Below are 268,036 nucleotides of genomic sequence, written 5' to 3'. Positions count from 1 at the left end.
GACGGTTGAACGACAGGATTGGTGGCTCAAATGGCGGTCTATTAGATCGGTTGAGAATAAGCAAGACCGTCATGGTTAGTGAACTTCCAACTAACAAAATTAATGAATAAACAATCAAACTGGTCACAACGTTTATTTTGTGTTTCTTTTGTCATTGTATTTTCGAGGAACGACGAGTGAGAGAAAACACAATAGCAAGCAGATGTGAGAACGGAACACTAGCAACTGTAATTTTTCCTCCACGGGTGTGTTATGCTTAATCTCTCGGTAGGTGACAAGGAATGTTAGGAATGTGTTTGTGTTCTCTAATTTTTTTTGCGTTCAGCCCTTTTTTTACGATTTGTTTTTGTTGCAAGGTTGGGTTAGGTCGTAGAGCGGTGAGTGGTTTCGTTTGTGGTTTCAAAGGTCAATTGTATGGGAGACGCGACACGAAGCATACCAACTAATGTATATGCACTCAACCATTTTTGTTAGTTTGCGATTTTGTTGAACTGTGAATTGTGATGATTTTTAAAAAGGGTTTTGAGATGTTAGGGTGTTGATATATTGTGGTCTTTTCGAGGGTTTGAAACCCTAATATTTTGCTTTGTACCATTATCATAATAAGGGATGTTAGGGTTTTGGAATATGTAAGGGTCATTCTCTGTATTGCCTATTCTGTTTGAGGTTTTAAATGTTTGATTTCTGCTATTTGTGTTGCATTTATTCAAGGAGTGTTTTTTTTCTACCCAAGTTATATATGAATGGTATCATCGAATAGTATGTTTGATATGATGTCAACTGATTTCCAACACCCATGAGCTAATATGTAAGGGTTGTTGCCTATATTGTCTATTATGTTTGAGGTTCAAAATGTTTGGTTTCTGCTATTTGTGTTGCATTTATTCAAGGAGTTTTTTTTTCCCGAACCAAGTTATATATGAATCGAATCATCCAACGATATGTTTGATATGATGTGAACTGATTCTGGACACCCATGAGCTAAGACATGGTCTTAACCCATGTTGTTTTTTCGGCTAGATAGCTACTGCCCTGTTTGGAACCTTTGAATCCTATTAAACAAACCCTCAAAACCTATGAAACGATATACAAATTATAAATTGGGAAAAAAATGGCAATGCTCTTCTTACTTTCTCGTCCTACAAGGTTTTATCAAACACAAACATGACATATTCTTCACTCAGCCACTATTTCAAAAATGAGGTGTTATTATCTCTTGTCATTTTTCTTTCCCATGTGTCATGTTTTCTTACCTCGTGTTTTCTTACTTAAATGCCTACAAGAAGTGGATGAGAGAGAGATGAGCACTGAGCACTCCAGAGAATGTTGAGTGGGACTACAACCACTATCACATTCGTACATGCATAAATGAATGGATGAGAATAGACGAGAAGGGAATTTTGGACAAAATCGGTCCAAAATTAAAAACATGAAACCAATGGTATCTTCTCATCTATTCATTTATGCACATAGGTATGTGATGTTGGTTATACTCCCACTCAACAGTGTAGGGGGCTTAGTGATTGATAGTTTCTCACCCTCTTGTAATAGGCTTTTAATTTGAGTGTTGGAAAATGTGGTGTAATAAAAACCATGATGTGGCAGGGAAAAAAAACCTAAAGAAAATGTATAACATGTCGTGTTAAACAATGGGAAACTGAAAACATTTTGTGTTGTGTATTCTTGGATTGGGCAGGATAATGTATATGTATATGTATGCACACACACACACACACACACACACATGTGTGTGTGTGTGTGTGTGAAAATGACATCATGATAATGCAAAGATAAGTGGATAAATGGCCCGCATAATGATGTATGGAAAGTAGATGGATTGATAAGAGATAAGAGCTCAATTTACAAAGTTTGAGGCTTGGAAACTGACAGTCAAGATCCAAAGTTGATCAATGGTTGATATTGAAGGGGAGAGCAAGGTGTGCTCGCACATGTGTGAGCACATCTTGGGAAGAACAATTGTCGTAGGAAAAAGAGAAAAAGTGTGCTCACACATGTGTGAGCAAACTTTGGGAAGCCCACTTGTCCTTGGGGAAAGGGGAAGGTGTACTCACACGTGCGAGCAACCTCGGGAAGTTCATGAAGTTGGCAAATGGAAGCACTTGTGGCAAAGGTGTAAGGGCTAGAAAAGGGGGTTTATGACATATGGGCCAAAAGAGGAAAGTGTAGGGTGGCTTTGTGGGGAAGAGCAATTCTCACACATCTGTGAGCACCCCTTGGTCAAAGGTGATGTGGATGGGTGAGGTGACTTGGATAGATGTGTAATATTTTAAATTTGAATAAATACTAACAATGATTAAAATTTGGGTTAATTAGTTAAGTGGGGGTATTAAGATGTGGGTTTGTAGGAATCACAAAATTAGCCTAATTAATTATGAATTAATTTGGCTAAGTTGATTAGGAATAAAAAATAATAACATCCTTAGGCATAATTTGATTTATTGAAATAAATCAATCTTTGGAAGAAACAGAAAGGGAATATTAATTAAATATAATTTAATTAATTTAAAGGTAATGGTAGGTTAATACGATTAATTAAATTAATCATGTGATAAAGGGATGATTAATTAAATTGATTTAATCAATTTTTAAAGATAATGATGGGATGATGTGATTAATTAAATTAATCATTTGATAAAGGGTTGATCAATTAAATATTAGTTTAATCAATTTTATGTGTCTACATTTGCCCCTCTTTGATATAGCATCATGAAGTGATGTTATGTCAAAGAGGAATAAAACCTAGTGGATAGAAAAGGATAGGGACTAGTAGCATGATGCCCCAGTCACTGGTGGGTTGAGGAAGGATGACAAGGAAGCCATGGTATGCCCCCTCGAGAGCACATGCGAGTTAAGAACATGGGTATGCTCTTGAAATGGATAGGACTATAGGATGTAGGAAAGGTGAATAAATTGAAACCCCTAGGTGAAAAGGTGAGAGGGAATGAAAGAGGAGATGATGGGTTGAATGGAAGGCGATGAAAAGGATGGGATTGTTGTTATGAATTATGTAGAGAGAAATCCTAGATTTGATTTTGCAATGGATTATCAACATTACTAATTATAGGAATCAAAATGTAATGAATATGTGATGAATGGAATAGACTTGCAGACAAAAGGTTATCTCAATGTATGCAAGTTCGCAAACACCCGTGATGGTGTAAATACGAGACTTGATGGATGGTACAAGAGAAACTGCAAACACGCCATACCACAAAAACTATGCCCCAATGTACACCAACCCATACGTACCAAGATATAGGAAGATCAAGGGAGCTATGAATAGGTATAGGCCTGGGACACACAAAAAAACAAAAAAAACAAAATGAAAAGATCATTCAAGCAAACAACTCATCTAGCCAACAAACATCTCTTGCCAAGAGTAGAACATGGATTTGGATGGACTGCCAGTCATGGGAAGGATGCATCCTGATGGGCATTGATAGTAGGAATAGATCGATTGGAGGCAATAGATTAAGTTGACTGAGAGAGACACTAATCAAGAGGATCTCTGCTTGGATTTGGTTAACACATTTTGTATGGGTGTTTTGATTATGTGCAGGTCAAGGTAAGCTTGGATGGATGGAAAAGCTCGGTGTATGGGGGAAAGCTCAGTTTGATGGGAATATCTGAAGGAGGAGGTAGGCATAAGACGAAAAATGATGGTGAGTGAAAAAGGAGAATGATAAGCCAATGTGTACCCTTAGCTCATGCATGAGATACTACATGCAAATGCAATGTTGTGATGCCTTTGCTTGATGTTGTTCAATTGATCAATATAGTGTTGGTGCAATCTGAAGCAATCGGTTGAATTGCCCCAGTTTTAGTCAAAGCGTGATAGTTGATGTCAGTTGGTCACTTGGACATGAGAAAGTCTGGGTAATTAAGTCAAATTGATCTATTGAGACTTAGACAATTGATTGAATTGACCGATGAAGTCAAGGTATCTAAGTCAAATTACCCATTGAGACTTAGACAATTGATGTAACTGTCGGTTTGGATTGTGTGTGATTGGTTGACCAATTGACAGTTGGATTTAAAAGGCAAACACAACAACTTTTGGTTGTGTATAAGATGACCTAGATGACAGAGGCTACATAGCGCATCGTGTTAGAGATGAACTATGATGTATGCAGCTGGAGTGGGTTGATGGAACATGATGCAGGTTATGCAATGATGATGACCTGGACAGGGAGGGTGAGGGAGGGTTAGCTATGTATGAATGATATGCAGTTATATGGATTGATGGATAGATGAAATGCAACAGTAGGATATGTTTTGATCTTGATCGAGATATTGGAAACCAAGGTTGAGCATTACACCTATTATAGACAAGGAATTTTCCCCTCCATTCTGGTTCACATATTGATGGTCGAGCTATACGTTGTACTCAATAAGCCATAGTGATCCATGACTCTTGTATTTTTGCATAGGATCTCGTAGCTTTATGAACTTCCCACGTAGACACCATTAGTATTTGCCTTAGAGCTTCATTAGAACAATCTATAGACAGAAAATAAAGAAAAAGATATCATGAACCATCCTAGCCACTCTAATCACTTGTGGATATCATGTAGTAGCATAGGAAATTGATATAAAAAGCAATGTTCTGACCAAGTGCTTATCAGCAAAAAAAAATCTTCTTGTCAAAGAGATATGTCACCATGTCTTGTTTTGAAGGAAGGATGCATCCTTTTTAAGATGGTCTTGCGTATATATTTTGCTCAGATGTTTGATTGTTGGTTGATTTGATAGGTGGTCATCTTTTAGGTAGCTCAAATGTTGTTTTGCGTCTGGCTCGATGTTTGTGTACAAGGAACAAGTTTATTGCAATATTTTTGATTGATTTTGATGTTTTCTCATGTTTTTGGGTTTTCTGTTTTTTAATGCTTTTTGTGTTTTATCGAGATTTTATGAATATTTTTGGATTATTTCAAGACATTTTTTAAATGTTTTTTTGGCCTTTTTGAGATTTTATGAATGTTTTTGGATTATTTCAGGATATTTTTTGAATATTTTACTCGGCCAATCACCAATATTGATAATCCACCCCCATCATATAGGTTTAAAAAGTTGCCCCTAGTTAGGTGGCAGTTGTGTGTGTGAAAAAGTGAACCTGTAGCTGCAAGCACAACACTTCAATTAAGTCATTATATGCATGGTTAGTAATCAATAATCAATAAGAAATAAACCATAGCAAAGCGACTAATTGCCTTCTAAAAGATGCGAGTATAAGATTGCTCTCAGATTTTTATAAGCAATACCAGTGACTAGACTACACCAAGACGAAGGATTTAATCTATATGATATTAAGCTATATGGATGCAAGATGGATGAGTAATTCAAGCAAATTCAAGCAACAATGCACGCAAACAATAATGAATGTAAAATGGATGCCAGTAATCTAAAAAAGCACAATGATTTCAATGACTCTAGAGCGAAATTAGAGTGATAATAATTTCCAAGCGTGTTCTCAAAAATCTCTGGGGTGAATTGGAATGAGAGCTGAAGACTAAATTTATAGAGAATTACAGAGAGATGATGAAAAAGCTCAATTTAGGATAAATTGAAAATAATTGAGAAATCGGGTTGAGTTAACCTTGAGATAGATTCAAATTATAGTTTAATTGAAATGCATTCAAATTAGAAGTCCAAGTTGCATTGGAAAATAATAATAAATTAGTTTTATGTATATCTGATAAAAATAGATAATTCTTCAATTTAATCAAGAAAAGAGTTTTCTTAATGCAACTGAACTTCTTTTTCTGAAAAGCTTTGAGTTCCAATTTTAGAGAATAATTCAACAATTCAATTAAATTGCTTTTCTGATTTCAAGTTCTAAATTTAGAAAAAAGAAATAATATCTCAAGTTTGATTTCTCTCTCAATTCAATTCTTTTTTTTTTTACTTTTGTTTTGTTTCAATTCAACTCTTTGTAATAAATTTATTCATTTTTTGTAATAAATTAATCCTTTCGCATGATTGAATGGCAAATTTATTAATTAATTAAATATGCAAAGATATTTAATAAATTAAAATGGGATAATTGATCAAAATGATTATTCTTGAAATAATTCAATTAATTAAATAAATATTGAGTGATTGATTTGCCCTGTGATTTTTGATAATTAAAGAATTAATAATGTGCTAAGATTGATTTAATTGCCTTTGGTTAGGACCTTGGTGATGTTGTCGAGATTAGGGGCCCATGGTTTAGATGACCAATTTTAGGGTATTACATTTGCCCCTCTTTGAATTAATGTGTGAGCAGCGCTTTGATTCAAAGAATGTGTGATGTCTAGGAGATGTCAGTTCTGAACTTGATTGATCACAAACTAGATAAAAAGCAAGGTGTTAGCTTGACTCGAAGCGACAAAGCTAAATGAGGTATGATTAAAGTGATACCGATCCCGAACTTGATTGAACTGAGGAACGATAGAAAACAAAGATACTGAACTTGAACTTGATTGATCAAGAAGCGGATCTTACTGATCTAGAACTTGATTGATCTTAGATATAGTGAATGATGATAAAAATCGATCTTGAACTTGATTGATCAAGACACGATGAGCGAAGAATAAACCGTCCAGCTTGATCAAGAAACGAATACTGAACACTTGCTTAGATTTAGAATGACCAAAGAAACTCTTTAAACTTTTGATTGAGTTTAAACGAATAATTAGTTTGATTTGAAGCGATGAAACTAATTAATGTTAAGAGATTAATTCAAATGAAAGACAAATATCAGCTTGATTTGAAGCGATGAAACTGACATGCCCCTAGCGATTGATTGATTCAGATGATCGAGAGATTTCAACTTGATGTGAAGCGATGAAGTTGAGATGCCCCTTAGCAATAAGGATTTATTTTTTTAATTGGAAAGATTTTGCTCGACTTTTGATGAAGATTTGAAAAAAATTCTCGACTTGTGAGATGTGAAGTCATAAGGTCATGAGTATGCCCCCTCGGGAGTGAAATCAAAAGATAGCGAGGTTAGTTGATTATAGGCAATTTTTTGGCGAAAATAAGTTATTTGAGCACAAATTGATTTTGAGGATTTTTCTGAAGATTTGGCAATGATTGATGAGAAATTGAGCATAGAGTTGATTGGTAGAATTGAAATGTGGATGTGTAGAATTGAAATTGAATTAAGATTCAGCGTTGAAATTGAGCGCAATTTGAAGAAAGAATGAGCATTAATGAAAAAAGTGCTAAGTGGTTAAAATTGTGAAATTGACTAGCAAGACGATCTCGAATTTCGATTTCAATCCTGAAAATGGAATCAAAGCAGGCACATTAGCCAAGGGTACAATTTTCGTGTCTATCGGAGCAAGTTGAAAAATTAGGTTTTAGGCTATATATAAGACAAAAGTGTCATTTTCAATTCATTTTAACCCTCCAAGTTTGAAAATTCAAAAAGTCTTCTGAGAAGAAAAATGGTGGTCCCTACTCGTCAGCATCGATTTGAGTGCCAGAGAAGACATAATCAAACCCGAAACTACGAGCCAACGGTAAGTGATCGATCTTTAGCCTCTTTATGTTTCCAATTTTGAATTTTTTTTGTGTATTTTGCACGTTTTTGACGGGTTTTAGGTCGGGTTTCTCGGTTTATCGTGCAAGACAGGATCCTATCTTGTACGAGAAACTGGCAAATTTTGTTTTATCGTTTCAACCCATTAGAATTGTCGTACGAGAGCAACCCTTGTGTTGTACGACAGGTCGGTTAAAAGACCATTATGTCATGTGATGTATAAAACTTTGTCGTTTGGGGTTGTTTTCTCGTACGACAGCCATTCCTGACTCGTACGAAATGTTGTTTAACTGTGTTTTGTCGTTTGGAAAACAGTGACAATTTTTAAAAGTGTAAACATGAAATTTTGGTTTTGTATTTAACTTATTTGGATTTGTGTGATGTTTAACTTCTCTTGCATGCTAATTTGGAATGTTTTCTGATGTTCTTTGTTGGGTTTTGCAGGTTTGTTTACCTCCTGTGCTCTTCAAATGTGTATATCCGCCCACGATGGCTTTAGTTCGGAATTTGTCTGAGGTTGAGCAGGCTCATGTTGATTTATGCAGCTTGGCTCATTTGATGAGGTTACCTGATATCCGTGTGAACCACGGGATGCTCACGGCGTTGGTAGAACGATTTCATTCGGAGCATAATACCTTTCATTTTCCAGTTGGGGAGTCGACCATCACTCCTGCGGATATGTACAGGATCCTTCGTATCCCTTTTGTTGGGGATAAGGTGGACTATGATACCGCATTGTTACCTGGACAACATGCACTGAGGAATGTATTTAGGGATCCAGATATCTTGACTCGTTCTATGAGTTGGGATATATTGATGAGCAGGTACAATGAGGAGTATCCGCTGGCATGTGTCTTAACAGGTTTTATTGGGTGCTTTTTGATGCCAGACCGAGGGCAGCAGGGTTGCCAGAGCGGATGGGGCCGGATGCTCGAGCGATTGATAGAGTCCCCTCAGAGACTTGGCTGGGGTTCTTGCTTACTGGCCCACATGTATTGAGAGATGCATGAGATCGTTTATAGAGAGGGGCGGAGCATGGCTGCTGGGGTGTACATTTTGCAGGTGTGGGCTTGGGAGCACCTTCCCGTGTGTCGGCCGATAATGACAGACAACAGGGAGCCAGGACAACCGATCATTTATAGATATGCTAGATATATCACGCAACCCCATCTGGGCTAGACAGACTTCTGGAGACGGCAGCTCGATGACTTGATAGATGTCGTATGGCGACCATATAGAGGGTTAGAGCCATGGGATGACTGGCGGGTAGTGCGCAGAGATCTATTTGTCACACACCCACTGATTGGGAGATCGCAGACTGTTGTAGAGCGATTTGTCGTTTCACGAGTGATGAGGCAATATGGCTGGCCTCAGGGGATCTCACAGGAGTTTACAACATATGCTAGGTATGTTGACGAGGAGAGGCAGGGTTGGGCACCTAGGCTATCTTATGCCTTGGCTATGCAGGAGCTGACAGGTTTACACCCCCTGAGGTGGGATTACCTAGAGGATATAGCAGATGCGGGGGTATTGCCCCAGTACAGGGATTATTTGCAGCAGCATCCATTCCCTTAGTTTACGAATCCTGGAGAGCATGCTCCTCATATCGAGGATGTGAAGGATGATTCCCCCGCACCGGCACAGGGATAGGCACAAAGACAGGGTCATAAGTAGGGACAGGGCCAGAGACCAGATGCTCCACGACGAACTGGTGGTGATCCTGGTGCCAGCAGCAGCGGAGTGCGAGCTAACATTGGATAGCAGAGGGGTGAGGGTGGATCCCTTCGGAGAGTAGGCGTGAGGTTGGGTGGGAGAGAGGAGGAGCGAGCAGCTCCGAGGCAGGTCCGTCAACGGTGAGAGGAGCAGGGCGGAGCCATGAGTGGAGATGGCGATGGAGAGCTTGCGAGAGAACAGGGGGCTGACACGGGTCGATCGATGAGAGCACGTCTTGCAGAGCTATAGTCACAGTTGTTAGTGGTGCAGACTCAGCTGGCGGAGCGAGACCGACAGTTGGCCGAGGTGAGGACTGAGCGTGATCGCCAGATTGCAGCTTTGAGAGCAGAGTCGAGAGCAGAGATAGAGTCTCTACGATAGGAGGTCCTTCTCCAAAGGAGTAGGGCATCTTATTATGTAGCAGTGTATAGTGTTGTAGTTTATGTTGCATAGTAGGTGCAACCTTATTCGCAGTATATGGCCAGATCGGAGGGAGTGCGAGCACCTCGACAAGATCCCGGGCATCACGCTCCTCCTCCTCCACTAGGCGATGAGGGAGAGGGTGCCAGCTAGATGATTCTTTTTGTAGCTCGGATATTTTTTTGTATACACACCCATTTTTTTGTAGCCTATACGATTCTTGCTCCGATGGGAGTTTGTACATGTCATTGGACATCATTTTGTACTCCTAGACTTGAGATGATTTTTATATATACGAGATCCGATTTGACTTCATTGTACTTGTGTCAATTCGATTATGAGATGTTTCTATATACTTTATTCTATATGTATGCATTTCTTTTTCAGCATGAATGTATGTATTACAAATGATAATGGATGTCTATGTTTTTGTTTCTTTTCATACGCAAATAAATGAATGAAAATGAGCAATGCAATTTTTTTTTTCGTTTTCTATGTAATAAGATGAATACAAATGATTAATAATAAAATGAATGAATCTATATGAAATGTTATGTATGCAGCTAAACATCTCAAAACACAAGTACTCGATCGCAGAAATAATGATAAATAGACCACTTAGCGTAAGAAATGATGATGCTTTCAGCTCTCATTCTGAAGATAAAGAGATTATTATTATCACACCAAAATCACCCTAGATTCACTAAAATGCATAATGAAATGTAAAATGATGTGCAAAATGCAACCTAAACCTAGTCACTGGATTTAAAATACTTAAGATTCATCACTGAGCATAACAAACACAACAGGCAAGGTAGAGTTCCTTTCTTTTTCAATGTGCAATATTAATTATCTTGTCCGCAATGACCCTTTTTTTGTTCATATCCTTGGACAGATTTCGCAGGGACCCGAATTGCATCATAAAGAAATTCCCTCAAAACAGACAAAGAAATGACATGGACCTCCCTGTAGCATACAAATAAGTGGAGTCGAGGTATGTGAGGTGATTTCACCTTAATGTGAAGGCTCTTATCACAGACAGCCAGCTAATTTATATGTTTCCAGATCATCGGGATCATTCCTACAAGCAGAAAACAAAGAAAATATTATGCCCCTTATCCTTGCGCCTCTTAGTCAATACAGACTTCCTCAAGTTACTCAGGGGGATAATAATCGAAAACCAATATAAAAGACAACATACAAAGAAAATTTTCCATTCATAGCTCAAACTGTTTAGTAATTGTTCTTCGTTATGTTGTTTTGCTTGTGAACTCAGTGATAAAAATTCTGTAGTAGTCAGGAGACAGGTGACTGACTCGAAGTGGTTGACCAAGTTTCACTAACGGAAATAATGACTTGGTTGACACTGCTTATGATATGTAATGTGCTCTGTTGAGTAACCTAAGACTGGGACATTGATCTGTTTCAAATCATGAGGGTTCCAACGAACCAGGATGTCACAAAAGCGACTGAAAATATGTACAAGTGAAAGCAAAAGATACTTGAAAGCGGGAAATGCCAACGTTGCGTTGATAGATGGAGCGCTTGAGTACAAGAGGCGCCTGTTTGGCAGAGAGTCATCATCATTTTTTTTTTTACCAAGGTGCCTATTTACCAGGTTTTCACCAAGGCATTTTCTCTTTTACATTTTTTTTTTCTTTTTTCTAATTTTTTTTAATTTTTTTGTATTTTATGATTTTTCCATTTTTTTTTATTTTTTTTCAAAACTTTTCCAATTTTTAGGATTTTTTTCAGGACCTTTTCAGCTATACAGTTTGCTGGAGCAGAGAATGCTAAGTAAAGAATCTTTTCAAGTGGATGGTGTTAATCGGTTCTTGGAGCTGTTCTCCTTCCGATGTTGAGAGTTGATAGGCACCAGAGCCGAATACTGCAGTAACGATATAGGAACCCAGCCAATTGGGTTCAAACTTCCTTTTGTTATCTCGAAACTATTGATTTTTTGGATTTTCTCTCAAAACTAGGTCACCAACTTGAAATTCTCTTAGTCGAACTTTCTTGTTATACCCTTTGGACATTATATTCTGATACACTCTTAGATGATCAAACGCCACTTGTCGACACTCATCCAGCAATTCGAGTTCTTGCAATCTAGATATTCTATGATCTTCATCAGTAACAAGACCTTGCAACGAAACTCTTAGAGATGGTATTTCTACTTCAATAGGTAATACTGCTTCGGACCCATACACCAAAGAGAAAGGTGTAGCCCCAGTAGGTGTTCTGATACTTGTTCTGTAAGTCCATAGTGCTAGATTGAGCTGCAGATGCCAATCTTTCCCGAATTTATTCACTGTTTTGTGCAAGATAGTCAGTAGGTTTTTGTTAGACGCCTCGGCTTGTCCATTACCTTGAGGGTAATATACTAATGACCAATGTTGCTTTATTTTGAATTTCTCACAAAGTTCATCTAGGTTTTTATTCTTGAATTGTCCTCCATTATCAGTCACGATGGATGAAGGTATCCCATACCTGCAAATTATATAGTTTAGGATGATTAAGGCGACTTGTTTACTAGTTGCTTTGATGAGCGGAATCGCCTCTACCCACTTGGTGAAATACTCAGTGGCCGTTATGATAAATTTATGTCTGTTGGATGAAGCGGGATATATCTGACCAATGAGATCAAAGGCCCATTGCTGAAAAGGCCAGTGTGTAATGAATGGTATGAGATCCCTCGCCGGGGCATGTATGAGATTTCCATGAAGCTGACATTTCTCACAAGTCTTAGCAAATTTTATGGCATCTTTTTCCATATCTAGCCAGTAGTAGCCAGCCTGTAATAGTTTCCGAGCTAAAGTAAAACCATTCGAATGAGATCCACAAATACCTTCATGGACTTCTGATAATGCACATTTTGATTCTTCAGTTTCTAGACGTCTAAGCAAAGTACCGTCCAAACCTCGTCTAAATAAATCATTAGCTATGATAACATATCGGGAGGCGTTTCGAGTTAGGTTTCTTTTCTCGTTACGGGTAAGGTTTTTAGGGATAATTTGGTTACAAAGATAGGAATAGATGTGGCTGTATCGGGATGAATCGTGTCCAATAATAGAACAGACTGTTTGGGTCTCAAGAGAATCATAAGCAGGATAATATAACTCTTCCACCAGGAAATCAAAGCGAAAATTGGACTCTTGTAGCTCAGGTATAGATGCCAAGGTAGCCATAGCATCTATTGCTCTATTCGCTGATCTAAGAATTTGTTGGAATGATACAAAAGCAAAATACTTCTTGAAATCATCTACCATCCTCTTGTAAGGCATCAATTTATCATCTCGAGTCTGATATGTATCGTTGATTTGATTGATGACCAGCTGAGAATCTCCATAAATATGTAATTCAACAACCTTCCATTCAATGGCTAGTTTTATTCCATTTACCAGTGCTTCATATTCTACAACGTTGTTTGTGCAAGGGAATAGAATCTTATAAGACTTTGGAATTGAGTACTTCTGAGGAGTAATGAATAGTGTGCCAGCACCTGAACCGTTTTGAGTAAAGGACCCATCAAAGAACATCTTCCAGGGTTGTTGAGTAAGATGCATTATTGATTCATCTAGAAACTCAATGTGTAGTGGTTGAGTATCCTCAAGTGGAGCTTCAGCAAGTTGATCAGCAATTACCTGTCCTTTTATGGCTTTGTGTTCCACATATTCAATGTCAAACTCTGTAAGGATCATTACCCACTTTGCAATCGTCCGGTGAGTGTTGCTTTATTAAGAAGATACTTGAGTGGATCAATTTTGGCCACCATCTTGACTGAATGTGCGAGCATATAGTGCCTCAATTTCTGTGATGCAAAGACTAATGCCAAGCATGCTTTTTCTATTATACTGTAGTTCATTTCATAAGACACCAATGTCTTGTTGATGTAATAAATAGCTCTTTCCTTTTTGTTGTCATCCTGTTACGCCAGAAGTGCCCCCAATGATGAATTAGTTGCTAATATATATAAGATTAATGGTTTACCTTGAATAGGTGGCATCAATATCGGTGGATTTGATAGATACTCTTTGATTTGCTGAAGATGTTCACATTCTTGATCCCAATTGTATAATACGTCTTTCCTTAGTACCTTTGTAAAAGGTTGAGCTTTGTCTGCTAGTTGAGAAATAAATCTTCTAATGGATTGGAGACGTCCCTGTAGACTTCTCATTTGACTGATGTTCTTTGGAGGCGGCATTTCCATTATAGCCTGGACCTTCTCAGGATCAACCTCGATGCCCTTCTTTGAAATGATGTAGCCAAGTAGTTTACCAGATGTCACTCCAAATGCACACATCTTTGGATTTAGACGGAGCTTGAACTTTTCCATTATGTCAAGTATAGGACCTAACTCTTGAATATGCGTTGATCTTTTCATAGTCTTCACTAAGGTGTCATCAACATAATCTTCCATATTCTTATGCATCATGTCATGAAAGATAGTTGTAACTGCTCTTTGATAGGTCACTCCTGCATTCTTTAACCCAAATGGCATAACGTTCCAGCAAAAGGTTCCCCATGCACAGGTGAAAGTTGTCTTTTCTTAATCTCCATGAGCGATTTTAATCTGATTGTAGCCGGAGAATCCATCCATTAGTGAGTACATCTCATACCCAGCTGTCATGTTGACTGTCATATCAATATTTGGCAATGGAAAGTCATCTTTTGGACATGCTTTATTAAGATCTCTAAAATCTATACAAACTCTGATAGATTTATCTGCCTTTGACACAGGTACTATGTTGGAAATCCATTCAGCATAATCTATCGCTCTGATAAATCCAGCTTTGAGTAGTTTCTCTAGTTCAGCTTTGACCAATAGTGAGACATGCGGGTGCATCTTACGAAGTTTTTGTTTAACTGGTTTTACTCTTGGTGTGATTGAGAGATGGTGCATAATGAGATCAGGATCCAAGCTTGGCATATCAGAGTATGTCCATGCAAAATTTATTTTCTTCTCTAAGAATAGCTAAGTGAAATCCTTCAATTCTTCTGTTGATAGTGATTGAGCTACGTGATTAATTTGTGGTGTGTCTTGATTCCCGATATTCACTAGCTGAGTTGGCTCGATCAATATGGACGACCGCTCCTAAAAATGACTGGGCAGTATACCAAGTATCTCACCTTCAGGTGCCTTAGAGAGGTTTTCACCTTTAGGTACATCCTTTATTTTCTCTTTTTTAGATTCTGACACTGCCACAATGTGGTTTTCGCCATCAAATCTTTTATTTTTATCTTTCTTGTTTTTGCGACTAAGATACTTGATATCCTCTTCAATCATATTTTCACTACATTCACTGGTGGAAGAGTTAATAGATTCGACTGCGTTGAGATAATAAGATAATGTATAGTCATTGGCAAAAATAGGTATATCCATGGGTTGATTTTGTAAAGTACAGTCAATCAATTCGGGATGTATTAAGGACAAATTTTGGATAGGTTCAAGAGTGTTCACGGTATTGTTATCACAGCTGCGGATCGAAAAGTCGAGTTCCAAAATGATACCTTGCGTAAGTGTCTCGAGACTAGGAAGAGTCAGATCATGATTATTAAAGTTCAAGTTAATATTTAACTGATCTAATCCAATAGGCATACTTATAACATCATTGACTAAGTCGGACTGGACGTCATGTCGTGGTTTAACAACAATAAGACTAGTAGGCAATTTTTCATTGTTTGTATCAGATGATTTAGAATCTGAGGATGAGTGGGTATCATCATGAACAGGACTGTCATTAGAGTCATCAGAATCATCAGAGTTATCTGATGAAGTTTCCAAGTCTCTTTCAGGTGATTTAGTAAGTATATGTATGGTATCTGATGCGTTGCAAAAAAGATTAGAAAATATGTTTGATGGCAACACACACTAGAGCACAAGAAACAAACGTTAGTGTTAGCAACAAGAGATTATCCTAAACAGGCATATCAAGAGAGATATTAAGCATGAAATAGAAAGCATATAAACATAGAATAAAATAGCTAATCAAGATGCTCATAGTTGCTCCTCCCTTGTTCCTCTCCTCTCCAAGTCCCAAATGAGTGTAGCTCTCAGCTTTTAGCACTAGCCATGGATGCCATATGGAGATTCAAGATAGTTGAATATGATAAGCAAATGTTATGCAAGTGTAGATAGTGATGCTATGAGAAAGCTCTATGCTAATGCCAGTATAACAACAATACTCTAATGCTTCCTTTTTTGCTTGAGGAGAAGGGTTCTATTTATAGAAGAAATGGAGAAATGAAGGGTTAAGATTGAATGGTTTAATCAAGGGCCAAGGTTGAAAGTTGGGGATCCATGTGCACAATTGGCACCAATAAAATGGTGACAAGTGTCAATATAGGATTGGGTTGATAAAAGAGGTTGGAGGCATTAAAGACCTGAGAAGACCTCATGGTTATCTAGAGGCTAAGGGTCAAGTCCAAATTAAGATTACTCACTGGATTAAGAGTTAATCCAAGGATAAACCTTTGTGCAAATGTTTAAGAGATAATCATGGTCAAAGCATTAATGGCCTGATGAGACCTTTGGGTTGGGTAGAGGTTGAGTCAAAACAAATGTTTTAACCATGTGGGAGGGTTTGAGGTAACCATTAATGGTTATTGGAGGCTTTGGAGATTAAGTGGTTGAAGGTTGAAAGCCTTCAATGGTTATTAAAGACTTTGAGCCATTTAGTGGTTGAAGGTTGAAAGCCTTTAATGGTTATCAAAGACTTTGAGGGTTTGAGAAGTGACTTCCCTTTTGCTTAGGAACGTGACAAAGTTTAGAGAAGGGGTTAGGTTATTTAGAAGTGATTAGAAAATTCTAGAAGGGGTTTAGGCATGCAAGTGGATTTTGTAGGAAAATGCAAGTGGGAGAAATTTTGGTATTTTCAATTAAAATAAAATCATTTATTTCAATTAAATGGTGTAATTTACATTTGGATAAATATTCAAATAAATATTAATTTATTTAAATGAGAAAAATGAAGATAAAGCATTAAAATGCTTGAAAACTTTGAGAGAAACCATTAAAGGCTTGAAGACTTTAAGGAAAACCATTAAAGTCTTAAGAAGACTATATAAGGAAGCCATCAAGTTTGAAGACTTTAAGGGAAACCATTAAAGGTTTCAAGTGGGTGAGGATAAATAGGATTTTAAATAAATAATTTATTTAAAATAGTTGTGCAACTTGCTTTTGTAGGAAAATACAAGTGGGTGGAGGATAAAGATGATTTAAATAAATTATTTATTTAAAATAATTGTGCAACTTGCTTTTGTAGGAAAATACAAGTGGGTGGAGGATAAAAGTGATTTAAATAAATTATTTATTTAAAATAATTGTGCAACTTGCTTTTGTAGGAAAATACAAGTGGGTAGAGGATAAAGGTGATTTAAATAAATGTTAATTTATTTAAAATAATTGTGCAACTTGCTTTTGTAGGAAAATACAAGTGGGTAGAGGATAAAAGTGATTTAAATAAATGTTAATTTATTTAAAATAATTGTGCAACTTGCTTTTGTAGGAAAATACAAGTGGGTAGAGGATAAAGGTGATTTAAATAAATGTTAATTTATTTAAATGTGAGAGGTGGGATTTTGGGGGATTTAAATAAATATTAATTTATTTAAATGTGAGAGAAGATTTAATTAAACAAATATGATTTATTTATTTAATTAATGGTCTGAATTTGGTTAAGTGAATTAAATCAAATAAATTGAATAATTTATTTAATTAATAGGAGAAGAGGGTTAAGATGAATTAATTAAATATTAATTTAATTAATTCATTAATTGATGGTTAAATAATCAAATAAATACTAAGTATTCATTTAATTAAGTGGACAGATTTATGTGACTACATTTGCCCCTCTTTGAGACAGTGCGGTTTATCGCGTCGTTTCAAAGAAAGAAAAATAGGTGTGAAGAAATGCCCCATAAAATGTGAATTTAATGGGTGGTATGCCCCCTCGAGAGATGGGCCGAATTTTTTTTGAAAAATCGGACGATCTCTCGAAAAAGAATGAAACGTGGAGAGGAGGTAGAATAGAAGAAATTAGAACTAATGATGAAAGAATGGGAGAAAATGGAGTGAATATGAAGAAACAACAAGTCAGTGGGTACCTTGAGGTCATGCAAGAGATACATAGCAGATGTAGTGTGGGGTTTGGATTGATGCTATACAATTGAGCAAAATTGGTTAGACAATCTGGTGCAATCGGTTTAATTGCCCCGGTCAAGTCAAAGCGTGACAGTTGATATCAGTTGGTCGCTTGGACATGATAAAGCCTGAGTAAGTGAATCAAAGTGACCTGATGTGACTTAGACAATTGATATAATTGCTCGATGAAGTCAAGGTATATGAAGCAAAACACTCGTTAAGACGTAGACAATTGATGTAATTGTCTGTTGGATTGTGTTTGATTGGTTGATCAATTGATAGTGTGTGCGTGTGATGGATGATTGTGGTGAATCATAGCAGCCCCGTTGAGACTAGGTCATTGTGATAAATGTCTGATGTAGTCTAGGATTACTATAATCGATTACCTGTTGAGACCCGAAGATACTTGATCAAAATATCTGTTGATAGTCTAGGTGTGTGGGAGTTGATGTATCTGTGTAGACAGAGTAACTGGCTTAATTTTGTGGATGAGTGAGGATGGTAAGCGATGAAGGGATTAGGATGATGTTGATGATCAAGATAGGGAGGGTGAGGGGGGATTTGATGTTAGATAGAAGATATGGAGGACTAGGACCGAGTCCTATGGAAGAAGATGAATAAAATAGAGTATGCATTATTATGACTATGTATGCATGATATGCAGCTATTATGAATGTATGGATGGGTGGAATGCAATGAAATGCAATATATACAGATGAGATGGAATGATGATCCATGGTGCTTTATTTTTCATCATTGAGCTTTAAAATGTTGTAAGAAAATACAAGCAACTTGACATAAAGATTCAAGATGACTAGAGTATTTCTTACATGGATTTTATATAGCAAGTTAATACAAGCAACTTGATATAATGGATCAAGTTGACCTGAGTATTGCTTGCGGAACAGACAAGGATTATCTCCTTTCATGCATGACTTGGATCGTCCTCCTTGATCTTAGGCTGATCATATCCTGAGACAAGTGCATACCGTAATAAGAGGTAAAACCTTTATCCAATTTGGATGAGGTAGGAGGAACCGAAGAAAGAGAATTGTACCTGCAAACAAACAATATATACATAAAGAATAAAGAATATGGATCCTTGGTAATGGTTCATGCTCATATGGTCGAGGTATACGTTGTAGTCAGCAAGTCGTAGTGATCCATGACTGCATTTGGCATAAGATCACGTAGCTCAATGAACTTCCCACGTAAACACCATTAGTACATGCCCCAGAACTTCATCAGAAATAATGCACAAATGATACAAAACAATGCTGCAAGATACTGATATAGATAAATGAACGATTGTACTCACAAATCAACCAAGTATTTGATAGCTTAACATAATTTTCTTGTCAAAGAAAACGTCACTTTTGTCTTTGTTTTGGTAAGGAAGGATGCATCCTTGTTGAAGACAATTTGATTGTTGATGTTGATTGTGTGGTTGATTGGTAAATGGTCATTGTGTGAGTAGTTTGTCAATGTTTATTTTGGTATTTGCATGGATGGGTATGTACAAGGTGTTGCCATGTTTTTGTGAGATTTTTCAATGGTTTTGTCGATGTTTTTGGATTTTGAATTGTTTTGAATGTTTTTGGTATTTTTGCGAGATATTTTTGTATGTTTTTGGATTTTTGATGATTGTTTGAATGAAGAACTTAATGAATCATAAGACAATGTAGAATCCACTTCCATAATAGGTTAAAGGCATTGCCCCCAGTTTTAGACATGACTATGAAAGAGCGGGATGCAAGATGTATGGAGTACTATCATAATTGCAGAGGAATAACAAGCCATGGTTTTGGATGGATGGATGTATGTATGAAGTAGATGCGATCGCAACAAGTTTGAAAGACAATGGAGCCATAGCCTTTACGAGTGGCGCCTGTTTGCCAGGTTTTCACCACCGTACTTACCCAAGGTGCCACCGGAGTGGTTGTTCACCGTTTGGATGCATGATTTTTCTTTACTTTTTTTGAATGTTTTTGTATTTTCTTCAAGACATTTTTCTGAATGTTTTTGGTATTTTCTGGTATGTAGGGGAGCCTGATGCTCTGTACAGCTTAGGTATAAAACCGTTTGAGGTGCATGCTGTTGATTGGATCTGCAAGCGGTTCTCCTTCTGATGTAGCCAACTGATATGCCCCGGACCCGAACACAGCAGTGACAACATATGGGCCCAGCCAGTTTGATTTAAACTTGCCCTGATGTTCTCGGTTTGGTTGGTTGCGAGGATTCTCTCATAGAACAAGATCACCTACCTCAAATGTACGAGGTCTAACTCGGTGATTGTAGCTTCTGCTCATGCGCTGCTGATAGGCTTTGAGATGGTTGTATGCAGTTTGTCACTTCTCATCAAATAATTCTAAGTCCTGAAGATGTGAGACTCTGTAAGCTTCATCATCAATGACATTGTGCAAGGAAACCCGTAGTGACGGTATCTCAACCTCAATAGGCAAGATAGCTTCTGCACCATAGACCAATGAATAAGGAGTTGCACCTGTAGGCGTTCGAATGCTAGTTCGATATGCCCATAGTGCTGGATTTAGTTGAACATGCCAATCACGACCGACATCATTAACTATCTTCTTTAGGATCCTCAATATGTTTTTATTGGATGCTTCGGCCTGACCATTGCCTTGTGGGTAATAGGGGGTGGAAAAGCGGTGTTGGATATGAGATTTCTCACAAAGTTCACGGACATCCTGATTTTTGAAAGGGAGACCGTTATCTGTGATGATGGACATGGGCACACCATACCGGCAGATGATGTAGTTAAGGATGAATGAGGCGATCTGCTTGTCGGTGACTTGGGTAAGTGGAACAGCTTCGATCCACTTTGTGAAATATTCGGTGGCGGTAATAATGAATTTATGGCCATTAGATGAAGATGGATGAATCTTACCCACAAGGTCAAGGCCCCATTGACAGAAAGGCCATGGTGTCGTGATTGGTTGCAGTTCCTGAGCTGGTGCATGTATCAGGTCGCCATGAACTTGACATTTCTTGCATTTTTTGACAAAGTAGTAGGAATCATTTTCCATAGATGGCCAATAATATCCAGCTCGCAGGAGTTTCTTGGCGAGTGATGGACCACTTGAATGAGTCCCGCAAATTCCTTCATGTACCTCTTCCAAAGCCTTTGTTATCTCACCTTGTTCCAGACATCGAAAGAGAGTACCATCAAGACCGCGTCGGTATAGGGTTTCGGCAATAATGGTATATCGAGCAGTTTGGCGAATGAAGGTTTTTCGTTGGTTATTTGATTGGTTGGGAGGAAGGGTATGATCGCGAAGATAGGTGTAGAACTCACCGTACCATGGGGATTTAGGACCGACAAGGCGACATATCATCTCGGATTCAGGGATATCATAAGCGGGGATCCAAAGCTGTTCGACCAAGAACTCATAACATGTTGAATTCTGTGGAAGATCTAGGAGAGATGCGATGGTAGCCATAGCGTCAGCAGCTCGATTTTGATCTCTTGGTATCTGCTCAAAAGTGATAGTAGTAAATGATGTCTTTAGAGTGTCCACCATTTGCTTATATGGCATGAGTTTATCATCTTTGGTCTGATATTCATCTGTTGCTTGTCGAATGACTAGTTGGGAATCACCATATACTTGTAGTTCTTGTAATTTCCATTGTACGGCTAACCTGAGTCCTGTGATCAAGGCCTCATACTTTGCTATGTTGTTTGTGCATGGAAATGTGAGCCTGTAAGACTTCGGGATGCTATCACCCTGAGGTGTGATAAATAGAATGCCTGCCCCCGAGCCGTGCCTAGTGTATGAACCATCAAAATATAGTTTCCATGGTTGTGCTTTTGTGATCATGAATATCTCGTCATCTGGAAAATTGGAAATGAGAGGATGATCACCTATGAGAGGTGCATCAGCCAACTGATCTGCAATAACCTGACCTTTGATAGCTTTACGGTCTACATACTCAATGTCAAATTCACTTAGAATCATTACCCATTTGGCCAAGCGGCCTGTCAATGCTGCTTTGCTGAGTAAATACTTGAGTGGATCAATCTTTGCAATGAGTTGTACCTTATGTGTTAACAGATAGTGCCTCAGTTTAGTGGCTGCTAAGATTACTGCTAGGCAAGCTCGCTCAATAGGGGTGTAATTGAGTTCATAGCCTACCAGTGTGCGAGAGATGTAGTAAACAACACACTATTTTCCTTCTGCATTATGTTGTGCCAGTAGTACACCCAATGTTGTACTTGTTGCTGAGATATAGAGTAACAACGGTCTACTTGGATCTGGTGGCATCAACAATGGTGGATTCATGAGATAGTCTTTAAGCGTCTGAAATGCTTGCTGGCATCGGGCATCCCACTGAAAGCGGATGTTCTTGTGTAGTAGATGTGTAAATGGGTGACACTTATCGGCCAATTGTGCAATGAATCTTCGAATGGATTGAAGTCGTCCTTGTAATGTCCTTAGCTGACTGATATTCTTTGGTGGTGGCATGTCCATGATTGCTTTTACCTTTGCTGGGTCGACCTCAATACCTTTGCTTGAGACAATGTATCCTAGAAGCTTCCCGGAGGTTACTCCAAAGACACATTTCTTTGGGTTGAGTCGAACATGGTATTGTTCTAGTCTATCAAAGATTTTATCTAAGATGTGGAGATGTCCTTTTCTGGTGAGTGATTTGCTAGTAAGTCATCCACATAATCTTCCATCATAGTATGCATCATGTCATGGAAGATGGTGGTCATTGCTCTTTGATAGGTTGCTCCTGCATTCTTGAGGCCGAAAGGCATTACATTCCAGCAATATGTGCCCCATGGACACGTGAAGGCTATCTTATGTTGATCTTCTGGTGCGATCTTTATCTGATTGTATCCTGAAAAGCCATCCATGAGTGAAAGCATGGCATGTCCTGCTGTTAGATCCACTATGATGTCGATATTTGGTAGGGGGAAGTCATCCTTAGGACAGGCCTTATTTAGATCTCTGAAGTCAGTACAAATGCGGATGCCCCCTTTTAGTTTGCCAACTGGCACAATATTGGAGATCCATTCTGCATAATCAATTGGTCTAATGAAACCAACATCTAGGAGTTTCTTGAGTTCTGTTTTGACTAGCACTGCAATCTGGGGATGCATCTTACAAAGCTTCTGCTTGACAAGTTTGGCTCCTTCTGCGATGGTGAGGTGATGCATGACTAAATCAGGATCAAGCCCAGGCATGTCTACATAAGACCATGCAAAGTTGATCTGACGCTTCTGGAAGAATTCTATAAACTTAGGTTGTTCCTCTGGAGTGAGAAAAGATGCTAGATGTATGAGATGAGGATTTTCAAGAGTCCCCACATTGTATTTTTGGTTTCCTCGATGAGAATCGTTGATCGTTCCTATTGTGTACTAGCAGGGAGAATGTCAAACCCTTCATCCTCAGGCACCTCAGAGAGGTTTTCACCATTGGATACGCTCTTTCTTTTTACTTTTGTCGGATCAAACAGTACCACAGTGTGGTTTTCACTGGAAGATCCATGTTTTATTGTTATATTTTTGCAGCTGAAAGGTTTGGCATCCGCCCCAAAGTATGTTGCGCTATTTAGTTCTATGGCGAATCGAGCTTTGTGATCCCCGCTTGGTAGGTTATCCCTTAATTCCAAAAAGTCAATGATGGCCTCATCGTTTTGGAAGAAGTCAAGACATGGGGGATTTGGTTGGTTCCATTCGATGAGTTCAGGGTGGATAATGGGCATTACTTCATCGATTAGGTTAAGTGCGTTAGATGTATCAGTGAGGGTTAAGACGTTATGGTGAAGGTCATTAATGGTACTCTCCTTGTCAGAATCAGGCGTAGGATGAGACATAGGGTTTGTGGAAGATGTTTCCAGTTCAGGAACCCAAGTGATCTTTATCTGTGCTTCTCCATAAACAGGGATGTCTTTGCGTGGTGGAGGCGGTGATGTGTCTTCCTCATCTGAAGTGTTAAGCTGTACCGAATCAAATTTCCATTCATGTGAGTCAGTCTCTGAATCACTTTCCAGCATCCGATTACTATACCATACTGGGATGTCCTTTGAGTTAAATACCGCAGGTGTGATTGGTTGATGTACCTTTGTAATGATCGGTGTTGTAGGGCGATTGAGGGGGATCAAGGAATCTATTATAGGGAGTATTGGTAATATTGATTCCGTTGCTTCTGCTGGGACTGCTGGTGTTATAAATGCTGCTGCGGGTGCTGATACAGTTACTGCTACTAATGGTGCGACTGACGAGATGACGAGTTCGTTTGATGGGATGAGTGGCATTGGTGATAGTTGTGTTGGGGTTTTGAGCCTCAGTGGGGCTGTTGGGATGGTGCTTGAGGGTGCTTTGATTATGAAAGGTGGCCTTTTGGCAGTAGGCTGACAAAAGGGTTTGCTAGGTTTCCCTTTGAATTTTAATTTAAGAAAGATCTCTTTTTCAAAGCCAAGGCCTGTATTTCCTTTGGGCTTGAATTTCGGCAGCAGAGGTTCATGTCGTCCTTGTTTGCAATATCCCAAAGCACTCTGACCATCATACCCCATTCTTTGCATAATGAGGAGGCCTTTGCCATACTGGTCCGTAGGAAGTGTAACTCGTGGTTTATCAGTGGTGATGGGATCTTTATAGATCCATTCCGCCAGGTCCTCATCTTGTGTTTCTTCCTCTTGACTCTTTCCAAGAACGAAAGGTGTCAAAGCACATGCTGGTATGTTTAGTGGTTGCTGGAGTACCTGCTGTGGTTTACCATGAGTTCTAGGAGAAGTGGGCATTTGTCCCACACAAAAGAGTTGACTCAAGTTGTATTCCCCAGGACCTTCCTCTGCGATCTTCATCTTAAGCTTTTCTTGCTTGGGTATAGTGGTGTTTGAACGGGCAAGAGAGGCGGGACTTATATATGATGTGGAGGAAATGGCTTCTCTATTATTAGGAACGGTAATCTCTGGTTGATGGTTGATATTATGGCAATATGCAAAGGGATTTGCGTCACCCAGAATTGTGATCTCTACACCATTATGTGGGAACTTGATACATTGATGGTAGGTAGATGGAACGGCTTGCATGGCATGTATCCAAGGTCTTCCTAACAATAGATTGTATGGCAGAGGAAGGTCCAGAACCTGACAAATGATGTGCTTTACCACGGGGCCCACTCGAATTGGTAGTACCATAGCTCCTTTGGATGAACGCTTTGCATCGTCATAGGCTTTGATTGTGATCTTCTGACGAGGATCCACTGATTTGACCGCATATCCCAATGCTGTGACCAACTGCAGTGTGCAAATATTCAGGCCTGCTCCATTATTGATCAAGACTCGCTTGATCCTATGCTGGTTAATAAATCCTTCGATGTGGAGTGAGGCATTATGTGGTTGTTGGAAGGAAGAGTTGTCACTTTCAAAAAAAGTGAGACAAGGTGATGACTTTAGACTTCCAACCATGGCTTGAAATTGGTCCGTATTTAGATTTGCGGGGACTGACGCTTCTTGGAGTGCTTGATCCAAGATAGTTTTATGAGATGGCAATAGACGCAAAAGCTCTAAAATGGATATAAGTGCAGGGGTTTTGTCTAATTGTTCCACAAGATTGTACTACTTTGGGATGGAGGTGGTGCCTTGTGGAGCTGCCTTGATGGTAACTTTGCCACGACGTGTAACAACATTGCAATTTGAATTGGGATTTTTGAAGGTTATTGTTGCAACTTGTTCATTGGCATCATACAGGTGATTTACAGTGTAATTATACGCAGCCTGTGTATAATCAGTGGTATCAGTGCCTCGCCTAGAAGTGGAAGGACCCCTTTGATCTTGTGATGGAAGTGGATTTTTGAACATCAGATGATCATTATTTGTTGTTTTTGGGTCATGTCCTTCAATTTCAATTTCTCCTCGATCAATAAGATCCTGAATGAGATCTTTCAATCGGTGACAATTACTTGTCTTGTGCCCTCTTCCTTGATGGAATTCACAGTGTTCAGTATCTCTCCACCATGTCGGTTTGACCTGAGGCTCATAGTTTGATAGTTTAGGTAGAGTGACCAAATTTTGAGAAATGAGTTGTTGCAATACTGTTTCAATGGGTTCCCCTAAGGGAGTGTATGTGCGTTTCTGTTTTTGCTGACGAGGTCTAGGTTCATCGTGAGATGTGATGCGACCTTGATTAGAAGGAACATTTGTGTTGTTCTGAGGTGGAGGATTTTGTCCTACAAACCGAACCACAGGTTGTGCGTTTTGTATAGTCCTAGCATCCACAACCCCATCATTGACGATATTCTTGTTTTTATTCCAGAAGCTTTGTTTATCACTATTGAAGTGCGGGCAAGGACCATCTTTTGGTTCATTAAAGATTTTGATGAGTCCTTTCTTGATGAGTGCCCGTTCACATTTTAAACCCTTGGTGATCATATCATTAAAAGAGTCTGTGTCTTTGACATCCAGGTGAAATTCCATTTCTTCGTTTAAGTTGGAAATGAATATTTCCACTAGTTCTCGTTCAGGTAACTGAAGAGAACGTCTGCTAGACATTTGACGCCATCGTTGCAGGAATACTAAGAATTGTTCACCTGGTTTTTGTTTGGTGTTGCATAGATCAGCCATGGTGACATTGCGTTCAATGTTATGAGAGTAATGAGCTAGGAACTTCTGGATGAGTTCCTCAAATGTTCTAATGCCACCTGGTAATCGGGAAAACCATGATATGGTTGTTTCTCCCAAGCTTTGGGGAAAAGGGTGCATTAGATATGTGTCTTCATATGCTACTTCGAGACAAGCGGAATGAAATTCTCGGACATGATCGCGGGGATCCCCCTTTCCTCTATATTTTTCAAATTTGGGTGTTTCGAATCCTCGTGGAAATGGTGGCATGTAAAGATTCCTATCAAAAGGATAGGGACAAATGTCGTTGAGTGAGAATTGGTTAGTCTTGACACCACTATGAAGTTGTTGGGCGAGATTCTCGACTTGTTGCCGCAACATCTCCATTTCATTTGGAGGAGGAGGTGGTGGGTTATCTCGAGGAATGTTATATCTGATGGGATCTCTACCTCTTTCCTCTTCATGGCGACTTTGTCTTTCTGATGCTTGTCTTAATTGGGCAAGATCAAAGTCAGAGGGGAGTTTTGCTCCTTCTTGAGCGAGTCTTAAGAAGTGAGCATCCGCATTGCTCCTGAGTATTTCGTCAAAAAGTTTGTTAAAGAGAGGGTTATGCTGAGCCCTTTCTATTGTTGCAGGAGTGGGAGTACTTGGGTTTTCGTCATCTGCATTTCCTCCAAGTGCTTCTTGAAATTCATTGAGATTTTCCTCTTCTTCTTCTTCCCTTTCTATTTCTCGTTGCCTGGACTGTGATCGGGTTTGGGCCATTTTGTTTGCAAGCTTTTGTTGAAGTTGATTGAAGATGATGATGAGTTGTTTGATGAAATGAAAGATTGATGGTTGGTGAATTGTGTTGCACGTGGATCTCTAGCACCTTTAAGGTGGATGTAACCAAAATTCCTTCTTTGAATTGCTTGTTTGTTTGATAAGTTTTGATGTGATAAGGTGTAGAGAAATCTGAGATGTGTTACAGATTTAACTACCTAGCAATGAGAGGATTCACTCATGAACTAGTTTTAACCTGCGTAGATGTGTCTCTTAGGATGAGCTTATCCTAGATGTAGAAACAATCTAAAAAGTGATGTGATGTGTTTGATTTCAAGCAATATCTAAAAGAGAACTTGGGACAAGAACCTCTTAATGTTTTGAGAGTTGGGACGGATTGATGATGAAGTGATGATGTATGAGTGAGATGATGGATGAAAATGTTTTCAACTTCAATAAAAACTTTGTGTTATAAATGGGACAAACTCTATCTCTTCCCTTTCGGGTGTTGGTGGTATTTATCGAGCTGTGTTGTATGTGATATAGACATTTGGGAAGAAGTTGGGATTAATCTTTTCTCCTTGGTTTTTGTGATAACTCAGAGCTCTATATTGCATAAAAGCTCTGCGGTTCAATGGTTCGGAATCAAATTCGTTTGTTTTGCCTTGAAGATAGAGACACATGTGACGCAAGAAAACTCTATGGGAGACAAAGATTTGTCTATTGATATAGAAGAATTTCCTTCGTTTGATCAAAGCCTTTGAGCTTAATTGTCTTCTTTTCAAGTTGATATTTTGATGACGCTTCTTCTTTCGCAAGATGTGAAGAATGGTCATAAAATTTTTGACTCTTTTATGTTTTGCACTTTGTTTTTGATGTTTTTGGTTGTTTTTGAAAGATGTTTGGTTGGATGAATACTTTGTTTTGGGGATTGATTTTCTGATTTGATGTTTCTTTGACAAGAAAACAAAGCAAGCACATAAACACCAAAATGTTGCCTCAAAGGCACAAATGAGTATGGGTCTAGATCAACCCAATCTTTGGACTTGTATATGACCCTTCCTTTAGATGTATTTTAAGGTGTATTTCCAAAGCCTGAAGTCGGCTCAATTTGCACTTGGTCTTTAAAATGAACACATTTCAAACACTTTTTATCCCTAAGGTCAAATGGCCAGTTGTGATAAATTTAGCCCACATCTTGATATTTCTTCGACTTTGGTACTACATACCTTATGAATCCCGCCGTGGCAGGTAAGGATGTGATATACTAAGTCTTGCACGAGCATAACAAATAGATGATCCCTATGATGGGGGAGTCACCACTTTTATCAAGCCACAAGTGACTTTTCAAAAAGCTATGTTTCTACTCAAGGAAATATGTATGGTGAGTATCTTGGGAGCAAAACCATCTATGCTCTTGCACTAAATTATATCGCAAATATCCTCAATCAATAGAACAGGTGGGATACTACTAAAAGGTGTTTAGTCATGTTTGATGTTTTTGGACATAAGTTCATTCTGCAGTGACTCACTTAAGAGCCTTGTAACTGGTGGTGGGGCCCATTTCTCCTTTCGGCCAGTTACACTGTAGGAACAGCTATACCCAAGGCTACAGCTTTCACTCACACCTGATTTCTATAGCGGCTCGAAGGATTTACCGCTCAAGGTCGTTCCCAAGAGTGATGTGTCTCTTGACAGACCTCTCTTAAAAAGATAAAATTTTGAGTGTTACTAACACTTTTCTCTTGCACCCAAGACCACGAAAGCCAAGGGAGAGGATAGTGTGTGTTAGAAGTAGGACCACTCGACCAACTCTTTGCACAAGTGTGCCAAGCACGAAAAACACTTGTTCTTTTTAATCTATCATTGCAATGTGATCTAACTATTTGGAGATGTTGCTCCAACAATCATGGTGTTCTTTTTAATTTTCAAAGGCAATTGTTTGAGTAAACTAGAATTTGAAAATCCTGGTCAACTTAATGAAAAACACGTTTGCATGAAGTAAAATTGCTTTAAAAATGAGACAAGTTGATTGTGAATTTTATTTGCACCAAAAATGGAAGTGTGGATTGTGAGTTTTATCTTGATGCAAGAAATAAAATTTGCCTTGTTGATTTTAAGCACCAAAACGAAGTTTGTTTCCTAACTTGCAAAAAAATAAAGTTGTTTTTGTATAAGTTTGTGGTTCTTTTTACCTTGGAACAATGAAATTCTTTTTAAGAGCTCCAAACAAATGTGTGATTCTTTTTTTTTAAAAGCCCAAATTTGAAATGTGAAATTAATTTTAAACCAAAATAAAAAGTGAATTCATTTTTATAAAACCAACTTCAAAAACAAGTTAGTAAGAAATATAAATCTACTTTTTAATCTAATTTAAATCTGCACAAAAGAGAAAAATAGTTAGTAAAATCCGCCTATTTGGTGGGCTTCTACAAGCCTAATTTTTTATTTTTTTTTTGGTTACAAGGTGATTTGTACAACGTTCTGTTACAATAGCGCTACTCTGCGTTTGAACAGAGGCGCTATTTAACAGAAACGCACTAAAAGAAAGGGAAAGACAAGAGAAGGCAAAAGCACTGAAATAGGGTGAATAGCACCAAAATAATGTCAAACGCACTAAAACAGTGTCAAAAACGCAACCTGTGTGACATTTTCAACATTCAAACATGTTATTGGTTAAAAAAAAAAAAGTTGATCTTTTTGGTGTTTGGATTCACGTTGGGTTCATCAAATGATGCTCTGCAAAAAGGATTAGAAAATCTGTTTGATGGCAACACACACTAGAGCACAAGAAACAAACGTTAGTGTTAGCAACAAAAGATTATCCTAAACAGGCATATCAAGAGAGATATTAAGCATGAAATAGAAAGCATATAAACATAGAATAAAATAGCTAATCAAGATGCTCATAGTTGCTCCTCCCTTGTTCCTCTCCTCTCCAAGTCCCAAATGAGTGTAGCTCTCAGCTTTTAGCACTAGCCATGGATGCCATATGGAGATTCAAGATAGTTGAATATGATAAGCAAATGCTATGCAAGTGTAGATAGTGATGCTATGAGAAAGCTTTATGCTAATGTCAGTATAACAACAATACTCTAATGCTTCCTTTTTTGCTTGAGGAGAAGGGTTCTATTTATAGAAGAAATGGGGAAATGAAGGGTTAAGATTGAATGGTTTAATCAAGGGCCAAGTTTGAAAGTTGGGGATCCATGTGCACAATTGGCACCAATAAAATGGTGACAAGTGTCAACATAGGATTGAGTTGAGAGAAGAGGTTGGAGACATTAAAGGCCTGAAAAGACCTCATGGTTATCTAGAGGCTAAGGGTCAAGTCCAAATTAAGATTACCCACTGGATTAAGAGTTAATCCAAGGATAAACCTTTGTGCAAATGTTTAAGAGATAATCATGGTCAAAGCATTAATGGCCTGATGAGACCTTTGGGTTGGGTAGAGGTTGAGTCAAAACAAATGTTTTAACCATGTGGGAGGGTTTGAGGTAACCATTAATGGTTATCAAAGACTTTGAGTCATTTAGTGGTTGAAGGTTGAAAGCCTTTAATGGTTATCAAAGACTTTGAGCCATTTAGTGGTTGAAGGTTGAAAGCCTTTAATGGTTATCAAAGACTTTGAGGGTTTGAGAAGTGACTTCCCTTTTGCTTAGGAATGTGACAAAGTTTAGAGAAGGGGTTAAGTTATTTAGAAGTGATTAGAAAATTCTAGAAGGGGTTTAGGCATGCAAGTGGATTTTGTAGGAAAATGCAAGTGGGAGAAATTTTGGTATTTTCAATTAAAATAAAATCATTTATTTCAATTAAATGGTGTAATTTGCATTTGGATAAATATTCAAATAAATATTAATTTATTTAAATGAGAAAAATGAAGATAAAGCATTAAAATGCTTGAAGACTTTGAGGGAAACCATTAAAGGCTTGAAGACTTTAAGGAAAACCATTAAAGTCTTAAGAAGACTATAGAAGGAAGCCATCAAGTTTGAATACTTTAAGGGAAACCATTAAAGGTTTCAAGTGGGTGAGGATAAATAGGATTTTAAATAAATAATTTATTTAAAATAGTTGTGCAACTTGCTTTTGTAGGAAAATACAAGTGGGTGGAGGATAAAGATGATTTAAATAAATTATTTATTTAAAATAATTGTGCAACTTGCTTTTGTAGGAAAATACAAGTGGGTGGAGGATAAAGGTGATTTAAATAAATTATTTATTTAAAATAATTGTGCAACTTGCTTTTGTAGGAAAATACAAGTGGGTAGAGGATAAAGGTGATTTAAATAAATGTTAATTTATTTAAACGTGAGAGGTGGGATTTTGGGGGATTTAAATAAATATTAATTTATTTAAATGTGAGAGAAGATTTAATTAAACAAATATGATTTATTTATTTAATTAATGTTCTGAATTTGGTTAAGTGAATTAAATCAAATAAATTGAATAATTTATTTAATTAATAGGAGAAGAGGGTTAAGATGAATTAATTAAATATTAATTTAATTAATTCATTAATTGATGGTTAAATAATCAAATAAATACTAAGTATTCATTTAATTAAGTGGACAGATTTATGTGACTACAGTATCAATACTAACATCTTTAATGCTACAAATTCCTTCATATTGTAGTTCATTTGTCATTTGTATCTGACACACCTATTGACATGGTCTCATTGTTTTTGCGGCTTTCTGTCATCTACTCCATTCAGCTTCTTCTGGACTGACAACTGGTTCTTGTTCTACAACTTCTAACTCTTCTTGTGTAGTACTATAACTGATTTGTTCTGTTTCAAGATAAGGACACATAGATGAGAATCTTTCTAGTTTTGTTCCTTCTTTCAGTGCTTGTTCATAATTTGCTTGCCTCTTTTGTCTAATTTCTTGTATTTCCTTCTCTAGTTTTAGGCGCATCAACTCTTGAGTATCATCTATGACACCACTAGATTCGTCTAGAGTTTCTGTAGCGGATGTGTCTGAAAGATAGTCAGGACCCCATTCATACTCATTTAAATTAGTCTCTGAATCATCTACTTGTTGCCTGCCAGCATATGTGACTGAAACTTTTAATGGTGCAAACAATTCTCTGATTCTTACAAATTCATCTCTTGTATCTTCAAGAACCTCAACTTCTTGTATTATCGTAGTTGATACCATCGACGCTTGAGCACTAACTATTTCTTCTTTCTTGACTGTTGATTCCTCTCTCTCTTTTCTACACTCTTCTTTCGTTTGTTTAGCATTTGTTTCATGTAATTGTGAAGGCGATATCTTTTTCAAGCCTCTAGACTTAGAAACATGTTTTTGTTCTGATGTCTTTTCAGGATTGTATCCCAGTCCAGCTTTATCATGTGTGGATTTGGTTTGTAGCTAAATTGGTTCAGTAATACCTTCTTTTTGTTTGCCCAAAGGACCAGTACCTAAGTACCCCATGTGCCAAATCATTTTGTAACCACGACCATACTAGTTTGAGGAAATCTCACAATGTCGTACCTCCTCGTTTGGACTATCTTCCTTATAAAGCTAGTCAAACACATCATCCTCTTCTATTTCATCTACCAAGGAGGTAGAAGATTGTATAAAGAGACCATCATATATAATATTCAGAGCTGGAGTTTGGGTTCGCATAGCCTCTGATGGCTTGCCTAACTGTTTTGGTGATGGAGGAAGAGAAACTAATGATAATACTGGTTCTATCTTGTAGCTATCCATGCCGGTATCTGTAATCTTCAATCTCTTTTCTAAGTCTTTTATCAATGTTTCTGGATCTTCATTTGGAGAGGTTGCCCTATCATGAGGCACAAAAGTATCTGCACCTTTTGTCAATGCATTACAGATGACATTTGTATCAGCCGAAATATTGACTTCAGCTCCATTATAAGGAAACTTTAAGCATTGGTGATATGTTGAGGGTACTGCCTTCATTTCATGAATCCATGGCCTCCCCAACAATATATTGTATGACAATGGAATATCGAGAACCTAGAAAAGGACATCTCTCTCTACCGGTCCCACTTTGATTGGTAATGATACCAAACCTTTGGAGGTCCTCTCTTCTTCATCATAGGCTTTAATTGTTATTTTCTTGCCTGGATCAATTACATTTTCAGAGAATCCTAGTTGTGTATGCAGATGATAAGTACAAATATTCAACCCCGCACCTCCATCTATCAAAACACGTTTAACTCTGTGTTTGTGGATCATGGCTTCAATATGCAATGGCTGGTTATGTGGATGATTTAATGAGTTGTCATCTTCCTCAGAGAAGGTCAAATAGTGAGGTGAAGTCAGATGACCCACCATAGACTGAAACCGATCAATGTCTAAATCTTTTGGAACGTTGGTAGTGAGCAATGCTTGGTGTAGAATTTCCTTGTGAGCAGACGAGAGCTGTAGCAATTCAAAAATTGAAATTTGAGCATTTGTCCTTTTCAACTGTTCAACCACGCTGTATCCAGAGGATGATGAGGAGGTTAATCTTTTAAATTTGTCCAAGGTTGATTCCTTTTGTTTATTTGGCACAGCTGTCGGATTTGATGTTTCTTGAGCCGGTTTGGAAGAGCTAACTCCTTGGAGGGTGACTTTCTTTTGAGATCTGGTCAGAGCTTTTGCATATCGTGATTCATTTGGTTTATGTTGAACTATAATCACATTGCAATATTCTGAGTGTGAAGGTTCAATCATGTTGATAATGTTGTCCTGGCTGGCATAAGCATAATTTACCTTGGCACCTCCTTTGGTCTTTGAGGAATCACCTTGTTCATAAGCAGGCAAAGAGTCTTCAAATGCTTTATGATCAACATTGGTTGGGTGATTCCCAACAACAACTTTACCAACATCTATGAGATCCTGAATCTCATGTTTTAGCTTCATGCAATTGTTTATGTTATGACCCTTATTCCGATGGAAGTCACAGTATTCATTTTCTCTCCACCATCTTGGTTTGACATCTGGATCATATGGTCTGGAGTTATCTGGTAGTGTTATCAAGTTGTTTGCCAATAGAGTTTTGAAAGCTGACTCATATGATTCTTCAAGAGGAGTAAAATCACGCTTAGGTCTGGAAAGCCAAGGCTTTTCTTTGAACCATTCCTTTGTTTTCTTTAGCTGATTTTCTGCTGCAATTTCAACGGCTTTAAGCGCTTGTGTACCACTAGCTAGATTGAATATTGTTGATTTTGAGTTGGTTTTGACAGTGTCTACTACTCCATCATTAACAACATTCTTGTTGTTGTCTTTGGCAAATTTCCAATACTTGTTCTTCTCTTTAGAACTGGATCTTGTTTGTGTTTCTTTCCAAAGTGTGATATCTCCCTTTTTTATGAGTACATCTTCCATTCGAATGGCATTATCTACCATTTTGTTAAATGATGAGTGTACTTGCATTTGTACGCTATATTTCAATTTGGGGACCAAGTTATTGACAAATATATCCATTTTCTCAGAGTTTAGGATAGGTCGTGGGTACCTAGAGAACATCCTTCTCCAGCGTTGGAGAAAAGTAAGAAGAGGTTCCCCTGTTTTCTGTTGAGTATTACAAAGATCGATCATAGTCACAGGATGTCGAATGTTGTATGCGTATTGTTGTAAGAACAGTTGGATTAGTTCTTTGAATATTTTTATTCCTTTGGGTAGACTTGAGAACCATTCCATTGCTCGACCCCCTAAACTCCTTGGGAAAAGACGCATAAGCTACGTTTGATCGTGCATGAATTCCATACAAGCAGCACTAAATTCCCTGACGTGATCTTGAGGATCTGAGGTACCATCATATTTATCAAATTTTGGGATTTCCACTCGTGAAGGGAATGGAGGCATGTGTAAATTCTTGTCAAATGGGAAGGGACATATTACTTCCAGAGAATATTGGTTCGGGGAATTGTCCTTATTCTTCAGGTCTGTGAGCTCTGTTCGCAAAGATATTAACTGTTTGTGTACCATGAGTATAGGTGAGTCTTTCCTCTTACTAACAAGTGTCTGAACATCATATCCAACTGGAAGTTTAGCACCTTGATTTGCTAGTTCTAAGAAATAGTCTTCCTTTTCTCGGGTCATGATAGTTTTCATCATTTTTCTAAAGTCTTTGTCTTTCTGACAGTCAAGGATTTATTTTTCTGGAGGTTCAGTAGCTTCGTCAGTCTCACTTGATGATGAGGAGTCATTATGATTTTCAGGAATATTACGGTCGTTTTTGTTTCTATCATTGTATTCTGTCTCATGTATAGTGGGAGATTTCGGTTCATCAAATATCGGTTCGCCTGACGAAGATGGTATGTCAGTGAGGGGATCCTTCACGTAGAATGGATTATCTTGATAAGTGAAGGTTTGTTCTTTGTCTTTGGCTTTTGTCTTACGAGAACTCCTTGTTTAAATAGGCATTTTTATGGATTAGTGTGACCTAGAGTTGTTTTGTGATGCAAAGGTCAAGATCAATTTCAGAGCTAGTTTGTTTTGTTTAGCGTATTGTTTTGGGAGAAACAACTGAGATTTTGTCTGATTTCAGGAACAATCTATCCTGTCTAAGACATTTTCCTGGGCTGATTCTAAAATTGTAACTAAGATTCAGTCTGATTCAGGAACGATATATCCTATGTAAGACGTTATCTAAGTGACTTAAATTTGATAGGTAGTTTTGATTGAACTAGCTCAAGGGTGATCGACCAAATCGTACAACAAAAAATGGCAAAGGTACACTATCTTGATCTGTTTTATGCTCAGGAAAATGATAACTAGTATTATGTTCGCTATAGACTATGTTTTTGGCAATTTTGAATGTTCTGTCTGACAAAACCAGAGATTTGTACGATTGAGTTTTCGGAACCGGACGACAATTTATCAGTTACAGGATGACAGAATTTCTGGTTCATACGAGTTGTTGTCTTATACCGTACGACTGATGGGCATGTGCAGGATGACAGAAGACTGAGGTCGATTATGTCTCGTACGAGATAGAATATAGTGCAGGATGATGAATGATTTAGACTCATGCGACAGAGAATCTGCTTTAGAACGACAATTGAGTAGATTCATACGACACAGGACTTGTGCAGCACGATAAATTAGCAGACTCGTACGACTGTTCATAGGGTAGAGACTAAATTTTTTTAGTTTTCTGACGGCTGAGTATGACCAACTGAGTATGACAAATTCTGAGATGGACTAATTTTTGATTGGGATTGACACAGACAGAGTTTCGACTTATGATGGACTAGTTTCTAACATGGACAGAGTTTCGACTTACGATGGACTAGTTTCTGACATGGACAAAGTTTCGACTTAGGATGGACTGGATACTGACACGGATAGAGTTTTGACTTAGGATGTACTAGTTTCTGATACAGACAGAGTTTTGACTTAGGATGTACTAGTTTCTGACACGGACAAAGTTTTGACTTACTAAGTTGTTTCTGGTCTTCACTGATTTTTGGTATTTCAGTTTTTTTGTTTCAGGGATGAAAAACATAGAAAACAAGTAGTATTTATAGTGACTTCAATCACAACATGCAAACCCTAAGGAATTTGGTGAGGAAAGAAAACCTTTGCTTGTAGACTCAGGTACACACCCAACAGCTAATCAGAATACGGCCGCTGAGTCTCACGCAATGGATTCTCAACGCCGTATTATCCGACTCCAAACGCTAATGGGGGCACGAAATGACAAGTATCTTGGGAGAGTTACTATCTCTCTTGCACAAAGATTATCCCCCATTCGGAGATGAACCGGGTAACTTCTAATTTTAATATTGGATTTAGTTAGGGATCCGTTCGGCGCGTCGAGGTATAAACTCAATTAAGAGGTCTCCCAGCCTTGAAAACCAAGGTTTAATATACCCGAAGGTACAGAGGAGAGCTATTCCCGAGCACTGCCGTTGACTTGATTTTCATCAAATCACGTTTATTTTATAGTGGGTTGGAGTACTTGGCGTCTATTCGTTCCCACTTAGGTCGTTCCCCTCACAGCGGCCATAACGACTTTAAGAGTTTTTCAACCCCTCAGGAGGGAAAGCCTGCTAAAGATGTACAAATCTCAAACAAAGAAAAAGCTTCAAGGGTCTGGATTTTTGATTGTCTAGAAAAAGACAAGAGCATACTCTCCTACCTCTCAGAATCTTTTGAAAGCACAAAAGACAGATTTGTTCTTTAACCAAATAGGAAGTTAGGTTCCTAAAAATGAATTTAAAGAATACACGATGTTTAGTCGATTCTCCTTAGGCAACCTGCAAAGACAATGAATCAGTAGTCATATTGTCTTTGTGCAACAAGCAATATTCTTCGACAAACGTTCTGCAAAAACTAGTTAGGCTGTGAAAAACTCTGAGATAGATAGATAAACAGTCAAGGTCAGTCGTCAGAAATGAAAAAAATATGAAATTTTGCTTCTTTTACCATAAAATACAGAATCGTACGACAGAGTCTCGACTCGTACGAGATAGGATACAATACAGTACAAGACCAGATTGATGATGATGTTGACTCGTACGATGGATGATTATTACTCGTACAACAGAGGATCTGCTCATACGACAGAGTTTCTACTCGTACGATAATATGTTTGTAATTCGTGCGACACCTGCAATTTGTTGTTTCAGCCTATAAGAATTGTCGTACAAGATGTACGGACGAAAAACCAAAAAATCTGAAACCTGGAAAATAAGAAAAAATAAAGCAGTCAGTCTTGGAGGCCGAAAAAAATGTAGTCTTCGGGCCCCACGGAGGGCACTAGAAATGTGTGTGTGAAAAAGTGAACCTGTAGCTACAAGCACAACACTTCAATTAAGTCATTATATGCATGGTTAGTAATCAATAATCAATAAGAAATAAACCATAGCAAAGCGACTAATTGCCTTCTAAAAGATGCGAGTATAAGATTGCTCTCAGATTTTTATAAGCAATACCAGTGACTAGACTACACCAAGACGAAGGATTTAATCTATATGATATTAAGCTATATGGATGCAAGATGGATGAGTAATTCAAGCAAATTCAAGCAATAATGCATGCAAGCAATAATGAATGTAAAATGGATGCAAGTAATCTAAAAAGCACAATGATTTCAATGACTCCAGAGCGAAATTAGTGTGATAATAATTTCCAAGCGTGTTCTCAAAAATCTCTGGGGTGAATTGGAATGAGAGTTGAAGACTGAATTTATAGAGAATTACAAAGAGATGATGAAAAAGCTCAATTTAGGATTAATTGAAAATAATTGAGAAATCAGGTTGAGTTAACCTTGAGATAGATTCCAATTATAGTTTAATTGAAATGCATTCAAATTAGAAGTCCAAGTTGCATTGGAAAATAATAATAAATTAGTTCCATGCATATCTGATAAAAATAGATAATTCTTCAATTTAATCAAGAAAAGAGTTTTCTTAATGCAACTGAACTTCTTTTTCTAAAAAGCTTTGAGTTCCAATTTTAGAGAATAATTCAATAATTCAATTAAATTGCTTTTCTGATTTCAAGTTCTAAATTTAGAAAAAAGAAATAATATCTCAAGTTTGATTTCTCTCTCAATTTGATTCTTTTTTTTTTTTACTTTTGTTTTGTTTCAATTCAACTCTTTGTAATAAATTAATTCATTTTCTATAATAAATTAATCCTTTCGCATGATTGAATGGCAAATTTATTAATTAATTAAATATGCAAAGATATTTAATAAATTAAAATGGGATAATTGATCAAAATGATTATTCTTGAAATAATTCAATTAATTAAATAAATATTGAGTGATTAATTTGCCCTGTGATTTTTGATAATTAAAGAATTAATAATGTGCTCAAGATTGATTTAATTGCCTTTGGTTAGGACCTTGGTGATGTTGTCGAGATTGGGTGCCCATGGTTTAGATGACCAATTTTAGGGTATTATAGCAGTGTGAAAGCATAATACGGGAGGCATGAGGCAATAACCTTGATTGCAGATCAATAACAAACCATGATAGATATGATGTATGAGCGGATGCAATGGATGTGATCGCAACAAGTCTGAAAGACAATGGAGCTACAACCTTTACAAATGGCACCCGTTTGCGAGGTTTTCACAACCGTACTTATCCAAGGCGCCATCGAAGTGGTTTTCACCATTTGGATGAATGATTTTTCTTTACTATTTTCTTGCTTTTTTCATGACTTTTTCTAAATGTTTTTGGTTCTTTTAAAATTGTACAAGCTTGATGCTCTGCACAACTTATGTATGGAACTTTTTGAGATGCATTTTGTTTATTGGATCTGCTAGTGGTTCCCCTTATGAAGTTGCTAACGGATATGCCCTAGATCCGAAGACGACAATGATGACATATGGACCTAGCCAATTGGATTCAAATTTGCCCCGATGTTCTCTGTTTGATTGATTACGAGGATTCTCTCTAAGAACAAGATCTCCTAACTCAAATGTGCAAGGTCTAACCCATATGATTATATCTTCTGCTAATGCGTTGCTGATATGCCTTAAGGTGATTGTAGGCAGCTTGTCGCTTCTCATCAAGTAGCTCCAAGTCTTGAAGATGGGAGACTCAATACTCTTCATCACTAATCATATTATGCAGAGAGACCCATATAGATGGTAATTAAATCTCAATAGGAAAGATAGCTTATGCTCCATAAACATGTGAGCATGAGGTTGCACCTATAGGGTTCGAATGCTAGTTAGATATGGCCATAGTGCGAGATTCAGAGGAATGTGCCAATCACTACCAACATCATTGACTGTTCTTTTTAAGATCCTCAATATGTTCCTGTTCGAGGCTTCTGCTTGACCATTTCCTTGTGGGTAATATGGGGTGGAGAAATGGTGTTGGATATGAAACTTCTCACATAGTTCCCATACATCCTGATTTTTTAAGGGAAGCCTGCTATCTATGATGATGGACATGGGTACACCATACCGGCAAATGATGTAATTTAGGATGAATGAGGTGATTTGCTTGTCAGTGACTTGGGTGAGTGGAACGACTTTGGTCCACTTTGTGAAGTACTCAGTGGCGGTAATGATGAATTTATGACTAGGAATGAAGATGGCTGAATTTACCCACAAGGTCAAGTCCCCACTAACAAAAGGGGCATGGTGTTGTTGTGGGTTGCAGTTCTTGCATAGGTGCATGTATCAAATCTTTGTGTACTTGGCACTTCTTGCACTTTTTGACAAAGTAATAAGAGTCTTTATCTATTGTAGGCCAGTAGTATCATGTCCTCGTGATCTTTTTAACCAATGAAGGGTCGCTTGAGTGGGCCTCACAGATACCTTCATGCACTTCTTCTAAATATGTGGTCACCTCACCTTGCTCTAAACATTGAAAGAGAGTACCGTCAAGACTTGGGCGGTATAGGTTTTCAACAATGATTATGTATTGGGCAGATTGGTGTATGAAGGTTTTTCGTTGATTGTTTGATTGGTTTTGTGGAAGAATTTGACCGTGCAGGTAAGCATAAAACTCACCATACCATGGGGAACTAGAACTGATGAGCTGACATACCATTGTGGATTCTGGGATATCATAAGCGGGGATCTAAATCTATTCAACTAAGAACTCGCAGCATGTTGAGTTATGTGGAAGATCAAGAAGAGAGGCTATTGTGGCCATTACATCTATAGCTTCGTTATTCTCTCGAGGAATCTAATCTAAGGTGATGGTTGTGAATGAATCCTTTAAATTATCAACCATTTTCTTGTAAGGCATGAACTTATCATCCTTAGTTTGGTAACCATCATTAACCTGTTGGATGATTAGCTATGAATCACCATATACTTGCAACTCCTTCAAGTACCATTGTACAACCATTCTTAGTCCTGTGATCAAGTCTCGTATTTTGTTGTGTTGTTTGTGCATGGGAATGTGAGCCTGTATGATTTAGGAATGTTATCACCTCGAGGTATGATAAAAAGAATGCCAGCTCCTGAACCATGCCTAGTGTATGATCCATCAAAATATAGCTTCTATTGTGGTGTTGGCATGACTTTGAATATTTCCTCATCTTGAAAATTTGATATGAGTGGATGCTCTCCTATGAGTGGCGCTTCAGTCAACTGATCTGAAATGACATTCCCTTTGATTTCTTTATGATCCACATACTCTATGTTGAACTCACTGAGGATCATAACCCACTTTGCCAAGTAGCTTGTTAGTGTTGCTTTACTGAGTAAATAATTAAGTGGATTTATCTTGCCTATGAGTTGTATCTTATGTGTTAGCATGCAATGCCTTGGTTTGGTTACTACCAAAATTACTACAAGACAAGCTTGTTCAATAGGTGTATAATTGAGTTCATACCCTACTAATGTCATGGAGATATAGTATATTGCACATTCTTTTCCTTTGGCATTATGTTGTGCGAGTAATACCCCTAAGTTCGTAGTCGTAGCTAAGATGTATAATAAAAAAGGCATGTCTTGAGATGGTGGTGTTAGTAATGGTGGTGTCATCAGGTAGTCCTTAAACTGTTGGAATGCTTTCTAGCAATTCTTCCCATTTGAAGCGGATATTCTTATGTAGCAGATGTGTGAAGGGATGACATTTATCGGCCAATTATGCAATGAATCGACGTATTGACTATAGCCTCCCTTGTAATGTCCTCAACTAGTTGATTTTCTTAAGAGGTGGCATCTCCATGATTGCCTTTAATTTTGTAGGATCAACCTCAATTCCTTTGTTTGAGACAATGTATCCTAGGAGCTTCTCGAAAGTCACTCCAGAGAAGGACTTCTTTGGATTGAGGCGGATATTATATTGTTTGAGTCTAGTGAAATTTTTGTCCAACATTGCTAGGTGATCCTCTCTTGTTAATGATTTGGCTAGTAAATCATCCACATAATCTTCCATTAGTGTATGCATCATGTCAAGGAAGATGGTAGTCATTTCCCTTTGATATGTGGCCCTTGCATTTTTGAGATTCAATGGCTCACATTCCAACAGTATGTTCCCCATGGGCATGCGAAAGCAGTTTTGTGTTGATCTTCTGGGCAATTTTTATCTTGTTATATCCTGAGAACCCATCCATGAGAGATAGCACTGTGTGTCCTGCTATTAGGTCCACAATCATATCAATGTTTGGTAATAGGAAGTCATCCTTAGGACATGCTTTGTTTAGATCTCTGAAATCTGTACAGATATGGATGACCCTAGTCGGTTTTGCTACTGGTACGATGTTGGATATCCATTCAGCATAATCAATTGGTATGATGAAACCAACATCTAACATATTTTTGAGTTTTGCCTTCACTAATTGTACGATCTGAGGATGCCTTTTCTTGAGCTTTTGTTTTACCGGTTTTGTTGCTTTTTCTATTATCAAGTGATGCATTACTAGATCTGGATCCAACCCTGGAATGTCTGCATATGACCAAGCAAAGTTTATTTGTCACTTCTTGAAGAATTCCACAAAGCGAGGATCCTCTATGTGAGTTAAGGATGCTACTAAATGGATTTTATGAGGGTTCCCCTCTAATCTTAGATTGACTTCATTGGTCTCCTCTATGAGAATGGATTATCACTCTTAATTCACATTGAAGGGGACAATGTCAAACCTCCCATCCTTAGGCGTCTTAAACAGGTTTTCACCTTTGGATGTGTCCTTTGTTTTTACTGTATTGGGATCCAAAAGTGCCACAGTGCGGTTTTCACTTAAAGATCTTGTTTTGATTATAATATTTTTGTGATTGAAAGGTTTGGCGTTCTCTCCAAAGTAAATTGTGTTGTTGAGTTCAATAGCATACCTAGCCTTGTGATCCCCGCTTGGTATGTTATCTCATAATTCAAGAAAGTCTATGATTGCATCATCGTTTTGGAAGGTGTCAAGGCGCAAGGGATTTAGTTGGTCCTAGTAAATGAGTTCGGGGTGGATAATTGGCATTGCTTCATCGATTAGGTCGAGTTCATAAGATGCATCAATTATGGTTAGGATGAAGGTATTGAGGTCATTGTTCATACTCTCCTCTTCGTAATCGGGCCGAGGAGGTGACGTATTTCTTCTACAAGTATCTTCAGTATTTGGATCCCAAAAGGTTTTGATCCATGCCTCTCCTTCAACTCCTTTGTCTTCAAAAGTATCACGAGAATCCTCTTCAGATTCATATGAAGCTAAAGAACCCCATTCGTATAATTGTGAATCCATCTTAGAGTCACTCGACATAATTATGTCATTGTATATTAGAGGGATGCCTCTAGGTGTGAAATTTTTGGTGATAGTTTCTACAGGTGTTGTATTCGACGAGGTCGTTGGTGTTGCTTGGGTGTCTGAAACGGACAAGAGCTTTAACCTTGGGGTGATTGCAACATAACTCTTTTGTTTGTTTGTTGTATGTGTGGATTTCTATTGAGAAGTTCTTGCATGATTTGGATTTTTTGATGTTGTAGATTTGACTGTAATGGTCATTAGCCTGATTCTGGGAGTGATGGATTTAGAAGTTGGCTACCTTTGTTTGTTGGTAAGCTTGACTTTAGAAGAGCCCCCTAAACTAGAATTGAATTTGAGTCCTGTTGTATCTCTTGGTTTTAACAAGAGTTGTAATGGCTCTTGTACACCTTGCTTGTGGGATCCTAAAGCACTATGGCCATCATAGCCCATCTTTTGCATTATGGTAAAACCTTTGCCATACCTCTCTATAGGGATCTTGATTTGTTGTTTACCCTTGTCTGGAGGGTCCTTGTAAATCTTGATGGTATGATGAAAGAATAAGTATCCGATAGAATACTGAGAGGGGGGGTGAATCAGTATATTGAAAAACTGATACAAAGTTCCCAAGCTCAACACTCAGTCAAACAAAGTAAACATATCTCAGTCAAGATCAATATTCTTAGGAGTACTTTGACATTAACCGGTTTAACTATTATGATAACTTTTAATAGCAAACACCTTCAATCTTGTAAACATCAACAATGCTTAATCTTAACATGCCTTATCAGAAGTTAACCAAATCAACAAATAAGATCACAACCACAAAAGCATTCACCACTTGACACAAATGTTTATACGTGGAAAGCCCAAATAGGTAAAAACCACGGCGAGATGGGACTCACAAGGATAGCTATTTGAACTCTTTCGAAGTTCACCCTGTTAGGAGCCAAATCCTATTAGAGCTTTACAATAAGTCCCGTTAAGAACTAATTCCGGTTAGGAATCACCTGGTTAAGGGATTTGCAAATATGCCTTGTTAGAAGCACAATACCTTGTTAGGAGTAACCTCGCCGGAGAATTTAAGAATCCAAGATAATGGACCACCTTGTTAGAGGATTTAATGAGTAACCAAGCTTGTTAGAGCTTACCTAGTTAAGGGATTTTACTTTTGATGTAATTGTTAGAAAACAACAGGTTTTCTTGATTTGTCTGAGTAGCACTACATTTGCTTGATCAGATCCTTCTAAGATTCAATCCGCCTTCACTCAAAGTGCAGATCCATTCACTAGTTTGGCAACCACACACTCAACAAGTTTTCTACCAATATTTCCAACAACCTTTACAAACAACTTCATCGACCTTAAATACAAATCAATTAGGTCGGTAACACAATAAAAACCTAATTCTCATCATTGAGATTACAAACAAGTCGGTTCAATCTTGATTGTTAGAAATCATGACAATCTATTCGCATTCTTCAAGGCAATTCCAACCGCTCCATGATCACCACTATATTGGACTTTGTAACTCATCACACGTTGTGCATTAAATGCAATCCACTTTTCTCCTTCCCTAGACAATAAGCAAATGCGCCAAACCAATTTGAATTTATCCTCATGCAATGATCACACATGTCTCCACCATTACTACTCAATAGATAATAAACCAACAAACTTGATCGGTTAGGGTTTAACAGCTGATAGGTTTTACCGGTTACATTACATAGAAGGGTTTGACCCTTTACACCGGTTCAACTCACAAACTTTACATACTGGTTACAATATCTTCTACAACTCTCTTCTTACCAATGACTAGCATATCAAAAACAACAATATCAGCAATAACATGAATACCTTTTACCGGTTCCATTGACATCAATGACAACATATCATTAATGCAATCTCTATGCAAAATGCCAATAAACTCAAAATGCCAACAAATCCATCCAACCAAGTATTCATCAATAGTTTCATGTTCTTGTGATATTCTTGGGGTGAATCCATCAAGTGTACAGGTATTTGCTGCAATACGTGGCTTGAGTGAAATTTGTGGTGTGCCATGAGTTCTAGGTGAGAGAGGTAGTTGACCAACACAAAAATGTGGGCTAAGGTGATATTCTCCTAGGCCTTCATCTTTTACATTCATCTTCAGTTTGTCCTATTTGGGTCTAGGGATCAATGTACTAGTAAGAGAAGCTGGTTGGACGTATGATGATGAGGTGATGCTTCTCTGTTGCTGGGCACAATAGTATCAGGTTAATGTTTGATATTGTTGCAAAAGGCAAATGGGTTAGCATCACCAAGGATGGTAATCTCTACTCTGTTATGTGGAAACTTGATGCATTGATGGTAGGTGGATGGTACCGCTTGCATGGCATGAATCCATGGCCTTCCCAATAGGAGATTGTATGGAAGAGGGAGGTCTAGGACTTGACAAACTAGATTCTTCACCATAGGTCCTACCCTTACGGGTAGAGTAACACACCCTTTAGAGGAGCATTTTGCATTGTCATAGGCTTTAATGGTGATCTTCTTTCTAGCTTAAACTGCTCCTTTTGCATACCCTAATGTTGTGATTAATTACAATGTGCAAATGTTAAGGCCAACTCCATTATCAATCAAGAATCACTTGATTTTGTGTTTATGTATGAATCCCTCATTATGAAGAGGAGAGTTATGCATTTTGTTGAATGGATGCATTGTCATTCTTAGTGAAAGTGACATGGGGATGATTTAAGAATTCCAACCATGACTTGAAATTGATCTGTGTTTAGGTTGGATGGAACTGACGCTTTTTGGAGAGCTTGGTCCAAGATAGTTTTGTGTGACGGTGATAGGCGCAAAATCTCTAGTATAGAGATGAGTGTTGGCGTTTTATCCAATTGGTCCACAAAGTTATACTGTTTGGGCATGTATGTTGCTCTTAATGGTTCTCCTTGTACGATAATCTTGCTACGATGGGTAACAATGTTGCATGCAGGGTCTTTGCCTTTGATTGTAATGGTTTCAACTTGTTCATTATCATCATAAAGGTTATTGACGCTATAGGTATATAGTGCACACGTATAGTTTGTCATGTTATCTTGGTTCTTCCCTTGGTGGGAGGGACCCCCTTTTTCATATGATGGGAGTGGATTCTTGAACATGGTGTGATCCGTATTGGAAGTTTTTGCATTGTGGCCATCCACCTTCATGTCACCTCGATCAACGAAGTCACGAATGATGTCTTTTAACCAATGGAAGTTGTTCATTTTGTGTCCTTTTCCCTTGTGAAATTCACGATACTCATTATTCCTTCACCATGGAGGTTTAACCAGTGGTTCGTAGTTTGATTTTTTAGGCAACGTGATGAGATCGAAAGATATAAGTTATCATAATATATTTTCAAGAGGTTCTCCCAAGGGTGTATGTGTTCGATTTGGTTTGTAGGTAGAGTACCTGTTTTTAAGTGCCTCTTGTTGTGTGTTGGGAGCTTGATTTCCTTGATTGTTCGGGGGATTACCTTTATTGATATTGTGGTTGTTATTATTATCCACTTACCCTACAATTTTCACTATAGGTTGGGCAATCTTGATAGTCCTTGCATCTACAACACCATTGTTAATGATGTTTTTGTTCTTGAACCAAAACTTGGATTTTTCACTGTTGTAGGTTGGTCAAACTGTCTTTGTAGATTTTGACAAGTCCCTTCTTGATAAGGGCTTTCTCGATTTTGAGTACCTGGGCTATAAGATCCTTGAAAGAATATAAACATTTGACTTCTAAGTGGAATTCCATCTCTTCATTTAAGTTTAAATGAATATTTTGACTAATTGTTCCTCTGGAATGGGGAAGGAACGTTTGCTAGAAAGGTGTCTCCATCTTTGCAAGAATTTTGAGAATAACTCTCCATTATTTTGTTTATTGTTGCATAAATCAACCATGGAGATATCATTTTCTATGTTGCGTGCATGATGAGTGATGAATTCTTGCACTAAGTCGTCAAATGTCCTAATTCCTTCAAGAAAGCGTGAAAACCATTGCATAGCTGAGCCTCCTAAACTTTGGGGGAAGAGGTGCATTAAGTGTGTTTCATCATATGCCACCTCTAAGCAAGCGAAGTAGAATCTTTGCACTTAGATTCATAATCATTATAAGCATTACATATAAAAATCAAAAACATTTCATGTAGATCATTTGCATTTACATCATCGTTCGCATTTAAAAAGAAAAGAAATAAAATAAAATCATTCATTTGCATTCCCATATAGATCATTGCATTTGCATCATTTAAGTTAGTAATCATTTTCATTTACATCCATGATCATCAAAAATCAAAAGCATTTTTCATTTCATTCATCATTGCATCATATAGAACATCATCATAAAAAGAAAATAAAAGAACATCATCTATGTAATCGATGTTTATAGATCATCATCATCATATAGAGTAAGATTCATAATAAAATATCATCATATAGAGTCCATGTCTGCATATAGATCATCATAAAACAATAAAATGTCCAAGTATACAATGATATCGAATAAAAAATACAAGTGCCTCATCAATATAAATCGAGTCAAGGTTGTCCTGTGTCACTACCACCTGAATTTGTCCGTCTCTATGGTTGTGGGCGAGAAGATCCTCTAGATGCTTGTCTCACACGATCACCACTCCTCTGAGGAGGCCCAGTGACTCCACCACTGCTAGTATCCATCCTCATAGTGGTATGATAGCTACTTGCTCTCTGGCTCTCTGCAACTAAATCCTTATATAATCGTCGCCAGTGTGATGTCTCCTTCCCGACCCAAACTAGTGCTCTAACGGTATCAGTTGAGAGAGTGCCCGATCCAACCCGCTGAATGTGATCAAGGAGACTCTGAGTATCCTGTTGTCTCCTAACAGCCCTCTCTCTCTCTGTCATGAGTGTTTGTACCTGTGCTCTAAGCTTCTCTATTTATGCTCTAAGACTCTCCAAGGTATCCTACTCTAGCACAACCCACTGAGGAACATGACCTTCAATCCCCTCATCTCCACCTCTCTGTCCACCTGCTGGAATCTCAGCCCGAGTAGCTCTCAGAACTCATTATCTAATAAGTGGAACATGATCCTCTGGATCCTCCTCCTCTCCACCATGAGTTGCAATAACCCTAGGGTCTGGCTAAATCTAACCAAAATCAATGTCTCTCCCACAACCCCCATCCAGTCCACTAATCTTGCCTCCTCCTGTAAAGGGTAACCCTCTCACTGATCTCAAACCTGCCTTGCCAGTAACCATCCTAATCTATCCTGCATCTCTCCCACCCATGGGAAGTGGTCTCCCAATCCTGTCAACTGGTCCAAAAGGTCCTCCACAGACTCTCAATTGATCTCCTCTCTGTCTGGGTCTCCTACTGCCTCCGCCTCCATCTCCTGCCTCATCTCCATCACCCTCGGCCTCTTGAGCAACTCTAAGCTCTCATCTCTGTTTGCGTCTCCTACTGACGGGATCATCTGAATCATCCTCCTCATCTCCTGAGATGGGAGGAGGATCTACTATATTAGTAATCTGAGGAAACGGGTGTGCAAGCATGTACTAAGCATAATCTATAGTAACCACAGGATCTAGAATGTGTAATCTCAAATCATAAGCCACCCTAGGAGTAGCCACACTAATACATTTGGCCTAAAATTCCGATGAAGGTTTCCGACGGAGAAGGCATATTGTGATCAAATTTGATTTTTTTTTGAAAAAATGCCCGCATTCGTCGGAATTTCGACGATAATTCAACATTTTGTTTTGATGAAGAAGGAATTGGCAATGAAATTTGCGTGTTTTTGAAATAGTGCCCGCGTTCATCGAAATTCCGACGACCGCGGGCATTACTTAAAAAAACCCCCAAAAAACCAAGTCATTTGATAAACATTAATCCTGCCTCTTCATTCCTATTGACCTCTGCGATATTCACAAAAAAATTGGGCATTACAAGGAGGGAAACAGTTCTGGATTGTGGTGCCACCAAGATCCGGTTGAAGAAAAAAGGTAGGGTAATCAACCAATTCATTCACCGGATGTTTTCTTGAAGAAAAAATTGTTATGTTTGTGACAATCTGCCGGATTTGCTTTATGTAGTGATGAAATTGTTTGAAATATACATAGGAGGTTGCATTTGTGTTGGTTGATGATCAAGTTTTATCTTTATTATAATGAATTTTCGTGCTCATATTTTTTTTTTCCCTACCTCATATTTAGTCTGGTAGAAAAAGAGAAAAATAAGATTGATTTGGATGGTTGATCAAATGAAATGATCAATTGTCCTCTTTATAGGCATAACCTCTTAGAGCAAACCCTAATTAAGGACCAAGATGACCTAAACCTGCGTGATCAAATAGGGAAGAACATAGATCTATTGTGGTACTCTTGTATCCGACATCCGTTGGAAGTAGCCTGAACGTAGGCTCTAGCTGAGGAGCTTACCTTGGGTATGGATGCTGGTATATATGGCAGTGATAGAAACTCCCTGTTGCAGGACCGTCAGACCACTGTGTAGTGATCGAGTGCCATTTTTTGTCGGTGTTTTGGAAGGGAGGTTAAGCGTACTGTGATAGGAAGGTGGTATAAAATGGAAGCTGAGAGGTATAAGGTTATGAGGTGTGGGTTAGGATAAGATAGGGAGGTAATTGATGAAGGATGTAATGGTGAAAGAGTAAGTTAGGATATGTTAGGGGAGATAATGAACTCTTTTGTGAGCTAATTTAACAGGTGAATCCCTCACAAAATGCATTGCTCACAACCAAATAAATTTTGATCTAGATTAAATTATTTGTAAAAACACTCACAAATATTTCCCACTCTGCACTTCATGCCTGAAATTCCACTTAATTCAACACCAAACATTTAGTTTTCCCACAAATCCTTACTGAAACTACTATTAACAATAAAATCAGGAACAAACAAACAATTTGAATACTTTCAACTTAAAATCAATGAACCTCGACTTAGCCTAGCCATGTCAAAACTAGGGGCAGCAAAAAGATTCAAGTTTCTTTCCCTCAAAATTGAGTCTTGACCTCATTTAACCACATTTATTAACACTTGAAATGATCACTTATCCCAATTACATCAAGTTACTCACCTAGGGTACAAATTTCAAGGCACGTGGAGTAAGGAGACACTTTAAAAAGTGCACAACATATTCAAATAATAAGTTAGACCATGATACCAATGGACAAAGTGCCAAGGTTAAGGTACCAAAAAAAATGGGGCACATCCAAGATTGACCTTTGTTGACAGATCTTAAGAATGTGTTTCACGCAACCCTTAATTCACATCAAATTAAAGGAGGCCCATAAACTTGCCCACGATTTTCTATGAAAACAACAACAAAAGCTTTAAAATCTGCATGAACTCTCCAGAAAACCATTTGTTGCAAACTACTAAGTGGCTATGTAATGCAACCCCAACAATGACAGGGCAAATTCCAGATAAAGGTTCAATTCTCTCACCAAAAAAATATTATATTTTGATCTCATCGTAGAAAAATTCAAAAAGATTTCTTGCCCCAAAATTACTGAGTATCAACCATATTTAACAAGCTACATGAATTATCTAAAATATCACTTGATCTATTTTACTTTATTTTGACATATCATAGCCAACCGTGAGTAGTAGCTCAAAATGTTATCAAAGCTAGGTTAGGTTAGGAGCCCCAAGAACCTATAATGTGTCTTATAATGGGTGTTGAAAATAATCTACACTCAAGCCAACAATGGAATGGTAAGAAAGGGGGCGGTAGCTCAATGGTAGAGAAATTTATTAACAAATAGAATGCCTTAAGTTGGATTCCTAGCTATTTTATGAGTATTAGCTTAACATTTTCATGCGTAAATAACATCTACTCCAACTTCCACCATTTCTCCTTCTACAACCTCTAGTCACCTTCATGTACCAAAGCCACTAGTGCCACACCTTTAGTATGAAAAATCCTTCACTTGTCATCCACCATATGGCTTATTTATCAAATTTATTTCTTCTACATGTAAAAGCCATATGCACAAGATGGAATGACAATTGGTAGATTTAAAAGCCATTTACTATGTAGTGATCGAGTGCCATTTTTTGTTAGTGTTTTGGAAGGGAGGATAAGCATACCATGATAGGAAGGTGGTATAAAATGGAAGCTGAGAGGTATAAGGTTATGAGGTGTGGGTTAGGATAAGATAGGGAGGTCAGTGATGATAGATGTAATGGTGAAAGAGTAAGTTAGGATATGTTAGGGGTCTAGAAGGTAGGAAAGTGAATGGGGGGAGATAAAAGGATGTGAATGATGGAACGGGGTTAGGTAGGTGAAGTAAAAGTAAATGTGTATGAGGTTAAGGTTTAAGATAGGATGTAGGAAAGTGAAGGAGGTTAAGAGAGGGGATATGAAAGGTAGATGGAAGGTAATAATGGTAGGAAGTGAGGTAAAGGTTATGAGGTGTGGGTTAGAAAATAGGGTGTAGGAAATGGAAGGAAGGGTCATCCATGTCGTAGTGCTTCAAGAGGAGCACATTCACATGAGGGATAAGAAGAATCATTTCATGCCATAGTGTACCTCCTTGAACCTTCCACCAACACCAAACTCAATACCAAACTCTTTCCCAATCTCGCTAATGGACTAACTCAACTCACTGTCAAATTGTGACAGTCAATGCAAGGTTTAGGACAGTAGTAATTAGGATCTTCTAATTATGGTGGGGCCTAGCCAACATAGGGTTATATTAGGCAGGGGTAAGTTCAACAGTGATGTGTATTAGATTGTCATCAAAGTTTCCTGTTAGTGTTACTTTGTATCAACATTGACCACTTATTGTCATTTCATTATAATCAGTTTGTTATTCCTTATAAGAATTTGCAGTATTACCATAATTTGCATAATATGAATCTGATTGTATTATATATTCTTGAGATTATGTGCAAATATATATATTTATATGTTATGCATGGCAGTAATGTTATGTTATTTTAATGTTGTTTGAATAAATAGATAAAATTTACCTTCTTAACTTAATATGATATTAACTGTCATTGACTTGATTAAAGAACATCTTAATTTATATTCAATGATGCACAAGTCTGAATTTAAATATGTATATCTTACTGGCTGATATATACTCTAATGCTAACTCAGGAAATTCATGCTTATACGTACCTAACACTGAACTTACCCCTGTCTTTATCCCTACTGGTAGACTATCATTATTCATCTTGTATATGCTCTCTAAACTTGGGCATTAAGGTTGTCCTATGCATTATCACATGACTATTTTTTCTTGTTCTCAGGGTTGCCTATTACTCTAAACATGATTAGGCTTTTTCACTATGTTGACTACCACCTTTAATGGACTTCCATCATGAAGACTTATTACTGTAGACACCCAAAATTGTCATGTCTAATTAAATAAATATTTATTTATTTAATTATCTAAGCTTAATTCTTCTATTAATTAAATAAATCTTTATTTATTTAATTAATTCATTTATCCTCTTCTAGCCTTATTTCTTATTTAAATAAATACATTTATTTATTTAAATTATCCTTTTCCTAAATTAAATTAATATCTTATTTATTTAATTGATCTCATTTCTTCTATTAAATAAATAAATATTTATTTATTTAATTAATTCATTAACCTTTTCTACCCATGACACATGTCATTCATCTCTTAATTCTTACACTACCTACCCCTTTCATTATTTTATTATTTCTTTTACCTACCCTCTAATCATAGCCGACCTCCTTTTACACCTCTCAATCTTATCCCTCCATTTCTTATTGCATCTTCTATATAAGGAGATGCTTCCTTCATTATCAACCCTAATCAATCATCCTAACTACTTGATCAATTGACTACTTGGCATATGTGATACTACTTGCAACCACATTCCGTTCTTCGTTGAGCTCTTGTGCATATAAAATCTGAGAGCAAATATATCAAGCAAGATCAATGGAGATAGGAAGAATGGAGATCCAAACCCTATTGGACATGTGAAGGTATAATCTTTGTGATTTCATTTGATTTGCATTGTCTTAGGTAATCTTCATATGTTATGGTGGATCTTTGTTGTTGTTGGGCTAGGGTTTTTGTGGTTGAATTCATTTAGCCTTTCAATATCGTTATTGTTGTTATCCATTTTCACCATATACAATTACTATTTCTCTCTTTGACTGTCACAGGATGACTAAAATGTTTGCATAGATCTAGGACTAGTAAGATCCTTATATAGTTACTATGAGTCATGTCAGAGACACATAAAAGCATGATACCCAAGTTAGTAAGATCCTCTAATACTTAGTCATAGATCACATTCTAACAACAAATAGAAGGTCATATCTTGGTAACCTAACTAGTCCATGAGTAGTAGCTCAAAATGTTATCAAAGCTAGGTTAGGTTAGGAGCCCCAAGAACCTATAATGTGTCTTATAATGGGTGTTGAAAATAATCTACAGTCAAGCCAACAATGGAATGGTAAGAAAGGGGGCAGTAGCTCAATGGTAGAGAAATTTATTAACAAATAGAATGCCTTAAGTTGGATTCCTAGCTATTTTATGAGTATTAGCTTAACATTTTCATGCGTAACATCTACTCACACTACCATAGATCCAACTTCCACCATTTCTCCTTCCACAACCTCTAGTCACCTTCACGTACCAAAGCCACTAGTGCCACACCTTTAGTATGAAAAATCCTTCACTTATCATCCACCATATGGCCTAATTATCAAATTTATTTCTTCTACATGTAAAAGCCATATGCACAAGATGGAATGACAATTGGTAGATTTAAAAGCCATATTCCACAACCTTTGCTAAAATCCTTTCTACTAGTGCCAAAATGTGAGGTTTGTAACAGGATGCGACATCCATCAAAGCATAATAGATATGATATTTCATAGTGTTTTAAAGAAGATATCATAGTTTTTCCAACTAATGTCAAAACCTTGCCTAGTGTTTATCGAGAGGAGTAAATAATGTATAGTTTGGTCTCCCATGCATATAAATTCACCCAAATGTGTGGGAAGGCCTTTGTTCATGCTATGTATCATATTATGCTGTGTGTAGGGCTCCAAATTAGATTTGGTACGTATTTGGGCATGAGGACAGTTTGATATCTCCATGTATCAGACAGTAAAAGGCAGTAAGAGTGAATAATTTGGTGGGAAGACCAAGCGATTGGTATTTTGAAGTGGTTGATGTCAGAGAGAGGGGTGAGGCGACCCTATGCAACTTTCGAAAGGGTTTGTGGATCAAAACCAAATGAAATAGATTAAATTTCTATGACTGTCCTAAGGGTATTGATTGTCACAGTCATAGTTTTACTAGTGATATTGTTTTTGTTTTGACAGAGTTGTGTTTGTAAACCCAAGTGTCGACATGTAATGGAGTCATGAGATGTCTTAAGACTACATCAATACTTAACAACAACATAGTGTGTAGGCACCTAAATATGAAAGGACTACATATTGGAAGGTGTGTGTGATGATGCCATGAAAGGTCTGATATCCCTATGTATCGGACTAAGAAAACCAGTGAAAGACAAAAAAAAATGCATGGAGAAGGCAAAAGGTTGAATTGCCTAATGTTTGTTGTTGAATTGATGTGTGGGGACCCTGCCAAGTCAAATACCTTGTTGTAGTTTCAAAGGGTGGAAAAAGAATAAGCATTTTATTTACCGTCCTAATAGACCATCCATCATAACAATTATTACCAATGATGTGTGTGTTGCAAACAAAGTTCTAGAGGAAGGCTCTTTCTATTGTAATACCAAGTGAGTGTTCATAGACCTTATGTAGGGGTCCTCCAAGCCTAGAGTAAGAAGTTCGAAGCCTACATACATTGATTTGGCCTTGTGGCCATCAATGAGTGTTGACCCAATAAGAGAAGTCTTGAGACTGACAATTTTGGAAGTGTGGCATTGTTGAGAGCCAACACTTATGTGTGAACCTCGTCTTCACGTATTATGATTAGTTGCCATGATACTTGACCCTATCCTCATGGTGTTGGCTCAATTCATATTAGTGTGTTTTGTTGAACAAACATGATGTGAGAAGTTTGATGCAAAGGCAAGGGTAGAACTCAGTAGTTCATATTAGGACAACAACCACATTGATTAGGCAAGTCAAATAAGGTCTCTCCAATGTTTAGGATACTAAATTCACATTAGACACTCATAGATTACACCAACTAGACATTAGTCAACTTAAGATATGATACAAGGATTGCATACCACAAAGCCATTAGATATGTTTTGAGATGAAAAAGAAGAGTTAAATGGTTTTGGTTCAATGATGATAATTTCTATTTTCAAGTAATTTAATTTGGTATATTATACTGAAACGTGATTTCATAACTAACATTTCAACTTCTATATAACTAGTTCTGTAGCTCGATTTTCTTGCCTGTGAAGAAAGACCATGTCATACAATATCAGCGAACAACAAAATAAGGAGACAATTGCTAAATTGTGGTCTAACTTGAAAAGAAAAGGTGATGGAAAATGTTATGGTAGCTCCCAAGAACAACTAACTTAGATAAGGTAGATAAAGTCATTTCATCTCCCTGATTGGCTTTAAAGGCTCTTGTATTTGGGTTAGCTAATTCCCTATCAACACCATTTTTAATAGGTTTACTAGTACTCGGTGGTTCATACAGTCCTCTTAGGAGTTGGACCATCTCAACAATGGTGTGCCTGATCATATTAGATTGAAACCAGTGCGCCTCATATTAGCTTCAAACCTATGCCCCCTATTGGTAGCTGATGGGGATAGAATATCATTCGTTGTACATATCAATCAGGTTTGCTTTACGTCTAGATAATAATAATCTTTTTTTAAAAAAATAAATGTTCGTCGGAATTACGATGGAGACTAAGCTTTCCACCGATGATGGAATCGTCGGACCAACAACGTTCTCGTCGGTGAAAAGTTTCCGGAGTCGTTGAAATTCTGACTCAAACTACACAAACATCCGACGAGGATGGTGTATGTCCAATGGCACTTCCTTGTCGGATGATCGTCGATGCATATTAATGGATCGATGACAAAACCGTCGGACAAACAACATCCCCGTCGGTGCAAAGTTTCAGACTTCCATCGACATTCCGACACAATCTAAACAAACATCCGATGATTTTTTTGATCGGAAGAGAGATCATGCTCATCATCGACATAGTCCATGGGGTTGTCATATTTCTGATGGTCAAAGGCATCGTTAACAAGTCTGACGATGAGTTTTCGACAGCTACTTTTATCGGTAGTCCGACGAAAAGTAGTCACAATTCCGACAATCGACCGTCGGAAATTAGCCCCGAATGTACTAGTGCCAGAAACTTTGCGTGTGCTATCTCAAAAGACAAAGACAGTCCCCAATCTCGCCTATCCTTATATCGTCGTGCATATATCGTGACACCAGTAGGCATGTGCTAAATGATACCAAACTGTCTTAAAATGCGACTAATCAACTGTCGCTCAATAATGTATGGAGTCCGACCAATGAGATATCTACTCTACATAATATATGGTAATGTTCGTGCATCATCCATCCATGGCTCATAGTCAATATGAGGTCTCCAAATAACACTATATAGTGAATCCAAAACCCATCATCGATACTCCATCTTACCCAGCTTATGCTGAGTAAGGATACTTGCATATAAATAGACATACGACTGCCTCTCACCGCAAACTCTATGATGGATAGACCGAGTAATAGCAATGTGCTCCTAGCACCAGATTTATAAAAGTGTGCATCATGTCAACAGACTAACACTCTCATCGAAAACAACCTGATGAAGATCATGATACAAATGAGCGATCATACAAATACCCCAGGCATACCGAGTCCAATGTTGCATCATGATCTGAAGAATCTCACCCCAACCAACAACAAAACCTCGAGATCTCCTGTCTGGACATATGAATCCCCCAATCAAACCTATAAGAATCATTGGGAGAGTCTCGCAATACATGATCATATCCTCCCATCAGATCTCTCCTCTAGAAATGCTCTCATCACCAAACACAGCTCTGCAAGCCTTTGTCCCTCCACAATCCTGAAAATCATACTGGACTAACTCACCAGTCACGGGGATGTGAAGAATCCTATAGACATCCTCAAGCGTCACACTAATCTCACCAGTGGGCTGGTGGAAATTTTTATACTTGCTATGCCATCTCTTTGCTAAGGCAGTCAACAATCCCCCATTATGGCAATATCAGGCATGTATAACAAGTGGCATAATCCGCAGGCATCTATATGTCTAATCTCAACTTGTGTAAGCTCTGGCACTAGTATCGCATAGCTGAGAATTTCTCCTAACACTAGAGAACATCAAGTTTCTCCTATTTAATAAGAGAATTTGATCTTTATCATTCATCACTCATCTATCTATCAAATCAAAGAGATTGCTAATCTATCACATCAACAATTGGTACATCTTTTCAAATGAATCAAATCAGGCTATCAAATCAATCTAAACCTATCAATCATGGTTTTCTATCAATCAGTGAGTTCAATCAAACTCTGCAATGCTCTTCATCAGAAACTACATCAGTTTATTAGAGCTAATTTATCAATTTACCAATCAAATCAAATCAAATCAATCAATCGTTTATCCTATCAATCAACATTATCAAATTTCTATCAATCAAGACATCAATCGAATACCTATCAATCACAATTGCGCATCAAAATGCATCAATCACATCATCCAAATGAATTTTAACATGAACAACATCAAACAAATTCATCTGAAACAAAAGCGCTATTCTATTAAACACAGGCGTTCAAACACACATATGTGTGAACCTTTTTCGCAAAAGCGCTAACCCTTGGAACAAAAGCGTGAAACAGTCATAAGCGCTACCCTTTTTAACATATGCGCAAATACTCAAAGCATAAGCGTTGACTTAACAAAAGCACTAACATAAATAACAAAGGCATGAACAAAACAAACGAATGCGCTAAAACTATCAAAAGCGTTAACATCCAATGCAAAAGTGCTAACATGCAATGCAAAATCGCTATCATGCAAATTGAAACCGTTAAAACATAAAGCCAAAAATAAAAATAAAAATAAAAAATAGACTCGCATGCACCAAAAAACATGGAAAATCATACGACAAGTTGCAAAACAACTCGGGATAAGGTACATACTGGATAACCATAGTCAGGAGGTCACTGATATCGTCGAACATGCTCAAATCGATGGTTCTTGAACGAAATCACCATTTTGCCACCTCACCAAAGACAATTCACTCCACAAGCTGACAAGGATGGCAAATGAGGATAAAATTAACCTAGGTTAATTTTATAATTACCATTTGGAATGGTAATTAATGCTTTTAAGTGGGACAATTTTATTTATTTTTCACAAACGAATTTAATTGAAGGACCTTTTCGATTATCGTGAGATCAATCGCTTATCCAAAATTTTTAACAATTTCACGATCAATCTCTCGAGGGGGCACACAATTGGGATTTTTTTATCTCCATCAGGCGCAATATTGAGACTTGATTTAATCTTTGAAACAATGTTGTCTCGACATTATTTCAAAGAGGGGCAAAATCTATAAATATAAAAATGGCTATGAGAGATTAAATAAATATTTTATATTTATTTAATAATTATTCTTCTATTAAATAGTTAATTTGAAAGGATTAATGTATTTAATTAATTTCATATCTTTCTATTAATTAATTTAATTGAAATATTTTATTAATTAATCCATTTATCCTTTTCTTCTAATCAATTAATTAAATATCTAATATTTAATTATTCCTTCAATCAATTAAATGTCTAATATTTAATGGTTATTCTTCTATCTTATAGTCTCAATTATTAAATGATTTATTAAAGTATTTAATTTTATTTTTCCTTTGCCAACTCATCCATCATGTGGCTAAATTAATTTAACAAAATTAAAATAAATAAAATATTTATTAGGCACTTATCTCAAACCTCCAAAATAAATGAAATATTGTGTACGTACACATATTTCTTAACCTTCTTCTATATTCTCTCCAACATCCCTACATCTTAGGAAGGACTTGAGTCCACTTGTCCTCTCATGCCTAAATCTTCTCCAACCATCGCTAGATTTCCTTAGTCAGCAACCTAGTCAAGGTGAGATGAGTGACACTTATCTTCTCCTTCCTCCTTTCTCTCAACCTTCATCTTTGCTCACAACCATCCAAATCTGCAGATTTGATCATGACCGTTGATCTAGGCCACATCATCTTATCCTCTCAAAGTCTATAAAGTAGGAGTTTGAGTTGAGAAAGAGTTAGCCTTCAGGTGAGTTTTGAAGTTAACAATATGAGAAAACTTATGCATCCATGAGTTTTAATCTTGAAGAAAATAGAATAAACATTTAGCATTGCATATCATAGTATCAGTTAACTATCAATTATCAGTCCATTCTTCGTATGCCATCTTGGAAGCTATCAGTGCTTGTCTGAGAGCACATCATCTACAACTAGGAACAGTGAAGTTAGGACACAATGAGACTTAAATCATGAAGGTAAAAATAATGTTTTTATTTTAATATTCATTTCATGTAGTTTCATTGGTTGAGTTTGGATTTCTTGTAGCATCTCCTTTGTATTTTGTGAGACTAATATGTTGCAGGTAGTATTTTGATGATGAAATTCAAGTCGACACAATATATATGTACACACACACACACATATATACATACATACATATCTATATGTATGTATATTGCTTTCTATTCATGAGTGTCGTGCTGCAGCATCGACCGGTTTTCATATATATATATATATACATATATAGTATATATAGATATGTATATATCTATATATGCACACACACACACACACACACACACACACACACACATATATATATACACGTATATATATGTATATGTATATATATATACACATATATATATATGTATATGTATATATAGGTATGTGTGTGTATGTATGCATATATATATGTGTGTGTGTGTGTGTGTGTGTGTGTGTGTGTGTACATGTATATATATGTATATGTATATCTATATCTATATACATATATATATTATATATATACATGTACATATACATATATAATATATATATGTATATAGATATAGATATACATATACATATATATACATGTACACACACACACACACACACACACACACACACACACATATATATACATATATATGTATATGTACATGTATATATATAGATACGTATATATATGTGTATATATGTATATACGTGTGTACATGTATATAGATACGTATATGCATGTATATATGTGTACATGTATATATGTATGTATATGTACATGAACATGTACATGTACATATATACATACATGTATATATGTATATGTACATGTACATGTACATATACATATATACATGTATGTATATATGTACATGTACATGTACATGTACATATACATACATATAAATATACATATGCATATACATATACACACACACACATACATATACATATACATATAGTAAAACCCTTGCCCGGTCCAACATTACTGAACTGTATATATGTATATGTATGTATACATATATACATATATACACATATTTATATAAAATATGTATATATATACACATTTATATATAAAATGTGTGTTTGTGTATTAATGGTGTGGGTCTGTTATATTTGGTTTTTAGATTTGCAAATGTCATCAATGTTTGGATTTAGTGATGAGGTGTCTTAAAAATATATGAGAATGTAATGTTTCATATATTCATTGGAGGGAACTATGAAATGTTGGAGGAAACCACGTTGGAGCAATGGAACAATTGTGAACGTGTTAGGAAAAATGGCAATGGTAAGTGGCGGGGAACAATTTTCACTGGAGGATGGGATAATGTGTAATGCCCACCAAAATACCCTAGATAAATATAACCATCTAACATTTAAATACAGATAATAATATTTTTTTTTTTACACTTTAATGCATCTCACATGTAATTCAAATATACACATAGCATTTATTCTAACATCATCTAGTCATACAATTAATCGATTCTAACATGATCATAAGAACATAAGTACGCAAGTGGAAATAAATAACATCTCATAAACTATCATTCCCTAGGGTATTCCGACGGTATTACTTAACATATCAATAAACACATAAACATAGATTTCATCATGGTAACTCTATCACTGCCTAATGCTTCTAGCATTCATTCCCTAATATTTACATCTTCAGAAACATGAGAATCATTCATTTTAATACACTAACATGAACACAAGCTATCATAATCTCAATTACCAATCATTCCTTAGATTCTTTTAATTCACCAAATCCAAATGTTCCTACTCCATATATCCATCTTCTAAAACATAGTTAATCCATTTTCATGTCTAGATAATTATCACACATTCATCCACGATACTCAATACATCATTGCATCAGTAAGACAAGCATAATAAGAGAATATCTTCCTTACATAATCATAAACATTATTCGAAGCATAGTCATCTATTACAAAGATAATCTTATAAGATTACAATTTCCTTTTTACATCAAGATACATAGTCCCCAATTTACATTTACGCATATCTCTTGATACATATTACAACGATGTCCTTTAACTATTACAAGATTACATCATATTCCAATTTGATCGAAGAAAACACGAACAAGTTGAAGAGATAAAGGACCACATCCACACACGACCATCCAACGAAGAGAACATCCCAATGGAAGAAGGCATCAAACCACCCCACCACGTGGAACCATTAAGGAACCACTCCCCGTACTACAAAGAATGACACAAGGCCCCACACACCCTCTAGACCTAGGCTGACACCTAACAACCAAATGACACAACATAGAAATAACCACAACTGAAACAACTACATGAACAATAAGCCAAATCACATCACAAGGCTAGATCAAAAGCATAAACTCCCAGAGGCTATCCAACCAAACTATGCATAAGGAACAAGGACACATGTAGGGAAGAGTGTCATCGCATGCTATCCTGACAAAGAAGGAAGAACTACACGATCTCCACCCCATTACGAGATCTCCACTCATTACCCCTAATAGTCATGCAGAACCGACTCAACCTATGAGAGAATCAAGGGAGTTTGGTTTACAGTCTCCATGGCCTTCCCAAACTCACTCCGAGTCTCCACTCTAGGGCTATGAGATGGGGCACCAAAACCAATTTATTATCTTGTTTAGATGAATCCTAATTACCCAACCCATCTAAATTAATTATCAAGGTTATCACTTATTTAAACAAGAAAACTCTCAATGTGTTCGTGGTGGTCTAGACTCCAAGCATCCTTTCAAGGAACTTCTTAGTAGCCCATCTCTCATGACCTCGACCATCACATGGAAGCCCACTCCCCCTAACCATGTTCCAAGACCTGTTCCAAGACCTTAGGGTAAACAACAACAATACAACAACAAGGAGGCTCATTCAAATCCACCTAATAACATCCATATATAAATATTCAAATTTGAAACAATAACCAAAATGTCATATTTCCAAATCACATAATGTAACCAAGAGCCTCATAATAACCAATAATCATGAGCAAGGCGTGATCCATCTTTCTCATCCATAAAGCAATACAATCATCCATAGCAAGGCAAATCCATCTTGTTGGAACCATAAAAATACTCAAATATCCAACTCAGGTCAAATAAGTCATCTCAAGAAATCACAAGGATGATAAAAACAGACTCTGGTACAAAATATAGACTCAAAAAAATGACTCAAACTATCAATCAAACCATAAAACAAAAATTAGGGCAGTATACCGCATTTACAGACTAAGACAACACATATACCAAAAACTTCAGTGCATTTACTAATCAGAACAACGCATGTGACTAGAAGTTTAGCGCCTATGATCCAAACTACAACGCATACAAGGTAAATGCTAGCGCATATGACTCTAGCACATATGCCTTTTAGATTAGTGTATCTTGGCAACAGTCTAGTGCATATGCCTTTCACATTAGCACATTTACAAAATAGTGCAACACATTTGCTACATTCTATAGTGCATATACAAAAAACTATAACACATTTGAGCACTAGATTAGCGCATTCAAACTAGAGAGAAAAATGACAAAAAACAGAAATAGAAATCTTTCGATCAAGTATAAGATAAATTAAGTTCATAAAATGACATCAAAACCAATCTAAAAGGATGCAATACAAAATTTAATTGAAGGAATTACACAAATAAATAGATAATCAAACCAAGGCATAATAATGCTTCCCACATATTCACAAAACACCTCCCAACAATACCCAGAAAACAAACTTCCGATAATAGTAAAAAGGTACGAAATTATTGATACTCACAGAAATGTTAAGATTCCAAAGTCTCTCAAACTCATGAATTAATAAATAAACCAAAAAAACACAGAACAACACCACAAAAAGGAAGACTCCATAAATCACAAGGGTAGATAATAACCAGAGTATGAATATTCACAGTAATGCATAGGAAGCATAGCCAGACTTATATAAAATCAAAATCATAGATTTACATTCTTCCCCAGAGAGAAATTATTTAAACCTTACTGTAATTCCAATTTTCTTCCCATAGACACAGATAATGCAATCTTTCGAAAACAAAATGCGACGAAGGATAAAACCTCCAACCTGGTAATAGAAGTTATGGCCTATGAAAATTGAAGATGCACAATCCACAATCTAGCAAAAATCCTAAGCCAAGTCCCAACCCAATTCGAGAATCCAATAAATCTTTAGATAAATGCATAATTTTCCAGCAAAAAGAACCCCTGCAAATGCTCAAAAACCCAAATTAATAAATATTAATTCAAAACTATACAATCTCCCAGCCAATCAAAAATAATCTAAAATATTATATATTATACCTACCATTGTAAAAGTCGAAGTGAAATAATATAAAATAATATTATTCCAAATCCCAAACCTCACAACCAATAGCAAAAAAGGGTAGTTAGAGTAAATAATAAATCAAATGGGTAAAAGGGTTAAATACTCAGTAAATAAAATAAATAAGTAAAAGAATAAACCAATAAACCAATAACCAATAAACCAATAATAAATTAAATAATCAAATGACATAAATACATAAATAATATATAGAGGCTCAACTAAATGTTAAAACATAAAATATCATTAATATAAATTCATCAATTAAATATAAATCTATGGAATAAACATTGATAAATAATAATTCCTCAATAACAAGATCACACAGTAATAATTAAATGTCGAAACTATATTTTATATCAATTTAATATTAATAAAATATATGAACCAAATAATTATAAATTAATAAATAATCATAACTCCACAAGGCATCCTAACATAGGGTCTAACAACATGCCACGTGATGCTAACAAGACAACTCGAGCCAAGACACTAAACTGACAAGGTATCAACTTAAGCCTAGAGTGTGTACAAGGAACTCATGTCACCTTCGATCATCTTGCCATTAGGATAAATACACGCTCGGACCTGTGAGACTAGGTGGAGTCGATGTCTAGTACCTGCAATCCTACAACCACCAATCACCACAAGACAACGTATACATTGCATATATAATAATATAATCAAACAAGTGAAAGAGTATCACGATGTCATATCATGCTCAAAATGATTGGTACGACATCATCTCTTCCACGAATATAGTAGTAGAACAATCATGAAAATTATAACGTCGACTCATCCAATATAACCATATGTTGAGGTTAGCACTAACAAGGTATCCTTATATCATCATAAGCAATATATTTCCTCCATAAATAATGAGTGCAAGTGAAAATTAACAATGGGAAATACCTCTTATGTAGTAAACTGCCAAGTAGACCAAGAGTGGGGAATGAGAATGTTCACCAAGATATCAAAGTCATGATTACTCACTCTGAGAACATTCTCCTCTCAAGTCCATGCCAAGTGAAAGATCCTTGGTCTTCTTGCTAAAACCATCAACTATCTTGACACATGTATCTAATCTCAAAAGAACTCAAGCCTCACCTATGTCTCCATGTATCCATGAGCATCTGCAACCGATCAATCCATGCCAAACTCTTAATGCAACATAGCACCATCATGAAGTAACCAAACATATGATTATGCACTCAATATAAAGAGAACCAGACAAGACCAATTTCAAAGCTCCAACCACAAAATCAGAAACATAACCATGACAACATGATCTAACCATCTCCTCCTAGGATATCACATGCTCCAAGTAAACATAACATGGTCTCAAGAATAATGTATCATGTTGAAACTTTAATCTAGAATCAAGAGTGCACCATGACATAATAACAACCATCATGAAAAACAAGAATAACATGTCAAATGAAAGCACAAATAACACCTCAACCAAAGACTCCAAGACGTCATTGTTCCAAACATCATGAATATAACCATCTCTTATTAATGAACCTTCAAATGTGAAACACTTGTGCAACAATAGGATCAAGAGCTCCTCCAAACATCTGCAACACTAAAGAAGATCATCCACCATCCAATGATGAATACACATCACTGCCAATAACTCCCACTAAACCACGATACAAAGTCACACATGGAATCGTGATAGTTATCTCCAACATGAATATCGTTCAAGTCTACATATATACAACTAAAATATCAATAACATCAAGTGCAACAATGACCTCCAAGACAAGAAGATACATACAACTGCCCACAAACCCCAAATCAAGAATCTATCTTACACCACCAATAAATCACTGTCAAAAGCTTCCACTAAACTATGTAACCAAGCTATAATGACATCATAATAAACCATATGCTACGAGTCCCAACACCAACCATCCAAGTACTATAGACCATATTGATCCTCTCATCTCAAAAACAAACATACCAATGCACCAATGACCACATACAAGGCCAACTAACAGTGTCTACATACATAATAAATTAAACTTGGTGGATATAGACAATCCACATCTAAGTCATCCCATTGCATTTAAATGGGTGGCCTACCCATATAACTACAAAACTCATAGATACAAAAACTAAAAACATGCAAATAGGATGTCAAAGGGTTGACAAAGAGTTGAAGGTTATGGGGGAGGAATTGTGTATGCTAAAGGACAAAATCTTTGACATGGAGAAGAAGATGGGAAACATCTCCGAGTTTAGCCTCCAGGTTATGCACAGTTCAACAACATCCCTTTGTTTAATGCTAGATAAAGTTTTGGGAGACACGATAGACAAGGATGACATCCACAAGGATCTCCTTAAGTTCCTAATGGAGGATTGGAATAATGTCTTGTTGCAAGCGGGCCATGGTGTCAAGAAGCTCGATCATGACTAGTGTTGTAGGGGTTCGTTTTTATGTTGTTTATGTCTTTAAGAGATTGTCTCCCCTGTTAAACATTTTAGGTATTTACAAATGTTTACTATTAGTTGATGTTCTATTTTTGGAATTTGGTTTTACTCTCCGGTTGGTGGTTTTTATCTGTTTGCAAACTGCTACGGATATAGATATTTTTTACTTTTTTGTTGTGGTTTTGCTAATGTTTTTGGATGCCTTTGGGTTGTGGATGTTATAGGGACAACACCCTCATTATGTTGCTTTTAGTATAAAAACCTTGTAAACTCATCATCACATTAGTAAACTGCAACTGAGATATCAAAGAAGATAATCATGTAGATCAAATGACTCAAACACCAAATCAACCTTAGATCTAGTTTACCAAAAATGTCCACAACCAAGTACCATAGTTAAGGAACCAAATAAGTACCAAGGAGATAAGAAATAGCCTCCTAAAATTAAATCAAATCACCACCAAACTACCACAAACATGACCATGTCGTGTTAATGCAACAAGTGTACTTGCATAACCATGATACCATAATCATCACCAATGTTGTACTTGCATTCAACTATCACCAACATGAGACTCCAAGTCTCAAACCATGTCCAATCATATCCTCAAATAGAAGACAACTTGTGTACTAGTCACCATCAAATCACAACTCAAAAAATACTTGTAAACTTGTACCAAGAAGTACAAAATCTGATAATCAATTGTAGCATCATGAATATCTCATAAAAACTGCACGTGCTCCTTTAAGGTTTCACCTCTTGACTCGTTTAGATGCTCACACAATTAAGCCCTAAATCTCAAGCACCTACAACTGAAAAACAAGCACACAACTCTCCATACTCATCAAACTTATTAAAAAACAACACCACTATGTTGTAGACCATATAAAGGAGAACATTTGATTTCCATGCCTCAAAAACATGTCAAAATGACAAAATCAGGGAACCAAACTTGTACCATTGCATAGTGCTGAGAATCTTTTCAACAAGGATAAGAAGCAAAAAAATTGACATCTCAAGTGAAATTGATGTTAGTTGGAAGAAAATGTCCAATTTTGCTATATGAGGCACATTTGTGGACTTAATTTTTTTTCCCAATTTGATTTGATTTCATCTTCTAAAGTTAAAAAAAAATAAAATTGGGATCCTGTCGGACTCAACCCCAAATAAAACATCAATTCATTTGTTTATTATTGGCAGCAATTGAAAAATGCAGCGAAAACATTTAAAATGTTTGAATTTTATTAAATATTGAAAAACACATTTAAGAAACTTTTTATTTTTACCAAAGGTGAATAAATTTTTACGGGGCAATTTTAAGTCCCATCACCAAGGGTGGGACTACAACGAGGAACCCATGCTGCCAATGGGAAGAACCCCGATATCGTGTACCATTGTAGTACTTGTGGGCCACAGGGAAGGGGGAGGGAGTTTACGAACCCCCCTCCCCTCTAAACACTTTTACTTTTTTATTTTGTTTTTCAAAGAATCCCGCAAAAGTGCCTTGACTACAATTTGATTTTTTTCTTCCTTTGTAGATAATTTGCCAATGAGTTTTTTAAATATTTTCCTTCTCTGCAGACCTATAAGTTTGATGGTCATAGGACTATTGAATTGTTTTTTTTTGCATTTTTTCAACTTTAGCCAAAATATGTCGAATTATATATTAAAATTCATTGCTCGACCGAATTGGATCAAATGGTGAGGTTCATTTTTCCTCATAAGGTCATTAATGAGAAATCCCTCCCAAAACCATTGTATGAATGCATATCTTAAAAAACCATTTGACCCAATATTTTCCAAACCCAAATCTACAAACAACCCATCATAATAGCAAATCGAAAACCCTTAAATGCGAAATAAACAACTTGTAAAACTCTGATATCTTGCCATGTCTTTCATTCTTTGATGTAACACCTTAGATTCAAACTTAATAAAGATGAACAATCAACCAAGGGTCATCCAATGACAACTATGGCTATAATACCAAATGAAAGGAAATTTGTAGCCTCAAAATGATAATTTCCATATAACCCAAAATAGAAATCTATGCAAACAAGTATTCGGAATCCATATGCAAGAGAATAAACATCATACCCATAAAGCAGTGACACAAGATATACCCTGGGAAAACCCTCTAGAGGGAAGAAACCCAAACTCAAAAAGCATTCATGATTCGTGTATTGTTCAACAATAAACATTATAATACATCTCCAAAGCCTCCACGAATACCTTTGAAATGTCAAGCCTCCTCAATGCATCTTCCATGTATCCAAGCATGTAACCACACATCTCATGCCATGCTTTTCATATGCACTCTTTAGAATAAGACTCAAAACCCCAGTTAACCAACCTTAAACAATTACTAGGTTGTTGTTACTTTTATAGAAACAAGCTCTTAGGAACCACATGACTAATACCGTGGGACCTCAAATTTAATATTGGGTACTAAGTTTTTACTTTATAAAATTAATTTTCTCAATATTAAATAAATATAATTACACATGTGTCTTCGGACATGTAGTGTCTTGGTTTAAACACTTCATTGGTGAAGCGGCCACCAAGGTTCAAATCCCTTCTGAGCCATTGTGCTCGCAAGGCTTTGTGCCTTCGCTGGGCAATTGTGCTCACAAATTTGAACAAGTGAAGTGTGGGGATGAGGTCCCCCATTTGTGCTCTCACCGGTTCGTAGCTCCAAGTCAAAAGCGTTCACGTGGAGCCGAAGGGCATGTCGTGCCAGCGTCACTGGTCACATTAAAAAGTTTACCAAGCATGATTAAAAAAATAAATATATAATTACACATGACATATAAAATATAAAGTAGCCCTAATAATGCTAACTCCTAGTGATGCATGTCCATCTAGGTTCCCTTAGGTCAACCACACACACAAAAATAAACAATACATTATAAACATTATGCAACTAATTTCCAACAATACCGATGAAATAAAGTTGGGTTTCTTTGGGTATTTTCTACTCTAGCATAGTTAATATTTTATTCCTTATAACAAAATCATTTTCTCTAAAACCCCTATCTTTTGTATTTTATTTTAGATTGTAATATATTAGGATTATTTCTAAAATATACAACTTAAATTTTGGTGATATAAGATTAAAATATTAATATTAAATGTTAAATATATTGATGAATAAATCTAAAATAACTCATGCAAACACTACATGTTTTTGAAATAGTTTATTAGTATAATATGATTAAATTTTAAAATAATTGAAGCAATGATACAAAAATCACTGGGTTGTCCTACAAAACCAAGACCTAGCTATATAAATCTTATGGTTGTTAATCTTCCACTTGAAGATCAATCACATTTCAAGAGAATCGAGGTAGCCTTGGTATTTCATTGAAATTGTTGATTGTGTCACAACATCTGTCAAAAGATCCTACTAGGAGTTGATGGACTAAATAGTAGTTTGTTTTGCACTTAGTAGTAGCTTTGCAATATTCAAACTTTTGAAAAGAATGGAGTTGTTTTTCCCAAAATAATAGTATACATATATTTAGCAATGATACTCAAATGCATCTCGAATAATAAAGTAGAAATAATCCTTGAATAGTTATTTACATTCAAATGGTTTGTAACTTTCATGGACTATAGTTGCTAGAATGAAATTTAAAGTTTCTATTGGGATCGATCAATCAATGATGTCTCATTATGCTTGTCAATAATAGTTTTAACATCACAAAAGTCATATCATAATGATTTAAGAACCATGGTAGGGGCTCCAACAAGAGGCAAATAAATCCATTAGTAGAGGAGATGGACCATCGCTAAGGAAGACATAAGGGAAAAAATCGATTGGATGATGGAAGAAATATTATCAAAGGGTGGTCCAAGGAGACAATGTCCCAAGTTAACAATGCCTTAAGTCTAACAATCCATCTATATTATCTCTTAAGTAGATACATAACTTAATATTTCAAGCAATCAAGGTGGATCATCTAAGCGAATCAATCTATATCCAAATGATAACACTCATGTGATATGTAGGAACCTATTACTAAAAGTGAATATGCAAAATTTAGATGAAAATGATCCACTAACTTGGATATTCGAATGAAGAATAATTTTAATGTATATTGAGTTCCAAGTGGGCAAAAAGTAACAAAAAAATTCCTTCTATCTAGAACTATAGAAATTTATTTGGTATATGTGGTGTTGTTCTAAGAAGAAGAAAAGGTGTCTCAATGTGGAAGACATAAGGGAAGAAAACAATCAAATATTGGAGGAAATCTTATCAAGGGTGGTAGAGTAGATGAAAGGATAAGTCATTAGTATGAAATGAGACACGCTGACCTACTTCAAGGACACAATGTCCCAACTCCAATAATCCATCTTGATTGCCTCTTAATTATGTACACAACGTGATGTTTTAAGAAATCAAGGTGGATAATGTAGGCCAATCAACCCATATCCAAATACCATCACTCATATGGAATGTGGGAACCTATTGCTAAAGGTGAATATGCATCATTTTAATGACAAGGATCCTTTAACTTTGATATTCAAATGAAGTTTTTTAATAATGTATTGAGTTCTAAGTGGAAAAAAGTTGGCAATGAATCCTTCTATTTAGAACTAGAGAATTGTTTTGGTATATATGGCTTTGTGCCAAGAAGAATAAGAGTCTCAATGTTAATTAGTTAATTTTTATTGATGAGTTGTAGTCACACTGTTGTGATAGCATGACATAATTAATCCATCTAATTAACAAAATTATACCCAAAAAGATTAGTGAAGGATTACATTCAATGGTTCTAATATCTATAATTGTATGTGCAAACAATCATAGATGAAATTTTCAATGACTTGTTACTAGGTAGACTTAAGGATCATGTTTGGCACAAGTTCACATATTTTATCCAAGTCATATATCTTAGATTTTTTAATCATGACACACATAGTAGACGAAAATATTTCATCTCATAAAGGGAAGAATTCAATAGCAACAAAGATAGGAGGATTCTTACACTCTCACCCCTTTGACCTTAATGATTGAATCCTTAATGAATTGAATGAAATGGGCCAAAGGGTTATGTTACAACAATGATGCAAAATAAAATAGAGGACACAAATATGCTAACAAGCAATTATTATATATCAATGAAAATAATGATAAAGAAAATGACGAAGATAAGGTAGTAGTGGTTGTGGAAGATTAAAAAATTCTCCAACTAAGTATCACTTGCCATATATTGTTAGATATTAGCGCCCCAAAAATACTCTAGGTAATGGGTTTTGTTAAAAATATAATGTAATATTATTCATGGACATTGGGAATACTCGTAACTTCATCAACAATAGGATAGAAAAACAATTGAATTGTTTTATTTACCCAGCCTCAAAATTTTAGGTTATGATTATAGATGAAGGTATGATTAGTTTGTTAGGGAAATGCCACTCTTTAGACTCACCATGGGAAACTACATGTTTGATTGTTTTATCTTCTATGTACTAATGATCAAAGCAAACATTAATTTGGGCATCTAATAGATTATTAATTTAGGAATAATATAGATGTGTTGGCAAGAGACACTGCATTGATGATTATATGTTGTCATTGATGTCAACTTGAGTCCTATCTGACAGTTCATGATTCATTCATTTTGGAAGATTGATTGAGGTCTAGTGTGGTCTGACAAGAAGAATAGTGTATCCGACAGAGTGTACAGTTTGGTGGTCAGCGGATTATTTTGGTACTTTACCTTGCAGATCTGGGAGATGTATTGTGGATATGCAATTTACCTAATTCCTGGTTTGTGGCCTCTGGTGTTAAGTTTGGTGTTTGTTGGAAGATTTGGTAGACGTTTTTTTTTGGTAGAATAGTGTTTTGGTGCAGTAGCGTGTGAAGATTCATTGTGTGGATCATGCAGAGTAATTTTGATGGTTGCTTGTGTGTTCAAGGTCAATGAGTTGACATATGGGAAGCATGTGGACATCTTGTTTTGGTTTGCTTAGTTGTTTTTGGATCGGATTGAGCCAACTTGGGTAACACGTTTCATGTCGCATGTTATATAGTTTTTGAGTCGACATGGAATTGATTTAATTTGATGATGTAGATATATTAGTCTGATTGATATGATCATTTGGAATGTTAATGGTGATGAAAGAAGCGTGTATGAGCGATTGTGCGCAGTTGAGAGATTTGTGCTCTGGTACAGTGCATAATATCAGAACATAGCATAATAGAAGAGCAGAGTGTGATCACGTGTTTTGTGCTTAACCAGAACCATATCTAGGCATTTGTTGATGCTATTACATAGTTCAAACTTCATTGTAATATCTTGCAAACATTTGTAAGGCAGTGAGCCTTTCGGGTTGTAGCCCTTATTTGTAATTGAGCAGTGAGCTCTAGGCAGTGTGCCTGAATGCATGTGCATTCCCCTTATATAATATTTTTATACTTCTAACAGAGTATACTAATATTGCAGGTTTGAATCCCAACATGGTTTTTCCCTTAGTTTCCACATAAAAATCCCAGTGTTATGGTGTTGCTGATCTTGGTTTTGTATTTCTGCACTTACTTTTCTTCATTTGCATAACGTGGTTGTAAGATCAGGTTATTAAAGTTAAATTTGCTAAACACCGATTCACCCCCCCCTCTCAGTGTTCCTTTGATTCCAACAAGATGAAATTCTAAGAGTTGTTCTTGTATTTTCACTTAGAAGTTAAGATATTTGAATTAAAAGGATTACATGCAAAGCATCTATAGATGGTAATCTTGCACCAAATAAAAAAGATGCTTTAAAAGGGGGTAGATTACTATGGCTCAATTATTGTAATTGAAAGTGTAATAGTAAAAGATTCCTATATCACCGAATTTACAATTTGTTTTAAGGGATAGGCCAAACATTTTACCTCCCATTTAAGACATCTTGATCAAGGCATTCAACTAGTGTTGGGGTACCATCTACTAAGGTTTACTTCTTCTTACAAGGTACACTAAAAGAGTACATAATTAGAAAAACACAATTAACGCCATTAAGAGGCACTTGTTATAAATCCAAGGTGAACAATGCAAAGGCACAATTGATCAACATCAAGGATAATACTTTTCCAAAGAGGGAGGCATGTTACACCCTTAACCCATTGATTATATTGAAATATACGTAGTTGACTAATGGCTAGCATAACTCTTAATTAAGTTATATGATCATTGATATAGTCTTATTTAGGTATTCAGGTTGGTCGTGGAGACATCCATGACATATGATATATATAGGAGCTAGTGGTTAGTATATTATCATCATACTTTGAATTATGTTCTTATTGAAGACTTTTGCATGCTTTCTTCCTCAAAGTGGCTTATTATTAGTACAAAATATTAAGTTTCCAATAAATTTTCTATTATATTGTTGTACCATATAATTTATTTTTCTTACAAAGTGTTTGTGTTCTTATGTCTATTCAATTCAGTCCTTATGTGTACTTACACCTTTTATTTTCTACTTTTATCTGGTCCAAATTAATTGCAAACAAAAAAAATTCTTCTCTAATGTGAAAGTGCCGACTCACCTTGTATCCTAGACCTAAGAACAAAAAGAAGCATTGCTTTTAGTTTGTGTTTTTTGTATGCTGAAATCCTCACCAATACTAGGTCTTATTCCTTAATACTTTTTAAAAATATTGTTTTCTTCATTTTTTTATAAAAGGAATCTTCCTATTCAAGTTAAAGGGAGGTTAATCCTCACATATTATTTTATTTTATGTTGCACAAAAAGCTGCATTTTAAAACACTTACAACTTTGACATGCATATTCGTAGTAGTTCACATGCAAAAGAAATTTGAGGTAAAATGTAAGGGTTAAAAGTGCATACCTTAATTTTTTCACATTTGATTTTCACTCATTTTGTTTGGGTTGTCCCTAATGTAATGCTTATTATACAAGCAACATGTTTTAGAGTACAAGTTGGCAATTAATATGAACCTAACTAGTGCACAAGTGACATGTTTTGATTATCAATTTAAATTTTAGTAATTAACTTGAACCTAATCTGCTCAAATTAATTACCAACTAAAAAGTGGGTAACTAACCTAAACCTAACTGGTTCATACCATTACACATCCTCATGGGTTGTTCCTATTTTCATTTTACCCATTCTTTTATCTTGGTCAAATTTGTGGGCACATAAATGAATTTGGTTAGGATCCATACCATGGATTTGACCAAAAGGATTTCAAACTCAAAATTTAAAATTGACCCAAGTTGACACCTTCACAACTAGTTGTCACTTTAATGAATTGAGCATGAAACATTCAAACTTGTATGCTAGGATGTTGTTTAAAAGTAAGCTCTAATTCATTTATAGGTATCCATTATCAATTAGCTCTTATTCAACTACTAACGTCATCAACAAGAGAGTGTAATTAACATACATCATCATTTGCATTTGGTGATAGACTAGGACATATTGCATAGTTGATTATGTCTTCAATAATTATTTCAAACTATTAATTTGGGTCCAAGGGCTTGACATAAGGAGAAGATCATTGCTTAGCAAACTCTTGAAAGTGTTCCTCAATATTGTTAAATTTAGACATTGAGATGAGAATATTCTAGACATAAAAAGATGCACATGTCATTTGATCAAATATATATTAAAATAAAGGATAGAATCATTTTTTATCATTTTTTAAGGCATGCCGATTAATTTTTTAGTTGTGAATTTTACTCGAAATATAAAACAAAACAACAAAACATTTATGATATTGCTATCAGGGTTCAACTGTGTAGTTTTTGAGTCAAACTCAATGAACCACTACTCGTGAAACATGGGTCAATGAGTTTGAATAAAAAACTACATAGTTGAACCCTGATAGCAATATCATAGTTTGACTTGCTGTGGAAAATACCTCCTACTTAACAAAATATTTGTTAAAACTTATCGATCATATACTTGATTATAGAACATCATTTTAGATTACTACATGCAATCTTCATCAAAATACTTTGTCATCACATTCAAAACAAATTCCTTAATCCATGTTTATCACTTTAAAAAAACATATTTAATTACTATCTCAATTCATAATTTTCTTCTTTCTTCTTTCTTCTAATTATCACTTATAACCTTTATTTACCCTAAACTCCTTGAAAGGTGTTCATTTCATTTTAACATTATAAAATAAAAAAAATACAAGCTTCCCAATCCGCGACGGGACTGATTGGATTCTCTATATAAGAGCCAAAGAAAGGCTCACCTCAGTATTGACAAAAATATCTTGTGATGGAGAGTGCGGAAGCAGACCTCTGGACAACTGTTCGCCTGGACATTGGTGAGTCACCTGGATTTTTAAAATCACTATCTTATTTATGGCACAATGATTAGGCATTATTTCTGGGTGATGTTTATTGGATCGAAAGTAAAACATTTACTAGATTTGATATGGATTAGAATCCTGTTTCATTTCCAGTGGACTCAGCTGCTCTACAAACGCTTTGCACATAATGGACAATTTTTAGGACGTATCAGTGTTTATGTGGCCGCGGAAGAAACAAAATTAACTTCACACAATATAAAAGTTAAATACCCTTGTTCTCAAATTCCAATTAGGAATGGCGTCTTTAACGTAACTTCTATACAATTTGAATTCCAAGCCACTCTATGCTTTTCTGGCAAGACCTGTTACGATGATCCTATGTTCTGCTCAGTTTGCTTTTGATGGATTAAGAAATACTGGAATGATCCATGGAATGAAGTACCTACGAAATCCTCGGAATGATAATTGAATTGGATAATAACTTGAAGGTAATTGGGGATGAATATGGGTAAGCGGACTAGGGGAAGAGTATGTCGTTTTAGCTAACTTTGCGCATTCACATATCCTAAATGATACATCAGATTTTGACAATTTTTTTTGGTTTTTGTATGCGACTTAACTGCTTATAGCCATTGTTTTGGCTTCTGGGTAGTAAAGATGAATGCTGTGGGATCCGTTGGCCACACAAGGATAAAAAAAAAGGTCATTTAGAAGTGTCGCTTGATACCTACTTAAAGATGCCCAATAACTATGTACTACAACCACCTCAAAAATTGCCAATACTTATGCATAGATGCCTTAGTAGTCGTGCGCTATGGGTACCAATAAAGTTGCACAACGCCAATTAAATTCTACGAATTTTAGCTTCTGGGGTTAGAAGTGGACGGCTATTGGTACTTGTGAAATTTAATAATTGGTTTTTAGTTATATTTCTTGTTTTTTGAAAGTTAGTAATTGGGGCGTTGGGTGAGCAAGGAGTGAACGGTCATTGGAACATGGTTGGTAATTGGGCCCCTTCTCCTAAAGAGTAGGGATTTGTTTTTATGAAATTTGGTTACCTCACTTGGATTCTATTATGCTTTACACAACTGTGCCATTTTGTCTGAGCAAAATTCAGATACCCTCTTTTGGTTGCATTCCTTTGTCTAGAGTTTCCATTGTTTTGTAATGGCATTCCTTTTTCTAGAGTTTCCATTGTTTTGTAATGGCTTGAAGAGGTGGCTCTAAAGTTTTATCTTCGGGGAAGTTATGAATTTCAGGTTAGGGGGAAAAGTTTCCATCCGAATGCACCTTGAAGTGAACCATTCATTGAAAATCCTATGTCCTAGGGGTCAAGCTTGAGTCTTTTTTGAACTGTTGGATGTATAGAGCCCTATAAGATGTCATCCCAATAGACATGTGGTGTGAGGTATTGTAGCAATATTCACCGAGGTGCAACGATTTGATCCATGTGGTGTGCTAATTTGAAATATTATTCCTCAAGCACCCCTCAATCCACTTATTCACCATCTTTGTTTGTCCATCAGTTTGGGGATGGTAGTTGGTACTAGGTGTGAGTTCTGTACTTGTCAAGCAAAATAATTCTTGCCAAAAGGAATTGAGAAATCTTCTGACCTTGTCATTTACAATGTTTTCGGGCAAGTAATGTGGTCTGAAAATTGAAAATCTCCTTGAACAATATGTTTGGTATTTGATTTGCCTTAAAATCTGGAGCAACAAAAATAAGATGTGCATACTTTGTCAATCTATCAACCACAACATAAATAGAATCTTTACCGTGTACTTTGGGCAGACTTATGATGAAGGCTATAGATAAGCTCTCCCATTTCTGTTTAAGAATTGATAGTGGTTGAAGCAGGTCTGCTGCAAAAAAAAAATTCTCCTTTGTTTTGTGGGCAGGTCATGCATTCTATAATGTGCTTATGGACATCTTCATTCAATCCCGTCCATGAAAACCTTTCACAGATCTGCCTATATGTTTTTTAATACCCTTGATGTCTTGCTGTTGGGGTATCATGAAAGGCTTCCAAAATTTTCTTCTTGATCTTAGAATCAAGCACCAAAAGTAATCTGTATTTATACAGGATTAGCCCTTCCTGCACAACATATTGTCATCTTTCACAACCTCATTAATGATGTTAGTAGAAAATTCATTCTTAGCATACTTAGCAATAATGGAAACCATCCAATCGGCAAAAAGAGTAGATAATGAGCATAGAGTAGGTCTCCTAGAAAGTGCATCAGCAGCGACATTCCTCTTGCGCATCATGTACTCTATTTGGAAATAATAAGCTTGCAACTTGCTTACCCATTTTTGTTGGCAATAACTCAAATTTTTTTAATCCAAGAAGAACTACAAAGTAGTGTGATTAGTCTTCTAAATGAATTTTCTACAAACTAAATACTTTCTAAACTTCTATAGTGCTTGCATGATGGCCAACAATTCCTTATCATAAATGGAATGCCCCTTCTTTAAATGGCTTAATTTCTTGCTCTCAAAAGCTATGGGATGCCCCCTTTAACTTAGGATAGCTCCAATGCCTTCTCTAGAAGCATCATATTCAACCACAAAGGGCAAAAAAAATTAGGAATGGCAAGCAAAAGGCATGAACTCATTACCTCGTTCAATTTGTCAAAAGTTTTTTGGGAATCTTCATTCCATCCAAAGGCTCCCTTCTTTGTCAAATCAGTCAAGGGTACAGCTAATTGAGAGAATCCTTTCACAAATCTCCTATAATAACAACATAATCCAAGAAATCCTTTTAGTTGGATTAGATTGATAGGTGGAGGTCAATCAACGATTGCCTAAATCTTCTAATGATCCACCTGAACACTCTTGTAACTTATGACATGACCTAGGTATAGAATTATAGATAATTCAAACTCAAATTTGGACAACTTAGTATAGGAGGACTGCTGCTCCAAAATGCTTAGAACCATGTCTAGGTGTTCTACGTGTTCCTTCCAAGTCTTGCTGTAGATCAATATGTCATCAAAGAAAACGAAAACAATTTTTCTAATATGCGTATTGAATACCTGATTCATGCATGATTAGAATGTAGTTGGGGCATTAGTGAGTACGAAAGGCATGACCAAAAACTCAAAATGTCCATAATCGCACGAGAAGGCTGTCTTCTCAATGTCTTTGTCCCTCATTCAGATTTGATGGTATCTTGATCTCAAATCAATCTTGGAGAAGTATACAACTCTGTGTAATTCATCTATGAGCTTATTTGTCCTTGGAATAGGATATCTATTTTTGATGGTATTTTTGCTCGATGCTCTATAGTCTATACACATCCTCATAGTGTCATTCTTCTTCACAAGAAATATTACGAAGGGGCTAAGGCTAGGTCTTATGAATCCCATGTCAAGAAGTTATTTGATGGCCTTCTCTTCCTCTTTATACCCTCTTGGATGGCAGTATGGTGTCATGATAATAGGTTTAGCCCCTTCTAATTTTGTAGCATGCTGAAACCCTTTATCCGATGGTAGTCTTGGAGATATGTCATTGAAAGCTACACAATCCCTGTCCAAATTTTTTTGAATATTAATATGATGCATACCTTTCTTTCTTAATGGAGACTTCGTGGGAAGAATCAATCAGTTTGTTGCCCATTTTAGTTGGCCTCTATGGAAGGTTCTCTCCATCCTCTTCGCTATCACAACTTGAGGAGCCCCATTGGAGATCCCTATAAGGACAATATTCTTCCCTTCTGTTGTAAACTTAAGTTTCATAGTCTGATAATTCTGTGAATACTTCCCTAGAGATTGCAACTATTGTAATCCCATGACCATGTTAGCACCTCCCAAACCAATCACATAAAAGTCATCGCATACCTTATGATCTCCTAGTGTGATATTGAGTTGATAGATTATTCAGTTGCATAGAATGGTGGATCCATCATCAAGTACTGCAACATTGAAACCTTTAAATCTGTCCGCCTTCAGTCCTCTCTTCATCACCAAACCTTCGTCGATAAGGTTGTGAGTGGCCTCGTTGTTGATGAGAACAATAATCGTATGTCCTGTTAGCACTCCATAGACTTTGAAATGAAGATATTTCGAGGCTTCAAAGAGAGCAGCGAGTGTACTTTCCCTTGTGGCTACATGTTCTTCAGTAATGTGTTCGACAAAGCCTTCAAATTCCTCTGGTTCATCTTTTGTCTCAGAATCTTTATTTGACATTACTTCTATGTAGTGTATTTGTCTTGTACTCGAGCATATGTGTTTGGGAATCCACGGCTTTTTGCAAGAGAAACACAACTTCTTCCTTCTAAGTTCATTCTTCTTCTCATCCATCTTGCTCATTTTTGGGGGTAATGCCGTGGGTTGAGGGATGCTCTCAAGGGTAGGCTTTTGTTGTGGCATCGATGGTGCACTATTGGAGTAGGATTTTCTTTTGGTCACCAAGTCTTCCAATCTTAGAGCTCTTTTGATGGCTTCTTGTAAGGAATTTGGATCAAACACCTTTACCAAACCCTTGAGTAATTTGGAGTGGCCTTCTAGAAAAAGAACTTTGAGTCTCTTTTTTGTCACATCTATGATAGCTTGTGAAACTCTGCCATATAGTGCTCAATTGCACCCTCTTGTCTCAATTTTGCTAGCTCCTTGAAGTAAATCTTTGGATCTTTCTTGTCAAACCTCTCTATCAATCTTTGGTTGAACTCTTCTATAGTAGTGATAGAGCTATGTACTTGGGTCGTCATGCCTTGGTACCACCATTCGTGAGCCACACCCTCCAGGTGTAAAGTGGCAAACTTAATGGCTTCTTATTCAAGCATGCGGTTCAAGGAGAGATATGTATCCAACTTCTACAACCAAGCTCTAGCTTAATAACCGTTTGATCTATTATATGTGGGTATATTGATCTTTCCCAAGTGATGTTGAATGTCCTTATGGGTCTGCTCCTCATATGTTCTCCCTTGCCCATTTCTTTGATACTCATAGTACTGCATAAAAGTCATGTCCTGGTGGACGAATGGGTATAGGGCACTGTATTTGGTGCGATACTTTGCCAATTCATCCTCTTGTTGTGTGGGTTGTTCTTCCAAGAGTTATGTGTCCCGTCTTTCTAGAAATTTGGCTTTGAATATCTTTTGGGGCGGGTTAATGGAAATCTTGTCATGTGCCAAATTACTTCCTTCTGCATCATTATTTTGTGCAGGTTTGGTGTGGCTGACTAAGTTGGTCAAGTTTTGCATTAATTGCACAAGCATTTGATTGGTTTACTGCTGATTGATCAGGAAAGCCTTGAAATCTTCTTCTTGATCAGCCATTTTCTTCTTACCTCTGTCCCCAATTTCATAGATATCTTCCTGTGTGGTTGCATTTTGACCTTTTCCTCTCTCTTTCTAGAGCTCTTAGGTCTCTTTGACTTAGCTGCATACAACAAAATAACCCAGCAGGTTGGTGGGACTATTGTTTTGATACCATTGAGATGTCCCTTTCCAGAATTTTTAACAAAATAGCAGATTTGAAACATAAACAACATTCAGTGAATAACATCAATCACTCTTCTCTAATTATATCCAACGGCAGAATCAATTACATTTAACAACACAAATAAACTTGAACAAATGAGTCAAAACGCTAGCAGTAAATTTATTGATTATAACCTGATCTCAACAAGGAACTGTCATTACACAACAACACGCAACAATAACAAACAATGTTCACACTGAGTCACTGAACTCTCTTGCAAATCCTTTAAGCTCCAATGCACTTTGTGAGTGAGAATTCTTTCAAGAACGAAAGGGCTTTTGTCCTCTGGTTTTGGCAATCAATGGGTTTTCATCTAAGATACTGGTTCTTGTCTAAAAGGGCTGGGTCCGGGTCTTAGTTCTTGCCTGGTCCTGGTCCGAGCCTGGGTTCTCCCATGCAGGACCCACAGAGAACCCAGCCACCTGGGCAGGACCCGGGTGGAACCCAGGGAGAACCCGGGCGGACCTGGGAGAACCAAGGCCCGTGGGTTCCCAAAAACGGGGCCCATGGGTCATAAAAGACCAAAAAACAATAAAAAAGCTTGAAGCTATGAATGGTTTGTCATTAGTTATTACTGATTACATTTGAAAACTTGAATCTTGAATCAGTTGAAACTTGAAACTTGAATATTATCTTTTTTGCAAATTATGAATATGATATTAGACTTTAGTTATTACTGATTACATTTGTGATATATGAACTCAGAATATTTATTGGCATTGGCAATTATGGATTTATGATTTATGATTTATGATTTATGTATGGAAAGTCACATTGTATATTTCATATTTGTATGGATTGTATCATTGTAATAATCAATAATGGTAGTGATAGTTTATAAATTATATAATTATATTTTATAATTTTGATTTTTGAACATATATATAATATATGTACATATATATATAAAATTAATATATATAATATATGTACATATATATATGTGTGTGTGTGTGTGTGTACAGATGTACCTGTACCCGTACATTTTTTTTTTGCCGAATCCGTACCCGTATCCATATCCGTACCTGTACCTGAATCGGTAACTTAGGTTTTCGTCCATTGAGCACAGTCTCCTATGGGTTTTTGTTTACAGAAGATTACTGAACACAAGTGCCCAAAAGATACAATAAAATAACATGGATAGCCACAATTGGAATGCTTTCCTAGTTTTATTTGCTCTTCACACAAAAGACCAAACAAGTCAGCTTAGACCCAAAATGGCACAAGACCCAAATTTGAATACTACATGTTACATTATGAGTTGGCCTTACAGGCCTTATAGGCTTTTCCCATCGGAGTTTCAGATTTTTCTCTCCCCTTCAACTTGACATTCATTGGGCCATAACCTCAATCATTGTCATTTAATTGCTCTATGGCATGTGTTGGGAGGTGCCCTTGATTTCTGACATCCGACAATTTCCTAGTGTGAGGCAAGCGAAATGCCTGATCTTGGACCTTTGACAACTCTTGACACATGTCAGAAGTAGGTCTGATGCTTGACCCTTGACGACCTTTGGATGTTCATCAAGCGGCACCCCCAATCCTTGCTCTTCGACTGCCCTTAGGCATGCGCTAAGGAGTACCTTCAACCCCAAACTTTGACAACGTCCTGAGCGAACAATTTTTTTTTTTTTTTTGAAAAAGGGACACGACATTTGGTGAACTTTTCCTTGGAGCTAATGAAATTTGTCCATAAATCATAACTTGATGAACAATTCTCCTATGCCAATCTTGACGCTGTTAATGCTGAAAACTCAACCTTGGTGATTCTTTCAAGTGGGACACTAAACCTATTGATTTGGTTGATGCAATAAAACCCTCAACCACCTTGATTTTGGATCTTATGCCATCTGGTGTTGGAGGTGGCTGAAAACTCAGATCAACTGGTACCTGCAATAATCGAGGGAAAGGAACTTTGTTTCAGCTGCACTTGACAAAGTCTGAAAAGCACTCTTTGATGGGCACTGAATGGCATGTTTTAGGACTGTTTTTCATTTAACACTTGATTGAGTTATAAAGCAAAAATTCGGGCTGTCTATGCCAAGGGGAAACACACCCGTTTATCATGTTTTTAGGTGCCAAAATCTGTCATTAATCCTGGGTGTCGTTTTTCAATGGCTTAGCCATAATCAAAATGCACCAAAGGGGTTTAACAGTGGCGATGAGTGCTTAAAATTGCCCCTGGATTGTGTTATCAAACTGACCTCTCCCATTGGCATGGTTCATATGCGGTTTGCCACTTTTTAAGAAATGGAGCAAATGTTTATGGTGCTCTGTCTTCACTTTAGGTGCCATTTTAGATTGGTTGCGCCACTTCAGAAATGCATCGAGCATAAATAACTGGCAAAGAATTTTTGAAAACGCTTTTCCTTAATGTTATAACACCAGCTTTATGGCTGAGCACAATTTTGTATTAAGTATGCTATGTTCTTAAGAGATTTTGTGGAGATTTTTGGGTGAACGTACCACTAAAATTGCTTTCCAAACCTCCCATGGTACGTTTTCATAATATTGTTGTTATACTTTTAAATGAGTTTGATTGATAGGTGGAACTTCTAGGTAGCATTGCATCATGAAATAGCATCACCTGTCACTTATAAATACTCCACAATTTAATTCGTCTTATGTTTAAATTTTTAAATGCTCAGGTTTGGCGTGAATTACTCAAGCAACTGCTATCTTGCTGTTTTCATGGCAGAGTTTGGAAATGGTTTGCCAACACAAATTAGTGTCCAAGTTCCATCTCTTTCCCTTCTTTTGCTAAATGCTTGATCACTTATCTTTGGCACCTTGAGTGTGGTTCTCCTATAGCACTGCCACTTGATTTGTGTGCCTTATAAACTTGAAATTCTTCCCTCAATGCTGGCACACTTCCTTTACATCTTTGTCACCCTTCTTCATGCTACGGTGGAACATTTAAATGACCAGGCCACTTGAAAAGTGTGCTTCTTTCTGACTTGTCTTCATTTGCCTTGTGTTGATGGTGTGTTGACAGTGCCCCTGAGGTGGCAGGTTGGAAGAGTTCTACTTGACATTTGCACAATCTTGCATTTAAATTCAAGTCTGAGACATTTCTTCCTCCTGCTTATGCTGGAGCTATCAAAGTATCAGGAGATTTATCATGTTTATGTAGCATACCTCATCCTTGAGCAATCTTTAAACACTGCTAATTGACAAACTAGACCAGGATCTTATGACTTTGCAATTTGATAGGAAGGAAAACCTGACAGACATTGATAACATGATAAGAACAACATAATGCATCATGGAGTGTGGTCTGACACATTGATGCTAACAAATCCTACACAGTTGAATGCAGAAACAAAGCACTAATCATAATGGACTTTGGAAGTCTAATCTCTTTGAAGAATGACATAGTTACTGACTGCAAACTTGACTGAGGGCAAAATTTCAGGGTACCAATACAAGGATAGAAAACGAGGGAGAGTAGATGTTATGACACAGTCACTTTCTCCATTTCTTTGAAAAATGAAAATTGTCTATTACTTGTGGCAATGACCATTCTAGATTTTTTCCTTTTTAGGGAAAAAATGGCTTCATGGTAATATCATTCCCTCTAAAATATACTTCTCCACCACAAAAGTACTTTTCTTTTCTGAAATGTTTTTCTCTAAACATAGTTGCAGTCTAAGTCTGATAATTTTGCATGTGGTGTTACAAAATGAAATAAATTTGTATGTGTCAAAAGTAGAGGCATCTACCTCTTTAGGGTTTAACACTAAAAAGCTAGTGTTCCACTCTTCTGAGAATAGTGACCCGCCTTTAGCACTCCTCAATACCTTTTAGACATCCTTCCCTACAATATGTAATCTTTTTTTCTTTTCTTTTGAAAAATCCTGTTTGAAAGCCATCCAGTTGCAGGGCTTTGTGCACGTGAGAGCAAACAATGCTTTTCTTACTTCTTCCTCCTCGATGGAATTCATAAGTGCTTGATTCTCTTTCTCATTGATAAGCTAGGGGAGATTTTGAAGTAGTTCTTGAATTTCCACATTCTCATTTGATTCTTTGAATCTTCAGTCAATAAATTTTTGAAGTATTCTTAAGGTGCTTTTCTGATATCTTTATCTCCTGTAGTATTTCTCCTAAAGGAAGGGTGATTTTATTAATTCTATTGATTTTATCTCTTGTAGTACTTGTTTAAAGGAAGAGTGATAGGAGGAAGATTATAGTGTTCTTATTCCCTAATTTTGATCAATTTCCTTGAGATTTTTTCGTCCAAGATTAGTAAACATGTGAAAGATTAGTAAACATTTATTTTCGTCCAGATCTTGATTCATGCTTGTGTTTGTTAATCTGTAAACTGATTAGATATTCCAGTAACAATTCTTCAACTATTGATGGTAAACTATCATCATTCTAAGGATCCTTCCATTGACTGTATTTTCTGAAAAAATGGGTAATTTCTAAACAGCATTTCATTAGAACATCAATTGGAACATTTGAAAACATAGGAAAGCTCAAGACATGAAAGGGAACAAGCATGACAATGACCGAAACAGAGTTTATTGCCCTGGAGAAACCTTCAAACAGGTCAAAACTCTAGCAAGAGTGAGCTTGAATCTCCTCAATCACTACTTCCAGTCAAATAGAAGTTGATAAATCATAAATGTCATAAATGAGTACAACTGCGCTTGTGGCACACTGAATCTGAGCTTCACATCCACGCACTGCCTGCAACTCCAAGGAAAACCTGTTCTCCAATAACAGCTGTAAGTTCTGAATAAAAGATGAATCAATTCCCAAAGGTGCCAGCATTGGAACATTGTTTTTCCTTTGTTTTATATGTCTGAAGGGCGAATCTCCAATGAATAGTTGCATGGAAAAGGAAGAGATACTGTCGGCAGCCATTACCCTGCCCCCACGAGTCAAAATTAAGAAACTGCCACTTCCTGCAGACTGGCAGTTTGTTACCAACTGAAACATGCTCTGATTCTTCATCTTTTCCCTTGCTTTCTGACTTCCTCAAGATTCTCTAGATCACCCCAAGGTCATCTTCATCACTGGTGACTCATAGTTGGTTGCATAACTGTCATGGCAAGGAATTCTGAGTCTTAGACAATGTTTTGATTGAAAGTGACAAATTTTGTTGTTCTAAGCAATGATCTCAATCAGATCTATGGCTCATTTGTGATGTTTTTTTGGGTATTGATTAACTCATTCAAAGAACTTCATTTTCTCAAAAAGGCTTCCAAAGTACGCTTGGTTTTAATTTCTAATTTCATGCTTTACATTTTTCACATTTTTTAAAGGATGAATCTTTTGGTGCCTTATTCTTTGTTCTCCGCCATTTTTTTATATTTTCTTCAAAGATGGGGTCCTGAAATCCATGCAAATTGTATTTTAAATGAAATCTTTTTGGGCCTTTGATCCTTTGCAATTTCAATTAAGTTGACCTGCTGTTGGATCCAACAGAGCGGAGAATTTATAATATATAATTTATTAATTTGCATTCTCCTTCCCCAGTCAGCACTGATCAGCTACCTGGCTAACTTTTAAAAAAGTCATTTCCCTTTATTTATGATTTGTCCAGCTGAAGAAATCTAACTTTGGCTCATCTGAATGAAAAAATAAGTCATAGAAAATGCATTTAAACCTAGGGAGCTTGTATGTCTGGAACAATGATATTAGTTCCTCCTTTTCTTTCATTAGCATGCAGAACTGGATAAAAATCTACCCAATGTTGCAATTTATTTCACCTTACACTCTTCTAAAGCTTTCCTGAAAATTCCAACACTTGCTCTCTCACACTTTTAGGTCTATAAACTTTAGATATGGCACAATTCATGTCTTTGATTAGAAAATTAATACAAAAGGAGGTTTGAGACACAATCATAACATTGGAAGCTCTGGGCTTCCAAAGCACAACCACTCTTTCTGTATTAACGTTTGAACTTACACAGTTCATTTGCATTTCCTCCACAAACTCTGAGCTACAACTTTAGACTAGTTGGATTCAATTTGTTGTTTCCAGGAGCAACAGCGGTTTAGGATTCTCTTTCTCTATTAGTTGCTTAATTAAGTGGTTTTCCAGTATAATGATTTCATTTTGTCTTGGTGGAAGGCTTTTCCCTTTGGCCAAATAGTAAATGCTTCGAGGGTCTTGTGGTGACCCTATTCAAAATTTACCAGGGCTTCTAGTTGATCTTTTGCACGATTTTCTTTCTCTCTAGTTCATTTTGCATCCCTGTATTTGGCTAAGACTTGATAGCTGGGTGATCACAATCTTGCCACCTTTTTTTGTGACTTTCTTCCCACTATTCTTGATTCTTATTGCTTACTGTTTTCTGTCTGATCAGACCTTGCTGTGTTCAAATATGTATGCTCCATATTTTGGCGTGTTTAAAATAATCTCCTTTGTGGAAGCTGTGTCGTATTTTCTTGAATTTGTTCTGGTTTAATGTCATTCTTACTTTTATGTTATAAGCTTCTATAAACGGCTGCTAAAATCAATTCTTCAATGCTTCAGAAGATCAATGGGTTTGCTATGCTAACACCTTGTGGGTTCTTATGTTGGGCCTAGCCCTGCAATGAGGCCAAGAGCAGCACACCATTTCACACTTCTGCATTGGACAAAAGGCATTTATGCCTTCATCTGATAAGATGAGATGTTTTAGGCACTCTCTTAATGAGTGAGAGTAAGATTATTGGGGCTATATCTAGGACCCTTATGGTTACTAGCATTTGAAATGAATTCTCAGGGTAGCTTCTTTTTAGGAGCAAATGAAACTATTAAAGTATGAAAATTTGTATGCTATGTATATCTTATTGTTTGTAACCAATATTTAATGAAGTTATTTCTCAGATGCCAAAAATAGAGGATCGTAGCCTTAGATTATTATGAATGGTGACACAATTTTTGCAGGGTGCTTACTTTCTTAGCAATGGACTTCATGGGTGAATTTCCTTCTTCTTTTATTGTCTGTTATGCGTCTACCAGTATTAATAAACATATTTGGGTTTTTGTGAGTATGCATCATATCATTTCTATTTATCTTAAAAATGTTGGGACATACAGAGGAAGATTCTACACATTTCTCAGTGTTTCGTTCTTTCAAAATTTGCCTTAGACTGTTATTTCTTTTATAGTTCTCTTCTTTCTTGCATCATGTTTTGAATTTTGTTATTGTTTTTGAAGTAGTAAGTTATGCTGAAGCCGCATAACTCAATATATAGATGATTTGCATAACTGTCTGCTTTCTACTTTTCAGTGGAGAATTTTTTGAAATTTTGTTTTTCATTTTGAGTAGAGGAAGAATTATCAACTTAACATCAAAATGTAAGACATGCTGCTTGACCATATAGGTGGGATGAAATTTACGACTACAATATGCACATTGACTCAACGTGATCCAGATTCAATGCTAGCTGCAATGTTCAGTGGTCGACATTCTATTTGTAAGGATCCCCAAAAGGTGACTACTAACTTTTCTTGAGAAAGCTTCTATGGATTTGTGCTCTTTAATTTTATGTCGGTAACAATATATCAAGGATATGTCTTTTTTCTTTATTGAAGTGATTAGTTTAGTGTAATGTCCCCTACTAGGTTTAGGTCTGTTTTAACCAAAATTAACCTATTTCAATGTACTTACGACTTAAACTAAATTGATTAGGAGACAATTCTATCCTATCATGAATCAAATCAGTGATATTCCTTAGTTTTATCAATTAATTATTAATAAGTAACTTGCTCATCTATCATACATCCATAATTCTTAATGCAAGTATCAAACTTTGTTACTACTTCAGTTTTAAGGAAGAAGAAGATATGAATGTTACCAAAGCGCTTAGATACCAAATACAATAGGTTACCTCAAAGTTTACAGATCCAAGCCCTTATCCTATCTTGGGACCCTGTCCCTCAAGGTTCTCGGGATGCTGCTCCCCACCCTCTCTTGGGAGTCACCCTATTGTCTGGATTTAGACTGCCCCTCTTTGGAAACATCTCAATCCCCAACTTCTTAAATACTGACAGTAGTAACAAGAATTATATATAAACAAATTCTTCTTACTGTTTATAAGCTCTTTCTGGTTGCTATCTAGTATTGTTATTTATCCGATCAAGTCATAAATATATATTCTTTTAATTATATTTCTGTTATTATAAGTTACAGCAGATTATTCTTTAATTATATTTCTGTTATTATAAGTTACAACAGACTATTCTTTAATTACATTTCTGATATTATAAGTTACAGCAGATTATTCTGGACATTTATAGTATAATGGTAATAACATACAGTTGGCAACAGTTTACATGTTGCTGACATCCACTGACAGCCTTTTACTTTTATTTTCCTTCCTATTTTTCCTTATCATTCGATGCCTTTTTGCAAGGAAAGACCCCACTATTTAACATGGGGTAAGGGCCACGATTATTGGGAAAGACGTGTTTATATTTGGAGTCACGTCCTTCCAAAACAAATCGTTGTATACTGATGTTCTTTTTATTATTAATGGCTGTTGTCTTTGTATATTAATGAAATCGTTGACTTCATATTTAATTTCTACTTTTAATAAACATAATCGTTGCTGTTGTTAAAACTTAATGTCATTTCTGTTCTTAGTAATTTAATTAATGCTTCCTATGTTCGGCTAGCAAGGTTATAGGAGTTGGCCTTCAATATTTAGTTCTTTTATTATTTATTTGTTTTCTTTCATGCTAGAAGGCAAGTAAGAAGTGGTTGATAGGCAGGGACATGACAGTAAATTATGTTTATAACATATTTTATAATATAATATAAATTTATTTTTATTTTAATATTTCAAGAATATTTATTAATAATAAATTTTAATAAATATTAATTAAATAATTATATTTAATAAATAAATAAATTTCAAATAATCATTCCTTAGTAATTATTATATTAATTAATAATAATAATTGCTTCATTTAGATTATATACAACAATCAAGGAAGGGACATGATATTTACAATGGGTTCTTGTATTTACTAATTTTTTGATTCATTAGTGAGGAATACATCAGGGGCCTTGGCTAAAAATTAAGAGCAGTTTTACAATTAAATGGCCATAGAACCAACTAACGTACAACATGAGCAACATCAAACCAACCAAGAAACAACAAGCTTTATGAAACCACCAACCGAGTTGAAAACCTTCAAACTTGTTACCACTAGCCTACTTTAAGACTCCCCAACCATCAACACTATTTGTAAGATTTACTCCACAAACCTTCAAGTAGACTATTGGAAACTTTTTTCTGCCATCTTGTCCATCCACAAAAGTAATACCTATGCATGCAAATGAGGTATAAATGGGACACAACCTTTCACAATCAGATCTGCACCACTTATTTAAATAAGATCTGCACTTCTGATTCCCAAATTATCTCCCCTTCAAATGAGTTCTCTTCTCCCATTTATACCTCTTTTTTGGGGGAGCCACAACTTATCAAAAGTATTTGTCCAAGGGGTATGTCTTTTAACAAATCGTTATTTATGCCACTTATGAATCGATGCCAAACACTAAACAAATCTACCTGATATTACCCAAATGTTAATAATTATGTTATCAAACAAATCAGATCGAAAGGGTAGTAAAACAAATTAAATCGGTAATATGGAACATGTAGGTCTGTTCATAACATATCGGTCAACACACACACACGTATATTTATCATTCCGAGCATTGTATTAATACAATTGTACATGGATGCGAAATTAGGTATGGTCTATGACAGTCCACCCTTCCCAAATTTGCATGTCCTAAAGCAATTTAAGGTTTGGGTGCGCAAAAATTTCTACTCCTTCCCATGTTGCATCTTCTTCAAGTAGACCTTTCCACTTGATCAAATATTCCGGAATGACCCTGTTCCTTAATCGCTTTTCCCTCATGTTGAGAACCTTTTTTGGTTCTAGGATGAGTTTACCCTCATCATCAAGTGGGGTGCAGTTCTTCACACGAAGTAATTTGTTGCCCAAGGACTTTCTTTAGTCGTGAAACATGGAAGACATTGTGGATTCTATTGCTCTTAGGCAATTTCAACTCAGATGCAACTTCACCAATTTTCCTTAAGATTTTGTAGGGCCCATAGAATCAGGCCTTAAGTTTTTTCGCTCAGCTAGCTTTGATGGAAGATTGCTTATATGGTTGTAATCTCAAGAAGACCAAATCTCCAACCTCAAATGTCCATTCGGTTCGGTTTTGATCGGCATAGATCTTCTGTTCGTTTTGAGCATGGTGGAGATTATCTTTGAGAGCAATCATGATGTCAACATTTTGCTGTGCAAAATCCTTAGCTCTTGGTACTTTGCTTTCTTGAAGAATCAAACTCCCAAAAGAGGTAGCCTCATAATTGTATAGTGGCTTAAATTGGCTCATTCAAATTGATAGATGGTGTGTAGTATTATAGCAATACTCGCTGAGGTGTAGCCATCTTATTTATGCATTCTATTGGCCTGTGAAATAATTCCTCAAATATCCTTCTATCCACTTATTAACAATTTCTGTCTTACCATTGGTTTGAGGATGATAGCTTGTACTAGGTGTTAATTTGGTGCCTGTTAAACGAAAGAGCTCTTGTTAAAACATGCTAAGAAATCGTCTATCCCTGTCACTGACAATGTTCTTTGGCAACCCATGTAGTGTAAACATTTCTTTGAAGAAAACTTCGGCAATTTCAGGTGCTCTATATTATGTAGATATGGCCATAAAATGTGCATATTTGGTCAGGCGATCTACTACTATGTATATGTAATCTTTTCCTTGGATTTTAGGGAGGCCCACTATAAAGTCCATGGAGATACTTTCCTACTTCTGATTGGGTACTGGTAGAGGTTGAAGTAGGCCTGCTGGATGGGTTTGCTCCGCCTTGTTCCTTTGGCATTTCATACATTCTTGGACATGTTTGAATATATCCTTCTTAAGCCCATTCCAAGAATATTTTTCCCTCACCTGTTTATTGGTTTTGTAATATCCTTGATGTCCTGCTAGGGGGTTGTCATGGAGTTCTTTAATGATTTTGGCCCTCATCTTTGAATCCGGTGTAAGGTATAATTTGTTTTTATAGAGGATAAGTTCCTCTACTTTAGAATCTTCGTGTTGTATGTTTCCTTCAATGATGTCATTTTCATGGGAATCTTTGGCATATTCTACGATTATGGAGTGCTTCCAATCTGCTGTGATATCTATTATGGTACATAAGAAGGGCCTTCTAGACAATGCATCGACTACCATATTGTTCTTCCTTTTTACATATTCTATATCAAAATTATAAGCTTGTAATTTGCTCACCCATTTTTGTTGATAATCGCTAAGATCCCTTTTTTTTAAGAAGAATTGTAAGCTGTTATGATCTGTCTTGACCATAATTCTCCCACAAACCAAGTATTGCCTGAATTTTGCCAAGGCATGCATAATAGACAACATCTATTTGTCATAGATAGAGAAGAGCCTTTTAGTAGCAATGAGTTTACGGCTTTCAAAAGCAATTGGGTGCTTATTCTGCATGAGGACAGCTCCAATGCCCTCTCCGGATGTATCATACTATAATTCAAATGGTAAGGAAAAGTCGGAATGGCCAAGACAGGTAATGAACTCATTTACTTTTTTGAGATTTTTAAAGGCTTGTTGGGCTTGTTCATTCCACACGAAAACTCCTTTTTTGGTTAGATTTGTGAGGGGGGCTGCAATTTTTGAGAATCTTTTCACAAACCTTCTGTAATAACCGCATAGGCCCACAAATCCTCTTAGTTGAGTTAAGGTTCTGGGGTTAGATAGCCTTGATTTTCTCTTCATCAACGCTCACACCCTGCTCACTGATCTTGTGGCCTAAATATAGGATTTCCTTTAGTCCAAATTCACATTTTGAAGCTTTGGCATACAATGACTCTTGCTCAAGGATTTCTAATACTTCATCAATGTGCCTAAGATGATCCTCCCATGTTTTACTGTAAATTAAGATGCCATCAAAGAAGATTAACAAGAATTTTCTAAGTTGCTTCCTGAAAGTATGGTTCATACAAGACTGAAATGTAGTAGGGGCATTTGTTAATCTGAAGGGTAGGACTAGAAATTCTAAATGTCCACAGTGGCATTTGAATGCTGTTTTTTGGAATATCTTCCTCCCTCATCCTTATTTGGTGATACCCTGACCTCAAGTTGATCTTTGAAAAATGCTTGGCCCCATGGAGTTGATCAATGAGCTCATCCACTCTAGGAATAGGATATTGGTTCTTGATAGTCTTCTTATTCAAAGCTCAATAATCTATACACATCCTCATTGTCCCATCCTTTTCAACAAGCACAATTGATGATGCAAATGGGCTTGAACTTGGTTGAATGTGGCCCATCTCTAGTAATTCATTTATAGTTTTTTCTATCTCCTCCTTAAATCTTTGCAGATGCCTATATGGAGTGGTGATTACAGGCTGTGCTCCCTTTTCCAATTCTATGATGTGGTTAAATCCCCTTTGGGGGGTAACCTTGGAGGGATATCATTAAAGACCCTTTTATGCTTTGTAAGGATAGGGCGTATATCAATTTGAGTGGCTTTGCCTTGCGGGGTGGACTTATCAAGAATCATACACTGGGCTGCCCATTCTCCTTGTCCCTTCTTAAAAATTCTTTTCATTTTTTTACAAGAGACTACCTTCGGAGATCCGTTGGGCAATCCTTTTAATGTCACTTCTTACCCATCATGTTGGAAACAAATTGTTAAGTTCGGTAGATCGAACATAAAGCATCCTAGGGAGTATATCCAGGGGGTGCCTAATATTATATCAGCATCCAATGGTACTACATAAAAGTCCTTAATGGGGTTCTTTCCTAGAAGCATTTCTAATCGAGGTACAATCTTTGTGCATTCGACCATGGCTCCTGTAAATCCCTTGAAATCTTTAGTTTCCAATTTCCTTTTTGCCACCAATTGTTCATCTATGAAGTTGCGAGAGGCTTCGCTATCTACTAAGGTGATGACTTTTTGTCCTTTAAGGGTGCTCTTTATGCGGAAAGGGTGGTGTTTGGAAATTTGAGTGATAGTGGCTAGAGTTGCTTGTTCTTCATCACCATACCTAGCCTTCTTGTTGGGATTCTCTTCACTCTCTTACTCAGAAGTTGCTTCTAATTGGTGGGCTTGGCTCTTACATTTATGTCAATCTACTAAGGTGATGACCTTTTGTCCTTTAAGGGTGCTCTTTATGCGGAAAGGGTGGTGTTTGGAAGTTTGAGTGATAGTGGCTATAGTTGCTTGTTCTTCATCACCATACCTAGCCTTCTTGTTGGGATTCTCTTCACTCTCTTCCTCAGAAGTTGCTTCTAATTGGTGGGCTTGGCTCTTACATTTGTGTCTCGATTCCCATCTTTCCTTGCATGTATAGCATGATTTTTTTTTTATCTAAATCTCCTTTATGACAGTTGTGCCATTTTCCCAAGGTTCTTGACATTTGAAGCATAAATTCTTTCTTTTAATCTCATCTTTGTCTATGAAACCCTTGCGGTGATTGTCCTTGTTGTGAAAAGTTTTTGTATGATCATTTGGAGCTTTGATATTAGGGGTTGATGATTCTAATCTTAAAGCCTTTTCAATAGCATCATCTAGGGTTATTGGATTAAGGGCACCTGAAAAATAATTGAATGATTATATTCACGAATAGACAATGTATATAAAGAGAATTACAAGACGGTGTTCTAAAAAGAACAAACCGTTCAACTAAAGCTTCAACATGAAGCTAAAAAGCTAAAACGCTTAAAAAAGCTAAAAACTAAAAAGCTAACTACGTCTTCTAATAAAAGAAGCAGTAGTTACACTAAACGAACTAAAAAGATAACTAAGATGACCATTATAGAATAGACATAATATTATTTTAATACCCTCCCTAATGGTCATCGTACTCAATACCCTATAGAAGGCACTACAGGTCTTTTGATCACAAAGGCAATGCAAAGAGCACTTTGCTGCTATGAAGACCCTCCCAGGATTTGCAAAATGTTAATGACCAAGAGTATCGAAAGCTGTCCAACTTGATGTAATCTTCACACATGAATTATAGAACGGTCACACACGAATTTCTGAGCTTGAAACCACGATTTTGAGGAAAAATTGGCAAACCCTCCAAAGAGCAACAAACACAAAAAATTTTGCAAAAGAGCATCGAGCACTGTTCGCTCCAACAACTCCATAAGAGATTGCAAGATACCACAATTGTAGATGCTCGCCCCAACAACTCCAGGTGCGACCCAAAACATATTGTAACAAAACACGATTTTTGTGGAAAAAACCGTCAAACTGGATTTACAAATCATCATTTTTGTGGAAAAAAAGATAAAACTCATATAACCAAAATCCCATGCGAACATCGCAAATTACAGATGATAATTTTTCTTTAAAAATTATAAACCCTACGAACAATTTTTGAGGAAAAATATCATGAAAACCCAAAAACATCATGCGGCAAAATACTAGACATCATGTGGCAAAACCCTGATTTTTGAGGAAAAAATCAAGCAAAACCCTCCCATGATTTTTTTGTGGCGAAAAAATGAAAAAACCCATTGAGGAAAAAATTAATAAAACCCATAAAACCAATTTTTCTTCAAACCTGAAACCTTAAATTTTTCTGAAAATAATTAGAAAAATAATAATCTGCAGAAAATAATCTCTGATTTTTCTTTAAATTTTTTATAGAAAAAACAGACGATTTAAAAAAAAAACATAAAAAAAAGAAGCTCCAACAAACCCTAGCCGTGCGTAGAGAGCAAAATCTGCAGGTTCTAGACCAGAAATCGTGAAATACGTGAAACCCTAGATCGGATTACATAGGTCCAAAATAAATTCCCGACGCACAAATCCTTCAAAGTTTGGAAGGGTTACCTTATTCATCTTATGTTTTAAGTCCTTGCTTGAATGTCCCTTTTCTCTCCTAGGGGTCTAATTTTTTGCTTCACAAAACTCCCTGAATGATATGATTCTTCTTACTTCAGGACTTAGGTTTGTGTATGCGTCAGCCATCTCCTGCATGCTGTCATGGAGGGGATTAATTTCTTCTTCCTCCCTTGCCATATCATTCCTTGGTAGGAAGGATGGTTTTGGTATCTTAGGTGTGGATGATCTACTATTATTTTCTGAGTGATTTGTACTAATATCCCTTCCATTAGAATCTGTCCTAAGATCATTGATTGAAGTATTCATGTTTTGCAAGGCTTGCATGAGGACTTGGGTTCTTTCATGTTGTTCCATTAATGTCTTGGTTGTTAGTTCCATGAACGTCCTCATCTCATCACCTGTTGGTTCCATTAATGTCTTGGTTGTTAGTTCCATTATTGTTTTGATTGGGATTAGGATCTGCTGCAAGTTTTTCCCTTTCCCTCTCTAAGGCTTTTTGTGCCCTTTGGCTATGTTGCATCAACCTATCTTTTCACAAGATGGCAGGATATAGCTCTGATACCAATTGTAATGTTCCCTACTTGAAGCTGCCATAGTTTCAATAATTTATCAATCATTATTGAACAAATTACTCTATTATATTTAATAATTAATTCTATTATTCATAGTCCATAATTTCTAATGCAATGTTCAATCCTTGTTACTACCCAGTCCTAAGGAAGAAGGAAATAATTATGCTGTCAAGGCGCTTAGAAACCAAACTACAATAGGGTCCCTCAAAGTTTACCGATATATGCCCTTACCCTATCTTGGGATCATGCCCTCGAGGTTTACGAAACACTGTAACTTACCCTACCTTGGGATCACCCTATTGGTTGGATTTAGACTGCCCCTCCCTGAGAACAAATCAGACCCCTTCTTCATAGGTACTGACAGAAATAACAAGAATTGAACCATATTTATATAGATTCTTCTTATCATTTACTTAAGAGTTCTTTTTTGTTATGTAATCCATTATTGATACTGTTATTTGTCCGATTCATTACTTAAGAATTTATGTATCCTTCCATTTATATTTCAGTTATAATTATGAATTTATTGTGAAGTGTTATCAGAATGAATTAACAGAATTGTAACAGTAAGTATTTCAGTGTACTGGCTATAACATAATGGTGTATTGTCTTACTGATATCTCCCATGGATATCCCTTTTCTTTTTCTTCGATGATCCTTAAGCCTAGAGCCCAACCCTATTTAAGTTAGGTGAAGGGCCAGAAGAAAGAGTCATGCCCATTCATTAGGGACGTATTTGTCCAAGGGGTATGTCTCTTAGCAAATCGTTATTTATGCCACCTATGAATCGATGCCAAACACTAAACAAATCCACCCTATATTACCCAAATGTTAATAATTATGTTATCAAACAAATCAGATCGAAAGAGTAGTAAAACAAATTAAATCAGTAATATGGAACATATGGGTCTGTTCATAATATATCGGTCAAGACACACACACACACACACACACAGACAGATATATACATATATATCATTCTGAGCATTGTATTAATACAATTGTACATGGATGCGAAATTATGTATGGTCCATGACAAATTTCACCCCATGAAAGTTCAATATGTTTTATTGCCCTTACCAATTGACCACCCACCCAAGAAGGCAAAGTGAAGGCATTCAAAATCTCCAAGCACCCTTGAGAATGAGTAACCATTATATTGTCCAACACTTCATAGAAGTCTAGGGAAAAAGATTTAAGGTCCTTAAATTCTATAGTAATGCCACACCAATTATTTTGATTTTTCCATATAGAAAATGCAAATGCATGTCCATGCACGTTCAGATCACCAAGTTCCTAATATGGGCAAGGTGAGTCCGTGAGAGCATATGGTGCATAGAAATGGGACTTGGACTCGATGCGGACTTAGCAGAGGTGACTTGACTTGGGACTTGGCAAAGAAACTTGGCACAAACTCGGCAAGACTTGGCAAAGTGAAAAACCCAAGAAATTCAGAGATTTTTAAGGACTTAAAACTTGTTTCATGCACCCTTTAGTAAATAAATCTTAAAGACACAATAATATCATCAAATAGTAGCTAATTTGATCACATACACTAGAATACATCAATCACATAAGTATAAACGCAAATTGTCGTTGAAGGAAATAACAAACTTAGATATATAAATATTGCCAAATGTATATAAAACTCATGGAATATGAAATCCATGACATCAAATGTTCCACACAAGTATCAAAAGTAAAACAATAAGTACAAGTCTATGGTTCAAAGGAGCCTGCATCCCTCCTATGAAGACATTTAAGGTAGGTCCTGGATGATTCAACATCCATAGTCGCTGCCCATGACTCCATGTCACCCTCACCAACAACAGCTATGTCTATGTCTTCTCATGCTCTATCCTCCTTTGCCATGGCTACAACCTCAATCTCCCTATCTGCTTGGTCGACCCAATCAAAATCCTCATCACTAAAGACAGGATCTGTAACATCAATGATCCACTCAGATTTTGGATCGACCTCCTCTAGCGTGATTGGGGTGGAGTCATGGTCCAAAACCTATCTCTGTCTAAGATGGAGGTTGTAATGAACAAAGACTAGATCATTCAACCTCTCCACATATAGTCTATTGTGTCTCTTGGAGTGTATGTACTCAAACATACTCCAATTGAGCTCACGACTGGAAGCACTGCGTGTTTGGCTCAAAATGCAAATGAATATCCTCTAAATATTTGGTGTTTTAGGACCAAACATTTGCCACCATCTATCTAAGATGAGGAAAAAGAAAATAAAATCAGTCTCACTTCCAACTTTAAGACTTTAAGTTATATAATTAAATTATGCCCTTGAAATATATTTTTACTTGGCTGCAATTTTGTCCGACTATATTTACAAATTTGATGAGAGAAGACCTGCCCTTGTGCATTAGAAAAGGCATGTATCTCATGGATTATAGTGCTGGTAATACCGAGCAACATTTGCTCTATCATTGAGTAGAGCCCATTAAGTACCTCTTCATCGGCTTCGAAATCAGGACAGAAATGGAATACTGGATTGAGGTAATAAGTGGCTGCATGGAGGTGCTTGTGAAGTTGGAGGTGCCATCTCCTATCAATGATCTCCCAAATGGGATGATACTTATTCTCATCTCTTGCATAGACGGATCTAATGGTCTATTTGGCCTTATCCATGCCCTCATATATGTAGCCCATTGCGGGTTTCTCTCCATTAGCGAATCGTAGGAGAACTACCAAGGGCTCAATGAATTGCAAATATTGTGAAACATTAACAGTTAACTTAAGTGAATGAAAATAAACAAATAAAAGAAAATTGTGAATAAAAATTAAAACATAATGTAGAATTTATAAATTTTTTACCTTCACAATCTCTGCACAAGGGGCCCAAAAGCCTAGCTCATCAAATATGCAATTTGCCACATCAATCCCTGCAGTGGTCATAGTATAGGATGAGAAAGTCCACTCCTCATCAACAAACATACGCCTCAAACCTGCCTTTGACTGAATCAAGGATTGTAATGTGATAAAATTGGTGGCAAATCTAGTGATTCTAGGATAAGCCAACTCCTTTTTCCCCGTGTATTGCCTCATTATGCTGAGGACCCATGCGTGATTGTACACAAATTTGCAAATATTTTTTGCCTTATCTACATGTCTTGATTCGTGGAAGCTTGCCTATATCCTCCAATATGAGGTCAAGGTAATGGACGACACATGGACAAGAAAATGTAACTGGGTGTCTCTCCATCAAAAGTCTACCCACAACGACATAATTTGCTGCATTATCAGTCATCACTTGAACTACATTCTCCTCACCCACCTCAAGCATGACTTCCTCTATAGCTTCACATAGGAATGTGACATTTTTTGAATTTGTGGAAACATCAATGGACTTGAGGAACATGGTGCCATCTGAAATTAGAAAATAAAGCAAAAGGAATGATCATTCAATGAATCATAAATTAAAAATATTAATCACTAAATCAAATTCAAATTATTCAATGCATTGAGGGAAGTAGAATGATCAATCACCTACAACATAAACGATTTTTTTAGGAGCGTCCTATTTCTTCTATTGGTTCAACCATTGGTCATGATGGTGCAACCATTCTTACTCCATATCTTGTGCTGGTCCTCTATTGTATCTTTTAAATCAGCCAGTGTTTCTATCAAAATTGGGCCATTTAGGTCAGATTTATAAGGGGCTTTGAACCCCGCCCCACAAATATTTATGGCATCAACCATGTCTAGCCAATAAGGATACCTATCACAAATAAATTAAACAGGTATGTTTAATAAAAAATCATTAAACAGAGCAAACGATAAATTTTAAAACAATCAAATAAAAAAGAATTACCTGGCTGCAAACAATGGAATGGTGCAATAGTACCAAAATTGGCCAATTGCACCTCTAGCTGCATCATGTACCTCCTTGTTTCAAACCATGCTCTCAAGGGCTGTTTGGGCACTAGGAGTAGTGTGTGGCTCAAAATATAAATGCATCCTAGATTTACGAACTTATTTTCAGCACTTTGATCTTCTTTGCTTGTGTGCAAAAATGAATTGTGTCCAATCTATGCTTGTGTGCTAGATGGAAAATTGTAATTTTGTAAAGACCCACTTGTGTATTACACTTTCTATGCTTGTGTGCTAGAACCATCCTATGCTTGTGTGCTAGGTGGAAGATGTAATTCTATGCTTGTGTGCTAGGTGGAAGATGTAATTCTATGCTTGTGTGCTAGATCCATTCTATGCTTGTGTGCTAGATGGAACTCTAAAGGTTCAGATTATGTATTCTCTTCTTCCCTAGTTAAGAGGGAGTGTTGTTTATAACTAGGTAAGAGGGTTCGGATTGCCTTAAGGCAACATCCGAACCCACATAGGACTGGGTCCTATCCCATAAGGCAACGTGCCCCCCACATAGGACTGGGTCCTATACTAAAAGGTAAACGTGCCCCCCAAGACAGGTCCGGCCCCATATCTCCATGCCACACCAAAATAAGTACCACGCAACAAATCAAATTGGCGCCAAAAATGATTACGGCCGACTTGGAGTATATGGGTTAAAAGCTCATATAAATAAAGTTAAAATGCAAAACTCAATCCACCAACTTCATCTCTCATGCAATCAGCGAAATAGCTCTGCAATTGAAGGTGCGAAATATAGGAGAGGATTGGGCGAACCTGTTCAAGAAGATAGAAGGCATTTGGTATTCCTTGATGAAGGCTTGGTGTATCTAGAAGGGCAAATCTGATATGATAAAAGGGATCAAATCTGAAGAGTCAAGCTAAGTATTGTATTTGTGCAATTAAGAGAGAATATATAATCTGACCTGTGGGTCTTTAATGCTGGGTTTTTTTCCTCCTTGGAGGTTTTCCCAGGGTATTTGCGTTTGTCTCTTGTTCACTTGTTTCATTTCTGAGTTTACTGAATTATGGTTTAATAAAATATTACAAATCTGATTAACAAACCAAGGGCATAATTAAAAAACATAAACCTGATTACTGATCTAGGGCACAAAATTAACAATTTTCACATTTAAAACACCCTTTTTAAATAATAAAATTTTAGTTGATTACTTTACTTTTTTGACAAATTTAATATATTACCATTTAATAATTTAATTATTTTCCACACAATCACCGAAGTTATGAAAAATATTAAAATAGTCGAAAATGTGAATTTTGATCACACCGCAATACCTTAAATGCATAGGATATCAATCTATATTAAAGTTGAGACTCTCCCAAGATGACAGACTTCTTCAACAAATGTGGAGTGCTCCTAGAATGTCAGATCCATACTTGGAATGCACCATTGTACTCATCTTGGCTCCAATAACTCTTTGCCACTATCAGAATACCTTTCCAATAAAGTTTGCGTTTTCCAGGAATGGAGTTTCCATTAGAATGGATCAGGAAAGGGGACATTACAAATTCTTTATACATATTCAAATTTTTTTTCCTAACCAAACTTACATACCCAAAAGGTTATTGATTTCTTTCCTTTTGTCTTCATAGATACCTTCTTCAAATTCTCACTAGCAAATGCTATGGTAGTAAATTGGGAAGGAAGGAAAAGTCTCAAGAGCCACAGTTCAAGGTCCATCAAGGGAACTGTCATATCCCCGCCCAAGGTCAGGGATTGCCATAAGAGAAGAAAACACAGTAAGTAAAACTGGCAGGTCACAGCTTAGATAATAAAACCCTAGGCAACTAATATATGCAAGGACGTCCCTAAATAAGTAATAAATATGGGCCATAATTATTTAAGGCTAACCCAATTAAGAACAGTGATTTCTTTAAGGAGGGTTGACCTGATTAAAAAGAGATCAGCAGCTAATCAAGAAATAATTATATATTTTCAAAGAGCAGGCTCAGGGTTCACAATGCTGGCTGACCCTTGGTGATTAGCACCCCACCTTGAGGATTTAATTCTCAAAATAAATAATAAATCTTTGTGGGTTTAATGGGCCTACCCCTTATGGAGGGCCCAAGTCTGCCATTAAAAGATGCATTGAAAGGGTATAAAATAAGGAAGATTCATCTCAATTGGGAAGCATCATATCCCTCCAAAGGGTCGCCTACCTTAGTGAGGGTATAAGAAGTGTTTGGGAAGCATGGTGAGGAGGGGCAGTGGTCCAGAGATAAAGCAGATCCAGAGCAGAATAAGATCATAGAATAAATTAAGAAATCTGAGTTTAAATTCAGGAAAGACATCCATAATGGATCAGCCAATGAAAAGGAACCCTTGGCATAAAACCAGAAAATCAGAGCAGACAGAAATATATTATTGCAGCAGATATTATTACATCATTACAGCAGACAAAAAGAGGTCAGTCAAATAAAGAAGATACATCCAATTGCAGAATTAGTAAGAGAAGTCCGCAGACGTTGATAACTATAAAGTGCTTGGATTTAAATCAAGATTTAAAGTGGGCAATTGTGCATTCCTAAATATATTTCATTCCTTATCTACTGAATTTGTGATTCTAGGGTAAATTAGGAAATGATCCCGATAGGGGACATTACAAACAACCTTCACTAGCTTCACAAATCTTCCCTAATGAAAGCCTTTGACTACACAAGAAGACCAACTTCCCAATAACTAGGTGGACCCAACATTTCACAAGGCCAAGTGCAACTAACTCAAGGCAATGGAAAATAGAAGATAGATGCTTTTTTAGAAACCATTCTGTTGGTGTCTGTTTTATCATCTACCAAACATTAGAATAGGATACCCGAAGGTATCCTATCCTCTCCTGAAAAATCACTACTGATTCCAAGGTCTATATATGCGAACAAGCGACTTTAGTGAAATAGCTTCTTGGGTAGTGTATGCTGAAAATCTCAAGGGGGACTTACGTTTAACAAGTATCTTGAACTACTGGAGTTTGATGGAATTAGCAATTTTAGGCTCTTCTTTTTTTTTGGGATTTTCTAGGATTTAGACTCTCAAAAGAAAAGGAAAAAGGGATAGGGTTAAGAAGGCTAATCTAATCCTACGAACTCTAGAGACGGTATCAATTGGATGCTCTCGAGAAACCAAACTTTGCTTCGCCACACTAGGGACAACTACACAAAGTAGTTGCAATCTTCGATGGGTTGTGCTCATGATCGAGATGTTGGGATGCATAGAGGACGGGCTCAGACTAACTTTGCATGGTAGAATGGAAATCATCCATTTACCAAAAGTATGAGCGGAGATACACCATCAATTGACACTTATCAAATCCTTCATTCAAATTAACAACAATGAAAGCAAATCTAAACTAATTTTAACTAAATGTTGAAGAAATTGAAACCATGCAAATCATTCAAACAATAGGGATTACAAAGCAGCGCACATGCAATATATTATCTGGAAATGACCTTACGCAACAATACATCAAAAACCTCACCCCCTCCAAATGAGAGGAGGTAACCTTATATAGTTTTTCAAAAATAAATGAACCACCAAGATCAAACAGTGATCAAGGGCCCAGATTGAAAGCTACAAACCCTAATTAGGGTTTCCCAAAACTAACTACCCTCGACCAATGAGAAGATTACATTTGGGACGCTTGTTCTTCTTGCTAAAAATGAACCATCAATGAAAATAGAAGGTTGTTGCATTGTGAAGTGTGCCCTTCTAGAAGCTTCTGGATAAGTCAGGTTCATTGAACCTGGACATGCTGACTTGGAGCAATCTGATTGGTCGAAAGATGACGAGGCGCCACCTCAACGTGTTGGATGTCTTCCTTGAATTCTCCAATTTGTGTCAAGAAATTGTCTAAGTATGGAAATTTGATTCCTTCTTGTCACCATTTGATTCTGCTTGGGAGCTTGTCTTTTTTTATTTCTTCAGGAGATGAAATCCTTCAAGAAGTTGGAAATTTATTTAACTTTTCCATATTTTCACCAAGTTTGAGAACTTTTCTTTCTTGATGCCTTGAGATTCTTTCAAGTGCCTCGAATTTGGAGAAGAAATCTCTTCGCGAAGTATTTCTCATACTTAGCCAAATTTTGGCTCTCTCTATGCTCGGACGAACCTTGCTCGTAGTCCCGTCTTCAATTCTGAATTTGGCTTGAAACTCCATTTGTGTTTTCTGTGACGATCCTGCCTTCAGCTGCCAATTTATGTTGCGCGGGAGGAGGGTAAAAGCTCTAGATAACCCCTTGCAAATATGAAATGATGGGATCAAGCTGTTTAGGCATTCGCTGTGATCATGCCCTCCCTCTCAATACCCTGACATTTGGAGAATAATTCCTCCATGCCTTCATCATAATTGAGGAAATTGGAATTTTCTCATACTTAGCCAAATTTGGCTATCTCGACGCTCGGATGAACTTTGCTCGTGAACTTGTCCTCAATCCTCTATTCGGCTTGAAATTCCAGTTGCCATCTCTATGATGATCTCACTTCTATTTCCTCCTGCAATGTGTAAAACCAAAGGAAAAAAGTTAGAAATCTATCTTAGATTAAAGAAAATCGAGGCTGCGAACGGCTGTGTTTGGAGATTTTATTTCATTCTCATATTTAGCCATAAAAACTGAAATTTCATTTGAAAAGCCTTCAATCTCAAGGATGGTTGTCATCGTAAATCAACACCAAGTGCTATAACTCCGAAAATTTCTTATACTTAGCCAAAAAAAATGATTTTCTTCCCCTAGAAATTCGAATAAATTCATTATAAATCATTTCTCATAAATCTGCATCATGAATCTAATTTCACCTTCGAATAAAGGGAAGTAAGGCTGGAAATTTCTCAAAAATACTCAAAAATTTAGGAGAGATTCAATAATTCTTCCTTATACTGGTTGTCTTTCTCAAAAATCTGTGAAACTTTTGTCAAAAAAGTTTATCCAACTTCCAGCATTGTCCAAAACTTTCTCCAAATGATCTTCAAACTGAAAATACTTCACTAAGCTCTCCTTAGTAATTTCGAACTTCTTGGTGTAGAAATGAAGTTTACAACGAAGTATTTGTAAATAAAGTTAAATCCTCAATCAAAAACCCTTAAAATCTTCCAACTCATGTTTCCAATTTTAACTTCATTCTTTAGGAAAGTGTTGTCATGTTTCCAAATTTGAGAAAAATATCTTCCAAAAGTTTCCAATTTGGCTATAAGTTCGAAATATTTATTAGTCTTCAAATATTCTTTTCCAAAGAACTTTCTATTTTGGTCTCTAAGTTCGAAATCCTTATCAATCTTCCAATATTCTCCTTTTGAAAACTTTCTATTTTGGATTTAAGTTCGAAATCTTGAAGGATTTTCATGACATCACTTGTATTTTCGTTGATTTTGTTTGATTTTTAAGTTTAAGCGGACTTTTGAAGACTCACCTTCATCTTCTTCAAGCTTTGGCGGACTTTTGGAAGCTTACCTTCTTTGGCGGACTTTCCTTTACCTCTCAATGCATGGCGGAGATTTAGAGGTCTCCACATAGGGCTGGCGGACTTTTAGAGGCTCCCCATCATCTCCTTGGATAGGGCGGAGCTTTGGTGTTACTTCCATCAAGGCGGACTTTGGTGTCACCTCCACCAAGGCGGACTTTGAAGGCTCCAATATGCTTGGAGGGCGGAGTTTAGACTTGGCTTCTATCATGGCGGGCTTCTTTGAAGGCCTCCCTTGGGCGGAGTTTTGGAGACTCTCCCTTGGGCAGAGTTTTGGAGATATCTCCACCAAGGCGGACTTTGGTGTTACCTTCTGCTAGAGTGGACTTTGGAGGCTCTTCCTACCTTGGGTGGACTTCTATGGCATCTCCTTTGGGCTCCCCAATTTGCATGGCGGACTTCCTTGAAGGATCCCCTTGGGCGGAGTTTTGGAGACAATCCCTTGGGCGGACTTTGGTGAGTCCTCTACCTTGAGCGGACTTCTAAGACCTCTCCTCATGGGCGGACTTTGGAGACTCTCCTACCTTGTTGCTTGCCAAGGCGGACTTCTAGATAACCCTTCATCAAGACTTGAAGGCTTAGGGCGGACTTTTCATATGGTTCTTCTTCCATGTCTTAGCACCTTGGGCGGAGTTTGAAGACTTCTCCAACATGGGCGGACTTCCCTGAGATCACCATCATTTTGCTAGGGTAGGGCGGACTTTAGAGGTGGCACCGAGGAGGGTGGAGTTTTGGGCTCTCTCTCCTTAGTCTTCTTGACCTATGGCGGACTTTGGAGACTCCTCTACATGGCGGGCTTTAGGCTATACCCCTTCATGGTGGACTTCTAGACCTTTCCTCATGGGCTCTTCCTTGGCTATCCTCCTTCCTTGAGCGGACTTCTAGAGGGTCTCATGGATAGGGCGGAGTTTAGACAAGGCTCCCATATGGCGGGCTTTGGAGTGTTGGCCTTCATGGCGGACTTTGGAGTGTTGGCCTTCAACATGGTAGGATAGGGCGGAGTTTCAAGACCATTCCCAAGGCTTCTCCAAGGTATGGCGGAGTTTGAGAACCTCTCCATCATGGTACGGAGTTTAGATCTCTCTCTTCAAGGCGGACTTTTGAAGGCTCTCAAGAGGGCGGACTTAATATGAAATATAACATTTAAGTATAGGTGGTATTTCAATATGTCTTTTCTCTTTCTTATACATTTAAGTATAAGTGGTATTGAAATACTACTTATACTTTAAGTTATATTTCATATATATTGTCAGGATGTTTGAGAGTGGTTTCAGACCTCTAAGACTAAAAATGCAAAATCTAGTTTTTGGAGGATTCTCCAATTTTCCAGACTTAGTCAAATTTCAGGATTAGGATGACATTCTAGATAGCACCAAATTTCAGGACATTTGAGGATCAGGATGACATTCCAGACTTAGATGATTTTTCGAGCTGATTATCCTTTTAATGCGCCATGACCCCCTAAAATATAGGAACTTAGCTTTTTGGGTCAAAACTTGAAAATTTTCGATCACGATCAGAGCAGGTCAGTGCCACCAGTGCAAACCCTAGGTCCCCATTCCGAAAAAGCAAAAAGCAAACATCCCTAAAAAATAGGGAAAACTTTCTAAAAATAGCCATACCAGGGATTGGGCTAAAAATGCCAAAAACGGAACTTCCTTAAAAAAAGAAAAAGCAAAAAAGCAAACTTTCTAAAAATAGAAAGTTGTCCAAATTCGTCCAAATCAATTGCGATCTTTGTCCTTTGGCCTTTCTAGGCACTTTGACGGCATCCGGACTCTGGTATTACTTGGCTTGCAAAAACTAGCTTTCAATCTCTAGGACTGGAACCGTTCAAAACTAAGCAAGGCTTGGCAAAACTGAAGCGGAAGGCCACGAGACACTAACAAAAACCCTAGAAAGCAGAAAAAGAGAGGGTCCCCATTTGCAATGGGGTGATGTGTGAAAAAGGTCACAACACATTCCTTGTAGATAGGGATCCTTGGGCCTTTGAGAATGGCATTGTTGTGCCATAGCGACCAACAAAAACCCAGTAGGAGCAAGCAGTAAACTCTCGTGAAATGCCTAAAGCCAAATCCTTCAAACACCAAGGGCAACACATAAACCCAAGGCTAGACTCTTAGAAACCCAAACACACCTTGCCATATATAGAAACACCTTAGCACAAATTATGATCTAGTACATGCCAAGAAGATTGCAACATGTGACCATAAAATGGAACACCAACTTAATGCATGTCATCAATTTCTAATGCCATTTGGAAAGAAGAAAAATCATGTTAAATACAGCTCGGGAAAGGTGTTGCCCTTAATATTCTATCTTCTCAAGTGTAATAAGGTTAAGCACTTGTTCCATGCTTAATTTTAATGATTTCATTTATTAATTCTAGCTATTTCTTTAGGCTGATCTAGTTAGGATGAAGAGTTGTGTCCATACCTAATTATGTCTAAAAACATTCACAAGAAAGGCTCTTACAAAACCATCACAAGTTATAAGATTGAATTCATATTATCATATTCTAATATTTTGAGATCATCCTTGAAGTGGTCTGATATTTTATTGTCTTTATTTTTAAGAAATATCTCAGAAAGTGGCATTAGAGTATGATTTGGGTTAACAATTTTGTTTTTTTCTATAACTTACAAGCCATTCTGAATTTTATTGTCATTTTTTAGGATTTTGAATAATATATCCAAGGAAGCTATAGGAAAAATTTAGCTTTCCGTGATATAATCATTTGAAGGAAACACGGGCATGATGGGTGCAAGACACCAGATTTTTGAATGATACAAGAAGGCAGCAATATGGAATAAAGTAACAGAAAATGGCAAATCTCATTGGGGTATAATAAAAGAATCGTGGGGCAGAAATATTAGAATAGAGAAACATGATGAAAATAAACAGTACATCAGGATAAGAATCATAGAAAATAACATGAATCAGCATAGCTGTATGCTACTTCTCTCCCAAGAACTCCAATTGTATAAGAAATGTGGCCTAGACAATGAAGATCCATACTTGTCCTTAAAAGAGGGACATTCAGCCTATAGTAAGGGACTTTAATGCAAGGACAGCTGGCAAACAAACCAACTTAATGGAAAATAAAGAAGATCTAGACAAGAACCTTCTGTGGATGGCATTTATATAGAATTGATTGGACTTAATGCAATGTATGAGTTTTAACCTTTATGTAATATTTTCTTGATTTAATATGTGGTTATATTTTGATGAAAACGTGAATGGTTTGCAGGGAAGTGTCTTCATCGAAAGGGATGGAACACATTTCAGACATGTTCTAAATTGGTTGCGTGACGGTGTTGTTCCTACCCTAGATGCCCCAGGATATCAAGAGCTGCTCCATGAAGCAGAATATTATCAACTACTTGTAATGCTTTATTTTTTTTGGATATTTAATTTTTTTAATCTCTTGGTATTAATCTTTCTTTCTGTCTCTGTTTTATCCTTTTGATTTTCCTGTTTTCTTGTTTTATAAATCTAATTAAATTACATTGATTGGACAAGTGCTTTAAAAAATTGATATTTGTCATGTAAAAGTTAGTATCAATGGACTTAAACAAGTAATCAAGGCATTTTGGGTTTTATAGCTAGAAAATTCAGCTCAACATTTCCTTTCAATCTGAAAAGCTCTTAAGAATAGAAGCAAATATCTTTCTTGGGAATACCCTGGCAAACCAAAAGATGAAGAGGTTTTCAATTTCTCAAAATATTACCAGGAAAATATCAGGAACCCAAGAAACAAAGAAAAAATAAAAAACAAGAAATAATTGATTTTTAAATAATTAAAGTCATCTGAATTAGAGTGAGAGAGTGAAAGTAAACTTAAAAGAGAGGACACCATGAATTTGGAAATTTAGATTTTCTGCATGAATTTTGTTTGTGGCTATTAAAATAATAATTTAATGTTTCTATAGTGGTCATCTTTGTCATTTAGTTAGTATTTAGAAACTTTCATTTATGTCTTTCGTCTGTAGTTAGTTTTAGGAAGTTTCCTTTCTGTCTTTCATGTATTTATTCTCGATCGTTTCTGTTATGCTAAGATTTTGTAATATTCTTTATAAGGAGCATTCCTCTCCTTGTTTAATACAACATTGAATTATCATTTCATTGTATCAGAGCTTATGTCCTTTTTTGGCAATTTTTATACTTTTTTTAGTAAAAAAATTCATGGGTTTTCTGATTTTTTTCCACAAAAAATCATGGAAGGGTTTTCTGTCAAGACAATGTATAAAAACAATAATCAGCTAGACACAGTCTTATCGTGTAAGAAACTAAAATACACTTCCTTTTATTCTTTAATCTCATGACATCATATCCTAACTCAGATCTTTGCATTGAAGTCTCTTGGAATATTCACCTTAGGCAAGGCAGATTAAGATGTGTTCTTCATGAGATTCTTTAGCTATCTTTGAAAGAAAAAGGATGCAACTGTTTGGCAATCTTGGTTGCAATGTTATGTTATCAAGAAATTTGAAGGAGACAGATCGGAATTTTGTTCCCAAAGGAATTTGGGTAGTTGTAGTCTATAACCTCGGACTCAGTCCTATTGAGGTGATGATCAGATGTATTCTGGATCTACGCTAAGCATATAATAAGAAAGAAAACACCATACACATAATTGGGGCAGTAAAACAAATCTCTTTGTATTGATATCTTTATATATAATATACATTCCTTATATCTCCTTTATCATATCTATCTTCTATCTCTATTCTATCTTATACATACACTTAGTCTTTCTCCTTATTCTCCTCTTAGTTATCCTTTGTCTTGTCCTGAAGTCAACTAGTCTTCTTCTGTGGTAGGATATCTTGATAAATGACCTAGAGAGTTTGAAACTGGTCATCCCACTGTTTCTTCACTGTCTGTAATTGATTGATATGAATGTGAAGGTCTAGGAGCTGTGTCTCTGCTTCCGTCAGAGACGTCAAGATCTTGTCCATCCAGAAGGTTAGAAATGGTGTATAAACTCTTCACATCTTGCCCGGTATGTTCTTGAGCTAATTCTTCAACATAAGATGTATCCTCTAGGTCAACTAAGGGAATTCTAAAATTCCGGTTATCATCACCAAAGGATATTTCTTCTTTTCGGGAATCTACAATCCCATTTGTATTTACAAACCATCTAATTCCAAGTAGAGCTCGAAATGTATTAAAGGGTTCTTTCATATACACTACATCAAAATCAATATACTGCTTGATACCTTTCACACTTAGTTCTACGTTCTTCCATGTTCCCAATGCATTCATATTGGACCCATCTGCTAGACATATGTTTATAGGGGTTTCTACTAAATTTGGTTTGCCCAAAATCTCCTGACTGGTAAATGGTATAATGTCCAAGTATGTTCCTAAATCCATCATCACTTATTTTACTTTATGGTCATTGAGCTGAATACATCAATTAATAACAGACCATTCTTCTAATTTAGGTCCTCTGATAGGTGGATTTCTTGCTGCTTCTTGTTCCAATACTTTACTAATTGTTTCAATTTTACAACTAAATCATTATTCCTCATTACTGTTATTAATTCCTTTAAGATCCGAATATCTTGCTCAGTGAAACAAGCTACTTCCTCTTGTAATTACCGTTTGATTGTCTTCTTTGCTTCGTCCACCACCTTATCATTTTTTCTTCTATTCGATTTAAAAAGGTAGGTTCTTCTTCATCCTCTTCTCCTTTCACTAGGATGTAGTATTCTTCAAAGTCCTCTTCTATCAGTGATTTCTTTCTCCCTTTTCCGGTATTTGTACCTTGTCTGGTTACCACATTTGCTTTCTTCTTGTTTGTGATTTTCTTCTTTCTCTTCACTACTAGTTCTTGTGATGTGTTAGAGGTCCATACATCCATTCTATGGCAATTTCTGATTCCTACTGTCCAGATTACTTTGGCTCCTCTTTGTAACTTGTCACTCCAGAATGGTTTCTCTATATCCCTATAGAAATCTTTAGATTTTTCACAACTAAACATAGTGTGCTCCTCACATCCACAAAATATGCATTTAAGCCATTTTTCAGCTCAACATTTTGAGGCATAGTGTCCAATCTTTCCATAATTAGAACATGTAGCATCGTTTCTTCTCCTATTTCCTCGACCTCTACCTCAGCCTCCTCTATAATTATTGTTCCTATCATCATCTTGATAACCTTGTTTGCCTTGGGCTGCACAGACATTCTGGTATTCTGCCATGCAGGAATCCGGTATCTTGCATCATCTCTGTCCCCCTGACTTGCAACGACATCTGTTTCCTCCATTCTAGATTGGAGGTTTGTTCCTAGGGCATTCCTCCGTGAGGTGCAGATCCCATTTTTGACAGATGGTGCAATACATTGTGGTAGCAAGCGTCTTCTCTGCTCTGTCTTTAGGACAATCATTTCAGATGTGTCCTTCTCGGTTACAGTATGTGCACCAAATTCTTTGAGGTTTCGTTGACCTCATTTCTTGTTGTATGGTTAACTTCTTCACTTGTTCTTGTGGACTTTCCAACAATTCTGTGTTTCGATCCTTTACCGGTTTCGTCCAGGTTTGGGCCTCTCTTTGGTAGGCCATTTGGATAAGGTCTGTGTATTTCTAAAAATCTCTGTTGTCTAAGCTAGTTATTATATGCCAGTCCAATTTGGAAATATACCACTCTATTTTGTGCTTCTCTGTTAGAGGTTCTTCTAACTTTTTGCATGCTTCCTTGAGCCTTCTATCATACTCCTTAACAGATCCCCTTGATTTAAATTTCTCATTTGGGTAACACTCTCGGTGGGGACTTTTGGTATCTTGACTTGGTCACATGTTCCTGAATGTTTTGGATAATTCTTGAATCTTTATGTAGCATTCTAACTCTTCATCTCTCGTTGACTTGACAAAGTCCAATAGTCTTTCTTTATCAAGGAATTTCCCATTTTTCTCCCAAATTGATTCTAAAATGAAGCAATGTTGTTCAACATCAGTAGTATCAATTCCAAATATAGGGATCTTAATTGCAGTGTCCATGTTGCTAGGGTTTGTCGCGAGATTGTTTGACAACTGTAATTGAACTACTAGATTCTTTATCAGTTTCCTCTTTGGTGTTTGTTTTTCCTTCTTTGGCTGACTATTGCAGGGTTTATTCTCTTTGTCCTTATCTCTCTATAACGTAATATCAAAATATTCTTCTCGTAGTATCTCACCCAAGGTGTTTCTTGCTTATTATTCGCTTTTGTTTGCTTCTGCTCTTCTTTACTCTCTCCTATATCCTTTGTTTTTTTTGGTGTCTCTTCCATCTCAATTTTTCGACTTTTATTGTTGGCTAGGGATGGGTTTGGTCCAGGGTTAGTGTCTCTTCAAGACCCCTACTAATTCTTTGATTTGTAAAAGAACATGTCTTCAAGCTGCATGTCTTTATTAATCTCATGATTATTTACTTCTTCCTTTCTATTATCTTCTTTTAATCTTCTCACACTTAAGTTAACTAATTCCTCCAAGTGGTCATTGGCCTAAAAGGGGGTTCTTTCCCGTGTTTGCAATAGCACCTTAAACCTATCATCCAATCGAATTGTAACAACACTAAAATCTTTTAAGGGGTGTTGCGGGGTAGGAGCCATATTGCTACTACTAGATCCTGTCAACAACTTTCTTTTATCAAATCCTTCAATTGTTGTCTGCACCTTGGTTACCATTTCTTGCATTTCATCGAATTATAAGTTTAGATCTTCTAGAGTACCTTCTTCTAGCGTCCATATCTTTTCTTTCTTTCTCTTATTCTGACAACATCCACATTGGCGCACTCAGCAACACGCTTATTGGCGCGCTCTTCTCTTCTTCTTTCTCTCTCCTCTTTCCCATGTTTGTCTCAATCTCCATTCTTCTCCATTAGGGCTGGCAATTGTGTCTATTCTCCTTGCTTTTGTTTGCTCCTTGATCTCTCTTGTGTTCTTGTTATCTCCTTTTGCCATTGGTGTTCATGATCTGGTCTTCCATTACTCCTATATTGTATCCCATGGTGGTTATTTGATTTGTTTTCTCAACGGTCACATCTTTTCATTCTTTTCTAGACTCTTTCCCTTTTTCCATCCCCCATCCTTTAGGCACCTGACCCCCTCTCATAGGGTAGATGTCAAGAAGAAAGAGTTTTTGGTAGTTTATTTGCATTTCTAGTTCTTCTGACTCGACATTACTTGAAATTTGAAAATTTTGTTCTCGGCAATAACCCCAACAGAACCTAACCAGGGTCTCGGCAACGTAACCAATATTAGCAACAAATTTGAAGGAGACAGATCAGAGTTCTATTCCCAAAGGATTTTTGGTAGTTGTAGTCTATAACTTGGGACTTGGTCCCATTGAGGTGATGATTAGATGTATTCCAGATCTACGCTAAGCATATTATCAAAAAGAAAACACCATACACATAATTGGGGCAGGTAAAACATATATCTTTGTATTGATATCTTAATATATAATATACATTCCTTATTTCTCCTTTATCATATCTATCTTCTATCTCTATTCTATCTTATGCATACGCTTAGTCTTTCTCCTTAGTCTCCTCTTAGTTATCCTTAGTACCTAGTGACTATCTATCCCACCTATACTTATATCTCCCTTTAGGGTTGCAGCCCCTTGATGGTAACTTTCCAATCTATTTTGGAGCTATGTTACTAGTTTACACCCTTAGAAGAGTTAATAAGGCACTGGAGTTGTCACAATGCTAGGATTTTACCAATGTAAGCTTTAAAAGGGATTGCAAATGTGTCAAGAAATTCTTTTTGCTTGAAATTAAGGTTGCCATCAAGGTTGCAAAACTTGCCAAAAACTCGCAAAACTTGCAAGTACTCGTGAGCCAATTAGCCAGGCGAGTCACTCGCCCAATAACTTTCAGTGATTTTTGCTTGAAAAATTCACGAGTAAATGCAAAAAATCATGATTTTTCCTTGAAAAATTCGTCCATGCTTGTAGTTATAAAAACATGATTTTCATTGGTGGTGAAGTAGAAGTGTTTCCAACTCCCCATCTGTTGATGTTATAGTAGCAGGAGTTCTCTTTCATCTGTCTGCTGTGTTAATTTATAAGCACTTTGGTTATTCTTATTGCTTATCGCTGTCTTATTGTAATCGATTTCTTTATTTACTAAATCCGTTGTTAGTGTTTTTTATTTTCTAACATGCGATTAAGTTAGTCTAACTATCAGATTGTTAGCTCTAATTGCAACCCTTGCTTTAGACGTGTATACTCCTGTCTAGAGTCATGTCCATTCAAATGCCATAGTCGGGTATATATGTTCTTTTGACCGGGGATATTGGGAGCGAGGGACTGGTAGAATACATATACGCTGTGCACATACATGTGATCTCCGTGGATTAGATGCTGCACATATTCACCCAACAAACTCAAACAATCAAATTGAACATATTGAAGAATATAGTGCTTAAGGAAGAAATCGATATTTTCAGATTGACACGAAGTAAAGAAACATAAATTCTGTGCTTCTGCTTCTAACTTCTGATCTGAAACTTAACATGGTATCGGAGTGGGTCTAAGCAAAGATCGTGATCAGAATTATTTTAAATAGCAAAATATTCTTCTCTTCTTCTTAGGGCATCTATCTTTACATCAAAAATGGTGAACGGACTCAAGGTTGAAGATAGATGGTGCCTCTAACTTCACCTCTTGGAAGTTTAGAGTTCTAATTGCATTAGAAGAAAACGATATTCTCGAGTTCGTGGAGAAAGAAGTGCCCGAGCCTTTCGATGAGATTGAGAAAATACAATGGAGGAAGAATGGCACGGAGGCCAAGAAGATATTGATTGATTTCGTAAAGGATCACCTTGTGCCTATTATCTCCAAGTTGAAGACAGCTAGAGAAATGTTCAAAACTTTGGAGGGATTATATGAGATCAATAACACCAGTAGAGCTCTTGCTTTAAGGCAACAACTTCATCACATCAAGATGGCTAAAGGAGATTCTGTCATCTCCTTCTTCATGAAGATTGCTGAATTGAAGGATCAACTATATGCTATTGGAGACATAGTTGAAGACAGGGACTTAGTCATGTTGGCACGTAACGGTCTTCCTCAATCTTGGGAGCCTTTTATCCAAAGTATTAGTGGAAGATCTAGGCTACCAAAGTTTGATTGCCTTAGAGTAGATTGCATCCAAGAAGAATCCAGGTTGGCAGCAAGAGGTATTGGTCGTAGCTCTCACAATGAAGACAATTATGTTCTTGCTACTCAAACTTCAAAGAGGAAAAGAAGAGAAGGGAGAAAAGGAAAGTTCAAGAGGAATAGAGACAGGAAATCAGATGCTGCTCTTGAATCAAAGAAGAAGAAGGATCTCTCCCATATTCAGTGCTTCAGATGTGACAAGTATGGTCAGTATGCTAAAGATTGTCCAACAAGACCAAATCATCATGTCTCTACTGCGGATGTGATGATGTCTCTCCTCTGAAGGAATCAAGAGATAAATCAAGTGGATTTCTATTCATTTAAGCTCTTTCAAGCAATGTCCTAACCGACAGTAACACTTGGTTGATTGATAGTGGTGCTTCACATCACATTACAGGATATCAAGAGCATCTTTCTGACTTGGTAGAAAGAGAAACCAACTTGATAGTGATAATTGGAGATGATGCTTGCTATTCAGTGAAAGGTGCTGGAGCCACCTCTCTTCATCTAGATTCCGACATCCCTCTTCATTTGAGCGATGTCTTGTTCGTACCAGGTATCAAGAGGAACCTTGTATCAATTTTAGCTTTGGAGGACAAAGAATATCAAGTTGCATTCTTAGAAGGGAAAGTTCTTGCTTGGCCGAAGAACTCTAGCATTAAAATAGCTAAGGTGATTGGTGTTCGCCAAGAGAGTCTATATAGACTTTCTACTAGCCCAATTCAAGCTTGATGCATGATTCAACTAGTTCGAGTGAGCTATGGCATAGGAGACTTTCTCACCTTCACTTCTAAGCTCTTCGGTCCATGGAGAAGATGGTTACCGGCCTTCCAAAACTCAGTCAGGAACATAATGGTACTTGTAGAGGATGTGCAATGAGTAAGAATACTAAGGGTCCTTTCCATAGTAGTGAAAATAGATCAAAATGTATTCTAGATCTTGTTCATTCTGATTTGTGTGGTCCAATGTCTGTGGCATCCTTAAGTGGTTTTTGGTATTATGTAATTTTCATTGATGACTACTCTAGTAAGACTTGGGTTTATTTTTTGAAGTCTAAGGAATCTGAAGAAGTGCTTGAGAAATTCAAAGAATTTAAGGCTCAAGTAGAAAACTTGTCCGGGAAAAGGATCAAGGTTCTGAGATTTGATATTGGAGGAGAATACACATCATGTATTGAGGCAGGGATTAGGAGGGATTTTTGTGTTCCTTACAATCCCTTGCAAAACAGAGTTGTAGAAAGGAAAAATAGATCTATAGTTGAGGCAGCCAAAGCTATGATCCATGATTAAGACTTACAAACCTTCCTTTGGGAAGAAGCATCTAGAATTGCAGTGTATGTTCAAAATCGGAGCCCTCATCGAATATTGGAAAGTATGACTCCTAAAGAAGCATTTACAGGTGTAAAACCTGAGGTTAGTCATTTGAGAATCTTTGGTTGTCCTGTTTATGTTCATGTGCCTAAAGATAAGAGATCTAAGTTAGAACCATCTGGCAAGAAAGGAATATTTGTGGGTTACAGTGAATCTTCAAAAGCCTACAGGATTTACATTCCAATTGAAAAATAGATAGGGATCAATAGGGATGTCTCTTTTGAAGAAGATTCTGCATTCAAAAGATCTAAAGGTTCATACATGGAGATAGATAATGAGGATTAGGAGATCCCTCAGGACATGGACGTTGATCATACTCCCGAGATTCAGAGGGAGTCTACTGAACTTGAAGAGGCTATTGTTCCAATTGAGCCTTTGGAATCTACTGATGGTTCGAGAGTTATTGCCATAAGTCGAAAGAGACCTCTATGGGCTAGACAAACTATGCAAGATGCAGAGAAGTATGCAGCCCATAAAGGCACATTTAGAGAAAGCAAGAGACCACAGAAGTTTCCTGGCTATGTGGCATTGATGAGTCACATCATCAAGTTTGAACCTTCCAGTGTTGAGGAGGCATCAACTCAACAAGTGTGGAAAGATGTTATGACAGAGGAATATCAGTCCATTTTCAAGAATGATGTTTGGGATGTTGTACCTAGACCAGAAGGGAAATCAGTTGTATCTTTCAAGTGGCTTTTCAAAATCAAGCATGCAACGGATGGGAACATTGAAAAGTACAAAGCAAGATTTGTGGCTAGAGGATTCTCTCAAAAAGAGGGAATAGATTATGAGGAGACCTTTGCTCCAGTTGCTCGCTATACATCCATCGGGACTATTATTGCTATTGCATCAGCTAAAGGATGGAAACTACACCAAATGGATGTAAAGACAACATTCCTGAATGGTGTAATTGAAGAAGTGTACATTGAACAACCGGATGGGTTTGTGATTCATGGAAAGGAATCTCATGTATGCAGATTGAAGAAGGCATTATATGGCTTTAAACAGGCACCTCGTGCTTGGTATGAGAGGATTGATCAATACTTGATGAGCTTGGGATTCTCCGAGAATGATGCAGATTTGAATCCTTACTTCAAGGTAATTGATGGTGAGACTCTAATATTGGTTCTTTATGTTGATGACTTATTTCTTACTGGAGAAAATCATATCATTGTCAAATGCAAGGAGTTAGCTTTTGAATTTGAGATGAAGTATTTGTCTTATGCATTATTTTCTAGGATTTGAGGTGTGGCAGAGACCCAATGAGATTATTCTAAGTCAAGGGAAATATACTATAGATATCTTGAAGAGATTTGGGATGATGGATTGCAAATCTATGACTACACCTATGGAAACGAATTTGAAGAAGGTAAGTGAGTTTGTAGCTAGTTCAGATCTGGTAGATCCCGCCATGTATAGACAATTGATTGGATGATTGATGTATCTAGTCAATACTAGACGAGACATCTGCTATGCTGTGACTGCCCTCAGTCGGTTCATGTGTGAACCAAGGCAAATTCACCTAGTTGCAGCAAAGCATATCTTGAGATACTTGCGTGGCATAGTTGGATATGGCTTGAGATATTCATCCACTGTAGATCTAAAGTTACAAGGCTACTCTGATTCTGATTGGGCCGGAAGCATATGTGACAAGAAGAGCACTTCTAGATGTTGCTTTAGCTTAGGGTCTACCATGATTTCTTGGTGTAGCAGGAAGCAGTCTTCAGTGGCACTAAGAACTGTAGAGGCCGAATATATTGCAGCATGTGTAGCAGATCGAGAAGCAGTGTGGCTTCAAAGCTTCTTACAGGGTTGTTTGGACAATCATTGGAGCCAACTGTTATTCATTGTGACAATCAAAGTTGTGCGAAGCTATCTGTCAATCCAGTGTTTCATGACAGAACAAAACATGTGGAAATCAAATACCATTACATCAGAGAGATGGTATTGAGGAAAGCTATTCAATTTAGGTACATTTGCACCGATGATCAGACAACTGATATTCTCACCAAGCCCCTCTTCAGAGTGAAGTTTGTACATTTTCGAGACAAGCTTGGAGTTGTGGAGAATGAAGCCCTTGCTGAGAGGGATGCTCAACATCACTGATTTGTGTTATTTGCTATAATGCATTTTTCTCTGAGATGGAGAAATTTGAAGTGAAAGCCCTTGTCCATCTCTAGGACGGAGATGTGGTTCTATCCACCCTCTAGGAGTAGCCATGGTGGATGTCATGTTGAGAGACTCCATGACAACATCACGTTGAGTGACTCTGTGATGGGCACCTGTGCACGTATTCCTTTCCACACATGGGAGTAGCCATGGTGGACGTCATGGTGTGTGACTCCATGATGAAGTTTCTTTCATGGGAGTAGCCATGGAGAATGTCATGTTGAGAGACTCCATGACATGAATATCTGGAAAGATAACTCCGTAGCTAAGAGGGAGTGTTGATGTTATAGTAGCAGGAGTTCTCTTTCACCTGTTTGCTGTGTTAATTTATAAGCACTTTGGTTATTCTTATTTCTTGTCGCTGTCTTATTGTAACCGATTTCTTTATTTACTAAATCCGTCGTTAGTGTTTTTTTATTTCCAACATGCGATTAAGTTAGTCTAACTATCCGGTTGTTAGCTCTAATCGCAACCCTTGCTTTAGACGTGTATCCTCCCGTCTAGAGTCATGTCCATTCGATTGCCATAGTCGGGTATTTATGTTCTTTTGACCGGGGTATTGGGAGTGAGCGGCCCGTAGAATATATATACGCTGTGCACATACATGTGATCTCCGTGGATTATATGCTGTACATATTCATCCAGCAAACTCAAACAATCAAATTGAACATATTGAAGAATCTAGCGCTCAAGGAAGAAATCGATATTTTTAGATTGACACGAATTAAAGAAACATTAATTCTGTGCTTCTGCTTATCTAACTTGTGATTTAAAGCTTAACACCTCAAGAGTATATACATGAAATATAACATTGAAATTTATTTTTCCTTTCTTGTACTTGAAGTCATATTGAATGTATATATTAGCATTATCTTGAGAGCGATTTTAGATCTCTAGGAGTTATAATGCAAATTCTAGGTTTTAGAAGATCTTATAAATTTTCAGACTTGATCAAATTTAAGTAATCAGCAGGCTCCTATCAGCATTCTCTCGCTCTTTCTATCTCACTATGTTTATCTCCTTGAACTCTAAACCTATCTCTCTCCCTAACATTCTTCTTCTATACCCTCTTTCTAGCTCTCTCTATCTCACTCTCCTGTTTCTCCCAAGATTTAGACCTCTTTCTACACCTCTCTCTCTCATCCTTAGACCCCCATGGGGTGCTACCCTCAATCTTGTTTTGGTGTTGCCCCCAAACCCCCATCAAACGTTATTATTACAGATCTTGCCAAAAATATCTTTAGATGGGGCAACTTCTACACATGACATGGCTAGTTGAAGTGGCATTCTAATGCATTTAGGGTTGAACTTGTTTTTGGGTCTATGATATGCATTAAACTCTAATTTTGATTTATATATGATGGAAATCAGTAATTTGCTCAACAAATTTAGTAATATGTGTGTTTTTGAAGAATTTTTTTTTTAAGTTTATGTATTTTAAAATGTTTGATAATTTTGCTGGGTGATTGACCATTTTTTCCTGAGTTTTTTAATTTTTTTTGCCGAGTCCAAATTTTTCAACTATGGTTGCCATAGTAGATTAAGAGATGCGGGCTTCTTCATTTGTGAAATTTAAGTATATTGGCCACATGGGTTCCATCCTATGTGCTCCACTTGTAACATCATTCAAGATATAAATCATCCCTCAACTTCCATATCAGCTAACACATCTTCATTTATGCTTAATATATACTCATGATAATAATACTCACAAATTCCTGGTAAGTGTCTTTGTAAATAGATTTACTGTCCAAGATCTGGATTCCCTAAGTTTATGACAACATTCATGCTATTCATTACATAGAGCAGTTTAGGTTATTCCAATCTCAGTTTAAAATGTCTTGCATTAACTAATTATACTGACCGAATTCCTTCTAATTTAAATGTTTTAATTAGGCAGCAACTCTGAATGTCGACTCATTTACTGTTGATAGACTGGTTGCTGACTAAGCACTAACTATTCACAATGTTTGTTTAGTTTGCTTTAACTTTTGCAGGATGGACTGATCATCTGTTTATGTGGCACATTCTATCGTATATGAATAGGTCAAAGCAATGATTTCATAAATGTTCCACAAAACAAACTTAGTGCATACCAACTTATAAATATTATTTGCTGGCTGTTTTTATTTTAAATAATGAATTTCAGTCCTCAAATGCAATCATCTGGAAAGATACAGGGTTCTGACTTTTGTTCAGTGGGAAGATGAATGCTTGTTTAGTTTGCATCTAATGACACGTATATTCTGTTTACCATTTTTGATAGTATTTCTTGACATTTTTCATAATTATGTTGAAAACATTTTTTGTAACGTACTGAATGCAAGGTGATTTCTGCTAAAATGTTTTAAGTTGGTTTTCAGGGATTTGTTGAGCAGATAAACTTTTGTATAAATAAGAAAAAAGAATACGATGAGAATAAACCTGAATTGACACGGAAAGAAGTTATCAAATGCATACAGGCAAAGCGAGTGAGATTACGAGGAATTAATCTTTCTGGATTGGATCTCTCTAAACTGGTAATTAACAGCAGATTTTCAAAACTAAGCAGTGTATCATTCTTTTCTTTTAGAACCAGACTGGATATGCTATTGCTTTATGTTATCCTGAGATGTATCTTATGCGTTTGTCAATTGTGATTGTGTTCTGTATTTCAAAGATCTCTTTGTATCTAATGGATGCAATCAATCAATGATATGAAAATGTCTTCTGGGTAATCAATCTAGAACTTTTCAAATTGACGAAAGATTTTAGAGGAAAAGTAAATTAAACATGTTTACTTTAAATTTTGGTAATTTCTTTGCAATATGAAAACAAAGTGCATATAGGTCAGGATGGATTATTTGCCTCAGATATGATGCTATATTATAATTATGCTCTAGCAGGTCATGGAAGTGTAACTTAATGAGGCATGTCTAACTTGGTGTATTGCCCATCAATTTTTGATCCACCTGTCTTCTGAGTTTTTTAGACCCCATCTTCTCTTTAGTGTTGGAGCAAAGTGGGGAGTAAGTATAATTGGATATCTTCACCAAAGCACTGGGTAGGGATAAGTTATAAAATTTTAGAACATTGAGCTGAATGATGGGAAATATCTTCATATTAAAGAATAGACAAATTTCTCCAAAATTTTATATTTTGGAGGTAGAGTCTATAAATAAATAAGGCATGTGAATGCAAACAGAAACAACAACTGATTTACTTAACTGTAATCAGCCCATGCTAGTATACAGTGTGTGATCAGCCATCCTGAATCTGCTCCTTCCTTTTTCTTGCTGATTTTTAGTTTTCCAACACTGAACTTGTGTGGACCTCTACTAGAAGGAGCCTAAGATCGAGAAGGCCTTGTCCTGCACATTGCCTCTGTCTTATCTTCATATCTGTGTTATACTAGATGCTACTGATTTCCAGGGAGAACTTGCTAACATTCTTATATCAGCATGCTTAGAAGATTGTGTGACACCTTAAAGAAAACAGTCTCATTTGTGGATTCATGGGGGCCTATCCAGGGCCAAAGATCCTAAAGCCTTTGATATGTGAAAGTGGCAAGCCCATAGGCTGCATAGATAGACTGATATCCTAAATAGGTATTTAATGGCAATCTTTGGCTCCAAAAAGTTAGCAGGATGCCATCTCTAAAGGGGGTCATGTTTCTTGAACAAATATGATCTCTTCATGAAACCATGGTCCCATGCAGTCCTACTGTGATCTTCCAACTATTGTCCCAGTTTGGGTCAGGATTCTTCTCATTCCAAGCGTATTGTTAGGGGATGCCTTTTTTAGATGAATTTGAAGTACAATAGGAGAATATATTGCTGCATCTTGTGGCACAGACAGGAGTATAACATTATGCAGGGATCTATGTGAAATTTGAATATATATATATATATATATATATATATGGATAATTATTTTCACAATATACTTTTCTTGGAATTGGGAGGAATTGAGGGGTATAAACTTGTGGATTGTGAAAATATTTCCTTTTGGTTTTGAGCCTGGTATCCTCGTGGTCACCTAGCAAGGATTTGTCCTATGCATCCACAAAACCATGAACCTGAAGATAACTCCAGATTATAGTGAAGAGATTCAGAATGACCCATCTGTTTCTAATTCAAAAAACAACAAAGAAGTGACTAGAGGCACTTTTGCAAGGAAGACTTCTAAAGAAAATCATTTCAGAGCTTTAGTTCTTGATCAGGCTAGCAAAGGGTATGTTTGTAAGGCTAAAACCCAACAAAAGAAACAAATAATCTTTTGCAGATATTGGATTTTTTCTGCTACTCCATCAAGCAACTAGACCATTCAACTTGAAATCCAACCAATGCAGTGTCTTAAGCAACCATTCAAATTCCAATGTGCAGAGCTGTCAAATTGGGTCAATAATACTAGAATGGTTGGAAGAAATTTATTTCATTCAGGGTAATGCCTTGTATTGCTTTGCTGGTAATCCTAGTTGTTGAATAAAATTGAAGGATGAAGTGTATATGTTTTTTATAATATTTTCCATCAATTGACAGAGACTAAGATTGTAGATTGTTGGATTAATAAGGTCTTATTGTAGGCGACTTGTTATGTTTTTTGGGCATTAGGGAGTGAGCTAACTTGTGTTTTGTTTGTTGGAGTTGTGTAATTGTAACCAATAACCATAAGCCTTGTCATTTAAAAAGCAAGTCTTATGTTAGGGAAGTGTTGGTGTACGTTTTATCATATATCGAACATTAGAATAAAATATCCAAGGATTCTCTATCCTCCTTTGAACAAAATCACTACTTGTGCCAAGATTGCGAGAGAGACCACAAGGCGACTCCAAGGTCTATATGTGCGAACATGCGACTTTACGTGGATAGCTTCTTGGGTAGTGTGTGTTGAAATACAAGGGGGATTTACGCTTGGCAACTAGTATCATTCACAAGCTGGACTTAGGTGAATTTATCAATAAATGCTCTTTGTTTTTGGATTTTCTGATTTGGGATCTCAAAAAAAGATAAAAAGGATAAGAGTTTAGGAATTCTAGCTACTGCTAAGAACTCAAGAGACTGTGTAGATTGGGTGAATCCAATAAACGACACTTTGTTTCGCCACACTTAGGACAACTACGCAAAGCATGTGCAATCTTCTAAGGTTGTGCTCAAGATTTTCACACTTATGAATAATACCAACAATTGAACAATATTACTCAAAGTAGAAGTTAAGCATCCACATCAAAAGCTCAGGCTAACTTTACACATTAAATGAAAATCATCCATCCAAAGAAATTATTAGCAAAGTTTCACCAATCTAAACTATCAATCTTTCATTCATCTAACAACTTCAAAGCAAATTACTTAAAGTGAATCTGTTCTAAGTGTTGAAGAAAATATGCAACCATACAACCACTTGATAACAATAAGACTTCAAAACAATACTGATAATGAACTTTTTATTATTCAAGCAGCTCTACGCAACAATTTCATAAATCTTTCCACACTGAATGAAATGAGAGAATGAGTTTATATAGAGTTTTTGAAAACAAATGAATGCCTGAGATCAATCTAAGATCAACGGTCGAGATTAAGACAACCTAACCCTAATTAGGGTTTCCCAAAATAAAACTAACATCCAGTGCATGCAAGACAAGTGGCACAAGGTGCTATCTTTTAGTATTGCACCCTCTTCTCTCGTTGAGAGGCAGAAAGTTCAATGAACTTGGACACAATCTGATCAACCTCTTCCATTGTGACATGTGGCAATACACTGACTCGGAATTCTAATCCTTCCAAATCATCTGCACGTACAACAAAAGTGATTTCCCAATCTAATTCCTGTTTTTGGAAAGCATCTTTGATGAACAGGAGGTTCGATGCCTTAGCCGATTCTGCTTCAGGACTGGTCCAGTGGTGAAGATCTCTTGTGTCTTGGTCTTTAGATTTTCTAACTTCATATCCTTCTCTCAGATAGTTTCCTTTTCAGGTACCTGTTGATGTGTTTTTTATGCACATGCGAACACAAAATAAAATACCAAGGTATCTTATCCTCTCTTGAACAATGTTATTCGAATGCTGAAGATTTGCCTAAGGATCAATCGAACTAACTCCAGGTTTCTTGTATGTAGGGTCTCTATGTGTGGATTAGCTCTGTTGGTTTGATGTGATTATGCTAGAATCATAAGGGGATTTACATTCGAATGCCTGAGCGTTTAATATGCTGGAACTTAAGTCCTATCTACTCACCTGGATAATAAAGAAATAACCAAAAGGTACAGGGTTTAGAGAGTCTAATCTAAGACCTAAAATGTAAGAATATAGATGAACGACTAGGTGGATTCCTACTGGGTTGGGTCTCACCATCAGATTGAACAATTTGAACCCAGCTCAATGCAATCTTCTAAGGGATGCTTTGAATATGTTCAAATCGTTACACCATCAGACACTGATCACCATTCAAGTTAATGCATGAACAATGTACGTATAACAATTCGAGATTAAGCTCATTCAATGCCAGTTGACCACGCAGGGCGCACTTACAATCAGTAAGAGGCTAGTGGTATGGACTAGGCAGATTCCACACGAGTGTATTCAACAATTTTCTCCATTCAATCTAATTATTTACCATCTAACATGAATTTCCAACAAGAGACCATGCATATTGCAAAGAAACAACACACTTCACCATAACTTCAATGAAAATGGAGTTCATTTACAATCAAGGCAACAATTTCTTGCCTTCTCTTCCTAATCTACTCTAATTTCTATCTAAGCTTCTATTCTAGCTACTAACTCTTGACTATCAACAATTTTCTTATTATTCACTATTAACTAACTATTAACCTTTACAAATGAAGAGCCAGAGCTTTATATAGAGAGCTCTTTACATTTCAATGGCTCCAATTGATTTACAACCAATGGATAGAATTTCAAGATGAAAACCCTAATTGGGGTTTATTACAACAAACTTCCCTTAGCCAATGAGAAAATTACATTCAATGCTTGTGAACCAATAGGAAACCGGGGTAGGTACATCTGAATTTGTGCCTTCATGTGTAAGCGCGATTCATTGAATCTGGATACTGTGATGTGGAGTCTTCTAATTAGAGGAATAGTGACTGGGATGCCACCTTGTCTGGCACTTGCTTAATCAAGGAACGTCATATCTCCTTTGATACTCAATATGGTGATGATGAGAAGCTAACTTTTATTAACTCTTTTGAAACTATCTGCTTCTTCAACGTTCCCTTGCACTGACCTTGGTTGATCCTCCTTCTTCCTTGATGTACCTGATTAATAGCGTACCTCTCCTTGACTCTCTTGTGTTTGATGAGGCCTCCCCTTGATTTTGCATAATGGTGATAGGAAGTCATGGTCAAGTCAGCCTTTCTCTGGTAGCTCATCTCACCTTGAAATGTTTGTATGATCCTTCCTCTGACATTTTGTGATCTCTTAATGTGGTAGAATGAAAATCTTAAGGATAGCTTGCTCTATTGCTTGCAACTCCTTGAACACTTGAAGTCCTACAACTTGGAAGCACTTTGAGTCCTCTTTGATGCATTTGAAGTGTCCTTGATGATGATGAAACTTGAAGAGGTCGCCCTTGTCCTGGCCTGATCTTTCTCCAACTTGATTTTATTGATCTGCAAAACAAACAAAAGATGATTAAGAATACACAATATATATTCATTCTAACATGGCATTTCCTATCTTAAATCATCAATAAGAAGATATTTGAGTCGATTTCCCTTGAAGCTAGGGGGAAAAGACACTTTTAGAAGAAATTCGCTTTTGTACCTTAGAGAGGGTCAAGAGCGAATTTGACATTTGTGTTCAAATTCATCAAGTTTACTCATTTCTACTAGCTCAAACCATGATTATAGGTCCTTAAGGCTTGGATGAGGTCATTCTTCCTTATGCAAAATTCTTGAACCAAGGATTCTACTCAAACTGGAGGTGAGATGTAGATTTTGAGAGAATTTGCTCTTGTACCTTTGGAAGGGTCAAGAGCTAATTTGATCATCTAGGCTCAATTCATACTCCTTTTCACTTAGCCTTATCTTAGACTTGACCTTTCAATCCCTCTCTCCTGAAGACATCATTGATTTGACCCCCAAAAAGGCCTAAAAGAAGGATTTCGCTTTAGACCTTGGGCAAGGACAGGACATATAATGAAATTCGTTCTGGACCCTCTGGAAGGGTCAGGAGCGAATTTTGCATTTAGTCTTAAATTCATTATTTCCTTTGCTTCAATTCACTTCTCAAGGCAAGTATACATCAACCCTCTCTCAACCACACCATAGGAATAAAGATTTTGACCCCAAACAAGGAGTAAATAGGTGTTTTAGGAAAATTCGCTCTGGACTCTTTTGAAGGGTCAGGAGCAAATTTTGCATTTTGCTCAATTTTCCTTCATAAAAATTCATTTCTCATCCTTTTCTCATCAAAAAAAGTCTTTTGCCCTAAAAATTGCTTAGGAATGGATTAGTTCAAAGGTTTGAGCAAGGTACAAGGTTTCTTGAAGAAATTCGCTCTGGACCCTTTGGAAGGGTCAGGAGCGAATTTTGCATTTTTGCACAAATTCTTCACACTTTATGACCACAACTCACTCAAATGCATGTCTAAGGATGCCTCTAAGTTCAATCAACCTCAACCAATGCTATGCTTGATGTAAATAGGGAGCAAAAGGAGGTTTCAAAAGAATTCGCTCTGGACCCTTTGGAAGGGTCAGGAGCGAAATAGCTATTTGCACTCAAACTCTCATAATTTCCTTCAACTTTGCTCTTAGACTTGGCTTTGGGTCCTTCCTTCATCTCAATCAAGTCCATTTGCCTTCAAAGTGATGTCCACTCAATGCTATTGGTGACAAATTAGGCCTTTCTAAGGATTTTGCTCTGGACCCTTTGGAAAGGTCAGGAGCAAAATTTGCTTCTCTAGACTCTATTCATACTCAACTTGCCTTGGACTTGTCTTTTCCACCTTTCTTCTATCACAACCAAGTCAATTCGCCTTCAAATCTACTTGAAATGGGACTCATTCAATTGTTTGAGTGAGATAAGAGGTCCCTTGAAGGATTTCGCTCTGGACCTTTTGGAAGGGTCAGTCAGTAGCTTAGGTGAAATTCGCTCTGGACCCTTTGAGAGGGTCAGGGGCAAAATTCATATTTTCACTCAATTTATCCTTCATTTTACTTGAAAGGCATCCTAAGGGTTTTCCTTGCTCAAATTTGGAGTCAAAGAGCAACTATTGACAAGTTCGCTTGTGTACCCTTGGAAGGTACATACCCCTCTAGGAATTTCGCTTTGGACCCTTTGGAAGGATTTGGAGCGAAATTGATGTTTTTGTATAAATTCTCCATATTTCATCACTTCACTTTGTTTGAATTCACTACAAGGGCATGTACGAATCAAATCACCCTCACTCAAGGCATAGAATCATGAATTTGTTCCAAATAAGGGGCAAGAAGGTGCTCTTAGAGAAATTCACTATAGACCCTTTGGAAGGGCCAGGAGCGAATTTGAGGTATTAGGCTCAATTTCCTCATCCCATCTCGTTCCAACTTTCTCACAAGGCATAGATAGGTCATTCCTCACTCAGTCAAGGCGTAGGAGCAAGCTTTTTTGATCTAAGTTAGGAGATCTAAGGAAATTTGCTCTGGACCCTTTGGAAGGGTCAGGAGCGAATTTTGCTTCTTGAGCTCAAATGCTTATCTTTCCAAGGCTAAGTGCATTCGGCTAGGTTTCAATTCATTCTCAAGGCCTAGATAGATCATCCTCTCCTCAATCATGATTAGAAAGCAAGGTTTTGTTCAAAATAGGAGGGCAAAGAGAGCTAAGGAAGAATTCGCTCTTGTCCCTTTGGAAGGATCAGGAGCAAAATTGACACTATCACTCAAATTCCTCATTCAACTCTCAAGTTTTCAAGTCTAGGCTTGGTCGTTAGGCATTTTCTAAGGATAAATAGGTTAGTTTCACATCAATCAATGCCTAGAAGTAAAAGAACTTCATCATCCATTAACTGGACCAATCTCAAACCTTCAAAGGGAAGAATCCTTGAGAACACATACTCACAGACCTCCATTCACTTCCTTAACTCAATGCCATAGGTCTCAAAAGGCAAGACTCCTAGCATGACACAAAGACTTCCTTAAACTCAATCAAGACTCGACCCTAGAAACAAGACCCAGTGCTAACCAAGGGGAGGCTTTCAAAGAGACCCTGACCTGGACCACCTACTGACCAACTTGAAGTCAAGCAGACCCTGCTGTCCTAATGATCTCTCTGGCAACTCTCCAATGCAAAGATTAATAACACAAGACAAAACAACAAAGCCAAGAAAACTAACCCTAGAAAGCAAAAAGTAGGGGTCCCCATTTGCAATGGGGCGATGTGTGAATACGTCACAACAGTACCTCTGTAGCTACAAGGTAAACCTTGTCTTGAATTTATTTTATCTGCTCCTCAGCTCGGTCAACATCTGCCTTCACTTTCTCCAAGGCTTCACTGTGTGCAACCAATGTCTAATGTCAATTGTTGAAGTCATATGCAGCTCTTGCTTCAATTATATTTCCATCAATTAGTTCTTGCTTCAAAATTCCTTTGAATTCTTTAAGGCATGGGAAAATTCTATCTTGAATATGTTGGAGATCAGCCCATACTTTTGCCATGCTTGCAATCCTAGAGATTAAAGAGGAGGTTTGTCCATATGTTAATGCTAGCCTTTCCACAAACGTGGCTGCCTCTTTACTTGTGCTTTTCATCCATTCTCTAGTTTCCCTGACTGTCACTACTTCTTCCTCAGTACTTTTGACTGTTTCTTGTGAATTCAAGAGTGGAGGAGCTTTTGGATTTGCTTGATCAAGCGGCTTTGTCAAATGCTGAATATAATCTCTTAGGTGCTTAACTTCTTTCTTATATTCCTTCTTTTCTACTTCCTTGTCCAGTCTTGCCTTCATGGAAGCAACTGAATTATCCAAGTCTTTAGCTTCCCGCTTCTTGGTAGTTGGTCCCAAATTGATTGTAGTGATTGCATATTCATGAGGACCAATATCTCCCTTTGCCTTGTCTACTTTTGGCCCAGCAATTTGCACTGTCCTGCAGCCGGCTTCATCTCTCTGGATGGTGGAAAACCTTCTGGATGACTTCTTTGTGGCAGCTTGTTCTAATCTGGCCAAGAAATCTGCCATATCATCCTCTTCTTGAACTTCTATTTCTTGTGTTTTTACTTTCAATCTTTCATTCGACCAATCAGGAACAGTGGGCTGTTCAATTCCTTCCACTTCCTGATTGCCTTTTTCACATGTGATACCCCGAAGGGCAGAAATCATTCCTTCTTGAAATTCACCTTCCTCAACATCCATTTCATTTTCCGACTCCAATACTTCTGTGCCGGTAGGAGACGGAGGCTGCTCATCTTCTTGATTGATTGACTGTACGCTTTCTTCACGAACTGGGGAAGGAATTCCCATCTTTGCCAATGAGTCATCAATGGTCAATGTCATTTATGTTTGCTGATGCGGCAGAATGAGATGGTTTTAGCCTTTGCTTCTTCTGAGCATGTCCTTCATTCACAATTGCCTTCCCTTTCTTTTAGCACTTTCAATTGGCCTGACACTTTGAGATGCCTCTGCATTTGAAGAATAGTCTTCTGCTTCACCCATCAGGTCATCAGTCAAGGTTATATTTCTCTGTCTTAATCTACGACTCTGCTGATCAACCCATCACCTGGAATATTTCACAACTGGCTACAACAAGGTGGTCAAGTCTGTATGCTCTGGTTTTGACCATTTGATAGGAGAAAGCGGTGCATGCTCATCAAAGCTAGGTTGAATATATTCTGCATTATCTTCCAGCTGATCCGACACAAGGAAAGGTTTAGTCGTTCTGATCAAGCTTACTCGCAATCTGGAGCATAGTCTCTTTCTGATGTCAAACTCATCAGCAACATTTGCCCAAAAATCCTCTATGTCTACTCTATGTCTGAATCTTTCTCCATTCACTGATCCAATATTACTGTTAGGATCATAATTAGCTCTGGACCTGTAGAATGTAAAGGGATACTACTACATTTCCAGCCTAGCACTTTCAGCTCCTTGTGCTGTCGGACAAGACTCCTTCATATTTCCAATAAAGAAGGGGAAGGATATAGCTGCCTTCTGTCTTATTCTTTGGAAGCTCTGATATGTTTCTAGTTGTCCGAGAACTTCAAGTAGGACCATCTTGTTGGTTGGATAGATCGGAAGTCGGTAAGGACGACCGTCAAAACCTTGAACTCTTATGTATGTAAATTTCAAAAACTGGATAAACTAGGATCCATACTTGCTGATAAAACTATTGGCTTCAGGAGATAACCTTTGGTGAGTTCCTCCTTGTAATGTCCTTGTGATGTACATTAAGAATGCATCATTGACTCGCTTGAAATGGCTCTTGTCCTTAAGCTACAGTTGCGGGTAACAGTCATAAGACTTGAATTCATTTTTTCCATTGCCAACTACGCCTTTGCAGACCAGTCCGAAATATCTAAAATTTCTGGCCAATGAGTAGATAATGTAGGAGCTCATATAGAATGACTTTGTCTTCTCCAAATTTGTCAATAGTTTATGAAGATTGTTGCTGATTATGCGGGACCAATTGAACATCTTGACTCCCAAGGTAATTTCATCAATGAAATAGTACATCCATGTTTGGAATGGCGCTCTTTGAGGGCTGCCCATTACCCTATTCAGCAATAGGATGGTATCATCATATTCCTCTTTGAAATATGGGTGCAACAGATTCTTTGGCAGTTTCCCTTGGGGTCTTTTCTTTTCCAACCATGACTTGTTAATATTTGCTGCACAGAGTTCAAACTGGTTATCATAAATCCTTTTGGTATCTTCTTTGGTCTTGTAGGAGGTTTTATTGTAGTTTGGTATTCCAAATGTCTCTTGAATGGCTAACTCTGAAAGATTAGCTAAAATCCTTCCATCAGGTGCAATGATCTCTCTTGATTGTGCATTGTAATGAATATCACACTCCACTATCAGCTTAACACATTCTTTAGCCTGTGGAAATCCAGCTGCTCGGACGATGCCATTTCACATCATCCGACGAGCAATAGGTGTCGATAGGTATCCATCATGCCCGTACATTCTCTTTTGGAATTCTTCTAAGTCCACATGTCCAAGGTCAGCGTCTGTGATATTCTTCCATTTAGATTTGATCTTTGATTCTGGCTGCACTCCTTTACTGGCAAACTGCATTGGTGCTTTTCTGGAAGGTGCTCCTTTGGTGGTCATTAACTTGCATAACACATGAAAATTCAATATTATCAACTTGCTGATTTTAATTCTAATTTCCAGACCCTTTTACTTGAAAATTTCACTTTCAGCTTTTCAAAAGCTAAATTTCTACGAAAAAGCAGACTGAAAGTGAGGAATTTGTCCAAGAAATTGATAATTTTGAGGGAAATAAGACAGAGTAATAGAAGAATTCAGTCAAATTTAGATTTTGGATCATTGAAATTGCTCGTTGTGACTGAAATTCACCTTTAATTCTGATGATTCTGTCTTAAAATAAAAAAAAGCACTTTGTTCTTGTATTTCAACACTTAGAAAATTTTACTCCTTCAAAATTCCTCTTCAAAAATCAATTTTCACAAAAATTTGAGAGAGAAAATTTCTTCTCAATTGCTCTCCAAATTTCCAACTTGAATAATGAATTTTGAAAGTGACTGGTTGAGAATATATAGAGTTTAAGGATTTTAAACTTAGAAGCTTCATCTTTGTGTTTTCTTTTTTTGTTTTATCTAATTTTTTATTATTTTTTTGTGTTTTTATGTTTTAAATTTTTCCAAAATGGAAAGTTTAATTCTTCTCTCAAATTTCCATCCTTAGCTAATAAGGAATCTTCTAGAACTTTCTTCCAAATTCCAAAATTCTTGAATTTTTGAAAATCTTTCTAAGTGTTGAAATTATTTTCCCTTCAAAAATAATTTTAAGTGTTGGGAAAATAATTAAAAATATTTATGTGTCAAGTTTTATTTTCCAACCCATTTGTTGATTGACCCTTGATTTCATGTGCTTATTTTGTCGAATTTATATTTCCTTTAGCCATTTTCTCTCTTGGCTATGGCAAGTTGATCTTCATGTTTGATCTCCAAATCTTGGGTGAATTTTCATGTTTGGTTTAGGCATCTGCACAAATTCCATTTATGCCTGGACAAACTTGGAATGTCTATGTTTGATCAAACTTTCAAGGTGTTTGGATATTCTACCTTGGGAAATTTTAATTTCTTCCTCGAAGTCTTGCTTCTTGCTATGTTGTCCAAGTTGTTTGGACGATTCTCTTTAGCGAACTTTGATAGCTTCCTTGGTCTTTGCCATGTCTTTATGTGTGTTTTCATCATGTCATGTCTAGGCGGACTTTGAACTTAATAGGCTAAGGCGGACATGGCTTAGTCTTTGCCATCTTACTTACTTTACTTGGGGGGACTTTGAACTCTCTTGGACACACTTCCTCATGGCGGACTAGGAAGTGTTAATGCATAATAGCTTCTGCAAGATAAGACATCTCTAACCATTGCAATTAACCATTGCAATTGACCTCTTTAATTCTGTTATTGTTTATTCTTCTTTGCTATGCTTTCCGATTTGAATATGATAATCGGGTTTTAATAGATGATTGTCAAATTATAAATATTGTCACTGTTATTAGCAATTGTTAACACTGTGCATATATGATAAGCATTGATCTATATGCTATCGGGCTAATAAACCCGATAGCATATTAATCGACATTAATATGTTATCAGGGTATTAACCCGATAACATATAATGTTATGTTATAAAACCCGCAATGTAATGGTATTGGGTAAACATAAATTAAACCCCGCTTTGTTATCAAACACCGATTCATTATCGGGCTGCATAATTAATGGTAATTGCTAAATGCCAAATAATAACCGATATCGGGCATGAAGAGGCACCAATCAATAGGTGCCTTGATCGGTCATGCCTAAAAGGCATGACCGGTCAAGACATCTATTGATCGATTGCCTAAACATATAAAGGCCGATAAGAATCATTTGGAGAAGACATAGAAAACGATAAATGATCTGTCTCCTTCAGCCTGCATCATAAATCAGAATTATTAGACATTGAATTTAGAAATAATAATCACATAGCATTATTAGTAATATAACTTGTTCTTCAATTGAAATTGAATAAACTTTACATGGTATTAGAGCTATAGTTTATTGAACCCGAGGCTATTCGATTTTTGAATAATTTAAGAACAAGGTTATATACCACATCACATTTCTAAAATGGCCAGCGCTATCAGATTCAATGCTATATTCAAATGAATGAGTTCGTACAAGAGAAAGTTCCAATGAGTTATGGTGTAATGTGGTTCATTTTGTTTAAGTGGAGGTATACTTGCCCTTTGCCTAGGCTATATGCATTCAAATTATATATGAAATAACACCTGACTAGTGATTTTATTTTCTCATATTTGTTGTTTTGGAGCAAATTATTTAATATTTACATAGAGTTTCTTATGAACTAAAATAATTGAAACAGGAAATATGCATTACATGTATAAGAATCTATAACATAGACCAGTTTCAGTCAGTCTTCTTGAGAGCGATTGGCTCCAATGGCTATTTGTAATATAAAAGATTACATTCAGTTTCACAATCCTGGAAGGAAAGATTCTGCATATGAATGAGTTCTAATTTCCAAGGGCCATGTTTTAAAGCTTTCCTTGGTTTTCATATATAGGATTATTTGCATTTTCATCTACAGGAATCCTCGAAGGAAAGCATTTCAGTTTTAGAAAGTTAAAGGATCTGGAGAAAAGTATAATTTTTTTACCATAGTAGCTGTTAGTGGTCAATGCAGTAGTTCTCCATTAGAATGGCCTTTTAGTTACTCCACTGGCACTGAACATTCTTCCAACAGCAACTAGCTGTGAAAATCTGTACTGATAATAATATTTTTGGATTAATAAACTGTACTTCAAACCATTGTTGTTTTGTGGTCTTTTACAAGCTCAAAACTGGTCTCAAAAGTTCTATCACTGTGTTATGATTGAATGCATGGTTCGTATATCTATTCTTGTCACTCTTCCATCTATTTTTCTCTTTTGTGTATCCAATGTATTTTAAAAGATGAATTATTGCAGTCATGCCTCAAAATATCACAACAATGACATTCACCAGAATTTTAATTTATGAATGCATGGTCGTGGATTGAGTGCAAATATTCAAAAGAATAACTTATAAGGGATGGCATTAACTGTAGTGTCATAAGGATAACACAGTTTGGAGCGTTCAGTACTGTATTGAAATGTTTGCATTCCTTGATTTATCTCAATAGGATTTATCAGGTGTGGACTTCAGCCATGCACAACTTCAGAATACGTTCTTTTCAAGGGCCAATCTCCAAAGTGCCAAATTTCGGGTAGGTTTGTCCTCAAGAAGGTAACTTTTCTATATATTTCATAGCAATCTTCAGACATTCTCATGCGTTGAATCTATTGAAGTAAAACATTGCAATTTTATACTACTGGAGTGGAAAGTGCTTTGTTCCTTTCCTTTTTTTTGTGGAGTTTATGCCTTTCTACTGTCTACATACAAACTCAAACTGAATAGTTTGAAATTAGGATATATGTGGGGATATTTAATATTGTAACTTGTTTTTTGAAGTTATATTTGCCAGTTAAAGCTGAGATGCTAATTGCTTCTTCCCGTTCCAGGATTCTGAGGCTGATGGTTCAAACTTTCACAATGCTATCTTGCGTGAGTAAGTAAACTGTTATGGCAATTCAGTCTTTTTTCTTTCATTGTGAGCCATACAAATTCTTTAGTTGCCTGTGATTCCATTGGTATTCTAGGAACTGTTTTCTAGCTTTCTAATACAAGGCTATAATCTAAGGGATCGAGTCACTAAAAGAAGTGGATAAACTTGACGGTTGCCAAGAGTTGCCAATTGTTGACCACTAACCAAACTAATTCAGTTAGCCGGTGTGACATAATCTTTCTTGTCGACTAACCAAAATAAAACATGACTAATAACTAATCTACATTTTATTCTATCTACAAACTTGCTTGGTGAAGCACCTCAAAAATATATAAAACATAAACAGAGAAAACAAAAACCTAATACTCTTAAAATACATACCCTAAAGAAAAATCATCAGAGGAAGTTGAAAAGCATCTCGAAGATCTAAGTTATGATCCTTCATTTATGTGAAGAAGCAAAATGCTTTGCATTTCTTACCGTTGCAAAACAGCAATCATGAATTTGTGTTAAAGATTATCACTCCCAACTTTTTGTGAAAGGAAAGAAAGTGTTCCAAGAGTTACAGTCTGTGTGCAAATGGTAGATTGAAGGAGATGAAGGCATGCTGAGTATCTTTTCTATTATATCATTTGGCAATGCTTTCTGTCCATGGCCTTCCGTAATCGCTTTATGCCATTTCCTTCCAATACTTGAATTCCTAGAAGGCAGTTTGACTTTGCTTTATATACTGTAGTGCACAATGACTATTATATTACGAGCTTGTTAGCCATAGTGCTCAATTATTACCATTTGTGTCTATGGGTTTTAATCTAGTAACCTACTTTTTAAAGTTAATGTAGACTTTATTATATTTTTTGCTTTTGTTTTATGTAATTTTTTTTAAATCAATAAACTGCTCTTCTATAGTTTATAATTAGCAAGATAGTTTTTTAATGCCCTCGCAGACATAGTTGTACTTTTATTTTTTGTTTTTCTTCCATAGATATTATAACCCACAAGTTTAGCATACCTAAAACCCTTGAGAATATTTATAGATTGAGAAATGTTGTTTCTGTCAACTTAAATCCTCTTTTTTAGTCATTTGGTTGATGGATACTTGTGTTTGTGATCAAAGTAGCTTATAATAGATCATTTTATTATGTCTTTTAAAGTTGAACTAATGAAGGATGCATTGAAAATTTTTAAATCCTTAAAAATTTCTATATTTCTTGTTTTTTCAATTTGTTAAGTCTTTATTGAGTTTGTGCTGAGTCCGAGTCATAAAAAAATCAGCTTGCCAAGCTTATGTTGAATCTATATCTTGTAACTATGATATGTACACATGTGCACATAATGTATACATGTGCACATATATGTATACATTGCTATGTACATATATACATATGTATAAATATTTGTGTACTAATATGTATACATGCATACATATCAATACATGTATACATAGGTATACATATAGATGTTTGTGTGCATGTGCACATAAGGTATGAGCAAAGGTGTGCGCATTTGTGCATGTGGGTGGGGATCTACATGCATGTGCATTTGATGGGTGCATGAAGGCATGTGTAATGAGTGCGTTCCTGCGCATCCACATGGGTGTGTGAGATTTTTATTGCTTGAGTTCTTTATGTATTGACCATGAAAATGTATCCACTCATAATATGATGATAAATCTTGGGTTTTGTTAGGTGTGAATTTAGTGGTGCAAGTCTTCGTGGAGCTCTATTAGCTGGTGCTAATTTGCAAAGTGCTAACTTGCAAGGTAAATTTATTTGTTTTTATTCTCTTCTTATTCTTTAGTCTATCACTTCTTTTACAAAGGAGTAAAAAGCATCGTTTAATGCTCCTTAAACCTAATGGTAATCTTGATAAAATTCTAGTGATGGAAGATAGCTTGCATGCTCATTTTTGTTTTTCAAAATGTTACAAATTTTGGTTGGTAATGGAAGAGATTGAAAGATATTTTAATTTTTATATATACTTTTTTGTATGCTTTTTCTCCATTGACGCACAATTGTTGATGGACAATAGCACATTGCAAATTCAATTTGATTGAAGACAATAAGAGAATGTTTGATCAAATATTACTACAAAGCTTGATATACTAATAAATAGTTACAAGGAAAGAGTTTTGTACATATTTGGGGAGTGAAACAAGTCATGCACTCAAAGTGACTTTTCTTTAATTATGATATTGAATCTAGGACAAGGGTTACCTCAACTACAAGTTTATTGCTACAATCCTTTTTCCCTACCCAAAAGAAGTGTTACAGTCCATCTCTCATAGGTTACTTGCAGTTGATGTTACAAATTGCGTTACTTGAACTTGTATGCACACTAAATACGTGAAAAGAAATAAGGTTGGTTAATCATGTTCATAAGTTGAGAAAAGTGGAAGCTTGGTATAGGGACTGATGTTGGAAAAGATGACTTTGGATGTTCTGACCAGCTGTTGGATAGTGCTTAGTAGCGACTTATAGTCTGATCTGAGCTATATCAGACCCTGAGAAGATAAGTATTTTGATTGCTGGGTGTTATTTTCAACTGTGTTTGGGTAATTAATGAAGTCTTCTTAAATGTGTATGTTTTAAAAGGGTAGTACAGCAGGTGTATGGTGAATATGGTACATTATTAGTTTATTACATTCAAACATTCCTTAAACAACCCCCATTCTAGCTTGAAAATAATCTGAAGAAGTGTTTTGATGATGGAGAATCAACCCAACAATGATGGCGTGTATTCATGGTGTTTTGTGATCATTTGCCCGTCATATTGCAGCCACCTGGAATTGTTGATTTGAATGGTTTGGACAGTATTTTGAACATTTTCTCCTCTTAAATAAATTGTTATTATGTTGAACAGTGCTATGTTTTTTAAATTCTGAAAGGTGCTATCTTGTATACACCAATCTTCTATGATATCATGAGCAGTAGTGATGTTATCAGAAAAAACTTGTTAGCAGAAATTTATGACTGCCCATTTTTTGACACAAGTTTAATTAGCTATATCATGTTGCATTTATGAGATATTTCGATGCTTTGATAGTTGGTTCAGTTGTGTTATCAGTTCATGTTGTAATGGTTGTGTGAATGTCAAAATCTTGAAGAACTCTGCAACAGAACATTGAATGATAATTGATAAGATTCCAATCAGATTTCTTACCAGAAGAAGCTTGTTGTTTGCATTCTTAAGTTGTCCACTTCATTGGCAAAATTTCAATAAAAAAATTAGCGGTGTTTATTACACATCTTTTTCACATCCAAGGAGCTGAATTTATAGAGCTGTAAAGAGGTCATATGTACCAAACTTGGTGCCCAAAGATAACTCTTCATTCCAAACTTCCTATCCTTTGATTTGCTTACTAGGAATGTGCAAGGACTAAGGACACATGTTTTGGCTCCAAAAAATTTCCCTCCAACCCAGGGGTCAAAACTTGGAAACAAAACATCACATGAAATGTCACAAATGAAGGAATATCAAGAGACAACCGTTGCCTCTTTTTAAATGCCCACTTGGAGAAGCCCAACATTCACCTTTTTGTCCTCATCACTTTTCTTTTACCATCCCATTCTAGGCATCTACATTTGGAAAAAAATTCATTAAATATTTATGTGCATAAGTCACCTTTACTACTGCTAGCTGAACCCTTCATCCCTTAAGAATGTATTACAAACAATGGTGAGAATAAAATATTATAATTTTTTTTCCCAATACACCCTAAGTGCCTAAGGACACTTTCCAAGGATGTTGGAACCATACAATATGACATAGGATTTACAAGGTAGATGGTACCTTAATCCTAACAAGAACTTCATTAGAATAAACACTCTTGTAGATCAAACTATGGTATGGAAGATCTAGGCAGACATGAATGAGTAGGATTCTATGTGCTTGTAGTGGGTTTCCAACCTTGGTTCCTAGGAGAGCTTTTGAGAGATAGATTGTGTTCCCTCCGAGGGGAGCCTAGTCAAAATCACAAGGCTATGCCACTCACCTACAAACATTATTAGGTCTACTACTGGCTTCTTCATCGGGATTGATGACAGTGCTGGTCCTTCTATTCTGTTTTCAGATTCTAATGTAGACCCAGGACAGCCCCAACACAGGTCCCCATTTTCCTTTCTCTTCTTGCTTGACATTTATATTGACAGAATTTTCTTTTCTAAGGCAAGTTGTCATGCCCCCCAATTAAGGAGATTGCAGCTTTGATAAAGATTAGATTCTGCCCTTTATAACCTAGGTGGTTGAAAGAAGAAAATTGTTATAAGCCAAAGGCCATACATCATTTCATCAAGAGGAAGATCATGGCTGACTTCATCTAAAAGAAATAATATTGTATGATGGCCGATTTTCAAGAAATAGGGTGCCCAAAGTTGAAGTTAAAAGTTATGCTAATGCTGGTTGTCCTGCAGCTCCACCTTGGGGAATATAACATAAATTAAATCATGTCTCTTATATGGGCCGACCCCTCTAATGATTCACCTCTTATGAAATTGTTTAATAAGAGAGTCCAACTCCCTTGGTATGGTCATCATAATATAAGATAAAAGCAAGCCAACCTTCATTATTTTGACGCCCAAGTTAATCACATATATAGAAGGCAGCAATTGTAATTAGTGTAGGGAAGATAATAAAAAGTGCAGTGATCAGTTTTAGAAGCAGTGACTAGTTTAAAGGCAGCATTGGTAACAAAGAGACATGTCCATTTAAAAGGTTATCTCTTTTCAAAAATACATCTCTTCATAGAGACATGGGGATATAAAAGGATAATAAGGAATGTATTTGGGGAAAAAATCATGGAATGATTGGGAAACAGCATTTAATCTATAATCAGAAGTGCAGATCTGATTTGAATAATAAGCCAGCAATGAGGAGACATGACCCTTTAAATGGATGTCTCTTTTCAAAGAGATGTGTCTCCTCAATAAAATATAAAAGTATAAAAGGAATGGAATGATCAAGGAAGAAAGGCAATAAGGAAAAACTACCTTTGGAGAAAAGGCATCAAAGAGATCAGATCTTTTATGTAAATCTACATTCAGACCTGTGATCTAGCAAGTGATTGGTATGAAATGTGGATGAACATATTATACATATAATCTTTATATATCTTTGATCTAGTTATTAATGAGATTTGCTAATCTATTTAGATTTCTATAATTAGCAAATTAATCTATTCATTGCCCTACAAGCAATCATATGTGGAATTAGTAATGTCCCCTTCTCCTTAGCTCGCGGACATTCACGAGGTTGGCCTATCATTTGACCCTCGTAGGCCAAAGGAGTTGATTAGGGGGTCGACTTGGCAGATACCAGTGGCTTCACATTTTATTTCTACATGATTTTATGGTGCGATAAGCGGATTGCACGTATGATGTCATAATTGCACTTTATAACATAATATTATTTTAATAATATTTAAAGTGCAATTAAATTAATTAATGTGTAATAAAATAATAAAGTGTAATAAAAGAATATGAGTTTGTTAGAGAAGAATCTTCTAGAAGGAACCAATCGATTGGAGGAAAAAAAATTAAATAGAGGGGGTTGGTTCATTGTTGATCATCGGTTATTTGACATCTTCTCGTGTATACTTGTGGAGCCAAGGGTTTTTGCAGTCTTGATCATTGGGAATGAAACTTCCCTATGATTTACATAACTGAGGTGGTGAAAGATCCTCCGAGGGGTTGCAGCTGAGAGTGGAGGATAATTTCAGTCCTTCACATTGTGCTTATTGAGTTTTTTTTGCACCTTCATAGACGGGTATGTATTCCAGCTCATCTTTGTTGATACCTATGTGCATCGATTTATTTGTGGAGGCTAGGCGATTCACTTAGAAGCATTTGGGAGAAGAAATAAGAAGGTTGCAGGGGTCTAATCAGGTGTGAGAATAAGTTCAAACCAGACCTCCATTACCCACGATTTTGCTTATATTGCCTTGTTCAAGCATCGAATCCACCATTGGATGAGAGCGCTATTATTTGGGAAGGTCAGCAATGAAGTTTAGTGATTGAAAGGTGACCGAATTGCTGCCAATTAATTGTTAATAATCTGCAGACCAGCAGCAGGGGCGATTTTGGGAGATAGTTTGATTTGGCATAAAGGATGCTCCAAAAATCAAGATATTGCTTGCTTTTTCAATCTCAGGCCTAGGCAATTTATATCAGGCTCATTTGGCATCGATATTTCCTTGTATTTCTCAGTTATATGCATGTGTCCATGGCTGCCGTGTATCTTCAGACTTTCTGAAAAATCATTGATAAATTGCTAAGTGTGTGGACATTGGTTTGGTCATTGTAAAGAGCTCATTTGTCTCATAAATAAACGAGTGATAAGGTTGCATATCATTTGCTCATTGTCTTATGGTTTCATGCCAACTGTTTGATAAAATTCCTGTCAGCTGTAGGTGTGTGATTTTGCATTCTAATTCATGTGATTGCATTGGGAAAACACAAATCAAGTTGCACTATCATCCTAGAGGTTTGTATTGTTGCTTAGAAGTTGTTTGCAAGTCATCCTTTGTCTAAACTTTGGGGTTAATGCTTCCAAAACAAGTCTGAAACTTTGTGACAGTCAAAATAGCATAACACACAAGTTATACAGCAGTCTAGAAACTGCATAACATGCAGGTTATACAGACTGAGAGTTAGAACAGCAGGTTGACAGCCAATTGTTTGACGATATTCTTTGCATTTTTAGTCCTACAACAGCAGGCGATATTTCAGAATTGGAGGAATCATGTTAGGGAGAGGCAGTAGACCGGTTTCCACAATGTAAGCACACCACCTCATGCTGGATGGATGGGAGTTCCTGCCTCTTGTGGGCCAAGGGGCCAAATTGTCTTAGTTGGATGTTCTGCGGTCTTGGGCTTAGTTGTGACGGACAGTCTCCGGGCGCCCTATCATGCTTTCCCTTCCAAACCCTACAATGGTTGGTTGTTGGGAGTAGAAACTGTAGAACGGATCCAAATAGGAGATATCTTCTATTATTGCTTGAATGTAAATTGCTTAATTACTTGAAAAATTCAATAGTTATTAGATGATTTAATTATAGAATATTATTTGTAAACAAATTATGTTGTTGGAATTGTTACCTTGGGCAAACATCAGGTATATCCCAACAGAGGACATTTCAAAAGTTGTAATACTTGTAACAATTCTATTAATTTTAGCATTTGTAATTCACGTAGGAGTTTTTCTCAACTTATGTAGGAAACATTCTACAGTTCACCTTACCTCAATTGTATTTGTACTCTAATTAGTTCTTTGTGTGTAATCTTATTTTTGATATTTTATTTGTTCAAGCCCATATTATTATAATTGAATGTGCTTGTTGAGTCCTATTGGCTTACATTGGTCACTTGTAGACATTAATATAATTTCATGTGATTCCTCCATCCTCCTAGCTCTTAAGCCTTCTAAGAGCCTTAGTCCTCTTTGGACATTTATATACAATCTTTATCAGTCATTCTTGTTAGTTTAAAACTTTAAAGTTAAAACTTATCGATTCTTGTGACTTTGTTCATTCTCTTTTTCTTCTACCTTTGCTCGTTCCACATGCAATCCTCATGGCACTCCCTAACTGTGGATTTTTTTTTCATGTTCTTTTCTTATATTCTTCAAGTCAATGTAATGATGTGCAAGGAATGTGGTCAAACAGACCATTCATTTGATCTTTACATTCCAGATATGGTTATCACTCACTTGCTGGACTGTTGTCTGTGCATCTTCTGCTTTCTGAAGAATGAAGTTACACACAATGAATCCCAAAGGAAGCTCCAGTATTTTTTATTTCATTCACATTTCAGCAATTAGTTTGTTAATGAGTGTCTATGCTTCTCATCAAGATAACTTTTTATATTTTCAGTTAATAAAAAATAAAATGCACTAGATTTTCAGGCTTCTACATTATTGACTGCAGGTGACAACTCTACGTAATTGACACTAGATTCTCTTACTATGGTATATGCATGAATGATGTATTAATGACATTGAAAAAAATGCCCTAGAATCTAAACATTATATGAGGTGATAACAATTTTCAAGTTCTTGCATTCATTTATTAATTCATTCTATAGCTTTTTATATTTTCACTTAATCAAAAATAAAGTACACTAGAGCTTTCAAGCTGCTGCATTATTGACTACAGATGACAACTGTAGGTGACTGAAACTAGATTCTCATTTATTAATCCATTTCTTACTATAGTATATGCACAAATGATGTATTTTTGACATTGAAAAATTGCCCTACAATCTAATCATTAGATTAGGTGACAACAATTTTCAAGTACTTCTATCATCCATTTATTAATTCATTCTAGAATGATTTATCGAAACAATAAATATACACAACTTTCAATAGTTTCGTTACCCAATTGTTAGTACAAGTTCGTATGGAATATGACTGGCAAGGAGACATGATACTATTTCATTACATTTCTGTTGTAGCATTAAATCATTTTGGAGGCAGATGAGAGGCTAGTGATCAGTCACAACTGTATTTTTATGCGTTAGGACATGCTATCAAATTACTGGAGATTATTAGAGCAGAATATATTAGATTACTGTTGTATGTGTAATTGCTGCCCATTATGTCACTGCTTTATTGTAAATATATTATAATCTTTGTTAATTAAGATTTGATTAGGTTATGGAATTTGATCATGAAATTGAATTCTGCAGATGCTATTTTGGAGTCATCTAGTTTTTGTGAGGCAGATTTACGTTCAGCACATTTACAGGTATGAATTCTTTTTTACAGTGAAGTGTGAACATTCCTTATTACCTGGCTATAAATGAGAATTGAAAGAAAAATGTTTTGCTATAATCTCCCATGCATTTGCATACCTAGGCTTTGAATTTGAGGGCTGCAACAAGAAATGAATTAGTTTTCTCCTTTCAAAATTTGTTTTAGAAGAATTCCAATCATAACTATTCGACAAATAACAATAACAACTAGAATCTCTAGGGTAGGTAAAGCTTTAGGAGTGTTCTCAGGTCTACTTTTGCTATCTTCACTTTCATCAAAATGTTTTTCCAATGGGTTTTAGTATTTAATTAATTGTTCCATTTGCCTTTTCTATGTTATATCAACTTTTTTATCGCTTTTCTTTCTTTCAAATTTCCTGATTGCACCAAAAGATTGTAACTCAGTTGATGAGAATGATTATATGTTCCTTGATTACACCATCTGCCAAGGTGTAAATCCCCCAAAGGTGCAATTGGTCTAGGTTTGACCCCTGGGTAACAATGACTGACTAGATCCCCCCTACTCATGGTAACCTAGTTGAAGAATAACTTCTGGTTTAGATGTATGCTTTCTCATAATGTTGCAATCTGCTATATAAAGGCAAAGATGCCAATATCTATGTAATTGAATTGTTTCTGTAAAATAAAATTTTAATTTCTTTCGCTCCATTTTTTCTCTATTCAGTCATGACCTAACATATAAGAGATGCTTGCCATTGATTCCTGTTAATGATTTTATTGACATTGTTTGCAGGAGTCATACACTGGACAAATTGTATGTCAAAGTACAAATCCAAAGGCATGACAACCAACGTATAGATAATTTTTTACGATTGTTATTGGAATTGGAAATCCATAGATACCATTAAGAAGTTTCTTGTTTAGATGCAATATCAATACTTACAAAACTTTAATCAACCACACATGCAAGATCTAGCAAGTAAGAAATCAGTATAATAACAAACTTTTAGTTTTCAAAACTTGATTAGATGCAATATCAATACTTAGAAAACTTTAATCAACCACACATGCAAGATCTAGCAAGTAAGAACACAAATGAACACACGATTTATGTGGAAACCCTTACAGGAGAAAACCATGGTAAAATATTGCTTTTGTATTGAGAACTTCTTTCAAATTTCGTAGGCACCAACCCATAGGAGACATCAATCCCCTCTAAAAGATTTGTAGGCACCGACCCACTGGAGACACCAATCCCCACAACTGAGCACCAACTCAGAAAGAGACATCAATCTCTTTGAGTGAGAGGCTCCAATCTCCTGATCTTGCAAAGTAGAAGGCACCAACCTTCAAAATGCAAAATAATAATAGTGTTGGATGTGCCCTAGGTCTGCTCAAGGTCTTCAACAAAATTTGCCCACTCCTTCATACAAATCTGCCTTGAACTTCTGATCTCATATCTCCTCTCAGATCTGTAATATGATATTCAAAATATGCTCACAAATTTGCACCAACTTCACATGAATCTGCACTATGAACTTCAATGATCTTCCCTCACAAATCTAGCATGAGTTTGCGCTGATGTTGCTTCAGAAAGTGGGATCAAATGAGTCCCATAAATCTGCTCAAATATTTGACAAATAATTTCTGCAATAACCCTTTCTTTCTGCCGTTCATACACCAGTAAATCTGCTCTAAATCAGAATGATATTGCAATTGAATTGATGGTTAAAATGTTCTCCAAAACTCTTCCATTTATATTCATGAAGTGTCTCTTTAAACAAACTGTTACATTTTTTCAATTCTGGTCAGCCAGGCATAAACCCTTATTTTATATATTAATTTGCCTTGCCCAAATTGGGCGCTTGAACCAAGGAGGGTCAGCTAACTTCTAGTTTTTATTTTAAAACAATTTGTTACCTGTTGTGACGTTTTCACACATCGCCCCATTGCAAATGGGGACCCCCACTTTTTACTTTTAGCTTAGTCGTTTTGATTAGTTTGTTTTACTTGGCAGTAGTTTCACAGTTTTAGCCTTTTGCTTATGGGAGGGCTGTGTTTGAGGTGCATAAAAAACACATCAACATTACCCCAACAGGTGTACCTCTTCAAGGGGTTGTCTCTTATTTGGGATTCAAATAAAAGCCAATAAAAATATTTTTCATGCCTTGGGAATAGGTCGTCTCATGGTATTAGAATATTTAATTATATTTTAGTCACCTATATTTAGTTCCTTGTTTAATGGTCATTTAGCTTTTTAGTTAATTAGCTTTTAAGCTTTATTTAGCATTTAACTTTTTCTTTTTAATTAATTAGCTTTTAAGCTTTATTTAGCATTTAGCTTTTTCTTTTTAGTTAATTAGCTTTTAAGCTTAATTTAGCTTTTAGCTCTTTAATCTTTTACTTTAACGTTATGTTCTAATTATAGAACATCTTCTTGTAACCTCTCTATATATGTGTGTATGTCGTTCAATATAATCATCCGATTATTGAATCATTCATTCAATTTGTTTTTCATGGTATCAGAGCATGGAAATTAAAAATTTCGAAAATTTTTGTTATTAAAATTTTTCGAAGTTTTTATTGAAGAGATTTTTTTTAAAACTGTTTTTTTTTTTTAAAAACAGATTTTTTTTTCTCTTCCTGGGTAGTTTTTTTTTTGCAGATTGAAAATTTTCCTAGGGTTTCTGCAATTTTCGACTAGGGTTTTGACCCTTCTATTCAAGTCGAAATTTTATTTTGGTTGCAGATTCTTGGTGGGTTTTTCGAGAGCTCAACTGGGTCGTCGTTAGATTTTTCTGGGTGCATCGTTTTCCGTGTCTCGATTTTTGAGCTGTCGGATCTGCATTCTGTTTTCAGATTCTTGGTGGGTTTTTTGAGTGCTTTTCTGGGTTGATCTTAGATTTTTTTGGTTGCCTCATTTTCCATGCCTCGATTTTTGTGCCAACAAATTTGCCTTGGAATTTAAAAACAGTTCACAATTTCTGCTATTTCTGTGGACGTTGAGATTTTTGCTGTTTTTTTTGGCACCTTTTATGCTGTTTTAAGTGTGCAGAAAATTTTAATTTTTGGGTTTCTTCCAAACCTCGAAATTCGTGCCAGAATTCTCCTATAGGGTTTCATTTTTTTCAGCGGCTGTTTCTATTCTGATTTAAAAAAAAATCAGATTCTTCTGTCTCTTGCTTTCACTTAGTTGACCTCGATCAACCTCGATTTCCATGATGGCATCATTAACCAACATCATGTTGGAACACAGTTAAAAGTTCAACGACCGCAACTACAACACCTGGAAACAGCGTATGCTTACCATCTTTGAGTATCGTTGCCTTGATTAGCTTGTTTTGGGCAAGGAATCTCGTCCTACAACAACAGGGGATGATCAAGACAAACATGATGTGAAGAATCGAGAGGCTGTCATGCTTATCAAACTCTCCGTCACAGATGATCAACTCCCACAGGTGCCTTTAGGTAAAACAGCAAAAGAGATCTGGGATCTTTTGAAGGATCTTCATGAAACGTCCGATAAGAGCCGAGCTTTCTTTCTGAAGAATATGTTGTTTTCTATCATGATGGATGAGAAGTCATCTATCCAGGCACATCTTATGAAGATCAAGGACATCTGTGATCAGTTAGAAGCTATAGGCCGAACCATGGTGGAAGAGGATATGGTAGTGATCACGCTGAAAAGCCTTCCCAGATCCTACGAGCATTTCATTGATACGCTCAATATCTCCTCTACTAGTGTTGATTTGAAGTTTCCTGATCTTTGCAACAAGCTGCTCCAACATGATCGATGGAAGCAGCAGTTTGGAGGTAGCGCTAGTTCATCCACTGAACAGGTTTTCACAGCCTCAGCTTTGCATAAGTACAAGGGTAAAGCTCCGTCCTTCCAGCAAAAAGGACAAGGTCAAGGTCAAGGTCAACCTCAACAGTCTTCCAAAAAGAAGAGCTTACAGTGTTCCTCCTGTCATATATATGGCCATCTGGTGAAAGATTGCCGGAAATTAATAGCATCCCAACAATCCAAACAGGGAGGGTCCAAGCAGAAAGCCAATTCTGCCACGCATTCTGATCAGAAGGAATTTGCCTTCTATGCGTTCATGGCCCAAACCTCCTCCTCTGATGTTCAATCATCACCCTGGTACATTGACTCTGGAGCCTCTCGACATTTCACACATCGTCGGGATTGGTTTATAGAGTACATGCCTTTCACTGATTCAGTGATCTTTGGTGGAGGTGAAGAGTAAACTGTTGTCGGCAAGGGCAACATTCAGAATTCATCTGGTGGGAGGGATTTAATATTCCTCAATGTATACTTTGTACCTGGTATGAAGCTCAATCTACTGTCAGTCAGTCAGATTATGCAGCATTCACCACAGCTGGATGTCGTCTTCGGGTTGCACAAGTGCAGCATTGTTGACAGGGAGACTCGCACTACAGTTGCAGTTGGTATTGAGGATCATGGTCTTTATAGACTTGTTGATTCTACTGGTTCTCAGGAGCTCGCCATGGGAGCTAGGAGTACTTCCATCAACACTCTTTGGCATCAGCGATATGGGCATCTCAATGTCCACTATCTCTCTCAGTTGGTTCGAGAGGATCTAGTTGTAGGATTACCTAAGATTCAAACTCAGAATCATGGAGTTTGCGGAGCGTGTCAAGCAACATAGGACTCTGTTTTCAGATGGAGACGCTTGGAGAGCATCCAAGGTCTTGCAACTCGTTGATGCAGACATCTGTGGTCCCATGAACACTCCATCAGTCACTCGATGCAGGTATTTTCTATTATTTGTTGATGATTTCAGCAGACGCATGTGGGTTTATTTTCTTAAGCAGAAATCAGAGGTGTTCACCATGTTTCAAACGTTTAAGGCCTTAGTGGAAAAAGAGTCTAGCTGTCAGATAGTCACTCTTCGGTCTGACAATGGAGGGGAATTTTGTTCTACAGAGTTCACCAACTTTTGTGCATCACATGGCATTAAGCATCAGCTTATCACACCTTACACCCCACAACAGAACGATGTTGTTGAGCGCAGGAACCGTACAGTCACTGAGATGGCTTGGTCTATGTTGGAGCATAGAAATGTTCCAAAACACTTTTGGGCGGAAGCGGTCTTCACTGCAGTGTACCTTTTGAACCGGTCTCCCACAAAGGCCGTTAAGAAGATGACTCCAGAGGAAGCTTGGTCTAGCAGGAAGCCCAAAATCAGTCATTTGAAAGTTTTTGGCTCTACAGCTTATGTTTGGATTCCAGATGCCATGTGAACCAAACTGGATCCAAAGAGTCAAAAATTGATGTTCACCGGCTACAGTGACAACCACAAGGCATATCGGCTGGTTGATATAGACACTAATCACCTCATATTCAGTCGAGATGTAGTATTTGATGAAGAAAGAGGGCCTTTTCAGCCTTCCTCTCTTGATTTGAGCACTGAGGATCACCCTCCAAAGGCTGTAAGTATGGGTGTTCGTCTTCCCTTAGCTCCACTTGATGGGAGGGATTTAGTTGACTCTGAAGTTGTGGGGTCTCCCAGGCATGACATTGCACCCCCTGACTTTCCTCAAGATCTTCTCGATCCACATCTAGAGGAGCTTGCTCCAGATATTCCAAGCACTCTTCATCCTGCAGTAGATGTTGGTACTTCTACTCTTCGGCCTAAGAGGTGGGCCAAGACCATTGGTGATCTTCATGATGATGAGCTCATTGAGGGTAGATCTGTTAGAGGTAAGAGCCAACAACACAGTTAATTTTGCTCTTATGGCCAACATTCACAGTATTTACGAGCCTCAAACATATACAGAGGCTAAAGGTGTACCTGAATGGGAAAAGGCTATGGCAGTGGAGCAACATAGTCTTCTGAAAAACAACACTTGGATATTGTTTGATCTTCCTCCAGGAAAGAAGCCCATTGGCTGCAAATGGGTGTTTAAAGTCAAGTATAAAGCTGATGGAAGTCTTGATAAGTACAAGGCTCGGTTGGTGGCAAAAGGGTTTTCACAGAAGGTGGGCATCGACTATGAAGAGACTTTTGCTCCCATAGCCAAGATGAGTACCATTAGGCTTGTCCTCACTCTCTCAGCTCAATTTGGATGGAAAGTCCATCAAATGGACGTCAAGAGTGCCTTTCTCAATGGTGATTTGCAGGAAGAAGTCTACATGACGCAGCCTCCAGGTTTCGAGGTTGCCGGTAAGGAACACCAGGTATGTAGACTAGTCAAAGCACTCTATGGTCTCAAACAGGCTCCTTGTGCATGGTACATCAAAATTGATAAGTACTTGATTGATCAAGGCTTTCAGAGGAGTCCTTCAGATCCCAATTTGTATGTCAAACATACTAGTGATGATATTCTATTTCTAGTAGTCTATGTTGATGATCTCATCATTACTGGCAATGCAGCAATCTGATCATGTAGGTCAAACAGAATTTGTGTCAGCATTTTGATATGACAGATTTGGGACTTCTCCATTATTGTCTCGGTGTAGAGGTTTGGCAGACTGATAGCCGCATATTCATTTCTCAATCAAAGTATGCCAAGAGCCTACTAGATAAGTTTCGAATGCAAGATTGTAAACTTGCATCTACACCTATGGAGATAGGGCTCAAATTATCAGCCAAATCAGATTCACCTGTAGTGGATGAGTCTTCATTCAGGCAACTAGTGGGCAGCCTCATCTATCTCACCGCCACTAGACCTGACATCAGTTATGCTGTGAGCTATATTTCTCGCTTCATGTCAGCCCCAAAAGTTGAACATTGGGTTGCAGCGAAGCGTGTGCTTAGATATGTGAAGGGCATTCCTGATTTTGACATTCTGTACAACAGAAGCAAAGATCCTAGGCTGGTTGGTTTTACAGACTCAGATTGGGCAGGTTGTGTTGATGACAGAAAGTCAACTTCTGGCTATGTTTTCAGCTTGGGTACAGGTGCAGTCACGTGGACCAGCAAGAAGCAACAGACAATAGCTCTTTCCTCTACCGAAGCAGAGTATCGGGGAATTGTTAAGGCAGCATGTGAGGCAATTTGGCTACGTAGGATGCTTGCAGACATGCAAATGTCTCGACCAGGACCTACTCCCTTGTTTTGTGATAATCAAGGGGTTCTAAAATTAGCCAAAAATCCAGTCTTCCATGAGCGAACAAAGCATGTGGAGTTTCATTGTCATTTCATCCGCCAGCATGTTGAAGATGGATCAGTGATACTGCAGTACATTCCTACAGAAGATCAGACTGCAGATATCCTCACCAAGTCCTTGAGCCCAACAAAGTTTCTCAAATTTAGAGGGCAGCTTGGTGTGATAGATAGCATGACCATTAAGGGAGGGTATTAGAATATTTAATTATATTTTAGTCACCTATATTTAGTTCCTTGTTTAATGGTCATTTAGCTTTTTAGTTAATTAGCTTTTAAGCTTTATTTAGCATTTAGCTTTTTCTTTTTAATTAGTTAGCTTTTAAGCTTTATTTAGCATTTAGCTTTTTCTTTTTAGTTAATTAGCGTTTAAGCTTAATTTAGCTTTTAGCTCTTTAATCTTTTACTTTAACGTTATGTTCTAATTATAGAACATCGTCTTGTAACCTCTATATATACGTGTGTATATCGTTCAATGTAATCATCCGATTATTGAATCATTCATTCAATTTATTTTTCACATGGGGGGGATCAAAAGTAAAAGACTTTTTTTTTCGTCTCTTATTTAAATCTTATTTGCACCAAACATGGGTCAGCCCATGTGCGAAGATGAACTCGATTAGGTGCCATAGATTTGGCACACATTAAAGTCTACATTTCACCAAAATGTCCTTTGACATCAATGACAATTATTCCTAGTTCCAACAATCTCTCCTTTTGTCATTGATGGCAACCTTGTAAAAAAGTAATGTTCTGAATGCAACTGGATCTGATTTGCTATATGGGTGCCCAAAGTTAAAATTAAAAGTTTTTTTTGGCAAACATTAAATAAAATAGCATTATGGGGTTGAGTGCCTATATTGGAGACATAAGGTGTTAAATTAAAATTTAAGAAGGTGAAACCCAAAAAAAGGGGCATGGGGTTTTGAGAGAGTATTTATTGGGACTTTGAGCTTATTTCTTTTTATGCTTGGATTTGATATTTTGCAAACGAATTTGGCTGGTTGAACTTGTTCATCCCGTGGCTTTGTGAGGACGAAAACCCTTGCAAAGAACATCCTATATGTTAGTAAAAGATCTAATCTGGAGGATTCATTGGGGGTTACACTTCAGGAATCACAACTGGGCTTCATTGTTGGCTTGCATCTTCAGTTTTGGACACAAAATATTCAAAGAAGACTTGAGGGAGGTTGATTTGAGGGAGATTGGAGGGTTTTGTTTGCAGTTTGCACTCCCTTGCTAGCTGCCAATCTCTTCTTTGCTGGCCATACAGGCTAGGGAGTGGCGTGCAGATTTTGGAGGAGGCTGGGCATCCATTTTGGAGGGTTATTTCTGCTGCAATTGAGGCATCCAGGGCTTGTAAGCTGAATCATATTCATTTTGTGAAGAAAAGATCAGCCCTGAAAGTGTGGCGCCCATATTTGGGTCTCACGTTTGCTGATTTTAATTGTTGATTCAATATTGTAAACTCCAAATTTTGTGGGTATATCGGAAATGGCATTGTGAGGTATTTTGATAATCTGGGTTGTCTTTATTTTGATGATATATTGTATTTTCAGTTCTAAAATAATTCTGAAATTCTTTTTTGGTTGTGAGTATTTCTGCAATATTATATTTGAAAGCATATTTCTATTGTTTATTGCTGCAAATGAGTTTGTTGTGAAAAAGACTTTCTGTATCTCTGTTTACTTCTCTAAAACAATTCAAAATAGAAAAAAGCAAACAAAAAAATAGGGTGTATATTACAAAAAGTAACTCTAGTTACTCTACACTTAATCCTTCATCCTTACTTCTTAAATAAGGGAAAACTAAATTTATAGGCTATGTTATTGGGTCCCTTGTTTTTGCTTGATGAATTGCACTGATACAGTTACAATCCTAGTTTTAGGCTAGGTTGGCCTGGACCTAAGCTAGACACAAGTTGGCCCATGGGTCCATCGACCCTTAAATCGGTGAAATTCATTTTTTTTAAAGCAAAAAACATCCAACTACCCTAGTTTCACCCTAAAGTGCTTGCTAATTGCTTCTTTTGCACAAAGTTAGCTATTTTTGCTCTCATTTCACCTATAGAATGGACGAAAACATTCTTTCTTTTGTCTCCAAGCTGCTATTTTTGATTCTTGGAGGTTGTTGGATTTTTCTCTTCAAAGTTGAAGGTTATAGAAGAGAAAGAGTTGCACCTATAGGAGAAAAAGAGCTGCACCTACAAGATTTATCTATCAAAGGTGAATTTATCTTGTGACTTTTAAATTTTTTTTTCCTTTCCAACTATTTTTATAAATCTTTTATACATAATATAGAGGTTATAATGATGTTTTTGTTTTTACTTTTTTTCTTATGTCAACATAGTTAGGGTTGTAATGTGCTTTTTCTTTGTTTTGCCATTAATACAAAATGGCTGGTAGTTCTAGGTTAGCTGGTCCGATGCCATGGAGGGTGTTCAAAATTGGCGGAGTGTCACCTCTTTGGTGACATACATGCATGATCGAGCAACTTCTTGGAGGTGGGTGTTTTCATTGGTGTTGTAGCCAATGCATGAATGAGTATAAGAGCTTGTATAATTGAGTGAAATTACACCTATGTGCTATGACTAGCCAAAGAATAAGAGTTTGTCTAGAGTTAAATAGAAAATGGTTGCCAAAAGAACAAATAATGGCATCTATCAAAGAACAAGAGAATGCTAACATTTTAAGTAACAGAGGAAAGGAAATATCACATCTCCTTATCAAAGAAAGGATCATTGGAACCTCCTTGTGGCTTAATAGGTCAGGTTGGACTGCATCCTTTCTATCCACCATTGTCTTTCTAAGAAGATGATACCCTTTTCCTTTCTTGTAGAAAGGGCCATTTGGAGAAGGCTTTGGAAAATGATTATAGGGAGGTTTTAGATCAGACCATTGCTTGTTGCATTTATGGCAACATAATTCCTTTTAACCTTGTTAGATCACCATATTAGTGGAAAATGGTGACGGAAATTGCTAAAGAACTTCTTGATTACAATAGTCTTGGGTACGAAAAGGTGTGCACCACCTTATTGGCCAAAGAAAAAGATTCTATAGAGGCATCATTGAGGACAATCAAGGATACATGGTCTAAAACAAGAGTGGCCATCATTTTTGATGGATGAAAGGATTGTAAATTAGACTAGTAATAAATACTATTGCAGTCTAAAGGGGTGATGTTTTTTAAGGTAGTTGATTGTGAGCGGCAAGTGCAGAACTTCATCACAAATATCCTCATGAAATCCATTGAGATGGTGGGCCCATAAAAAGTTGTTCAAGTCATAACAAACATTGTTAAAAACTATAGGGCAACTACATATGGGCATCTTTATTGGACACGATATGGTCCACTACATCAACTTGATAATGCAAAAGATTGGCACAAAGATCGAGTGGGTCAAAGAAATGTACACCAAGGTTGAGGAGATCAAATTATTGTGACAAATCATTATATGTCACAAATCGTCTTCAAGACCTTCTCCAACTTTTAGAGTTAAAGATAATTTTATTAATAATTTTAAATTTTTGATGTCATATACTTTTGTCATTGTTTAGTTTTGTTTGTTTGTTTTACAAGAGCTCGAGTGCGTTGTCAACAATATTTTGAGCATATGGTGGTGACCAAATTTAGAAAGAGTCCTAAAAGTCAAAGCATTGATCCTTGATGATGAGTGGTGGGTTTGTGTGGACTATGTTAAGTTTTATTGAGCCCAACATAAGTATGATTAGTTATGTTGATGTGCATCAGACATGTTTGAGTGAAATTTATGATGGCATCGACTCCATGGTTGGAAAAGGATTGTAATAGAAACCAATGGAAATGAATCCATAGAATTGATAGAAGAATTTTTTAAAAGAGTGTGAAAAATGATTCATCATTGTTGAAACAAGATGACCACATCCTTGCATCTCCTCACATTTGCTTTGCCCCCAAAATATTATAAGAGAATGATGTTTTCCTTGTTGAGGAGGTTGGCACCATATAGAGACGAAGATGTGGTTTTTGGATACAAGACCTTACTTAGAAGTGTAATCCTAGATGTATATATACAATATGTTGTCCTAAATGTGTTTGGCCACTTTGTATCTTAAGGAATCCTGATGTTTGCAGTATTCAAGAATTGTACCAGAAATATGCTTGTGAATGGGGGTATATACACGGACAAGGTTCTATTTACCTATAACCTATTGCAATAAAAATTTGATCTCAATTATGTATTTTTCAAAACTTTTCTTTTGCTACTACATATTATTATTTATGATTTATTTTTGCAAATGTTGTATTGAGTTTTCATGCAATTTCAATAGGATATGAGTTCTTTAGCTAAGAAAAATTGGAGTACATAGTTCTTTATCCACTAAATTAAGTACAATTTGTCGGATGCAATGAAAGTTGAGGATTTGGTCTATGTGTATTACAACTTGTGTCTTCTCACATAGGACACACAATTACAGTGAGGGGGCAATTAGTATTTGAGATCTAACTCTTGAGTGGGCCTACTTAATTTGTTTTATTGCACAACTTGCCATAGTCTCTTTAGATGAGGCAAATTCTACTTACCGCATGGTTGGTTCGAGTGGCGTTGTGGTTGAGTGTGGTTCAAACCAAATGTTGACAATGATGCTCTCAATGAAAAGCAATATGAAGATTATTGGTTGCAATTTTCATTTTGTATTGACATTTAACTGAGGGTTCGGTCAACTTTTTTGGGGGTTGGGTTCATTTTGAGTTTGTTCATACAAAAACATATTAAAAATAGAAATATATACATGTTTGCAACAATAATTAAGTTCAAAATACACCACACATAATATCTTATATTATATAATAAACAAAACCACCATATTAATTGTCAAATATTAGTCAAACTCGAATGTAATGATATTTATTAAAGTCAAAAAATAATAATGTCAAGTGTCAACAATCGACAATCATTGATAAAAAATCTTATGAGTCTTCAAAAATATCATCATCAACGTCCTTATTATATGATGTTGGTACTATTAAATTAGAAGAACAACAAATAGTGCCTTTGGATTGGGCATTGGCACTAGCACTAGCATTCTCATGCTCACTAGTTGGTTCATGGTCAACACCAATTGCAACAAAGTGGGAAGTGGAAGCATCCTAGTCAATATCCTTTTGCTCGATATCCCCGTTCCTTGTAGCCACTTTGTTTGGGTGTAAGGAGCTGCAAGCTTGAATGCACATACACTAAGTCTACCCTTTTCAAGTAGTCAATTGCGCTTTCTTGAGTCGATGGAGGAGTATGTCCTCCAATTTGTTTGAGGTGTAGATGAACTAGCAACCTATTAAGACAAAATTAGAGGGTTAAGAATTGCAAATTATAAAGTTAAAATATAAATAAAACATAAATGATAAAACAACCTTTTTATTTAACTTGTGATAAAATTTTGATTGCAAGAGGTTGTAGGTGTGTGAATGATTGGCTATGAAAGGACCACCAACTATGAGCTTGACCTTATACTTGTCTCGAAGAGCATTAAGACTAAAGTTGCCGGAGCATGCACATTTGGTGAACTCAACCCTCACTGCATCCCGGATGTCATGATCAATGAAAAGTTTGCAAAGTGCCGCCTTGTACCCTTGATTGATTTCATCATCACTTCAACAATTTTTTGTAGTTGTTGAAGAATTTTTTTTCAGGATCTTGCTCTTTTGAATTTATGACGACTTATATTTTCAATCATTGATTTGATACTATAATATATCTCAACCAAACAAGGTCTATGCATGTTGGTGTAACGGATCATGCTCAATATGGGCTTAGTGAAATTGAGGAGATACTCAACACGATCCCACTGAATGTGATTTAGGATCATTTGCTTAGTGTTTGTTGCTCTTGTAGTGCTAGATTGCCTACATATGGACCAATTTGGGCTGATGACCATGTTAGAGAGTGCCTCATGAACCTTCACAAGTCATCTCGGGCAAAATGGATTTCAGCAACTTGTTTGAAAATTAAATTAAAAAAATTGAATTTACAAAATTTAAAATGTTTACTTAAGTGAAACATTTATTATTTAACTTACCTTTAGCAACTCCAATTTTGAGAATGTTCTAAATATGTTTTGTGATATATGGTGGTTGGTGATGAACATTTGGATCTCTTCAGCCTCAGCATACACTTGTTTGATCCTATCAATTTTGGTGCCAATTTTTGGTAGGATATTGTTGAGGGGGTGGACAACACAAGGTGTCCAAAAAATGTGTGAATAATGCTCCTCAACCAATAACCAAACCACTCTACTATTTTTGGCATTGTTTGTTATAATTTACACAACGTTTTGAGGGTCCGCTTCCTCAATGGCTTGACAAAGAATGTTAGCAATAAATGCACTATCCTTCACCTCCCCTTCACAATCCAGTATTCTCAAAAACATCGCCGCTTTAGGGTTCGCTTGGGAGAGACCCACAAGTGAAGAGGATTTGGACCTGCCCTTAGAATGGACCGGACCAAGACCAGGTTCTGTAGGGCCTGGACCAGTAACATAGCATTATTACTATTTTTATATTAAGATATATTAAAATTTGTTATATATTTGAACCTGTACCTGAACCTGGTTAAATGTTTTTGCTGTATTGTGTACCCAAACTTTGAATTTGTACACAACTTAACCTAGAATTGACAACTGAGCTTATAAGCATGTAAAAGAGAAAATGATTGTTTTAAAGACTTATTTTACAATCTCCTTCATTGGAAGAGTCCAAAAATGAGCCTCTTTGAATACCTAATCCATTTCATCAATCTTACCAATTATCTTTGACTAGGAAGAATCAATTTTTTATACTAACAAACATTTGCTGCAAAGAAGCTTTTGCATGTAGCAAAAACTGAAAGTTGATGAATGATATTGCAAATTGAGTGACACTATGTCAGATTAATTTCTTGTCATTTATGAACTCTTTCATTAAAGTGAGTAAGCAAGCATGGTTATTTATGTATTTGCAATTATTTTTTGTCTATGCTCCACAATTGTATTGATCCACTCTAGTTTCCAATGTCCTCTAGCATTGGATCAATGCAATGTGTTGAGCAAGGAGTCCAAAAAATGTTAGTGTGTCTATCCATTAGTAATCTACTTGCAACAACATAATTTGTTGCATTATTGGTGACTACTGCATTTTCTACCTCCAGTTCTGCCAAATAATCCTCCAAAATAACACCCAATAATTATTTTAACTTTTTATTAAAAATTTAAAACTGAGAACTTCTATACTTCTGCTTTTTTAACTAATAATGAAGTTGCTAGATGCCGCTTCACATACAACTGTTGTAAGATGTCTGTCAGACCTGCTTTGTTGATGAATTCTAGTGTATTTAATTTTGATTATCACTGACTACTCTGTCATTTGTGGATATCAGGATAAGACCTTTCTTTCTGTGTTATGCCCTGGGAAATGAAAATTTAAAGAAGTGTAATTTATTTTCATGTGCCCAAAGTATTTCACCATAAATCGTTTTCAAAACTTTAATTGATTGAAGTGTAGTCTTGTTTGAAACATGCTTAATATATCCTTTTGATAGTGCTATGTGGTTGATATATCTTTTTGATAGTGCCTTGGGCTTTAGACAAATATTGTTATGATTCATTCTTTTGATAACGTAATTGATTCTTTTCATCTATGTACATGTGGATGTAACTTCAATTTCTTTATCAATATTTATGCCCTTGTAAACAAAAGTTCAGAGAGGTATTATTTTATCTGATAACATTGTGCTAAAAGTATGAAGCCATAGATTTGTTTTGAACATTTTTAATAATCAAAGTAGATTCTTGTTGAAACATGTATTTCCACATCCTTTTGATATTGCCTTGTCTTACTTGAGAGCCACGTATGAGGGAGTCCATGCCTTAGTGTATAGGTTTTGAAAGAAACATTATCCTGACTTAATCTTTTTCTCGACTGATAATGTCTTTTTCTTCAAGCTCGCAAGATATCTGTCTATATCTATACTTGAAACTGAAATGATCGATGCAACAGCCTAAAGAGGAATTGATTTTTGCAATGGAGAATACATACAGAAACTGAGGTCATAATATTATTATCTTTGGAGGACTTATGTAAATGTTTCACAATCTATTGGTTTGCCATCCATAAGCTCATTTGATTTGCATCTGTATAATTATGCAGATTTGCATGAGCATTGAGGTTGGTTAATTTTTCTAGAGTGCTTTGATATAGTTAACTATTTTATGTACTTCGATCCATTCGAAGCATTTTGGTTTCTGCATTGTCTGTAACTGAATAAGTTCTTGTTTCCTCTATAGAGAGAATTCTGCCTTTTAACATTGAGAATCGCCTCAAATTCCAGGGTGCTGATCTCACTGGTGCCAACTTATCAGGTGCTAACCTTGAAGGAGCAAATTTGAAGGTATGAGGTTTGACAAAAAAGCTGTAATTTTTTGTATATCTTGCATTTACAATTAATTAATATGCTAAGTTTTGGTTTTGGTCTCAGACTGGGTATGGGTATAGGGTTCAGGTATGCTAGTACAGCAATTTTTTTTCTTGGGTACAGTATGGTTATATATATATATATGCAATTTTAAAAAAAAATATACAGAAAAAATTCATTTGATATATCATATAATAATAACAACATTTGAATCTTTTATAGTACGATATATCATCATTGATCAATGATAGTGATAAAGATAATATCAATTGTCAACTGATAGTTAATTTTTTTTATAATATTGTAATATGCCTTGGCTAATCTGACCCTGTTTTGCTTATTTGAACCCCAAGGAATATTGTCAAACACTTTGTATGCGAAGTTGTAGCTTGCTGATAGGAATTTCAGTTTTCTGTGTATGCTCTTAAAATCAAGTAGAAATGATGCAAGTGCTTAGAAATGAATGTCAAAAGATCCAACAATGATTTGAGAATGAAATTCACTTGTTTTTACTCTTTTCAAATGCAAATACATGAGTTCCAGAGGTAAAATGCATACCTACAGCCAAGTAACATTTTTACAAACACTTGGCATGTAAACTAATGTGCATCTACAACAAGCTATTATGACTGATAAGACAATGCAAACTTCAACTAAAAAACATGAAAAACCTGGTGTAAGTAAGTGCCCATATGGGATGAAGAGTTGGCAGCATTAACTCATGCAATGAGCACTCCTTGATGCCATAGTACTGTAGCGTTTACTGTTCACCCCAAGCTACAGGTTACATGTGGGTTGCTGAAGTATATACGGCTGCTGTATGCATGGATTTTAATTCACTATTGGCTGCAAACACAGAGCTACAGGTCTGCTTTTTAAAGAGTCTTCAATCTGCAATGTTTGCCCCTTTTAATTTGCTCTCAAACCCTGCTGTAACAGTCTGGGATAAATATGCAGCTGATAATATGAATTTGTTTGCAGACCCTAGCTGCCGTTATGCTAAAAACATGAATCAAGAACCTGCAATAAACTCCATAGTGATTCCTGAGTGAAACCACCTCACAATGGTGCTTGGGTTTCCGTCCAACACCAAGAAATCCAAGGGACTTCGTCCTTAGAACAGTCCAGTCACTGAATATCAGCAACAATGGAGGAATTACTCAATATAATGTTCTCATAATATCCTCTTGAAGGAAGACAAGGTTTGTTTATAAAGACTCCTCAAACTCAAAATCAATCTCCATGCTCAATGTGGGATAAATCCTCATTTACTTTTAATTCCTCCTTATGAAGTAGCTTCTCAAGCAAGCTGGAGAGCTTTATTAATTAAAATGACTTTGTATTGTCATTTTATAAAGTCACTTAATGCTATAATGGCCCCACTCTTAATTATATTTTATAAAGTTAAATAATAACTTTATAATATAATCATTAACAAATAAATTTTTTGTATCCTGTTCTTCAATCTTCGTGAAAAGCATTTGGATTATCATTAAAGTCACCACTTGGTTTAATATTATTTTAATCACAAGCTAATGGAGTGCCGCTTACGCTAGGTACATAGGTACATAATGTGTAGGGGCTTTGTCATCATCTACACTACCTTTGGGAAGCTCTTCAGGAAATGCATCCAAATTGGCACACTCAAGGGTTTACCCCAATTCTTTGTTGCCCTTTCCTTGTAGTTATCTTCCTTATGTGATAGGAGATGCAATTTGAAATGGATGTAGACCGATTCTTCTGCTTTTTTGCGGTCAACTAATTATGCTTGATTGAGTGAATAAAGGAGCTTGCACGAAGAACTTGCAACCCTTTGAAACTGGAGAGAAAAAAATACAAAAGAATGGTAAGTACTAAGAATGTTAAAAATTAAAAAATGATTACTTGTGATGAATTTTGTTTGCAAAAGGCTAGAGGAACAAATAATCTTGTCCGTGGATGTACCATCATGCATGAGGAGGATCTTCCTTGTGTTGGTTTCAAAGAGCACAAATATTATGATCTCGTCTTGAGATGAACTTGCCAAACTCTTTCTTAACAATATTCACCACTTTTGGATCTAAGAAGATTCTCTAGAATGCTATCTTATTTCTATTAGCAACTTCACTATTATGTATATGGGGGATTATGTATATGCAAGGAGATCAAGGGTGGTTTCCTCTTGTTCCAACAACCATGAATGACTTATTTTACACATCGGAAAAAGTTTTTTTAGGGTCATTTGGAGGGCGATGCTCATGAGTGGTGGAATCATGGGATGGTGAAAGGGCATAGTCTCATGGACTCTTATCCAAAATTCAGCTAGAGAGTAATGTCTCTATTGGAGATATTGCTGATTTTTTCCCTAAAACAACAATTCCAACTTAAGGCGAGAATTGCAATATATTTATAAATATAATTTATCAAAATTGTAGACATTTCATTATAATATTCAACTTAAAATTCTAAGAATAGTTTAGATATAGAATTTATCTTGATTTTCTGCAATAACTCTCCTTTGGATTGTCTTGTCGAAGATCAATAAAACTCAAATCAAATCATAGTATCACTAATATAGGATCAATACATTATAGCATATTCCTCATAGCAAATTATGTTGTGAATTTCTTAGAAAAACTTGCAAATAGCCATATTAAGGTGGCTTATCCTCAATATTGCTGAGAGTATGTAACGCTGGCCATCCTTACAACTTCTAGTCCACCTTGGAGGAGGGCCATCCTCCTTGATCAAGCCCAAGAGCATGGAAAGTGGGCCATCCATTTCATCTCTTGGCCCACGAGCATGGAAGGCTGACCGCCCATTCCATCTTAGGGTGACATACTTGATAAGAGCATGAGAAGGGGCCATCCTCTCATCTCTTATGGACTTGGAAGGGGGGCCATCCTTACTTTTTGCAAGACATTTCCTTAAATTCAAAACTGATTGCTCAAGGATTTTTCTAGAGTATCACTGATTGCTTGATTTCTCTTTATCATCATTTCTTGAAGGATTGATGAGTGGATGCTTAAATGATACAATGAATTTATGCTTGAATGATTGATGCTTTAGAATGATTTGATGATAAAATGTTTAATGCTTGAATAGTTGATGTTTGAACGATGGATGTTAACATTATGGTGTTTGAATGATTGATATTAGACTTATTGAATTTATGGAAGAATTCATTGTTGGTTTGTTTGCTTGATTCCTTTATTCGCAATTGATGATTGATGGATGATTGTATGATGTCCTTTGATTTGGTGATTTGATATATTGGTAAATGATGATTAAATGAATGTTGAATTCATAGATTGATAAGTGATGATTGAGTGAGTGCTGAGTTGATATATTGGTGAGTGATGATTGAGTGAGAACTGAGTTGATATATTGGTGAGTGATGATTGATAAGTGATCCTTGAATGCTTGGAATGATTTCTCCTTTATACTTTATTGGTGAAAGAGACCACTTTTTGTAAGAATTGAGTCACTACCCTTCATTGCTATCTTTCTGAGAATAATAAGTTATTTTCTAAACTGATCTTTCTTGCATGTCCTCCTCAAATGAAACCTTCTCCCCTTTATATCTTCCAATTTGTGGGCAGAGTCACACCTCTTCATCATGTTTTCCATTTGCAAGAGTCACAACCTTTCACAATTACCCCTTTGAAAGAGTTACAATCCTTCATAATTTCTGCCATTTGAAAGAGTCACTTCCTTATTTTCTTCCCAGTCCTTTCCTCTTCAATTCATCCTTCCTTGATTCATATGCTCCATTCTTTCTCCCTTACTCCGTCTCTCCTTTCAAATGAACTCTTCTTCGTCTTTTATTTCATGTTTGAGGGAGTCACAACTCTTCATTTCATGCCTTTTGACCATTCATTAAACTTAATCAATCTTTTAGTTATATTGTGTTTTAAATTATTTTTTTTATATTTAAATATTATTATTATTTATTATTAAACCCTATTCAAAAGGGGACATTAAAGTCCGCCCTGCCTAAGATTGCTTGTCCTCAAGAAATGTTGGTTTTAATTTTGTCAACTGAATTCTTTGCCAATATGAAGGGCCCAAACCAATCCTTGGTGATTTATAGTCCTTGGAACCTCCTTGTTATTACCTTTTGCTGCATTGCTCTGATATAATTGATGTTTCTTTATTGACTGTGTTTGCCTTAGTGGACAATCTTCCTATATGCATGACTTTTCACTGTAGACATAAGTTGAGTAGCAGCTAACACTATCTTGCTCTCTACTTGATGCACGTTGTCCGTAACTCAGTTATCTGGAACTTGAATTTGTTTACCTTGGATTTGTATGCTTTTCTTAGCTGTAAATTCAGCATGCAAAATAGGATCCATATACTTCAAGAAACAATGTTATGACAGCTTGCAACAACTTCATTATTACGACTACAATAGCAACAAAGGTCCACCATGGCCACAATTAAGGTAATTATTTTAGGTTTTTGCATTGAATAGCTTCTTGATATCCTGAAAAAGCAAATGCATCAACAATTTTTTATACTTATACAGGTTTCTATCTTTCCCTATCATCACTGTCGCACACAACAGTGAACTCGATCTTCAAAATGAGTATGGCAAGGACCTCTATCCAACTGTCCTCTTGTTCATTGTACACTTAACTTTGCAATGCTTTCCAATACCAATCACATTGTTTTGTCTTCATGACTCTTTTAATTGAAATTACACTTTTGTAAACCTTCCTCCGTATGCTCTCTAATGTCTCTGCAGGTTTCTGAATTTGTTTCACTCATCCACTGTTAACTTAGGTTCGGAGAGCACTTTCAACACTCTTAATGACTGCCCTTTTAATCTTCTTATGTGTCACGATGTTTGCAGTTCTAAGATTAATGAGAGATTGTCTTGTGCCATGGTGTTTAAGGGTACATGTATAGTGGGTGTAGGTTCTCAAGATGAAAAAGAACTCTCTAAATTATTCCATATCAAGATACTAGTCAAGGGTAAGAAATTGATGTATTGTTTGATACAAGCAAACCTAATGCCTGAAAGTTGTAAAGTGAGCTTGGGTTGAAAACCATTGGTCATCCTTATCTGTTAGGATGGCTGAGACAAAGAGTGGACATCTGAGTCACAAGGCAATATAAGCTGACATATGTTTTAATCTGGAGTGTAAGGATGAGACAGTATTTGTAAAACAATAAACAATATAGAATGATACACTTATCTCCGAAACGTGTTTCCTTTGAAGACTACAGCCAGAAACTAAAAATTAAATTCACAACATAGTCTACAGCTCTTCTTTCATACTTGAAAGACTTTCTTCGCTAAAAATATGCTAGATTCCATAAAAAGTTAACACCCTTCCAAAAGAAATCAACATTCCAACTCTAAACATAGGTATCATGTGATGTCCCCTTCTAGTTGACAGCTGTCAGCTGAGTAGATTAGCTTATCACTGACCCTCGTAGGCTGATGAGGTTGGTAAGAGGGTCTCCTAGAGATTGATTCTTCATCTTCAGAGTGAGCATTACAAGACTGACTTTTATTTGAGGTCTCCAGGATTCCGTTTGAGACACTTTCTATTTTTAGTAGTCCTGCTAGTTTTAGCCAGTGGGTTGGGCATTGGTAGAGTATGGCTTGGCAGTCTCCAGTTCTGACGACAGGCAATTCTGATGGATACTTAGAGAGATATTAATATTTAATTACTTTAATTAAATATTAAATGGCGAACTTTAATGTCTTAATATTTTTAAGTCACTTTAAGTTATTACTTAAGTGAGGGTTTATTTCTCATCGGATGGGGCCACTTTTATATTAAACTGAAAAGAGATTTATTTTTGAAGCTTCAATAGTCAAAAATAAATATTAAAAGTTTAAACATCATTTAATGCCAAATCATTCTTTTCTTGGGAATCGCACCAAACCCTAAAGGGAAGAGATAAAAGAAGTTTTAGGTCTTCTTTTCATTATGTGAAGATTTGATATTGAGTTTGCTCTGAGGAGACTTTGGCTTGAGGGTTTCAGCAGGGGTTTCTTCCTGCAGATGATCTGAAAGTATTGGTACAGGAAAACGGTGGATTTCTGTGCATCAGCATTAGAGGCTGTGAAATATCAGTTGATTTTTCTTTCAGTTGGTTTTATCTAGGAACCAAGATTGGGCAGATTAGAAAGGGTTTTTATTCATTTTATGCAAAGGATTGATTGCAGCCACTGAGTCAGAACAGAGGCAGAAATAAGTGTGTTTACAGCTGGGGTTTTTGTGCATGTACAGCCTGCAGATTTGCCGTACCTTTCTTCCTTGAAAGGGTACTATTTTGTTGAAGGAGTCCTAAAATTCTGAAATAGACCCTAAAGGAGACGTCTAGCTGGTAGCTTCAGTTTGAGCTGCTAAACTCCCCATTCCGGGTAGTTTGGATTGATAAATTAATTTGCTGTCATTATTTGCTGCTGTACGGTAGCAAGGATAAATAAGGGGTTTCATAAATTTGAGGTATTGGACGATAAATCTTCCTAGTCTTGTCTGATTTTTTTATTAAAGGCGTTTATGCAAATTGGATGTAATAAGGGTTTGATAATCCAAATTTTATGAAGTTCAATTAATTTCCAGTTCTTTCCAATGTTGCTTTTTGCATACTATTTGTTCCAAAACTAGCCTTGTTGTTAGAAATTGCAAAATACAAAACATAAAACGCAACAGGTTCAACTAAACCTCAGTTGTCTGAGTTGAGAACCCTTGGTAGGTTCTTACATATCAATTCAACAAACTTCTATCTTTATAATGTACCTGTCTTATTTCCAGCGATTTTGTAGGTAACATCACTTCATTCCAAGTCACCACTTTATTTATCCTCTCCCTTTTTGCCATTACAGCACACCATATTGCTAAGAATTGACACCCCTCTCTATTCAATTTATATTGAATTAAAACCAATTCCTTCTTTTTGGAAACGACACCTCCTTTCGTAAAAACGACACCTGTTTTGAAACCACACCACAATCTCTGCACACTCAGTCTGAAACTTGAATATATAACGCATACTCAGAAGCTACTCGTCTAAGCCACGACATCCAAAACTTCATAAATACATATGATTTATTATCTTCCATTGCATAGTTGAATATATATTCGATGCATAATGTAAACTTAGTCACCATATTGAAAAATTATTGAATACCTTTATTCAATAGTAGAGCCATTTAAATAGGCAATTACACACGGTGATGTTTCTAAAAAAGAAACAACCGCTTCTAAAAATAGAAGCCAAAAATAGAAAACTAAATAAAGCAAATAATTACTCTAATGACTATTAATATAGTAATTAAATAATAATTAACTATTCTAATACCCTCCCTTAATGGTCATTCTATCTACTAACTACCCTACAGAAGACACTGTAGGTCTTTTGATCACAAATGAAAAGAACACTTTGCTGCGACGGAGACCCTCCCTGGATCTACAAAGTGTTAATGATCAAGATTACTGATAAATAATTTTGCTGTCATTATTTGCTGCTGTACGGTAGCAAGGATAAATAAGGGGTTTCATAAATTTGAGGTATTTGACAATAAATCTTCCTGGTCTTGTCTGATTTCTTTATTAAAGGTGTTTATGCAAATTGGATGTAATAAGGGTTTGATAATCCTAATTTTATGAAGTTCAATTAATTTCCATTTCTTTCCAATGTTGCTTTTTGTATACTATTTGTTCAAAAACTAGCCTTGTTGTTAGAAATTGCAAAATACAAAACATAAAACGCAACAGGTTCAACTAAACCTCCAGTGTTTGAGTTGAGAACCCTTGGTAGGTTCTTACAGTGGTATCATAGCTAAATCCTGCCATCCTAAGGGTTTAGAAGTTACGTGCAGTCACAGGAAGCAGGTTCACACAGGTATTACACACACAGAAGAGCCCTCCTTGAAGGAGAACAAAGTCTTAACAGGCAGTCAGACACTATGGGTGATAGGCATACAGGCAGCCCACCTAGAGGCCACAAGCTGAGGATGAGGAGACAAGAGAATTTTTTAGGACTATGGCTATGGGGCAGCAGCAGGTTGCTCAGGCTTTACAGGCACTCACCACCATGATGGAGCATATGAATCCTCCAAACCGACACAATCAGGAAGCAGAGGATAATAGGAGTGTAGCATCGTATTGAGGATGTTTGGGTAGATCTTCGTACAAAAATCGAGGTTCTCAAGATGGACTACTGCAGGCTTACTGTTGAGCAAGTTATTGATCTGAACCTGGTGGGCATTCCGCAAGGAATGATCGATGATGGTCATGTGCTCGATCCAGAGTACGTCTCACGAAGGGTTGAGGAAGCCCCACTTTCTTTAATCCAATGGTCGGATAAAGAATGCACGTCTATTCTTGAAAGATTTCAATCTATCCTGGCTAACACCAACACTTGGCTCAAAGGTAATGGTATTAGACTCATCAAGATCAAGGTTGGGAAAGAAGATGACTCTACGGGGCCTCTTGGACGGAAGTCTGAGATTCAGATTGACAACAAGGAAGGTGCATCATCTTCAGGCACCCTAATCAAATTGCGGGTTAGTCGAGCAATAGTGCTTCCTCCTGAGGAGGAGACAGCTCGTGGAAAGGAAAAGTCTCGGTTTCACGTTCATGTGATCGATCCTGATAATCCAGACGGATAGCAATCAGATGATGCTCCCAAGTCTCTAGCTTCAGATTCACCTCATGAGATTCCTTCCTCAGTTTCCATTGAGATGCCTCTTTCTCCTCCTGACATAATAGTGGAAGAGTCTCCTCAGAATGCCGTTCCTATTTCAGCAATTGAGCTGCCTCCTGATCATCTACAAGAGAGTTCACTGGAAATTCCTGAGGATACTCCTTCATGTATCCATTTGTCAGAGATTGATACCTCTACTTTTGGCTTTGAAGAATTTATGAGGCAATCTTCATGCCCATTGGTTACTGACCAAACCATGGTCGCCATCCAAACAGATACTCCTCCCAGGGTGACCACGGCTGTTCAAACATAAACTGCTTCTCCTTCGCCTTCAGCCTCTACTAGAGGAGAACTAGTTGTTTTACCTCCATGGCTTAGTTCTTTTACCCCAAAGAGGAAGAAGTAGGAAATCTCTCCCGATGTCTTTGACTATCAGCAACTCAAACAGTCTAGGCCCAAGGTTGCTAAAAAGGCAAAGACAATCTCAAGAGTAACTGTTGATAGCAATAAGATGAAAGTGGTAGAAATTGTTGAGCCCCTTATGGATAAGCCACGTGAGGAAATGCAAGCTGCTGATTACAGGGTTACAAGGATAGAATTGGGCAAACAAACGCATAAAGTGGTCAAACATGATGCCCAACAATCCGTAGCCTCACTAGTGCAGTGGTATGATGAACTTCTAGCAAAGAAAGACAAGCTAGAAGAGGAGAACCGACAACTTGTTGCAGCTATTCATAAAATTACAAAACTTGCTTGTGAAGGGAGTAATCCTACAAGTTCTTTCGGTTCCCAAGAATCAATTCGGGGAGTTGAAAGAGCTGCTCAGAAAGTACAAGCGTTGGATTCTTGGGTGGATCAACTTCATGATCTATGTGCACAAGTGCTGAAAGACATTTTCCTAATGATGTCTAAGTTGGAGACCATTGAAGAAAAATTGAATCATACCTCCGACACTTTCAAACAGAATTTGGAAAGGGTTGAAGGCAGTTTGAAAATTTGGCGCACCATGCCCCAACAACAGTTGAGTGTTCTGTAGGAGCATGCCATTATTCCTTTCAGGGTCATGTACTTGGAATTTGAAGAACTTGTTGAGAATAAAACCCTTGTTCTCAAATACCTCATTGAGGAGATTGATGATGCAATGAGATTGCGGGGTGAAGTATTCCAAGGTATTGTTTCCCATTGTGAGAAGGCCTCTTGCAACATAATGATTCAAAATGGAGAATTGATACCAGAAGAATAGGTGCTCGCAGATCTACAGATGAGGATTCATAATGAATAGAGGAGCGAACAATTCTCGGCTGCTTCAATTCAGGTTTTGATGAAACATCAAATCTTTTTGCACGAAATCCAGTCCATCTTGGAGAAGAACGACTCTATGCTTCTTCGATGCCATGATACCATTGTGAAGACCATGGTTGTTGCCAAGAATGCCCACGAACCGAATCCTGCTGAGCTACGAATGATCATCCAAAAGTTTGAAGGATTCATGTCTTCACATGCTGCAGCTTAAGTGTTTTTCAACACTTTGTTGTATTTTTCCAGATTTCTAATCTCTTAGTTGTAGTTTTTCTTTTGATAAGTTGCATGTAAAAGCCTTTTGTAAATTGCAAGTTAAGTCGTCGTATTTTTCTAGATTTGTAATCTCTTAGTTGTAGTTTTTCTTTTGACAAGTTGCATGTAAAAGCTTTTTGTAAATTGCAAGTTAAGTCTTTACTTGTACTTTTGTAATTACATGTAAGACAACTACAAGTTGTGTTCAGTTAGGACTGTTGCTAGAATAAGTCATAGTTAGTTATTGAATAAGTCTTGGTAGTTGAGAGAATCTCTCAAGTTAGTTAGGATCCTCCCACCTTTTTCTCAAGACTCCTCTTCTCTAAATACTTGAGGGGTCTATTGTAATCTTTATCTTTTGGAAAGGAAGCAAAAACTTTGCCAAATTTACAGCAAAGAAGTCTTTGAGCTTTCATGTGTGAATTCAAGAATTGAAAGAAATAGAAGGAAATTGCTCAAGCTTTGAGTCTTTGTGCTACATTCTTGAGTTTGTGTTTTATATTATCTTTCTTGCAAGTGTTTCTTTAAAGAACTTAATCGAATTTGATTTGCAGTCTTTGTGCTGCAAGTATTTGAGGTTAATATAAATTAGAATAAATATTCTTTTGAGAGGAGTTGTAAGTCTTTGTGCTTGCACTTATTCTTAAGAGAGTTTAGAAGCAGATTTTGTGAGAAATAGCTGTGAGTCTTTGAGCTTATACTATTTCCCATTGTTTTATGTAGAAAAGAATAAGATATTCCAGTCTTTGAGCTGTTATAATTTGTTCTTGATAGCGTTAGTATAGAAAAGGGTAGATAGGATTTCATATAATCAAGACTTTGAGCTTGATTTTGCTGTCCCGTCCCGAAGGAAGTGACGAAAGTCTTTGAGCTTTCAGGAAACTTCATTTCTTTTCTCTCATTTCATTTCAAAAGTTGTTACTGCTGTTCATATTAAATTGCTATCACTTTTCTGTGAAGAGAAAATGATATTGGCTTTCTTGAAAGAAGAAGAAAGACTGCTGTCCCATCCCATTTTATTTTTAAAGTTGTAGTTAGATAGGGGGAACCTTCCCTTAAGTAGGAGAGTTTTACTCACACACTGTGGTTGAAACCACAATTTTGTATATTTCCCCAAGTGTACAAAATTTTCAACCAACAAAGTACTTGCTATTTGAAGGAGATTCACAACTTGTAATTAGACAAGTTAGAAGTCAATATGCTTTCCATGATTAGAGGTTAAGAAAGTATAGAAAGAGTCTAGGATTTGATAGAAGATTTTGACGCATTTGATATTCAGTTGCTTTCTAGAGAAAAAAATCAAGTTGAAGATTCATTGGTAGTCTATGCCAATATCTTGGAGCTCATGATTGGTTCCAAATTGAAGGGATTCTCAGTATAACTAGTACCAATACTCGCTATTCTAGATAATGTCACATATTTTTAGGTATTTGACAATGATAAGCATATCTTAGAATTCATTACTAGCATTGGAGTCTTCGAAGCTCAAATTATAAATGAAAATGATAGAGATCCTTTTGAGTTGATCGAAGATGGAGTTATCAACTTGAAGACTAATACTATACCCAAAAGGATGGTATCTTTGGAAAGCATCTTTGATGCTAATGAAGCATCTAAACAAAGGAGAGTCTCCCCTAATTCAGAAGGTGGTAACTAAAGTATGATCATTGTAGTCTAGGGAACGAGATTGATAAAAGAGTTTTGCGAACCAGTTCGTAGATGCGTCAAATCATCGTGAGATCAATTATCCAAAGATGTAGAGAATGTTTGAGATAATTCAAACAAACAAGCAACCTAGTATCTATACCTACTATTCTAGATAATGTCACACATTTCTTGGTATTTGACAATGATAAACATATCTTAGAATTCATTACTAGCATTGGAGTCTTTGAAGCTCAATTATAAATGAAAATGATATAGATCCTTTTGAGTTGACCAAAGATGGAGTTATCAACTTGAAGACTAATACCTTTTCTCAAAGGGATGGTATCTTTGGAAAGCATCTTTGATACTGATGAAGCATTTAAACAAAGGAGAGTCTCCCCTGATTCAAGAGGAGGTAACTGAAGCATGATCCTTGTAGTCTAGGGAATGAGATTGATAAAAGGGGGATTTTCATTGGAAGTGTATGTACCTTTTGAAGAGAAAGATGGAATAATAAAAGTACTAAAAGACTACAAAGATGTAATTGCTTAGGTATATGAAGGGTTGAAGACATATGGCACCTCAATTATTAGTCACACTATGCCTTTAAAACCTAGAGTGGAGCCATTTAGATAAAAGCAATGTTTGTAGTTGGAGCCTTTGATCAATAAGGAAGTGCAAAAGCTTCTGTCTAGCAGGATTATTTATCTCGATAGACATTCCACATGAGTTGCCAACTTGGTACCAGTAAGAAAGAAGAATGGAGAAATCTGGCTGTGTGTTGACTTCAAGACTTTGAATAGAGCCTCTAAACAGGATACTTACTCTTTACTACCATTGGATGAAGTTTTGGAAATTGTGAATGGATCTTAGATGATGTCTTTCTTAGATGGTTATTCAAGGTATAAGTAGGTTATGGTTAAAGAAGAATACAACCGTTTACTACTAAGTTGGGTACATTTGTTTATAGAAGAATGCCTTTTGGCCTCATCAATGATGGAGCTACCTTTCAGAAGACCATGGATATTGGTTTTATGTGTGAGAATTTGCCAAGATCTAGAGGCAATGGAAAACACAAATAAGAGAGAACAAAAAATGTGACAAGAATAAACTGTATTCCTATCAATGATGCAAAATGTGATCAATTGGATCATCAAGATTATTGTTATTGTTGTTGTTACATACAATGTAGATGAGCCTGCTTATAAAGGCAAGGCTAAGAGACAAAAGAGCACACAATGATGACATGTGACTGAATGAGATGCAAGGGTAGGTAGGAGAAATAGTAAAATATTCCGCATGAGGTGGATCAGCCACCGAAGGTGGAATTATCACTCCAGAATAAGTGGACATGATAGTGTAATAACAAGATCACACCACAAAAGGTGGAAATTCTCCTACATACATACTCCCAATGTAGCACATCTCCCTAGGTGTCTCATATGCAAACTAAAATGTTGTGCATGTACCTAAGTAAACTAATTAGGATTGACCATTTTTCAGACTTAAGAAGATTCTTCTGAAATATAAAGAGTTAGGCATTCATTACTAAGGAGTGCATCTTTGGGGTCATTGAGGGTAAGTATTTGGGTTATGTTATTTTTGAGAAACGTATTTCTATTGACCCTAAAAGTATCAAAGCTATCATGAAGTTGTCTTTGCTTAATAGGAAGAAAGAGTTGAAATCTTTTTTTAAAAAGATTTATTCATCGAAAATTTATTAGTGGGTTTGTAGAGATCGTTCATCCTTTGAATGATATTTTGAATAAAGATGCTAGGATTGAGTGGATCCTAGAAGCTAAGTGTGCCTTTCAAAAGAGTATAGAAGCTATTGCTAGTACCTTGATGTTGTCCAATACGGATTACACTAAGCCATTCAATATTTATACCTTTTCTTCTGAACACTCGTGTGCTACTGTTTTAACCTAGAATGGGAATGATGGGAGTGAGAAGCCAATTTCCATTATGAGCTCCCCTTTTAAAAATGCAAAAGTAACTTTAGACATTACATCTTGAGTAAGGTGATCACTATGATGCCTGACCCTCTGGTTGTGTCTGCGCTAATGCAGAATGAGCTGGGAGAATAAAGAGGAAAATGAATGGCTATCTTGCAAGAATTTGACTTAGAAATATAGCTTGTGAAGTTGGTGAGAGGGCAAGGTCTTTCTAAGAATTTATCAGAGGCAGATGGATAGTTGGTTGGCCAACAGGATTTAGTTGAGACCATCACTTGTGATGACTAGTACAAAGATATTTTCTATTACTCACTCCAAACATATTAGATATTAAGGGCTGGTTACCATAGATCCACTTTATTCATAGACGCCCATCAGCATGTGAAAACATGTCACATTTGTCAGACTTGTGCACATAGAAAAAGAAATCTAGCTATGCTTTTGCATTCAGTGTATGAGGTATGCCCATTTGCTTGATGGGGCCTAGATTTCATAGGAATGATTTATCCTCTTTCTTCTGCAAGCCAAAGATATATTTTGACAGCAATTGATTGCACAAGATTGATTGAGGCTATTGCTTACAAGCAATGCACGGTTGAAGTGGTAATCAAGTTTCTAGAGGAGCACATAATGACTAGGTTTGGAATACCTTTTTCTTTGGTATGTGATAATGATCCCTATCTCTTCAACTCATTTATTGCAATGGACATTTGAAAATAAGGTAATTTTATAACTCTCTTCAAACTGTTATATACAAAGGAATGGTTTTGTTGAATCTACTAAAAAGGATTTAATTGATGTCATCAAAAAATTGCTAGAAAGAAATCCTAAACATTGGAATTCCCAATTAGATTTTTCTTTGTGGGTTGAGAGGACTAGGATGAAAGCTTCTCTAGGGACTTCCTTTCATCAACTTGTTTTTGGCTTGGACCTTGCATTCCCTATAAACCTAAGGATCTTCACTTTGCAATTTATGAAAGATTACGTTGAGATTGATGATGAAGCTCACATCAGGTTAATGGATTTGTTAAGCCTGTGAGAGAAAAAAGAAACAGCCCTAGAACATGTAGCAAACATCAGGGTGTAGTTAAGAGATGATTTTATGTCATGTCCCCCCGTTTATAGTAGAAATAATTAATATAATTTTTGCCAGATAAAATAATATGTTAAAATCATATTATATTACATTGATATTAGAATCATATTATATTATTAATTCACATTTTTATGTTGAATGATGTTAACAATATACACTATATAAAAATGATGCCATTGTATTAAAATATATATTATATTTGCTGACCGATTTCCCCAAGGCCCGATAACCATTCATAAGAAATGGAGGTTTGGAATCAATCAATTACATAGACTCCAAATTAGTTTATGGAGGGTCCCACCGGATGAGAGGATAGTGACCCTTCAAAAAGGGGTGCTACCAAGTAGAAAGAATCGTGGCTTTTCACCACGATGGGGTAGGATAAATACCCCACCCCCCTGCCCTGCTCCCCCACAGCCAATTTGGGGGATACAGGGGAAACAGAAAATAAAATCTGCCAGCAAGGATAGAGGAGTATATAGAGACTGCCAGCAAGGATAAAAAAGGAAGAAGGCTAGTGACAGGTACATATGTACAGGACTTCTGATTTAATAATGGAATATAACAGCCAGCATGATATACATAAAAATCTTATATGATCTTAATTAAATTAGTGGCAATAATATGATATTAAGTTCAGAAGCAAATAATATATAATTATTAAAACAACATTAAAATGGTTATACATGACAGCACCATTAGACATTTGGCACACATATAAATACATATCTGTTAATGAACCCAGAAGGTATAAGGTAATCAAATTCAGTTCGTATAAATTGCTATAATACTGTACAGTGCTAATAATATAAGATGCAGCAATGACAATTAATGAATAATTCTGATTTAAAGTAATACTAATGGAAAGAACTGTTGACAATCTGATATAAGACACTAAGGTAATACAATATAATCAAAGTATAATAACTATGCCAAGTATAACCGATTATCATAATTAGTTGAACTGAATAACAAATATGACTTCATTGGAATATCACAAATGGTTCATTGTATATGAGGGACTCTCTCTTAAGTACGCCACTCCATAGTGGATGCCTAACACCTGCCACATGGAGCCAAGAGGGGTGAAGCATCTGCTTTTGGGCTTAAGGGGGAAGGTGGTTGTGATGAGTGGGAACGGCGATAGGATACCTCACTGGGTACACCACTCCATGATGGATGCTTAACACCTGCCATATGGAGCCAAGAGGGATGTGGTATCTGCTCTTGTGCCTAGGATAGAGGATCTCTTGGACACCCTATCCAACTAGCCTACCCTAGTGTACTAAGGAATTGGATAATTAAGGAAGGCAACTAACCTACAATCTGATTTTGTCTAACAAATATAACAATCTGATTTTATCTAATAAATCTGATACTAATGGTAATTAATACATTAAAATTTACATCATTCAATCTAATTCTTAGCATATGTTTCAGTTTATAAGTATTACTTCATATGTGTTCTGTAATTTTGTGTTGCAGGAAAACAATATACAAAGGTACTCCCATAAACTTAATTACCTATTTTAGATTTGGGAAAATTTAGGTTAATTGAAAGTATAACTAATTAGGGGACATGACATTTTAAAAGATAGTAAAAGTTAAGGATTTCAGAATTTTTGATCTTGTTCTCACGTGGGACAAGTCCAAAGAAAAGAAGGGTACCCACTCTAAGTTAGAACGACTATAGTTGGGTCCTTATCAGATATTAGAAATTTTGGGAGATAATACCTTTAGGATTTGTAACGACCCCGAAACCTAACTCTTAGGAAAAACATAGAGTTTTACTTTATTCAAGATAAAATATCATAGCAACAATAAAAGCATTTTTTATTTTATTTTCATAAATATATATTCAAATAAAAATTACTTTAACATTACTTGTCAGAATAAGATGACAAAGGAAAACTTTTCTTCATTTCACATTGCATAGAGAATCATAAAACAAATCATGACATATATCAGATTTACCAGTTATACTACTAGGAGAGTTCTGTATCTGTCTCACAAGCCCTGACTAGTCAACTGTAGGAAGGAGAGCATCATCCGGGCTCTACACCTCCAAACACAGACCAACAGTCTCCCGCACACCCTCCTACTGGAAGTGGCCCTACCCTTCACGGGGAGTATAGATAAGCAGACCTATGTGTCCCATCTGAGTACTGGTGTCGTGTGCCACATATCTCAATCTGACCACATTACTATAGACTTTTTTCTAAGTATGACCAATTTGGCTGATCTATGTTCTGGCTACACTCGTGAACTAACTTGTTGTATGTAGTGACCAATATGACACTTTGGCCAAAGTTAAATACAAAGAAGTCTCGGTTCATCCCACCTCTTACTTGACTTGGAGACTACTCTCACTTCTTAGGGTTTGGTAAATAAATATATCAAGATCAAAATCATAAAAGAATTTACTTACACGAACTCTTAACGGCTATGGACTATTCCTCTTTGCAATTGCAACCTGGAAGTTTAGAGTTACTACCCTCAGTCTATCTTAAGATCGTTAAAAGGCTTTCACCATCTTGCTCAAAATATAGAGCCCATTAAGATGAAAACATTTCTTGACTGGATACCCTATGTCCTATTGGTCCTTCTTGAGTACCTAGTTTCATCTATGGACAATCCCTTGCCATTACTAAGATCATACACAGTCATAAAACAATTTCCCATATGAATTACAATAATACTATTAACTCAATCTTCGATTACCTGTCGATTACTCTCATTCAGATATATATAGATATCTATATATATTGCAGTCTCATTTCTAAAACGAAAATACATGAAGAATAGAATAAGAGATTCACAACGTTATATAGTAAATGCTCCATTTCCCATTTCTTCATCTTAAGATTATATTAGGTCTTTCATATCTTGAGCTTTACATGGAGAAACACTCATAAATTTGCATTTCCAAAAGAAAGACATTACAAGCACATGATTAAGAAGCTATCTAACAAAAACTTAAAAACGTGCCTGAATGCTTTTGGTGAATGCCGAGGGTAGAAGATTGTGAGATTCTGAGTCCTTCCTCTAACTCTCCTCCTTCAAGCCTATCCTCGCCTTAATCCACAATTTACACATGAAGAAATTCTTTATTAACTATTCTTCTAAAGGAGAGAAGATAAACTTCTGCCTTCCAAGACTTCTTGAGAACAAAACAATTCTTAAACAAAAGCACAATGATAAAATTTTTCCCCCAAAAATCCCTTAAAAAGCCCAGGGCTAATCTATTCATAGCCTTCCTTGTGAGAAAAATTATCTATTTGAAATTGTCCTTTCCGTCCAAGAATGAGGGTGACTTAATTCACATTATTATCCATTAACCAAATATTGGTTATCTCATTAAAAACATCATAACCAAAAATATTTATTAATCCACCTCCACATAAATTGGTTTTTTAACCAACTTGACCAAGTAAATATTGGTTCAATATTTTAACAACGGAAAATAAAACATCAGAAATCGATTAACTTCTATCGTATTAAATAGGGAGTGTGTGTGGGTTTTTATTTATACCCACGTGAATTTTCTAAACCAACCCCAATTCCCTTGCATACGATGGTTTGTATTTAAATATCACTTAAAAAGTGGTTATCGCATTTTAAAGCATATTGATTTACCACTTAAAAAGTGTTTATCGCATTATATCTCCCCACCACTTATGTGGAGTTTACCACACACCACTCCTCACGCTGCCCCACCAATATGGGGTGGTCAAAGGACCCCACCCACCACGTGGTGTGGACCAATTCTCCCACCACGTGGTGGTGAAGACACATAAATATGCCCCCATTAAAAAAAAGAAATTCGATCCACTTCTAAAAGATTTTCATTTAATTTTTAATTAGCCAAAGTATACATATATTTACTGTGAATACGGTGCAGTGTAAATCTCTCTCAACACATTATTCCTTAACTCTCCTGAGTTTGGAACATACATTCTTCCCTTATACCTGAGCGGTCTATCTGATTCGAAACTGAATCCATAATACCTTGGATCTAGAGGATTATCGGATGGTGATTTTGTATTTTGCTCATAATACTCATCTCCTAATGAGTTGCGCCAAATAAAGACTATGGATGAAGTCGAGTATTCACGAACATGATATATTCATGCATACGTGAGAATTCGTAAAAGAATGCATGAATATATATATATAATGTGACCAAGGCTAAGTATTTACAAAATAATAATTATTTTTAATTAGTAAAATTCATCGTTTATGTTATATATATATACACTTTGCTTAATTAAAAGCTAAATGAAAATCTTTAAGAAGTGGATCGGAATTCTTTTTTTTGTGGGGGCATTTTTATGGGTCTTCACCACCACGTGGTGGGTGGGGTCCTTTGACTACCCCATAGTGGTGGGGCTGGAGTAATTATTAAATGTCAGCACCACGTAGTGGTGTGGAGTAAAAGCGCTACCACTTTTTAAGTGGTAAATCAATGAGCTTTAAAATGTAATAACAACTTTTTAAGTGGTATTTAAATACAAACCATCATATGCAAGGGAATCGGGGTTGGTTTAGGACAATCACGTGGGTATAAATATAAACCCACACACTCTCCCGGTTTTATACTTATAATAAGCTTTATTTAATAGATCACTGCATTGAAGCATGTGTTTAACTCGGAGCAGGCTAAAAATGATCAATAGCAAAGCCCCCATGACACACTAGTTATTGATACCCAGTATCCTAGATAGTGTGCATGACACCCTTGTGAGGAAATTTAAGACACCTGTGTACCACTGAGGGGGCCGCATCCTTAGCAACCAACTAGGGAATACCCAACTTAACATGGAATAGGTCAGACTTAGAGATAACAACAAATGTACTAGATACCGCCTTGAATCCCATGAGGACCGTCAAGGTGGTGCATCCCATGGGTGGAATAGAAAGTCTATCATGGGTTTGTAATTGTATGGTAGCTTGACACTCGTTGTATTTTGCCTGATGAAGATTGTTAATAAAGAGGGCCTTCTTTGTAATGACATTGACTCTATACGATGGGTCAACCATAACACTTGTAGTAGTGTTACCATTGATTTTAGTAGGGATGTAGAGAGGAGTAGGTTCTCCACTATATGACAAGTGCAGAGGTGTGAATGATATATCCATACTCATCCTTTGGCCTGGGGCAGAAATCAGTGATAGTGACTATATTAACGTAAGGAGAATTGCTTGATGTAGGTGCAGATGATGCCGAAATAAGATTTGAAGAATGTGGTAGAAACGGATTGGTATAGATCTGCAATTCACTATTTGTTTTGTCAACAGACTTATTAGATCTCCGCTTTTTATTGCCGACCCAGATAGTACCGTTATTTATATGGTCTTGGACGATATGTCGTAGATGCATACAACGTTCAGTATCATGTCCAAGCACACTGTGATATTGGCAAAACTTTGAACCATCATAATAGCAAGGGCATGGTTTGTTATTTGGAAGTGGTCTAATCTCGAGGAGTGTCATCAAATTATCCTTTAATAATTTTTGCAAGACACTCAAGTAAGAATTGGATACCTTAGTAAATTCCTGATTTTGTTGAGGCTCTTGTGCATTTTTCTTATTAGATTGTGGAATTGTAATATCATTAGCCACAACTTTATTCTTTTGAGACCCTCTCGAGGAAGACACACCTCCAAAAGTAACAACACAAGAATTTGGAGTAGAACCTTTGAACTGACTCATAGTATGTTGATAATCAGTGAGTGTAGAGAAAAGATTGGTGGAATTCAGATATCTATTCAAGGAAAGTTTTTCCCTTAATGTCGACTACAAATTACCAATAAACATTCTTGAAGATCATAGTTTGGCAGGGCAAAGGGGCCTTTAGTTGATATAGATTGATATCTTGAGATAAAGTTAGCGAGTTTCTCATTTGGCCTTTGTTTGCAATGATCAAGGTTAGTGATGGTGACTTTGCTACCAATGTTAGCTTGGAATAGTTTAAGAAATGAATCCATTAGTTGATTTAAAGTTTGGATAGAATAATTAGGTAGAGCGTTGTACCACTCTAATGTGGTCCTCTTAAGAGACCGTGAGAATAGCTTAAGCAAAATATGATCCTAATTGTGATAATCACTGCATAAAGTAAGAAATGATTATGTTATATGAGGATCTCCATCACCATCATATTGATCAAATTTTAGACTCTCAACCCGTTGGGGAAGGTTAGTCTCAAGGACATGCAAAGCAAGCAGACTGCGACTATAGTATAGTGGAAGTGAAGGCTGATTAGCAACATTTGAAAGGTTAGCAAGTTGTTGTTAAAGTTGGCACATGTTTGCAATATGGTGTTAAGCACAGGTTTAAGAGGCAGATTTTGCATGCCGATGGAGATAGTAGCACTAGCACCAACAATAGTGCAAGGACCTATACTAGTACTAGCACCACAGCCTTGACCAGCGTCGACACTAGAAGCATGAACTGTGGATGTTGTAGCAGAGCTAGAAGTAGGACCGATATCCTCCAAGGGAATTTGAGAGACATTAATGCTCAGAATAGTATGACTAGATAAAGGATCGATATTAGGACCTGTATCCACCATATGAACTGACACCCAAGCATAGCAACACCAATTTGAGGACTAGTGATGTCGAACCGAGTGTTTTGAGGATTAGGGACAACAGGAGACACATGAGAGCCTACTATCATAGACAATGCCCTAAGCACCTCTAGGCCCTTACGATTTGAGATGAGCATCTCTCTTGAATTGCTAACAACAAAACCAGCATGAGGGAGGACGTTCTCCCAATTTAAGAAGCCTTCTAAATTTATTAGGTTCTCCTCGGGGGATTGAATTTGATCGAACGAAATTGTCAGAGTAGACACATGATCCACGGGAGGAGGAGATCCCAGGTGGGTATTTGTCGGTGTACTATTTTGGGAGTTAGGTTGAGAACCAAATGTAGTAGAACCACCAAGACCTCAAGTAAGGGGCCGGAAACCAAAAGGATCATTAGGATCCACAATCCTTGAGAACATTGGACTAGGCTGTGTGGGACTATATCAATCAGGAGGAATGCTAGGTCTAGAAGTTCTCCTCACTACAAACCTCGAAGTAGTTTGGGTCGTAAAGCTCATAGATGAGCTCCACAACGCTCTGACAACCTCAAGAAAGCACAAACATTGATTGTTTAAGAAAAAGCTTGCAAAAGTTTAAACAAGTTTTTGAATCAAGAGGCGAGTTATGTTAGGTTCACCAAAATGTAGAGTGGAAAATTGAACTGCTAAGAAGGGTGGCTAAACCCCTCGAGGACAAAATAACCTCCTCCCCACTCCAAGTAAACCTTCGGGGTTCCTTGACCTCAAAGTTACTCACTTGGATGAAAAGAGTGTGCATTTTCTATCTGATATTAACAAATGAATGCATTTTAACCACAAAACCTGAAAATACTAGTCATTGAGATGATTTGGTAAAATCTGTATGCTCTCTATCTAGGACGTATGTGTGGGTCTAGGACGATAGCATGACCCGGATGTGTTTTATATGGACGAAGTACAAAAGTTTATATAGAAAGTGCAAAATGACCAGAACCTAAGGTTTAATACACTGGATGCTACGAAAACATAGAATGATAACAAACAGAATGAAACATACTAATGAAATAATGAAAAGGATGAAAAGGAAAGCTCACAAAGGGTCCAGTGAATGTACCCTCCAACCGACGCAACACCTTCCTTTGCCAAACCTGTACACAAATGAACAGAGACGAAAATGTTGTGGCTGTGATAAGAGGATTGCCATAGTGAAACCCTCATTTCAGTGTTTCCACCACCATGGATAGCCAAGATTGTTCATTGATACATAATAACAAAGATGCAATAAAGGAAATGCCACAAATGCTATGCTATCAAAGAGATGATCAATTGAACAATGTAACAAGCAAGAGAGGAAGGAGTCCCCTTCAACACCAAGAAGCTGGAGCTTGGTCGAGTGAAGACAAGAACAAATCTCTCAAGCAGATGAAGCTTCTACAATGGTGGTAGCACAACAAACAAGCGAAAGATAGTGGGCAAGATGCAGAAAAACTAGCTGTGAAATGTTAGAGAACACACGAGAGTTCAAAAGATCGGTAGAGATCAAGAGACAGCCAAAATGAGGGCAAAAAGGCAACACAAAGGGGACTGGAAGACGTCTTGCGGGACGAATACTTGTGTGATGAATGTGCGGCACACAGACGTCTCAGCAGTGCACACATGTCCGTGAACATGTCAGTCCAAGTAGTTAGAAAGCTGGACAGAAAAGGTGATGAAGCAGGCTGAGCAAGCAAGCGAGGTGGAGTGTTGATCATTGTCTTTGATTAGGCTTAAAGTGGAGGTGTCATGAGATGTTGAATTTCACGGGGTGTAATTTACAATGTTACAAAAACACATGAAGTAACTAAACACCATTTCTATATAGCCAAAATTTAAAGAAGACTGAAAGTTAAACACCAATGAAATTTGTTGAATAAACATCTAAGAAACAAATGCTTGTTTATGTATGTGCGTCCTATTTATGCAGTTTAACTATCAGTCTTCAAGGTTATTTGCATTAATACTCAGGTCATGGACATTGGCTATGAAGGTTCTTGTTAAATATTTCCCGTGCCATTAAACAAATATTTGTCTCTTAACACCTATCTTCACAAATTCCCAACATTTTTTTACTACTAATTGCATATGCAGCTTTTTTGAATATTATATTTTTTTTATATTTTCTTCCTATGCTTTCATGGCAGCTATTTAAAATGATCTTTTGAATATATTTGTTAAGATGTTTGTTATTTGCCATCGTTGGAATGCCCTACGTGATTGGAAAGAATACTCTTTTATGAAATACATGTATATATGTGTTTTCATAGTTAAAATGCATTTTAATAATACATGTTCTGGCCTTGTTTCCAGGGATACATTCTTTTTTTTTATATACGTTAAACATCTAAGGCATTAACACATCGCTTGCAGATTTTAAGCACACAAGATCTTAGTGATTGATTAATATGTTATTTTCTCTTTCTAGCCCTTCCAAAGAAGAAAACTGGCTACAAATAATTAGAAACATTGGTGTAGCAACCTTGTGACTTGGTACTAATATCACCTTCTATGTTGTATACTTAAGCAGGGAGTAAAATTGAAGGGTGCAAACTTGCAACGTGCAAACCTCCAGCGAGCTTATTTACGCCATGTAGATTTACGTGATACAGTAAGAGAAACTTGTCATGATATATAGTGTACAAACACTTATGAATCAAGCTAAATAAAATTTAAATTTTCAATCTAGATAATTAGTATATAGCAACTTTCTGTTAGACAACAAAATATAACATCTCCATTTAATCTTGCAGATCAGACAAATTTGTATTATTTTAACGTAGATATTTGAAGTTGATATATTTATTTCATGGTGTCGTGTGATCAGTAATTAGTGTAGATATTTCATTACTGATTCATAAAAAGACTCTAATCCAGTTGCTCATGAAACATAGCTGAATGTTTGACTTTCTATTTATGAATTGTCTCCGGAAACTATTGAATCTTTGTATAGAAATTAGTTGTTTCAATTTTTGTTAGTTAATTTTTTTTCTTTATTCATTAACTGAAACAAATAAAAAATGAAAGCATCATGAAAACAAAAATAATAGAAGTGGCTAGCCTATAAAACTTAACGTGGGAAGAGGCTCTAGAAGAGTTAGGTTGTTTGCCTTCCCTTGCACCCTCCTTCCCTTCAAAGGAAGTTTTAACTATCTTTTTCTTCTTGTTGTTGTTTGGATGGAATTCTTGATGATAGTCTCAACAAAGTTTTATTTCAAATATGGAAATAATAGTAATAACATTACACTTAACTTGCTGGTAATGGCATAATGTGATGGTTAAATTGTGGTATTATGATTCTCGCTGCCAAGGTTCAAATCCCTATTGGGTGTTATTGCTGAATGTTCATGATGGGGATGAGGCCCACTATATGTGGTCTCACCAGTTCATAGCTCCAGTCAAAAGCGTTAACCCTTTATAGAAAAAAACAAACAAAACAAAAACAAAAATTTTACACTTGAATTTCCAGTTACCTTTCCCCTTTGGCTTTCGGTCACCTTGTTCTTATGTATTTGAAAAGGATGATGGACCTTTCTTCTTCTATATCTTATGGCAATGGGCTTGGGGACATGCCTCGTTAATGCCTTTAGGCTTGCTAGCAACATTGGTCTCATTAGATTAGGTAGAAGCCCTCCAATATAGTTTTCCTTAAATGTCACAATATTGAAAATCTATTTTGTTTTTTTTCAACTTGGTAATTCTTTTTGCGGAACTCACTCATTTTTCAAAACACAATGGCTTTGTCTTTGCCTAAAATATTGACAATTAATAGGCCTTTTATATTCATAAAAAATAGGATAAAACTGTTTCTTAATTAACTTCTTAAATTTATCTAATTTACAAATTAGTGGTAATGTCGTTCCAATTGAGGAATGAACATAACTTCCACATCAAGCGAGTGCTAGACTGTCCAATCTCAGTCACAAAAGAAATTCAATATTTGCTAATATTATGTAATCTAAAATATGTCTCATCTTGAACCAACAAATGGTCAAATAATTATTTCTCAGAATTTACATTGCCTTCCTATGACAGGATTTCAATCTTGGCTTCCACTTTCACTGGAGCAGGATTAGGAGGTCACATTGATTCAAAATTGGATGATTAAAATGTTGAGACCTCCACTCTACAACAATAGTTCCCTCCCAACCTGCAGGGGCTCGATATTTAGACCACTCACCCTTCTCTCCAGCCGGCAAAGGGGGAGGGGGGTGAATCAGTGGTTTCCAAAACTCTTTAACCTTTTGATCCTAAGAGAGATTCTCGGTTACCAATTCTAATGCCAAGCTAACCTACCGGTAAGAGAAGGAAAGATATCATAAAGCAAGCACACATAAATGCACATCACATGACACCAGTATATACGAGGAAAACCCAAGATGGGAAAAACCTCGATGAGAAGTGCTGCTTGAGTCTACTGCTCCAATCCAGCCTCACAATGAAAACCTCGGTTACAACTTTTAGGGCACCAACCCAAGGAGTACCACTCCCGCTTTAGGGCACCAACCCCTGCACCGAGCTCCAACTCAATGATCTATCATGAACATAATCAATTACAAAAGTGATAATCTGATTACAAGTGAATCTTGTAACCACTACATATACTTTACTCTGCCGGTTTCTTACCTCCTCTGCCTTACCGGCTGACTCCTACTCTTCCTTCTATCTTTCTCTCTATCTCTTTGCTCCCCTTCACCTGCTGCTGTTAATACACCGGTTTTACCTCTGCTTGTTGAATGAATGGTCAAACCATCTACTTGCTGCCGGTTACTCTGCTCACCGGTTTAACCTTTCTTTGCTCTCTACCTACTAGATCCTTTCTCCCATATACACATACAGTTGCTTCACCCTGCACTGCCTTCTTGCTGGCTTGAACCCCACCGGTTTTCACCTCTGCAACTCACTTTGCAGTTTACCGGTTACACTGATCTTGCCGGTTAAGTCACTGCTAAAACCTCTCACTGGTTTCACCTTCCTTGCTGACTCTATGCTTCAGATACTTTGTTCCTTGACTCTTCTTAGTCTTATCTCTTCTCTACTTTGCTCAGGGTCCCTCTTCTCCGCGAATCAGCATCCTTCTACATCAATCTTTGATCAGCATACATATAAGAGATTTCGCGCCAAAACGTGAGTTTGAACTTTGGCGTGCTAGGGTTTGCTCACCGACTAGTTTGGCGTACCAAACCCAATCAAATCTCTTCTCTGATATTGTGGACTTGCAACAAATCATCCATCGTTGCCCATCTTGTGACTTCCAATACATATTTGCTATGTTTAGCAAATATGGTAGACTAATCACTGACCTGCTTCAATCCATCATATTCAATCCATCATATTAAATGATCTTGCGGTTATCTTTTCCAGGTTGATAAGTTGATCAGATCTCCTGCTTCGATCAACTCACCAGGGGGCGTCCTTTGATTTGCTTTGAGCTGCACACTTCTGCAATTCCCCATGATTGTCGCTGTCAACATTTAAATATCGACCAACACCAACAACCTCACTGACACGACACTTCACCGACCTCTGCATGGTTGCCACTTCAACTCCACATGGCGTCTCTGTCGGTATTCGTCAACTTAGACCTCTGTGTCGGTTTAGACAGGATCGCCGACCAAACACTTAACCGGTGCACACCTACCAGTCATCTAACCCTACCGGTACACCTCACCTTACCGGTTAACCATCTTGCCATACAGTCTCCTGCACAACCAGTGCATCACATTTACCGGTCATCACCTTGTTGACCAGCAGTAGATATCCATGGTGAGTCGTCATGTAGCTTACCACCTGATTATGAGCACTCCACTATGGCTTTGACTGTTTGCTGCATACTGGTAACCACCTTGTTTACCGGTTGACATGTTTCTGCCTTTGTATCGGTAATATGCATGATGTCTTCATGCCATCAACTCCCAACAACAATGCATCTGTGGCAAGACCCTTTCACCATCTGCATCCCAGTCACTCCATGTGTGCAACTGCAGAGCCTCATCTTCATTTGACAGGTTCTCCTCTCAACCGGTTTGTCAAGGTGACAAACACACCATCTCAACTCCTCTTTCTCTGTCCTGAGAGCAGATCATGTTTTCACATGCTGATCCAGTGTACATCCCTAATCTCAAACTCTGGAGGCTTCCTCATCTTCCACTTTGGTCATCCGGTCTATGCATCCAATCACTTGCCTTTGCGTACTCTTACTATCTTATCTCAGAGTGTCATGAAGCATGCCATGTATGTTGTGGGATAAGCAAGGTATTATAACTTACCAGTGGGAAGAGTAGACAACTGCACTTCACTGCAAAACACAGGTGGAGGAGGATCTATGTCACCTGTCAATAATGAGGATACATCTCCAACTTGACATATGTCCCACTACCTTTTGTCCATGTCATTTTTTCTCATTGAAGTAGCACACTTTCTGTCAACCTTCTCTTCATCTGGTGGGAGTCCTGCTAGATGGCATCACACTAGCATACCGGTTGTATTGCTAACTCTTCATTAGTTCATACTGCAGCAAGCTTTACCCTTTACACACTTGTCGGTTCTTATCACTCATCGGTTACTTCTCTATGGTGCTTGTTCAGCATCGACATGCATACTCACTATTCGGTTCCTTCTTTCCAATATTGACATGTAAACCTGCTACTCGAACATGTTTACCTGTTGGCTTCACTGTCCACACTACCGGTTGATAACACTAACAACATATCAACTATTCTTCCCATACTGGATGTCCTGCTATACCGGTTGACATCAATGACAACACAATGCCAACAATCTCCCCCTTTGGCATTGATGTCACCACATGTAGTATCCGATATACTACAGATTCTTTCTCCCCCTTTGACAACAATGCGAAAGGGTCTTGACAGTCGGTATACTGCAAACTCTCTTTTCCCCTTTTGTACTGGTTGCTCGTTCCCTTTTTACCACTATGCTCTGCAACCTCTCAAATAGCAGCACATGAACCGGAAAACTGACACCAATTGTTTGTACCGGTCTGATACCGATGGCAGAATCAACCAATTGTTGGAAAGCGTGCCAATGAATATTGCTTACCTGTTGGTCAAACTACATTTTTCCCATCTGCTCGATTGATCTTAAGAATCAAATGTGATTGTACTATAAGTGCTACCAATTGAAACCAACTGTTGGTGCAAACATTGATACCAATTTGTTATGAATGAAATATTCTTCCTCTGTGGGGGTAACTCGCATCTTTGTTCACATCTCCTTGTATACCGGTCCACGGTGTAGCAGCAATGACACTTGAGCTCCTCCTGTGTCAAGTGTATCAGATACCAATCATAAGATATGGCTGTGAACTCCCCCTGAATCACAGCTCTGTGGTCTTCATTTTTCTGTCAATGCTGATTGTACCGGTGGAAGTGAGCATCTATAAATGCTGATTGTCTCTCACTTCTATGACATCCATCCCATCTTTGTGACATGATCTTATCTGACCACAATACCAAGTCACATTGACTTCATGTCAATACACACACTGGTTGACATCATGATGTCTCATACACATGGGATCGGCAACTGGTCCAACACATTGTCATTTTGGATTGCTTCTAATATCATCAGAGACATAAATTCATCTGTCCAGGCCACCGAAGCCACTGCAACACAACCGGGACACATTGACTTGCATATTCTACTATATCGGTTAATATCCATACCGGTAACACACTTCACATACCGGTTTACACTACCGGTTCACTATCTTCACCGGGACACCTTGTCCATTAGCCTCTGTCTTCTTGTGTCACTTGTCTCTTATCCCAATTACAACTTGAACTATACATTGACACAAGTGTGAGTGTGTAGTCAAGGCAGCAGCCACACACACACCTATCTCACCCTTTTTCTTTCTTACCGGCAGTTGTCTTCTCCTTTGTCCTCATCAAGCATGGGGGTGAATGATCTGATCGATATTTAGCTCTCCCTTAGTCCTGCATCTCCTCTAAGCTTTAGGAGATATCACTTGTGCATTGAAGGCACAATGTCTGTCCATGCTCTTGTCTTCCTGCTTCTTCCTCCATACCTTCTTAATCTCTTTCCTTTCCTCATTTCCAGCCTTTGGAGTAATGTTGACCTTCTTCTGCTCATTGGACCTTTCTTAACCAAATTCTGCAGCATGATTGGAAGCATTGCTGTAGTAGCATACAACATTCATGCCAATCAAATGATCGGGGGACCTTCTAACATACCGGTTTCCTCTTCCTTTTCTGATTATGCCATTGTAGCCAGCTTACCGGTTTCAACTGACTTCTTGATTTTGCAGGTGCGGTTCTCCTTTGGGCATAGCTGTTATGCCGGTTGCCATGTGCATGAATCATCTTCTTCCTGCACTCATTACTTCTATGGCCAGATCCATTGCAGTTATAACATATATAATTTATATTTCTTGAAGCAGCAAATGGACTTTGGTTAGCATAACCGGGGGTGAGCTTATGCACGTTTCTACATTCTGATGTTCTATGCCCAAATGCATTACTTCTTTTACAGACTGAATTGCTATTCCTAGGAAAAACACCTTTTCTATTCCTAGACATCTTTTTGCATTCCTCTGCCTTATGGCCATATCCTTTACAAGCAAAACAGTAACCAGAGAATGGAGACTTATTACTTACAAATTCATTCTGCCAAACATGAGGTGATTTGACCGGTTTGGCTTCTCCACTTCTACTTTTCCAGGATGTAGCATCTCTTTGTCTTCCATCGGTAGGAGATCTTTTAGGCTGCCTTCTTGGGTTCTTGTTTCCGGTGAACCTATCTTCTCTCAACTCTCTTTTTCCTTTAGGATCTGCATTATTTCTTCTTGTTGCACCGGTCTTCATTTTTAGCCTCATGTCCTCACCAATTGTAGTTAGGTGAACCTTCTTTCTTGGTGCACTTCGGACTATGAAGGTCTGAACCTTGTTATCTCCATTAGAGGAGACAAATTGAATGTCCTTGTGGGAGACATCCATGCTTGTGGAGCATTCACCGACAACATATCCTAATCCTCCGGTATCCTTGGAGTGTTTTTGTTTACTCAACTTTTTGTCCAAGGCCTTAGTGCTGCCATCATACCGTATCCTTACCTTGAGCTCATCTTGACACTTCTGAAGGTCTTTCCTGATGTTCTCCATTTCACCTTTTAGGTCCTGACATTCTTTGTCCTTTGTCTCCACTTCTAGCTGCAGTTCATCACATCTTCTCTCCTTAGCATCAAAGACTGATTTCAATTCACCAGTTATTCCTTTTGCCTCCTCTAGTTGAGATGTCAATATGTAGATACTATTATTTGATTCTTCAAGGCATGTTCTCAACCGGCTGCATTCTTCATGAACTGAATCTTTGTACCTCTTAAATTCATTTCTAACGTTTTGCAGCTCTTCTAGTGCACTTACCAGTTCACATTCAAGGTCAACTTCGGCTTCATCTTCATTATCATTGCCGAACACATCTTGTCGGTAGGAATGATCTGCATGATCACTTTCTGATGTGTGCCTCTCATCTTCTGATTCTTGAGCCATGAAGAGGTGGGTTCCTTCTTCATCATTTCTACTGTTGCTCACTGATCTATCTTCATCTGTAGAATCATGTGTTACATTTTCCTCCTTGTTACCACAACTCCAAATAGAATAGTTTGAACCATCAAATGCAAGAGTAGGGATTGACACTAAATAGACTATTGTGTTCAAATACTAGAATCTACCCAAGTTGGAGAAAACTTATCAATTAGGAACCTACGCTCTGATACCAATTGTTGAACACAATATGCCACTGAGAGAGGGGGGGGGGGTGAATCAGTGGTTTCCAAAACTCTTTAACCTTTTGATCCTAAGAGAGATTACCGGTTACCAATCCTAATGCCAAGTTAACCTACTGGTAAGAGAAGCAAAGATATCATAAAGCAAGCACACACAAATGCACATCACATGACACCAGTATATACGAGGAAAACTCAAGATGGGAAAAAAATCGGTGAGAAGTGCTGCTGGAGTCTACTGCTTCAATCCAACCTCACAATGAGAACCTCGGTTACAACTTTTAGGGCACCAACCCAAGGAGTACCACTCCTACTTTAAGGCACCAACCCGAGGAGCACCAACCCCTGCACCGAGCTCCAACTCAGTGATCTATCATGAACATAATCAATTACAAAAGTGATAATCTGATGACAAGTGAATCTTGTAACCACTGCATATACTTTACTATGCCGGTTTCTTACCTCCTCTGCCTTATTGGTTGACTCCTACTCTTCCTTCTATCTTTCTCTCTATCTCTCTGCTCCCCTTCACTTGCTGTTGTTAATACACCGGTTTTACCTCTACCTGTTGAATGAACAGTTAGGCCATCTACTTGCTGCCGGTTACTCTGCTCTCTACTCTGCTCTCTACTCGCCGGATCCTTTCTCCCATACACACATACAGTTGTTTCACCCTACGCTGCCTTCTTGCTGGCTTGAACACCACTGGTTCCCACCTCTGCAACTCACTTTGCAGTTCTTGCTGGTTAAGTCATTGCTAAAACCTCTCACCGGTTTCACCTTCCTTGCTGGCTCTCTGCTTCAGATACTTTGTTCCTTGACTCTTCTCAGTCTTATCTCTTCTCTACTTTGCTCAAGGTCCCTCTTCTCCGCCAACCAGCATCCTTCTACATCAATCTTTGATCAGCATACATATAAGAGCTTTCCCGCCAAAACGTGAGTTTGAACTTTGGCGTGCTAGGGTTTGCTCACCGACCAGTTTGGCGTACCAAATCCAATCAAATCTCTTCTCTGATATTGTGGACTTGCAACAAATCATCCATCGTTGCCTGTCTTGCGACTTCCAATACATATTTGCTATGTTTAGCAAATACAACAGACTGATCACTGACCCGCTTCAATCCATCATATTAAATGATCTTGCGGTTATCTTTCCAGGTTGATAAGTTGATCAGATCTCCTTCTTCGATCAACTCACCAAGGGGTGTCCTTTGATTTGCCTTGAGCCGCACACTTTTGCAATTCACCGTGATTTGTCGTTGTCAACATTTAAATGTCGACCAATGGCAACAACCTCACCGACACGACACTTCACCGACCTCTGCATGCTTGCCACTTCAACTCCACGTGGCGTCTCTGTCGGTATTCATTAGCTTAGACCTCTGTGTCGGTTCAGACAGGATCACCGACCAAACAGTTAACCGGTGCACACCTACCAGTCATCTAACCCTACCGGTACACCTCACCTTACCGGTTAACCATCTTGCCATATAGTCTCTAGCACAACCGGTGCATCACATTTACATCACCTTGCTAACCTGCAGTAGATATCCATGGTGAGTCGTCATGTACCTTGCCACTTGATTATGAGCACTCCACTATGCCTCTTGACTCTTTGCTGCATACTGGTAACCACCTTGTTTACCGGTTGACATGTTTCTACCTTCATGCTGGTAATATGCATGATGTCTTCATGCCATCAACCCCAGCAACAATGCATCTGTGGCAGGACCCTTTCACCATCTGCATTCCAGTCACTCCTTGTGTGCAACTACAAAGCCTCATTTTCATTTGACAAGTTCTCCTCTCAACCGGTTTGTCAAGGTGACACACACATCATCTCAACTCCTCCTTCTCTGTCCCGAGAGCAGATCATGTCTTCACATGCCGATCCAATGTACATCCCTTGTCTCAAACTCTGGAGGCTTCCTCATCTTCCACTTTGGTCATCCGGTCTATGCATCCAATCACCTGCCTTTGCTTACTCTGACTATCTTATCCCAGAGTGTCATGAAGAATGCCATGTATGTTGTGGGATAAGCAAGGTATTATCACTTACTAGTGGGAAGAGTAGACAACTGCACTTCACTGCAAAACACCGTTGGAGGATGATCTATGTCACCTGTCAGTAATGAGGATACATCTCCAACTTGACATGTCCCAGTACCTTCTCCATATGTCATTTTTGCTCACTGAAGCAGCACACTTTCTGTCAACCTTCTCTTCATCTAGTGGGAGTCTTGCTAGATGGCATCACACTAGCATACCGGTTGTACTGCTAACCCCTCATTAGTTCATACTGCAGCAAGCTTTACCCTTTACACACTTGCCGGTTCTTATCATTCACCGGTCACTTGTCTATGGTGCTTGTTCAGCATCAACATGCATACTCACTAACCGGTTCCTTCTTCCCAATACTAACATGTAAACTTGCTACTCCAACATGCTTACCTGTTGGCTTCACTGTCCACACTACCTGTTGATAACACTAACAACATATCAACTATTCTTCCCATACCGGATGTCCTGCTATACCAGTAACATACTATACCGGTTGACATCAATGACAACACAATGCCAACAGGATACCCCTGTTAGATACTTCCCACCAACCCTCCCCTAATCCCTGCTATAGAGGATCGACCCACCCTCCCTACTCCACAGAAACACAGGGAGCTTTAATGCCTCCACCCCTTGATAGAAATAAATATTTGTATGTAACATGCCCATGGTAACTACTGTTTCCAGGGCACCTTTAGAGTGGGTGGGAAACTATAGTTGCTTAGTCTAGCAGGTTGATTAATAGGACTAAGTTGGCCGGGTTTGAGCTGTCAAGTAAAATAGAGACCACACAATAAAAGGTATTTGTGGGCCAAGATGTTCTAATATACTAATGAGACAATAGTTAACACTCAAATTAGGGAAACACTATACATTACTTGAGAATTGTATTGTCAGTGGTTAACACCACTGCCATTATCTTTATCACTAACAAAGAGCACTCTTGATACATGGATGATGTAATTATACTTCTATCATAGAATATTCATGATCAATAACCATAAGATGTCAAAGGACATATTAATTCTTACATAAGTGCCATTGTCAAGATTTTAACTGATGCGATTACTAGTTGTTTCTTGCATCAGTAGTCTGTCGAATCTTTTCCTCCTCTAACTAATGCAGTCACAGGGAACATTTAATTATTAGATTAATGTCACTCTCTCCGAAGTTTTAACTTATCTCAAAAAAAGAAAAATCTTTGTTACTTGTAGGAGAGAATTTATAATGTATTTTTTTTGGTCTTCTTTTATAAAGTGCCCCGTTGGTAGTTACTTTATGCAATCAATTATGGTTCCATGAACCATTAATTGGTTATTTGTTGGCATCAATTAATATTTAATTTCCTATATTTTTCTTTAATATGTCAGCATATTACCAGTTTATGCCACATAAATGGGAAATACAACCGAGGGTTGAATAAGTTGTTGAAGGGGCATAGTGTCTTTCGTACATCTCAAAAAATTACTTAATGCTATCGCATAACAATACTAAATTGTATACATTCTTCTTGTAAAAACTTTTTCCCATTGTAAATGTTTTCAATTTCTAGAAATTCAAGAAAAAAATGATTGGATAAGAACAGTGAAGTGTTTTTCATTACAGGTTATATTTTCTTTTATGCAATATAAGAAGGCTTGTCTATATGCTCTTTTGAATATTGTCATATTACCATTGTCTATTCTTGTCATGCATATTAATATCCACCTTTGTCTTGTTATGTTGTGCTCTAGGTCTTGGATGGGGCAAGACTTGAAGGTGCAAATCTTACAGGAACAAACCTTGGAGCAAATAGATGATATCAATTAATTTATGAAGGCATTTGATGTTCTTATTTAGCTATATATAGCTCCACCAGTAATTTGGTAGCTCAAATATCAACATCAAGAATGCTTTATTACTTCTTGCAAAGAAGGTACCAATAAAACCCGTTTCTTATATTCATTTGCAATACTATTTGTCAAATATGTAAATTATGTTAAGAGTCTGTAAACAGTGTTCTTGTTCAAAATATTTTGTTGCTGTCTATTTGATCCTGCCATCTTTTCAATGGAAGGAGGTGGAGTAACTTTAAGCCAATTGTATATAATCATTCATTTATATATATGGACACTTTTTTTCCCTCTTCTTGCCCACGTCTCCACCTTCCTCCTCTTCCCCACTTGTATACCTATTATGAAATTCACCTTGAATGTGTGCATAACTACTTTCTTTTACTAGTTGCCTATGTGTGTTGCAAAGCGGGGGTCCCAGAATTCAAAATATTATTATTGATGTTGAATTGATGTTAATGGTTACCAAAATAAAACTCAATCATATTTCCTCTGTTTATGTCATAGACTCATAACCCTCTTGAACAGCCTTGATTGCATTTATATAACAAGAGACGCAAAGCATCATGTACTCACCATTAGTTTAGACTAGATAAAAATAGAGATGAAGATAGAGGAGAGGAAGAGAGAGAGAAATAGAAAGAGAGATAGGGAGAGTTAGAGATAATAGAGCGATATAGATAAGAAGATTGATAGATAAAGATAAAGAGGTAGGTAGAGAAGAGAGAGAAAGAGAGATGTGACACTATCAAAGAGGGATAGAGAGGTAGAGATAAGTATATATGTTATTTTCTTTTATTTGTTTGGTTGCCTCCCATAATGTAATTTTTTCATTTGCTCAATTCATATTTGTAAAATATTTAAATGTGCTTTGATTTTAAAAGAAAATAGATTGTACCTTACAGAAAAACATTCTATGCATTATTTTATTGCAAGTGGGAAACAATTGAAATGATAGTTTAATAGAAGTACTTATCTCTAAATATACCAACTATTGGAAAATGTAAAAATTTAAAATTACCATAAAATTATTATAAATATTTTAATCAAATATATTATACCTCTAATTGTAATTATTATTTATTTTATTTAATATACTATATAATAGTGAGTGAGTGTGTCATTCTAATATTATGTATTATATATTTATTTTTTGTTATTATTATTATTATAATTATATTTATTATTTTATATTATATACTATATTATTTAATTCAACATTAATATAAATCTTAACCTTCATTACTTTTGATTTTATGTAAAATTAGTTTTTAACATAATAAAAATAAATTAAAATCTAAAACCTAGAGCAAAAACTAAAAAAAAACTAAAAACACATTAAAATTAATGGTTATCTTTTTTAAATATAAAATATAACCAATAATCAATTTATAAAGACAAAATTGAATTTATTTAGAAACCAAAGTCTATCGACCATATTATCTATTCAATGTGTTGTGTTAATAATCATTTCAAGTATTAATTAAATTTCTTAATAATAATGTTACCATTGTTTAAAATCTTTTTAAAGAGAATTTAGTAAAGGTACAACTAAATAATATTGAAATTTTAACAATCAAATTTTTATATGGAACATCTATAACACATTAAACGATATATTATGTGAAGCTAAAATTGATGCGTGAAACATGTTTTATGATACTTTTTTAACATATGTAAAATTACATTTGCCATTTATTCCATTTTAACCATAGTTACTAAACATGAGGTTGATCACTTTTTAATTTTCTCACCATGTAGAAATGCAACGGAAATGATAAAATAGCATATAAAAATAGAGCAAGTACGAATCACATTAAGACGAGTTAATAAGAGATGCCAGATGATAGAAGTTTGAGATCGAACGGCAACTATGTGGTGGGCAAAAAATGTAATTAATGAAAAAATATCATACGGGTCAGTAAAAGCACGAAGGATAAATGCTGGTTTTTGTTGGCTGCCTCTACCTGTCATATTCTTTACTAAGAGCTGTCATTTCACTGAGATTGCATTTAATGAGTTAAATGTATAAAAATATGTAATTTTTTTTTTTTGAAAAATTGAATTTCTTGCTTACTCCAACCAATAGAAATATAGTAAAATGATTGTTTTAAATCATTTAAAGTAAAAAATTTAAGACGAACTATAAGATTTTTGTCCAATTTTTTTAATTTTCAACAATGATAAGATGAATTAATCAAAAAGAAAAGTTGAATGAATGCATTAGTATCCTGCCTTGGCTGGAAGTAATAATAAGTTTTAGGTTTTGTAGCTACGCATATAAACACCAAGATTTTTTTTTCTCAAATCAACATGTTAGATTTATTTTTCAAACGTTATGTAACATTTATAATGTTTTTATGACATCATCATCGATCAATTTGTTGAATCTCAAGTGAGTTAAAATATTGTAGAGAAAAATGTTTTTTAAGCTCTACCTTAACCTAATTTAATGGTCAATGACATAGACCATAATGAGTTATTTATAAGGAACTTGTAGTCCTCCAAGAAATCAATAAATATAAATAATAACTAAAAACCTCAAAACTATATAAAGAATAATCAATATAAGAAAAAAACAAACAAACAAACAAACAAACATACTTCATCAGTCAACTAAGAACATTAAAGGACACGAGTCTTAATGGAACATTTCTTGCATGGCTAATAGGACCCATTTTGAAATTGCTTCAACAAATGTGTATTTGAAGTGATATTCTTTAATAGAGAAGTTATACAAATACTAAACTAACATTGCCTAATTAGTAAATGATGTTTTGAAGTCCTTTAATGCATGAATTGACAAAATGAGAGTAGATTTTTTATTGTGAATTAAGGTGATACCTTAGTTTGATGAGAGTGGAAGGTGACCAAGAGAAAGAGTTGATTGTAGCAAGAAGAAAAAAAGATTATTGTGGATTGCGAATAAATTATTGTATTTGTAGTTTTTGAATTAAATATTTGACCATAAGAAAACTAAGGCATGTAATTGCCAATTCTAATTGGTTTAAGCCATAATGGTTTTTCTTGGGTGAAACATTTTTATCAATCTTTCTATAAATGTTCCTTGTTTTTGTTCATGATGGTTTAGGCCTTGTCTATGTGCCTTGTGACATGATACTAGATCTACTTTCTAAGTATTTGATGATTGTATTTAAGGTGAATTCAAGTAGAATGATATTTGTGTGGTTTGTAAATTTCATATTGTTATTAGAGTTGGTTTCAATATAATAGTTTTAGATTTTGTGGAGTTATGGTTTGGCTTGCATGATAATGATATGATCCATCAAAGACATTTTTTGTGTGTAGGAAATCAAATAATCTACAAATAGGTGAGCTCAATCTGTGAAAGATAACTAAAAGACCACAAACATAATCATGCCAAATGAGTTGTTGCATTAGAAACCAATATGAAAAGGGTGATGAGGTTTGAAGGAACCATGACCAAACAACATCTCATAGCTAGGATCCAAGCATTTGTAGATATGTTGATTTGTGCTTTAGAGATAAAATTTGGTATAAGAGAAAAAGAACACCCAGGAGATGATAAAGTAGAGTGAAGTGGTGAATAGCAACCTCCACACTATCATATAGATTTGAATATACTTCATTCAAAGTTGAAATTAAATTGGAACTGAAGACATTTGAAGGACAAATAAATGCCTGGTTGCTAGATGAATGGAGTGTATATTAGTGTGCATAAAGATAAAGAGACACATAAGATCTCTTTCGTGTGTCACAAAATGGAAGAACATGCTTGTTTTCAATGAGATTGTTATCAATTATCTTCTAGAAATGAACCAAATGTATGTACATGGGATGAGTGAGAAAAACTGTTTTGCAAAAAGTTTTTATCATATTGGGCATTACAAAGCTTATAGGAAAATTACAGGTTTGGACCTTCCTTGGAACAACACAAAGATTAAGGCGGTTCCTAGAACCTTAGGAACCCTTGATAGGTTCCTATTCCCACTCTATCCCCTAATGAGGTTTTCTTGCATCAACATTTTGGTGTGCATCATGAATCTTCAACAATAGTAACAATCTCTTGTTCTACTCCTTATCATTAACAAAGACTTGACAACTGGAAGTTTCTGGAGCTCTTAGAGTTTTCACAAAGTTTTTAGAGGTGGGACTAGTTCTAAGAACATTGGGGAACCCTTGATAGTTCTGGTCACCACCAACCCCTAAAAATATGTGAAGAGATTAAGTATGTAAGTTTTTGGAGTTTCTAATGCCTTAGGAACCTTCAATCAGGTGGAAAGACTTTGAGACATGTCTAAAGCTTGACCAAGTGCAAGTTCATGATGCGGTCTTGACAAGGGTTAAAGTGTTGGGTTCAATGGTAGAGCTAGTTTCAAGAACCTTGGACACATGATGGTTTTGACCCTTACCCTTAGCCTCATAAAGCTGAATGGTAGAGCAAATGCATAATTTCAAAAGTTCCTATCAAGGTGTTAGTCCTTGATAAGCTTTGACAAAGCCCAAAGTACTTAATTCGAGGCAAAGGAAAGAATGTGATATGGTTTCCATCGGTGTGTGAACCCCAACAAGTATTGGAGTTCTTATCAGGCTAGGAACCCTTGATAAAGTTGAATAAATTCCTAAAATGTCCTTTCCATCAATAAAGCTTGCACCAAAATATAAGGTAATTCTTGGAGCATCATTATCCTTCAATGGGTTCCACTTTCCTCATCCAATCTTGATAGCAATTTGCAAACAATTTGTAATGGGATATTCACAAATTTGATTTCCAGTAATTGGCTAAAAGTGCAATGAAGGCATTCAAAAGTTCACGATGATAGTTGTGTTGCACAATGATTCATTTTTAAAGCTAAGGATCAATTACAATTGCCATACAATGCTAAAACAATTCAACTTTTAGAATCAATAATAATTATGTTGATTCAATTTTCATAACATCAGTTCTTGAAATAGTTGAATTATTGGAAGGAAAATATAAAAGGAGGGATTGCGATGCATTTGAGTGTTGTCAAGAGACATTGCACAGGTTATCCAGTGTTGTCATTGATGGCAACCCAAGTCAATGATCCCATTCGTAGTACATGATTCGCTTATTCTGGAAGTCAGAATTAAAGATTTGGTTAAGTCCGACAAACTAGAATAAAGTATCTGGTAGAGTTCAGTGTTTTGGTTAGCATTTCATCTTTGTTGAATATTTTGTGTTGCGAATTTAAGGGAAGGTGGTTAGATGTCCGGAACATCTTATTTCCACAGTTTGGGTATTCAGTGATAATTGTTGTGCAAGTTAGAAGATTTGGTGTACTAGTTTTTGGGTTGAACAGTGAAGTATGGCCCACTTGTGTAGTTGATCGTTGTGCGGATTTGATGGAGCAGTTTTGGTGATTATTTTTTTTGTGATCGAGGATGTTTAGCCGACATTTGGGAAGCGTGTGGACAATTATTTTTGGTCTGCATTAGTATTTGAGATCCGATTTTGCCGACAGAGTGTACACGTTTGGAAAATGTGTTCAGTCTTAATGAGCCGACTAGCGATAGATATGATTTCATGTTGCAAATATATAAGATTGATTTAATTGATCATTTTGAGTATGGAAAAAGTGTTAGTGATCAATTATGCATAGTTTCATGTGCGCAGGGCAGAGATCTACGATCCAGATTTGTGACAGAATAGTGGAACAATGTAGAATGAGATAAGTGTGAAAAGTGTGATTATTGAGCTCAACCAGAACTATCATCAAGCATTTGTAGATGCTACTTTTTAGTTCATATACTTCAGTAATCTATTGTAATAGATTTTTAGGTAGTAAGCCTTCTTTGTTTGAGCAGTGAGCTCTAGGCAGTGTGCCTGAATGCATGTGCATTCCCCACTGTAATATTTTTATACTTCTACAGAGTATAGTTATTTTGTGGGTTCATCCCCATCGTGGTTTTTCCCTTAACAGGGTTTCCATGTACAAAAATCTTTGTGTTATGGTGTTGTGGTTATTTGCTTTATTTTCTTGCATCTTTCTTTTTCTCGTATGCATTAAGTGGTTGAATGAATAGTTTAATAAAGTTAAAGATTGCAGAACATTGATTAACCCCCCCCCTCTTAGTGTTTCTTGATTCCAACATTGAGGTTTGAGAATTTGGGGAAAGGAATGATAGAGGAATTTGGTTCTTTCCAAATCGGTGGAAGTTTTCTATGAGGGGCTTGTAATGCCCATATTGTGAAAAAAGATTTTGATGTAGGTCAATGGTCTCAAGTGGAGACTTAATTGTAATAATTGTACTCTTGTTTGAAAATGGATAAAGCAATTTGAAGCTTGTCGTGATTGTGAATTTGGTTGAAATTCCCTATTTGTGGATTTACTGTTGTGTTGGTTGCGTTATTGGGTAGAATGGTAATAACCCTTGTTAGGAGTACATCAAATGGTTTCAGAGTAAGGTTTGCTTGTTGGGAATGTCTTGAGGACTATTGTTGGTTGAGATGAGTTTATGAGAGAGTTTTAGAGATGAGAGTGTGTTGGTTGTCTTCTAATAGGAATTAAAGTTGGGTAGAAGGTGCAAGGGGTGTCCATGGTGGAAGTGGGTAAACGAAGCGATGAGGTGCATCTTCTAAGGTTTTTGTTGGGTAGATGATAGATGTATGAGAGAGTGAGTTTGTTGTTGAGAAGAGTGAGATTATGAGTTGTCCTCTAGCACATGTTGTAGCTAGGTAGGTGTAGAGTTTCTCCCATGAGAGACAGTATGTAAAGGACACATTTTCCAAAAATAATTCTTGGGTAGTGGATAAGTGTGTAGGAATGAGTCTTTGTTGCAACTATGAAAGATGACATGTGATTGCTGAGAGAGTGTTGCAAGTTGGAGAAACCCTGAGGTTGTGTATAGGTTGCAAATTGAGAGGTTGTGTGTGTGGTGGAAGATACAAAAGAGAAAGAGCACGTGGTTAGCTATGGGGAAGGATTTAGGAATTTCATTCCTTGTGTGGATAGAGAAGAGATAAAGAGCTAATATTAGCGAGATGTAGGAGACTACGAGTTTTGAGAAAGAGTAGAATGGTAATGAAGAAGATATAAGAAGAGGAGACTATGAGTTTGTTTGTAAATGAACCTATGTATAGAGAACAATGGGGGATGAAGAGAACAATGTCATATTGATGACATTGAAGAAGAAATATCTAAAGAAAGTAGCATGTCTTCGTGAAGGCATGTAGGTGTTGATGACAAAAGATGTGCATGGGTAAGAGGTTGCAATAGAGGCAAGGGATGAGAGAAGAGATGTTACAAGACATAGTAGTAAAGAAATGTTGTAGCAATAGTTAAATAGGGGAACATTATTGCATAAGCAATTGAATGTCCTTTAGAGGACATGAAGACTCTAGAAAGAGCAAAGCAACAAAGAACAAAGAGGGTGGTTGTGAAGCGAAAGTAGAGGAAAATAAGATAGATGTTGGTAAAGGTGGATAGGAAGATGTTGTAGTGGAGAATTAAGGAGAGGCATATGTAGATGGGGTGGTGAGTGTAGAGGAGGTTGGGCTATGGTGGGTTGAATCCCATGTGAAGGATAGAAGTTGAGAAAGGTCAGAAGAGGAGGAGAGCTAAGAGAAGTGTTTAGCGAAGGAGGTTGGTTTGTGGTGGACATGGGTCCATGAGAGCTAAGAGGAGTGAAAAGGACACTTGGTGGAGGATAGTTTGTGTCCCAACTAGTTGTTGGAAGAGGCAAAGGAAGAATTTTTTGATGTACCTTCTTTAGTAGTGAAGTTCATTGCAGGTTTACAACTTGGAAGGGTAGTTCTACTAATCAGCTTCATTTTGTGAGTTATTCTCACAAACTTCTAATCCAACACATCTAATGTAGGAACATTTGGGTAAATGAATGATCAACATCAACCAAAAAATAATTTAGGTTCATTTTGGTGATTTTATTCAAGATAAATTCCAAATTAAAATTTTGGCAATTGAAGCACACCATCTTGTAGATTGGCGTAATGGGTATCTAAATATTGGTTTTGGCTTAAAAATAGGAAAATTGGATGAGTTATGCAAAATTGAAGGTTAAGACCGCCTCGTCGAGAGTTAACAGAGTGGGCCCACCATTGGTTGATAAACATCAACATTAATTCACTTTTTTTTTTGGTTCAATTCGTTCTTCTAGGTCAATCCTTATTCGTTATGTCTGATTGTTGGTTCTCTCAATCGAGATGGCCACATTTACAATCGTGAAAGGTTAAGAGGGTTCCTAAAAGCCTAATAACTTAAGAAGGTTCCCAAAAGCCTAGGAACTGTTGACATGTTCATATTCTTACAATAATACCCAATGGTTTTCCCTAGCATCAACATTTTGGGGTGTGTCAGGAACCTCACTAGCATCAGAAATTTATTGTTCTACTCCCTATTGCCAACAATGACCTGAATAACTTAGAAGTTTGTGGATTTTTTAGATGGGGTGAAATATCAAACTAACGCTAGTGGTCACTGGTGGTACTAACTCCAAGAACATCAAGAACCCTCAACGGTTCTTGTCTCCATTAACACCTCGACAAAAAGGCGAAGAAATAAAGCAGGTAAGTTTTTGGAGTTCCTAATGCCTTAGGAACCTCTGATTGAATAGCAAGACTCCATGATATCTTTGAAAACTTGATCAAGTGCATGTTCATGATGGGTTCGATAAGAGTTAAATTGTTGGGGTTGGCGGTAGAGCCAATTCTAAGAACCTCAGGCACAACCGATGGTTTTGGCCCTTATCCTTACCCCTGACTGTTGGTGTAATTATTTATTCATGTTGGATATAATTACACTTTACTTAAGTTTACTTAGGTACATGCATAACATTATAGTTTGCATATGAGACACGTAGGGAGATGTGCATACGTTTTGGGAGTGTGTATGTAGGAGAATTTCCACCTTTTATGGTGTGATCTTATTGTTACATTCCACCTTCGGTGGGTGATCCACCTCATGTGAAATATTTTACTATTTCTCCTACCTACCCCTACCTACCCTTGCATCTCATTGAGCCACATGTCATCTTTGTGTGCTCTCTTGTCTCTTAGCCTTGCCTTTATAAGTAGACTCTTGCAATGATCTAGTGGATCTCTTTTGCATCTTGGTTGCTTCAAGCATAATCTCAAATGGTATCAGAGTGGTTGGAGCGCCATTGCATAGCCTTTGGAGAGAATTTATTGCGTCTTTGAAGGAGGTCAAGAGGCAGATCTGAGGAGCAGCATCCTATAGATGCGTCATAGACCAGATCCGACCTCATCTTTGAGGCCGCGTGGCCATTTCCATAAATTTGGAGTATAAATTCGGCCTATTTAAGAGAAAATCAATTTCAAGCCTCGGAGGAATTTTTTTGCCCAATTAGAGCAGTATGGTACGATTTAAAACTATATATATATATTTCATTTTCTGCAAATTTTTTAAATTCTTTATTTTAAATTCACAGTTTTTTCAAATCTAATTGTAAAAGTTTATTGTAAAAATTGAAAAAAAATCAAAAAAATTATATATTTTGGGGGGGGCCTAGATTACCCCACCCCCCGTATCGTACTCACTTGCAGATTTTGCAGGCTGCATGTCCTCCGGCAACACCCATACTTTGTCTGACTGAGAGCTACCACCACCAGCCTGCTCTTCCCGGCAGCTGCCTATCGGCCCGTCGCCGCTTCCTTCGACTCCCTGTTTTTTTTGTTTTTTTCTTTCGAAGGCCTTTATATCATTGGCAACTGCCACCAACTGCTTTTCCTTCTGTCGTAGGTCCCTGCGCACTCCGCTCCTCTGTTTTCCAGCCTCCAACTCGACAACAACTGATCGATCGCTTAGATTTTTCGGCGATGCCCACTGGCCACCGCTTGTGCTCCTCTCGACTCCTTCCGACAACTGCCGCATTTTCTCCAGACAACCACCGCCACCGGTACCGTTCGTTGCTCCATCCGACCGCGCTCTATCATAGGCATCGGGTTCCACCACCGACAAAACCCTCTTTCGGCCCCACAGTGCCATGCGATGACTTCACATTCGCCCCACATCTTTTATTTGTTTTTGCCCGAGGACATGTGGCATGTCGACATTCATCCACGCAACACCGAGTTGGTGCCTATTCAACAAGCCACGCAGGTGTACATCTACCCACATCAGCAACCATCTAAACACACAGTCAACTGTATGGATTAGACAGTTGGTAGACCACGTTAGCATCCCAGTCAGCCTAACACATCACTGTACGGTCTGCCAAGTTAGTAGACACATCATCGACACATCAACGCCAAGTCCTCGACTATACCTGCACCACGTCAGCAGGACATGTCATCAGCCGTACCGCCAATCAACAAATCCGTACGGTCGTACGACACACGACATGAAGTGATTAGTCCATGCCATCAGACCGTATGGTACAGATGCCCAATCATGCAAGGTGGTGAAGTTTTGGTGACGACCATATGACCGTCAAATTTAAGCTACCAATTTGTTGATGTCATGATGTTCAGATCCCTCTCCGTTGAGCAGTTTTGATTTTTGGGCCCAAATTTGAAGGCCCATATCGTGCTCGTTTTGGCTCTTTTTTGAGTGCAATTATTTTTTGATTTGGGATAATTTTTGGTGTACTTTCATGTGGTGGTGTTATTTTCTGATTTGGGTGGACATATTTTTTAGAAAATTTAGTTTTTGGTGACTGTACCTGTCCAATCCTCATTTCTGCAACTTTTGGGACTCCGTTTGGGCTCATACGAACTCCTTTTTAGGTGTCATTTTTTAAAAAAAGTGCATGGTTTTTTGTCTACTTTCATAATCAGCTATCAATTTGTAGTGATTTTGAGTAGAAATTGTACTTTCAGCATATGGTCGTTTTTGGCCAATTCGACACTTGTATTGCATAAATCTATCCTTTTGGTCTTTTGAATTGTAGTTCTAAGCCTATTGGGCCAAGTTGTAAAATAAAAGAAGTCCACTTTGTCATTGTTTGCAAGTGGCCTATTGTACACGCAGTACATAAAAGTGCCAAAATAATCATTTTTTTTTTTTTGGGGGGGGGGGGGGTGTCTCTTGTGTTCTTTAATTCTGCTGCTATGGGTTCTCCTAAGTTTCCTTTCTTAACTCCACATAATTATACTACTTGGAAAATTGATGCATGGAGTAAACTAATGGAAAAAGGATTAACTCATTACATTGATGGAACTATTGTTGCTCTCGCTGATCCTAAGGTTGATCCCAATGGTCACTTAGATTGGCTCACTGAGAACATCATTGCAATTGGCACCTTAAGAAAGTATGTATAAAAGGATCTTATCTTTCATATTGAGAAATGTACTTTAATTAAGGATGCTTGGAAAAAGTTTTAAGACTTGTATGGTCAAGTTGATGAGATTAGGGGATATCAAATCGAGAGTGATCTCACCATGTTAGATCCCAAGAACTTTGATACAATACAAGATTATATCACTAAGGCAAATGAGTTGAGGGTACAACTCAAAGATTGTGGCATTGATAAGAAGGATACTCGATTGATCTAGAATTTGATGGGCAAGCTTCCACAAGAATATGTAACATTTGTTTCTAGTTTCCAAACCCATAGGATGACAATGGTTCAAGCTACAAAATGCCTACATTTGATGCTTTCACATACATATTGATGATGGAGCAAACTAAGTTGATAAACATGGGAGTTCTTAAGACTTGTAAGTCTCAAGCATATTTGGCAAGTCAAGGGAACAAAGGAAATCAAGGAAAGGACAACTCAAACAAGAAGAAATGACAATCAAAGCCCAGGGACAAAGCACCACCTTCTGCACAACAAGGGGATTCATCCTCTTCCAAGAAGGACAATTCACTAAGGAAGGAGAGACCAACTTGTGCCTATTGTAAAAAGGTTGGTCATGAGGAGCGTCATTGCCATTCTAAGAAGATTGATGAGCTCTTGCATATCCTCAAAAAGAACAACATTGATTTGCCTAATGCCTACAAGAAGGAGGATTCGACACCTTCCACTTCCTCACAATCAAAGGGGAAAGGACAAGCATTTATGGCAAAAACAAGTGGGAAGACTCACTCTTTTGGGACACAAAAAGGACAGGCTCGTTGTGTTACTACAAGTCATGATTCAGGGAGATGACTTCTAGATTCAAGGTCTTCTCATCATATGGCATCTTCACAGTCTATGTTCTCTTCATTTGAGCCTTGCACCATGTCACAAAATTTGATGGGCAATCATACATACATGGATGTGATTGGGAAAAGATCTATTACCATTGGGGATAACACCTTTAATGATGTGTTGTGTGTACCCCATTTGACAAACAATCTTCTTTCCATCTATCAAATCACACATGGGGCAACAAAGAAAACCATGGAGTTCATACCTGAGTAAGTTATCATTAAAGACGTGGAGAGTAGAGCTATCATTGCAACTGGGGTTGTGGATCATGCATCTCGGTTATATTCCTTTTCATATTTTCTTCCTATTGATGAGGTTGATTTACATATGTTGATCACACTTCTTATGATGATTCAGATTTTGAGGAGAACTTTGGGTACTTGAACTTGGGGATTCTCATTATTGACCCCATTCTTGAGCTTTGCATTTCATCTCCTCCTCTTGACATCACATCGCCTATTGCACTTGATGATGCATATGATGCAACGACTTTGACTTCTTGTGATTTAGTGCAATAGGATATATCTTGTCTTCCATCTTCAGTTCATTGGGATGACTACTTGACATACATTGCAAGTTTGTTTGTCGAATCCTACATTGCAGATTTGGGAGACATCATTGATGACATTCATCTTCTCTTTGATGAAGATTATCCATCTTCGATTGTTGCGAGGGAACACTCTGACCCTCTTGTGCATTCTCTACATGATCATTCTTTCGAGGTTGACATGATTGTGGATTCTTATTTACAACAGTTGGAGGAGGTCTCTTTATCTTTAGAGGAGACATGTGAGTCTTTGGAGCTTGTTCTACATTCATCTCCACTAGATCTTGGAGTACCTTTTTCAGCAGTGTGGATTAGTACATCACATTTGGAGGGGGCAACTTTCAACATTGACGTGGAGACACTTGAGCAGTTTTCAGAGACTTCATTCATCAAGAGTTTTTTTCCTACCTCTTCCCGTCACGATTGGGGAGACTTGATGGATACACCTTTGGTTTTGTTTCTTCCCAAGGGGAGGAACATTGTTCGACGTTCATGGAGCAGTTTCTTCATTCAGTTTCGATCTTCTACCATTGGTGCAAATTCTACATTGAGGGGGGGCTACTTAGTCTCTCTTCTTCTCTCATATGGGGGGGACTTTTTCCTCACATGGGGTTTTTTTCCTTCACATGTTTCTTTGAGAGTTCTTTGTATATTTTTCATCTCTCTTTTTGGGGAGGGCTTTTTCCCATTGGGTTTTTCTCTGTTACCCCGTTTTTTGGGAGATTGCATTTGCATTTGTTCATGGGTACCTAACATGGCCTTGTAGCTGGGACCCATCTTGCATTTCTTAGTTGCATTGTAGACTTAAGTACATTCCCCTAAGTTGGACTTAAAGGGGGGTGGGGTTGTTGGTGTAATTATTTATTCATGTTGGACATAATTACACTTTACTCAAGTTTACTTAGGACATGCATAACATTGTAGTTTGCATATGAGACACTTAGGGAGATGTTCATACGTTGCGAGTGTGTATGTAGGAGAATTTCCACCTTTTATGGTGTGATCTTATTGTTACATTCCACCTTCGGTGGGTGATCCACCTTTGGTGGGTGATATTTTACTATTTCTCCTACCTACCCCTACCCACCCTTGCATCTCATTGAGCCACATGTCATCTTTGTGTGCTCTCTTATCTCTTAGCCTTGCCTTTATAAGCATGCTCTTGTAATGATCTAGTGGATCTCTTTTGCATCTTGATGAGAATACAATTTATTCTTGTCACATATTTTATCTCTCTTGTTATTTTGATAACTATTGGTCTCTTTGATCTTGGTTGCTTCAAGCATAATCTCACATTGACGAAGTGGAATGGTAGACAAACACATAGTTTCAGAAGTTACTAGCAAGGTGCCAGTTCCCTATAAGCTTTGAGAAAGCCTAAAGTACTTAGTTTGAGGTGAAGGAAATAACACAATATTGTTTCCATTAGTGTGTGAACTCTAACAATTATTGAAGTTCTATCGAGATAGGAACCTAATTGGTTCCTAAAGGTCTCCTTTCCACTGACAAAGCTTGTATCCAAACTTAAGACAATTTCTGGAACGTCATCATCCTTTGATGAGTTCCACTTTTCTCATCCAAAATTTGCAAACTGCTTGTGCAGGGATATTCAAAGGTTTTGATGTTCACCAATTGGCCTAAAGAGCACTACGAGGCATTCAAAAGTTCATAATGATAGTTGTGTTGGACAATGATCCATTTTGAAGCTTGAGTGTCAATTACAACTCCCATACAATGTTAAAATGATCCAATTTTTATAATTGATGACGATTTAATTTCATAATCATCAATTCTTCAAATAGTTCAATAGTTGGAAGGAAAACAAAAGATATATTGTGATGCATTCAAGGTTTGGGAATTTGGGGAAAAGAATCACAAAAGATCTTGGTTCTCACCAAATCAATGGAAGTTTGTTGTGAGGTGCCTATAGTATGCATATTGTGGAAGAAGATTTTGATGTAGGTTAATGGTCTTAGGTGAAGGCTTATTTGTAATCATTGTACTTCTATTTGCAGATGAACAAATTAATTTGAGGCTTGTTGTGATTGTGGCATTGGTGGTTGATATTTTTTGTTTATGGATTTACTTTGTGTAATGTTGTGTTGTTGGGTAGCATGAGAATATCTCCTATCACGATTGCATCATGTTAACACCTACATTTGGTTTATGTAATAATGTACATATGTGCATGCATGTGCACACAAACAATGGGAGAGAGGGGGGAGATGTTGGAAATATTGTAGTCATATTGTTTTTTTTTGATATGCCAGAGCTATCCCCGTGACCCAGCGTAGCACCCAAGCTTCCTTACCTTAGACTTACAAATTGCCAAGTTGAGGTTTAGGAAGGGGCGAGCAGAGGTGAGACTAGTCCCCTTAGGGGTGGTGTTAGAGCCTACAACCAACAAACACCGGTTAAACCCATCCCTCAAAGTTGAACCCAAGACCAATGGGGAGCAAACACACGGCCCAAGTCAACTCCGTTGAATGTGCATGCTAATATTGTAGTTATATTGTTGTCATTGATGTCAAGAAGTAATGTCACATTGTTGTCATTGATGTCCAAAGGAAAACTAATCATGTTGGTAAATAAAATCAAAGGCCAAAGGTTGCTAATCAATTACACTTGTTAATGGATGATTTTAGCTCAATGTTGGTCACCCTCATTAAAGAGTGTGGCTTTAGAGATCATTCGAATCGATTAATTGAATTGTTTTTCTCAAATGGGCCAACCCATGTCTAGCGCGCAAGATGGAGTGTTTGACAAATTAATAAAAGAAAAGATTTTAATTTTTCTAAGAGTTTGACCATTGTGATTGGCACCCCATCAATTAACTAAATTAAAATAGTTTAATAAGTTCAACCCCTTGTGAAGGATTACCTCTCTTCATCGAGGTATGATATGGTATAAATGAAGATAAAATGGGAGCAAAGAAAGTGTAGTACCCCTACCCTAATCAATTTCTAATCTTGGTTTGACCTTGGTTAGTTTATCTTAATATAATGTTATAGTCAGATGTTTTGATTTCAGTGCATATCTGTTAATGTGGTTTTCGCACCAGTTGTATGCAAGTTGTTTAGTGTTCCTATTTCATGGTATTAATATCGGGCTAATGCTTTCATTAAGTTTATATATGTATGCATGTATGACTCTTGGTTGCAGGAGATTTCAGGTACAACGCCGCATGAGTGCGAGGTTTGTCTTCACCTAGATTGTGCAGGTTTGAGTGTACCTCTTTAATCCTTAGAGTTGGATTAGGTGGTCGTAAGACCTTAGTTGACCATAGTCATGCTCAAGTAAGCATCGTCAGTCATCGTCGGTATTCCCTTTTTGTTTGGGTTTGCGAGTCGTCTGTCTGGTTGACCTTCTTGGTTTGCATGTTTGGTGTGTATGGTTAAATTGATTAATTAGTCCTTAGTATGTAATATGATTAAATATGTGTTTGTGCATTAAAGATTAATGGACTAAATTAAACAAGATTTCTTTATGTGATTTATCGTTAATCTGAATTGCTTGATTTAAATTGGGAGCAAGTTCAATTAAATGGTTAAATTTAAATATTAAATGTATTATGTTTATGCCTACGAAAATAAAGATTTAATTTTAATTGAAATAGAATTAATTGTATTCTGTTGGCTTTTTAAATTAGAAAGGTTAATTTTAGTTAATTGAAGAAATCAATTTTAGATTGAAAAACAAGTAAATATATTGATATAGTTGGAAAATAAATATTTTTTTGATTTATTTTAAATAAAAATTTTAAATCCAAAAATGAGATTTTTTGGTCAAACTTCTCCCATTTAACCTAGACTTTTGGAAAATATTGGGGATTGAATTTTTTTGGAGAAAAATATTTTTAGAGAATATTTTGGATGCAAAAATTGGGGGTTTTGGGAGGAAGAAAGTTTTTTTGGAGCTTGCAAGTTGGGCTCTCCTTCAAATCTCTTCCATGATTGCATATGGAGGTAGGAATTACCTTAGTTGTCTTCCTTGTTGCCAAAAAAATGGACTGTTGGTTGAAAGGAAAATGCTTGTTGTTAAAAAAATAAATCTTTCAAATTGATTTGAGATTTAGTTTGTAGTTGTGATTTTAGAACTATGCTCATTAGCTTGTGTTCTTCAAGAAAAAAAATATAATATGGTTGAATCATTGTGATGAAAATGGTCCCTTTGTGCCCAAATATGGGTTTTGTTGGAAAATTTATTTGGGGTTTTTGTTATTCCTCAATTTATTTTGGGTGTTTGAAACCCATTTGTGTTTGGAAGGAAGAATACCCATCAAAAAAAAAAAATGAAACCAAAACATATTTCATATAAACCTGATTTTATTGTAAATCGAAATTTATAAAATAAATTCGATTTGTTGTTTTTTTTTTTAAAAATTGAACTGTGCATGTAAAAAAAAATTAATTTTTTGTTGGGGTTTGGAGGGCGGGGAGCGGAGCTCCACCCGCCTCCTCCTCCCCCCCCTGCGCAGGCCGCAACCGGCGGTAGCCGCAGTGGCCATAGCTCACTGCGACCCCCACGGCGGCCGCAGTCTCTGCGTTCCCGCCGCGGTGGCCGCAGGGAGCGGCGACCCCCATGGTGGCCGCAGGGCGCTGCGTTCCTTGTGTGGGAGCCGCAGGTCTTGCGCCCACCACGGTGGCGCCGCTGCAGCTAGGGCATGACCGGCCCTAACCCCCGTGAAAGGGGGGGTGGGCCCGGCTCCCCATTCACCCTATTAAAATTCATTTTTTTAATATTTTTTTAAATTAAAAAAAATATAACAATTTAATATTATTTAATGAGACAATTTAATATTATTTAATGATAATGTTTTAATGTTAAATGTTATTCATTAAATTATTAATTAATGTATATAATTAATTAATGAGTAATTAATATATATGTTAATTGGTTAAATTGCATTTTGATGTATTTGCAAGGAACTAATATAGGCATTTGCAAATTGAAAAGACATAATAAAATCAAATATTTATTATTTGTTAATTCTTGGAAATGAACCCCTATGTTAATAGGTTTTTGTGGAATTAAAATATTATGTTAATTCGGAAAATGTTTACCTATTTTGTTATAGCTCCTTTCTAAGGGTATATTTCCATTTTTGGAAACTATATACTTATTTGAAGAAGTAAGATTAAGTTATTTTATTTCAAAAGAGAATATCAATGATGTTTTTATTAAGTGCAATCTGTTAATCTGGGAATGGATTTTCTTTATTTGACTTCCCTAAATATGTATATTTCCTTGATCTGTATAGTGTAAATTGGTTCTGGAAAAGACAAATGTGTAGGATTTATTTTGAACCAGTATGTCAATGATGTTTTAATTGAAGATTAAATATCTTATTTAATTGGTTAGAGGTTGTCTGATTATATTCATGTGAATTTGGTTTAAGAATTCATTATGGCTTATCATGTGTGTTCGATGCAATGAACCTTAGAGAGTTAGAAAACCAAGAACAACCTATACCTAGATGAGGTAGATAATTGCAATCTAATATAGATCATGTAGAAAACTTGATCGACTTTTAACGTTTAGATCAATTCGGAAAAGATTGTGTCTGCTGGTTATTGCCTATGCGAGTTTAATTTCTGTATTCGCTTTTGCTTAAGTAATGGCAAGCCTTGCTTTGTTTGATTGGACCCGGTCGTATGGTTGATTTGGGTACTTGTTTCTGTCCTCGATTTCGAGTTTGACTATTGTTTTGTGGTAGTGTCGTAATTGGTCATATCCTTTGTATGGGTGTCGAATGATGATTCGTGGTTGACCATTATTGGTCAGGTCTCTAGTTAGAGTACCGTCAGTAAGTGTACCTCTTTTGGGTCGTGTTTGACCAAATGGTTGTTTCCTCATTTTTGAACTCCGTTCATCTGAACATGTGTATGCCTTGGTTTTGAGTTCGTTTGAGTATAGTCTAGTGTGGTATGGGAAAGTGGCTTTCGATTGGGGGCCGCGTCCAAAGTGGCTGCTGGGTAACCCGTCGAAAGTGAGTCTAATAAGTGATAACCTAACAGTAGATTAGAATGTTAATCTCTAGGTAAGATAATTGTGCCTCACACATGGGACGAGTGCTAACATAGACTCGACATGCTGCGAGAAGGCTTGAAATGGCAAACCATCACCCTTGTTTTCATGAGAGGATGTGTGGGTCCACATGAGGCTTGGATGGGCCGGAGGTTTGGATTAGGTTGCCAGGGTAACCCAGTGTATGGGGCCGGAACCTATGAAGACCTGTCAGGGTAGCCATACTAGGTTGTGTGATGACAGTTGTCCCTACGTTCGCTAGTGTGTGTTGATGTATGGTCTGGATAGGAGCACGTTTGTGGGTCGTCCTATTGTTTATGCCTTGTGAGTACCTGGTTTCATGTTAAACCTTGGGTGGTGATGACTCAATTTTGTGAATGTTCAAATGGACCTTTGTATTAGATTTGATTATGTTCAGCTGAATCCTTTCCTTTTCAGGGATCGTTTATGTATTTATTGACCGATGCGGTCGTTTGTATATTGATTATGTTTTGCCTTGATGGCCGGATTGTAAATTCTGAGAACCTCATGTATTCTTAACTTTATTAATTATCAGAGGGGTCTTGCAGTTGAGCAGACCCGGAGATGTAGCCCTTTAGGGGTGAACTCTGAGATCATTATGGTGTTATGTGATGTTATTCTCTTATGTTTCCCGTATTCAACTTTATCATGTATGAATAGCTTATGTTAGAATGTATAAGTGGATAAGATGGAATTAACTTTAAATGCTTATATGCAGTCCTTTCTTGAATGCAGTAAATTGGAATATGAAAGAATGTAGCTTAGGATAATGGATTATATTCAATCATTATTAAGGAAATTAAGTGTGTATGGAAGATCTCATATGTTTATGATGAAATTCTTGTGTGCTAGAATATTAGATGCATGGCTTTTATTTTAATGAAAAGTATGAATGAAGGATATAGATAAATCTATATGGATGAACCTTATCTTGTGAATTATATATTTCCATCTTTTGAAAGAAATTATCCTGATTAAGAATTATCTCGTTATTAAGATAATCAACTTATTGGATTAATTGTGTGAGTTAAGTGAATTGTGAAATTTAAGTAATCTCGTTGGGAAACTCTTTAGGTGTTAGTTGATGTCTTCCGCTATGTAATTTGAATCTTTGATATCTTGTTGTATCTTATGTGGTGTAACTTAAAAAAATAAATTATTGCACTCTATTCTTGTGTTATGGCTTAATCCCTTCGGGGTTTCCTGGCGGGGCATTACAGAAAGTAAGAAATACAATGCAATACAATTCAATTTAGAGTAGATAAAAGACATTTAAGAGCATACAAAGAGAAGATTTAGAGAAAAAAATTATGTAAAGGATGAACAAGTATGCATTGATAATTATAGCACATCAAGAGCCTAAAATATCAAGAGTATTACAAATTGGTATTAAAGAAATTTGAAGTAGAATTCATGAAGCAATACAATGATAAATTAGTTTGTTTAAGAGCAAAATTTTGAGTATAGTAGGAGACATAAATATGGTATATGCAAATTTAAAAGAGTAAGTAGTCTATGCAAAATTATGAAGAAAATAAATGTAGAATTATGAAGGGAATATATGTAGATTTGTAAAGTAAATATGGTGTGCCGTCTAAGAGAAAATTGATGAATGGGAGTACATGAAGATTTGGTGAAAGAAAGAAATAATATCATAATGGAGCAAATAAATGAAGAACATCATGGAGTAAATCAATAATCAAGCATATATAAGTAAGTGTGAGAAATTTATGGAGAGAACATGTAAGCTTGTGTAATCATACACGTACATTTATGTTATGATATATGAGAAGAAGGGAATCATATAGTTTATATGTGAAGGAGATTGTAGTTTCCATCATATTTTGAAAATAGAACATCCTGAAGGTGGAACTTACTCATTTGGAAGTTGGTACTTCTCAAAAAGAAGAGATTGGTGTCTTGTTCAATTTGTTCTCAGCTATGGGGATTGGTGTTTCTAGTGGCTTGATGCCTACAAATCATTTTAGAGGGGATTGATGTCTCCAATGGGCTGTTGCCTACAAATTGTGTAAATAGAACTTTATATAAGATATATTTTTTTTTTGTGGTTTTCCACCAAAAGGGTTTTCATCTTAATTGTTGATGTGCAATCAATACTATTATAGTTGTTAGTTTGAAAAATTAAAACAAGTTTGATGTACAATTGATATTATTATGGTTTTTAGGTTGATGTATTGGAATGAAGGTGACTTTGTAAGAGAAGAAAAATAAGAGATGAAATTAGAAGAAGAAGGATAGAACAAAAAATAAATAATTTGGAAGGAAAATTCATATGTGCCTTAAGCAAGATTAAGAAGCTTAAAAAATTACAAATTCAAAAGGGTAGTGAATCTAAGGATAAGTTACCACAAAGCCTTGAAGAGTCTGAAAAGATGATCATTGAATTTGAATTTAATTGAAGAAGGGAAAATGATTGAAAAGGAGGTAAGAAACCAATTAAAGAAAAATGAAGAAGTCCATGAGAGGTTGGAATTAAAAATTGTTTCCTTAAGAAAGGAACTAGAAAAATAAACCTCCAAGGTAAACAAAAGTCTCAAATTTGAGAATGGCACTATGATCTTAAATGGTATGTCACCATCTATAAAGATTGGCCTTCAATATGAAGAAAATTGAATGACCAACAAAGAAGATTCAAAAGAGCCACCTAAGAAGGTAAATGGAGAAAAGACAAAGAGTTATACATGTGCCATCAAATGCCCCATTAGAAGTGAAAGCAACAAGAAGAAAGAGAATCAAGATCTGTTGGCATTGTGTTGTCATTGATGTCAACCGACATAGGATGTTACAAGTATCATTGACATTGATGTCAACTAGTGAACAAGAGGTTGTTGGCATTAGAGTCTGATGTCAGCCAGAATAGAAGATGGACCGCTATGGGAGAAGAGTTGATGTGTTGTCATTGGTGACAACCAGGTGATTATCTTCATGCAGAAGGAAGAACCGGTGTGTACCAGTATGCTGGAGGTGTAGAAAAGTGACCACTCCACTCAGAAAAAGGGTTGTTGATATGGTGGTGCATACAACCAGAATGAAGAGACTACATAATGGGCATTGATTGTGCTGAAGTGGTGGAATGCTAATTGGATCACATCAACACCGGAGGTGAAGTATGAGCAGGCCACCAAATTGTTAGTGTGAGGTTAACTAGCAGGACTCCCACCAGACGAAGAAGCTATCACAGGTTATGTGGATATGTTGACAGAGTAAGATGCTTCTGTGAGCAAGTTGACATATGAGAAGACACCGGGACATATGTCAAGCTGAAGATACATCTGCATAATGACAACTATGTTATGATTAGTGCAATACCAGAAGTAGATGACAAGTGAGTGAATGAATAGACCAAATGACCAAGCGGAAGATGAGAATACTTCCAGAATCTAAGATAATTTAAGCCTCCAGAGAGTGTGATCAGAGATACACACCTGATAAGCATGTGAAGACAAGATGTGTTACCAGGATGGTGAATGAACATTTGAAGTGAAGGGTTATGGCACTATGGCAAACTGATTGCAAGATGAACTGGACAAATGATTCTATGTATGCAACTGCACACAAAATAGAGTTACTGAAATGAAGAAGGTGTGTTGTGTTGGAACCAATGTAGATCTAATGAAGGATGAGGAATTTGAGTCATCTAGGTAGTTACCAGTAAACAAGGATACTAGTATGTAGCTGAGTGAGATGAATGGAAAGAAGTGAAAAAACCTTCATCAAATGAAGCCATACATGTAGAGTTACTCTTGATGACTACTGAGGACCCGCATGGTTGATGCCCAGTTGATGTGTTACACCAATAAGATTTAGCTGGTGTTGGCATGAAGGTTTACCGGCAAGGTTTGTGCCGGTACAAGCAAACCAGTAAGGATTGATCTCGGTAAGGGTTTGTTGGATATGTAAGCATGAACCGATTCCTTGTCGATGAGATTGGATGCATGAGTATGTGATGCCATGTGGAGTTGAGGTGGCAAACTTGCAGAGGTCGGTGATGTCTGGTGTCAGAGGGGTAGTTGTGATCGGTTGACATTAAATGTTGACTTCGACAATCACGAGGGAGTTGCAGAGTTTGCGGCTTGATGAAAGATGAATGACATAGGAAGATTAGAGATCTGCTGGCACCATGATCGATGCTTGATATCCGACTGCAGATTGACCTCGAGAAGGAAACAATTGGATCATAAATGTGTCAACTGATTTCGAGGCTGAAGAACAGGGTTCGATTTGCTATCTTTAGTAAATATGCATTGGATGATGGAAAACGTGTACAGATGCATTCCTCCAATGCAGTTGATCGATCCAAGGCAGATTGGATCGAATCTGATGAAGATTTGATCGGTGGAAGAAACCCTAACTGACTGAAATTTGAATTGGTTTTTGGTGGTAAAACTTGTTTATATATACGCAAGCCAAAATCAATGAGGGTGCTGGTTGAATGATGCTGCATGGGAAGACTATGCTGGATAGAGTGTTGGTATACCTCTGTGAGTAATGAAATCAGTCTAAGTGTATTTGGAAAAGTTCTTAAGTGTCTGAGTATTAGAAGGAGAACTAGTAAGAGGGTTTAACCGGTAAGGTCAAGGCTACCGGTGAGAAGGCGGTAGAGAGTGAATGCAAGTTGAATGAAGAACCAAAGGAACCTAGTCAAGTAAGAAGGAATGGTAGAGAATCGACAGTGACATATAGCTGTGGACAAGATAGAGGTAAACCGGAAGAGAAGAGGCAGTGTGCCAAGTGAAGGAGGAACCGATAAGAAGCAATAGTGAGAAGAAGACAACAAAGAGTGATAGAGGAGATCCAAGAAGATAGTGGCTGAGTTGCTGAAGATACAGTCAGAGTAAGTAGAGAACTGCTAAGGCAGAGGAGGTACCTTACCGATAGGGAGGATTGTATTGAGAGGTTACAAGATTCACTTGTAACTAGATGACTACCTTTGTATTTGAATATAATTTATAGTGATCACTGAGTTGTAGCTCGGTGCAGGGGTTGTAGCCCATAAACCAGCAGGGGTTGTAGATCCTTTGGGTTGTTGCCCATAAATCTATTAGGGTTTGGTGCTCCTTGGGTTGCTGCCCTAAAACATTGTAACAAAGATTCATTGTGATGCTGGATTGGAGCAGTAAACTCCAACATTATTGCTCACCGAGGTTTTTCCCATCTTAGGTTTTCCTCGTACATCCTGGTGTTATGAGATGTCCCTTTGTGTGTGATTGCATTTGTGATTAAGTATCCCCAATAACCCGTAAGTTTGCATTGTGTTAGATCCCATAACCGATAGACACACATAAGTTAATTAAAGGGATAAAGTTAAGAACCACTGAATCACCCCCCTCTTAGTGGTACATTGTGTCTAACAATTGGTATAGCATAGGTACCCTATTTATCAAGCTTTCTCTTGGTTGGGTAGATTCTGGCATAAGGACACAATGGTCTGTTTAGTGTCAATCCCTGCTCCAGTGTTTAATGGATCAAACTATGCCATTTGGAGTTGTAGAATGGAGGTCTACTTGTCCTCCCTAGGATATGATGTATGGATGTTGGCTGTTAATGGTATCCCTAGGAATGTCTGTCCTCCCACCAACTCTGAAGAAGAAAGAAGATGCATGTGTAATGAAGAAGACATGAAGGCTATTTTTCAGTGGGCTCATCGGTGATGTCTCCTCATAGGTGGATAAGTGCGGATCCACAAAAAGTCTATGGGATAGACTAAAGAAACTCAATGGAAATGAACCCTGCACCACTGAATCATCTTGTGAGAGTGAGAAGGACTTTGCAACAGATACATGTGTAGATGACAAAGGCAGTTCATATTGCTACAGTAGCATTGGTAATGAGGAGACTCATCTCTTCATGGCCCATGAGATGGACATTGAGATTCACACATCAAAAGGGGATAATGCAGATAGATCCCACCGATATGATGTGTTTGGCAACAACAATGAAGAAGATGAATAGGAAGGAGACAAGGTAGATAGATCTAGCCGACAAGATCTATTTGGAAGTGATGATGAAGAAGGAGAATATGTAGAAGTTGATCTAGAAGGTGAGTTGCTTTGTTCCCTTGATGAACTATAAAATGTTAAAAATGAATTTAAAATCTACAAAGATCAGTTCATGAGGATTGCAGCCAGTTGAGAACCTGCCTTGAAGAATCAAACCAAAAGGATAGTTCATTGTTCACTCAGTTAGAAGATGCAAAGAGATTGATTGATGATTTGAAATCAATCTTAGACTTCAAGGAAAATGAAATGGAGATTGTAAGGAAATAATACAAGATGTTCAAGAATGTTGCTGTTGTGGAACAAAACCGGTTGGTAAATGGTCTTCAAGAATTGGTGTCAGCCCTTGCTAATCAGAAAGCACAAGTGGGTGATGCTAAGAATGTGAATGTAGAATCCCGATCACATCTAGATACCAACAAGTGTAGGTGCAAAGTGTTAGAGCAAGAGGTGGAGGCTAAAGGAAAGGAGTGTCATGCTCTTAAGGATGAAGTTGCAAAGCTCACAGTAGAGTTGGATAAGTGCCAAGATGAGCTCGAACTAAGAAAGAAATATGATGGTGGCACTGAAGCCTTGGATAGGATGTTAAGGCAACAAAAACATTCTAAGGACAATGGAGGACTAGGATGTGGTGCCGGTAAATGCTCCATTGGCAACAAGACTTCTCAAGAAGACATTCAGTTTGTCTCCTCAAATAGAAAAGGGAAAGGACAAACCTTTTCAGTTCGATATGCTACAAGAAGGAATCATATAGATCCTAAAGGAAAAGGGAAGCTAGGAGAAGTAGCATCACCGGAAGTAAGAACATGAGAAGGCAGCCTAGAAGGCCTTCTACCAATAGAAGACAAGGAATTGATGCTGCCCACACATCAAATCAAGTGTGGAGGAAGAAGGGGTCTGTTAGAGGACCTGTAGAGAATGGACAACCCTGGTTCCATTCTCGGAGAAGCAGAAATGGTGATGCCAAACCGGTAAGATCACCTCACATTTGGCAGAATAAATTTGTAAGTAATAAATCTCCTCTCTTCGGTTATTGCTTTGCATGTAATGGCTATGGCAATAGGAAAGAAGAATGTAAAATGAGGTCTAGGAATAGACAAAGTGTTCTTCCTAGGAATAATAAATTAGGTGGCTATATATTTCATGCATATAACAAGAATGTTTCACTGAGTAGAAAAATGCATGTTCCCTTTCCTGGTTATGCGAACAAGAATCCATGCACTGCTCCTAAAAATGTAAACATTGTGTGTTATAACTACAATGGATTAGGTCATAGAAGTTATGAATGCAGGAAGAAGAATATGCATTCCTATGACAACCGGTGGATCAATCATGCTTAGTGTGAGAGAAGTTACAGGGGTTATGAGCAACATAGACCTGCTTGGAATGAGAGGAGAATTGTTCCTGCAAAATCAAGGAATTCAAGGAAACCAGTAACCAGCCATAATGGCATGATCATAAAGGGAAGAGCAAACTGGTATGTTAGAAGGTTCCCCAATCATGAGATTGGCATGGACATTGTATGCTACTATAGCACTACCTACAGAGAGAGAACCGATGAGGTGAAGAAGGTTAACATTGCTCCCAAGACTGCAAATGTGGAAAGGAAAAAAATCAAGCAGACATGGAGGAAGAAGCCGAAAGATAAGAGCATGGACCGACATTGTGCATTCAATGCACTGGTGATATCTCCTATGTCTTAAAGGAGATATAGGTGTAAGGGGGAGCTAAATGCTGACCAGATCATTCATCCCCTTAGTCAAAGTGGACAAGAAGAAGAACAAGTTGCTGCTGATAAGAGGAAGAAAATGAAAATGGCAGCGTGTGTGTAGTTACCGCCTTGACTACACATGGAAGATGGTTTACTGCTACAGGTGAAATGAATGGTAGTAGAGGTCATTGGAACCAAGAGATAAAGGTAAAGAGGAAAGTGTCTTGGGGTAGAGATAAGAGACCAGTATGTGTAGCATGTTACCGACACGAATGTTGATCAGTATTACAGGTTATGTAAGTCAATGAATTGAGGGATCATTGTAGTAACTCTGGTAGCTTGGATGGGTGAAGTTGTCTCCTATGCTATTGGAAAGAACTTGAATGACATGTGTTGACCTTATGTGCATACATATTTTTGGGTCAATCGGTTGGATTTGTGACCTGCAGTTGGCATTGTGGTCATGATGGTGGATGTCACAGGTATTGATGTGAATCCCGATTTAGGACCTGACTAAATAGATGAAGATCAAAGGTCTCTGTTTCAGGGGGAGTTCAGGGCCATAATTTCAGATTGATATCAGATATATTGAAAACAGAAGTAGATCAAGCAGAAGCTTGATAATACTGGAAAATAAATTGCTCATTTGACTATGGGTCATCAGTTGAAAGTAAGAGAAGTGTGACAAACCAGAAGGACTACGTGCACAAGAGAAGAAATTCATTCCTCAAGTTGTTTTGAGCAAAAGAAGGAGAGAGACCGATGTGTGCTGCTAAGGGTTGTTTCGTACCTGAGCTTTCCATCTCAAATGTTGATGATTGAGATGATGTTGTGCATATTCTTCATAAAGGGAGATGCACCCGATAAAAAGGGGGACAAAGATTTCTGTCAGTGCTTGGTAGATACAAGGAGGAATGTTATCCCGACAGTGCCCTTTGCCATTGTTGTCAAAGGGGGAAAAAGATACTGTAGTATACTGGATACTACATGTGTTGACATCAATGCCAAAGGGGGGGGATTGTTGGTATTGTGTTGTCATTGATGTAAACTGGCATAAGATGTTACCGATATCACTGACATTGATGTCAACTAGTGAACAAGAGGTTGTTGGCATTAGAGTCTGATGTCAATCGAAATAGAAGATGGACTGGTATGGGAGAAGAGTTGATGTGTTGTCATTGGTGACAACCAGGTGACCATCTTCATGTAGAAGGAAGAACCCATGTTTACCGGTATGCTGGAGGTGCAGAAAAGTGACCACTCCACTCATAAAAAAGGGTTGTTGATATGGTGGTGCATACAACTGAAATGAAGAGACTACATAATAGGCATTGATTGTGCTAAAGTGGTGGAATGCTATTTGGATCACATCAACACCAGAGGTGAAGTATGAGAAGGCCACCAGATTGCTAGTGTGAGGTTAACTAGCAGGACTCCCACTGGATGAAGAAGATATCACAAGTTATGTGAATACGTTGACAAAGTAAGATGCTTCTGTGAGCAAGTTGACATATGAAAATATACCGGGACATATGTCAAGCTGAAGATACATCTGCATAATGATAAGTATGTTATGATTAGTGCAATATCGGAAGCAGAAGACAAGTGAGTGAATGAACAGACCAGATGACCAAGCGAAAGATGAGAATGCTTCCAGAATCTGAGATCATTTAAGCCTCCAGAGAGTGTGGTCAGAGATACACACTTGATAAGCATGTGAAGACAAGATGTGTTACCAGAATGGTTAAGGAAGATTTGAAGTGAAGGGTTTTGCCACTATGGAAAACCGACTGTAAGATGAACTAGACAAATGATGCTATGTCTGCAGCTGCACACAAAATAGAGTTACCGAAATGAAGAAGGTGTGTTATGCTGGCACCGGTGCAGATCTAATGAAGGATGAGGAAATTAAGTCATCTAGGTAGTTATTGATAAACAAGGATACCGATATGTAGCTGAGTGAGCTGAATGGAAAGAAGTGAAAAAACCTCCATCAGATGAAGTCATACATGTGGAGTTACTCTTGATGACTGTTGAGGACCGACATGGTTGATGCCCGGTTGATGTGTTACACCAACAAGATTTAGTTGGTGTTGGCATGAAGGTTTACCAGCAAGGTTTGTGCCGGTATAAGAAAACCAGTAAGGATTGATCCCGGTAAGGGTTTGCCAGATGTGTAAGCATGAACCGACTCCTTGTTGGTGAGATTGGATCCATGAGTATGTGATGCCACGCGGAGCTGAGGTGGCGAACTTGCAGAGGTCGGTGATGTCTAGTGTCAGAGAGGTAGTTGTGATTGGTCAAGATTAATTGTTGATTGTGACAATCATGGGGGAGATGCAGAGTTTGCATCTAGATGAAAGATGAACGACAGAGGAAGATCAAAGATCTACTGGCACCATGATCGATGCTTGATATCCGACTACAGATTGATCTTGAGAAGGAAACAACTAGATCATAAATGTGTCGACTGATTTTGAGGCTGAAGAACATGGTTAGATTTGCTATCTTTAGCAAATATGCATTGGATAATGGAAAACGCGTACAAATAGATTCCTCCAATGCAAGTGATCAATCCAAGGCAGATTGGATCGGATCTGATGAAGATTTGATCGGTGGAAGAAACCCTAACCGATTGAAGTTTGAATTGGTTTTTGGCGGTAAAACTTGTTTATATATATGCAAGCCAAAATCTATGAGGGTGTTGGTTGAATGATGCTTCATAAGAAGACTATGCTGGACAGAGTGTTGGTATACCTCTGTGAGTAATGAAACCAATCTGTCTGTTTGGAAAAGTTCTTAAGTGTCTGAGTATTAGAAGGAGAACCGGTAAGAGGGTTTAACCGGTAAGGTCAAGGCTACCGGTGAGAAGGTGGTAGAGAGTGAATGCAAGTTAAATGAAGAACCAGAGGAACCCAATCATGTAAGAAGGAATGGTAGAGTATCGCCAGTGACATATAGTTGTGGACAAGATAGAGGTAAACCGAAAGAGAAGAGGAAGTGTGCCGAGTGAAGGAGGAACCGATAAGCAGAAGCAGTGAGAAGAAGAGAGTAGAGAGTGATAGAGGAGATCCAACAAGATAGTGGCTAAGTTGCTGAAGATTCAGTCAGAGTAAGTAGAGAACTGGTAAGGCGGAGGAGGTACCTTACCGGTAGGGAGGATTGTATTGAGAGGTTACAAGATTCACTTGTAACTAGATTACTACCTTTGTATTTGAATATAATGTATAGTGATCACTGAGTTGTAGCTCGGTGTAGGGGTTGTAGCCCATAAACTAGTAGGGGTTGTAGCTCCCTTGGGTTGTAGCCCATAAATCTATTAGGGGTTGGTGCTCCTTGGGTTGGTGCCCTAAATTAGGGGTTGGCGCTCCTTGGGTTGGTGCCCTAAAACATTGTAACAAAGATTCATTGTGAGGCTGGATTGGAGTAGTATACTCCAACATCATTACTCACCGAGGTTTTTCCCATCTTGGGTTTTCCTCGTACATCCTGGTGTTATGAGATGTCCCTTTGTGTGTGATTGCATTTGTAATTAAGTCTCCCCACTAACCCATAAGTTTGCATTGTGTTAGATCTCATAACGGGTAGACACACATAAGTTAATTAAAGGGAAAAAGTTAAGAACCACATATTCACCCCCCTCTTAGTGGTGCATTGTGTCTAACAAGATCCACAAAAATCATACACTCCTCCAAAAGATAACAAGAAAAAATTCAAAAAGTCATTCCCTTCAAGACAACTATATATGACCAAGTTCCAAAGTTCCTTTTATAGTTATTTCTTTTTTTGCAATCATTTTGGTCATCAAGAAAGAGATTGTAAGGCATGTGGAAGATACTAATGGGTTTTCAAGTAGGGACTATAATTCATTTACTCCTTCAATAGATTTATGTTATATGTTATAAATGCAACAATTATGGACATGAAACATGTTATTGTAGAAGTGGTTTTGTAGAGCCATATAGATAGAACAAGAAAGAATGTACCACAATTAAATGAAAAACCACACAAGGCCGGAAGAGGAAACAAGAGCAATATAATGAGAAGGAAAAGTATATGCTTGTGCAAGCTACAATTCATGCACAAAAGGTATTACTAAGTTTATGAGGAGAAGTACAAATTTAGGGGGAGCTAATCATTGCAATATCTTTCAAGCTCTATGGAGAAGACAATTTAAAGATAGATCAGTTGATGCATATTCTATGTGAGGGTAATGAGCATCCCAGTTCATTGATTTCAAAAAAAGGGGAGAGCTATTGAAAAAGAGAAATTGATGTCATTGATGTCAAGAGGAAGTATTACAGAAAGGGGTAGTTTTCTTAGTGAAAGTACTTAATTTCCCTTTTCCATTGATGTCAAAGGAGGAGAGATACATAAAGGGGGAGTAAAACAAGGAAAATTATGTTTAAATACTATATACACAGATACTTTGATTGAATGGTTGAAATTAATGACAAATGGAGACATTGTTGGTAATATTGTAGTCATATTGTTGCCATTGATGTCAAGAAGAATGCCACATTGTTTTCATTGATGTCATGAAGGAAATGTTTACCAAGAAAAACTGATCATGTTGCTGAAGAAAATAAAAGGCCAAAGGCCACTTATCAATTACACCTGTTGATGGATGATTTTACCTCAATGTTGGTTGACCCTCATTAAAGATTGTGGCTTTAGAGATTGTTGGAATTAATTAATTTAATTTTCTTTCTCAAATGGGTTGACCCAAGTCTAGCACCCAAGATGGAGTGTTTGGAAAATTAATAAAAGAAATAATTTTAATTATTCTAAGAGGTTTACCTTGGTGATTAGCACCCCATATTGGGGAGTTAAATAAATTAAATTAGTTTAGTAATGCCGATCTCTTGTAAAAGATTTCCTTTCTTCATAGAGGTATGACATGGTATAAATGAAGATAAGATGGAAGTCAGGAAAGTGAGAAATGCAATGCAATGCAATTCAATTTAGAGTAGATAAAAGGCAGATTTAAGAGTAGACGAAGAGAAGATTTAGAGCAGAAATTTATGTGAAGGATTAGTAAGTGTTCACTGCTAATTATAGTAGACTAAGAGTAGAAAATATGAAGAGTTGTAGATTTGTATTCATGAAAGTTGGAGTAGATTTCATGAAGCAATATAATGACAATTTAGTCTATTTATGAACATAATTTTGAGTATAACAACAAAAATAAATCTGGTATATGTAGATTTAATAGAGTATTATATGTAAAACTATGAAAGGAATAAATGCAAAATTACGAAGGGCTTATATATAGATTTCTAATGGAAATATATCTAGATTTTTGAAAGAACTATAAGTTAAGTTGTGAAAGAAAGAATACATGATGCACCATCTAAGAACAAATTGGTGAATGCGAGTATATGAAAATTTGGTGAAGGAGACAAATGATATCATCATGGAGTAAATCAATAATGAAGCATATATAAGTAAGTGTGAGAGATTTATGAAGGATATGATATGGAGAGAATATGCAAGCTTATGTAATCATACAAGTACATTTATGTTATGGTAAATGAGAAGGAGGTTGTAATGTCCACCATCCATTGAAGAAGCAACATCTTGAAGGTGGAACTTACTTATTTAAAAATTGGTGCTTCCGAAAAAAGAAAGAGATTGGTGTCTCTAGTGGGTTGGTGCCTACAAATCATTTAAGAGGCGATTGGTGTCTCTAGTGGGTTGGTGCCTACAAATCATTTAAGAGGCGATTGGTGTCTCATATGGGCTGGTACCTACAAAACTTGTAAAGAGAACTTTATATAAGCAATATTTGTTGTGCTTTTCTCCCTAAAGATTTCTACATAAATCTCATGTTCTTAATTATTGTTGTTGTGCAATTGATATTATTGTGGTTGTTAATTTGAAAAAGTAAAAGATTGTCTTATTTTGATTCACCCTCCATTTTAGTATAAGCTTGTGCTCATAAAGGGAATCATTCTAGACAACCATAATAAATACTTTTTATCTATTTCTTTATTCATTTCTTAGTTTTATGATTAGTCATATACAATAGGTCTTAAATAGATTTGTTAAAAATATCATCTAAATATATTATAATGCATATACATACATACATACATACATACATACATACATACATATGAATATATATTATATATGTGTAATATATGTCATATATTACTTTCATTCATGTACATATATGTATGTGTACATATGCATGCATATATACATGTTTAAAATAACTATATATTTTTGTTTGAATTTTTCTATATTTCAACACATATGCATTCATGCATGAATACATAAATCATGTATACAAGAGACATGAATATATGATTTATGTATATTTGAATATGTTACTTCAATGAATCATGCATCCAAGGGGCCTTATATTTATATATCCCTCTTTCTAATAAGTTCTATTATATTGAACGTAATTTTTTATTCATTTTCTTCAATTTTGTGATTAGTCATATGCATTGTTGTGTATATGAAAAATATTAATGTAGATATCATCTAATTATTTCATCATAACCAAGATGTGGAGAGAGAATAAGAGGATCCAAATTAATTGATATAGTTGGCTGTGAGCTTTGAACAATAGATGGAGGTGGAATCATAGTGTGTGTCACACTAATCATCTCACAATATATCCTTTTGTGTAGAAATATTGGAAATCCATAAATCAAGCCCCTCATATGGAAGTTTGTCTTTAATTTATTATTACAAAATGTCAATGTCATAATGAAATAAAATACAACTCACCAAGAGTGGAGCTTCAAAGGAGTTTTTTTGATGCCCATAAGAAACTAAAAGAAACTAACATCCAGGCCAAAAAAAGTTATGTCTATTTGAAAAAATGTTCTTCAAAGATGCAAAATGAAGGCACTACACTACAATGCAATGGCAACTAATGTAACACCCACTTTAATGACTAACCTTAAAGTTTAAAGGAGGTTCATGTTTTTTATTATAAAAGCAGAAGAAAAAGGGTGTTGACCTCATACAAACTGAGGTTTAATGTAATAGCCCACTTGAACTTAATCCAAAAACTCAACTGATTTTTTTTTCTAATATATAAAATATTGATTTGTTATTCTTATTTATTTTTGATTCAATCACATACTCAGGTACATCTATCCAATGAGATAGGCATCCATCCAACCGGGATGGGCATCCAACCATACGGGTTAGGCATCTATCCATACAGGACTAGGCATCTAACCATACGGCTTAGGCATCTAACCATACGAGATAGGAGGTTTCATCTATCCAATCCGAGATAGGCATCTACCCAAATAGAGTAGGCATCTATTCATAAGAATAGGATATGCTCTGGCCAGAGACTTTAGACACATCGGGACCATCCGGGTCCTGAGCCACTCTCTAAAGACTACACTCCCCTACTAGGAGTGCACCGAGGTCTCTGTCCTTAGGAGTATTAAAATAATTACACAAACAAGCTTGAGTTCCACCTCGGAATTCAGCCTAAAGCCTCGGGAAGTCAATCGAATCCATACAGGATTCCTTTTGAGTATACATTGAATTAATTTTAACCTTTCAATTATTATTTGCACCATTTGATTAAAAGACCAAGGAGCTTCAAGAACCAACTACTCACCCATAACCAAATCCTAATCCTCATCCCCGAATGCCTGAGTACAAGGGACAACTTCGTCCCTAGACTGCCTACATACCCGTTTCGACACGGGATCAAGGCGTAAAGTATGTAGTTCTGGTTTCTAACTATGGTTTAATGTAAACCATTTGGTGGGTACGCAACCCTTTCTAGGGTCAATGTCCCAGACAGTTCCTCTGCAGTTGCTAGCCACGATGGTAGCTCTATAGCAAAAAGGCTCAAGGTGGCCTCATGCTTGTGGCCTAAAACAACTAGGTCCTATTTTCTATTAAATACGTCACCCTTAATCCGTTACCATACTTTGAAAAATCATCAAGATAAATAAATTCCAAATTATCACACACCACCAAACCCTAATGGGGTTTTCTAAGGTTTAACTGAGCGGATGTGAATTCATTTTAAAAATTATCTTTTTAGATTATCAATCCAAGGGGGATTACCCGCCCCTTGAATTTTTTTAACTTCCATATGAGCCTTATTTCTCCCCGACGATTTATAGGGACGATGCCACAGACGTCGTTGTTGCAGCTTTATTAGGCGTTAAGTGCAGTAGTTCAACATGACGACATTACCTGTAAGCGTGACCCAGAGGCACCATAGATACCGAACACTGCTAAGGTTTTGGTTTCGTCTCCTCTTGTTTAGTTTTCTAACTAGGAATCTAATTTTTAATTCACAAATCTTTTGTAAAGCAATATACTAATACAATCATGAAAATAAAACTATAATATACAAGGAATTTTTTCTTGGAAACTTGTAAAATTATATCTTATGGAAAAGATTGAAATACTAAATTTCTTAAGAAAATCCAATGCCTAGGTGGAAGGCCTTGGAAATGAATTTTAACACCTACTGGATTGAAATAAAATCTTAATATTAATGAGCTTGAAAGTAACCGCATTATTGATAACCAACTAATTCTTCCACTTGAAGCAACATGAATTCTATCTTTAAGTATTTTCTACAAATGACAACCTTACTTTAAATATGAATCTTATTGCTTGAAAGGTACTAATTTGCTTAAAGAAAAATAAATTATCTAGTAATAATACTTTAATATTCACTTGTTTGAAGAAAAGAAGAAAAGAACTATTAACAATAAGCTTTAATAACCACAATATTTTAATCACTAATTGTTCAAAAATAAGATTAGAAGAGAGTCTAATACTTGCTAATCAACTAAAATAAAGAACCTAAGCAATTTGAATCAGTCTTCCTCTAGTTGCTTTGGAACCAATGTCAATTCCTTGCAAGATACAAGAGATAACTAACTATTTCTTCCACTTGAAGTAATGTTAACTTTATCCTTAGATATTTCCTACATATAACAACCTCTTCAATTCCAAATTCTTAGAAGTGAGCTAATGCTTGCTCCTAAAATGTACTTCAATTAAAATTTATTATATTACTCTCCAAGTGATCATGGGGTGGTTTTCTTGAAAACTCATTTGCCTAATAATGATAGAACCCAATAATCTTAAAACAATGAATCCTAACTTTGTTCAACTTCGAAGGTAAGTTTCATTAGATAATTTATAAATTAGAGATAAGTACTAAATTTGAGGTCCGCAAAGTAAGTCAAGTTTAATAATCTCACGTAAAAGATTTCATCCTTTGTCACACCCATTTACTAAACTATTTTGGTTTTCAAATAAAATTTCTTTACACCTTGATTAATACTACTATTCTTCCAAAAATATATTATACCCTTTAGATTGTATGAAAATCATTTCGAAACTTAAATATTAATCAAATATATCTATACTAATTACTTGCAATATAAAAGTAACTTCTCTTTTACTAGCCCTATGTTTCTTTATAGCAAGAAGGTAAATGTTTTTAACCATTAATAGAAATGACCATCCTCTATGTCTTGAAATATAACAAAGAGACGAATCAAATATTCGACTTCTTGGATTGAAGGAAATTCATATTGATCGAAATACATGAAGAGTGCTATGAATCTAAGCACATTTACATAGTAGGTAAATTATTTTATCCCTTAATACTTGCACAAATTTAAATATACAAAGGGGTAGTTTCGAAATAAAGAAATTAAATATTTGAAAAGTATTGAATGTTTTGGAGAAATCCATTTACTACTAGGTTCCATTTGAGTCTAACTAATAAGGGAGAATCCAATACTTGGAATAATTTCATTGGTGCAAAAGTTTCCCAAGATGCATGAGAGCAATGTCAATTCCCTTTCTTTTGTTTTCCTTAAGTCAACTATTTTATTTAATAAGGAGATTTAACCGTTTTATCTATATCCTAAGAAGGATTAATTCATTATAATAAATCTCTTATTGTTCAATTATCTATTTGAATTCCACAAGTGTGATTTGACCATTTCCTTATGCAATATTTATCCTTTAAAACCCCCAAAGGTTCTTTTCCCATCTTTGAGGGAGATAGTGAGATCTTTATAGATAAAGTATTTATTAAAAGGAAGGTCCAAATTTACAACTTAAATTTCCATATCAAACTCTTTTATCATGAGTTACATTTGTCATCCTCCTGCCTAGGAAATTTATTACCACTTTAAATTTTTTTTTCTTTAATACTATATTTTACACTTAAGAATAAATCCTTAGATTCTAAATGAATTGAACAAATTTTTAACTATTAAAATTATTTGTAATGCTTAAATATAAATCAATTCAACTAATATGAACAACTTTTAATTTTTAAATGTGCAAATTAATCCTAATGATACAAATAAATCTTTGCTAACAACTTAAATATAAATAAATTTCTAAAAAATAATCTTAAAAAGATATAATTATTTCCTTTACCTCTAATAAAACAATTTTAATTATTACTAATAAATTTTAGTTATCTTCAACTAATAAAATACTTTTTTAAAAATTATTAAATAACTCAAATAAATAAATTTAATTATTTCATAACACTCAAAAACTAAACTTTCTCTTAATATAGTATGAGAGGATCCTAAAAAGAATTCTTTAAAACAAGAAACAACAAAAAAACGTTTTATTTTAACCCATTGAAAAATAAAGATATAATTATTATATTCAACAATCATAAAAAAAAGGTATTGTATATATATATATATATATATAAAATGATTTTGGGGTTTATTATTATTATTATTATTATTATTTTTCCTATTTTTATTAGATAAAATTTCTTGTTTACAGAGATATTGTACACAGTACACAGGGATGGGTAATCCAGAGATAATAGACAAAGGTAGATGAGTATTCCAGAGATAAATAGACAAAGATATTTGTCCACAAAGGGATGAATCTCATAGATCATAAATTTGAGAGGTAAAGATTTCACAGAGAGGTAGAACTCACGGATTTTACTTTGAGAAATGAAAATTTTCACAGAGAGAGTTTTTCACTAATTTCACTTTGAGAAATAAAAAAGAGAGATAGATTTTGCAGATTTCACTCTGGGAATAAAATTTTTTCAAAAAATTCATAGAGAGATAGCTTTTCACAAACTATACCTTTCGAAGACAAATTTTCCAGAGAAATAAACACAGAGACATATATATATATATATATATATATAAATAATCTACTATTTAATTCATTTTGTTTAAATGCAAAGATTAAATAAATCCGAGAGGTAATTTAATAGAGGAGAATAATATGCTGAGAGTCAAGCAAACATATGGAGAAAATTATTCTGGAGGAGAATAAACACATGAATAAAAATTATTGAGAGAAATGAAAAGCACAAAGAAATAATTTATCCCCCTAGATATAAATAAATTCATAAGAGCAAAAGAGACTAAGGTAAATTATTCTGGGAGGAGATGAATAAACACATGAAAACAAATTACTCTGTCCAATGAAATGCACAGAGAGATAATTTATCCTGAGACTAAATATTTCTTAGAAAAATCCATTTGAGATAAAGAGATAAAGTTTTCATACTGAGAAAATATTTCTCAAACAAATAGTTTACAGGATGCATTTGAGATAAAGAGGTAAACTTTCATAGAGAGGGAAATTTCCCAAAGAAATAAATTGTACAAAATATTTGAGCTAAATTAATATTTTGAGGTAAATTTTTCACCTAGAGAAAGATTTCTCAGAAGATAAATTATAAAATGCATATTTTGAGGAAAGATTTCACACAGGGGAAAAAACACATGATTTTTTTCCTCTTTCTATCTTGATTTCTTTTTAATAAAACAAAGGTATTTACTTATATTATTTTATTCCTAAAAATTAGATCATTTATTTTCTCTTTGAAAAAGATTTAAATGAGATTTGCATATTTAGGAAAAAAAACTAATATCAAATATTTTCCTACATGGAAACTAAAAAGGATAGGAAAATGGATTTCTCTTATTATTCTATCGAAATAATTGAGAGATAATTTATTTTAAAAATGAAGATTTCAAATAATAAATAAATAAATAAACTAAAAGAGATTAAAAGAGATTTCTTTTGAAGATTACAAGATTCATACATGCAACAAGTGAATGGAAAAGGGAGAACCTCGATTGGATGAAGAACTTGTTGTAGGAATCAACTTCAATCTCTCAACTAATCTTTTTCAACACTTCCTTGTGGCTTGATAGAATCTCCTCCGAGAGACTTAAAAAACCCTATCTTCTACCTTACAAAGTGTTCACAAAATCCTACTACTAACATGAAGAATTCCATAATACTTTTCATCCAAAAACCATGAACTACTATTTTGAAAATTGAAATCCATTATATAGAAAGGGAGTCATTTTCCCACTACTAAAGGAATTAATTGATTCACATATTCTTTTTTTCATGCAAAAGTGGGGGTTACATGCATATTAAATTTTGAATTTGAAACTATTTCATGCAAGACATATTCCTTACAACTTGTCATAGTGGCGGTTACATTTGACCATGCATTTTGAATTTGAAATTCCCTTCTAGAATGCTCTTATTTCTCCTACACCATGTGCTCAATTTAGAATATTGAGAGAATAAATAATTTCCCAAATAATTTATGACCTCACATGCGAGTCACCACTTATTAATTCTTCTATTTAAAATAATTCCATACTTATTCAATTTTTCATCTCTAGCTAACATTACTCATAAGATTAATAATAATAAAGATGATGATAATAATAATAATAACAACAACAACAACAACAAGAAGTCCAATCAAGATAAAAAAAGAGGGTTATGACATTTAACAAGCCACTTACATGTTATGAGTAGGTCATTGTCTGCAAAACAAAGGCCATAACATACTACTTACAACGCACTAGTAGTACAACAAGGAACCCGCCTCAAGGGTGAGTAGAAATTAGCTTCTTGTTAATAATAAGATGAGTGATATTTCATTTTTGCTATATGTAACAAAAAATCTCAAAATATGTGAACAAATAAAATGAAAAATGAAAAAGACTATTATCACATAACATCACAAATACCATATTTAAATGACAAAATGTCATTTTTCATAAATAATACTTCCACAAAGAAAACTTCAGCTTCTACATTAATGGTTAACAGAGATTATATTTAAGTGAAAACTGAAATAGCTTAAACAACACACTTAAGCTTTGATTTGTTCAGGATGGTACTAGCTTCTCCAATAAGATCATCTATTAGTGCGATTCTATATAAACTACTAAAACAAATCAAAACTTAAAATATACTTTTAAAACCGAAATTACATACATTTGAATTCAGAAAGCCATTAAACCTTGACCCCATGAAACCATGGTGCTAAAATGATACAGAGGCATTCGGGGGTTAACAACACTTGAAAAGTCGTGAAGTAGAAAGTCTTCACTAAGAGTCTCGTACTATTTAATTTGCTCTTGTCAGTGAAGATTTTGAACAAAAAATCATGGTGGAGATGACCATGACTGGGTCCATAGCTATGGAAGAGACAATGAATAGGGTAGTTATATAGGGATTAATTGTGGAATGTAGGGACCATTGAACAACACCATGAATGATGGGTATCTGTTACATACTGAGATTTTGCAGGCGCCATTTAAGGCAGATCTTGCGCACTACTACTGGTTGTACAGGTGCTGTTCATGCACTGACAAGCTCCTGCAAATGAATCAGCAAAATCGATGGAACACCTACATAGGGAGTTCTGATCAATTCAAAACAAGTTCTTGCAAGGGATTAAGGAAAAAAACACAATCTCTTTTTGTGTAACAGGAGGAAATTTGAGTTTTGCAAAACAATCACTGGTTTATTTGGATCATTATATTTGGAAAATGGGAATTATGAGTGAGTATGGTAATGGTTGATGCTATCACAAATTGGTTTGGATTGAGAGTTTTGTTGGGACAATATAATATACGGTAAATTTTTTTTTCACCTCTACAACATCTTTATATACAATTGTTTTTTATATTGTTAATGGTTTACAAATATTCTGTTCATCTGAGCACTAGCATGAGACTGATATTAGCTCGTTTCAAACAACCACACTAGAATCAACCTTTTGTATACAATTATTATTGCACGAGTTTTCGTTAGTGTGGAGAATATGAACTAGTCTTTGATTCTTTAAACTATTAAGTGTTCCAAACATTAGTGTTTGTTCATTCTGATTTGTAATAACCATTTGAGTTTGAGATGATGCAATACGCTATTGGGTTAGTTTTGTTGAAGGAGATGAGTTAATTTGTTATCATTCAAAAGTATTTTTTCTACATTATGAGGGTAACTTGAATACGAGAAAGAAATGTAGACGTTGATTCAAGTAATTAAGAAATATAAACATTATAGTTAGGTAAATAGATTGTTATGCATATTAATAACAAACGTATCCAATACCTTTAAGCATAAAATAAATCATTTTGCAAGGAAGATATTATAAGTTTATGAATCTTCTACAAGATCAAGTAGAATAAGAGAAGTAGAAATGTACTGATGTATATGCTATCTAGGACACTAATCACAATGTTGTTTATAGTTTTGCAATTTGAGCCTTTCAAGAAAAAAGTTTTTGTAGAAGCACATGCATGAGATGTAGAGTGATTTAGGAGCATTCAATGGTCAAGCAATCTTGTACTACAAAAGAAAGCTTAATTCATCCTAATTTGTAGTAATGATTCAAGATTAAGAAAGATGCAAGTATGCTATTGAGTTGGTTTTGTTGCAAAAGGTAAGTTATTTTGTTATCATTCAATTTTTTTTAATAATATTAAGAAGGTAACTTGAATATGATAAATAACTTTAGATATCAATCCAAATAATTAAGAAATATAAACATTTATTTTAGGAAAATAAACTATTATGCATACTAACCATAAATCTATCTAATAATTTTAAACATAAAATAAATCATCACAAGGAAGACATTAAAAGTTTATGGATCTTCTACAAGATCAAGTAGAATAAGAGAAGTACAAATGTATTGATGTATATGCTATCCAAGCTACCAATCGAAAATTTGTTTATAGTTTCACAACCTAAATCTTTGAAAAAAATGTTTTTGAAGAAGCCCATGTATAGGATGTAGAGTGATATATGATCACCTAGGGCTCAAACAATCTTGTAAAACCCAAAAAAAGTTTTTTTTTTTTCTAATTTGTTGTAGTCATTTGTGATTGAGATGGATGTAATATGTTATTAGGTAATTTTTATTGTAGGATTTAAGTTAATTTGTTATCATTCAAAAGTATATTTCTACATTAAGAAGGTAACTTGAATATGATAAAGAAATTTAGATATAAATCTAAGTAAGTGAGAAAAATAAGCATTATTGTTGGGTAAATAAACTATTATGCATGCTAACTACAAACCTAGCCAATACTTTTAAGTATAAAATAAATCATTGCAAGGAAGACATTATAGGTTTATGTGTTTTCTACAAAACTAAATATCATAAGAGAAGTACAAATGTACTTAAATATATGCTATCAAAGCCACTAGTCAATTTTTTTTAATAGTTTAACAACATGATCCTTTCAATAAAAAGGCTTTTGAAGAAGCACACACATAAGATGTAGAGTGATGTAGGAGCATCCTAAGGGTCTAGCAATCTAGTACAACCCAAAAAAATATTTTCCTTTAACTCGTGTCTATAGTTTCTGCGTTGAGCATTTTGGTTCATGATTATTTATGTTTGAGAGGCTAAATAATTTACAACAATAGCATGAATAGCATAAATTGAGGCATTGTTGTTACTTGGGAACAAGATAAAATAAACTCGTCTTTTGGGAAAAAAAAATACAAGCCCTTGAAAAACCTTATAGGGTAGATTGTCACTTAAATGTGACATGTTTCTATGTAATATTAGTGAAGTTGTCTAGAATCCAATCTATGTCTTGTAGAGTGCATATGTGAGGAAGCCACTCAAAAGCTAGCATGTGGATAAAGACAAAAAAACTCCTTATTGATTATGTCATATTGTATAAGATGTTAGAATCATTGCAAAAATTGTCAAATAATCATTAAATAAGTAGGGGAAGATGAAATGTCATGAGATTTTAGAGATTTAGTTACAAACAATGGGTATAGGGGAAATATTTCGATTCCCTCATTCATTGAAGGTCAAATGTCACTACTTTAGTGTAAAAGTATATAGATTCATTATATAAATAGTTGTTGAAGTTAAGGTTATTGGAGAATAAGTTGAAGTGACAAGAAAAGTGCTACTAAAGTTTAGAATTGTAATTAGGGATGAATTAGGTAGGTATAAATAGGCCTAAATAAAGGGGATACATTATATGAAAGTATGTTAACATTTCTTAGTTGGTTAGAATAGGTTGGTCGAGTTCTATAAATTTTGGAGTGACTCATAGGTTGTGTAATTTTATTCCGTACATAAAAGAAATAATGTGTTTTTCAATTTCTCCATTTTTAAATTTTTTTGTAAGTTTAATGTGTAGGTAGGGCAACTATTATTCATTTGTTTATTGTTCAATATGTCCTTTGAGTTGAGTTGTGTGAGACTCATATGTTGGTATTATGGATATGTTGCATTGGTTTTGTCATTGATGTCAACACTTATCTGCACTTATCCTTCTGGAGATCTTTGGTCATGTTGAACCGACACATTATGTTCACCGGCAAGTTCAGTGACTTATGCACAGTCACCAGTATTTGGTTCACCGACAGGTTATATTGTTCACCGACACTGAGGATGACTTGTTATCATTTGGAGATCACTTGGTTATGTCAAAGACATGGTTTGGACACTTGGTTTTGGTATTCTGGTTATTGGTCTAATCAGGTTGACATATTGGTTGTTACCAGCAAACTGGTCTAAGTTATGGACCGACATGCATCATCTATTCAAGATCAGCACAACATGTTATGGAGATGATTTAATCAATTGGTATTGTTGTAATTACATTGAGCCGACATGATGCATCGCATCTTGACTTACTTGTAAATGATTTAATTGTAATATTCTTAGTGAGCCGACCTACACATTTGGTCTTAGGTTTTGGTATATATGTAAGATCTCAATTGTGAGATGTAAACATATGGTATGTAAGGTTATGGTATTGTAACATGGTATGTGCGAATATTGAAGATCATATGAGCAGACCATAAAGAAGGTTCAAGGAAGGTTTGAAGGAGATTATCAAAGCATAACCGGTACTAAATCCAACATTGGAGATGCTACTTTGAGTAGTACATTATCATTGGATTTAATCATCCAATTGTAGTCAATGTGACTCTCATCTTGTGATTGAGAAATGAACTCTAGGCAGCTGGCCTTTCTACATGTGCAAACCTCATTTGTATACACATACTATCTGCAATAGTATCATCTGATTGTGGGTAAGGTTTCCTACCGTGGTTTTTCCCCTTACAGGGTTTCCACGTACAAATCTCTGTGTTATGTGTTGTTGATGTTGTTTCTCTTTCTGTTTCATGCATTAAGTTTCACTAGTATTAATATTAACTGTTAATCTGTTAACGGACATTAAGTTTGGTTTACTGGTATTAAGTATAAAGTTTGATTAAGTTATGTTTGGGTTGAAATTAATAGACAACTGATTCACCCCCCCCCTCTCAGTTGCCTCTAGGTCCTAACAATTGGTATCAGAGCTAAGTCCTCTTTTTACAAAAGTTTAACAACTTGAGGAGATTCTATGGCAACTAACTTTTTTAGGAAGGACAGTCCGAAACTTGATGGAACTAACTATGGTATATGGAAGATTAGAATGGAAACACATCTGAATTGCATTGGAAGAGACATATGGGATGTTACACAGAATGACTATGTTGGTCCTACACCGGGTCAACCTAATCCACCTACATTGGGTAAGGATCAAGAGAATGATTGCAAAGAAAGAGAAGCACTCTTGAGCGCCTTGTCAGATCAATAAATCATGGGATTATTAGATCGATCTACTGCTAAAGCTATTTGGGATAAATTGGAGACATTGAATGAAGGAGATACCATTGTCAAAATTGCAAAACTGGAATGCTTTCGAGTCAGGTATGAAAATTTGAAAATGGAAGAAGATGAAATAATTTTTGCTTTTATGGAAAGGGTTAATGAAATTGTTTTGGGAATACAATGTTGTGGAGGTTCCTTAAGTGAAGATAACTGCTATTAATGAGAGCATTGCCACCGGCATACAAAATGAAAGCAACTGCTATTAATGAGTTGAGAACAATGCCTAATACATCAATATCTAGAGACACCTTGGTTGGAAAACTTTCAACATTTGAGCTTGAGGAATTTGGTCTTGCTGCTACAATTAAAACAAATTTAGCCTTCAAAGCATCATCATTTGCATCATCATCATCATCATCATCTGATAAGTCTGATTGGAAAGCACTTTATGCAAGAGAACTTGAAGATATCAGGAGGGAAAATGAAGAACTTGAAGAACTTGAAGCACTATTTGCAAGGAAAATGCCTAAAGGTCCTATTGGAAGTAAGTATGAAGGTAAAGCACCATTTAAATGTTTTAACTGCAATAAAGTCGGTCATATGGCATCTAGATGTCCTAATAGACATGCAAGATTGAGAGAAGAAGCTAAAAGAACATACAAGCCTAACCCTGAATATCGGAGATATAGATTTAAGAAGAATAGAGACAAATCATGTTATTATGTTGATGAAGGAGTTACTGATGATTCTGATGAAGAACCGACAGACAATGGATGGGCTTTTGTTGCAATAACAAAAGATCAACCAACACCTACTGTTCCATCGGTAGAGCAGGCCCTGACAACTAAAATTGAAGAAAAGAATGAATGGATTATAGATTTCGGATGTTCACATCATATGACTGGTGATAAAAGTAAATTCTTATCTTTTCAGGAATACAATGGAGGTCTAGTAAGATTTGGAGATGACAAAGCTTGTTTGATAAGAGGAAAAGGCACTATATCTTTTGATGGTAAGCACAATACTAACAACGTTTACTATGTTGAAGGTTTGAAGCATAATCTTTTGAGTGTTGGTCAATTAGTTGAAAAGGGATTTCAGTTACAATTCAAGAATGGTAAATGCAAAATCATGAACAAAACTGGTTTGGAAATTGCAACCAGTAATCAGACTAGAGGTAATATCTTTCATTTGAATAACAATGAAAAGACATGCTTGATTGCACATATTGATGAAAGTTGGTTATGGCATAAAAGACTTTGTCATGTGAATTTTGATTGCATTATAAAGATTAGTTCATCTAAGGCAGTAAGGGATTTACCTAAGATTGTAAAACCTCTTAATCCGGTATGTAAGGAATGTCAAATGGGAAAGCAAGTTAGAACAACTTTTAAGAGTATTTCTGAGAAATCCAATGATGTTCTTGATTTAATTCATACTGACTTGTGTGGTCCGGCAAGAACAAGAAGTTTACAAGGAGATAGATACTTTATGCTAATTATTGATGATTATTCTAGAATGTGTTGGGTTACTTTTCTCAGGGAGAAATCAGAAGTTTTTGGGAAATTAAAATTATTCAAGGAACTTGTAGAGAATGAAACCGGTAAGAAAATCAAATGTTTAAGATCAGATCAAGGAGGTGAATTTACATCTAAGGAGTTCAATACATTTTGTGAAGTGAATGGAAATAGAAGACAACTATCAACACCTTGGACACTCAGCAAAATGGAGTTGTGGAAAGGAAGAATAGAACTATTCAAGATGCAGCTAGAAGCATGATATCAGAAGCATATCTACTTCATGTGTATTGGAGAGAAGCAGTGAATACAACAGTTTACACTTTTAACAGAGTTCACATCAAAGGTGAAACCGGTAAGACACCCTATGAATTATGGTTTGGTATTATTCCTACTCTTAAGTACTTTAGAATATTTGGAAGCAAATGCTACATTAGGAGAGATGAGTATATTGGTAGATTTGATCCTAGAAGTGATGAAGGTATATTTATTGGTTATTCATATAAGAGCAAAGCATATATATGTTTTAATAAAAGATTGCAGAAAATTATTGAGAGTGCAAATGTGAAGATAGATGAACACTTTAGAGGAAAATCAAGGGCTATGGATTCTGAATCGGCAATTGAGATGATCATAAATAAACCTATACAGAGTGCACCAACACAGAATGTAGATCCAGTCATATCGGCATCATCAGAGAATTCCACAATGATTGAAGAACAACAACAAGTGAACACACCCAGGCATGTAAGACTGAATCACTCTGAAAGTCAGATAATTGGGAATAAGTATCAAGGAGTTATGACAAGAGGAAGACTGGAAAATGAAGAGGTATGTTTAATTTCTCAAATTTAACCAAATCTGTTATTGAGGCATGTGAAGATAAACATTGGATTAGAGCTATGGAAGATGAATTAGAACAAATTGAAAAGAACAATACATGGACATTGGTTCCCCGACCTAAAGATAAAAATGTAATTGGAACTAAATGGGTATTCATAAATAAAATTAATGAAGATGGTAAGGTAATAAGAAACAAAGCAAGATTAGTGTGTAAAGGATATTCACAGAAAGAGGGAATTGATTACAATGAAACCTTTGCACCGGTAGCTAGAATTGAGCCAGTCAGATTATTTCTTGCATTTGTAGCACATAAGAACTATAAAGTATATCAAATGCATGTAAAATGTGCATTTCTGAATGGTGATCTTGAAGAGGAAATTTATATTGAACATCTTGATGGAATGATAAAGATATGCTTTGTAGATTAAGGAAAGCTTTATATGGATTGAAGCAAGCTCCTAGAGCTTGGTATGCTAGATTGGACAAATATCTTTTGAAGCTTGGTTACACTAAAGGTAATGCTGACAACAACTTATATTTCAAAGTGACTAATGAAGACATCTTGGTTATTGAATTTTTTGTTGATGACATCATTTTTGGAGGAGAAGATGGACTGTGTAAAGACTTTTCTAATAAGATGCAAGAAGAATTTGAAATTTCTATGATTGGGGAGATAAAATTCTTTTTAGGATTGCAGATTTCATAGATTGATAAAGGTATATTCATATGTCAAACAAAGTACCTGAAGGAACTACTGAAGAAATTTGGTATGGAAAACTCTAAACCGGTAAGTACTCCTATGACTACAACTGATAAACTATCATTGAAGGATGATTCAGCTCCTGTTAATTTGACAAGATAGAAATCTATGATTGGAGGTTTACTGTATTTGACACAAACAAGACCTGATGTAATGAATGCAGTGCGTATTGTTTCAAGATTTCAGAGTAATCCTAGAGAAAATCATGAATCAACAGTGAAAAGGATTTTTCTTTATTTACAAGGCACAACAAATCTTGGTTTATGGTATCCTAAAGATGAAAATTTTGATTTATGTGCATACACTGATGCTAATTGGGCAGGAGATGTAGATGACAAAAAGAGCACCACCGGCGGGGCATTCGTTCTTGGTAGAAGATTGATTTCATGGTTGAGCAAGAAACAGAGTTGTACATCATTATCAACAACATAATTAGAATATGTTGCAGCAACAACTAATTGTACTCAGGTATTATGAATTAAACAAATGTTGAAGGACATAAAGGTAAAATGCAAAGAACCTATAATCATCTATTGTGATAATTCACCAACAATTGATATATCTAAGAATCCGGTATTTCACTCCAAAACTAAACATGTTTCTATCAAATATAATTTTCTGAAAGAGAATGTTGAAGCAAAATAAGTGAGATTGGTTTATGTGAATACTAAAGAGTAGATTGCGGATATCTTTACTAAGCCTTTGCCTAAGGAAACTTTTGAATATCTCAGAGGGTAGCTTGGGGTTATACCCTCACTGGTAGAGACCTAGACGTTTGATGACTGGCATCAAACTGACAAAATTTACAAAGAAACCTTTTTTCAGCTTTGATGGAGGAGAGCTACTTCTCAGGGGGAGTAGTTGGTTATAACAGTTGGTTATTGTAATTGGTTCTATGAGCGGTTGTATCTAGTATTTGTATTGCTTTGGCATTTGATGTCAAAGGGGGAGAGATATCTATGGAAAAACATTATCCTTTGGGGAGAGACTATTCATTAGGGGAGAGATTTTTACTCTTTGCATTTGTATTTTGATTTCTAGTATTGATCTATTCAGGAGATTGTTGGTTTTTGGTTTTTGGCATTTCTGCTTTGGCAGTTAGATGGTTTTTCCATCTTGTGTTGCCATCAATGCCAAAGGGGAAGATTGTTGGTATTATGGATATGTTGCATTGGTTTTGTCATTGATGTCAACACTTATTTGCACTTATCCTTTTGGAGATCTTTGGTCATGTTGAACCGACACATTATGTTCACCGGTAAGTTCAGTGACTTATGCACAGTCACCGGTATTTGGTTCACCGATAGGTTATATTGTTCACCGACACTGAGGATGACTTGTTATCATTTGGAGATCACTTGGTTATGTTGAAGACATGGTTTGGACACTTGGTTTTGGTATTCTAGTTATTGGTCTAATCGGGTTGACATATTTGTTGTTACCGGCAAATTGGTCTAAGTTATGGACCGACATGCATTATCTATTCGAGATCAGCACAACATGTTATGGAGATGATTTAGACAATTGGTAATGTTGTAATTACATTGAGCCGACATGATGCATCACATCTTGACTTACTTGTAAATGATTTAATTGTAATATTCTTAGTGAGCTGACCTACACATTTGGTCTTAGGTTTTGGTATATATGTAAGATCTCAATTGTGAGATGTAAACATATGGTATGCAAGGTTATGGTATTGTAACATGGTATGTGTGAATATTGAAGATCATATGAGCAGACCATAAATAAGGTTCAAGGAAGGTTTGAAGGAGATTATCAGAGATTAACCAATACTGAATCCAACATTGGAGATGCTACTTTGAGCAGTACATTATCATTGGATTTAATCATCCAATTGTAGTCAGTGTGACTCTCATCTTGTGATTGAGCAGTGAGCTCTAGGTAGCTGACTTTTCTGCATGTGCATACCTCATTTGTATACACATACTATCTACAGTAGTATCATCTGATTGTGGGTAAGGTTTCCCATAGTGGTTTTTCCCCTTACAGGGTTTCCACGTACAAATCTCTATGTTATGTGTTGTGGATGTTGTTTCTCTTTCTGTTTCATGCATTAAGTTTCATCGGTATTAATATTAACTATAAATTTGTTAACCAACATTAAGTTTGGTTTACCGGTATTAAGTATCAAGTTTGATTAAGTTATGTTTAAGTTGAAATTAATAGACAGTTGATTCACCCTCCCCTCTCAGTTGCCTCTGGGTCCTAACATCATAAAAGGTACATGTAATGAGTGGGGAACAACCAAGCAACTAGATGCCCACACTCAACAGACCTTTTTCGATATGATTAGATCCCTTCAAGTGAGGCTCAATGTTGTGGAGATCATGTATAAAAAAGGAGTGGTCATTATAAAATATGTTAATGAGGATGAAAGAGAAGATGCTACCATGCAAGGAGCTACATGCATTCACTTTGAGGAGGAAATAACTACAAAGATAGTCTCTTGAAAGCCATAGTGACAACTAGAACACATTGAGGTTTGGTTTTCCAAATTACTCAAGAAGATTGAATTTGGAAGAGTTGATAGACTAGATAATATAGATGAAGGAATATTTTTGTTTTGAAGTAGTTGAGATCCCCAAAGTGTCACAAAATGGAAGGGTCATACACCTTGAAGTGGGATTTATTTTTGAAGAGAACATGCTAGAAAGGACAACAAAAATATCATGAGTTGGGATTGAATGGTCGGTAAACTCGAGGGAAATCTTATATCATTGAACTACACCTTGAACTTGTTCAAAAGACTCCATGACTTATGCTAGGAGACATCCATGTAATAGTATATGAAAATTTCATAAAATTTTAGGATTTAGATGCAATGATTTTCTAAACTTAATTGCTTATGTACTTGCATTGGTTAATTAATCACAACATTGCTATATCAATTTTCTTAATTTATCTCATATCACTACTTGGTTAATTGATGGAACATGTTATAGTTTAGAGAGAAAATTTGTTTCTTTGAATAGCTCATTGTGTGCTTAATTAGTTGGTTAAATTATTTTCACAATGAAGGCATTTAATTTTTCCAACTCAATATTCATGAATGCCATATGAAAGATGATGCTAAGGAGGAATCTAGTTATAATAGGTTGCTTATCTCAAATGTGCATGAGATGAGTTTGTTATGACTGCATATTGTTGAGGATAATTATCATCTCATGTTGAGATTTGAGAAGTTATCCTATAGACAACTAGAGGGAAGGGTAGGGGTGAAAAACTCAAACAAGGCACGTGGAGATGGAAATGAATGAAAAAGGGGAAGAATATAGAAATGTGTTACACATAGAGGTTAAAGGGAGTATAATTCCACTAGAAAAGGCAGAGGAGTCCTTGTAGCAAGGGTAGCTTCAAAGGATTTATTCAGATGCAAACAAGTATATCGTTGAGTCTTTGAATGCATAGAAGCTAAGTTACATAAGAGTACTTTCAAAGAGAGTACATATTGCATAGCTCAAAGAAGATTGAATCCACAACTATAGTGTATGGAGAAATTTTATGATGCTCAAAGTACTACTCAAGTCAAAGAAAGAAGAAAATAAAGTACTGTTGAGGAAGAGTAGTTTCCTCACCAAGTATAATTTATACAATAAGAATCACATGTTGACAATTGAGGGAGATAACCCAAATAGGCCGGTGCCAATAGATATGATTAAAAAAATGGGGCTAAGAGTTATTAAACACACTTCACCATATATAATATCTTGGTTGTAGAAGGGACAAAGTCTCATTGTGACAAAATAGTGCAAGGTTACATTTTATATCAGAGTTTATGTAGATAAAACATGGTACTATGTAATGCCTTGATGGATGTATACATATGTTGCTAGAAGACAAAGAAATATGATTAAAATAAAAGGAGAATGTGAACAAAGATAGGGGACCAAAAAGTGGCCACAACCAGTTTTTAGTCCATCCAAGATATAAGAAGAATGTGTTGTAGCACACTCACATTATAATTGTCATAAAATAAAGAAACAAGAGAGGTCAATCTTACTTGAGTCTAACACCCTTTATCTTTAGCATCCAAATACAAATGAGGAATAATGAAAACACATTCTAAATATGATCAACTCATCAATGCCATGTTTCTACAACATCCATGGGGAAGATGAAGTAGTTTTTTTGGTTTTCATACATATAAATTGAATAGAATATCAATTTTTTTAATTGCTTTGATTCAATGCTTTATAATTTTTAGGGATTGAAAATCCTTCTAACCCTAGTTCACCAATTGATGGAAAGACTAGTGAAGAGCACATAAAACTAAATCCTCAACAAAATTATCCATCTATTCCTCAACATACTCAAAAAAAAGAAAACCTTATAGGTAAATTTAAAATGACAAAAGAGAACTCTGATCTTCGGTTGATAGGTTCAAAAATCTAAATGCAACTAATTCACATTATGCAAACCTCACCACCTCATTGGAATCTATCATATCACATATAGATTCTATGGGTGGCCAAATAAATATATGGTTCAATAAGAGGAAGGAAATGTGAGTATTTTATTCCACAAAATTATCTTACCAAGTTATAGAAGAAAATGTTAGAATTTGACTTATGTGCATTGTTCATTGATCCAAGAAATAGTGCAACCGTGAACACACATTGTAAGAGGTTCTCTTTTAATTGGTGCTAACATCAAGGAATAAGTGGTATTTTTTGGGAAATGTGGTGGACAATTTCCAACTATCCTTCACGAAACAACAATAAGGTCCCATAGTATTTTTTGAGGAACCCTATTGTGAGTTTGAGCTCAATGAGATTTGAAATTAATTTGATACACGTGTCTTATAGTGAAAAAGGAAAAGGCTCTACACATGATAGAGAGGGGACACATCGTGCCTAGGGCTAGACACAAAGACACTTAGCTAGGATATACATTTAGCATGTCATGACTCCTTCCATTGTGAAGGAGAGTATTGAGGTGGAGACATTACGATCCATTAGCTCCCTCACAAAAGCCTTGTTATAGAACAAATAATCCTTTTACACAGGGTGATGAGGCAAAGTCTTCTAGGTCTTCAAAATCACCTCACATTTGCTAGAATTATGGGTCTATCTATGATTATGGTTTCGAGAATTCTCAAAATGGGGCCAAGAGTAGGACACATCTATGTTGGATGATATGGTTTTCATAGATGAGTTACTAGATAGGAAATTTTGTATTGAAAAAAAAAAAAGTTTGAATGCAATTTATTATATATATTTTTAAAAATTTAAGATTAACTACATTCATCTATTATGAATAAAAAATAATGTAAATCCTATTTGCTCAAATTTTAGCATCAAATTTTTCATCCTACTTTGTTAAGCCTTTAGTTCTTGATTATGTGGCCATATTGAGTCCATAGATATGCAATTTATAAATAAATTATATATAAATATTTTTTAATTATATGAATATTAATATTAAAATTAATATTCATGAATAAAAATTATTAAAATTAATATTTGATTATGAAAAGGTAGATGTTGAACCTTCAACATCAATACATATCAATGAGAATGGTGGTACAAGTTTCACTAACATAAGTTTTACTATTTTTAATCATTACATTTTAAAATAATGTTAGGTCAATTTTGGTAAAATAACATTGTTCTATTTTTAGTTGATGACACTAGTTCAAACTTCTAGCACAATATTCGTGGCATAATAGATGTGGGCATTGTTAATATAGTTTTGTCTTCAATGCCTTTGATAGATGTAAAAGCTTTATTAATAAATTTCATCCTTTTTTTAAGCTTGTTTTATCCCATGTCTATTAGCATGAATTTTAATGATATTTATTTGTAGTCTAATTTTCTTTATGATGTTTCTTACAAGGGTCACAACTCTAGTTTGTGCACTTTCCCCTCAAGATGGATGAAGAGAAAAAACAAATGATTGAGACTGATTATTAGTTCATTGTAAGTTATTAATGAGTATATTTTTTATTATATTAAGTGGACATCCAAAAAAATTTAGAGAGGTCAATCAATGTGTTCACAAATAATGAACATCTATTTCCTCTCCATCTACTTGACATGTAAGAGTTGTTGATACTTCCATCCCAATCCACAATATTGACTATATTATGGTTTTTTGTATAACAATGTGACTTTCTTGTATATATAATTTTATTTTATTGACATATAATTATGTCTATATGAATTCTTGTACACATATTAATGTTTTATTGGTTTATAATATATATATGGATTCTTTGTGAATACATATTTATCTACCAATGTTGTTGGAGTAATTAGGACAATTTATGTAATTATTTCATTAATTAGGTCATTTAATTAATTTTTAGTTAAGCTGAACTTTAGTGCCTTTTTTAATCTAGAGTTATGTTTTTCTAGTTTAAGTTCTCTTAGTGGTATTTTAGTTTACCTATAGTTGAGCTATATTTAGCTCCTCTTTGTTTTTCTTTAGTTATCTTAATTTTAGAATTACGACATCTCTTGCTTTATATAAAAGTAAGCCTTCATTCATTGTATTCGATACTCTTTTGTGCAATCAATACGATTTTCACAAGTTGTTGTGGAGCATATTATCTTTGTTGGAAATTTGAGTTTGTATGGTTGCCATTGTTGTCAAACTTGGTTGACTTGATGGAGTCTTCTTAGGATATGATCCTATATTTTTAGAGATTTATTTTTCTTGTGTTTGATGTTGTAGTTAAGCTTGATGTTTTGGTGTTGGTTGTGGCAAGTTCAATATATGTGCAAGATTATGTTCTATAGATGTTGTAGCGACTGGCTTTTTGGTTCGTGGTTTGCAGAAGTTGGTTGTTATTGTTCTCGAACAGTAAGGGTGTCCGTTAGACTGGTCCAATAAGTGCTTGGTGGTCTCCAGATATGTTGAATTTTATGTTTTAGTTTAGTGGACATGGTTATGTGGCTCGTATAGTATTTTCAGTGTGCTCCACAAGTTGTGTTTGGTATAATTAGTTGTGTTTTGGTTCAGTGTGTCTGGTTGGATTATCTTGTTTGGATCATGATTTTTGGTCCGGATATACATTGGAGGACAAATTAGAATTTCTTTATGGGTCTCACCATGGTGTGTGGAGTTCTACATGGAATAATTTGTCTTTTGGCCAACTGAGTGACAATATTTATTTCTTATCTACACATTGCATTTGGTGGAGAATTTGGAGGATGTGTTAGCATGTGCGGGTCGTTACGTTTGACTTGAAAGGATGTATTGTGATGTATTTGCATCCCATATTTCTTCTGGAGAGGACCACCTTGAGTATTTTTGGTCTGGGTGGATTGTTTTGTGGAATAATGTTTATTTTGGTTGTGGTCAACCCTCAATTAGATTTTTGATGATCTATCTTAAATTTAATGAGTGTGGATGTATGAGTTGTATGTGGAATGGTGTGTAAATTGATGTTAAGTTGATGTGAATGATGCAAAAGAAAATTCTATGTTGTGGATGTGCAAAAGTCAGTTTGTGAAGAGCTTTGTTGATTATCTTTCAGTGTTGATAGTGGTTTATGAAAGATGTGTTTGCCATGATGTTGGTCACTTGATATAGATCTTCAAGGATAATTTCATGATCAAGAGATCCTTCTCATTTTATTTTTTCTATTTCCTTTGTTGCTGATTGATAGTGGGTCCTTGGGAAACACCTTGTATCTTTCCCTGAAGCACTCTGCCTCAGTTGTGCAAGTCCATGTATCATGCCCTAAGGTAGTGTGCCTTAGTCTTACAAGTCCATTAGGTGTAGTTTTGCTCCTTGGTAGTAAGCCCAAAACATTGTAATCATTTTATTCATATTGTGAGTTTGATTCTCACCATGGTTTTTCCTTGTTTGGGTTTTCCATGTAAATTTGGTGTTCATGTGTTGATGGTTGATATGTTTCCAGTATTTTTGTAGAATGGTTAAATGAAGTTTATAATTAATTTTTTGAAGATTCGAACTGATTCGGCCCCCTCTCAGTCCTACCTTGGGTTCAACAATTGGTATCAGAGCAAGGTTCTTCTTTGGAAAGCTTAATTGCTTAAGATAGATTTAGAATGGCACAGGAAATTTGTCTTAAAGATACATTGTTTGATAATACAAATTTTTCTTATTGGAAGAAGAGGATGGAATCATATTTGGAAACTTTACAAAATAGAAACCAGGATATTGTTGTCTAGTTAGACGCCTTCACCAAATGGACCTCAAACTTTGTATGAACTTAAGAATCACAATACTAATGCAAAGGCTTGAACAATAATATTCAATTGCTTGAGAGATGCAATATTTGGTAAGGTTAGTGGATTGAAGGAAGCTAAAAAAGTTTGGAAAACATTATGTCAATCATATGAAGGAGATCCCAAGATAAATCAAGCTAGGTTAGTGAATCTGAAACAAAAATCTAAGCTCTTAAAGATGGCTGATGATGGTGGTTTTGATAAATACATACACATGGTGAATGAGATTGCAAATGCTATTAGAGGTGTTTGTGGAAAATCAAAAGAAGGTGGCACAATCATGGTTGGGAGGGACCTTAATGAGATCTATCCAAACCATGCAACGAGATTAAACACAACGAAAGCAAGGCAAGATGATGGAGGCAATGTAGAACTGGATGAATTAGATCATAAAAACTGATTACAAATAACCGATAACATCCAGACTACAAGATTTGGCTCACTGGCCTGCTACATACATGCTCAATTACAAAATCGATCAACTCCGAACCTCTAAATATTATGATACATCTTCTATATTATTCCTGGTGAATTGTGATGCTTAATTACATTGATTTATATGGTCTAGAGGGATCCATGTTGGACCAAAAGGGATCAAATTCTGAAGAACAAGATCAAACGTGTAAAACCACCAGGTTGGCCTCTACCAAGGAAAATCCTTTGGAAAATACAAAGGAAGAAGTTCGGATCAGAGGGAAGCTTGGGCACATTCTAAGGAACATTGGAATCTATAAACTAAAGCTCCGTAAGCTATGGAAAGGATCCACAAGATTCACCAATAGCAAATATGTCCAAGCGGTTCTAGTGTTCTAAGCTAGAAAATTGTCTCGGAATCTGGAAGTGATAACTTGTCGGAAAATGATCCAAACATCATGCGGTTTAGGAATAAGAAAGATAATCATGTTTACAAGCAAATTCTAGATCCACAAGATCCAGTGAGAAAATGCAAGAAAATGCAGAAAGACATGCTGAAACTACAAAACACAAAAGAAATTGAAAAGAAATGTTTTTTGGTTGGTGCAAGATTGCCAAGAACCAGGGATGCTCCTGCATCAGAAGGTGATGTTGTAAGAAAGATACTATTAATACTACCTAAAACCTACAAGCCTAAGAAGTGTGCGATTGAAGAATGCCATGATTTGGATAAGTATACAACTTATCAACTCCTTGGATCATTATAAGCCTATGCAATATTAGACATGGAAGATATCAAAAGAGAAAGAAAAGAGGTTGCATTTAATGTTTCAAAGATTGCAAATGATGAACCAAAAGCAAGTGAAAACATGGATGAAATAGAAGAAAACTTCTTAAGATAACTGAAGAGAGGAACTAGAAATTACAAAGGTAAGTTACCCTTGAAATGCTTTTACAAAAGATCTAATGATGATGAGAAGCAAAAAGATACAAAAGACATGACTCTAAGAAAAGGACAAATGATAGAGAGAGAGGGAAAATGAGCCTATGTTCTAAGGAGACACATTCATTTGGGGATGAAGATGGTGATTACTCAAATGAAGAATCTCAATTTTTGGCCATAGATGAAAAGAATAAGGATATGTCCAAAAGACTAGAAGGAATGAAGAACAACAAGAAGTTGACAAGAGAAAAGACTACACTGCATGCTAAAGTGGACTTGAGAGCTTGAATCATCGACTTCATATGTTTGAATCATACGATAGGTGATAAAGAGAATCTCATTAATCTTAAGAAGTATGATGGAGGGCTAGTGAAATTTGCAGGAGGGGTAGATACTCCTATTTGTGGGATAGGAAGTATTTCAATTGATGGTAAGCATAAAACTTATGATGTTTATTATGTTGAAGGTCTAAGACATAGTTTATTAAGTGTTACTTAGATTTGCAATAAAGGTTATGCTTTTTTATTTAATAAGTCTGAATGTGTGATTAGAAATGGAAAAACTAGAAGAATGGTAGCAAAATGTATTAAGACAAGTGGAAATGTTTATTACATAAAGGATAAGAGTGGAAGCGGGTGTTTTCTGGCATAGAGTAGTGAATGTTGGCTATGGCACAAGAGGATGGGACATGCCAATTTTGACACATGATAAAGATCAATAATACTAAAATTGTGAGAGATTTACCAAGGATTGTCAAGCCTATTGATATTGTGTGTAGGAAATGTCAATTTGGAAAACAGACAAAGATGAGATTCAAGAACAAGGAATATTGTAATTTTGAACCCTTGGAACTGAATCACATAGATCTTTCCAAGCCTATAAGGACATGAGGACTCAATGCAGAAAGGTATTTTATGTTACTTATTGATGATTGCACTAGGATGACATGGGTTACATTCTTGAATTGAATCTTTGGAAAGGTTTAAGGTGTTCAAGTCAATGGTTGAAAATCAAGTGTTTGAGATTGGATAGAGGAGGAGATTTTACTTCAAATTAATTTCATAACTTTTGCAAAAAACATGGAATTAGAAAACATTTTTTTGTCCCAAGAACCCCTCAACAGAATGGAGTTGTCGAAAGGAAGAATAAGACTAATATTGAGATGGCTAGAACTATGTTGAAAGATGCTAACTTGGCTGATGTGTATTGGAAAGAAGTTGTGCATATTTTTGTTTACATTGTGAGTAGGGTACATATAAGAGTGAATCATACTAAGACACCTTATGAGCTATGGAATGGAAGACCTCCTACTATGAATTATTTCAAAATATTCAAAAGTAAGTGTTATATTAGAAGAGATGAACATGATATTGGAATGTTTGATATGAGAGAAGATGAAGGAATATTTATGGGATTTTCTACAAATAACAAATCTTATCGGTGTTACAATAAGAGAATGAAAAAGATAATGGAAATCACAAATGTGAAAGTATGTGAAGAATGGGATCAGACTACCCTTGAACCCGTACAAGAGACTAAATTTAAGATTATCTTGATAGATGTAGAAGAGAAGATAGATCAAAATAACAACAGAGAGAAAGAGACAAATGATGATGATGATGATGAAGAAGAACTTGAGCAAATAACCAAAACTCTAGCCAAATATGTGAGAAAGAATCATTTGGAAGATCAGATTATTGGAGATTAAAAAAAAAGGGATTTCAGACAAGAATAAGAGTTACAAAAGCAAATGAGCAAGGAAACAACCATTTTATTTCACTAGTGGAACCTAAATCATATGGAGAAGCAAGAAGAGAGGAGAGTTGGGTAAAAGCAATGGAAGAGAAACTAAATCATATATAATATATTAGACATGGGAACTAGTACTCAAATCAGTAGACAAAAATATGATAGGAACGAAGTGGGTATTCCAAAACAAGCTAAATGAAAAAGGATAAGTTACAAGGAACAAAGTAAGATTGGTATGTAAAGGCTATTCATAGGTTGAATGTATTGATTTTGACGAAAATTTTGCTCTAGTAGTTAGGATGGAAGCTATAAGAATGTTTCTTGCTTTTTTTGCTTATAATAACTTTAAGGTATATCCGATGGATGTAAACTTAACTTTTCTAAACAGATAACTTGAAGAAGAAGTAGATATTGAACAGTTGAATGGATTTAGATTGTCAAAAGATCTAGATATGGTTTTCATATTGAAGAAGGCATTGTAGGGACTCAAACAAGCACCTAGAGCTCGGTATGATAGATTGGATAGATATTTACAAAAAAAATCTCAGAAGCATTATTGATAGCAATCTTTACTTCAAGGTTAAAGGTAACAAGATGCTGATTATTGATGTCTATGTTGATGATATTATATTTGGAGGAAGTGATGGTTTATGTAAATAGTTTGTAGAAGAGATATAGAAGGAATTTGAAATGTCAATGATTGGTGAGTTGTCTTTCTTTCTTAGCTTACAAGTTATGTAGTGAGAAGGTAATTTTTAATTCTTAAACAAAATATGTCAAAGAGATTCTAAAGAAGTTTGAAATGGAGAACTGTAAACTAGTTGCAACCCCTTTGGTTGTTGGTTGTGTTGATGCCTAAAATTTCTTTTAAAACAACAACCTTATGGGAAGTTTACTGAGTAGGGGACCTATCATGCCTCAATGAACAACCTCTGAGATTTTAGAAGCCGACTCTTCATATGGAGGAGGAAAAGGGAGAGAAAGAGGACTTAAATTAAAATAGCTACTTAAGGTGATGTACAGTAATTTAGAACTTTAGATGCACAATAAACCATACATGAAATGCACAATTTAAAGGCTAAAACTCCTTATTCAAACAATTCGCTATAATAATTCACAAACAACATAATGTAATTTAAAGACAACTAATACAAATTGAAAGAGTCTGAGACATGAGTCGACCAACATAAGTTATGCTTGATATTACCAAAATCTTATATAGATTTAAAAATTTAGTTCTTTCTCCCAAAATGACATAAAGCATTATCCTATAGAACATAAACATATATATGAAAAGGCCAAATGTTGTCATAGTCCAATTATCAGATTTACAAATAGAAATAAAATGTTGAAGTCTGAGTTACAGAGCTAAAATTTTCTTCTCCATGTGAATCTCCTCAAATGATATCAAAAACTCCCTTTATAGCTTCCTCGAATGTGGGCACAAATCTCCAAATAACAACCTAGACGTTTTTCAACCACTTGAATGATCCCTCCTTTGATTCACACATCCCCACTCCTTTTTCATCATTACAATTCTAACCATCTGAACAAAACGGTTTTGCAAATCAATCTGCATAGCCTCCGAGTGAGCCTATGCCATTGGATGTCACCCCTACACTTTTCACAAGCTTTGGTGCTTTCCAAAATCATGTTCTGCCAATGCGTGGACCTTCCCAGACTGTTGAACGCATGGCAATGCCTTACCATTCTCCCTTTTCTTTCAAACACCCATGGGTGAAGCACGTGGCAGCATGGCAGTGAGTTTTGGTGCGTCAACCCTCCTTTCTTAGAGAAACCCCACTTTCTTGACATATGGTGGGTTTGATTCGAAATGAACGTACCCATTTGAAGGCTCCAACAAAAACGTCAAGAGAATACATGTGGTAGCATGGAACCTGATGAGGGAAAAAGAGAAGAGACTTCTCAAAACCATGCCCTGCTGACGCGCGACGGGAGAAGGAACAGACTTCAAACAAAAGAAAAGGCCCCATGAAATAATAAAGGAGCTCATAGAGAGACTTGGGATTTATCCACATGTTATAAATTGAGAAAAGTGTTGAAACCAAGGTACGACTGAGAGGGGGGGTGAATCAGTCTAAACCAAAATTAATGCAACGCATGAAAAATTAATTATCAACACAAAACCAGCACATCAACACCAAGATTTTCTACGAGAAAACCCAAACAAGGAAAAACCACGGTGAGCACTTCCCCAAAAAATATATATCCACTATGTATACCAGATTATAATGAAAGTTCTCACTACTCCGGACTTGAAGACCAAGGTAAAGTTCTCTTATGGCAAGATACAAAAATGACTTGTAAAACTAATGCTAACTACAATAGGGAAATATACAACATATTGATTTGAAAAGAAGGATCTCCTAATCATGAAGTTGTCCTTAAAATCTACATCAAGCGACCAACATCAACAGACACAACTCAGACCTCATCTGTCAACAAATGGTCTCATACCTTTGCCACAGTCTCAAACAACTCATATTATTCAAACACAAATATTCTTCTTTGCTCTTCACTAAATTTTGCTGGCTATCTTCACATCACACACTCTCTCTCTCATTCACACTTCTTTCCAAATTTCCAACTCAATCACATACATTCTTTATATATAAGATAGATCATTGAATCTTGAATCAAGTCGGCCTAAAACAAAATACACCTTCCAGACCAAAAAGACACACACCAATCCACTCCAAGAGAAAAAGGGGACCAAAACACATCTTCCTAAGACCAATCCACCAATCCGCAAACACTGAAACATAACCCACAACATTCCAACATGTAACGTGTTCATATAAACAATTAATGAGACAAAACATATTCTTTAATGCAAATTACTCTTATCCGGATCTCCACTTGCTATGGTGAGACCCATAACATGTCAAATTACCTTCCACTATCTAGACCAAAAAAGTAAGATTAATATTGGTAGAACACAAAGATATTTTGAGACCATAGAACTAGCATACCCTAAATGCCAAAAAATAACCAAAGAAGATAACAACACCAAGCAACATCAGAAACACTTTCTGGACCCAAACACTTCCGGAACAACCAATGTAATAAATACAACACCAATATAACAAGATATCTCTACACCACAAACTTTACAACCACAACAACACATACTTCCAACAATCTCCCCCTTTTTCATTGATGGAAACACTTGACCAATTTGAACACTCGACCAATCTACAAAAACATATTGCTCAATCAGAAATTGCAACAACTTTCTCTTTCTCTCTTTCTCTCTTTCTATTTTTCTCTCCCAAGTAACTTTCTCTTTCTCTCCCCATTTTCCATCAAAGATAAAATTCACAACACCAACACACACTCTACTGCTCCCCCTCAGAGCAGCCACAACATCAATCTAGGAAAAGAAATTGTCATGAGAGCTCCCCTGTAAAGATGCACCTCCAAAATGCACCTAGTTAGAAGGAGGGGCAATGACCCCAAGCTTTTCTCAAAGAAACTCAAATGTATCCTTTGTCAATGTCTTGTGAAAATATGTGCAACCTTCTCTTTTGTAGAAATATATTCCAATTAAACTTCTTTCTCAACAACCTTCTCCATTAAGTAGTGATATCTGATTAAAATGTGTTTTGTTCTTGAATGCATAACTATATTTTTTGAAATGTTTATTGCACTTGTATTGTCACACATAATAGGAATCGCTTCATCTTATGTTACTTTGATATCTTTAATGATATGTCTCATCCACATTACCTGAGTACAACAAGATGCTACTGCAATATACTCTGCTTCAACAATAGATAGAGAAACTAAATCTTGTTTCTTACTAAATCAGGAGAATAATCTGTCCCCTAAAAATAAAGCACCACCACTAGTACTCTTTCAATCATCAACACTACACACCCAATCTACATAAGTGTAAGCTTTCAACACAAAAACTCCACCCTTTTGTATTAGAGTCTGAATCTTGTAAGGAAGTTAAGTAGCCGAACAACTTCCTACACTAACCTTGAGAGGAGGGTAATGCAAAAACTTTTACAAATTGTTACAACAGTTACAGAAAATAGAAATAGATATAATAACATTCAAACCATAACACAGTGATTTACGTGGGGAAAACCCTTTCGGGAGAAAAACCCCACAATCCAAAAGCCGCCCAATATGTTATTCCGTAATCAAAATAGATTACAATATACTTGCAGAGCAATCTCTTTGCAGGAGTACCACTAATCAGAGATTCAGAGGTATCTCAATAGCTATAATACACTTACACACAACCTCTATCTCACGCACCTCATATATAGGAGATACAATACAAGAAACCGTCAAACAGTATTACAAAACCATTGGCTAAAACCACCCAATAAGGTGTAGCCAACCTTATCTCCCTTCTAGAATCCCTATGACGTGTCCCTCCCTTTTTACAGCTCATTTATATGTCTGATGTATTTTATATTTCCTTTTTCAGGAGTACAAACTTCCGGAGGCCATAACTTGAGAACCGTGTGTCCCATTGATGAATCGTTTGAAGCGTCAAAAAGCTCGCAAAGTGCTCTATTGCCTTGTAAATATCCATGCCATTATGACCACTTTTTAGGGAGTTTTGGGGCCTCTAAAGTCCTCAAAATCAAATCTAAACTTTTCATTGGACCCCTCCAAAACAAAAAATTTAATATCTTCAAAACTAGATGTGATCTTGCGACGTAACTTTACCAGAATGCTTATCTAGCCAACCAGAAGCTTCAAGGAGAATTTCACACCATTTCGTGCTCAAATAAAAAACTTACTATAAATAGTAACCTCATGTAAATGCAAGGTTGAGACACCATTTTCCCAACAAATCTCCCACTTGTCGAACACCTTGCAAGAGAAAAGGGAGTATCAACACAATAAATAAATTGCTAGGGGCCATGAGGCCCATAGACTTTGAGCACCATCTGAACTTCTCTGTGCTCACAACCTTAGTTAAATAATCTGCAAAATTTATCAAAGTTTCTACCTTAACCAGCTTCACCCTACATCTTTGATTATATCTCTGACAAAATGATACTGAACATCAATGTGCTTGGTCTGAGCATGAAATGTCAGGCTCTTAGCTAGGTAGATCGCACTCTGACTGTCACAATAAATTATCTTGGCTCCTTTTTTTATTCCAATGTCTGAAGACAATCTCTTAAGCCAAATGACCTCTTTACAAGCATGAGTATCTTCCTGTAGCGTCCTAAAATTGTGACACTTGCAATTTTGACTGCATTTGGGTCTTCACGATGGCGATGCAACACGAAACTTGAATGGAGACCCCGAAACTTGTTCATGACATCAAAAACTGCATTTCTCAGCACCCTGGCCTGATCCTCCTTGCGCCCTGCTGTCCCTGGAGGTGGGACCATGGCGCCCAGCGCCCTGGTCCTTTAGGACGAGGGCGCCCAGCACCCTGGTCCCCCAGGACCATGGCACCCAACACCCTAGTCCCTGGCCCTATTTTTGGGCCCGATCTCTTTTGGGTCTCGGGTCTTTATGTTTGTAAATTGGAAAATAATCTTCCCAGGTCGGCCTAAGGTCGAAAAAATCAGTCTATCAGCCCTAATTGACAAGTATATAAACTACATTTCCTCTCCCATTTTGGTAGATGGAAAAAAAAAGGCGGAAATGATATTCAAGCATTCAAGCATTCAAGCATTCCTTCAAGCAATTGAGCATTCTAAGTCTCCATTCAAGGCTAAGTGTTGCATTCAAGACAAGGATTCAACCATTGAAGAGGAGATCACATACAACATACAACATACTACATACATTACACCTTCGCATGTAAGAATACAAACATTCTTACAACAAGGTATCAGTACTTGTTTACATTACAAACATTTACATTTACAGCATTCTCATTTCTTGGTTAATTCCAAAACCGGGGTTTGACCTAAAGGCAAACCCCTCATCCCTAACCCCCCAATCGTCCTCTCTTTTCTGTGTGTAGGTGGCAGGTACGCGGCTGTAATTGAAGATCTGGAATCCTTGTGCAAAGACGAATAGATCCACCTTCGTTTCGCGGATTTTTCGGAGGGCCGTGTGCACGCTGGGCGCCATCGTCCCATCAAATTTTGCTCAAATTTGCAGAACAACACCATCTCGACATTTTATTGCTAATTCCAGGTCCGTAGCTTCATCCCATATCCCTATCTATGTTTATAAGCGAATCCGTCCTACTTTACATGCATCCCTAGTTCAATCTTTCTTTCTACATTCTTTACAAAAGAGGGTATCCTTGATGTCACAACCCTTGAAACTCATTTAGAATCCAATCTTGCATTGCATGGGATTGGATCTTGTGGGTTTCAACCCCTCTTTTGAATGTAAAGTCTCTCCTAAGTGAAAACCATCAACCCTAGTGACTCTCCCTTCTCTCTCCTTGGAGTTGGGGAGGGGAGAACAACTAGGGTTCGATTTTTCCGCTTTACATTTTGGTGAACCCGACGTGAACATCCTCATTCTGATTATTCATGGTTAGATCTGAAAATTTTGCTTTCCTAACTATATTTCCATGTTTGATCTTTTGCAAATTTTAGAGGTTAATTGCATAAAAACCCTAAATTTTTTTTTTTAGTAATTAAACTTGTGAAATGTTTAATTGTTAATGCTTGTTTTAGATCTACCCTTCTATTGCAAATTGTTAATTCATATTTGTACTTTAATTCTGAAAATTAAGTGGTTAAATGTAAAAACCCTAATTTTTAAAACCTTCTTGGTTCAACCTTTGATTGATAATTTCACTAATCAAAACACCTCCAAATCGGTTGTAACTTTGGATTCCGCAATAAAATTACAATATCTTTCATCCCTGAAAATTTGGAAAAAAGTTGCGAGGACCATGTGCACCCCGAGCGCCATCGTCCCCGACATTTTTTCTGAAATTTCGGGAGCTAGATCTTACTGTATTTTTTTGCTAAAATCCAGAATTTTGGCTGATTTTATCAATTTTAACACTCTCAAAATTAAAGTCAAAGTTGGTCTAGCGATTGCTTGGTTTGAGGCTTCTAATAATTCAAAAATCATTGAAATTAAAATTCATATCAAAATTGTGCTTCTTACAGTCCTAAATTTGAAAAGTGTGTTGGCATTCATTCGAAATTTCAGTGTTTTGTTCAAATTTTTGCAGTTTGTGACTTTTGAAATTAAATGTTTAATTGCAATAACCTTGATTTCCACTTTCAAAATTGAATTTTGTGTGAAATTGAGTCAGTTTTTAAATTTCAAAACCTGCATTGCTTTTAGTATTCCCTATAAAATCATAAAAATTCAAAATTTCAGTTGCCCTCTCTTTTTCAAAATTCAAATTTTACATTTTTCAACAATCTTGGTAGGGTTCAATTTTGAGATTGCAACTTTAATTTGGCCTATCTACAGATCGTAAAATCACTCAATTTTTTCAGATTAGCTTTAAAATCATCATAACTTTCATCCCTGAAAATTTCAAAAAAAGTTGCGAGGACCGTGTGCACTCCGTTCGCCACGGTCCCGGACATTTTTTTCAAAATTTCGGGAGATTGTCCTGATTGCATTTAACAGCTTAAATCTAGGAGATTGGCTGATTTTATTGAAATTTGCTACCTCTAAAATTCAAAATCTTCTCTCTCTCTTTAGTGCATGAGTTTTACAACAATAAGTCCTACTTACACTATTCTCGTTAGACGAAGCCTTAGAATTAAGTCCTTCCAAGGTGTAATTACCGAGGAGATGGAACCTAATTTGAATGGCCTTTTAAACAAGGACATGGGTAATTCCTCTAATCCTCTTAATGATGAAGAAGCTCTCCATGAGGTTTCTGTAGAACAACTTTCAAAATTGGATAACCAATTTGATGATTTTCGACAATGGATGTCTCAAGAATACCCTGATAGTCAAGCTCTTCCTTTAATTGAGGGTCTAAAACGTATGCTTCAAAGTGATAAGAATGGAATTGATATTTTGCGTGGTATTGCACACATTGTGGATTCGAATGTGATGCCTATGAAAAGTTGTGCCGAAACCTTAGGTTATACACAACCTCCTACTCAACTCAATCATTCTATTCCTTTGACGACTCCTATTGCTAGTATACCTAATTTTACATCAAATATAATGACTACTTCAATACAAGACATTCCTCCTATGATTACAAGTCATGGGGGCAATCCCTCTTCTTCAATCAATCCTCTTCCTTCATTCAATCCAACTTCTTCATTCATTCCTTCAATGAGTGTTCCTATTATATCTCCACAAATAAACATGACGCAAGGGGGCAATTCATTTAACCCTTCCATTCCTCCTTGTAGTGTTCCTCCTTTCCAATCATCTCCTATGACTAACTATCATAGTGTCCCACCACCTTACTCTCTACCTTCTTTCAATAACATAACACCTCCATCACAATCTAACACGTCTAATATGAACTCTTCGACTGAAGCGACCATTAACAATCTTGCACAAACTGTCTCTTCTTTACAGCAACAAATTGCCTCTATGAATCAATCTAAGATTAGTGTGCCCACATTTGATGTTGCGAGCCCACTTTCTCTTGACATTGTTCGAGCTATTCCCCCTAAACATGTTGAAATTCCGCATTTGGAGCTTTATAATGGTAAGGGTGATCCTCTAACACATGTTAAGACCTTTCAAACAATATGTACTGACTTTGCTTATGACCAAAGGTTGCTTGCAAAACTGTTTACTAGAACATTAAGAGATAAAGCCCTACAATGGTATTGCTCGTTGCCTTCTTATTCTATTTCTTCTTTCGAACAACTTGCAAATGCTTTTATTCAACAATTTCAAAACAATATAAGTCCTAAAGTTACTTTGATTGATTTAATGCATTGTAAACAAGGTGTTAAAGAAAAAGTGACTGATTTCATTGGTAGATATAAGCATTTGTATGCTCAAATTTCTTTTCCAGTACCTTACAATGATATTCAAAGAATCTTTATTTCTAATTTACAAAAAGATATTAGAGAAAAACTCCTGTTTTCTGAGTTTACTTATTTCCAACAGTTGTGCACAACTCTTCACAATTATCAACTGACTGTGAGTCAAATGGAACAAGCAAATCCTATGGCTCCGAGTGATAAGGGTGATAGTAGTCAACAACCATTTGGGAAGTTTAAACCGAACAGAGAGTCCGTTAAATTCAATGAAAACATCATCAACAACAATGTGAATGCGGCATCAGGTGTGCCTCCTATTTCTAAGTTTTTCAAGAAAGAAAGAAAGTTCACTCCTTTGAATGAATCATTGCATAGTATTATGAATAAGTTATTGGAACAAAATGTGCTTACTCTTCCTCCAATAAGGCAAATAGATCCTGCAAAGATTAACTCACCCTATTTTGATAACAAATCTTTTTGTCAATTTCATTGTCATCCTGGGCATGATACTGAAAAATGTTTTGCTTTAAAAGGTAAAATTCAACATTTGATTGATAATAATACTATTTCTATTTCTGGAGTGAATGATAAAGGCAACACATCTGTAGCTCCTCCAAACCAAAATCTTCAGATTGTTACTGATCCATTGCCTTCTCATACCTCTAATGCGATTGATACTACTGATTCCTCTGTCTCACCTGATGATCTTGTGTCCATGACTCCGAATGTGATTAACTTTGTAGAGCAGCAGAAAATCCCTAAAGAACCTTCCATCACCTTTGATTCTAGTGAAACTATCAGGGCACCTGATGGTCCTTTATATATAGTTGCAAAAGTCAAGAATACACCTTGCGGTGGAGTGCTTATTGATCCTTCTTGTATGGTTAATATCATTACTGAAGAATTTATTTTTACTTTGCAATTGAATCAAGTGATCTATGATGAAACAAATGTGGTTGTGAAACTATTTGATGCATTTTCATCTCCTGCAATTGGTACTATTACATTACCTATTGAGGTCCATAACAAATCCCTTGATGTGGACTTTGCTATTATTCCGTCATCCGAACAATTTCGTGTGAAGCTAGGCTATCCTTGGCTATCTTCCATGAAAGCTATTGCTTCTCCTATTCACAAATGTTTGAAATTTCCCCACAATGGTGAAGTTGTTACTGTCAATCATAGTCTCTTTAAACCAGCTGAAAGAACTTCTAGCGTTCCTATTGATTACTTTTGGCCTAAACAATTCCAATCTCTTCCTCCGCGAAGTGATCATCTTTTCAAATCTTATCAAAAATGGAAAAAAGATATGATCCTATCTCTAAGTGAACCTAGAACACCTAAACTTGGCATTCCTATCGTTCTTGAGAAGGAAGTTCTTCCTTTGAAAGATAAAACTAATGTCTTTCCTCAAGAAGATTCCCAACCCATCCCTATGAATGTGACTATGTCTATGACTAATAAACTTCCTAAAAGTAGACCTATCCCTCCTCATCATGATGGACTTGGTCTCCTTCCTAAACCAAGTATTCTTCCCTTATATGGAGCAGTTCCTCCTCCTTCCTCTTATGGAGAGAAGAGACCTTCCTCTTCTCCTATTGTTCAACCTAAGAGAGCACAACCTAAACACCCAAGTGATAAGGATGAGAACATTCCTCCTCCTCAATCTTCTCAACTCCCTACTAAGACTAGACGGAATTGTTCTGCACGTGAACGCCGATGAAAGCATCATCTTAGAGCTCAGGCAGTTGCTTCTCAAACTTTGCAATCCCGAAAAACACCTTCAGCCAATATTATTCCATTTTCTCCACAGCCAACGATTGAGCCGAAATCTCCTAAATATAAGATGCATAATGGTCTTGATCCTGTGTGAGTTAAAGATCCTATTTTTATAAATCTTGATGATGATATAGATGAAAATGTTATTCATGATGAAAATGTTACTCCTGTACATTCTGATAGTGAATATGAACATGTTGATGTTGATAACCATTTATCTAACGAATTTTCTAAAGCACTTATCCTAGCTCCTAGACAAGAACACCGTGGCTTGGGGTATGAACATAGCCCTTGTTTGGATCTTGTGATAGCTCCATCTACTATGTTGGATGTTCCTCCTCTAGCGTGTTTCCTGCCTTCCCAAAATATTGATCAACAAGATCGGGGGGTAGATGACGTGCTAGATTAGTTCATTAGCATAGCAGATTCTCTCCTCCTCTCTTTTGTTACTTCTTCTATGTGTTACTCTCATTCTTCTATTTGTTGTCCTTGGTGTTGTCTACTTGAGGACGATGCAAAACATTGAGATCTCTTTTGGTCTCTCTCATGTTGACTCAAAAGACACATGTGTTCCCTTCTTCTAGGTGATCTTCCTTGATTGGGGAATGAAGAACAATTATGCATACATACATATGATATACATGAATTATCATACAACATACTGACCCCGAGGAAAGCGAAGTCACCTTGTGCTTTGTGTTTTGTGTCTATTATCCTTGGGCTTATCTCACACTTGGGGGCTAAATCCTTGTGATAATGTGCTCCTTTCTCATTTCTTATATGTATCACTACCTTAAAGCAATCACCCCCGGTGAGGCATGTGCGATCGCTTTAACGTAGGGGGGCATACATCCCGTCCATATCTTTTCAAGATACTTGAAAATTTCTTGACAAATTTAGCTTTGCCTTGAAAATTTTTGATATCTTTCTTGCATGATTCATAGTGAGGGAACCTTACTACTGACAGTCATGGTTCTCCCTCGTGATCTTCCCTTTTACTTTGTCAATCGAAGTCATAAGATCCTTAGTCCACTGGGGGCTTGGTGTATCTTGCCTCCTTGATGTGGTGAAAGTTTTTCAATGTTGTTTCCTTGTACTTTACCGGAAGTATGAGCGTACGCTTATACTCCCGCTAAAGTGGGGGCTAAATGTAGCATCCTAAAATTGTGACACTTGCAATTTCGACTGCATTTGGGTCTTCACGATGGCGATGCAACATGGAACCTGAATGGAGACCTCGAAACTTGTTCATGACATCAAAAACTGCATTTCTCATCACCCTGGCCTGATCCTCCTTGCACCCTGTTGTACTTGGAGGTGGGACCATGGCGCCCAGCGCCCTGGTCCCCCAGGACCATGGCGCCCAGCACCCTGGTCCCTGGCCCTATTTTTGGGCCCGGTCTCTTTTGGGTCTCGGGTCTTTATGTTTGCAAATTGGAAAATAATCTTCCCAGGTCGGCCTAAGGTCGGAAAAATCAGTCTATCAGCCCTAATTGACAAGTATATAAACTACATTTCCTCTCCCATTTTGGTAGATGGAAAAAAAAAGGCGGAAACGATATTCAAGCATTCAAGCATTCAAGCATTCAAGCATTCCTTCAAGCAATTGAGCATTCTAAGTCTCCATTCAAGGCTAAGTGTTTCATTCAAGACAAGGATTCAACCATTGAAGAGGAGATCACATACAACATATAACATACTACATACATTACACCTTCGCATGTAAGAATACAAACATTCTTACAACAAGGTATCAGTACTTGTTTACATTACAAACATTTACATTTACAGCATTCTCATTTCTTGGTTAATTCCAAAACCGGGGTTTGACCTAAAGGCAAACCCCTCATCCCTAACCCCCCAATCGTCCTCTCTTTTCTGTGTGTAGGTTGTAGGTACGCGGCTGTAATTGAAGATCTGGAATCCTTGTGCAGAGACGAACTGATCCACCTTCATTTCGCAGATTTTTCGGAGGACCGTGTGCACGCCGGGCGCCATCGTCCCATCAAATTTCGCTCAAATTTGTAGAACAACACCGTCTCAACATTTTACCGCTAATTCCAGGTCCGCAGCTTCATCCTATATCCCTATCTCTGTTTATAAGCGAATCTGTCCTACTTTACATGCATCCCTAGTTCAATCTTTCTTTCTACATTCTTTACAAAAGAGGGTATCCTTGATGTCACAACCCTTGAAACTCATATAGAATCCAATCTTGCATTGCGTGGGATTGGATCTTGTGGGTCTCAACCCCTCTTTTGAATGTGAAGTCTCCCCTAGGTGAAAACCATCAACCCTAGTGACTCTCCCTTCTCTCTCCTTGGAGTTGGGGAGGGGAGAACGACTAGGGTTCAATTTTTCCGCTTTACACTTCCATATACTCTGCTTCAGTAGTGGACAAAGCAACCACAGCCTGTCGCTTACTCATCCAACTAATTGCACCACCAAATAAAGTAAACACATAAGCATTGGTGGATCTTCTGATATCAATATTGCCTACCTATTCTGAATCCACATGACC

General features: G+C 36.4%; 1 protein-coding gene across 7 annotated transcripts; it reads left to right on the top strand.

The window, feature by feature from the left end:
- Window positions 1-75,766: 75,766 nt before the first annotated feature.
- On the top strand, window positions 75,767-196,323 carry LOC131080015 (FH protein interacting protein FIP2). 7 transcript variants are annotated; one of them, XM_058018072.1, is made up of 12 exons: window positions 75,767-75,916; window positions 88,709-88,818; window positions 109,421-109,555; window positions 122,223-122,378; window positions 136,183-136,266; window positions 136,562-136,608; window positions 138,294-138,367; window positions 145,289-145,347; window positions 146,109-146,153; window positions 160,787-160,846; window positions 184,906-184,986; window positions 195,936-196,323. In XM_058018072.1, exons 1-12 carry the CDS (start codon window positions 75,868-75,870, stop codon window positions 195,999-196,001), a joined length of 966 nt encoding a protein of 321 aa, XP_057874055.1. In that variant the 5' UTR covers window positions 75,767-75,867; the 3' UTR covers window positions 196,002-196,323. The 7 variants fall into 7 exon arrangements, with proteins under 7 accessions (XP_057874055.1, XP_057874058.1, XP_057874054.1 ...); XM_058018071.2 differs by having other exon boundaries at window positions 75,787-75,916; window positions 88,688-88,818; XM_058018074.1 differs by having other exon boundaries at window positions 75,805-75,916; window positions 88,654-88,818.
- The last annotated feature ends 71,713 nt before the right edge of the window (window positions 196,324-268,036 follow it).

This window comes from Cryptomeria japonica, chromosome 3, assembly GCF_030272615.1.
Source record: "Cryptomeria japonica chromosome 3, Sugi_1.0, whole genome shotgun sequence".
NCBI classification, from domain to species: Eukaryota; Viridiplantae; Streptophyta; class Pinopsida; order Cupressales; family Cupressaceae; genus Cryptomeria; species Cryptomeria japonica.
Note: the sequence above shows the minus strand (reverse complement) of the source record. Positions and strands in the feature narration are given on the sequence as shown.

Coding starts and splice junctions, on each gene's coding strand:
- LOC131080015 (XM_058018071.2), top strand. CDS start 75,868: ATGGAGAGTGCGGAAGCAGACCTCTGGACAACTGTTCGCCTGGACATT. Junction 75,917..88,687: donor AACTGTTCGCCTGGACATTG/GTGAGTCACCTG, acceptor TCAAAATGTAAG/ACATGCTGCTTGACCATATA. Junction 122,379..136,182: donor GATTGGATCTCTCTAAACTG/GTAATTAACAGC, acceptor TTATCTCAATAG/GATTTATCAGGTGTGGACTT.